The sequence below is a fragment of the Schistocerca cancellata genome, chromosome 2 (genome assembly GCF_023864275.1).
Source record: "Schistocerca cancellata isolate TAMUIC-IGC-003103 chromosome 2, iqSchCanc2.1, whole genome shotgun sequence".
Lineage (NCBI taxonomy): Eukaryota > Metazoa > Arthropoda > Insecta > Orthoptera > Acrididae > Schistocerca > Schistocerca cancellata.
In genome coordinates this window covers 658,868,516-659,156,873 of record NC_064627.1, presented here as the reverse complement: position 1 = coordinate 659,156,873, position 288,358 = coordinate 658,868,516, and the positions used below count along the sequence as shown (strand labels likewise).

Sequence of the window (288,358 nt, the reverse complement as noted above, 5' to 3'; positions counted from 1 at the left end):
TCCTTGCACCCTGAATTTTAATCCCACTCTTAAACTTCTATAAATTTCCGTAATTACTTCTTCAACGTAAAGACTGAACACTAGAGACGAAAGACTGCATTCATGTCTTACATCTTTTTAATCCGTGTACTTCGTTCTTAGTCTTGCATTCTTATGGTTACTCTTGGTTCCTGCACGTATTATGTATAATCCATGTTTTAAACAACAGCAGCTACGGCAATGAAACAACTGCGGATCTCTCGTCATGGAATAACTCGACCTGGCCAACCCCTTCGGAAACCCTCCCACGTGGGCATAAACAGAAATGGATCCTGTGGAGGTCAAGCATTCGCCTCAGATCTGGATTTGGAAGATCCAGGACTAACCGTCAGAAATGGAACTTCCCTGTGGATACGACCAAGTGTGACTGAGAAGAAGAACGAATGAAAGTTTGATAAATCCCATAAAATAATACACAGAAAATTCAGAAAATTTAGTATCACAAAAATCACGTTAACTAAGATGACAATTGTCGTGAGGTACAAAGATTACTTACGTAAAATTGCATTGCGAAAAAGCAGCGGTCCAATTTTAGAGTAGCTATGCTCAAGTCAAAAATAAAATAAAATGTTCCAGCCTTTGCCAAGTGTGCTTAGCTAGGAACAACATCATACTGATCGGCCGAGTGGCTTACATTGCTGCCACGAAAACGATACAAGTTGCGCCGCCTATCGGGCGCGGACACATGTGCTCATTTGAAACACTGTAAAAGAAATAAACGAAAAAAAAAAGACAGCCAACTTTAAAAACCAATATAAAGGAAGAGACCATAACGTATGACTGAAAAAAACACAGTAGTCAAGCAGATTAAGTATAAATAAGAGCCAACTAGTAGGCTTTAGAGGAATCAATATTACGTAAAGGACAGAATAATACAGAAAGGCGTTTTTGTTTACAAACAGCTGTACAACCCAGAAAATATTTGCATGGAGGTAACTATGAGATTCGAAGAAAATGATGTTTCGGAACCAGAGGCAGGAAAATACAGTAAAAATAAAGGAATCAAAAATTTGTGAGCAGTGGACTGAAACCACTGAAAAACAATTTTTGTTACGTAGTTGTAACTGTTCATTGAGGATGCTGCGAAATTGAGGGAATTTTTGTTCCGTCGTTACAATTACACTCCTGGAAATGGAAAAAAGAACACATTGACACCGGTGTGTCAGACCCACCATACTTGCTCCGGACACTGCGAGAGGGCTGTACAAGCAATGATCACACGCACGGCACAGCGGACACACCAGGAACCGCGGTGTTGGCCGTCGAATGGCGCTAGCTGCGCAGCATTTGTGCACTGCTGCCGTCAGTGTCAGCCAGTTTGCCGTGGCATACGGAGCTCCATCGCAGTCTTTAACACTGGTAGCATGCCGCGACAGCGTGGACGTGAACCGTATGTGCAGTTGACGGACTTTGAGCGAGGGCGTATAGTGGGCATGCGGGAGGCCGGGTGGACGTACCGCCGAATTGCTCAACACGTGGGGCGTGAGGTCTCCACAGTACATCGATGTTGTCGCCAGTGGTCGGCGGAAGGTGCACGTGCCCATCGACCTGGGACCGGACCGCAGCGACGCACGGATGCACGCCAAGACCGTAGGATCCTACGCAGTGCCGTAGGGGACCGCACCGCCACTTCCCAGCAAATTAGGGACACTGTTGCTCCTGGGGTATCGGCGAGGACCATTCGCAACCGTCTCCATGAAGCTGGTCTACGGTCCCGCACACCGTTAGGCCGTCTTCCGCTCACGCCCCAACATCGTGCAGCCCGCCTCCAGTGGTGTCGCGACAGGCGTGAATGGAGGGACGAATGGAGACGTGTCGTCTTCAGCGATGAGAGTCGCTTCTGCCTTGGTGCCAATGATGGTCGTATGCGTGTTTGGCGCCGTGCAGGTGAGCGCCACAATCAGGACTGCATACGACCGAGGCACACAGGGCCAACACCCGGCATCATGGTGTGGGGAGCGATCTCCTACACTGGCCGTACACCACTGGTGATCGTCGAGGGGACACTGAACAGTGCACGGTACATCCAAACCGTCATCGAACCCATCGTTCTACCATTCCTAGACCGGCAAGGGAACTTGCTGTTCCAACAGGACAATGCACGTCCGCATGTATCCCGTGCCACCCAACGTGCTCTAGAAGGTGTAAGTCAACTACCCTGGCCAGCAAGATCTCCGTATCTGTCCCCCATTGAGCATGTTTGGGACTGGATGAAGCGTCGTCTCACGCGGTCTGCACGTCCAGCACGAACGCTGGTCCAACTGAGGCGCCAGGTGGAAATGGCATGGCAAACCGTTCCACAGGACTACATCCAGCATCTCTACGATCTTCTCCATGGGAGAATAGCAGCCTGCATTGCTGCGAAAGGTGGATATACACTGTACTAGTGCCGACATTGTGCATGCTCTGTTGCCTGTGTCTATGTGCCTGTGGTTCTGTCAGTGTGATCATGTGATGTATCTGACCCCAGGAATGTGTCAATAAAGTTTCCCCTTCCAGGGACGATGAATTCACGGTGTTCTTATTTCAATTTCCAGGAGTGTATAAGAAAATGCGTGCTTTTTTTTCATCACACGCATGTCGCTTTATTGAGGTAAAGCATCATCAGTGATGGTGAGTCTGCTTGGTTTCTTGCCTACAACGGGAAATACCGTCTGCCAGTACATCTTTGGTGTCTTTCTTCATTAGACACTGATACTTATAGTCAAACTTTTCGTTGCTCTGCAGAACTGTGCATTTCTTACGTTTTACACAGCACACTTTCTCGCACACCACTATTTACTGTTTATTTTTATACTCTCAGGAACTGCAAAGCAACTACGAACAGTATGGCCACACAGAATCTATGAACTTTTCTTGATTTTTCTTAAGTCTTGCTTCTATTATCAGTAACAACATCAGAACTGGCTGTCTGGGGCCCTTACCTTTCCGAATGCCAAACTGGTCGTTATCCAACAGATCCTAAATTTTCTTTTCCATTTCTCTGTACGTTATTTTTGTCAGTAACTTGAACGTATGAGCCGTTACTCTGACTGAGCTATATTTCTCGCACACATCTACTTGCTCGCGTCCGGCCATCCCCATTTAGATTTACCGTGATTTCCCTAAATCGCTTCAGGCAAATGTCGGGATGGTTCCTTTGAAAGGGCACGGCCGACTGCCTTCCAAATCCTTCCCTAATCCGATGGGACCGATAACTTTGCTGTGTGGCCCCTCCCGCAAATCAATCAACCAACCAACTACCTTGCTGTCTTCGTGATTATGTGGATGATATTTTTTCGAAAGTCTTGTAGTATCTCTCCAGGTTCACAGAGTATACACATCAGCTTGAGTAGCTGCTTGGTTGTCACTTCCCGAACGGCTTCAGATATTTCAAAGGAATGACATCTATCCCTTCAGCCTTATTTCATCGCATGTCTGCCAAAGCACAACTAAACCCGCCTTCTATATCGAGTCGCATTTCCTCCTCAGTGACAGTGTCAGACAAGTCTTCCCCTCTTAGAGACCTTCAGTGTGTTACATCCATCCGCTCACTCCTCTGCACTTAACAGTGGAACTCCCATTTCGCTCTTAAGGTTGGCGCCCTTGCTTTTAATGTCAGCGAAGGTTGTTTTGACTTTTCTATATACTGAATCAGCCCTTCGAATGATCATTTCTTTGTCAATTTCTTCACATTTTTCCGGCAGCCATTTCGCCTTGAAGTACCTGCACTTCCTTTTTATTTAATTCCTAAGTGACCTATACTGTTGTTCACCCGTCTTTACTTAACACTTTTATACATCCCTCTTTCACTGATCAATTGAAATGTTTCTTCTGTTTCTCTGTTAACCAAAGTTTATTGTTAGTTACTTCCTTGTACCAATGCTTACCTGTCCAACTTCCGTGACTGCCCTTTTTAGAGAGGTCCATTACTCTTCAACTGAACTATCTACTATGGTATTAATTATCGCAGTATCTATAGCCTCAGAGAACTTCAAACACGTCTCATCCCACTCCTTTGCACATCGATTCTTCCGATCGAGTCTCTCAAATTTCCGTCCACTCTGCATCATTACTAAATTTTGACCTGAATCTATACCTGCTCCTGGGTACACCATAAAATCAAATATCTGATTTCGGAATATCTGTCTCACCAAGTTGTAATGCAGTTGGAATCTTCCTGAATCTCCAAACCTTTTCCAAGTACATTTCCTCCTGCTATGATTTTTGAACAGCGTATTGGCTATTATTACTAGCTGAAATTTATTGTAGAACTCAATTAGTCTTCTTCGTCTCTCATTTCTACTACCACATTCTCCCATAACTTTTTCTACTATTCCTTCCCCTATTGCAACTTTCCAACCCCTATGATTATTAGGTCATCATCTCCTTTGCATACTGAGTTCCCTGTTCAATATATTTTCTGTATCTCCTCATCTTCTTCGTGTGACATCTGCTTGCATATCTGAACCATTATTGTTGGCGCTGGTTTGCTGTCGGTTGTGATGAAAGCAACCCTATGTAGTGCCCCGTTGCGATGTTTAAGAATAATGCGTATGAAGTGTGTATATAAATATTGAATAAGACCAAACAGACCAGACTAAAAGTCAATTGTAAAAAAAAAAAATTATTTACAGGAAATATAACGTCGGTACTGCGATATCGCAGTAAAGAATAGGGTGAATAAAACATTTATATCTTTGTATAACTGTAGAAGAATGAAAAGATAAATTATTACTCGCTCTTCTGCTGTTTCTTATTCTCATCTTACTATTGTTACATAGATATTGTGTGTAGTGTTGAACTTTAGCAGATGTTCTTTTTGTTCTTTCGACTAGACGATAAAAAAGGTGTGTATCAGGTTATTGATGGAAATATACGTGTAAAAGTGAGTTCATTGTATTATTTCAAGAACATGCGAGCCACTAATCGCAATGTTTTAATTGAAAAGGGAGAATAAATAGTATTTTTCAGCTATCAAGAAGACGAAATCAGTGATCGCTGATTGGCAACAATTGGCCGCCATTACACGGGGACTTAGTATAACTTTTCTTACAGCTTTCCACAAGAGCAGAAGTGATAAAATCATATTAAAACATTATTTAATTTAAATCTGAATAGTTCCATGAGTTAATTTTGCGAGAGTTCAAATAATTTCAGAGATACCATTTGTCGCAAATCTGTGAACTTTGGCCTTGACTGTATTTAGATGAAAACCAGTTGTGATAATCTTGTAGGAAGCCTGGCGCTCATTTAAATTGAAAACAAATATTTATTTTGGCCTCCTAGAAGATACTCTGCTTCTAACGGTCTCACCTACGTAAAGAAAGTAATTAATGCTAACCTCTTATCTTACGTAGTATCAAAAAGCATAAAACCAATATAGGGTATTAAAAGAGAACCGTTAGACCTATCACTGAACTGTTAGTAGTAACTCATTCTCTGCCATACTTTCCTATTCATAAGTAATCCTATTACCGTAATACCATTTTTTTGCTCTTGTTATTATTATTTTATACTCATTTTACCAGAAATCCTTATCTTCTTTTCACTTCACTCCACTGATACCCCCGTATCTAGACTGAGGCTTTGTGTTTCCATTTTCAGAATTTCTAGCTTCTTTATCACGTTCAAACATTTTTCATTCCACATTCCGACTCGCAGTGTTCTACGCTTTCATTGGTTGCTCAGTCTTTTACTCGAGGTTATCCCTCCCTCTCCCTCCCTTTGTCAGACCCCTTCCGTAGATCCGAATCGGCTACTAATCCGTAATCTTTTGCCAATGAGGAGATCATCAGTATGCTTTTTCATGTCTTGTGTGACTTAAATGCAGTGGTTTCCATTGCCTTCTGTATCCTCGCCCTGACGTGGATCATTGCTCATTCTTCCGTCTTTTAGGCGAAATTTCCCAGACCAAGGCCAAGAAGCTGCCCAGAAACTGTCCGCTCTTGCCCCCTCTTTGACAAGACCGCTGTCAGAAGCAGAGTGACTTCTTATACTAGAGTCTTCGATCGCCATCGCTGATGATCTTTATTTAAAATGTTTGCAGTGGCTAGTATCAAACGTGGGACTCAGAATATTTCGATTATTAGTCAGAGTAGCTACCGCTGGAACATAGGTCGGATTCTCAATTTTTGACCTCTTCGCTTCAGGCACCATCAGTTTCTTTACTACCCCGATAGCAAAACTCCTCTACTACTTTTAGTTTCTCGTTTCCTAATGTAATTTCCTAGGCATCACCTAATTAATTGGACTACGTTCCATCACCCTTGTTTTACTTTTGCTGATGTTCATTTTATAATGTGTTTTCAAGACACTATCTGTTCCGTTCAGCTGCTCTCCCAAGTCCTTTGTTGTTTTCGACAGAACTGTAATGTCATCGACAAACCATAAGCACTCCGTCTTCAGGCCACGAGTGGCCTTCCAGGACCATCCGACCGCCGTGTCATCCTTAGTGGAGGATGCGGATAGGAGGGGCGTGGGGTGAGCACATCGCTCTCCCGGCCGTTGTGATGGTATTCTTGACTGAAGCCGCTACTAGTCGGTCAAGTAGCTCCTCAATTCGCATCACGAGGCTGAGTGCACCCCGAAAAATGGCAACAGCGCATGGCGGCCAGGATGGTCACCCATCCAAGTGCCGACCACGCCCGACAGCTCTCAACTTCGCTGATCTCACGGGAACCGGTGTATCCACTGCGGCAAGGCCGTTGCCCATTGACAAACCATAAAGTTTCTATTTTTTCTCTTTAAACTTTTAATTCCCTCTCCAAATTTTTCTTTGGTTTTCTTTACAGCTTGCTCATTGTACAAATTTAATAACATCAGGGGATCGGCTACGAGCCCGCCTTACTGCCTTCTAACCACGGCTTCGCTTTCGCTTCCTTCGACTCTTATAACTGCCGTCTGATTTCTGTACAAGATGCAAATAGCCTACTCTCTCTGTATTTTACCATTACTAACTTCAGAGTTTCAGCGTATATTACAATCAACAATGTCAGAACCTTTCTCTAAATCTACAAGCGCTACAAACGCAGGTTTGCATTACCTTAACCTATTTTCTGAAGCAGTGGTTCCTAACCTTTCTCAGACCATTACCCCTGAATGCAATTAGACATTAGCTAGTACCCCAGAGCCCCCCGTGCCGTCTCTGACTCCCCCCCCCCCCCCTCCTCCGTCACATTATTGCCATCTTTGGCGTCTAACTAAACTACAGTAGAATGGAAGACTTTTCTTGGAACACTTGTATTTTTAAAATGATGACACATGAATGATATTTAGTTTGTGTGTGTATGTGTGTGTGTGTTAGAATATATGACGAATGGATTCATGGTGCGAGGCAAGCGCTACCCACAACTCCTTCTCAGATAAGAAAGCTAACTATCCAAAGTAACGGTAGACACTTGTTACAAAACACATTTCCCCTGCATAACTACTCTCCATTGCGACATTTGCTTGATCTGCATTCTGCAACCCCATTTTAAGTCAGCCGAGTTAAAATGTGTGCACTATACTTACTCTTCGTAAATAACTTGACTGCTGCATTCCATACTTCTGAACTGGCAGAAATTGGAAGGTTTCAGGCTGTTAATGTTTTGTGTCTGACCACAGCCACTAACAGTAATAGTAATAACAGTCATAGTAATTCTGTGTGCAGCACTATAGTAGCCCTTAAGTAGTTACTGCTGTGTCGTGCTGTCAATTAATTCATTTATCCGTTTCGAAGGGAGTAATGAAGCAATTTATGGACTACTTCATGTACTATCTACAACATGGAGAAAACATTTTCTTGAGATATTTAGTATTTGTTATGTATATATCTCACTTTCATCGTCAGCGACCTAAGGGACAACGCACAACATGTGTGTCTAGTGGACTATGTGTGGAACCTGTAACCTCCACCGCACTAATGCTACTAATAGAAAAAATATTATTAACTTATATAATTGTTATTAAACCCTTACAGAATTATGATAATAGTAATGATCTTTTGAAAATTAGTTAGTTTCGTGACTGAAACAAAATCGAATCTTTTAGTTTTTACCCCTCAGAAAAGTTCATTTTACCCGTCAGTCGGGAATTACCCCAGGGTTGGGAACCACTGTTCTAAGGTAAGTAGTAGGACCAGCATTACCTCGCTTGTTCCTACATTTCTCCGGAATCCAAATTGGTCTTCCCCGCGATCGGCTTCTGTCAGTTTTTCCATACTTTTGTAACTGATATGCGTCAGTATTTTCTGCCATGCCTTATTAAAGTAATAGTTCGGTGATATTCACATCTGTCAGCACCTACTTTCTTTGTTATTGGAATTGTTTGTAATACTTAAACATAATGATAATGAATAATAATAACAATAATTATTAGTAGTATTTAGATTACTTGTTATAAACGAAAAATGCTACTATAAAATTATTTATGCAAAGTTATATTGTATAGCGCTCCTCTAAAAATTGATTTTTCCTCTTGGTAAACATGTTGCTACGCTTGAGGGAAAAAAGAAACGGCCAGCATCACGTCCTAAGAGACTTGGCGATTATTTGATGAATCGAATTACAGCTGTGTTTTATTTGCTTCTGGGCCCAGTCTCATTATGAATGGTTACTGAATGTGTTTCAAAGAACGACTCCACAAATTAAAAACGAATATGACTGGTAGATTTCACGACCCCAGGTATCGTTTCTGAAATCTTACTGTAGCCCAAGAGAAGGAAAGACCGTAGGCGAACGACTTAAGCTGAATTATATGTTGTGGCTGCAGTATTCAGTCCGAAGATTGGTCTGATGCAAGTCTTCACACTAGTCTATCTTGTGGATGTCTCTTCGTCTCTTCGTTACTACCTACATTAGTGGCGTACGTAACTGGTGTCCAGGGCACGACACTTTTTTGCCCCCCTCTCCCCCATCGGCGCCCGGGGCACAAAACAATTTGTTGGAGTGCCTCCATCCCCCCCCCCCCCCTCCAACGCCATTTCCGCGTTCTCGGCACCTGGGGTACGACAATACACTTCATACCCTCTCCCCCCCCCCCTCCAGAAACACATATAGTAATATAATATATAGAACTTACTCTAATAATAATATATTTAACTTGAAGACCATTAGTCGAGCCTTAGTCTCTCTCTACAATTTTGACCTTCTACAGTCCCATCCATTACCGAATTATTCCTTGAAGTCGCAAGCTGTGTCCTGTCAGCCTATCACTTCTTTTGGTCTATTTCAGCCAGAAAGCTCTTTTCTCTTCTGATCATTGCAGTACTTCTTGATTAGTTACTCGATCTACCAGTCTAATCTTCAGCCTTTTCCTTCTTGTCTATACTTTTGTCATTCACATTTCACTTCCACATAAGGCTAAGCTTCATACAAACAGTTTTAGAGAATGTTTTCTATCAGTTAAATTTATATTACATCTTTACAAATTTCTCTTCCCACAAAAGGTCTTTTTTTCCATTTTCCAGGCTGCATTTTATATCGTCTTGACTTTGGCCATTGTTCGTTATTTTGCTGCCCAGATATCAAAACTCATCCACTACTTTTCTTAGCTCATTTTCTAATTACATTCTTTCAGTGTCGCCTAATTCATTTCGACCACATCTCATTACTTCTGTTTTACTTTCGTTGATGCTCATGTTATAACGTCTTTTCAAGACGCTATCCATTCTATTCAACTTGTCTCTCAAGTCATTTCCTGTCTCTGAAACAATTACAATATCATCAATAGCGCTTAAAGTTTTCACTTCCTCTCCACAGACTTAAATTTCTGTCACAAATCCCTTCTCTGTTTTCTTTACTGCTATTTCTGTGTACAGACTGAATAACGGGGATAGGATGCAACCCTGACTCGCTCCTTTGCCTGTTTCTACCCTCCTTTCATGTCTTTCGACCCTTGTAACTAGACTCTGATCTCGGTACACTTGTAGGATGCCATTCGCTCCTCGTATTTCATTTGTTCCTCTTGGCTTCCGAATAAATGTAGTAAAAGTACGAAGAAATTGGCAATGCTTCAACAGGAATTAGTTGGGATAGAAAATTGCGTAAACCGAACGCAACGACGCGAGGTGCCGTACCGAAAACGTCTCAGTAACGTGGACGTACACTGCGAACAATATATGTACTGTACAAGCTGATTTTAAAATAATTACATGTTACTGGGAGCAATGTACTCAATATTTGCAAGTGCTGACGTTGCCAGATGGGCGGTGATCTCTTTGGTCCGTATCAGAGTCTCATGTTTTTCTGTTCAGCAACAAGTAGCGCTTTATAATGTCATACAAATGCGTCATAATCTAAGATGTATGTTCTTAAAAGAGGTATTGTTAATTTGTTATCGCTAGCACTTATCTTAATGAAAGCGAGAAAACACATAAACAGTTTGACAGGTCATCCGACCGTCTCATTCGTCATCCCAAATATCAGTGACATCGCTCACATTAGATAATAATCTTTGTTTGTTCTGCGATATAATGCTTGTTAAGACAGTGACTTACAGCAGAGGGACGTACTAGGAACGTAGACATGGCTCTCAATGGTACGAAATACTGCAGATCAACAGGTTCCAAAGTTTGACTGGTGAAATGCACGACGCTGACAAAAGTCATGGGATAGAAACACGCACATATACAGATGGCGGTAGTATCGCGTACGCAAGATATAAAAGGGTAGCGCACTGGAGGAGCTGTCATTTGTACTCAAGTCATTCATGTGAAATGGTTACTGACGTGGTGACACGAGGGGATGAATGTGGAATGGTAGTTGGAGCTAGAAGCATGGGACATCCCATTTCGGAAATCGTTAGGGAATTCAGTATTCTGAGACACACAGTGTCAAGAGTGTGCCCTGAATACCACATTTCAGTCTTTACTTCTCACCATGAACAAAGCAGCGGTCGACGGCCTTCACATAACGACAGATAGCGGCGGCGCTTGCGCAGCGTCATCAGCGCAAAAAGAAAAGCAACTCCGCGTAAAATAACCTAAGAAATCAATGTGGGACGAACGTATCCGTTAGGTCAATGCGGCAGAATTTGGGGTTCGTGGGCTATGGCTGCAGACGACCGAAGTGAGTGCCCTTGCTAACTGCACGATATCGCTGCAGCGCCGCTCCTGGGCTCGTGACCATGTCGTTTGAACTCTAGACGACTGAAAAACCGTGGCCTGATGAGTCCCGATTTCAGTTGGTAACGGTTGATGGTAGGCTTCGAGCCCACGAAGCCATGGACCCAGGTTGGCAACAAGGCGCTGCATAAGGTGGTTTCGGCTCATGATGGTGTGGGCTGTGTTTACATGTAATGGCCTGGGTTCTCTGGTCCAACTGAACCGATCATTTTCAGTGCGACGTACCACTGGGCCAGAACTGTTCGCGATTGGTTAGAAGAACAATCTGGACAATTCGGCAGATTGATTTGGTCACCCAGACAGCTCGACATAAATCCCACCGAACATTGGACATAATCAAGAGGTCAGCTAGTGCACAAAATCCAACATTGGCAAGACTTTCACAGTTATGGATGGCTTTAGAGGCAGCGTGGTTCAGTATTTCTGCAGGGGACTTCCAACGACTTATTGAGTCCATGCCACATCGAGTTGCTGCACTATGCCAGGCAAAACGAGGTCCGACATGATATTGGGAGGTGTGCCATGAATTTTGTCACCTCATTGTATATTAACGCTGACCAGCCAGGTTAGCCGAGAGCGCTAACGCGCTGCTTCCTGGACTCAGGTAGGCGCGCCAGCCCCGGATCGAATCCGCCCAGCGGCTTAACGACGGAGGCCCGGAGGCCGGTGTGCTGGCCAGCCTGGATGTAGTTTTTAGGCGGTTTTCCACATCGCACTAGGTGAATACCGGGCTGGTCCCCACGTCCCGCCTCAGTTACATGGCTCGCAGACATCTGAACACATTTGCGCTGTTCCATGGATTACACTAGACACGGACAGTTGGGGTACACTAATTCCGTCCCGGGGGGGGGGGGGGGGGTATGGGGTGCCAGCAGGAAGGGCATCCGGCCACCCCTTAAATTAACCTTGCCAAATCCGATTAACCATGCCGACCCTGCGTCATTGCGGGAAAAAGGCACAAGCAAAAGAAAAGAATTGTATATTAACGCTATCACATATCAATAGGTATATTTGTATTAGATGAATGTTTATTCAGTGACACAGGGGAGAACGGCAAATAAAACAACAATCTCTGTTATTGAGAGTTACACTTCTTCTTATTTAAACAATGTGACACTATCTCATTAGATCTTGTCAGCACCTGTATGTCAAATCGTATTTAGTGCAAACTATAGCTTCATTCTGAGCCATTATCAAGTAGGTCTGACCTTGGAAATCAAAGAAACGTAACCGGTCGGTATAGTTTGCACGAAAATGTAACAAATATTCTCACATAACTGCACCGGGAACCGTTGAAAGAAAAGTTATGTAATTTTAGAGACAGTTCAAGAACTGGTATTTAAGGTAAACAGTGCAACTACTGTACAGCCGCCATGCAGGAAAGTGAGGATTTAACGTCCCATCAACGAAATTCATGTTCGAATTGGGCAAGAAAAAGGAAAGAATTCAAGCGTGCTCTATCCTGCCTCCAACCGTCTTAATCAATGTAAGAAAAGCACGGAAAACCTAAATCTGCAATGTTGGACAGGGATTTGAAGGCAGACCCTTCGAAATGCGGGACCATTATCTTGTCCTCTCCCTCACCTCGTCCGGTGCTTCCAACGTATATCCAACCTAGATATCGTGAGAATAATGTAGCTGATTTAGGGCATTTAATTAGTTTTAAAAATTTGCCATATTGCGGTCACGCTACACTCCAAAGGGGTGCTATCACGTTTAATGTGTTTGAAGGCTGACGACGTCCTTAGAGAAGGGTTGAATCTCTCTGGGATGTCATCAGTATCAAACATCGTCAAGAACGTCGTGTGCTCGTGTGACGTCATTAACACACACCTTTCAAGAACTTTTGAGCTCGGCTTATTTTTGCATGTATTGACACCTCGATGTTTGAGCCCAAGAGGGTGACCTCATAGGGTCTTTTGCACCATTTCAGAGGAAGATTCAGATCATCTTTGAGCCAAATTTCAAACGTCTGCAACGCAACGGGAGAAAATTACGTGTTTTCGAAAAAATGACTCTTTAATTTTCTTACAAAGTGTAACCTTAAATACTTGCTAGGATTTACTACTTCCGAAAGATGCAGAAGAAGTAGAAGAAAATCTTATTTTTAGGCAGTATAGTCGAACAGGTTGACAGGGGCTGACACATAATTTCCGTATGACCCTTGCGCTTCATTTTACATTTTCAGTATCGTAGTACATGACTCTCCTATGTTATAATTTTAATCCTTTTTTATTCTACGAGAGTTCGTTCTAGCCGTGACTGGTTGGACTTGTTTCACTTCGGCTAATCCTTTCTTAATGCAGCCATTTATCTTTCGGTACTCTTGTGAGAATCTGTTGACTATGAACTTTTATGTATGTCGAATTAGTGGTCGAACTGCCATACTCTATTAACATAATCGTTTGCAGACTCGCTAGTTGTAGCTTGCTTGTAAGTCACGCAAGTCATGTATTTGTGCACAGGTATCAACTGCGAATCTGCAGCTACCCTACCACTTAGCGACCGTCAGAGCAGATAGGGCCAACTTGGTTTGTGTACTTCCTGCATCAGTGAATCAATTTTGCAACAACAACATTCTTAAATAAATGTTGACTTTACTTTTAAAAAATCGGATTATAACTCATTTTCAACTCAGAATTTAAATTTTTACCGTGGATCTTCAGCCAAACTACAGAAATCTGCTACTGCTAATGAAATATTCAAACTGCAGTTTGTTCACATGTTTCGTTTCCAGACAAGAACGTATTTCTTCCAGCCCACAGCTGTAGAGAACAGTTCGACGTAAAGTAACTGCCCTAGTGTGAAGAGTTATATGAGTAGTTTTCACTGACATTTCAGCACAATAGCATTTGATAAGGTTATCTAGAGTTCCAAGTTCGGCAGATAAATAAACAACTTATTTGTGATATATTTGATTACACAGCTTAACGGTCTTTTAGGAGAGCTAGTATAGGTCCGGATGGCTTTGGGAAGGATTAATGCATACGTTTACATGTCCTGTTTGGTGGGAAGGTATGTGGGTATCTCTAATGAACTTCTACATCTGATATTTCTACACTACTGGCCATTAAAATTGCTACACCAAGAAGAAATGCAGATGACAAACGGGTATTCATTGGACAAATATATTATACTAGAACTGACATGTGATTACATTTTCACGCAATTTGGGTGCATAGATCCTGAGAAATCAGTACCTATAACAACCACTTCTGGCCATAATAACGGCCTTGATACGCCTTGGCATTGAGTCAAACAGAGCTTGAATGGCGTGTACAGGTACAGCTGCCCATGCAGCTTCAACACGATACCACAGTTCATCAAGAGTAGTGACTGGCGTATTGTGACAAGCCAGTTGCTCGGCCACCATTGACCAGACGTTTTCAGTTGGTGAGAGATCTGGAGAATATGCTGGCCAGGGCAGCAGTCGAACATTTTCTGTATCCAGAAAGGCCCGTACAGGACCTGCAGCATGCGGTCGTGCATTATCCTGCTGAAACGAAGGGTAGAGCCACGGGTCGTAACACATCTGAAATGTAACGTCCACTGTTCAAAGTGCCATCAATGCGAACAAGAGGTGACCGAGACGTGTAAGCAATGGCACCCCATACCATCACGCCGGGTGAAACGCCAGTATGGCGATGACGAATACGCGCTTCCAATGTGCGTTCACCGCGATTTGGCCAAACACGGATGCGACCAGCATGATGCTGTAAACAGAACCTGGATTCATCCGAAAAAATGACGTCGTCGAGTACACAATCGCAGGCGCTCATGTCTTTGATGCAGCGTCAAGGGCAACCGCAGCCATGGTCCCCCAGCTGATAGACCCTGCTGCTGCAAACGTCGTCGAACTGTTCGTGCAGATGGTTGTTGTCTTACAAACGTCCCCATCTGTTGACTTAGGAATCGAGACGTGGCTGCACGATCCGTTACAGCCATGCGGATAAGATGCCTGTCATCTCGACTGCTAGTGATACGAGGCCGTTGGGATCCAGCACGGCGTTCCGTATTACTCTGCTGAACCCATCGATTCCATATTCTGCTAACAGTCATTGGATCTCGACCAACGCGAGCAGCAGTGTCGCGATAGGATAAACCGCAATTGCGATAGGCTACAATCCGACCTTTATCAAAGTCGTAAACGTGATGGTACGCATTTCTCCTGCTTAACACGTGGCTTCACAACAACGTTTCACCAGGCAACGCCGGTCAACTGCTGTTTGTGTATGAGAAATCGGTTGGAAACTTTCCTCATGTCAGCACGTTGTAGGTGTCGCCACCGGTGCCAACCTTGTGTGAATGCTCTGAAAAGCCAATCATTTGCATATCACAACATCTTCTTCCTGTCGGTTAAATTTCGCGTCTGTAGCATGTCATCTTCGTGGTGTAGCAATTTTGGTGTCCAGTAGTGTAGTTTCCGGAAAAGTTTTCAGAATTACGTCGTAAGACTGTCTGTCCCTGCCCCCTGAAATGAATCTATAGACGTCCCAGTCTATACTCGGTTAGCTAAAGTCACCTCCAATTAATGTCCGCCCCAGTAGCTGAGTGGTCAGCGTGACGGATTGCCGTCCTCCGGGCCCGGGTTCGATTCCCGGCTGGGTCGGAGATTTTCTCCGCTCAGGGACTGGGTGTTGTGTTGTGTTCATCATCATTTCATCCCCATCCGGCGTGCAGGTCGCCCAATGTGGCGCCGAATGTAATAAGACCTGCGCCAAGGCGGCCGGACCTGCCCCGCGAGGGGCCTCCCGGCCAATGACGCCAAACGCTCATCATCATCATCACCTCCAATTAATATTACATAATGAGGGTATTTCTGCGCAATTGAGTGTACATTTTCTTTGAAGGATTATAAAACCGTCACGGCGGAATAGGGTGGTCTGTAAAAACGATCCGCTAATTAACTTGAGTTCTTATGAGTCAGATAACTTCAGAGCTAGTCTCAATTTCGATCCCGATTAGCTGAAAATTGTGAGCTCTGTTTGCACCCTGCGAGCGAGGACAGCAGTCTTCACCACCCGTGTCAGTCGCCCGTACTAACTGAGGATAGCCTCAGAACCCGAATGACAGACGTCGTCGATGCTGACGTGAAACTGGCAAACAATTGCACGCTGCACCCTCAATAAACAGACTAGGTGGACTCTACCTGGTAGAGCATACGAGATTACGTCAGCATGAAATAACTTCGAAATCCACATCGAATTGTTAAATTCTCTGGAGCAGTTTTTGTTGTAGGTAGATAGACGTAACTGACGACGTACATGTAAAGCGAAAACCATTTCACTGAATATTCTGGAAACAGTTATCGAACTGTTCAATCACTGGTCGTGACAACTACTTTAATACCGCCTAACTTGACGCACGTCGTAAGTTATGCGAATATTCTACTGAAGATAAAATACGAATATACTGAAAGATACAGACAAAAGCTGACTCAAGATAAAGCTGGTGAATAAACTTAGTGTTTTGCACACTAGCAATGTAAAGTCGTGCTGGTAGAGCTCTGGAGCCCACAATAATACGGAAATACGATATTGCAGTGCCTGTGTTATTCTCATTAAGATTCAAAGTTCCTTTGGGCATACATGCATGTCCAAAGGAACAAACAAAACATTAAGTGTATTCGCAATTGCGAATAATGACAACCATCAACTGCAGAATGCAATGACGACAATGAACGTTTTCACTGTCGTCATTCCATTTTACAGCTGATGATTGTCATTACTCCCAACTGCAAATACACTTAATGTATATAATACGGAAAGGTGCGTCGCACCCCAGAAACGGCCTCCTACAATGACGGGTTCCTCTAGAAACGTATCCAAGGTAATGCATCTGGCAGAACACGTAGACGAAGCGACCGCGCTGCAACTACTTCAACGATCAACTGAACTCAGGTAAGAACCGTGTCCTTCAAGTCTTGCATTATAACTGGTACAGTACAGTGAATTAGTACACAGAAATCTTCACAGATAGAGCGATGGGCGCACCCTGGACGAAGAGTGTTCGTGTTCGTCAGAAACTACACGCCGGAAAAAAACGGTACTACGAAGGAGGGTGTTCAGTGGCACCAAGATATAATATATGCTTACTTTAGTGCTAGTGATTCGTTTGCCACGGTCATCGGCGATAAGATGGCGCTCGGGAGACCTATCCGTGCACCCACTGTTTTGACTCTGAAGGCAACATCTGTGCTGAGTTTGAAGGTGACCAGTGTCTGCAACATTCATTCTAAGGTACAAGCGTGCCCCACCGAAGAGTACGCACTCCCGATAAACAACTTCAGCCATTTGAATGGGCTCGCATTGTGGACCTGCAGGAAACCCTGGAATAAATTCTGGTGTCCGATTCCACTCGTCGGCTTTGAGCAATGAGGCCATACCTGAGGCAAGGACGCTACATGGAGGCAATCTCTGAAAACAGCAAATGGTATCCGTAAACAAAGGAATGTAGCATACGATAAAATTACAATCACAATTCACGCGATTATTTACTTAGCCTCGATTTATGTCGAAACGAACTGAAGGTAACAGAAGTAAATAAGAACAAAGCAAAAGAGAAATACACACACATCAAAAAAAAGTTGTGCATCACCACCGTTCGTAGAGCTTCTGAAAATAGACGTTGACTGTGGATATTGCATCACCCCAGTTCGTAGAACTCCTGAAAATAGACGTTGACTGTGATATTGTATCACAGACACAGTCCCTTTGACTGTTCAGAGATGTCACTAAACCCGCCCAAAGATGTAAACAACCATGCAAAAACATAGCCTATTAGACGGAGAGGGTTCGACAGCCGATCAGTTCCAGTCATTCCACCAGGAAGAAGGTACATGACTCGTGTTGTCTGTAGTTCAACCATGCCTAGACGGTCAATATCGCGGTTCGATCGCGTGCGCATTGTTACTCTGTGCCAGGAAGGGCTCTCAATAAGGGAAGTGTTCAGGCGTCTCTGAGTGAACCAAAGCGATGTTGTTCGGATATGGAGGAGATACAGAGAGACAGAAACTGTCGACGACGTGCTTCGCTCAGGCCGCCCTAGGGCTACTACTGCAGTGGATGACAGCTATTTACGAATTATGGTTCGGAGGAACCCTGAAAGCAACGCCACCATATTGAATAATGCTTTTCGTGCAGCCACAGGACGTCATGTTACTACTCAACTGTGCGCAATAGGCTGCATGATGCGCAACTTCACTGCCGACGTCCATGGCGAGGTCCATCTTTGCACTCACACCTTGCAGCGCGGTTCAGATGGGCCCAACAACATGCCGAATGGACCGCTTAGAATTGGCATTACGTTCTTTTCACCGCTGAGTGTCGCATGTGCCTTCAACCAGACAATAGTCGGAGACGTGTTTGGAGATAACCCGGTCAGGCTGAACGCCTTAGACGAACTGTCCAGCGAGTGCAGCAAGGTGGAGGTTCCCTGCTGTTTTGGGGTGTCATTATGTGGGGCCGACGTACGCCGCTGGTGGTCATTGGAAGGCGCTGTAACTGCCATTCTCCGACCGATAGTGCAACCATATGGGCAGCATATTGGCGAGGCATTCGTCTTCATGGACGACAATTTGCGCCCCCAGTGTGCACATCTTGTGAATGACTTCCTTCAGGATAACGACATCGCTCGACTAGAGTGGCCAGCATATTGTCCAGACATGAACCCTATCGAACATGCCTGGGATAGATTGAAAAGGGCTATTTATGGACGACGTGACCCACCAACAACTCTGAGGGATCTACGCCGAATCGCTGTTGAGGAGTGTTCAATCTGGACCAACAGTGCCTTGATGAACTTGTGGATAGTATGCCACGACGAATACAGGCATGCATCAATGTAACAGGACGTCCTGCTGGGTATTATAGATACCGGTGTGTACAGCAGTCTGGACCACCACCTCTGAAGGTCTCGCTGTATGGTGGTACAACATGCAATGTGTGGTTTTCATGAGCAGAAAAAGGGCGGAAATGATGTTTGTGTTGGTCTCTATTCCAATTTTTGATACAGGTTCCGAACTCTCGGAACAGAGGTGATGCCAAACTTTTTTTGAAGTGTGTATATGTGTGAAATAAATTATTATCTTACGAGTAACAGAAGCACGGAGAACCTTTAAATTCCATTCAAAAGGATGTAGGTTACAGTAGGTACTTGGAGATGAAGAAGCTTGCACAGGGTAGAGTAGCATGGAGAGCTACATCAAACCAGTCTCTGGACAGAAGACCGCCGGCCGAAGTGGCCGCGCGGTTCTGGCGCTGCAGTCTGGAACCGCGAGACCGCTACGGTCGCAGGTTCGAATCCTGCCCCGGGCATGGATGTGTGTGATGTCCTTAGGTTAGTTAGGTTTAAGTAGTTCTAAGTTCTAGGGGACTAATGACCTCAGCAGTTGAGTCCCATAGTGCTCAGAGCCATTTGAACCAGTTTTTTGGACTGAAGACCACAACAACAACAACAACTGTATAGCACGTGGTGAAATCGTGTTAATTTATAATAATAATTACTGATCCAACGGAAATACCGCGGGAAAGTGGGGATTTGGGGCTTTAAGAATCTAGAATGTTACACAACAGAGGGAAAATGAAACAGATAATAACGTATCCAGAATGAGATTTTCACTCCGCGAGTGTGCGCTGATATCACTGTGTGCCGGACCGATGATTGAAATCGGGACCTTTACGTTCCGCGGGCAAGTGCTCTACCAATTGAGCTACCCAAGCACGACTCAGGCCCTGTCCTCACTGACTTACTTCTGCCAGTACGTCGTCTCCTACCTTACAAACTTCACAGAAGCTCATTTGCGAATCTCATACTGGAAACATCCCCCTGGCTGTGGGTAAGCCATGTCTCCGCAATATCCTTTCTTCCAGGAGTGCTACTTCTGCAAGGTTCGCAGGAGAGCTTCTGTGAAGTTTGGAAGGTAGGAGACGAGGTAGTGGCAGAATTGAAACTGTACTTCGAGTATCGGTCCGGCACACAGTTTTAATCTGCCAGAACATTTAAGGTACTAGCGTAAATGAAAAAGTAGCATGAAATGTAGAAAAAATATCAGAGAACTCCTAAGAGAGGACAGTACACAAGCAATGAAAAGTCACAAAAAGTGACAAATACTGGAATTGATAACTAGAATTGACCTACATACATTAATTTTAGCTACCGATTCCAATGTTAGTTACTTTTTCTTGAATTCAGAGAGTAAATACAAGTGTAGAAATCCTGTTACATTTCAGTGCACACACCTGCTGCAGAAACGATGTAAATTTCGAACCATGGAGGATCAGTAACTGGAACTGACCAATTTTTTTGTGTAAAGACCTCTTTTTAAGGATTTCTGTGTCGGTCCTTCCACATTTCACGCTCATGTTCGTTTTGTGTTTCGTATACGTTATTATTTTCATTTTTCCCACTCTTGTGTTGCGTTATAGTCTCTCACCGCCCGAGAACCCCACTTTCCCCAGGTAGTCCCGTTAGACTCTACAGTTATTATTAAGAATTAACGCTATTTCAGAATATTACGGCTATACTGTAATGGATGTGAGGGCTCTCTGTGCTTTTCTTATTCGCATAAATTTCGATAACAATTTATTTCAGACAAGTATGTCTCTTTTTCTGTTCTTATTTATTTTAGTAATCTTCAGTTGTTTTCGATGTAATTCGTGGCGAAATAATTAATGTCGTGAACTGTGATTGGAATTTTATCATATGTAACATTCGTTTGTTGAAGTATGTGAACAGTTGCTTACAAAGATTCCCTCTATCTGGCGTCTTTTCCATCGGCATGACTTCGTCCTATAACACTTCGTTGGGGAACGCCGGATATTACTTCTGTTTAACTCGATGACTTTCCGTCTATTACTACGATCTGTGACATTTCTGACAGGAAATCACGAATCTAGTCGCACAACTGAGGCGATATTCCATATGTACGCAGTTTGATTAGAAGACGCCTGTGAGGAACGGTGTCAAAAGCCTTCTGGAAATCTAGAAATATGGAATCAATTTGGCATCCCCTGTCGATAGCACTCATTACTTTCATTAGTATAAAGAGCTAGTTGTGTTTCACAAGAACAGTATTTTCCGAATCCGTGCTATGTGTTAATAAATCGTTTTCTTCCAGGTAATTCATAATGTTCGAACACAGTATATGTTCCAAAACCCTACTGCAAAATGACGTTAGTGATATGGGCCTGTAATTCAGCAGATTACACCTATTTCCCTTTTCGGGTATTGGTGTGACTTGACCAATTTTCCAGTCTTTAGGTACGGATCTTTCTATGAGCGTGCGGTTGTATATAATTGCTAAATATGGAGCTATTGTATCAGCATACTCTGAAAAGAACCTGACTGGTATACAATCTGGACCGGAGAACTTGCCTGTATTAAGTGGTTCAAGCTGCTTTGCTACACCGAGGACATTTACTTCTATGTTTCTCATCTTGGCAGTTGTTCTTGATTGGAATTCAGGAATATTTACTTCGTCTGCTTTGGTGGAGGAGTTTCGGTAAACCGTGTTCTTTGCTTTAGTGGCACTGTCATCAGTGAGTTCACCATTGTTATCACGCAGTGAAGGTATTGATTGCCTCTTGCTACTGGTGTGCTTGATGTATGACCAAAATCTCTCTGGGTTTTCTGCCTGATTCCGAGACAGAGTTAGCACGCGCTATATTTCGAGCTTCTGCAAAACTTTGCCAATCTTTGGGATATCGCATTCTTTTAAATTTGGCGTGCTTTTAGCGTTGCTTCTGCAACAGCGATATGATCCGTTCTGTGTACCACGGGGGATCAGTATCATCACATGTTGCACATGTTGTGAAACGAGGGACCATTCGGGACCGTCTACTTGCAGCAGGACTAAGATCGCGATGTCTCTTGTCAGGCTATGCCGAATCCACGCACTACCAAACATGGCTACTCTGGCGTCGTGAAAGAATAGACTGGAGAATGGAATAGCACTCTGTTGTCATCAATGATTAAAGTAGATTCTGTCTGCATGCGAGTAATGGACGTACACCTGTATGACGTAGACATGGTGAACTGCCTATTCCGGGTGCATTCGCCCACGACACACAGGTCTCATCCCAAGCTTCAAGGAAGCGAGAAATGCCTCGTAACGCCTTTAATAAAGATTCGTCTGCCGCAACGTTATGAATAAACTCTTAATGTCGTGCTGGCCCACCATTGGACCTCTCAGCACCTATAATACCTTATAGCAATTACGGTGCATTTCCTAGGTATGTAACTACAGACAAACGTCAGTGGATTTCAATATTCAAGTCACAAAATTGCAATTGGTTACAAGAACTGTGGTTAATATCTAGCCAACTTGGGCATCAGGACGTAACTGAAATTGACCATCTTGCTCCCGAAACATTATGAACTAGGTACGTGCGCATAGGAAGTTAATGTCGAAACGTATTCAGCAACTCCTGTTTATATGTGACTGATAGTTTCCGTTGCGATTACCCCTAATTCAAGAATTTTATGTTTCATAAGTTACTTTGCAATACTCAGTACGAAAAAGTTGTCGCCACGTGTCGGCATATCGTGTACGTGCGTACCGATCGTTTTCGGATTCTCGCTACGATTTTCTGTTTGAGTTGGCATTAGGAAAAGTAGATGATCAGTGAGTCATATAGTCGTTCGCTAGTCTGGCGTGGAAATCCAATAAGAGTCAGGTTTATTTCTCTACCTGAGAAGCGAGTGATCTACGAGCAATCTATTACCAACAAACCATCTCCTCATTATAAAATGATCATGGCACACTGAAATATCACAAAATTTTATTTTATACTACAAAGTAAGAAAATGCTTTCCCTGCAGCTCCGGCTAATGCCTTGAGGTGGTCTGATATACCGGGTGGAAATGTAGCGTAGCATTCAAGTGTTGTTCAGAGATGTTGGTCAACGAAACTATGACCTTGGATTATCGCGTCAACAGAGTTATCAGATCTCATTAGTTTACATATTATATGATGTCTCTCATACCATGATGGATGATAAATACCCAAAGAAAACATTTTGAATTACCTTTTATCTTGCGATATGCGTACCGCAATAAGAATAACGAAACAGTACTACTGGCACGATGAACAAGTAAACAATAAAAATTACCTGAGTAATAGAATAGCGGGGCTCAGTTCTCGTATCATGTTGTACCACGCTTTCCACTTTACATTATTCCTTTAAAGTAGTTAATTAAAGTCATAACGTAAACTGTAAATCGACACCTCGAAGAGGTGGTGCACGTTCTACATCTGCATTTTCAGCGGTGGTGAGAATCCCACAAACGTCGTAAATCGGAGATCGACCGAAATCTTAAGAACTAAGACCTCCACATTACCCCAGAAAGAAAAGTTTGTCATGGCGGAAGAGTACTAACATATTGATTTATTTGTACTGACATTATATGGAGCAGAAAATCAAGAAATGATGCAAGAAAAGAATGTAATTGCTCAGTAGTGGATATTTCGTTTTAATTGACACCTTGTGAACTCTGGATGTCCTGTGGTAAAGTTATCTGCAGAGTTCAGTTGCGCCTTGTACATGAACCAGCCACATAGCAAATGTTGAAAAATTCCTCACTGTATATACTCTGAGGTGAAAAGAGTGATGACATACCTCCTAATATCATGTCGGATCTCCTTTTTCCCGGCGTAGTGTAGCAACACGATATGACATGGACTCAACAAGTCGTTGTAAGACCCCTGCAGAAATAATTAACCATGCTGCCCCTACAGGCGTCTATAATTGCGAAACTGTTGCCAGTGCAGGATTCTGTGGACGAACTGACCTCTCGATTATGTCCCATAAATGTTCGCCAAGGTTCATGTCGGGCCATCTGGGTGGCTACATCATTCGCTCGAATCGGCCAAAATGCTATTCAAGCCAGTCGCAAACAACTGACAACTGTGGTCCCGTAACATAGCGCATTGCCATCCATAAAAATTCCGTCGTTGTTTGGGAACATGAAGTCCATCAATTTCTGCATGTAGTCTCCAAGTAGCTGAACGTAACTATTTCCAGTCAAAGATTGGTTCATCTGGACCAGATGACCCAGTAAACACAGCCCACACCATCGTGGAACCACCACCATTGCACAATACCGTTCTTGACTAATTGGGTCCATGGCATCGAGGGGTCTGAGCCAACCTCGAACTATGCTATACGCTCTCACCAACTGAAATCGGGACTCATCTGACCAGGCCGCGGTTTTCCAGTCGTCTGGGTTCCAACCGATATGATCACGAGCCCGGAACACACGCTGCAGGGGATGTGCTATTAACAAAGGCAGTCACGTCGGGCATCTGTTGCCATGGCATAGCCCATTAACGCCAAACTCCGCTGCACTGTCAGAAAGGGTACGTTCGTCGTACTTCCCACACTGATTTCTGCAGTTACTTCACGCAGTATTTCTTGCCTGTTAACTCTGACACTCTACGCAAACGCCGCTGCACTCGGTCGTTATGAGAAGGCCCTCGGCCAGTACGTTGTCCGCGAAGAGAGGTAATGACTGAAATCTGGTGTTCTCTGCACACTCTTGACACTGTGTGTCTCGTAATATTGAATTCCCTAGCGATTTCCGAATGGGACATTCCATTCAGAAACCGTTAGGGAACTCAGTATTTCGAGACACACAGGATCCCATGCCCATGGATCCAGCTACCATCCCACCTTCAAAATCTGTTAGTTCCCGTCGTGCGGTCATTATCACGTCGGAAGCCTTGTCCCATTACTTTTGCACTTCAGTGTATGAACCCACGTAACATTTACTGCTGTTTTTCGTTATAAGTTTCAGTATACTGCATTCGAATATGCTTTCGTGAAAGATTAATGTGCTTTAGACACTGGAGGAAATGTCGTACGTAAACGTGTTCTGCGTGATTGCTGTGTTGTTTATTATCACCGAAGGCCACGGCGTCCTTGAAGCTAACGTCAAGGAGGCACCAAGATACGTGACAGCTACCACGGCGCGTCGCTGTTTATGACAACTCGTGTAAATGATATATACTGAAGTACTCTGCGAATATATGGGAATTCCGGGCTACTCATCCTGCTGAATTAGCATTTCCAGTATCATAACACTTAGTAAGCTTTCATCGTCTCCGTAAGTGTTTGTAATCTAATGCGGACAGTTGATTACTTTAGATCGTCTATCTTAAGAATTACATTTTGCTCTGTGAAGGAAACCTTGGTTTGTCGCTAAGTGTTAGTAAACATGAGCAGCTGAACGAAAGAGAGAAGTTATAGCTGGATGTTTGTACTAGGACGCTATATTTACTAAAATTTGCTCTGTGCAGGAAAACGCGTATTGGAAAAGAAGAAAAATTATTTTGGTTTCATTAGATACGAGTAGAATGTTTTTATGTCCTCGATAATTTAATACTGTGCTTCGGCTACATCACTCCCATGGATGATCTTAAAATTAAAAACAAATTCCAAAGAATTAGACCCGAAACTCATTTTAACGGTGGTGGTGGTGGTTAGTGTTTAACGTCCCGTCAACAACGAGGTCATTAGAGACGAAGCGCAAGCTCGGGTTAAGGAAGGATTGGGAAGGAAATCGGCCGTGTCCTTTCAAGGGAACCATCCCGGTATTTGCCTGAAACGATTTAGGGAAATCACTCATTTTAACGAATTCTGCTCTTTACTGTATTGGTGGCTGCACAACAAATTTATAACATTATTAACATGCACGTGTATTTCTAGCAGGTTGAACATTCCATTGTAATAAATTGAGCGGTCTTGAACATAAACTAAATCTGTGCTTGTGCATGCATTTTACGGCGCAAAAATTGCTTCCGTCAGTTCTGCATTGCATTCGTTCTTTGTGTATTCTTTTACACTTCCCTCGTTTCCAGATTCTCTCAATAGTAATGCAACGCTACCGTCACCTGCTCTCGTCACCTATTGTACTGTTTCTCATGGGTGGACTTGGGCTTAAAAAAATGTAAACTAACTATTACGATAAATTTTATAAATAATGGACATTACGCCAGAGAAGAAGAGATAGAACTACAATGGACATGTTATTCCATGGACTCTTGCCCTTCGGATGACTTAGTTGTGATGGCAGATTCGATTGAAAGTTTACAAAGTAATATTTCAGAGCTAGATCAGAAATGTAAGGACTATGGTATGAAGATTAGCATCTCCAAAACGAAAATAATGTCAGTGGGAAAGAAATATAAACGGATTGAGTGCCAAATAGGAGGAACAAAGTTAGAACAGGTGGACGGTTTCAAGTACTTAGGATGCATATTCTCACAGGATGGCAACATAGTGAAAGAACTGGAAGCGAGGTGTAGCAAAGCTAATGCAGTGAGCGCTCAGCTACGATCTACTCTCTTCTGCAAGAAGGAAATCAGTACCAAGACTAAGTTATCTGTGCACCGTTCAATCTTTCGACCAACTTTGTTGTATGGGAGCGAAAGCTGTGTGGATTCAGGTTACCTTATCAACAAGGTTGAGATTACGCATATGAAAGTAGCTAGGATGATTGCAGGTACTAGTAGAGGGGAACAATGGCAGGAGGGTATCCACAATGAGGAATTCGAAGAAAAACTGGGAATGAACTCTATAGATGTAGCAGTCAGGGTGAACAGGCTTAGATGGTGGGGTCATGTTACACGCATGGGAGAAGCAAGGTTACCCAAGAGACTCATGGGTTCAGCAGTAGAGGGTAGGAGTCGGGCAGACCAAGGAGAAGGTACTTGGATTCGGTTAAGAATGATTTTGAAGTAATAGGTTTAAAATCAGAAGGGGCACCAATGTTAGCACTGAATAGGGGATCATGGAGGAATTTTATAAGGGGGGCTATGCTCCAGACTGAACACTGAAAGGCATAATCAGTCTTAAATGATGATGATGATGATGATGATAACGAGATAACATCCCAGGCAGAAAAGGTGTGGTCACAGTATTCCAGTTCCATTATAGGATTTCATTTGTAGATGCTACTCTTGCTATCTTATATTGGGAATCGAGACGAAACCACGATAAGTTAGTATTACAGTAGTGTACATCGAACAGACTTGGCAAATATTCTAAGCATCATAATGGCAGAGTGGTAAAATGTTTTGTTGTCCTTCATGCTTAGTTTGTGTTATGTTGCGTAGAAAGTCTCAGTCTGAAACAGAGTTCCTTGTTTGTTCTTAACTTCTTTGGTATGTTCTGCATTCCAGAATTAGAGAGGTTTCCTCGTTTTTACTAGAAGTGACATTACTAGGAATGGATGCACGCCTCATCCGCTGCTGTTGTTCTTTTATGTAATGAAGAAGATGTACAGCTGTGTCGCCTATTCTCATTACTATATTTTTCATTATGTTTCAAGGCAAAATTTCACTTACGCGAGAGCACACGACGTATGTGTACAGATTTTATTTTTACTTTCATTGGTCTCCCAGTTTCAGATTTTCTACAATAGACTTCCAGTATAATACAAGTATTGCTGAACGGATACGTAGATCGCATTGAAGAACACGGTCAACTTGCATCGTCTGCTATCGCGCATATTGCGTGACACTCACTTCCTTTCAGTCGCAGAGATAAGTTAAAAGTATGTTCCTTTGCTGTAACAGGCCTGCAGAATGTAGTTAATCCTGCAGTTTGGAAATTGCTACCTCGCCAGTACCCGTTTATCAAAGACCAATCGGTGTAACTGACGGCCCGTTATCACTGACGCATTTGCACTTGAGCGTTATATAACTGCATTCCTCGTAAATTTATGATACGGCTGTCGGCAAAGTAAAGAAAATACTTTAAAAGAGTAGTAGTCCAACGAAATAAATTAAAGCAATAAGCCGGCCGGAGTGGCCGAGCGGTTCTAGGCGGTACAGTCTGGAACCGCGTGACCGCTACGGTCGCAGGTTCGAATCTTGCCTCGGGCATGGATGTGTGTGATGTCTTTAGGTTAGTTAAGTTTAAGTAGGTCTGAGTTTTAGGGACTGATGACCTCAGCACTTAAGTCCCATAGTGCTCAGAGCCATTTGAACGATTAAAGCAATGAAAATACGCTTCGCACATATATCTTTGGAATACCGAACGAGTATCTTTCAGCATTGTCCGGTGATCATTCTAGAAGGTTCTTAAAGTTTGGTTCCGCTTTGCTTAGCACAGACAGATAAACTTACCTAAGAGTGTTTCTGAAACGCAATTCAGCAACAGAATTAATCTACACTGCCTGACAAAAAAGTGAATCACGAGAAGGGCAGGAGGAAACGAAACGGAACTTCACGGGATGATAGGGTAAATGATGTTATTTCAGTGATTCACATAATTGGATCAAATTAACAAAGGACTTGGCAGTGTGATCCCACTTATCAGTATGACGTTGCACCCTCTTTGCCCTGGATGCCTGTACTAATTCGGATGAGAAAGGAGTCATATTAGCCTTCGTATTCTCTCCTGAGGCGATCCTCGATACTCCCCTGTGGTGGTCAGAAAATGTCGACCGGAACCTTGACGATGAGTAGGCCTGTCCTCAGATTCCCAGGCAGTTGAACACCGGGCCACTGTCACATCCGAATGTGCCACAAATAATGTTGTCCTATTCGATCAGACAGCCAAATGGAGACCCTCAATGAGATCCCTCTCAAATACTTGTCAGCTGCTGATAAACGCTATCTCATCGAGTACCCAGCATCTCCGTGTCACTCGCAGTGATCACTCAACGTCTAAAGCTGTTCACGCCCGTTATATACACTATGTGATCAAAAGTATCCCGACACCTGGCTGAAAATGACTTACAAGTTCGTGGCGCCTCCATGGCTAATGCTGGAATTCAATATGGTGTTGGCCCACCCTTAGCCTTGATGACAGCTTTCACTCTCGCAGGAATACATTCAATCAGGTGCTAGAAAGTTTCTTGGGGAATGGCAGCCAATTCTTCACGGAGTGCTGCACTGAGGAGAGGTATCGATGTCAGTCGGTGAGGCCTGGCACGAAATCGACGTTCCAAAACATCCCAAAGATGTTCTATAGGACTCAGCTCAGGACTCTGCGCAGGCCAGTTCATTACAGGGATGTTGTTGCCGTGTAACTACTCCGCCACAGGCCGTGCGTTATGAACAGGTGCTCATCGTGTTGAAAGATGCAATCGCCATCCCCGAATTGGTCTTCAACAGTGGGAAGCAAGAAAGTCCTTAAAACATCAATGTAGGCCTGTGCTGTGATAGTTCCATGCAAAACAACAAGGGGTGCAAGCCCCCTCCATGAAAAACACGACCACATCATAACACCACCGCCTCCGAATATTACTGTTGGCACTACACACGCTGGCAGATGACGTTCACTGGGCATTCGCCATACCCACACCCTGCCACCGGATCGCCACATTGTGTACCGTGTTTCGTCACTCCACATAACTTCCTTCCACTGTTCAATTGTCCAATGTTTACGCTCCTTACACCAAGCGAGGCGTCGTTAGGAATTTGCCGGCGTGATGTGTGGCTTATGAGCAGCCACTCGACCATGAAATCCGGGTTTTCTCGCCTCCCGCCTAACTGTGATAGTACTTGCAGTGGATGCTAATGCAGTTTGGAATTCCTGTGTGATGGTCTGTATAGATGTCTGCATATTACACATTACGACCCTCTTCAGCTGTCGGCGGTCTGTCAGTCAACAGACGAGGTCGGCCTATACGCTTTTGTGCTGTACGTGTCCCTTCACGTTTCCATTTCACTGTCACATCGGAAACAGTCCACCTAGGGGTATTTAGGAGCGTGGAAATCTCTTGTACAGACGTATGACACAAGTGACACCCAATCACCTGACCGCGTTCGAAGTCCGTGAGTTCCGCGGAGCGCCCCATTCTGCTCTCTCACGATGTCTAATGACTACTGAGGTCGCTTATACGGAGTACCTGGCAGTAGGTGGCAGCACAATGCACCTACTATGAAAAAACGTATGTTTTTGGGAGTGTCCGGATACTTTTGATCACATAGTGTATCGTACCAGGCCTGCAATACTAAACACGAACAACACTAATGCACGGTGGTATTCGCTCGAAATGTCATAATTACGACTCTTGTTTCTTACATACCGACCAATGATGCGTACATGTACAAAGTTACATTGACATCCGACTATGTCTTCTGGGTGTTTCACTTGTTTTGTCAGGCAGTGTGTTGACTCCACTGGACTTGCTTGTAGATCACTAATAATAATTTGGGTTCTGGCATGAAACGGAGACATAATGGAAGCACAATATTTGTCAGTATTGTCTCTCTACCACGCAGCTGCTGCAGCTCTGAATGAAGATTTTGCACTTACTTGTGGTAGGAATCTGGCAAGTAATACTGGAGTCGTTTTGGAGTGGTTTGATGAGGTGGCCAACTGATGCGTTAATCATTGCAAAAATGTTAATTTATGGAACGTGATCAGGGGTCTCGGTCGACCGTTCCATTTAATTCGCCAGACCTCTCAGTTATGGTCTTGGTCGTACAAATGAGAGCGTCACAACGGTGAAAAAGAAAACGACCGTTTCCCAATGGTTGCTATTGCTTCGGTACCTAAGAAATTATCGAACATCATCGATAAACTTTGGAATTCTATATTCGAGGATCAGAAACCACTGGACCAATACCAAACGTGAAAAAATCATCACATTACTGAGCATCGTCCATCTCACTTTAATAATTAACGCTATGTTGGTACTCCCTAATTTCGAAGCAACTCGTACAATTACCTGTGCGGAATTTCAGAGAGACCCACCAGTGAAACAAAAAGCCACGTCAAGTAAAAAAGCATCTGCCGTGGAACCTTCATCAGATGGCATCAGAGTGTCCTAGTCTCAAATTACGCCTCCTTCTCCTATGCCTGTGTCTCCAGTTTAGACGCATTAAAAATACTGACGCACGTGTTTTAAGAGACTACAGTCAATACGAAGAGAAGATCTTCGTGGTGACAGGATTCAATGTTAGGTAGCTAATAACACATACCGCTTCTCAACATTTCGACTTACCGTCAAATTACTAGCAATTGACAGCAGAAAGTGTGTGTCGCTGAAAATAACGTTGTTCTCTTTATATGTGCCACTATATGATCCTAAAGACATAGAGGTTCTCGGAGACATTCTCAAGCGAGTCACTCCTCCATCCTGTTCTTTCCAGCTTTCAACACCCACAAAATAATATTGGTGTCTGCTAACACCTGCTCCTACTGATGAAGTATGGAAGCCGAGATACTGGACACCGTCCACTGAACAGATCCGAGGGACACGCTTCAGTACAGCAATAGGATCGATGTCGTCGACAACCGCACTGCATCTAAATACTTTCATTACAATCATCCATACTGTGACTGTCATTTCTAAGAAACAATGCTTACATTCCGCGAAAAGGTGCAAATGCACACGAAGAAAGAATACATTTCCAGTTAAGTGGCCGAGTCTACGCCACGAGCTCTCCCACTCAACAGAGTCATACTACACTCCTTGTTACTTGTTACTCCCTGGACTTGAACTTCGAAGTGGAAGCGATAAAACTCTAGCACGTGATAGCGGCGTGATTTTTTCCTAGAAAACTGAAGATGACCTGACAATCAAAACAGTTATCTTCCTCCACTTATCAGCGTGTAGCCATATCGTTCATCAGAAGCAGGAATAGTTTCATTGACGTCCAGGAGGTGAAACGTGTACATTAACTTCCGTTGTAGATAAAATTACTCTGCTCGTTTAATACTTCGAGAATCTTTCAATTTCGCGAACTTCGGTTCAGAGTTACGCCATCTACTTTGTTTGCGTAAGAAAATATCACACAGTGGTGTTCCCACTCAGAAATCACGTTTGAACGTTGGGCGTTTGCGAGAAGATCGTGCTGTGCGCTGTACAAGAAGAACAAAGCCATCTAGCGTGTGTCGGACAAGAGCGTGTTGAGACTAGTTTATCATAACCCTGTATAGCTGCTCATATTGTTCGCCAAGCGAATGTGGAATTGACGGGATCAGGTGGGCCACATTCAACGTGATCCAGGATCTCAGTGGCCCCACGCGACTAGCGCCCAAGAGGGAGACATCCGTATTGTTCACTCGGCTGTGCAGGATCGCTCAGAAACATCACGTACGCTGAGTCAGAAAAGGGCCTTGTTTGTGGCAGGAAAAGTATCCACTCGGACAGTGCGACGGTGTCCGGAGCACCAACGCTGTGAAGATGTCGACCATTGTGACTTCCCTTGACGTGCCAGCAAGGAGAGATGTGTGACAGTAGTTCGCCCAATTACAACACTGGACACAAGAGTGGAAACATCTCGTCTTTTCAGACAGTTCTGCGTACAGCACCACTCTGTGTGTGGAGACTCTGAGGAGATTGCATTCGTCATCGTTATACGGGCCAAGCACCTGGCGTGATGAAACTAGGGGCTATTGGTCACCCAATACGATCATCTCTAGTTCGCACAGTTGGTGATTTGGACAGTGGACGTAATATTTTAACATGTTGTAGCCAGCAGCTTTGCCCTACCTTAGAGACTGCATGGGGGCTTTTTATTTATATATATAAGGAACGCAAATATTTTTTTTTGTAGCTGTCTGTCCGATTACGCAAGTCTCGTAAACGGCTGGCCCTGACTAGTATTAGTACGCAATCTGACTGCTTAGAATGACAACAAAGAATGTAAGAAAATTTTCGTTAACACAGTTAATTAATTAAGTCCCCAGCAACTATAAAACCTACGAAACCAACAAAGCACAAGTGTAGCTGTTCTGTATGTGGTAGTATGGCTCAACGCACATCTGGCACGGTTCTTCTTCAACAAGACAAGAATTTTTAAATACCAATTATACTGACGTGATAAAAGAAAATTACAAATACTATAATTGTGCAAGAAAACCAAAATTCCACTCTAATACAAGAACACACGCCAGATGCTTTGTTGACTGAACCTGTAATGGCGCATTATTCAGGTCACTGAAAGAATAAAAGAATAAAAGAAAATACCTCCATATATATTGACGAAATGCACTCTGACCATTACAATATCTCCATTAGAACAACATCTGCTATCTCTCCCATCAAACCACTGCATAAAACATGGAACAACACTCTCCACTACCACATCTCACTCTGACTTCACGACAAGCAGTGTCCACCACAACTTCTCGGTAAGCACTGCCTGCCGCTACGTCTCAATAACCACTGCCAGTGGAGGCGGCGGAACAATACTCTCTGGCGCGATCTCTGGCGCTGTGGCTCAGTGTAGCCACCTTTCAAGACCTCCCTGGCAGTTTCTTTCGACGATGTATCACAATACCGCATTTTGGCTGTGCTACCCTGACCTACCTCGTTGTAGATGGTCATTGGACACCTCCTAACATCGTGTCGGACCTTCTTTTGTCCAACGTAGTGCAGCAACTCGCCGTGGCATGGACTCGACAAGTTGTTCGATGTCCGCCGCAGAAATAATAGGTCACGTTGCCTCTATACCCGTTGCGAAAGTGTTGCTGGTGGAGAATTTTGTGCACGCACTGACATCTACATTCTGTCGTCCCATAGGATGTCCGATGGATTTCAAATCATTAGCTTGAACTGACCAAAATGTTCTTCAACCAGTACCGAACAATTGTGTCCCGGTGACGTGGCACATTGTCATCCACAAAAAGTCCATCGCTGTTTGGGAACATGAAGTCGATGAACGGCTGCAGATTGTCTCCAAGTAACCGAACATAACCATTTCCATTTAATGAGGCGATTCAGTTGGACAGAGGACCCAGTCCATTCCATGTAAACACAGCCCACACCAGCTTGCACACTTCTCTGTTGGCAACTTGGATCCATGGCTTCGTAGAGTCCGCGTCACACTCGAACACTACCATCAGCATTACCACCTGAATTCGCAACAAATGTGACCAGGCCACGGTTTTCCAGTCGTCTAGAGTCCAGCCGATGGTCACTAGCCCAGGAAAGGAGCTGCAAGCAATGTGCTGTTAGCAAAGGCACACGCGTCGGTCGTCTGCTGCCATAGCCCATGAACGCCAAATTTCACCGCACTCTCATAACGGTCGTACTTCCCACACTGACTTAGGCGGATATTTCACACAGTCTTGCTTACTTATTAGCACTGACAACACTACAGAAACGCCGCTGCTCTCGGTCGTTAACTGAAGACAGTCGCCACTGCGTGTCTGTGATGAGAGCTAATGCCCGAAATTTGCTATTTCTCGGTACACTCTTGACGGTGTGGTTATTGGAATATTGAATTCCCTAACGATTTCCGAAATGGAATATCTCAAGCGTCCAGTTCCAACTACCATTCCGCGCTCAAAGTCCGTTAATTCCCGTCGTGCGGCTGTAATGGTGTCGGAAACCTTTTCAGACGAATCACCTGAGTACAAATGGCAGTTTGTAGTGCGCCACCCCTTAGATATCACTAACGCCAACTTTGTACTGAGTTTCCCTTGAGATACCACTAATTGTATGAACAGGCTCTAACAGCACTGCAATCCGTAGGTGAAAAACGACGTCGGCCAATGTAGCTCACTCTTGAAATACTACAAGAAGTTGTTTTGACAAGACCTTGCCTACACTCAACGAAGTAATCTGTGTGACTTGAAATAATCGTCTGTACTTGTACAATGACGTCACGTAAGATTTAATATTCAGCTTCTCACGCTATAAATCACACTACAGCTCGCTACGATATCACTATGTGCGAATGGATGGACACAACAACACATTTCGTGGTATAATGGGATCAGTGGTAGCTTCCTGGATATTAATTACAACAACGCATCTGACTATCTGGGTTCACTAGGTTCGAAAGACAAACTACCACCAAAGCTAGTGTCAATCACCAGAAAAATTCTAAATGTGAGAGTCTACGGGGTGTAAGACTGATGTATTTTACTTTATCAATAACTGCAGCCTACAGTGAAGCTTATTCTGTGTACTCTGACAATACAACTAAACTTTCTCAATAATGTAAGTAGGCCTGCCAGAAGCTTTCGAATATAACTGATAACTATGATAACTACGTCATATACATCCGTTGCCTCTCGTAATTGCTCCTGTTTTAAAGTTTCAACGAATAATCATATGTATACTCAATCAGTGTGAACGTTATAATTTTTTACGTAAAGCGGAGAATGCATTCATAAGGCAAAGATATATTTTATGTTGTTTATGTCTCGTTGTCTATAAACCATAACTTCTATTAGTAGCGCCTTGCTACAACAATATCCTTGACTCTATTGAAATTTTATCACACTAAACTATTTTGTTAATCTCAACCTTTCAGAATTAAATGGATAACTTTTCATTTATAATAAATCAGTTTTCCATAACATGCAAACTTGCTTTCCCTGTCTGAAGATTAATTATGTCTCTTTTCGTTGCAAGTCGTTTACTCAAAAATGCTATTCCTTCTCTTTAGTTTCTTTGAACTTTGCTTTTGCCGATATTCCAATCTATTACTTTACTAGCCTTTGCATTTACTTTATTCTGAAAAGATATATTCAAGATATTAGTCTGCTTTCAAATAAGCCTTTGATTATTTTTTCTTGTAATAGTTTGGGGATAAAGGACAAGTCGGGTACAGACTTTCTCAGTTTAAAACTGTTTTCATTATTTCCTGCAATTAAATACTCTACAGGTGCAAGTCAGCATTTTATTTTTCAAGTGATGGTTCTCTATTCAAAACTCCACTAAGCGGAAATGCAATAAAAAAAATAAAATGAAAAACCTGAGCGTCACCGCCACTTTTCAGCTTTATGAACTTCAAATAATCAAAGCTCAACCACTTCAGGCGTTGACTTCACGACCCACTAATATTTAAACTCAAAACACAGCAGTCGATGATCTATTTCAAAGAGAATTAGCGTGTTTTCTTTTAAATGGTTCTTGATTTGTCGTTTAGGGACAAGGTGAAAAACCATCAAATTCTCAATAAACTTCCGACTGTTTCTCAATAAATAACTATTACGTAGGACGACCGTTCTCTTTAATATAGCCTACACATTCAGTGCATCCAATGAGATTTCCGGAGTTTACTATATTGCGACGCTCACACCGAAGTCACTCATTGATTCCTAACCAAATCTCGCTAACTAAAAGATTTCGCGTGAACGCGTCTCTTCTCATACACCATCCAACGGAAAATCTCGCAAAAATATTGAAACGCAATTCGCCTACCATCACGTGGCTATTAAACAGCACAACGCACCATTAATCACAACTAGGAGAAACTAATAACCCACTCAAATAAGTCGGAACTTTTCCTGTATCTGGCGAGTCTTCTACCAATATCAGCAGGAGCACTCTCGTCGTTATCCCACGCACCCTGACTGAAAATTTGTACAATCTGGTGATTCGATCTGTTGTGCTGCCATCCACGAACAGCATTCTAGAGAGTGTTTTCCGACAGGATAACGCTCGACCACATGCCGCTGTTGTAATCCAACATGCTCTACAGAGTCTCAACATGTTGCCTTGGCCTTTTCGATCACCAGATCTGCCTCCAATCGAGCACATGTGGGACATCATCGGGCGACAACTCCGGCGACATCCACAAACAGAATTAACCGTCCCTGTATTGACCGACCAAGTGCAACAAGCATGGAAATGCACCCCACGAACTGACATCTGGCGCCTCTACAACACAATGCATGCCCGATTACATGCTTGCATTCAGCAGGCTGGCTGTTACGTCGGTTATTAATGTACCTGAATTTCACATTTGCAATGCCTAATCTCAAGTTTACATTAACCTATGAACTTGTGATGATAATAACTTAAATATGTTACAGAGACAAAAGCATTCCCGAAATCTCATAACTCTACATTCATTATTTTTTGCTGTTACAATTTTTTCCATCAGTGTGTAAGTTAACTCTCATACTTTCTCCTCTAAATGGCAGGTGCATAAAATTACTATAATGTGTAACTCAGGCGCAACGAACCATTTAACGTGTGACAGTGATTTATGCATTTCCAGTGTGTCACATATGAAAGACGATGTCAACACCTCCCAGTCTGTTTTGCTGTTCTGACGTGTTGACGTGCTCTCCCACGCTGATGATCCATCTCTCATCTGTCGACGACATTTGCGTTATTCTAATCGTAAACAATGTTGTCAGGCGAAAGCATACGAGTATTAACCCTGAAGCCCCCCCGGCCAAGATAAGCGCCACTATAAAGACTGTGTCGTCCTCGCGTGCGGGCTTCTACAGTAGTTGGTGCCGCTTTGTCTGCAGACATTCGTACTTTAGTGACCGAAGGTACTCCGCTCGCGATGAACGTTTTAAACGGCTTCTATGTGTGAGTGAACGCCAGTGTGTCCAGCAGTAGAACTGCAGATAAATTAATATTTTGCTTGTGATACATTTCGACAGAGTTATTCCAATTCTTTCATCTGTGGAAAGTCCTAAGGAGGTACGTCCTTCCTGATATAAGCTTTCTCTTATAACCTCCGTACTATAATTAGTGATACGAAATGACTGGATTGTTCAAAGTTAAAAAATGTTTTTTAATAAGTGAAATAAATAACCGTGCACTGTCATTATGATTTTTATGTGTGATATCGTGTGGGTCGATTAAGGACTGTATTATTTTTATTATTCCATGTTACACGTTCTGCGGATGTCACTCTTGGACACAGAACTTAGAACTCCTATGTTTGTGTCCAGAATGCCACGGGCAAAACATGTAACGTGGTATGTAACAAAAATGCTTAAGCGATTGAGGCGGAATGGTTATGACAATGGGGTTCAATATTCCAGTATCTAAGATTTGTATACAATTTGTATATGAAATGTCCGTATTTTTTTCAATGTCTGACAAACTGCTGTCTACCGGTACGGCACATATTCTCTAGTAGACAACTCAAACGTCTGTACGTACTGTAGTATAATCGCATTGATTTGCATCCGGCATCTGTTCGTATCTGGAAGACTGTTCCAGTGCAGTGCCATTAACACTCTACGACGACGGTTGGCTTTATTATGCACTGCCTTCATAATCTTGTCACCGACCTACAAACACGTCTCCCTCCTCCTCTCTCTCTCTTTCTCTCTCTTTATAGCTCTCTCACATTTTTGTGTGTGGGTATAAATTAAATTACTTCCAGTCCTTCGGTTCCTACCAAGGCTTTCTGAGCAATGGTCCCTGTCTCGAACAGTCCGTTCTACACCTTTGAGTGAAATGAAAAAAAAAGACAATTAATGCATTCTGTAATTCTCTGTTCCCACACATAAATTCGCTGACTTGGGAAGCCCTCATTGAATTCTTTCCGCCGGCCGGGGTGTCCGAGCGGTTCGAGGGGCTACAGTCTGGAACCGCGCGACCGCTACGGTCGCAGGTTCGAATCCTGCCTCGGGCATGGATGTGTGTGATGTCCTTAGGTTAGTTAGGTTTAAGTAGTTCTAAGTTCTAGGGGATTGATGACCTCAGCAGTTAAGTTCCATAGTGCTCAGAGCCATTTGAACCATTTTGAATTCTTTCAGATGTCCATAAAGTTTCTTTAGTGACAGCACTTTGGACGTCTTAGCTACTCTGTATCTGTCGCAGTATTAATTTATTCCTGCTGCGTTGCCCATAATGCGACTTGGCATCTATCTTGTTTGTATTATAGCGTCACATGCTCATGCATTATTGGTTTTTTAACATAATTAAGTTTTTCGCCAGTAATATGCTTTTCATTAATTTATATAGGGCGATCCGAAAATTTCAGTTCGAAGGCCTCACAGTCCAAAATAGGTATGCCAAGCGGGCAAAATCGCTGTGAGCATTCAATCAAACCCACCGACGCACCAGATTCAAGATGCCCGTTTGGTAAAAAAAACCGTGTCCTGCTGCATGAAGAAGTCCGTAACTGCCCGCTGCAATTCTCGTCCGACCGGAATTGTTGACCCTTCAAGGGCTTTATTAAGGTACCGAAGGCGTAATAATCGCCTGAGGAGAGATCAGGACTACAGGGTGGGAGCTCGATTGATCACAAGAGTTAGCGTAATTTCTGCGAAAGAGCAGGCTAGCCTCTCAGACCGACCAGTGCCTTGTATCGAATCGCGACCAGTATGGAACTTGGCGCACCATTCCACAACGGATGTTTTTGACAGACATGCTGCCCCATACGCATTGTTCTTTCTTCGATGGACGTCTGCCGATGTTCGTCTTTCGGTAGCCAAGAAAAGAATAGCAGCACATTGGTCCTGTTTGGACGCATTTGGTAATAACGTCACTATAGTTCATGTTTCCGCGCCTCACTCACGTCCTAAAGACACAAATGCCACACTAATCCCCTTCCTACATATCGGTGCTCATACACTCGCATCGCAGTCGCGCTAGGTTGGATGTATGCTGCAGCAATGCTCTCAAACGTAAACTTTTTGATTGCCCTTAATACATTCTGAATGCTTCGTATAGCTATTTGGAAACAACTGGTAACATAAGCAGTGTTGTTTTTCTGGGGGAACGCTGGGGGACGCGTACTCCTTAACTTTTTTGTCAACAAAGTAATTTATTCTACGTTGTTGAGAAGTTGGAAGAGTGCAAAAAATTTATTTCGCGGACGTAGATTCTTTATTTCATTTTTTCGTTTTGGTAATTACAATACGAACGATACCATTGCAGTTTTTGGTGGGGAAAGCGATGTCATTGACATGCTATTATTGTAAGTTACACTATAGTTTCATAGTTAAATAAATTTTCAGCTGTATTAAAAATTGGGTCAGTTGAAGCACAGGATACCACCCATTATCTATGCCGTTTCGAGAGCCAAGCAAGGTTACAAAAGATTTTTGTAGTGTAGTTTCTATTGTTGTTGATGATAGATGTGAATAGTTTTTGTTGTATTGTGTCTTTTAGTGGTGTTTTATAGGTTAAAATATGTGTTCGGTAATATTTCCTCGTATTGTTTTGTATGTCGGAGGGCTGATTGGGCTCACCTGTTTCATTTGAGGTGTATTATAGGTCAATTGAAGTGTACAATACCATTTTCTTTAATTGTTCAGGAGTTGGTGGGAATCGCATGCTTCATTTGAGGTGATATAAACTGTTTTGTTCGATAACACATTGTCTTGTATGTTTGGGTGTTTCTCGGTATAGCCTGCTTCCTTTGAGCTGAAAGTCAACTGAAGAGTCCGATACCAGTTTTTTTTTCATTTTTACGTGTAGATTATGTCATGGCTAAAAGCAGACGGGTATCCCATGCTTCAGTTATAAGTAATTTTCGCCGCATTATATCCAATGTCGGAGTACCCTCAAACTTTTTTTTAGAAAAAAAGCACTGAACGTAAGACGTAAGTAACGATGGAAAGTACAGATATTGTCTGCTAGATTCGATTCAGATTTATCAGATGAGTTATCTCCTATTTCAGCCATAATATACTGTAGATCACTCGAAGCCAAAACAGTGGCCAGTGACTGAAGAAATCACAGGTCACATCTGTCTGCAAGAAGGGTAACATAAGGGTAACGTAAGTGACCCACAACACTACCGTCCAGCATTGATGACATCCATCTACAGTAGACTCTTATGGAATAGACTTACGAGCCAAATCAGTATGACCACTGTCCACCGCAGATAGCATATAAGCGGAGCACAGATGAGTGGGGTATATGTGGGCCGGAAATGAATGCAAAGAAACGAGGGAAGATCAGGGTTGAAGCCATATTGAAAGCTGCCCAACTACGAAGAATTTGTAGCGTCCTGTGTGAACGCTAGCTCAAGATGCCACTAAGGCTCCTTTCCAGCTGCAGAGAGCTGAAGCGATTCGCGTTACATTGGCCCTTATGCGTTCTTTCACACGAGAGACTCAGAGCTTCGACTTCGGCTCATAGAGCCGCAGTGCAGCTTGTCATATGAATCGCCTGCAACACGCTTTACACAGAGCCTTATGGGAGCTTTCACACGGGATACAGTGAGTCGCTCGTCGCCGTCCGCGCGCAGTTCCAGTACACATCGTTGACTCAGCGGCTCTATTCTAACTATCCATTGACGAGTGTAGATCATTAGTAAAGGTCTGCGTGAGTGTCTAAAACCATGGAGAAAACAGTGAGTGTGTTCGACGTAGAGAGTTTCATTGCGGAAGTGCAACGTAGGCCAGTGCTGACGGACTGTTCCACACCAGATTATTCGAACAAACTAAAATAGTCCGAAGCTTGGAACGAGATCTGCAGAATGTATAACAAGAATTTTGACACCTTGCAGCCACAGGGGAAGAAAATCATATGTAAAAAAGTGTAAATATTTTTATCAATCTGTAATTAGGTATTTTCTGTACAAACATACGAAACGGCTACATCGTATTTCAGTTCATTTTGTGTTAAGTGACAGCACATCACAGTTATCTTCCTCAACATTTATATAACGCTTATATTCGAGAATACTGTCATTCGCATTCTCCAGTACTGCTGACGAACTAGTCTGCAGAGTTATTACGAATACTTTTCACTGCAATCGATCTGCAGTTAGTAACTGAGCCACATTATGTATCTTTAAAACCATCACACTGCAAACTATCTTCAAATTTTATTCCTTCTCTGGTGCACACAAAATTGTGAAGCACAACGCAGGCAATTTATAATGTCCTCTGCAAACTCGAGGGAGACATTCAATAGTCGGTGAAAAATTCTCCACTTATTCGATAATATTCCAAATATACTTTCAATAAGATGTCTTTCTCTAGACAGACGGCAGTTACAGACTCTGTTTTCCAAAGACAGAGATCTTCCAGCAAAAGGACGCATTACATTCATGGACAATCCGAATAGTTCATCTGCAACAATCACAAATGGCATATCTGGCTTTGTGGTCCCTGGCAATGAGCGTGGGCTAGGTAACTCAAAAGTTTTATTTATAATTTTGTTTCCGAAAGTCGAGTTCATGAAGAGAGAAGAGCCAGAACTTTTTCCGTACCCTCCAGTGTCAACAGTAGTGAAGCAATAGTTATAATCGCAAACAGCTAGAAGTACGATTGAAAAATAATATTTGTAGTTATAAAACTTGGTCTTGTGGACGAATAATTCTCGCATGCTTTCCATCTATTGCGCCAACGCGGCTCGGGAATTCTGTTACTTTGAAAAATGTGCTGAGATGAACGTTGTGTGTAAGCGCTACCTACCATGACTGAAGTTGTATGGGGGTGGGGGGAGAGAGTTGGGTGACTTATTTCAAAGGCATTTCAGGAAAACTGCTGGCGTGGATAAAAAACAACTGGTGGAACATCACATTGTTGTGCCCTGTGTGCTGCAAAGTTTGCATGACCTGGCTGATGCATAGTTGTAAAAGCCTGTAGCTTTATTTAGAAATCACTTGTATTATTTCACATTTTGCCAGAACCTTGCCGTGTCCTGGAATACCTGCCAAGTTTTTACTAAAGATAATAAAGAAGTTTATCCTCATCAGACGATATCATCCTGTTCTCTTTTCTACTTTCAGTGCTTCGGTGTAAAACATTACACAATTTTTCTGTCTGATTTTGGACTTTGCTTTGTAATTCTTGTTTTTGAAGGGATCCGTTCTCCTTCACTAATACTAGCACGAATTTCGTCGTTATCCTCTTCAGCTTCGTCGTTTCTAATTGTGCCATCTTCTTCACATAAATTAGAGAATGTTCTGGAAATAATTATGTATGTGACAGCATTAAAATGAAAGCAATTTGAATGCGTTCAATTATGCAGAAGAAGATAATACACTAGCAGCATATATTTTGTTTACTTACATTCTGTGTTGAATAACAGGTGACAAAACTGACAGGTCAGAATAAATATATTTAGTTTTGTCAGTTGTTGCAGAACCACTCTTTACTTCTCGAGATCTTTTACTATCCCTCACGTACGACAACCTCAGATTCTCCCACTTCTTTTGTACATAATTCGCCAAAAATATGATATTTGTCATTAGTATATTTATGTAAACTTATTTTTCTTACATGTACTTGGCGTCTGATCTGTATTACATTTTTCGAACTGGAATTTCAATCTTGTTTGAAATAATACAGGATGTATGCAGAAAGATACGGGATCACACTATGCCAATGCCAATGCCGAACAAGGAAATGTGGAAAGCAGTAGCTGGCGGATTTTTCAAAGTAACAGATTTCACGAACTGCGTTGGCGCAATAGATGGAAAGCATGTTAGAATTATTCATCCACAAGGCAGTGGCTCAATATTTTATAATTACAAACATTATTCTTCAATCGTACTTCTAGCTGTTTGCGATCATAACCATTGCTTCACTGCTGTTGACATTGGAGGGTACGAAAAAAGTTCTGACTCTTTCTTCGTGAACTCGACTTTCGAAAACAAAATTATAAATAAATCATTTGATTTACCTAGCCCACGCTAGACATTATAAAGTGTTGAGTTGTGCTTCACAATTTTGCCCGCACCAGAGGCGGAATAAAATTTGAAGATAGTTTGCAGTGTGATGGTTTTAAAGATACAGCATGTGGCTCAATTACTAACTGTAAAAGTGAAACATGGACGCTAAATAGTTTAGACAAGAAGAGAATAGAAGCTTTCGAAATGTGGTGCTACAGAAGAATGCTGAAGATTAGATGGGTAGATCACATAACTAATGAGGACGTATTGAATAGAATTGGGGAGAAGAGGAGTTTGTGGCACAACTTGACTAGAAGAAGGGATCGATTGGTAGGACATGTTCTGAGGCATCAAGGGATCACCAGTTTAGTACTGGAGGGCAGTGCGGAGGGTAAAAATCGTAGAGGGAGACGAAGAGATGAATACACTAAGCAGATTCAGAAGGATGTAGGCTGCAGTAGGTACTGGGAGATGAAGAAGCTTGCACAGGATAGAGTATCATGGAGAGCTGCATAAAACCAGTCTCAGGACTGAAGACCACAACAACAACAACAACAGATCGATTGCAGTAAAAAGTATTCACAATAACTCTGCAGACTACTTCGTCAGCAGTACTGGAGAATGCGAATGGCAGTATTCTCGAATATAAGCGTTATGTAAGTTCCAATGGCTCTGAGCACTATGGGACTTAACATCTGAGGTCATCAATCCCCCAGAACTTAGAACTTCTTAAACCAAACTAATCTAAGGGCATCACACACATCCATGCCCGAGGCAGGATTCGAACCTGCGACCGAAGCGGTCGTGCGTTTCCAGACTGAAGCGCCTAGAACCGCTCGCCCATACCGGCCGGCCGTTATGTAAGTGTTGAGGAAGATAATTGTGATGTGTTGTCACTTAGCACTAAACGAAGTGCATTACGATGTGTCAGTTTCGTATGTTTGTACAGAAAATATCTAATTACAGATTGATAAAAATATTTACACTTTCTTACCTATGATTTTCTCCTCCTGTGGCGGCAAGGTGTCAAAATTCTTGTATACATTCTACAGATCTCGTTCCAAGCCTCGGACTTTTTTTTTTTTTACTTTGTTCGAATAATCAGGTATGAAACAGTCCCACAGCATTGGCCTACGTTGCACTTCCGCAATGAAACTCTCTACGTCGAACACACTCACTGTTTTCTCCATGGCTTTAGACACTCACGCAGACCTTTACTAATGATCTACACTCGTCAATGGACAGAAAGAATAGAACCGCTGAGTCAACGATGTGTACTGGAACTGCGCGCGGACGGCGACGAGCGACTCACTGTATCCCGTGTGAAAGCTCCCATAAGGCTCTGTGTAAAGCGTGTTGCAGGCGATTCATATGACAAGCTGCACTGCGGCTCTATGAGCCGAAGTCGAAGCTCTGAGTCTCTCGTGTGAAAGAACGCATAAGGGCCAATGTAACGCGAATCGCTTGAGCTCTCTGCAGCTAGTAACACAGCCTCCTGTGTGAAAGGGGCCTAAAGAAAGCCACAAGCTGTGGCGCCACGTTGTTGCGTGTGTGAGTGAACCTGGCTGTATGCGGCTGCCAGACCGTTGCTTGCGAGAATGGGCACCAAACCTGTAGAAGCTGACGAACCATGCCGCTGTGAAGCCAGGGAGTGTGGTCTGACCTTGAGGCCAGCTGCACGTGTCACGCCCAGCTTTCCATCGAGCGCTCGGTGCGCACCAGGACATCAGCTTCACGAAGGACCGACAGCTGCGAGATACAATGCGTAAACACTGATTGAGCCCACAACAGATAGATATTGTCTGTACCTTTTTGCCGGGTAATATTTGTTTTGTAGGTGACGTCATCGTATCACCGTAGACGAATGCGCATGATCGTAGCGAATTAGCTTTTTGTAAAGTCATGAACTGGCGCAACGTGGAAACGTGTTTATCTCGGACATCGAGTCGTGTGTCAGTGCGAAGAGCTCGCGGAACACTATTAGGACAATAAAATTATTCCCCGGAAATATTAGTGAACATCGGTATTAAATTGTAAATTACAAAATAATTAATGACGTTTTGGTTCAAATGGCTCTGAGCACTATGGGACTCAACATCTTAGGTCATAAGTCCCCTAGAACTTAGAACTACTTAAACCTAACTAACCTAAGGACATCACACACACCCATGCCCGAGGCAGGTTTCGAACCTGCGACCGTAGCAGTCCCGCGGTTCCGGACTGCAGCGCCAGAACCGCTAGACCACCGCGGCCGGCAATGACGTTGTCTCATATGGCTCTAAATATACTTGAAATTATAGAAAACGCAAGTCTGAGGAAAGCTTGCATCGAAAGTAATCCAAAAAGCCTAAAAACGGCAATGCCGGGCGAATGCGAAAGCTACGGCAGCGTCGAAAAGCAAAAGATAAGCGGCGCAAAGTGGATTACGTAGCACCGAGCGACAGTCCAAACATACGTATAGTGTATAGGGGTCTTGAAAGGCAATACAGAAAACAGTCATAATAATACGAAACACTTGTTATAATGTTATCACGACGTTTTCACGAAAAACCTACGGTGCGGACCCGAACAGCGCGCACAGAACTACTTCTTTTACACTCTTTTGACCACATCTTCGATTTCATCATCGACATCGATGACAAATGATGAATTTATAGAAATACATCTAATACAATATTTATTAGTCAACAAATGCTGCAATAATTAATAGTGCATACCTCACAACGTTTTCTCTACAGATTATAAAAATGGTTCAAATGGCTCTGAGCACTATGGGACTTAACATCTGAGGTCATCAGTCCCCTAGAACTTAGAACTACTTAAAACCTAACTAACATAAGGACAGCACACACATCCATGTCCGAGGAAGGATTCGAACCTGCGACCGTAGCGGTTACGCGGTTCCAGACTAAAGCACCTAGCACCGTACGGCCACACCAGCCGGCACAAACTATAAAAATAACATTTTTTGAGAGAAGTTTTTCCTTCTGTCTATTGCGTTCTTGACAAAGACCACATCCTGCTTTTGAGAACAATTTTTCAGCTCAAATATTTAAGTGAATTTCTTTTTGTAGATTTGGGTAGTTAGTACCGATGATGCGGTTCTATACATGCAATGGATCTTATTTAATAACTAGAAACCAACCTTTCTGGTGACAACTGTTCTGTGATGCTAAGTCCGCTCCTGTTCCAGTCCGCAAATTGCTCTTTTCTGGTCGTATTATAGAAGGTCCACTCCATAACCAAATTAGGTTTCTCCGTTTCTTTGTAATTTATCGAGTTTTTGCCTATCCTCACTGACAGTCGTTAAAACAGTTGCAAGCAAATCCTCGGTGATTCTGGTTGCCTTCGAATATCTTGAAAGTGTGTGATTTTGAATGTAGGATCGGGCAGCGTTACTATGGATAATACGTAAATATGTTCGGTTGGTAATAAGCGCTTTTTGATTTTTGTTATAATTTAGCTGAAATCAGGGTTTACCCCAACACCTGAGTTTGTAACCAATACCCTCTGTTAATTCCTTAATATATAAAAAGAACTGTAATTGTCGTATTATATTCCAGGAGAAACGTCTTAATGACATCTATGGCTGTGGAAGACTGTCTATCCAGGATAACATTGTGCGTACCAAAAAATCGTAAGGGCGAAACCAAATGACTGACTTCTTACAGATAAAAGTATCTTCTGCGAAAAGTGTGAGACTGACACTATCTACTAAGTCCATAAGTACAACATGAATGTCCGGCCGAAGTGGCCGAGCGGTTCTAGGCGCTTCAGTCTGGAACTGCGCGACCGCTACGGTCGCAGGTTCGAATCCTGCCTCGGGCATGGATGTGTGTGATGTTCTCAGGTTAGTTAGTTTTAAGTAGTTCTAAGTTCTAGGGGACTGATGACCTCAGAAGTTAAGTCCCATAGTGCTCAGAGCCATTTTGAGCAACATGAATGACAATAGTTCTACAACTGTTTTGTGGAGCACATCGCATATTACTTCTGAGTTCTGATGATTCTTTGTACAGAATAACGAGCTACATTCTACCCGTTCAGAAATTTTCAGTCCTATCAGAAGATTCGTTACAAATTGCGTACGAATGTATTTCCTTTAGTACGAATCGGTGAACGGTGTGATACTGAATTAAAAACACTCACGCCAATAAATCTACACTCGTTGCCAGCCTTGCCTCGACTACAACGGGCGGTCCGTCATCTTTGTTAAGAAGAAAAGAAGCCACTGCCGTCTAGCGCGGGACGATCATTGTTGTCTTCTCATGAATATACTAAGTCAAGAACGAACGGTTTCTGTTTACTTTTATACCCATCTGCCTCTCCAGAACATGTTTACATCTGATTTCACTCCCTGTCGAGAGAATGCCCCTGCCATTATATACTGAAATTCTATACCGTTATCCGTTAAACTGGTTCTCACTTTGTCTACTGCGATCTTTAAGATGGCCATCTTGAGTCGTATTTCGTGAATTAAAGATAAATGCCACTTTGGTACACCTTCCGCAGTCGTCAGATACGTGAGCAACTGTTTCGAGCCAACGGATTTAGTAGTATAAGGTGTGCTAGAAACTTCCTTAAATAAAAAGGTATTATCTTTAATTTTAAGTCACTCTCCGTTACATAAGATCTCTCCGGCAGTGAGGACTGCAACATTAAAATAAGGAGGCAACTAGTATTTTGTGTGAAAGGGTAACATAGCTTATGCCTGTACAGTTCCCTTGCAGACAGTTTACGAGACAAATGAAGTAGCTGTTTTAAAGCGAGGATGCAATTCTCGTCCGGCAACTGACCAGGTTTTGATCTTTCGCCCCTCTTCGCAACCGCAGCCGCCTTCGCATTGGCCGGCGCAGCAGCATGGCAACAGAGCCTCCCGGAATGGGCTCCCAGCTACACATCGCGCATGCGCAATGCGATCGGATGCGCGCGCATCTGGGACTGGGGATCGATAGGATAAAGCTGCAGCTGCGTTTGTTGTGCTTGCAGAAGAGTCTGAGAAGAGCAAGAGGTATGAGTGGAGAGATAGTGTAGCCCTGCACTTGTGCTGTTTTCTTTTCCGTTTCAAATAATGATATTAAGCGAGTGGGTTGAAAGTGGTTGTTGCGAATATCGAGTACTTGAAGTAGAGAAGGCAATCGTTTTATAGATTGTAAGGCTAACTGGACAGTATTTTACTAGTTAGTGTGGACTTTTTTGTTCTCCGTTGTCGTGAGATGTTATAAATTGCATCTCATCTGCGGGAATAGTGAGGAAAGAGAGTAGTGTTTTACTGGCACCAGGTTCCAGTTTTCGAATTCAGCCAGCAACAACACTGGCCACTAAAGACAGAGCGTGTATTGGCATGAGGCCAGACTTACAGCAGTCAATAAGGCATACTTCTTCGGATCACTTTTCAGAAGAGAAGAATCCGCTCATTTAGTAGAAGGTCGTTGAACGCCGTATTGAAGCGGCTGGATTATCCTACAGATTGCTCGTGCATCATCTCTACGACGGAGACGAACGAGCCTGTGAAGCGGACGCTAGTGGTGCTGGCAGGCCTCGTTTCTTTGCTGTCGCACGTGGGAAAGTTCCTTGAGAGTGGTACCAGAAAAAAGGAAGAGATGGCTCCGACGCGTATGAGCCCACCGCAAACCATGCCGTCGAAGGACGAACTGGCTGTGCTGGAGGCTTCGCAGAAGGAGGCCAATAATGGCACCAGAGGTGAGTTGACCAGTGTACATCAGTATTCACTTTAAGGCATTGTGATTGCGAAAAGACAATGAATTATCTGGTGCATCGTGGTGCAAACACTTCGATGTAGGGTGTAATGAACAGACCGCTTCCATCAAGGAGGAGGGGGTGGGGGACAAATCCCATACGTCAGTGACTTTTACTTATTAATCAACCAAACATCGCGTACATCATGTAGGTGTCGTCGATTACGTGTATATTTTTGGATACATACATAAGTGATGAATACACAATTTTGTAGATTCGTACATGCTTCCTGAGGTTAGCAACATAATTTATTACAAACACACAGCCTAAGTTTCTATAAGTATCGGTAAACTATCGGTAAACCATTTTACACACCATACATTTTGTAATAAATGAAATTAGCTGCGAAACTTGTTCCATTTTCTTTTTCTAGTTTGGTAAAAACTTGTTCACGCTGACAGTTCTGGAAGACGTAAGCAGCTACGAAGAAAAAATTTACCTTTCGTAATGAGATTTATTTTTGCACATACTGTTTATTTCAGTAAGTCGACGTATAAGATGGGGTAACGCGGTGAGTTACCAGGTTTATTTACAAAGGCCTTTATGAATATTATGTCTCGGGTGAGACCACTTTTGTGCTAAGAATAACACCTGGGTGACGTTCACTAATCCTTATTGTAAAAGCAACATCTGAATTGATTGTGCCGCACCAGTACAGTCAACTGAACAGCATAATATAATTTACGGAGGCCCTATTCAAAAATCGTGAGGAAAGGAAATTTTAGTTTTTGGGATGACCCATGTGCTCTGGGTGGGATACTTACCGGTGAAATGCTTTATAATGAACCTTGGCATTTTTAAGTGAATATTCTAATCTACCAAGATTCCACAGTACACCATAAATATTAGTTAGTGTGTGTCTATTATTGTATTACCAAGAACTTTTGTAGCCTAACATGGCTTTTGTTCCAGACCTTACACATGTATATTTATTGCAGGCACAAGCACACGTTCAGCAAAGGGATTGGTTGTTGTTATGGTTGGAATGCCAGCAAGGTCCAAGTCAGCTACAGCACATAAGCTAGATCGCTACCTGCGATGGACTGGTGAAATGTCAAAAGGTGAGCTTCTGCAAAATAATTGTGACTTATTAAGTATATTGAATGAAGAAGTCTTGCCTTGTAAGAGTCACATAGTGGCCACTGTTCATAATTGATGTACAATGAAGATCATAATATGCACGAAAGTACATCTTCAATATTTGCTTAACACGTATTAGACCATTTTTTAATTTACCTTGCAGTTTTAAGTTGTGTATTGAAAGCCCCATTGAATAAAGGATGAATGTGAACATCAGTCTATGCTGCAGATCAGTTTGCTAATCTGTTATCACAACTTTTATATCATATTCTCATTATTTGGGTTTGCCAACACAACTCGATTTGCACCCTCCAATCTAACATAAGCATTGGTGTACACTACAGAACAGTCTGTCACCAAGATGTAGTGGGAACGGGAGCCACCATCACACTCTAGCCCCCCCCCCCTCCAATTTGCTTCCTCTTGCAATTTTTTCTTTTAGATACTGAAATTCATTTTGGAATTAATTCTGTAGTCTCAGTTGGAATATATCATTCACCAGCACTGTTGCAGGCAGGCTGCATATGTAAGGTTTATGAAGTAGCTACATTGAAAAGGAAGAAAAAAAAATGCTTTCTGGTTGCAGGAGTTGGCACATTAAAGTACTGCCTCAACAACATTTTGGATCCATAATTTCTTCTTTGATAACCAGAGACTGAAAACAGTACGAAGATCTAGGAAGACACTGTGTGGGGTTTTTTTTGTACAGCCTCTACCTTCAACACTTTGTAAAATTTATTATCTGGGGGGAGTAACCTTTGGTCTTAAAATTTTACTGTCTCGTTGTGTAATTATAAGTGCAATTATTATTCCTGAATATATTGAAGGCACTCTTTAAATTTGACTTACTAGAGAAAGCAGGAACAGTGTTTCTCACTAGGTCATTTTGCAAAGTTATATTCATCCTACATTGTAGTGATTACTGTTTATTTTGACTTTAGGCAATTGTAATATGTTTCAACACATTTGTTGTATGGTGATTAATTCTGTAAATGAGAAAGACTGCATCACTGAAAATAATTTGTTTTAGGGTTTGTCCATAAATAAGAAAGACTACACGACTGAAGTTTTGTTTTAGTGTCTGTCTAGCTAATTTCACCTTTTCAGGAAATATTAAGGAGGCTAGGTGAATTGCGATTCTGGAAGTTCAAATTCTTGTTCAGTTGTCAATATTTATATTGGTTACTGTTTCTTGACACCATTTCAGACAAATGGTGGGAAAGTTCCTTCTCAAATACTATGACAGATTCCTGCACACTTCCTTGATCAGTCCAAGCATCTACTGTAATGACTGTAATGTTAATGAACAATAGACCTCCCCATTCTTTCCTTCTACCTTTCATTTCATACGTAGATTTTTTTTGTTATAAATAACTGCTCTTTTTAAACTTGTGCTTTCGTCTTTGTCCATATTAAAATGTCACACATGTACAAATTGAACACAGTTTTCTCCATATAAAATTGTTCTTTGTTTATTTAATTTATTTACTATCTTGAGAGGCTTTCTAACTCATTTGTTAGAGCCTGCAAGTCTATCAGACAGAAACAATTGTGAGAAATAATGAACTACAGTATTTGCTATGAGCAACCACACAAAGAAAAGAAGACACATGTAAAGTGAGTTGCATATATACGTGGAGCTGCATGTAACAACAGACTATTTTTCTGCATTCTGAGGAGTGTTTTCTTTTTTCTGCTATTGCAGTTTTTACAGTTAGCAATTACCGACGTAAGCTGGTGGAGCGGTATGACAACCACAATCTGTTTCGAGCAGATAATAAAGAAGCAATGGAGATCCGGGCTAAGAGTGCCCAGCTTGCCATGGATGATGCCACCGACTGGCTGAAAGGTGGTGGCAACATCGTGGTGAGTTCTGTGGTAATTTGGCTTAGGTACTTTAGGTACATATGCACTCGTAAACAAAATTAGCCTTGAATTCCCGGTGTACATTGTTACTGCCTTTCTGTGGTGATCTGCAAGTTCAGCAACTGTGTTATTTCACACTAAGGTCAAATTTATTGGCTCATTGTTTTTTGTGATATGAAAAAGAAAATGTCAGTTTTCATAAACTTGCTAGCTTCTGTATAATTGTGGCTGTATTCTGAAAGGAAACTTTTGTAGCCACTATTTAAATGAAAGCATTATGTCAGACCACTGTTAAGTAGAAGAATGAATTGTGCGGCATTTGATACAAGAGTTAATTATGTGCCTTGTGAGAATTTCCCAGAGAATGAATTGACCTTTTCAGTCTGCTGTGAGTTAACGTATTCTGAAAATTTAGTTTTCACTATTCTTTTGTCTTATCACGGGAGATAAAACTTTTTACCTCTTCACTATAGCAATTTTAGAACAGTTAGGGTTAGAGAGATGATTTGCAATTCCTATCTGGTCATTCAGATGTAGGTGTTTTGTGGTTTCTCCAAACACCTAAGGTGAAACCTAGATATTTCTTCTCTACAAAAGCATGGACAGTTTATTCCCTATGTTTACTTACTTCAGGCTTGTACTCAGCCTCTGTTGACCTTGTCATTAATGGTATATCAAACACTTAACTTACTTTGTTTTTTAGGCTCCCGGGATTAATAAACTATATGTTAAAGGGAGGTTTGAGACAGGCATTCAGCCACAGTTATTACGAAGGTTAGTCAATAAGCAGACACTACAGTGCAGAGAAAGGAGGAAGTGAAATATAGTTTCTAAATAAAGTTCTAGATCTTTACAAACTGATTGATTTGCATATGTTTTTTGTGGGATGCTTGGCTTCTAGAGAGATGTTGTATGCACAAACTGGTTGATTTGCATGTGTTTTTTGTGGGCTAGGTGGCTACAAAATAGATATCATAGGCTCCTGAATCACTGCTAGTCAACTGAAAGAAAGAAAGAAAGAAAGGAAGGAAGAAAGAAAAACTCAGGGATTGGCTTTTAATTGAATTTAACACACAGTCATCAGTAAATGAGTTGAGTTAGTTAATAAATGCCACAACAGCTTTTGCAATACAGTTTGTTAAGAGTAATTATACAGTCTTGTATTCTTGTGCTAGTTTTCTTTTAGCCATTAGCACCACTATCATAACCACTACGAAACACCTCTTTTGAATTTTTTTCTTCTTATACACATTTACAACCCCAGTTTTCCTTTTAAAAAAACTGTGTTTTGTTTAAAGCCTGATTTATAAATAATTCTATTTTCATTGGCCCCATTCTCCATTGCACCTTTTTCTTGAACCTCTGGAACAGTAAGATTTGTACATATTTTAGTGTCTTTAAAAATGTACTCTTTGAGAAACTAGCTGTTTTCCACTGAAATTGGCCAGTTCATGCCACTAGATACTGCTGTTAGTCCAGCATTATTATTAATAGTATCTGACAATCAGGTGTAAAATTTTGAATGCCCAGTTGCAACATTGCAATACACAATTGTAAAAAAAAAAAGTTTTTATGTTACTACTGTGTCACACTATTGTAGATTTTCTACAAAGAAATAAAAAGCGATTACAGTAAGATACAGTTGAGTTTCAGAAATTAGTAAAATTTCCACTATTTGTCTTGCCTTAAAAATTGGTAAGATGCAAAGTTTTCATACGTCTTTCTTTTTTTCAGATCCTGGATGGGACACACATAGCTCATTATCAGCGGCAGAAAGTACATGACCATTTTGAGAAACGTATGGGCTATAGGTGCTTGTTTATTGAATGTATTTGTGATGACAATGGCATTCTTTCAAGGAATGTCAATGTAAGTACTTTCAAATATTTCACTGTACTGATTTATTTGACGAGGTGTTTCAGTTGGTCAGTGGCATTAATTGTTACTTTTTATTACTAGGAAACATTACAGAATAGCCCAGATTATAAAGATATGAATTCTGAAAAGGCTATGGATGATTTCAATCATAAAATACAGCATTATGTTGAACAGTATGAACCTATGAGCTCAAAACATGAGCCGCAATACCGCTTCATCAAGTACATCAATGATGGTGAGTTGGTTACTTACAGTTGATTAGAGAACTCAAATAAAAGTTTCATGCATAAAGGATTTTAATTAAATGTGCCCTGCTCTAATTTCAGGAGAGTCAATTGCTACCCACAAGGTCACAGGTCATCTTGAGGCTAAAGTTCTGATGTTTCTTTCAAATTTCAGGCCAGCTCCAAAAACATTTTACTTTTCAAGGGTAAGTATGATATTTTCCATCAGATGTGCTATTAAATGGGCCTGTCCCAAAAGTCTTAAGATCTGGCCTACAGCTCTTTATACAATATATTTAGATCAAATAAGTGCTCGATTTTCTGATTTTCTTCTATTCAAGTCTGTGTGATGAAACACTAATCACGTATCGTATTGTGACATTGCAGCATGGAGAGAGTGAGAATAATGTATTAGGTCGCATTGGCGGTGATGCAGATTTATCACCACGAGGTCGAATATATGCCAAATCTTTGGCACAACATATCAATGCTCTCCATATCCCAAACTTGAGGGTGTGGACCAGTGAACTGAAGCGCACAAAGCAAACAGTCCAGGGAATTGGAGCTCCTGTGGAACACTTTTCAGAGCTGAATGAATTGGATGCTGTAAGTAATGTGCACTGAGCGAATATAAAATCTAAAGTTTTTACCTAAGAGGTCCATTTATTGTATACAAATCTTATGCTTGTACTGCCTTTGTTGTAGGGTGTTTGTGAAGGTCTCAGTTATGAAGAGATGCAAGAGAAGTTCCCTCAGGAATTTGCATGGCGTGACCAAGATAAACTTAGGTACCGCTATCCCTGGGGTGAATCGTATATCGATATAATGAATCGTTTGGAGACAATCTTGCTAGAGCTGGAACACAGTGAGAACATATTAGTTGTCAGCCATCAAGCTGTACTACGATGTGTACTGGGATATTTTCTCAATAAGCAACCAGGTACATATACTAAAATATTTTGTGAGATGCTGCTGTGACAGAAGTACTTCTAGAAACATAGAAACTGATTTTTTTATATCATAAGACAATCCCAACATCATAAAGGTGTTTGTTTATTTATTGCTGACTGGTTTCAACCACTGTTGTAGTCATCATCAGACCACTTACTCCATGGGAGTCAGCTGAATCTGGTGAGGAGCAAGCACCACTGTGGGAGGGGTATATAAGTTATTATATGCCTCCTAGACTGGCGCCTGCTCAGTCTATGATGATCAGAACACTGAAACGGGCACCAGTAAATAAATATCTTTATTTTGTTGGAATTGTTCCATTATATAAAAAAAAATTTGACGTAGCTGCCAATTTTCCAATAGAATTAAGATAAAATGTTTCTAAAAATTTTAAACTTTATTTTTTGTTCTGTGGATTAACAAAATAAATTTCTTAATATATAGTTATTTTTCTGATGATTGTAAGGAATCATCTGTTGGAACCTAGCGTGACCTATTCTATATTTTTCACATAAAGTACCAGCCAACTTTTAAATGTTTGTGTTTACAGAATTAATATTGGTTTTGTATTTAAATGAAAATTGTTTTGCATGTTGTTTGCAATTCTGAGAAAATGTTTGTATTTCAGAGGACCTTCCATACATAAATGTCCCACTGCACACTGTCATAAAGTTGACATCTGATGGCTACCATTACAAAATGGAATGTACAAGGTTGCCTGTAGAATGTGTTGATACCTACAGACAGCAGCCAAAGGTGAGGAAATAGATAGTTGTGCAGTTTCAGTTCCATTTCCATACCCTTGAATGTGCAAGGTACTAGTGACTGTCTTTCACATTACTGATTTCCAGTGATTTTTTAATTATGTGCTCCTTTGGCACTAATTTTTTAGACGTATTGGAAAAAGGGGGGGGGGAAAGACAGAGAGATAAATGTGGAAAGAGATATTTTGTAGATTATAATTCCAAGCAATATTAGTATTGCCATAGAGTCAACATAATTTTCTATGTGGAAAATGGTATGTTGCAATGATCTTGATTGTTTTTGGTGGGGTTATAACTTGCAGATTATTACATGTCTATTCCTTTCTTCATTTCAGAATTGCTCTCCAGATCGCACAACGCAAGATGCTCTCATTACTGTACCTTCCCATTATGATGCTCTTGACCTGTGGAAACTGAAACAATCACTTATTGAGCAGCATTGAACAGATCTAGTGTAGCTGACCTTTAAGTTTCACATGTGAACACAATGTTTTGTAAACATATGCTGAGTGTAAAAATGAGGTTTAGATACTGCTTGTTGAAATATGCTGTGTGTGACATCACATTGGCAGATTGAAAGTACAACTTAATTTTAATGAGAGACCAACAGACACTGTTGAAGTTTTTTATATATTCTGAAATTAAAGTTTTTAGATCTATGTTCTATACCTTTTATGAATGTATTTTGTATAGAGCATCAAATTAGTTTTGGACTAAAATTGTAGATTATCATTCAGAGTAGGAAAGAGTACTTTGTACCAGCCCTTTTTATGAAATTTCTACATCCTTATTATCCCTGTCATTCCAGTGGTAAAACAAATTTTGACATAACTAAAATTCAGTATTTATGTTAAGCAGTATATGCATGCAGTAGGTTTTTTCTGTGGTCGAGATTACTTGCCAATTTTATTGTGAAGTTCCTATTAGATCAGTGAATAAATTGTATTATGGATAAAGAAGATATTGCTTCCTTGCATTGATCTGTGCTTCTGGGAATAAGAACTAGCAGAACAGCAATGTCACTGAACATAATATACTTGTAAGTGAGCTGTAACAGGATAATATCTGTACCAATTGTTTGTTGCAAGTTAGCTCCATTTTTTTATATTGCATTTTGCATGTTTTCATGCAAAACTTCTAGAATTGCAGTATCCTGTGTTCTGAAGGTTGTTAACACAATGGTAGCTTTTATTAAGTACTTAAGATCTTATTCGTTTGTTATAATAAGAAAGTTTTTAAAGACTACAGGCTTGGCTGCAGTTTGTATACTGCATCAGGTGCTGTATTCATGCAGTTCAATGCAAGTTTTATCAACAAAACCGTTTTTTATATAAAAAAATACTCTAGTTATTGAATTGTGTTACTCTGTATTAATGTGACTAAGGAAATTTGTCCCCCCATAGTCATGTAACAATAGAAGAAATGCAAGATCTGACTGATAATGTAAGTAATCCCCAAATGTGCCTCATTGTGAACTATGTGGAAAGCGAACCTGAGTGTTGAGTGAAACAGTGATGCAAATTTTTGGGGTATCGTTTGAATATAAAATGTAGTGAATACAGAGCTACCTGTGGTATGACTGTTATAAGAGGGGCAAGCCCACAGGTGCTATTGTGTTTATTGTGGTCAATTATGTCCATAGTATTTAATTGCCATTCACAAATCTTTTTTATGTGATTACTGTGATCTTTTTTATATGCAAATAATATTTAATAAAAAAAACTATTCAAAATTATTTATGCTTTTGGTTATTGGTAACACCCTAATTTGTATGTCAATGTCTGCTGATTACTATTAGTATTCTATGTAAATCACTGTACACACATTTTTTTAACACAATAAAAGTTAGTCTTTCAAGTAGAATGTGTGAGATAGAACACATTGCAGGCTATAAGGTGATGTAACATAGAATTTCAGGGAAACTGGCCTAGCATAGAAATAAAACAGAATTCTATTACTTGGCATCAAGTCTTGAATTTGCTGACAGAAACAGGACTTTGTAACAGGATGTTGGTGTAAACAAGTTTCGTACTTAGTGACATAATAAAGTTTATTTCCAGGAGAAAAATATGGCCTAAAAGACAGGAATGTATGAAATAATTTGTAATAGTACAGGGATATTTAACATTGAATGATTAATTAGAATAGTCATCATTTTCTCACAAATAGTCATTAAAAATTAAGATTAAAAAAAGTGTTTCTAAGAGATAGTGGTGTTGGTCACTTATGATAAGAACTTAGTGCTGTAAAGGCTGACAGACACTGTCCTCCAGTCATCAGGCAAAAACCTTTGTAATTGCAGTTGTACTTTCATGATAGAGAAAGTCTGCAATGCAATTACTATGTAAGAACTGTACATAACAATTCAAGTGTGTGTCATTATGGTCCGAGGCTTCAGTGTTTTCCATAGACAGAAGCACATTTGAAATCATAATATTCACTACATTTACAGTAGTTTATAGAATTAGTTGTCCTGCAAAGGTACTGGCCTGTTTATACACCTATATAGAAAGAAATGATTCTAACAGAGCATTATTTGCTGTTGATTAATAGTTAGACAGAGTATTCTGTTTTCATTCAGTCAGTTTTTCATAAGGGTATTCTGCTATATTAATAAAGTCAATATTTTGGAAAAAGTTGCCAGATTTACCAACAAGATTCAAAGTGACTACCGGTAGTTCTTACGTAGCGTTATAACAAGCTCCTGAAATTTTACAAATACACTCCTGGAAATTGAAATAAGAACATCGTGAATTCATTGTCCCAGGAAGGGGAAACTTTATTGACACATTCCTGGGGTCAGATACATCACATGATCACACTGACAGAACCACAGGCACATAGACACAGGCAACAGAGCATGCACAATGTCGGCACTAGTACAGTGTATATCCACCTTTCGCAGCAATGCAGGCTGCTATTCTCCCATGGAGACGATCGTAGAGATGCTGGATGTAGTCCTGTGGAACGGCTTGCCATGCCATTTCCACCTGGCGCCTCAGTTGGACCAGCGTTCGTGCCGGACCTGCAGACCGCGTGAGACGACGCTTCATCCAGTCCCAAACATGCTCAATGGGGGACAGATCCGGAGATCTTGCTGGCCAGGGTAGTTGACTTACACCTTCTAGAGCACGTTGGGTGGCACGGGATACATGCGGACGTGCATTGTCCTGTTGGAACAGCAAGTTCCCTTGCCGGTCTAGGAATGGGTTCGATGACTGTTTGGATGTACCGTGCACTATTCAGTGTCCCCTCGACGATCACCAGTGGTGTACGGCCAGTGTAGGAGATCGCTCCCCACACCATGATGCTGGGTGTTGGCCCTGTGTGCCTCGGTCGTATGCAGTCCTGACTGTGGCGCTCACCTGCACGGCGCCAAATACGCATACGACCATCATTGGCACCAAGGCAGAAGCGACTCTCATCGCTGAAGACAACACGTCTCCATTCGTCCCTCTATTCACGCCTGTCGCGACACCACTGGAGGCGGGCTGCACGATGTTGGGGTGTGAGCGGAAGACGGCCTAACGGTGTGCGGGACCGTAGCCCAGCTTCATGGAGACGGTTGCGAATGGTCCTCGCCGATACCCCAGGAGCAACAGTGTCCCTAATTTGCTGGGAAGTGGCGGTGCGGTCCCCTACGGCACTGCGTAGGATCCTACGGTCTTGGCGTGCATCCGTGCGTCGCTGCGGTCCGGTCCCAGGTCAACGGGCACGTGCACCTTCCGCCGACCACTGGCGACAACATCGATGTACTGTGGAGACCTCACGCCCCACGTGTTGAGCAATTCGGCGGTACGTCCACCCGGCCTCCCGCATGCCCACTATACGCCCTCGCTCAAAGTCCGTCAACTGCACATACGGTTCACGTCCACGCTGTCGCGGCATGCTACCAGTGTTAAAGACTGCGATGGAGCTCCGTATGCCACGGCAAACTGGCTGACATTGACGGCGGCGGTGCACAAATGCTGCGCAGCTAGCGCCATTCGACGGCCAACACCGCGGTTCCTGGTGTGTCCGCTGTGCCGTGCGTGTGATCATTGCTTGTACAGCCCTCTCGCAGTGTCCGGAGCAAGTATGGTGGGTCTGACACACCGGTGTCAATGTGTTCTTTTTTCCATTTCCAGTAGTGTATAATACTGTGGACACTCATCATCATTGTCATTCATGAATAGCCAAAATCCAAGTAACTCTCATATACAGCTGTCTAAATAAATTTCCCATATTGCCGAAACTTTTAATGTTCGACATTATGATCCAGAAATAGGTTATTTGGTTTGTTTGTTTGTAATGTAATGTAATTCTAGTGGAAACAGCCCTTGTTTTTCCTGTGAGGGGGCACTATGTGCAGAGCATGGCAATTATGTCACCTGCAAACAATGCAGTACTGGTAACAGTCTGTTGCTTCAGAGTGGTCAGAAACCCCATACAGTCACACTAATGAAGCAGGGAATGAGATGTGGACATTGCAGCAATTGTCACTTTGAGTCTAAGTAATGTCTAGACTGTGGAACAAGTTTCTAGTGAAAGGATCATTGCAGAAATGACTATGGAAGAAAAACAACAGGTATGCAGGACCGATATTTGGATGTAACAGCAAGTAGAAATCCTTAACACAATGCTAAGTATCTACTGTGGCAGTTCCCCACAGCTGCAGGAGACCTTTCGAGGTTCCTCCTAAATTGAGTTCAGAAAGGGGCACATGTCATAAAGCCACAAAACCACTCTTTGTGGACTGGTCAACAACAAAACACAATGCTCTTTTCTGACCCATACCAGTGTTCACCCTGACAATACTGATATTCGTATGTGGAGGCAACAAGGGGAACATTTACACCCTAACGTTATCGTAGACCACTACCCTTTTCGAGGTGGTTCAGTCATATTTTGAAGTTGAAACATGTGGCCACAGACATACCTTGTGCAGCTGCCTGTCCCACCAAAGACCCTAGATGACATAGAGGCACCCCGTAGAGGCAGGGGACAATATCCCAGAGACTAATCTGGACCATTTGATGACGCGTATGCGGAACTTCATTCAAAAGAGTCTCCAATTATGAGAAGTGCTAATTGGTTCATAAACAAGGCGTTATACAAGATGACAATGAGAAGAAATCAATATTATATTTGCATAGAAATCTTTCGTTTATTTTTCTTTCTTTCTTTCTTTTCTTTTCTTTTATTTTTGTTATCAAGTAGAAATGTGGTTATTTTCATTATTTTTGTTTTCTTTTTATTGTATGTAACAGAACAAAATCTGGTTTCTTTCCTGTTGTGTCCAGAATTGACAGTAAAGCGATATGCAACACTTCTTTTGACAACTGTGTTAAATGATATTTTTACTTCCTCATTTAAACATATGCCACTGGTTTGTGGTGCATCCTCTTCATTTTCTTGTCCATCTTCCTTTCCCAAGCTCAACAAAAACTTGTTCACTTTCACATTTACTGAAACAAGAACTTTTTAAGAATTTTATTAGTAACCGTGCCATTACAGTGTAAAACAGTGAAAGTGGGACAGGCAAAGGAATGTGCTCTCTCACACCCTTCATGCTTCCTTCTTCTGTAACTGCCACTGTGAACTTTTGTCTTGGCCTGTGACTTTAAACACATGTTGTGGTCACAGTGACAAGCCTCACTATGGGTACCATCCAAATAGCATCAAAGTGAAAAAATATTTACCAATCATCTATTCCAGCACAGTTTATGTGGCAACACTATATTTGATTTATGCACCTGTCATCAGCATAGTTCACGCGTGTTTAGCAACTGCACTGTAGTATTGTTGAATTGCAAATTCTGGTTTTGTGCTGGTCTTGCAGACAGGGGATGGTGCTGACTTTGTTTTTGACATTTTTTCCCTTAATAGTCACATCCTCCAGTTGACCAACCAAGCCATCACTAGGCAATGCTAAATCCAAGAATTTGAACAGTGTTTCTACCACATACGCATTTGTTGTTATGTAAATCATAACTGAGTGGCGTGTACCTTACTACAGATCACGAATAATTATGTCATTGTCTCATTGGGTTTTTACTCTTCCTCTGTGTTCATTACTGTTGTTTATAAAGTATCTAATACGGGAAGATTTCTTGTAGTGTATCTGTGGCTATAGGGTATATTCTCACCTTCCAAATTGTTTGGTACTAATCCTTGGGGAAAGGAAGAATACTAATCATTTGTAAGGTGATACAGGCACAAAACTCACGGCTGCAGTGTAATAGTATGTGCCATGAGACAGCAAAGTGTAACATCTTAAGTGCTGTTTATATCAACACAGTTTTCTTCATTTATCCCAACATATATATATATATATATATATATATATATATATATATATATATATATATATATGTGTGTGTGTGTGTGTGTGTGTGTGTGGGTGGGAGGGTAGCACATTAGATCCAACAGACACATAACAAAAGCCACATGGAGCAAGTGGTGCGTTGTTTGATAGAAGTAGAAGAAAAAAAGTGAACTGCACAATATGGCTTCTGATTAGTAGCAAAACAGATAGATGTTCCATGTTTAAAGTAAATCTGTCATTGGCATAAATAAGCAGATATTGCAAGTTGTAAAAAAGGTGAAGAAACTATTGGCCATATGGTTACAAGGCATGACAAAGCACCGGAAGAGACTGTAGATTGTTAGAGAGTACGGAAGTTCCAGACTTTGAATGATAAGCAGTAGACAATTTATGCAGGAAAGGAGAAAACATTAACTTGAAAATAACATATCTATGAGACGTGTTAACACAGTGTTGAGAGTCACATGGGGAAAGGGGTATAAGGACATGGATCTGATCAGTGCAATGCCCCTCATTTGATTCAGTGGTATGTGAAACTGTCTGCCTACTTGTACAGTAAAGGCATTTGTTGTACCCAAGACAGCTCCTATCTGCCCCTCAATGTCTGAAACATATTTACTAGACTTTCTTTAGGGCCAATTCTTTCGAAAAATTGAGTAGAGAATGATTACAGTTGCAGTTAAGGAAACTAGTAGCAAAGGATAGTACTGCAGCCTGGCAGCACTATAGGCTTTGAAGAACATTCATGTAGTAGTGCAGCCTGGCAGAACTGTAGGCTTTGAAGAACATTCATGTAGTAGTGCAGCCTGGCAGAACTGTAGGCTTTGAAGAACATTCATGTAGTACTATCCATTCCAACACAAGGAGCCTCACAAATAAACAGGATTAATATATGGCATCAGTAAGAAAATATAGAAGAGAAATTGGATTTCTTGTGCTTATCAGAACATCACTTGTATAATCACTAAAATCAAACACAAACACATCTAGGTGGATAGAAGGTAATATTATACCTTAAAAAATAGGAATTGAAAGGGAAGTGGCTAATACACAAAACCAGGACTTGGATCCCACATCTACATGTGATGGAGAACTGTATTGAACAACTGTTCGAATGCTGTGTCATAATCATAGATTTTTAAACTTGCAGATTAATAAGATTGACAGACTGCAGGCCAGTAGCAGGCAATCTCTTCAGTTTTATCAAGCAGGATACTCAGTATTTATGAAGACATTTACATCAATTTTCTGTTTTGTTGTAGGCCACTCATGCCGAGAACCTACAGTGGTTGATGTCCAGCTTTGAGTTATTTCCAACAGTGTGCAGTCCAGCAGCCACTAGATTTAAAGGTGTTACTTCACATGATCATGAGGATAAGATATTAACACTTAAATGTTCCACTCATTAAGTTTAGGTCAGGAAAGGAAAATACTGGTTTAATTAATCATAAGTAGGTCTGCAAATCCTCACAGTGACTACATAGAAACGCACTGATAGAAAAAAAAATCCCAACACCAACAAAGAGTTGTACAAAATAAACAAAAGTTGGTAGGTGTGTTTCTACATATGAAAGATAATGTTTATTCAGATTTTGTGCCATTCGTATAAGAGTGGCACTACTAGCACCACTATGAGACTGCAAATCGGGTTTGCTTTGCATTCATGCTGTAACAGTAGCGAACATCAGTTACCTTTGAGATTGGACCTAGTGTGTTGATGTTAGTCAAGATTGCCTTTAAGATGGTGAAGATGCCATTATCAGCAACTTACTGAGTTTGAACGAGGTCATGTAATATGGCTAAGAGAAGATGGATATTCTATCTGTGATATTGCAGAGAGATTTGGCAGGGCTGGAGCCACTGTACATGACTCTGTGCAATGGTGACCACGGGAAGATACAGTCGCAAGAGCGGGCTCCAGACAGCCAAATGGCACTACAGAGAGGGAAGACCATTGTATGTGGCATACAGCTGTGGTGCATTGTACTGCATCTGCAGCAGCAATTTGAACAGCATTTGGCCCTACAGTGACGCAGCACTCCATTACAGATAGGTTACTTCAAGAGCAGCTCCGAGCCAGATGCCCTGTAACATCTATGCCACTGACTCCAAACCACTGCTGTTTGTGACTTCAGTGGTATCAAGTGAGAGCTCATTGCAGGCCAGAGTGAAGGTCTGTTGTGTTTTCTGATAAAATCCTGTTCTACGCTGGAGCCAGTGAGGGCCATGTGTTGGTTAGGAGGGGGCCAAGTGAATGGCTGCAATCAAGTTTTCTGTGGCCTAAACACACTGAACTTACACCTGGTATGGTCTGGGGTGCAATTTTGTATGACAACGGGAGCACTCTCATGGTTATCCCACACAACTTGACTGCAAATTTGTAGATCAGCCTGGTGATTCGACATGTTGTGCCACCATTCATGAACAGCATTCCAGAGGGCATTTTCCAAGAGGATAACACTTGCCCACATACTGCTGTTGTAATCCAACACATTCTACAGAGTACTGTCTGCAATTGAGCAAGTATTGGAAATCATCAGATGAGAACTCCAGCATCATTCATGAACGGCATCAACTGTCCCTCTATTGATTGACCAAGTGCAACAGGTATGGAACTTCATCCCACAAGTTGACATCCAATGCCCGTACAACACAATGCAGGCACATTTTCATGCTTGCAGTCAGTATTCTGGTGGTTACAAAGGTTATTAATGTACCAGCATTTCACATTTTCAATGGTTTTCCCCACACTTACTTTCACTTGTGATCTTGGAATGTTAATCACTTAAATATGTTACCTAGACATATGTATTCCCAAAATTTCATTACTCTGCATTAATTATTTTTTGACAATGGGATTTTTTTCCATCAGAGTATACTAATGAGTATCCTGATGAAGCTCACTGATGCAAGATATGTACTGCAGACTACACGAACCATTGGCAACTAAACAATGTTATTTCCTGCAAGCCCATATACAGGTCTTTTTGCCATGACTGCATTGTTGCACAAGTGCACAAATTCAAAAATAATGTCACGAGAGACAAATTGTTATAGGGAATTGGGATCCCTCTGCTCAGTGCTGGCTAGACTGGTATGGCACAAAGGACCAAGTTCTACAAGGGCTGCCCTCTCCTTTTCTGAAAGAAATGGGTGATGAGTGAAAAAATAAATGAAGAAATTGCAAGAACGGTTGGTGAGGAGCAGGCTGCCATCAGATAAATGGCGGGCCACATGTGGCTCATGGACTATGCATCCCTGATTATAACCCATGACTCAGTTACAATGTTTAGAAACTTTGAAGAAATCTCATAGTAGATCAAATATTTAACTATTTCTACAACATATTCCCACTGTACTTTAAATATTTGTTTTACTAAAAGATCAGAGCACAAAATTAGACAGAAGCAAGAAGGAAAGTTTAAGACGTCAATGGCCAGTGAACATTGTTATTTACCGGTAACTGCATTTTAAACTTCTTTCAGATGGAGTAAGGTTGGCACAAGGCTATACTCAAGGACAAAACAACAAGCCTAGGCATTGCCAGCAAACAGTGAGGACTTCACAAAATCTTTTTAAAGCCATAAAAATTGCTTTTAAAGTTTGCCATACTGTGTTATTACATTTTACTCCATTTCAGGGACAGAAATACATACATACCACCTAAAGGATAGGACTGATTAATAGTAATACTTGGTAGCTCAACGTCTTTCGCTGCACACAAAAATTTATTTCCAAGGAACTACACTACATACAGCTATGTGGTTTGTTGCAAATTGGAACTTCACTCAAAGTGTTTTTTACAGATGTGCTCCATTCGATGCTCATAGAATGTCAAGGTGATACTCACTTTCTCTCTATGTCTTTGATAGCTCCTCTTTTTCATCACCTTTAAGGCATCTAGTATTGTATTTGTTCTTGGCCACCACAAACTGATGAAATGAACACTCTATGCTTACCATAACACCACAAAAAAATCAAATGTGTGATGGCCGTGATGTTCGGTTGTCTTAACCAGTCCACCTGTCTAGAAAGGTTTCATCCATGAACTGATGAACAAATAACTGACGGTCTTGTTGAACTACTACACACGGCTGAAATTCCTGTAACTGGTGCAACATGAAGTTCCAGTATGTCCAGGTAAAATGTTTCCATAATGGTAGGCTCAGTGAAAAAGAACATTCCAGTAATTGTGTTGTGCATTAAGTCACACTACACATTTCCTTTGGGGCTGTCCCTTATCTCCTGTACCATGGTATGTGGGTTCTCAGAACCTCACATCCAGGAATTACATCCGTTTTAATTTCCAAGAGATGTGAAAAGTCACTTTATCCCAAAAACAACCTTTAATAAAATAGTCATTGTCTGTATTGATTCGTTCCAGCATCTTCCTAGTAAGTGCAGCACATGTGGGCCAATCATCTGGTTGCAAAGCTTGAAGGATTGCATTTTGTACACATGGAAATGCAGCAATTTGCCTAAAATCTACACCAAAGTGCTGTGAGGTATGTCTGTTTCTCTGGAAACACAACAAGTTGATTTCATTGTACTGCATTGAAGTTGTATATGCATGGATCAACAATATTGTCATGCACTCTAGGTATACCATTTCTTACCTCATCACCAACATGCCAATCTCTTTCAACTTCTCATAGTATACAGTACTTCGAAGCTCTTCGCTTTTGGCAGATCACAATCATATGTACTTTAAAGCAGTTGCTAAACTGTAATAGGTGAAAGTGCTTCATAAAACCACAAAACACATAGTGCTTTCTCCCACATAGACAACACTGTGATAGCAGCACTTCTGAATTATGCTACATGTAACAAAAAAGGGAAAAGAAATCAAATGCTGTCAGAAGTAGAAGTAGAAGTGCATTCATAAAAACTACAAGAGCTAAGAGAAAATGTGCAAACAAAACTGCATAGACATGTGGAAATGTATCCATAAAAAAACATTATGAGTTAAGCTACCAATTGTAACCATCCGCACAGCTGTATGCAGTGTGTAGTTCCTTGAAAAAATTTTTCTGGTCAGGGAAAGACTTACATTCACCATGTACTGTTACAAAACATGCACATAAGAATATGTTGCTGTAAAACCTGATAATTATTTTATTTTATTGAGTCCACCTATGTTCTGCTTTTACTATGAAGTAATTATTGTGGCCAAGATAGACACGAAGCCCACGCCCACCACATTAGTACAAGTTTATATACCAACTAGCTCCACAGATGATGAAGAGATTCATGAAATGTATGATGAGATAAAAGAAATTATTCAGATAGTGAAGGGAGACGAAAAGTCATGGGTGACTGGAATTGGGTAGTAGGAAAAGGAAGAGAAGGGAACATTGTAGGTGAATATGGAATGGGGGTAAGAAATGAAAGAGGAAGCCGCCTGGTAGAATTTTGCACAGAGCATAACTTAATGATAGCTAACACTTGGGTCAAGAATAATGAAAGAAGATTGTATACATGGAAGAGGCCTGGACCCACTGGAAGTTTTCATATAGATTATATAATGGTAAGGCAGAGATTTAAGAACCAGGTTTTAAATTGTAGGACATTTCCAGGGGCAGATGTGGTTTCCGACCACAATCTCTGGGTGTGAACTGTAGATTAAAGCTGAAAAAACTGCAGAAAGGTGGGAATTTAAGGAGATGGGACCTGGATAAACTTAAAGAACCAGATGTTGCAGAGAGTTTCAGGGAGAGCATTAGAGAACGACTGACAGGAATGGGGGAAAGAAATACAGTAGAAGAAGAAGGGTAGCTTTGAGGGATGAAATAGTGAAGGCAGCAGATGATCAAGTAGGTAAAAATACAAGAGCTAGTAGAAATTCTTGGGGTACAGAAGATATATTGAATTTGATTGCTGAAAGGAGAAAACATAAAAATGTAATAAATGAAGCAGGCAAAAAGGAATACAAACGTCTCAAGAATGGGATCGACAGGAAATGCAAAATGACTAAGCAGGGATGGATAGAGGACAAATGTAAGGCATATCTCACTAGGGTTAAGATAGATACTACCTACAGGAAAATTAAAGAGATCTTTGGAGAAAAGAGAACCACTTGTTTGAATATCAAGAGCTCAGATGGAAACCCAATTCTAAACAAAGAAGGGAAAGCAGAAAGGTGGAAGGAGTATATAGAAGGTCTATACAAGGGCAATGTTCTTGAGGACAATATTATGGAAATGGATGAGGGTGTAGATGAAGATGAAATGGGAGATATGATACTGAGTGAAGATAAGATTTTTGAAAACATATTCAGTGATCTTAAAGGTAGTAAATTAAAATTGAAAACAGACTTGATCGCAATCTTGTTAAAATATTTTTTTTATTGGAGTGATTGACTGGTTTCGACTCTATGAAAGAGTCATCTTCAGACTCTGTGAAGGTATATTGCCAAAATAGTAAAGATGTTATAATAAGCATATGAAAAAATGTATAAAAATAAGATAAATTATACCCAGAACAGTGGATGGACACTGCTAGATGGGGTCCGTCAACCCCCAACGCATGTGTAACTGCTGACTGTGCATGGAGAGAATGGGAATTAAAAGGGCTGGCCACATCCACCGTTCTGAGTATGACATCATAAATAGCAAATCAGAAAACATGTTCATGATTAGATAACTTAATATACAACTATGAATGAACAGTTACAGTTGGAGTACATCCTAATGTCAATTAGTTGTATATTAAGTTATCTAATCATGAATCTGTTTTCTGATTGGCTATTTATGATGTCATACTCAGAACAGTGGGTGTGGCCAGCTCTTTTAATACCCATTCCCTCCATGCACAGCCAGCAGTTACACGAGCGTCAGGAGTTGACGGACCCCATCTAGCATTTGCTCAAGTTCAGGCTGTTGTTCATAACCTAATTGCATTTTAAATCAGGAGGCTGGAAATTGGGTTGTATGTGCCTTACAAGATTATAGTTTTAATGGAACTTTGGTAATGGTGGGAGGTAGTACCACACAGCAGTACTCTACTAAAAAAAAAGGGTGCTGACATAGTGAAGATGATCTTTGTTAACAACCTTCAACACAGTCAATATAGGTATCTATGATTGAGATGGACAGTACCTAAAGGAACTAATGTGTCAAGCAGATTTAAACCTTTCCCCACTAAAAATTTTATTTTGCTATCCAATTTGTCTACTGAGCAGGCAGCAGGGAATGGGGAAGGATATATCTATTGTGGTGTAAATTGGGAAGCATCCAGTCCTTTTCCCCCAAATAATTTTTTTTTACTGATATTAGATTAGCATAGTGTGATCCCTCAGATACTCTTTATTGGGATTCTGAAAGCTGCGGTATTCTTTCCCAATAACCATGAACTGTGAGTCACATGTATTTATAATTAGAAAATATTTGGAAGTACCATCCAAAGCCATCTAAAGTGGAATGATTCCACAAAACAAAATTGAAGGAAAAATATTGACACACATGTACCTCAAATTGACACTACCACCCAATTGAAGGAAAAATATTGACACACATGTATCACAAATTGACACTACCACTGATAAAATCACAAGAAGTCTACTGATAGAGGATTGTGCAGGTGTGAGAGGGGGAAGTCCTCTGTGCACATGTGCAACATGATCAGCATAGTCCCAGCAGCAAATATCCAGTGCTTTATCACCAAGAGTGTAATAAAACAGTAGTGCATCTCTTTGCCTATTTATACGGAATACATTACATTTATGTGTGTAAAGATCCTTGTGGCAATCATCCATCCTGTGCAATTACAATTAATACTAACTATCCAGAGGCAACATCTACACTCCACTAAGCTAGCAGCTACTTGATGCTGTATCAGGGTGTGGATAAATATCTGATTCTGTCACAACATGAACCCTGAGTAACATATCTAACATAAATTGTTACCTGTTGCCATATTTCATATTACGTTTGTAGCATTATACTGATTTTTTTAGAAACACCTCGAAAAAGCATTTTACAGTGAAAGTAATTGGTATTGGCAATAGAAGCTGAGGGGTTTTAAATATATGCTCTAGATATAAAGTGAATTAGCTGATGTTAAATTCGACAAGCTGTCTGGACTATTGCTACACATTTGCTTAGATGATAATTAGCGTATGCATTTGGATATAATGCAAGATTTTGGTAAGGATTTTTAACAGAATGGATACTCTGACCATCTAACATCTAACTGGAACTTCTGTGTGCGAGGTAACAAAATTTGGCAGTAGCTTGTAGGAACCAATGTGAGAATGTATCTTGCACGATAATATGTGATGCATTGCTTGGACAACTCATTACATAAAGTGATCATAGTTTACTACAGTACAAATAAACAAATACCAGTTTACTGATTCTGTCATGGTTGCTAGCAGTTATTTTCTGTTGCGTGGATATCATAGAAACCTACCAATTTGATAGTTGTGGAATGAGTTTGGCGTTAAAGGAAAATAACAAAGGAATAGTACTCAGCTGGATGACTGACCACTTGTGATGTAATGATTTTATAGTGACTCATTAATGGCAGTACCCTCAGGAATTAGAGAGACATCTAATAAAAAATATTAGAGTGGTTTATACACACTGAAGCACCAAAGAAACTGGTATAGACATGTGTATTCTAACACAGGGATATGTAAACAGGCAGAATACAGCATTGAAGTTGGCAAGAAGTGTCTGGCACTGTTGTTAGATCAGTTACTGCTGCTACAATGGCAGGTTATCAAGATTTAAGTTAGTTTGAACATGATGTTATAATTGGTGCATGAGCAATGGGACACAGCAGCTCCAAGGCAGCGATGAAGTGGTGATTTTCATGTATTACCATTTCATGAGTGTACCGTGAATATCAAGAATCCAGTAAAACATCAAATCTCCAACATCACTGCTGCTGGAAATAGATCCTGCAACAGGACCAATGACAGCTGAAGACAATCCTTCAGTGTGACAGAAGTGCAAGCCTTCCACAAACTGCTACAGATTTCAATGCTGGGGCATCAGCAAGTGTCAGCATGCAAACCATTCAATGAAACATCATTGATATGTGCTTTTGGAGCTGAAGGCCCACTCATGTACCCTTGATGAGTGCATAACACAAAGCTTTAGCCTCGCCTGGAGGGTATGGAGACAACCTCATGAATCTATGGACCCCGCATGTCGACAGGAGACTGTTCAAGCTGGTAGAGGCTCTGTAATGGTTTGGGCATGTGCTTTTGGAGCGATATGGGACCCTTGATACACCTAGATGTGTCTCTGACAGGTGACACGTACGTAAGCATCCTGTCTGATCACCTGCAGCTATTCATGTCCATTGTGCATTCCGATGGATTTGGGCAATTCCATTAGGACAATACAACACCCCAAACATCCAGAATTGCTACAGAGTGGCTCCAGAACACTCTTCTGATTTTAAACACTTCTGCTGGCCACCAAGCTCCCAGACATGAACATTATTGAGTATATCTGGGATGCCTTGCAACATGCTGTTCAGAAAAGATCTCCACCCCCTCATACTCTTAGAGGTTCAGCAAAGATCTTCACCCCCTCATACTCTTAGGGGATTATGGACGAGTTTAGTCAACTCCATGCCATGTTGTGTTGCAGTACTTCTGCATGCTCATGGGGCCCCTACACTATATTAGGCAGATATATCAGTTTGTTTGGCTCTTCAGTGGAGATTGTATTCTGTATCTTATCAAAGTCATTGCTGACAGCATACCACCTGCCCACATCTTAATACTAGTATCCACGTGTACTTATGTCAAGTGTATGGTTCACTTATTACCTATGCAAGTGTGAGGGAAAGTGCCCAACAGGTCATTCTCCATCACAGTCACTCTCTCCTGTAGCATTATCTATCTGGTGTGTAGGCACTGGCCAGCCAGTGGGATGAATCTCCAGCTCTGCAGCTTCTGACCTGGATATCCAGTGTCTAGTGGTGAGTAAGTGGTTGCTGTAATAAAGCCCTGAGCTGGCTATCTGTAGAGTTGTTTGTGAACATGACTTCACTTCGGATTGTTAGAATGTTTTAAATGAAGTTTCTGCCTATCTAATTGCTTACAGTATACATTTAGTGATGTGTTGTTTGAGTATTTATTTGGAATTTTTCTGCATTATTTATAAGTCTACTGTATTCCTATAGTGTCAGACTCCTTTAAGGCAGTCTTATAGTGAAGTCATTGTCTTTTAACCCAATATGATGTCAGTTTTTATGCCAGTAGCGGTGGTTATCAGCAAAGGTGGGTTGGAGTTAATTGCTTATAGTGTACATGTAGCAGTGTCATATGCAAACTTTCCCACAGAATCGGTCCTACTTGGATTTTCTGCTATTATTTACAAGTCTACTATAATCATATAGTGTCAGACTCCTCTAAGCAATCTTGTAGTTACATCATCATTTTTAAAACACTAACAAGTTCCTCATAGAATTGATACATAGCAAGAGTATATTTGTTGCAATGTGTTAACTGTCTGATGGGATGTCGGTGTATTTGTTAAAATATCGCACAGTGCTAATTTCATTTAAAGGCTCATATTTCCATGTGTCTTAGGATGATGATGTTGAAAAGTGGGATGAAATCAGTAAAAAAAGTAACAAATTGCCATAAAACTGTAAACAGCAGTGAGAGGTGGTCATACACTGGAGTGCTTACAGAAAATGCCACTGTTTTTAACACTATGACTTCAAACATTAATAATGAAAGGCCCATTTTCTCATAGATCTTTATTTGTTTAAATAATGCGCTGCAGAATGGAGACATTCATTTAGTTTAGTTTTTGGTAATTTTAGCTAACATTGTAGGGTAACATCTGAGTAAAAATATGCATATAATGCTTTAGCAACATCAAATAGTGACACTGTACCATACATACCACATACACAACCACACCACTTATTGAAACTCTTTGCAAAATCATCCTCTGAGGCAAGGATGTAGCCAGGATTTTCTGAAAGGGAGGTCAGTTTTGCTAAAGAAGCTCATAAAAGGCTCATGTTTTTCATTTATTTTGAAAACATATTTATTTATTTAATTTTATGTACATAATTTGCTTTCAGTAGGTCTTCATACAAATAGTATTTGGTCTATGAAATTAAACAACAAAACCTTGTCTTAAAAAAGTATAACATATATTCTCAAAAGTATGTAAGAATATCCAAATGAATAATTAAATATTTCTTTATTTGACAATATGATACCTACAGTGCACAATATTACGCTATAGTGCATAACAGTGCATTTTCTCAATTTTGCTCCTTAGAATACAGATTTTCCATAAAGAACAATAAACCATTTCCTTCGACAATGATCTCAGAGTTTTCAACAAGCTGAGAGATAATGTTATTACTTTGGAGCGCTGTATTTAGGCAAACTAGTAAGAAGAAGTCACGTTCTAATGTCACTTCACCCTCCAAAGTTATTTTACACTCTTCTTCTTTTAATCTTGATTTGAGCAGAGAAAGTGATCAGGAAGCAGCGTATGTGAATTTTTTGGGGCTCCATGATTATTACTGACAGGGCTGTTGGAATAAACAGATCTGATATTGTTGTGTTTGACAGAGAAGCTAGAATAATTTTTGGTGGCAAAAATGCAAAGGATCTGGAATTATTTAACCTTACATTTTTCCAAATTTCCTCATTTTAGTATTCATCTGTCACTGTCATTTTCTGGCAGATAAACACATCAGCCTAACTGAGGAGAGTTTAGATTATTGTTTACCACAGAAAAATACTCCTATTGGAGCAGAAGAAAGGCAAATATGCTCCTGTTTGGAAGACTGCCTCATTCTACCTTCTTCAGCACCTTTAAAAAATTTCTCAACCATTTTGGCATGCAAACGTATTCAGGCTCTTTTTAACATGCAACTCACCTCTCACCCCCACGAGCTCCCCTAACTGTAACTCACTCAGGCACACTAGTCCATTGCTCAACTGTCGCTCATACTCATCCAATCCCACTTCCCATTCTCACCTACTCATTCATCCCAACTCATTGCATTATCTCTTTGGTCTCTAACTGTCACTGTCCCCTGACTCACAGCCACAGTCTCCATCATTCTCTCCTATTAACACTTTCTCCTCTCACTGGCACTGTCTCCTTCTTGCTCTCTCTCACTACTGCTGTCACATTTATTCCTTCCCACTTCTGCTGTCTCTTCTCATTATCATTATCTCTCTGCTTCTTGTTGTCATTGTCATAGACTCTGTCTCTCATTACCACTGTTTCTCACCTATTTACACTTTCTCTGTCTCCTTATTCCTCTCTCACTGGCATTCGTTCATTCTTTTCCTAGCACTGTTGTCTCTCCTTCATTCTTTCTATAACACAACCACTGTCAACTGTTTTCCAGTATTTACTACTTTTCTGTCTCTCTCTCACTATAAAAGAGCTCGAGTATGTTCGCATTCCAAACTTTCATGAAAAATTTGAAAGGTGCTCAAGAAGGTAGAGTGAAGCAGCTGGTTCCCCATCTTTTGAGTCAGAATCTTTTAAACACGAGCATATTCATCTTTTTTGGTGCTCAGATAAAAGCATTTACCACTGGTTCCCTTCTTTTCCCTGCTAAAGCAGGTATATCGCACATATGAAAAGAACTGTATGGGGCAGTAAAATTTTGATAGTTTACTTATGTGAAACAGAAATAACACAAAACTAATTTTACGCCTCAGACCAGATTTTATCTGCATGCAAATTCTGCATATGCTTCAGCACTACAACAATGGGTTCCCAGAACCGTTCTCATGATGATGGAATCACTTTACAGAATATCTCTCCATGCTACATCACTTTATAAACTTTGTTTTCACCTTACACCAGATTTTACATGTGTATTTTTTGTCTACAAGTACAGTAAATTTGAACCATTGAATTTCAGAAATGAATAAAGATATCAACAAAATTTTCAATGTCGTTCAAGATCAGGATCTTACAAATTTATCGTAAAAATTTCAGCCATTTGCCATGCATAGCCATTTTCAAATCCTTGGCTTAGTTTTGGTACAAACATGGTAAATACCCTTTTTTGTGTGTTCCTATGGAACCGATCATGAACTAATGGTGCCTCCATAAGCCCCATAAGGTTCAGTACAGACCACATAAAATACAAAGAAAGAAAACTGACATACTCCATTTGTACAAGTAGGAGTAGGTGTGTAATATCCATATTTTGACACTGTAAAGTAGGATAGTGATACTAAGACTATCCTTCAATGGGTATACACTGATCAGCCAGATTATTATGACCACCTACATAATAGCTGGTATGTCCACCTTTGGCATGGATATCAGCAACGATGCATCATGGCAAGAAAACAATGAGGTCCTGGTAGGTTACTGGAGGGAATTGGCACCACATCTGTACAGAAAAGTCACCTAATTGCCATAAATTCCAGGGAGGGGGTGATGAGCTCCGACGCCACATTCAGTCACACCACAGATGTGTTCAATTGGGTTCAGATCTGATGAGTTGGTGGGCCAGCACATCAACTGGAACTTGCCACTGTGTTTGTCAAACTGCTTCATCACATCCCTGGCCTTGTGACATGATGCATTATCTTGTTGGAAAACGCCACTGCCATCAGGAGACATGATCATCATGAAGAGGTGTACGTAGTCTGCAACCAGTGCACGATACTCATTGGCCATAATGGTGCCCTGCAGGAGCTCCATTGGACCCACAAACGCCCATGTGAATGTTCCCCAGAACATAATGGAGCTGCCACCAGCTTGCCTCTGACCTGCAGTACAGATGACAAGGAGCTGTTCTCCTGGAAGGAGATGAATTCGTGCCCTCCCATTGGCACGATGAAGAAAGTATCAGGATTCATCAGACCATGCAAGACTCTGCCACTGCACCAGTGTCCAGTACTGATATCAGATGCCCATTTCAGTTGTAGTTGCCAATGTCGTGGTGTTAACATCGTCACATGTGTGGCTTGTCAGCTGTCATTAGGACCCTTTGGTGCACTGTGTTTTCAGATGCACTTGTTCTCTGCCCAGCATTAAAGTCCGATGTTAGTTCTGCCACAGTTTGTCACCTTTCCTGTTTTACCAGTCTACCCAGCCTACAACATCTGACATCTGTAATGAGGGGTGACCACCTAACCCCACACTGCCTGGCTGTGGTTTCAAATATGGTTTCGCCATGTGTTGAGGATACTCACCACGGCACTCCTCAAACACCTGACAAGTTGCACAGTTTCCAAAATGCTCATGCTGAGCTTCCACACCATCACAATCTTTCCTCGCTCAAACTCAAATACATCGCGTGCCATCCCCATTCTACACACTGATACTACACGCACACCATTTGTGTGTCTGACTAGCAGTCATTCCTTGCCCGGTGACGCTGCTATCACCTGGACAGGTTTAAATTGATAGTAGGCCGATGGTCATAATGTCCTGGCTGATCAATGTACAAATGGTCCCTAGCCCAACGAAGGGCTATCTTAAGTACAGAATCCATTTTTATGCTTGGAGTTTTGGAATATGTTAGGTAGTACATGCTGTTACATGCATACCAGTTTATCATGTGGATTTTAGTGCTGAGAGTCTCCAAAGAGATATTCAAGTCGCCTTCAATGCAGTTCGTTTCATTTAAGCAGCAAGGCTGCAGCTTTCAGAGAATTGGAATCAGTCAGGAAAGAAAGGTACAAGGATGAAACTGGCTGTGGCCTGTAGTAAAGGAGGGTCACTCATAGTAACTCATCTTACAAAATGATGTTTACAATACAGATCTTGGACAATTAACAGAAGGAAATGTTTGTATTCAATATTTTTTTATAAATCAAAACATACTTTATGCAAACTGCTATATGAACCTGGATCATAATAATTGTTACATTATTATATTTATGAAACCAAATCTTATAATTATTCTTTGTAACTCATGTTACCTTTCCAATAAATGGGTCTTGCATATGATTAAGGAAACACAAAAGTCTGTTCTGTTTTATGTGAACGTTTCTTGGAAGTTTCACACACAATATCGGAAGATCTCAGAAGCATTCTAACACAATTATAAAATTCAATCTCCAATAAAAGAAATATAGAAAAATAATGAACAGGTAAGTCACATTACACCAAATGGTAACTCATGTTACATTGTCACAGATCACAATCAAACTTGAAATAACCACAACAGTTTACCACACTTGGAGGGTTCACTTTTCTGATTAGTTTCTCTTTAGTGTAGTACATTTCATCTATAATTTCAGGCCATTTCCAAAGCTTCCCATCCCTCATCATAACATCAACCTCAAACTCACCTTTTTCATTTTAGTAACATTACCTAGAAAATATGAATTGTCATATTTTACCACCACTAAGTCATCTACTTGCAAATCTAGAGATTTTTCTGTTCAGTTAGTGTTTTCATTTGCAACTGATGAAGTGGTGTGTCCTACAACTTAAGTATTATATAGTTTGAAGTGATGAATTCTAGTGGTCTTCAAGAAAGGCTTGCAGTTCTAGATCAAGGCCGAGAAATGTAGTTTTTTGCTTCTTGCACCCATATGAATTGCTGTCTCATTAGAAGAAGAACTGAACAATGCTTTTACAAAATCAGTTGCATTGTTTACAATACATTTTCTGTTTTTAGTGTGAGACTAAACTTGGTGCTTTACAGCCCCACCAATTCCATAAACTGGCCCCTTCCCAAGAGAAGCTGTAAAGTACTTCCATGTAATTGTTTTGCCATGACTCTTACTTATAGCTTTTAGAGCCTTTGCATTATATCTATTTTCTAAATGGGAAACAGGACCATCTGACCAGGTTATAACTTCTCTGATATTATTTGAGTGATTCAGGAAGCCCGTCAATTACAGTGTTTTTGTGATATAAATTATCAGACGCCAACATATAGTGTGAGAAGTACCTGAACACCAAATTGTTGGCAGTCAAAATGCTAATTTGATTCTGCTCCCAAAGTGAACTTCTTGACTTACACATGTAAAATTTTCAGCAAAATTAATTTGCACCATTGAAGATAGCATTGAAGAAGGTACTGATGCCATGTCACTCTGATTGCTCTTTGACTGTTCTCTCTTGGAGTAGCAGTGCTCTAAAAATTTGGGTCCCATAGTAAGAATATGATCAACAAGATGCCTTACAATACCTTCTTCCTCTACTTTCAAAATTCTGCAATCACTCTCTTGCCGTGCATACCATTTCACATCATATCTCGTATGCCAATACATAAATCAAGAAGTTTAACTGATATTAAATCTTTACATTTTATACACTTTCGTAAACAACAATCAGCTGTAGGCTCTACACATAGAAAAAATTTAGGCAAGTTACTGGTGCACTCAGGTATTTGAGGCACTATGCTCTGAAGACACTTAACAGCACAAACGAAATTCTTGTGATATTTGCAGAGATACACGTTGCATGGAAGTTTACTGGCAAGCATTATGTGTTTGAGTCTTAACTCTGCAAATATATTTTTTTCCACTCACATTTCCCATTTTCTATACAAAACACAGCATGGGCTTCTTTCAAAGAAAACATCAAGCGTTGTACTTACTACTTATTCTTACCTTTCTCATTTTTTACAGTCACATCTTTTTGTCCAGGAGCCTATCTGCTAATGTCATCCCTTTCATAGAAGTTGTTGACTGCACTTATTGTTTTGGCATTTATTTTTGATCTAGGGATTCTTTCTACTACTAGAGGTTCAACAAATATATGATACAAGCTTGTAATAACGCTTCTTTTTGTTCCCTGGGTGATGCTTGAAGTACAAGTTTCACTTTAGATATGGCTTTTCCCAATGAAGACCTACATTTATTTGGTGCAGAGGCAGAAATACTTGGTGTAGCCAAAGATGCTTGCTTTAATTGCTTCTTGTACTTGGCTACTCTTCCTCTCACATTCATTTCCTTTCTGTAGCAGTTCTTTCTTGTTCTCTTGTACTCAAACTTTTTTCCTGTTCCTTCTTCTTTTTCCTGACTTTTTCAGTTTCCTTGCATTTAATTTTATACTCTTCATATTTGACTTCATCTTTCAGTTTTTGCCTTCTTCTTCTCATCTTTTCAGCTGCAGTTAAAAGCATTCTACAATAAATTGCAAGATACTGTTGTAACGATTGTAGTAATGTAAATTGTCAAAAATAGTTTCTTCCAGGTGGGACTTTATGTGGCATATGGAGATAATTGTACATGAAATATATTTAAATACATTGTTAGTTATCTGGTATTTAATTCAGAAACACACTGACTGCTCAAAATTATAGCTAATGTTACAAAAATAATGGTAACTCATGTTACATAAATAAAGGTAAATCATATTACATGAATTAAATATCCTATACCAGGAGAAGAATTTTACATGGAAATTTATTTGAAATGCCCAGTTATCAGGTATACTTATGTTAAGGACAGCATGACACATAAATTTCTATACTTTAATGCATTTTGTGAAAATCTTAAAAAAATAGGCATTTGGTAACTTTATCAGAGAAGGAAACTTGCTACTCACCATATAGCGGAGATGCTGAGTCGCGATAGGCACAATAAAAAGATTCACACACTCATAGCTTTCGGCCAATAAGGCCTTTGTCAGCAGTAGGCACATATACACACATGCAAACACACACTCACGCAAACGCAACTTGCACACACGTCTGCAGTTTCAGAGAGCTGAAACTACACTGCGAGCAGCAGCACCAGTGCATGACGAGAGTGGCGACTGGGTGGGGGCTAAGGAGGAGGGTGGGGCGGGGAGGGGGAGGGATAGTATGGTGGGAGTGGTGGACAGTGAAGTGTTGCAGTTTAGACAGAAGGCAGGAGAGAAGGTGCGGAGGGGGGAGGGGGTAAGTAGTGGAAAGGAGAGAAATAAAAATAAATTAAAAAGACTCTGTGTGGCGGTGAAATGATGGCTGTGTAGTGCTGGAATGGGAACAGGGAGGGGGCTGGATGGGCGAGGACAGTGACTAATGAAGGTTGAGGCCAGGAGGTTTACGGGAATGTAGGATGTATTGCAGGGAAAGTTCCCACCTGCGCAATTCAGAAAAGCTGGTGTTGGTGGGAAGGATCCATATGGCACAGACTGTGAAGCAGTCATTGAGATGGGGGTATCATGTTTGGCAGCGTGTTCAGCAACAGGGTGGTCCACTTGTTTTTTGGCCACAGGTTGTCCGTGGCCGTTCATGCAGACAGACGGCTTTTTGGTTGTCATGTCTACATAGAATGCAGAATCCCAAATTCCTGGCACCCAAACACACATTGAAACTCTTGCCCTGCAGGAACTTGAGCAACATGCACAATGCCACCTCAAAAAGCTCTCCATCCTGCTCACTTCCTACTACCTCCTCAGAGTACCACTGTCCACCACTTCTACAACAACCTCCAAACCTCCCCCACACCCCCTCATAGCTGACAAACTCTGTCTCGCAGACCTACTACACCTATCCCACCCTCCAAAACTCCCTGCCACCGCCACACAGAACCCAAAACCTAATCAGACCCACAACACAGTCATGAATCTTTCCTCCAGAAGCCTTAGTCCCACAGAAATATCAGTCCTTTCCAAAGGCCTCACCTTTTGCCCCACTCCCAAATTCAACCATGTAGGACTAGTTAAAGACCTTCTCTCCTTCTCCCGGTCCCTACAGTGGAAATACTTTTTCGCCACCAACCCGACCAATCAGACTCAATAAAAGACCAATATTGAACTTTGTCTAACTCAGTTCACTCCTTCATCCAATCGTGATCCACCCCCACTGCCTCCAAACCACCCCCTCTTAACTTTTCAGAATTTCTTTTTCTTGAACCTTGCCTCACCACCATTCCCCAAATCCCTCAACATGTGTACTAACCTTATATCCGCAGAAAGAACCACGGTCCACCATATAAAAACTGATCCCAATCTTATAGTCCTACCTTGCAGACAAAGGCTACACCACCGTTGTTTTGAACCGCAAGGATTACGTGGCAGAAGGACTCCATCAGCTGTCAGGTACTTCCACCTACAAACCATGCCACAGTGATCCCATTCCAGCAATCCAGCAGGATCTCCAGTCACCACTCAAATTCTTAGGCCCATCTCAGAACCGCTCCCCAGAGTCCATCTCTCTACTTACCACTACCACTCCCTGCACTCCCACCTTCTACATGCTTCCTAAAACCCAGGACGCCCCATTGTGGCCGGTTACTGTGCCCCACAATTTCAACCATGTAGGACTAGTTAAAGACCTTCTCTCCTTCTCCCAGTCCCTACAGTGGAAATACTTTTTTGCCACCAACCTGACCAATCAGACTCAATAAAAGACCAATATTGAACTTTTCCTAACTCAGTTCACTCCTCCATCCAACCGCGATCCACTCCCACTGCCTCCAAACCACCCCCTGTTAACTTTCCTTGCTACACCTGGTCCTACTCAACCCAATAAGCCACCTTCCTAGACCACCCACGATGCCCCATTGTGGCCGGTTACTGTGCCCCCACAAAGAGAATCTCTGCTATCATAGACCAACACCTTCAACCTATTGCCCAGAACTTATCCTCCTATATAAAAGATACCAACCATTTCCTCGACCGACTCTCCACAGTTCCTTTCCCTTTACCCCACGGTGCCCTGCTCATCACTATTGATGCCACCTCCCTGTACACTAACATTCCTAATGCCCATGACCTTACTGCTATCGAACACTACCTTTCCAGACACCCTATGGATTCCAAACCAACAACCTCCTTCCTAGTCTCCATGACCAACTACATCCTCACCCACAATTACTTCTCCTTTGAAGGCATTACCTACAAACAAATCTGCGGTACAGCTATGGGCACCCGCATGGCACCATCTTATGCTAACCTATTCATAGGCCATCTAGAGAAATCCTTCCTAAAAACCCAGAATCATAAACCCCTCACCTGGTTCAGATTCATTGATGACATCTTTGCTATCTGGATTGAAGGTGAGGACACCTTATTCACATTCCTCCAGAACCTCAACAACTTCTCCCCCATTTGCTTCACCTGGTCCTACTCAACCCAATAAGCCACCTTCCTAGATGTTGACCTCCACCTCAGAGATGGCTACATCAGTACCTCCATCAATATCAAACGTACTAACCACCAGCAATACCTCCACTTCGAAAGCTGCCGCCCATTCCATACCAAGAAGTCCCTTCCTAGCCACCCATGGTTGTCACATCTGCAGCGACGAGCAGTCCTTCTCTAAATATACCGAGGGTCTCACTGAAGCCTTCACTGACTGTAATTATCCTCCCATCCTTATACAAAAACAAATCTCCCATGCCTTATCTTCCCAGTCTCCTACCACTTCCCAAAGTCCCACAGTCCAGCCACAGAGGAGCATTCCCTTCGTAACTCAGTACCATCCGGGACTGGAGCAACTGAATTACATTCTCCGCCAGGGTTTCGATTACCTCTCATCGTGCCCTGAAATGAGAAATGTCCTATCCACTATGTGGTATTCCGCCATCCACCGAACCTACACAATATACTCGTCCATCCTTACACAACCCTGCTCCCAATCCCCTATCTCATGGCTCATACCCCTGTAATAGACCTAGATGCAAGAGCTGTCCCATACATCCTTCTACCACCACCTACTCCAATCCAGTCACTAACATCACTTATCCCATCAAAGGCAGGGCTACCTGTGAAACCAGTCATGTGATTTACAAGCTAAGCTGCAACCACTGTGCTGCATTCTATGTAGGCATGACAACCAACAAGCTGTCTGTCCGCATGAACGGCCACGGACAAACTGTGGCCAAAAAACAAGTGCGCCACCCTGTTGCTGAACACGCTGTCAAACATGATACCCCTCATCTCAATGACTGCTTCACAGCCTGTGCCATATGGATCCTTCCCACCAACACCAGCTTTTCTGAATTGCGCAGGTGGGAACTTTCCCTGCAATACATCCTACGTTCCCGTAACCCTCCTGGCCTCAACCTTCATTAGTCACTGTCCTCACCCATTCAGCCCCCTCCCTGTTCCCATTCCAGCACTATACAGCCATCATTTCAACGCCACACCCAGTCTTTTAATTTATTTTTATTTCTCTCCTTTCCGCTACTTACCCCCTCCCCCCTCTGCACCTTCTCTCCTGCCCTCCATCTAAACTGCAACACTTCACTGTCCACCACTCCCACCATACTATCCCTCCCCCTCCCCTCTCCGCCCCACCCTCCTCCTTACCCCGACCCAGTCGCCACTCCCATTATACACTGGTGCTGCTGCTTGCAGTGTAGTTTCAGCTGTCTGAGACTGCAGATGTGTGTGAAAGTTGTGTTTGCGTGAGTGTGTGTGTGTTGTCATGTGTTTATGTGTGTCTACTGCTGACAAAGGCCTTAATGGCCAAAAGCTATGAGTGTGGGAATCTTTTTATTGTGTATATCGCGACTCAGCATCTCCGCTATATGGTGAATAGCAACTTTCCTTCTCTGGTATTGTTACATTCCATCCTGGATTTTCCATTGCATTTGGTAACTTACATTTCACATTTTGGGTTACATTACATAAATGTTTTTGTATGTATCATGCCTAAAGCGTTTTTTTCTAAAAATATATCTAAAAGAAGAAGAAGTTATGCTCTTTACACTGATGTATAAACCATACCAAATTATTATAAATTTCATGATTTTTTTTAATCTTCTGCATGTACAAACTCAACTAAATTGTCTTGAAAACAATGGCTGCCATAAATAAACAACAGGTTTTGGAGGGAAAAATTAATTTTGCCAACAAAATTTAATACCCCGCCTACATGTATAACAGGGAAAAAAAATTCCTGCAGAAAGATTAATTTTCGATAATTATTTCCTGTTCACATGGAATGACACAGGACCAACATCAAACTGAAAATGGGAAACCACAGAAACCAATTTTCAAGATTGCGAGTGGAGAAATTCGAACGCATTGCCTCCCGAATCCAGAGGTTGCTAGCTCAGGGCCTCAACCAGCAGATCTACCCTGATTGTTGGAGAATTTGGACAAACTGGTTGTTGTACTCCGTTTTAAAATAAAATGAAATGCATCACAATAAAAGAAGGAATTCTGATATTGTACGTTTTCCCTTTAATTGTGCATGTCTGGTCTTTTGTATTGCACAGATGTAAGCATGTTTTAAGATTTAACTGTGCATGGAATTCCTGGCTTCAGTTATTATAGCATTACAAGAATGTTAACAGATTCTGGATGAAAGGGTGGGGGGAGGGGGGGAATGCACAGCACAGACAGGCTGAGATGAATTCAAACATCCTGTTGAAAAAAATCTTTTAGAAATGAAAGAACTACTATAGAACTTGCTGTCATCGCAAGCTCCGTCCACTCTCTACGAACCACTCCCCATCCTTCCATACCGGAACTGGTTTTTGGAATTGAATACCAGCCAGGTGACCACATTGGGCAATATTCTGCCATTTGGGCTACTAATGATACAATTTTGAGCAAAGTTTTTAATTAATGCAACCCTCAATGTTTGGGTGATATTCCTGTTGATTAATGCAATATTTAGGTGACACAGGCCAATCCATGTATATTTCCACATACTGATTTTAGTATAATGTTATTTGTAACGTTGTTTACCACTCTGCTGCCTTGTGATATAATGAATTATTGCAACCCCAAAGCTAAAGAAAGACAAACAATGTACAGTCATTTACCTTGGTTAATTAGGAATGAGCGTTAGGGAGGGGTGTCCGAAACCCCCCCCCCCCCCCAACTCCACCTTTGGCCACATCCTTGTCTGAGACATTCCAAGAGATAAGCTTTGTAAATGCACACCATACAGTTCCCAAAAATTCACACACATACTCACCCCACCCAAGATGCTCATTCACAGCATAGTGGCTGGTTGAGCTAGCCCACATAAAGTTTCCGAACTTTGATTCCTGAAAGTGAGTGCACTCCTTGGTGTTCCCATTGTTGTAGAGTTGAACATTGCACATATATTTAAATAATTCTACATAATATATGCCATTCATAGTATGAAAGGGTTACATTCATGTTACTATACTGGAGATTTTAAATCGTTACAACTAAGATGAACCCATGATTTGAGGGCAAGCTCACAATCCAACAATTACTACCAGTACATTTAGACTGTACATTATAGAGAATAACATCACTTTAATACACAAGTTATGCCATGGTAGTGGTCTGATGAGTGGTGTTCATGATGGTGATAACAGGACTCAAAGACCAATAACAGTAGTTGTACATCAGACAGGCCATCGCTGTGCTGCTGATGTGTATGAACTGCATACACAGGAAACTTGAATGGTTGATCTAATAAACCAGGTAGGCTGACTGTGGGTTGCTGCTGTGGTGATGCAGACAATAGAAGCTTTAACGCACACTTGTCTTGGTCCAGCATATCTGCTAGTGCTCATTCCTGATCCATTACACGAGGGAGGGTGGTGCACTGCTGGAAAAAAGTAAACACTAAATTTATGATTAAATGAATAATAATGAGAGAGATGGACAGACAAATACTTACTTTCGAAAGTGATAGTCTTCCTTTTTCCTTTTATTCTGTCCAGAGACATTGTCTGATCCCTGGTGGCACTTCACAATGATGACCCTTCCACTACGGTGTACAGACCTTGAATGATGAGGCTCACATAATTGAACTAGAGAAAAAAGGGGAGTAGAAATTTCATTTATCACCACTGTAAATCATTCTATTGACCTACACTCATGCTCATAAAGCAAGGATAATTGAAGAATGTGGTGCCCCGACATCAGTACGGGATATGATCACCATACACACATACATAGGCCGCACAACAGGTTGGCATACTCTGGATCAGGTGGTAGAGCAGCTGCTGTGGTATAGCCTCCCAATCTTGCACCAGTGCCTGTAGGAGCTCCTGAAGTGTCCTGCGGGTTTGAAGACACGTAGCGATACATCGACCGAGAACATCCCAGACGTGCTCGATGGGGTTTAGGTCTGGAGAACAGGCAGGCCACTCCATTCGCCTGATATCTTCTGTTTCCAGGTACTCCTCCATGATGGCAGCTCGGTGAGGCCATGTGTTATCATCCATCAGGAGGAAGGTGGGACCCACTGCACCCCTGAAGAGGCGGACATACTGGTGCAAAATGACGTCCCAATACACCTGACCTGTTACATTTCCTCTGTCAAAGACATGCAGAGGTGTACGTGCACCAATCATAATCCCACCCCACACCATCAAACCACAACCTCCATACAGGTCCCTTTCAAGGACATTAAGGGGTTGGTATCTGGTTCCCGGCTCATCCCAGATGTAAACCCAGCAAGAATCACTGTTCAGACTATACCTGGACTTGTCCGTGAACATAACCTGGGACCACTGTTCCAATGACCATGTACTGTGTTCTTGGCACCAGGCTTTATGGGTTGTTCTGTGACCAGGAGTCAGTGGAATGCACCTTATATGTCTCTGGTGGAATAAACCATGTCTGATCAGTTGTCTGTAGACTGTGTGTCTGGAGACAACTGTTCCAGTGACTGCAGTAAGGTCCTGAGCAAGGCTAACTGCAGTACTCCGTTCCCGTCTGTGACCACTGATAGTGAGATATCAGTCTTCTTGTGGTGTTGCACACGTTTCCTGTCTGCTGGAATCGTTGCCATGATCTTGAAATCACACTTTGTGGCACACAGAGGGCCTGTGGTACGACCTGCTGTGTCTGACCAGCCTCCAGTCGCCCCATTCTACCCCTCATAACGTCATCAATATGTGTTCTTAGGGCCATTTTCAACACACAGACACCATTAGCACGTCTGGAAACATCTGTACACTTACTCCCTGCACCGTACTCTGACATGCACCAACACACCTCTGCATATGTAGACTGCTGCCAGCGCCACTGTGCGACGACCGCAGGCCAAATGCACCGCATCGTCATACCCTGAGGTGATTTAAACCCGCAAACTGCCCACCACGGCGTTGTTTCACCATGTATCAGCATAATCCTTAATTTATGAGAATGAGTGTAGATTAGTTGCAGGGGGGGGGGGGGGGGGGATGAGAGAGGGTCACCTTGATTTTGGTTCCCATGTGGCCACTGTGGATGGGCGACTCATTTTCCTGAAATTTTTATGTCATACAATTGGCCTATAGGTGTGGGCTACAGAAGTGGGGTTCTTAGCTTGACACATGATTTGTGTCAGGTCATCCCTCATCTGGAATTCGTTACCTGCAATTGCTGGAGAGGCCTGGGTGTGGTAACAGGTTACAGCATGACCTGGAGATTAGGTCGTTTACAGTGCCAGAAAGTACCCTGCTCCACTATTGTTCATAAGGCAACCAATTTTTTTAACATCTTCCCTCTAGGCCTCTAAATGCAAAAAGAGATTACAATTATATTACTAAGGCTTTTACTGGACCCTTCTAATCACGCTTTTCAAATGGTGGTGATAGAAGAGAAGGAGATAAAAGCAAAAATGAGGCAGTAAATTTTATAAGTTGATGATCTAGCGGAAACTGAAAGTGAAATGCTTGCTTGTAGACCAATCTGTAGGTCAGGGGAAGGCAAGGATGTTATTCGTGTTAAATACTGGAAGACCTACTTCAGTACATCATTACATATTGACTGTTTCTTTGAAAGCACTTGGCAATCACTCAAAACAGCAATGGAATGGTCCATGTTTAAGAAGGGCTTATAAAAACTGTGAGTATTGCTTGATGCGAAATTAGCAATACATAAATTATTCGCGATTTTGGTTCTATGTATCTAGCTACAGGTTTTCAACATGCGTAACCTGCGGACAATAAAAATAATATCTGCTCTTGTCATAACTTACACTGTCAGTGACCTTGCAAAGTTCCCTGACTCTTCAACGCGTACCCTGTTCTCGTCCCCTACTTCCCCTCACCCATACACGCACTATCGGAATTGACATTTTAAATCGTGGTTGCAGATTTACTTCGACAACAGCTGCGAGTCTGCTTATTTGTCGCTAATGGGGTAGCTAACTGGCCCGTGGGTAGACAATGGAAACCTGTTTACATTAACTAAAACTATTTTCTCTACGAGATATACTAAAAAACTTGTTAAAAAATGGATCTTACCTGTTCGTGTCTGAGAGCATGTAGATGAGTTCGTCAAATTAACTACAGACAGGCATCAGCCGGAGACGGCTGATCTTTTCAAGTCAGTACGCCACTATGTGCGCTATCACACTTAAGCCGATATTTCTCCCAAACTTCGCACGACAGTCGGTGAAATTCAAATCAGTCCTGAGGATGAAAATATCATAATGGGGTTATAGTTCGGAATTTATGGACTGAAATCGAAGGTTTATTGGAAATCTCAAATAGCAAAATCTTTATTGGAAATTTTAGGTATGGATTGTAACTTCAAGAAATAATTTGTTCAAGTGAAAAGGGTTGTGTATCTTGCATGCTTACAGGTACTGTACTGGATAAGTGCTTTAGGTTTTCAGAGTGTCTAATATTGCTGTTTATGCTCGTGTGCTAAATGACAGTCATTGGAGATTAACTGACGTATGTCTGCACAACAGAGTATTTATAAATTGCTTATCAATGTCACCTCGAATATGTAGTTGAACGTTTCTCGCCTCATCTCATATATTAGTAAATCTTATCTGGTTATTACGATAACTGAGGACAGAGTGTATAGTATTCTTTATGAAGCAGGAAAGCTCACTCACATGGATTTGGCATCTCTTTAACAGTAGAAGCCGCTATGCAGGACTCGTATCCAAGCACAGAGACGTCGTGGTATACACCCACCCTAAGAGGTTAAAATCTAACCTACTTCATGCATACCGTAGAATAGATTCTAACCCAACCTCCTAGAGCTCGCTGTCAGGCGATTTTATCGGGCGACTGTGTCTGATGACTAGACCGCGGATTTTAGGTAAAAACCTATTTTGTTCCTGAGTTCCTATTTGCATAAAAATTTGTACTTATGCGTTTCATGACTATTTACACTTAATAGCGTTAATTCTATAGGACCTAAAAAAGCCTATTTCGACGCCAGTGCCTATTTTTGCCTATTTCGGCTTTAATATCCTAAAAAGTGCCTATTTCATCATATAAGACAGTGGCTCCAAGTTTTTCCACACTATACGACAGATGGAAAAGAATATTTTCTGCCCAGCGTGCAGCAAGGTGGCTATAAAGTTGACACGCTCATGCTTCGTATTTGCCCAACACTTCGGTCTTTTTTTATTTTTTTATATCGCTATCCCTGTTAATACCAAATACTCTTTATAGGTGTTTTATTATTCATATGTAAAAAACAGATCACGGATCTTTAGGTTAAAACCTATTTTCTTTCCTAAGCTCCAATTTGCGTATGAGTTGGTACTTATGCGTTTCATGGCTAACTAAACTGAATACCGTTAGTTCTATAGGACCTAAAATTGCGTATTTCGACGTTGACGCCTAATTTTACCTATTTCGGCATCAAAATCTTGAAAAGTACCTATTTCGTTATTCTGACATAGAGTTCTTGTGTTTTCAAAGATTAGAAAAAGGAAGTAAGCTTAGGGCTTTACGTCTCGCCGAAGGCGAAGGTCGTTAGAGACTGTTTACAATTCCTTTGCTTGCCTTACTACCAACAGCACTCGGCACGGTTGAATGGTCATCCATCCAAGTACCCTCCGAGCGCGACAGTGCTTAACTTCAGGGAGCGAATGAGAACCGGTCAAAGATTTGAGTTACACATTAGAATCGAACGTGGGAGTACTAAATGTTATATTTGAAAATATTTCGTTCGTAGGATTCTGGCCAGCTGTGTATTTTCGCAAAGAAACGGTTTCATAGGCCTTAAGCTGAGCACGGATTAAAAAATCACAATGTTAATCGTAGACGCCCTCTATAGCTAAATTACTGCCCTTCGCGCATTTTCTCGCTGCTGTCTACAGGCACTCCTATCAAACTACTCTGTTTCGCGAAAGGTATTATACGTGAATTTTCCGGTTCGAAAAATACACTCCTGGAAATTGAAATAAGAACGCCGTGAATTCATAGTCCCAGGAAGGGGAAACTTTATTGACACATTCCTGGGGTCAGATACATCGCATGATCACACTGACAGAACCACAGGCACATAGACACAGGCAACAGAGCATGCACAATGTCGGCACTAGTACAGTGTATATCCACCTTTCGCAGCAATGCAGGCTGCTATTCTCCCATGGAGACGATCGTAGAGATGCTGGATGTAGTCCTGTGGAACGGCTTGCCATGCCATTTCCACCTGGCGCCTCAGTTGGACCAGCGTTCGTGCTGGACGTGCAGACCGCGTGAGTCGACGCTTCATCCAGTCCCAAACATGCTCAATGGGGGACAGATCCGGAGATCTTGCTGGCCAGGGTAGTTGACTTACACATTCTAGAGCACGTTGGGTGGCACGGGATACATGCGGACGTGCATTGTCCTGTTGGAACAGCAAGTTCCCTTGCCGGTCTAGGAATGGTAGAACGATGGGTTCGATGACGGTTTGGATGTACCGTGCACTATTCAGTGTCCCCTCGACGATCACCAGTGGTGTACGGCCAGTGTAGGAGATCGCTCCCCACACCATGATGCCGGGTGTTGGCCCTGTGTGCCTCGGTCGTATGCAGTCCTGATTGTGGCGCTCACCTGCACGGCGCCAAACACGCATACGACCATCATTGGCACCAAGGCAGAAGCGACTCTCATCGCTGAAGACGACACGTCTCCATTCGTCCCTCCATTCACGCCTGTCGCGACACCACTGGAGGCGGGCTGCACGATGTTGGGGCGTGAGCGGAAGACGGCCTAACGGTGTGTGGGACCGTAGCCCAGCTTCATGGAGACGGTTGCGAATGGTCCTCGCCGATACCCCAGGAGCAACAGTGTCCCTAATTTGCTGGGAAGTGGCGGTGCGGTCCCCTACGGCACTGCGTAGGATCCTACGGTCTTGGCGTGCATCCGTGCGTCGCTGCGGTCCGGTCCCAGGTCGACGGGCACGTGCACCTTCCGCCGACCACTGGCGACAACATCGATGTACTGTGGAGACCTCACGCCCCACGTGTTGAGCAATTCGGCGGTACGTCCACCCGGCCTCCCGCATGCCCACTATACGCCCTCGCTCAAAGTCCGTCAACTGCACATACGGTTCACGTCCACGCTGTCGTGGCATGCTACCAGTGTTAAAGACTGCGATGGGAGCTCCGTATGCCACGGCAAACTGGCTGACACTGACGGCGGCGGTGCACAAATGCTGCGCAGCTAGCGCCATTCGACGGCCAACACCGCGGTTCCTGGCGTGTCCGCTGTGCCGTGCGTGTGATCATTGCTTGTACAGCCTTCTCGCAGTGTCCGGAGCAAGTATGGTGGGTCTGACACACCGGTGTCAATGTGTTCTGTTTTCCATTTCCAGGAGTGTAATTTGCCAGTAGTGAGATGTTTTCATCTGAAGCACCGGTAGATTCCATTCGCTTGTTCAGAAGGGGCCGCCATCTGTCAGGTGCCATATGTCCAGCAACGAGTACGGTACTTCCCCTACCCCCATCCACCGCAGTAAAAGGGAAAAAAAACAGGTCATCGTTCACTTTTTCCCAGCGAAAACAAATCAGTACATTATGTAGCGACCGACGTGTTAAGTGTTACTGACATTCTAAGTGCAAAATAAATTCTAGTTTCTGTGTGAGGATACTACGCCATGCAGAAAACAGGTAGTTCAAAGTCTACTCATATAAGGCAGTGGCTGCAAGATTTTCCTCATTATACAACAGGTGGGAAAATTATTTTCTGCCAAGCATGCAAAAAGGAGGTTAGTTGATGTTTTTCTTAGACTTAATATTTTCCTGTCACTTAGGATTCTTTTTTATCGCTATCCTTTAGTAATACGAAATACTCTTTATATGCGGTTCTAAACTGCATTTCCCTTTTCTAGAGTATTAGGTTTCGAGTGTTAAGAAATCTCACTTAACTCAGCATGCAGATGGAATCGCACATAAAGCTAATGTCTAACGAAAGTCAAAATTGAAGCAAACTCTTTTAACCAATTAATCTGGTGAATCCTCCGAAAAAAAACAAGTTCTACAGTGATTTGTGTCATGCACTTGTAGCAGCAAACATCCCCTTTCGGAAACTATAAAACCCTATTTTCAGAGGTTTTCTTGAGAAGTACTGCCATCAGTCTATTCCTGCAGAGTCAACTTTACGTCAGAATTATGTGGATTCAGCTTACAATGCTGCATTGCACAGAATCCGAGAAGATGTTTGAGAATCTGATATATGGATTTCTGTGGATGAAACTACTGACAGTCTTGGCTGTTACATTGCAAACCTGATTATTGGCAAGGTAGATCCAGATGCTCCATCCAGGGCTTGTTTGATTTACTCAAAACAGTTTGCAAAAACTAACCAACAAACAATAGCACAGTTTGTGAGCAATGGGCTTAAGGTACTATACCCAAATGGAGTGGATGAGAATAAGGTGCTTCTGGCCGTCACTGATGCTGCTGCATATATGACAGCAGCGTTTCAACTATTAAAAGTATTCTACCCATTGATGCTGCACGTAACTTGTGTAGTGCATGGGGTCAACCACATAGCAGAGCAAGTAAGTCTACAATTTCCTAAAGTAAATAAAGTAATATATATGGTGAAGAAAATTTTTGTTAAGGCACCATCAAGAATACAGGCATTCAAAGAACTGCTTCCAGATGTCCCATTGCCGCCGGAGCCTGTTGTCACCCGCTGGGGCACGTGGCTGATAGCAGCAGAATACTATAGTACGCATCTCTCAGCTGTCCAGAAGGTGGTTGAAAATATACCGGAGGATGCTGCATCCGTAACTGCAGCAATGGAGTTACTCAAAGATTCTTCTTTAAAACGGGACTTATCTTACTTTAGGGCCCACTACACATTTATGGCAAGTATAATTTCACAATTAGAAGGCTCAGGGAGACCTATCTACAACAATATTTCTTTGCTCGAAGAAGTCAAAATGAAAATTAATGAAGCTCCAGGTGAAGTAGGGGAAAAAGTACGGGCAAAAATGCAAACGGTTTTGCAGAAGAACACTGGCTTGAAGGAGTTGTGTGCAGTTGCCGACATACTTACTGGAAAATCCAGCACTCCTGACTGCAGCATTCCTGTCCAACATGTGCCGAAAATGATGTACGTGTCTGTCACATCTGTTGATGTAGAACTTTCTTTTTCAGCGTATAAATTGATTCTGACTGACAAGCGCCACAGATTTTCACTAGAAAACCTAGAAAAGATTTTGGTTATTTATTGTGAAGCCAACTATGGTCAGAACATGTGAAACTACGAATGTATTAATTAAACCATTGCAACATCTTTTTTACGGAGATTTTTATCTTGCAGGAACTCAAAAATATTTGGAGTTATGTTCAACATTAATGTTGTAGATTGCTGTGCTCTGTAACTGTGTAAATATTCGTTCTCCTTGTTTTAATGACTAATAAGATGTTCATACTGTCAACACTGTGTTTTTTAATTTATTTTTATTTTCTCTGCATCATTTTTATTAGAGCCTATTTTAGGTTTTATATAGCCTAAATGAACTACTGAAGGAGCCTATTTTGGGTGCTTAAAACACACTTTTTACGACCTAAAAATCCGTGGTCTACTGATGACCGTTGTCGGTACCACTGTGAACGCAGCCTTAGTGACAAGTGTGTGCGTGCACGAACAGTACACAGGGCAGACATTGAGATAGATTATGGAATCACTCCAAGAGAGATATAATAAGGCTCCACCGTAAAAGGCAACACTTCTGGTTTGGGAAATACGCGCTTTTGATTTTGGCAGAGTTAAAGTCAGAGTTAAGGAAGAAGACACGAGAAGAAACATGTGCTAAGTCTCTGTTTCGACTGACCAGTCTCCTACGAAGTCGATATGAAAACGTGCTTTTGAACTCACTATACAACAATACGAAATCACATGAAGAAAGACCTGAAGATCAGACCTTTTCGACCGATGTTCTTGAATGAGTTATCGGATACAGACCGGAATGAAAATGTTTTAGCGTGCCGTGCTTTGTTAACTCAGTTTCCAAATGCAGTGAACCGTTACAAGGTTATGTTTTCAGATGAATGTGCCATTTATCGCGGCTCTCGTTGTAGAAATATTGTCGTTTTGGGCAAAGAGAATCCTCACTATACAGTCAAATTACACTCCTGGCCATTAAAATTGCTACACCACGAAGATGACAGACGCGAAATTTAACCAACAGGAAGAAGATGCTGTGAAATGCAAATGATTAGCTTTTCAGAGAAATCACACAAGGTTGGCGCCGGTGGCGACACCTACAACGTGCTGACATGAGGAACGTTTCCAACCGATCTCTCATACACAAACAGCAGTTGACCGGCGTTTGCTGGTGAAACGTTGTTGTGATGCCTCATGTAAGGAGGAGAAATGCATACCATCACGTTTCAGACTTTGATAAAGGTCGGATTGTAGACTATCGCGGCACTGCTGCTCGCGTTGGTCGAGATCCAATGACTGTTAGCAGAATATGGAATCGGTGGGTTCAGGAGGGTAATACGGAACGCCGTGCTGGATCCCAACGGCCTCGTATCACTAGCAGTCGAGATGAGAAGCATCTCATCCGCATGGCTGTAACAGATCGTGCAGCCACGTCTCGATCCCTGAGCCAACAGATGGGGACGTTTGCAAAACAACAACCATCTGCACGAACAGTTCAGATGGCTCTGAGCACTATGGGACTTAACATCTGAGGTCATCAGTCCCCCAGAACTTAGAACTACTTAAACCTAACTAACCTAAGGACATCACAAACATCCATGCCCGAGGCAGGATTCGAACCTGAAACCGTAGCGGTCACGCGGTTCCAGACTGAAGCGCCTAGAACCGATCGGCCACACCGGCCGGCGCACGAGCAGTTCGACGACGTTTGCAGCAGCATGGACTATCAGCTCGGAGACCATGGCTGCGGTTACCCTTGACGCTGCATCACAGACAGGAGCGCCTGCAATGGTGTACTCAACGACGAACCTGGGTGCACGAATGGCAAAACGTCATTTTTTCGCTGAATCCAGGTTCTGTTTACAGCCGCCTCACGGGATTAGCCGAGCGGTCTAGGGCGCTGCAGTCACGGACTATGCGGCTGGTCCCGGTGGAGGTTCAAGTACTCCCTCGGGCATGGGTGTGTGTGTTTGTCCTTAGGATAATTTAGGTTAACCCTTTCACTGCGCATTTACTCTCAGCGGCTCCCGCCCTGTGCGCGTTAATTTCACCCGGTGCGTATATATACGACTGTAGCAGTCTACCGTTATTGTTAAGATAAAAATAAGACGGAAAATCCAGTATTGTCGGTGTAAATCGTTTTCTTTTTTTTATCTTTGTTCAGGAAGTCTTATTTTGTTCAAAAAAGGTACTTCATTAGGAGAAAAAAATGCAAAACGTATTACATGAGTAATACTTCAAAGTGTGATATCTCTCGAAACAAAAATTCAAACATAAAGGTACATTACATTTTACACAAATGTATCTTGTTTCACTTCGTTTATCATGTTTTGCACATACAATACACCTTCTCTGGGCGGCCTCCTTCTTTGAAGTTCCTGGGATTAGCGAGATAAAGTGGCGCTCGGTTAGGCGTAAGGGATTGTCACCATCAGCCGATCTCCTTCCACGACGTCCCTCTGTCTGCGGTTGGTGTTGAATCTCTAGGATCTCCTTGATAAGTTTCTGTTGAAAATCAGATACTGAAATATTTCGTCCCGTTTGAGTTTTATATAGTGCATACCCATTGCGCAGAGACACAGAAACCAAATAAAAAAATACTTTTTTATACCATTTTACAGTTTTTCGTACACATTCTGCTGAACTTAGTATCATGTCGCTCCTGTCGACGGCCCCCATATTTTCAGTGTAGCTTACGATGCAAGCTGGTTTTGTTTTTGGTTCATTCGTAGTTCTGTCAATTTTGTCAGTCGCTGTAATTTCGCTTGTATGAAGAGTTGAAAGCATCCTCACTTCCCGCTTGTCCTGCCACTTCAGAGCAAGAAGTTTATCTGTTGACATGAACTCGATCTCGCCGTTTCTAAGTTTTTTTGATAAAGCAGGCATGCCTTTGCGGTTTGTTTTCACAGTTCCACAGGCATTAGTCACTCTGTCATGCAAATAAGAAAATAACGTTGGGCTAGTGTACCAATTGTCAAGATATAATGTGTGACCTTTACCAAGGTAACGTTCAAGTAAAGTGAGAACAATGCTTCCAGGTATTCCAACATTTACACCAAAGTCAGTTTCTTTTTGTACGTCTGTTGCTGCACCCACATAAATAATAATGTCAAGAATATAACCAGTATCACAATCACATAACACAACAAATTTTACACCAAATCTGTGGCGTTTGGAAGGAAGACACGACCTTTGAAGAGAACTAAACTTTCGTCAATGCACAAATTTTTAAAAGGATAGAAAGCACCTGGAAATACTTTTCTTAAGTGATCCACAATTCGACGTAGTTTCCAGATTTTGTCATCTCCAGGGTCCTTAGTGTTATCAGCAAAATGAAACATTCTAAGTAACAAGATATCTATCTCTCGGCATGATTTACGCAAACATTGGAGTAGACAGTAACTGATCATTGGTCCAATAACTGTTTATATCATTTTTTCTCACTTGAGCCATCAAAAAATTTACAGCAAGGAAACAGTAAACTTCGTCACTGTTTGTGCCGGTCTAGGAATGGTAGAACGATGGGTTCGATGACGGTTTGGATGTACCGTGCACTATTCAGTGTCCCCTCGACGATCACCAGTGGTGTACGGCCAGTGTAGGAGATCGCTCCCCACACCATGATGCCGGGTGTTGGCCCTGTGTGCCTCGGTCGTATGCAGTCCTGATTGTGGCGCTCACCTGCACGGCGCCAAACACGCATACGACCATCATTGGCACCAAGGCAGAAGCGACTCTCATCGCTGAAGACGACACGTCTCCATTCGTCCCTCCATTCACACCTGTCGCGACACCACTGGAGGCGGGCTGCACGATGTTGGGGCGTGAGCGGAAGACGGCCTAACGGTGTGTGGGACCGTAGCCCAGCTTCATGGAGACGGTTGCGAATGGTCCTCGCCGATACCCCAGGAGCAACAGTGTCCCTAATTTGCTGGGAAGTGGCGGTGCGGTCCCCTACGGCACTGCGTAGGATCCTACGGTCTTGGCGTGCATCCGTGCGTCGCTGCGGTCCGGTCCCAGGTCGACGGGCACGTGCACCTTCCGCCGACCACTGGCGACAACATCGATGTACTGTGGAGACCTCATGCCCCACGTGTTAAGCAATTCGGCGGTACGTCCACCCGGCCTCCCGCATGCCCACTATATGCCCTCGCTCAAAGTCCGTCAACTGCACATACGGTTCACGTCCACACTGTCGCGGCATGCTACCAGTGTTAAAGACTGCGATGGAGCTCCGTATGCCACGGCAAACTGGCTGACACTGACGGCGGCGGTGCACAAATGCTGCGCAGCTAGCGCCATTCGACGGCCAACACCGCGGTTCCTGGCGTGTCCGCTGTGCCGTGCGTGTGATCATTGCTTGTACAGCCTTCTCGCAGTGTCCGGAGCAAGTATGGTGGGTCTGACACACCGGTGTCAATGTGTTCTGTTTTCCATTTCCAGGAGTGTAATTTGCCAGTAGTGAGATGTTTTCATCTGAAGCACCGGTAGATTCCATTCGCTTGTTCAGAAGGGGCCGCCATCTGTCAGGTGCCATATGTCCAGCAACGAGTACGGTACTTCCCCTACCCCCATCCACCGCAGTAAAAGGGAAAAAAAACAGGTCATCGTTCACTTTTTCCCAGCGAAAACAAATCAGTACATTATGTAGCGACCGACGTGTTAAGTGTTACTGACATTCTAAGTGCAAAATAAATTCTAGTTTCTGTGTGAGGATACTACGCCATGCAGAAAACAGGTAGTTCAAAGTCTACTCATATAAGGCAGTGGCTGCAAGATTTTCCTCATTATACAACAGGTGGGAAAATTATTTTCTGCCAAGCATGCAAAAAGGAGGTTAGTTGATGTTTTTCTTAGACTTAATATTTTCCTGTCACTTAGGATTCTTTTTTATCGCTATCCTTTAGTAATACGAAATACTCTTTATATGCGATTCTAAACTGCATTTCCCTTTTCTAGAGTATTAGGTTTCGAGTGTTAAGAAATCTCACTTAACTCAGCATGCAGATGGAATCGCACATAAAGCTAATGTCTAACGAAAGTCAAAATTGAAGCAAACTCTTTTAACCAATTAATCTGGTGAATCCTCCGAAAAAAAACAAGTTCTACAGTGATTTGTGTCATGCACTTGTAGCAGCAAACATCCCCTTTCGGAAACTATAAAACCCTATTTTCAGAGGTTTTCTTGAGAAGTACTGCCATCAGTCTATTCCTGCAGAGTCAACTTTACGTCAGAATTATGTGGATTCAGCTTACAATGCTGCATTGCACAGAATCCGAGAAGATGTTTGAGAATCTGATATATGGATTTCTGTGGATGAAACTACTGACAGTCTTGGCTGTTACATTGCAAACCTGATTATTGGCAAGGTAGATCCAGATGCTCCATCCAGGGCTTGTTTGATTTACTCAAAACAGTTTGCAAAAACTAACCAACAAACAATAGCACAGTTTGTGAGCAATGGGCTTAAGGTACTATACCCAAATGGAGTGGATGAGAATAAGGTGCTTCTGGCCGTCACTGATGCTGCTGCATATATGACAGCAGCGTTTCAACTATTAAAAGTATTCTACCCATTGATGCTGCACGTAACTTGTGTAGTGCATGGGGTCAACCACATAGCAGAGCAAGTAAGTCTACAATTTCCTAAAGTAAATAAAGTAATATATATGGTGAAGAAAATTTTTGTTAAGGCACCATCAAGAATACAGGCATTCAAAGAACTGCTTCCAGATGTCCCATTGCCGCCGGAGCCTGTTGTCACCCGCTGGGGCACGTGGCTGATAGCAGCAGAATACTATAGTACGCATCTCTCAGCTGTCCAGAAGGTGGTTGAAAATATACCGGAGGATGCTGCATCAGTAACTGCAGCAATGGAGTTACTCAAAGATTCTTCTTTAAAACGGGACTTATCTTACTTTAGGGCCCACTACACATTTATGGCAAGTATAATTTCACAATTAGAAGGCTCAGGGAGACCTATCTACGACAATATTTCTTTGCTCGAAGAAGTCAAAATGAAAATTAATGAAGCTCCAGGTGAAGTAGGGGAAAAAGTACGGGCAAAAATGCAAACGGTTTTGCAGAAGAACACTGGCTTGAAGGAGTTGTGTGCAGTTGCCGACATACTTACTGGAAAATCCAGCACTCCTGACTGCAGCATTCCTGTCCAACATGTGCCGAAAATGATGTACGTGTCTGTCACATCTGTTGATGTAGAACTTTCTTTTTCAGCGTATAAATTGATTCTGACTGACAAGCGCCACAGATTTTCACTAGAAAACCTAGAAAAGATTTTGGTTATTTATTGTGAAGCCAACTATGGTCAGAACATGTGAAACTACGAATGTATTAATTAAACCATTGCAACATCTTTTTTACGGAGATTTTTATCTTGCAGGAACTCAAAAATATTTGGAGTTATGTTCAACATTAATGTTGTAGATTGCTGTGCTCTGTAACTGTGTAAATATTCGTTCTCCTTGTTTTAATGACTAATAAGATGTTCATACTGTCAACACTGTGTTTTTTAATTTATTTTTATTTTCTCTGCATCATTTTTATTAGAGCCTATTTTAGGTTTTATATAGCCTAAATGAACTACTGAAGGAGCCTATTTTGGGTGCTTAAAACACACTTTTTACGACCTAAAAATCCGTGGTCTACTGATGACCGTTGTCGGTACCACTGTGAACGCAGCCTTAGTGACAAGTGTGTGCGTGCACGAACAGTACACAGGGCAGACATTGAGATAGATTATGGAATCACTCCAAGAGAGATATAATAAGGCTCCACCGTAAAAGGCAACACTTCTGGTTTGGGAAATACGCGCTTTTGATTTTGGCAGAGTTAAAGTCAGAGTTAAGGAAGAAGACACGAGAAGAAACATGTGCTAAGTCTCTGTTTCGACTGACCAGTCTCCTACGAAGTCGATATGAAAACGTGCTTTTGAACTCACTATACAACAATACGAAATCACATGAAGAAAGACCTGAAGATCAGACCTTTTCGACCGATGTTCTTGAATGAGTTATCGGATACAGACCGGAATGAAAATGTTTTAGCGTGCCGTGCTTTGTTAACTCAGTTTCCAAATGCAGTGAACCGTTACAAGGTTATGTTTTCAGATGAATGTGCCATTTATCGCGGCTCTCGTTGTAGAAATATTGTCGTTTTGGGCAAAGAGAATCCTCACTATACAGTCAAATTACACTCCTGGCCATTAAAATTGCTACACCACGAAGATGACAGACGCGAAATTTAACCAACAGGAAGAAGATGCTGTGAAATGCAAATGATTAGCTTTTCAGAGAAATCACACAAGGTTGGCGCCGGTGGCGACACCTACAACGTGCTGACATGAGGAACGTTTCCAACCGATCTCTCATACACAAACAGCAGTTGACCGGCGTTTGCTGGTGAAACGTTGTTGTGATGCCTCATGTAAGGAGGAGAAATGCATACCATCACGTTTCAGACTTTGATAAAGGTCGGATTGTAGACTATCGCGGCACTGCTGCTCGCGTTGGTCGAGATCCAATGACTGTTAGCAGAATATGGAATCGGTGGGTTCAGGAGGGTAATACGGAACGCCGTGCTGGATCCCAACGGCCTCGTATCACTAGCAGTCGAGATGAGAAGCATCTCATCCGCATGGCTGTAACAGATCGTGCAGCCACGTCTCGATCCCTGAGCCAACAGATGGGGACGTTTGCAAAATAACAACCATCTGCACGAACAGTTCAGATGGCTCTGAGCACTATGGGACTTAACATCTGAGGTCATCAGTCCCCCAGAACTTAGAACTACTTAAACCTAACTAACCTAAGGACATCACAAACATCCATGCCCGAGGCAGGATTCGAACCTGAAACCGTAGCGGTCACGCGGTTCCAGACTGAAGCGCCTAGAACCGATCGGCCACACCGGCCGGCGCACGAGCAGTTCGACGACGTTTGCAGCAGCATGGACTATCAGCTCGGAGACCATGGCTGCGGTTACCCTTGACGCTGCATCACAGACAGGAGCGCCTGCAATGGTGTACTCAACGACGAACCTGGGTGCACGAATGGCAAAACGTCATTTTTTCGCTGAATCCAGGTTCTGTTTACAGCCGCCTCACGGGATTAGCCGAGCGGTCTAGGGCGCTGCAGTCACGGACTATGCGGCTGGTCCCGGTGGAGGTTCAAGTACTCCCTCGGGCATGGGTGTGTGTGTTTGTCCTTAGGATAATTTAGGTTAACCCTTTCACTGCGCATTTACTCTCAGCGGCTCCCGCCCTGTGCGCGTTAATTTCACCCGGTGCGTATATATACGACTGTAGCAGTCTACCGTTATTGTTAAGATAAAAATAAGACGGAAAATCCAGTATTGTCGGTGTAAATCGTTTTCTTTTTTTTATCTTTGTTCAGGAAGTCTTATTTTGTTCAAAAAAGGTACTTCATTAGGAGAAAAAAATGCAAAACGTATTACATGAGTAATACTTCAAAGTGTGATATCTCTCGAAACAAAAATTCAAACATAAAGGTACATTACATTTTACACAAATGTATCTTGTTTCACTTCGTTTATCATGTTTTGCACATACAATACACCTTCTCTGGGCGGCCTCCTTCTTTATCCTGGGATTAGCGAGATAAAGTGGCGCTCGGTTAGGCGTAAGGGATTGTCACCATCAGCCGATCTCCTTCCACGACGTCCCTCTGTCTGCGATTGGTGTTGAATCTCTAGGATCTCCTTGATAAGTTTCTGTTGAAAATCAGATACTGAAATATTTCGTCCCGTTTGAGTTTTATATAGTGCATACCCATTGCGCAGAGACACAGAAACCAAATAAAAAAATACTTTTTTATACCATTTTACAGTTTTTCGTACACATTCTGCTGAACTTAGTATCACGTCGCTCCTGTCGACGGCCCCCATATTTTCAGTGTAGCTTACGATGCAAGCTGGTTTTGTTTTTGGTTCATTCGTAGTTCTGTCAATTTTGTCAGTCGCTGTAATTTCGCTTGTATGAAGAGTTGAAAGCATCCTCACTTCCCGCTTGTCCTGCCACTTCAGAGCAAGAAGTTTATCTGTTGACATGAACTCGATCTCGCCGTTTCTAAGTTTTTTTGATAAAGCAGGCATGCCTTTGCGGTTTGTTCTCACAGTTCCACAGGCATTAGTCACTCTGTCATGCAAATAAGAAAATAACGTTGGGCTAGTGTACCATTTGTCAACATATAATGTGTGACCTTTACCAAGGTAACGTTCAAGTAAAGTGAGAACAATGCTTCCAGGTATTCCAACATTTACACCAAAGTCAGTTTCTTTTTGTACGTATGTTGCTGCACCCACATAAATAATAATGTCAAGAATATAACCAGTATCACAATCACATAACACAAAAAATTTTACACCAAATCTGCGGCGTTTGGAAGGAATGTACTGCTTGAAGAAGACACGACCTTTGAAGTGAGCTAAACTTTCGTCAATGCACAAATTTTTAAAAGGATAGAAAGCACCTGGAAATACTTTTCTTAAGTGATCCACAATTCGACGTAGTTTCCAGATTTTGTCATCTCCAGGGTCCTTAGTGTTATCAGCAAAATGAAACATTCTAAGTAACAAGATATCTATCTCTCGGCATGATTTACGCAAACATTGGAGTAGACAGTAACTGATCATTGGTCCAATAACTGTTTATATCATTTTTTCTCACTTGAGCCATCAAAAAATTTACAGCAAGGAAACAGTAAACTTCGTCACTGTTTGTGTTTTTCCAACGTTGCAGTCTTGATTTTTCACTGGCATCATTGCAAAGGTGTTTATAATATAAATTACACTGCTCAGCTATGTAGCTCACAATTTCTTGGCTAATAAAAAATTGGAAGCAGTCGTATACAGTACATAAATCATCTAAATTGACGATTTTGCAACCGGAACCACTATTATCGAAATTATACACTTTAGGGTCCAAATCAGAGTCTTTCCATCTAAAATCAACTGTTTTGTGTCTCTTAGGAGATTTTTCAGGCACACGCTCAGGTTCTTCGGAATCGGAGAAAGAATCGACGATAACATCAAAATCTGGATCTGCATTTACTGGTTCACCGTTTGTTGGTTCACAAATATTTTTTATATTTGTGGTGACAGATTTATCTGCCAGCTCGTCGTCGTCATTATCTGTCCACCCATAATCAGCTGGATTGGGCATGATGTCCTCGTCGTCACTTTGGTTTAGAATACTCAGCAGCTAATCGTCTGTAAACGGACGGTAACGTCACGTCATTGTATTCGGTAACGCGGAAACGACCGCACACAAATTAGGTAATATAGCGATACGAGTGAACTCAGCAGAAAGAGAATTCAGCATTCAATAGTCGTTCAGGTATTTCCTAGTATTCCAACAATTAAACTGCATACTTGCGCAACAATTACCTCCGACTCGCTGGCCCGATTGTCGGCGTTATACGTAACTATACGATTGTAGCAGGGAACCGCTGTAAGTATTTTTTATAGCAAATAGTATATATACGTCTGGAGCACTGAAACGATTAGCGTATATTTACGTCTGGAGCAGTGAAGGGGTTAAGTAGTGTGCAAGCTTAGGGACTGACGACCTTAGCAGTCAATCCCCATAAGATTTCATACACATGTGAACATTTTTTGTTTACAGCATCATGATGGTCGCATCCGTGTTTGGCGACATCGCGGTGAACGCACATTGGAAGCGTGTATTCGTCATCGCCATACTGGTGTATCACCCAGCGTGATGGTATGGGTGTCATTGGTTACACGTCTCGGTCACCTCTTATTCGCATTGACGGCACTTTGAACAGTGGACGTAACACTTCAGATGTGTTGCGACCCGTGGCCCTACCCTTCATCCGATCCCTACAAAACCCTACATTTTAGCAGGATAATGCACGACCGCATGTTGCAGGTCCTGTACGGGCCTTTCTGGATACAGAAAATGTTCGACTGCTGCCTTGGCCAGCGCATTCTGCAGATCTCTCACCGATTGAAAACGTCTGGTTAATGGTGGCCGAGCTGTGGTATCGTGTTGAAGCTGCATGGGCAGCTGTACCTGTACACGCCGTCCAAGCTCTGACTCAATGCCCAGGCGTATCAAGGCCGTTTTTATAGCCAGAGGTGGTTGTTCTGGGTACTGATTTCTAAGGATCTATGCACCCAAATTGCGGGAAAATGTAATCACATGTCAGTTCTAGTATAATATATTTGTCCAACGAATGCCCGTTTATCATCTGCATTTCTTCTTGGTGTATCAATTTTAACGGCCAGTAGTGTATAACAGGAATCGTATCACGTAATGACTGATACTAGGCAGCGATGACATCACAACATCTGCTTAGACCGTATTTTTGAAGGGACTGTGAATGGTGCAATGCTACAAACATGGTTAAAAGGGGCTTCACAGAACGCATATGGTTGCAGCAACATGGAGCGCCTCCTCACTACACTTTTGCAATGCGAGAGTTTTTAAATGGACACTTTCCAGAACGGTGGATAGGTCGTGGTTCATCAATAACACCAGCTCCCTTGAAATGGCCACCAAGAAGTCCTGACCACACCACACCTGTCAACTCGTCACGGGGAGTCATTAAGGCGCATGTATCAGCACGTCGTTCGCTACAGTCGAAGTTGAGGATGCATTTGGCACTCTAACATCAGACATGCTCCAAAATATGTCAAGAAGAACATGGAGGCATATGGAAATCTGTTTACAGCATGATGGGGAAAGTGCAGATATATTAGACACTTAATGTATAAGTAAGTACTTGTGATAAAACAAATCAAATCAATTAGAATTCGCTATCAGAGGGTACGGGGACTTCTCGGGCACCCCAGTAGGCATCATGGAGCGAAAGTATTGTTGGTAGGAATCTTACAAGGGGAGGCCACGACGTTGGGATGACAGATTTACTTCAAGCTATGTACACCTCTAATAGGCCATTAAAACAACGTAATGTGCAAGTAGTAAGGTGCATTAATCTGGCAATTCCGAGAAAATCGGATGAGAAGTTTGACGCGTCTGTTATGTAATGCACGCCGTCACGGTAGCCCAGCGTGTTCGGTCAGAGAGTTAGCTGCCCTCTGAAAAAAAAAAAAAAGGATGAACGGATCGACAATGAACTTGAACAGGTGTTATGGAACGTCCGCCACAGCCGGCATGATAGCTCAGCTTGTTCAATCAGCTGGCTCGCTCGGTAATAAGAAAAAAAACTGAGTGAAGGGATCAACAACGAACGTCAACGGATCTCCTGTAACGTCCGCTACAGAAAAAAAAGCGTGTTCGGTCAGAGGTTTAGCTGCCCTCTGTAATAAAAGAACTGAGTGAACAGATCAACGATGAACTTGATCAGGTGTCATGGGACGTCCGCCACGAAAAAAAAAAAAAAAGTGATAAGCGTTCGAGCTTCGTAATCCGAACATGTATGAGCCGACGGTTCGACTGCTGCATATACTTAATTAACAATATACTTTTTCATCACTGGTCATATCATTTAATTTATATGACGTGTATTAGCGCAATGTTTTAGTGAATTTCATGTTATTTGACTAGTTACTATTTTTAATTAAATTTAATTATTAGAACAAATATATTTACAACTATCGACAACTACATGAAGAAACGCATAGAGCTTTTCCGAAAATTTATGCCTATCGTGATTTGCGAAATCCTTCATCCATGGTAAGGTTTCCTGAACTGCTTTGCACCTCGACGCTTCGAGCTGCAGACACAGGGGCAGGCCCCATTTGGCATTTAACCTGCGTAGCGGTGAGACGTTGCTAATGTAGCAAGGTCGAAAAGTGTAGGTGCAAATTTTTTTGAGTATCGCAAAATTTACATTTGTACTAAAAAATGAAGCGTTGAGCGGGAGTAGAACCGTCATCTCATACCCGTTCGTCTTACGAAGCTCGAACGTTAACCACTTGTTTTAATTATTATTACATAAGAAAATTTTAATACATAAATAATAAGTAAGCACTGATTGACCAACGCACATATACATCAGTTCATAATAGACGCGTGAAACTTCTCTTGTGATTTTCTCGCAATTACCAGAGTAGTGCACATCATGTTGTTTTAATGGTCTACTAAAGGTGCACAAAGTTTTAAGTAAATCCGTGATCCCAACGTCGATGGCCTTCCCTTGTTAGTCATCCACATATCCATAACAGTTTTTCCCAATAATTGTTCTCAGCCTTCCAGTTTATCGACTCTCGTCTACACCATTAAGAAACTCATTTACAATGTCACATGCTCAGACAATACTCCGTGGGACAAGATAGGTTCAAGGGCGACAGTGGAAAGCGAATACATATTGTATGAGTTTGCGATGTCTGCCTGCAGCGGGCCAAGTAACACGTTCAATTAGTGACATATGGGAGTAGCGCGAATGCCTCGTGTTATAAAAAGTTACCAGCAAACATTGTATAGTGAGGACGGCTGCGCTGGAAACCCGAGTTATTGCAACACGACTAAATGACGACGTCCCGACGGTAAGCTATTTAAACAACTGCTGGTAATAGTAATACGTCCCTATAGCTCACATGTTGTCCATCATGCTTTTTTATCGAAAATATTGGTTTCATTTTTGTAGGGAAAGCTTGAAACTAAATCTATAGAGTCTCCATAATACTGAAATCTGTGGTAGATTACTTTAATATCAAATGAGTAAACTGCAGTTACATCGTGTACCGCCGCGCGGAATTAGCCGAGCGGTCTGAGAGCCCTGCAGTCATAGACTGTGCGGCTGGTACAGGCGGAGGTTCGAGTCCTCCCTCGGGCATGGGTGTGTGTGTTTGTCCTTAGGATAATTTAGGTTAAGTAGTGCGTAAGCTTAGGGGCTGATGACCTTAGCAGTTAGGTCCCATAAGATTTCAAACACATTTGAACATCGGGTACCAATCAGTATATAGCAATATAGCGCGAATGTGATCACAATAGATGTAGAAATAACAACTGTAGATGTAAATGATAGTAACACAATATCGACACTAGATAAAATATGATGCAGGTATCGGCACTAGATTCAAATATGATGTAGGCGTATAGTAGTGGCGTACAATGAACTTTTCGTTAAGTTGAGCAGTTACAAAAGAACAAAATGTCTTTTTTAAATATGAAATTATCATTTCGGCGAAAGATCTCAGCCGCCCCAAGGGCTCATTTTTAGTTAACAATAGAATTAACTTTGTAAGCCGTTCTTTAGTTTGTGAACTACATACACACTCTTTTTTATCCTTTTAATGGCTGAAAAGCTTCTCACAACTGAGGTACTGGATACAGGATAGTCAAAATAAGTTCAAAGAGTTTTACAATTTCCCAATATCCCGTCTGAAGTCCATGTAACAATAAATCTTCAACACTTTTGGGAGGCGTTTCTCCGTAAATATATACCAACACAGGCTCTGATCTTAAAGAGGAAAAAACAAAAATGATTCATAGCAATCTGTTTCTGTAGCGTAGACTTTCTGAGTAACACTATTCATATTGATCAAAATTATATACATTTAAAAGTTCCAAAAACAACAGAATCCAAGTTAACCTATTGTATAACGATCCCATTATTCCGCACAAAAATTTAGAGTAAATTCTTACCATATATGTTTTCCTGTTGACTTCAGCTTCATGCCTATAGAACGTTTAGTTACTGGTTAATCCATGTGTCGGCCATGACTCCTCCCCAATATTCTTGGAATTCCGTCATGTTTGGTTTTCAGCATTTCCTGGGATTCATTAAATTTTGTTACTCGTTAGCCAATGTCGTAAACTCTGGTTTGCTATATACCAAACCAGCGAACCTGGTAATGCCTCACAATTCCTAAATATGTATGTGAATTGGACATGAGTCCTAATCGGGAGTATCGCTGGAAATTGTACCGGGACGCAAATTCCGGCTCCTTGTAGCGACTTTGCCCGCTTTCAAGCTATGGAACTCGAAGTTATAATAAATCATGTAGAGTATGAGTTGTTTTTTGGTTTTTGTTTGTTATTTTATTTAATTGTTTTGCAAATTGTGCAGAATACAATTACAAAACTTTAGATTATGCAACATATTTTTTTGTTGCTGGATACTTTGTAGTAAGAGTATGAACTAGTTTTCTGTATTACTAATTCGTGAAAGGGCTGTGTGCAAACTGGCCATGCGGAAAAAGCTCTGATCGTAAATAAATTCCAACGTATTTTAATGTCTAACTTTGAGCTTTGTGTGCTGTTACTGCGAACGAAAACTTGGGAATTGACAGTATTTCGCATAGTTTTAATCTGTGGACGGGTAGCATTGCAGCATTACAAAGTTTCGGACTATTCAAACTGCGTAGGCCAAGTAGTATTCTAATCATTAACGTGATAAACCGTAAGTACATTGTTGTGCATTCAATTTTTGTTTCAAATTATTATTTCTCAAAAATTTTCCTTGCGGTTCAAATGTTCTTTTATCATGGCTAAATCCGACTACACGAAAGGAAAAGAATTCACAGCACATCAGCATTTTCTTACTCGCAGTTAATTTTGACGGAAAACCAATATAATGTTCTTGAAAGAAATATATCTACAATCGTCTGAATTTTTAACATAGTATCGTGTAAAAGTTTGAAGTAAATTGGTCAATAACTTCCCGAAAGTTTTCCTAACAACGTCTCCCCTTTGTACTATTAGTATAGGTGTCAACGAGAAGAAAAATATCTGCAACGATATTACTTTCATCATGATTTTAAATCACCGAGCAGCAGTAGAGGCTTCTTTATCCCACTTATCTGGATCTGTAATTTTGTTGAAAAGTAAAACAAAGTGACTGTGATATAAGGCTTTCACCAAACTACATTAAGTAAGCACATGTTTCCCAAGATAGAAGAAATATTCACAAAGGGACCGGGAAAATTCCAGGAACGAATGATACAAATCAAATTGACTATATATGGGTATCCAAAAGATGGGCAAGGAACGTTGAAAATGTATGCGTGCTTCAGGGAGCAACTTAGACCTCTATCTTGAAACTGCAGAAGTGAGGTGGCGGGGTGCTATGGCGTATAACGGGAAAACTACGAGTATGAGAATGCTGAAATGGAATGCAGGAAAACTGTAAGACAGAGGAAAATCTGAGTAAACTGAAACAGACATTACAGGTATTGTGGCACGTTAATGGCATAGTGGGCGTGTAAGAGAGCGTGCTGAAAAGCGATGCCTCCGAGTTTTTTTATGTGAAAACTCTTAAAGCTTTTTAAACAAAATAAACGTTATTAACGTTCTACATCTTTGTTCTTCATGTCCGCCTATTTATTTATCGACGTAGTCACCCTGGCGATGAACACATTTCTCCCAACGAGAGTCCAGTTTGTTGGAACCGTCATTGCAGAATGTCTGACTCTGTTGATGGAGCCACAACCTCACTCTGCTTGCATCGTTTCATCACTATTAAAGTGAAGTCCTCGAAGGTATTCTTTAATTTTTGTAAACATGAAAATCGAATGGGGCCAAATCGATAATCTGTGACTGACAGTGGTGCCAAGACTCATGTGTGGTCTGTCATTGTCATGCTCCATGTGTGGACAAGCTCTTCGAAATCGAAACTCGATTACGGCATGCTGTTTCTCACGCATCGACACAATTATGTTACGTGCAGTCATGTTACACGCTGCAATTTGGAGCCCTCTAGCAGCAGAGGCTTATACAGCGTGTGTCAACGAAGCGGGAAAGTCGATTGAGTAATATCCATGACGCGCAGTACCTCAACCAATATTGAGAACAGAATAAAAAATTGAGTGGCATTAGTTTTCAGAACGCCCTCATATTAAGAATGACAATTGTGGCAAAGGGATACAGAACACCTAGAAATGGGGAGTGTGTGATAATGAATATAGACAGGTGTGCAACAGAAGAGCCGCGCGGAGTGACCGCGCGGTTCGAGGCGCCATGTCACTGACTGCGCGGCTCCTCCCCCCGGAGGTTCGAGTCCTTCCTCGGGCACGGGTGTGTATGTTGTTCTTAGCATAGGTTAGTTCAAGTTAGTTTACGTAGTGTGTAAGCCTAGGGACCGATGACCTCTGCAGTTTGCTCCCTTAAGAACTCACACACATTTGAACATTTTTTGCAACGGAAGAAAGAAACAAGACTAAAATGTCTCCAACGAAATACGAGAATTAAACAGGCTATATATAACGAAAAGAGGATAGAAACGCAAGTGCATGCAGAAGAAAGAAAACAGAAGCTTAAAAAGAGAGAGCATTACAGTAGAAATTAGAGTAAAAAGCTTTATAAGAAGTTAAGGGAAGGAACACTATGGCATAAACCTAAAATAATTGGCTTCAAGGGTAAAGATGGAAATCTGCTGATATACAAGGAGAAAATTATGGACAGACCGAGAGGGTATTTTAAACATGTGCTGAAGGGTGATCGCACTTATGGGGAGCAATCTATATACCATACAGTGGAACCAAAAAAGAAGAGTATACTCTTGCAGAAGTGCAGAGGGTGGTAAACTGTCAAAAAATCAAAATCTCTAGGAAATGGAATAATTGCTGAGCGTCTAGGGAGAGGGGGCATTACTTTACACAAATAAACTTACCTGTTTAATTTTGAATCAAGAATGAATTCCAGAAGAAAGGACAAAAGGTGTTATTCATCCTTTCTTTCAGGAGTGCTAGTTCTGCAAGGTTCGCAGGAGAGCTTCTGTAAAGTTTGGAAAGTAGGAAACGAGGTACTGTCAGAAGTAAAGCTGTGAGGAGCGGGCGTGAGTTGTGCTTGGGTAGCTCAGATGATAGAGCACTTGCCTGCGAAAGACAAAGGTCCCGAGTTCGAGTCTCGGTCGGGCACACAGTTTTAATCTGCCAGGAAGTTTCATATCAGCGCACAATCCGCTTCAGAGTGAAAATCTCATTCTGAGAACTTGAAGATGGTTTGATGAACCCTCTGCCAAGCACTTAATCGTGAGTTGGAGATTAATATGTAGATATAAATGAAGAAATCTAAAACTCCTTTTGAAAGACACGAGAAATTATCCTCGTGACGACGCACTTTTATTTGCGAAGGAAACGTAAGGCGATGTGTATTCCTATAGATAAAAGTAGAAATATCAGAAAGAAGAAAATGATGCTTGGAAAGAATAGTACAAAAGGGACTCAGCTCCAGGAACTGAGAAGACCAATGTTAAAGAGCATCTACAGATTTCTATAAGAAATCGATACACGTTGCAAAACAATGGAACTTAGATCGTTTTGCTGTTTGATAACCCAGCAATCTGGTTAAAACCTTAGGAGCAGAACTTCCCAAGATTGTAAAAAGTTTACTTGACTGTTATGATGAGATTTCTGCAAGCTACGGAATTTCCATCTCTTTGTTGGACATCTTTAAGATTCTTACAGTTTGTTGTTTGATATGAATTTTCCAAATGTTTTCTAAACCTTATTTGGGCGTTAAGATTGTTCTTACTTTCATATTTTTCACTTGCGTCCTGTGAGAGGAGTTAAAACTCAAATTAATGAAGAGTTATTTAAGGTCCAATAATTTCCATTCATAGAAAGTGTTTACAAAATAGTTAACATTATAATTTATTTACTGATTTTGTCAACTGAAAATAATGTAGCTACAGGTATCGATTCGGATGCCACAATTTCAAAATTTGCAGCGGAAAAAGTTGGAAGCAAGAGATTCTAAGCTGCATGCTCAGCTCACCTATCACTAAGACTCTGTATGTCCATCTTTTTAGAGATGATTGCGGGACACGGCTGTTCAATAGAGGATGTCAAATTAAACACTATCCGCCGTCAACTTTCCAGCCTTATTTTATTTGGCAACCAGTTTCAGCGTTTTACTACGTTATCTTCAGGCCCCTGAGCGACGTGTAGGAAGTATATACCTCGGTTGCGATCAAAACAGGGGCCAGCAATACTGGTATTAGTAGATTAAGTGATCACTTCCACCATCATCTGCCGATTCATTATAGTAATAATCTGCTAATACCAGTATTGCTGACCCCTGTTTTGATCGCAACCGAGGTAGATGGCGTAGTAAAACTTTGAAACTGGTTGTCACAAATAAAATAAGGATGGAAACTTGACGGCTGAAAGATGTTGGATTTGACATCCTCTATCACTAAGAAGATCTTAGTTTAACTGTTCCGCTCATTAATAATCAGCTGAAGTGTGGTATGTATAAAATGCCTTTTTACCTATAACTTCCATTCGTAAAAAATGTTTACAAAATCGTTAACATTATAATTTATTTACTGAACCAGTAATATCAAAAAACTTCATCCTAAAAAAAATAATTTGAAGTTTTTGTGGGGTTGGTGGAAGTGGTAAAAGTTAAAATTCTACACCGGGTGGCTGCCACTGCATCAAAGGGGCCACAGAGATCACAGTGTGCAACAATAACTTGAACCAGAACAGTGTTTGTAATTTAGTACTATATGACATAGGTTCTCAAGATAGAGAGACGAGAAAGTTGGCACAGTGGATAGGCCTTGAAAAACTGAACACAAATCAATCGAGAAAACAGGAAGAAGTTGTGTGGAACTATGAAAAAAATAAGCAAAATATACAAACTGAGTAGTCCATGCGCAAGATAGGCAATATCAAGGGTAGTGTTACTCAGGAGCGCCGTGGTCTCGTGGTTAGCGTGAGCAGCTGCGGAATGAGAGGTTCAAGTCTTCCCTCGAATGAAAAGTTTAATTTTTTATTTTCAGACAATTATTATCTGTCTGTCCGTCCGTCCGTCCGATGCGAGGTAACTGCACCGTAGTATGGGGACGCTACACCCAAACAAACTTCGAAACACACGACGTCAGTCGACTAAAGCGCACCGAAGAGAGAGTATTCCTGCAGACGAGGCTCCCTGGCTGGCAGTTGGCTACTATGGACGAGAGTGCATTAAATACGTGAGATGTAATCCGTGGGCAATATGAATCCAACAAATATAACTCGCGACGTCAATAACAAGGTTCCCCTTGGAGAGGCACGTCCTTTCGTCTACTAATCGCACGGTTTTGCGGTGCGGTCGCAAAGCACAGACACTAAACTTATTACAGTGATCAGAGACGTCAATGAACGAACTGACAGATCATGTTGTTGTCGTTGCGGTCTTCAGTCCTGAGACTGGTTTGATGCAGCTCTCCATGCTACTCTATCCTGTGCAAGCTTCTTCATCTCCCAGTACCTACTGCAACCTACATCCTTCTGAATCTGTTTAGTGTATTCATCTCTTGGTCTCCCTCGACGATTTTTACCCTCCACGCTGCCCTCCAATACTAAATTGGTGATCCCTTGATGCCTCAGAACATGTGCTACCAACCGATCCCTTCTTCTAGTCAAGTTGTGCCACAAACTCCTCTTCTCCCCAATCCTATTCAATACATTCTCATTAGTTATATGATCTACCCATCTAATCTTCAGCATTCTTCTGTAGCACCACATTTCGAAAGCTTCTATTCTCTTCTTGTCCAAACTATTTATCGTCCATGTTTCACTTCCATACATGGCTACGCTCCATACAAATATGTTCAGAAACGACTTCCTGACACTTAAATCTATACTCGATGTTAACAAATTTCTCTTCTTCAGAAACGCTTTCCTTTCCATTGCCAGTCTACATTTGATATCCTCTCTACTTCGACCATCATCAGTTATTTTGCTCCCCAAATAGCAAAACTCCTTTACTACTTTAAGTGTCTCATTTCCTAATCTAATTCCCTCAGCATCACCTGACTTAATTCGACTACATTCCATTATCCTCGTTTTGCTTTTGTTGATGTTCATCTTATACCCTCCTTTCATGAGACTGTCCATTCCATTCAACTGCTCTTCCAAGTCCTTTGCTGTCTCTGACAGAATTACAATGTTATCGGCGAACCTCAAAGTTTTTTCTCCATGCATTTTAATACCTACTCCGAATTTTTCTTTTGTTTCCTTTACTGCTTGCTCAATATACAGATTGAATAACATCGGGGAGAGGCTACAGCCCTGTCTTACTCCCTTCCCAACCACTGCTTCCCTTTCATGTCCCTCGAGTCTTATAACTGCCATCTGGTTTCTGTACAAATTGTAAATAGCCTTTCGCTCCCTGTATTTTATCCCTGCCACCTTTAGAATTTGAAAGAGAGTATTCCTTGTCAACATTGTCAAAAGCTTTCTCTAAGTCTACAAATGCTAGAAACGTAGGTTTGCCTTTCCTTAATCTTTCTTCTAAGATAAGTCGTGAGGTCAGTATTGCCTCACGTGTTCCAGTATTTCTACGGAATCCAAACTGATCTTCCCCGAGGTCGGCTTCTACTAGTTTTTCCATTCGTCTGTAAAGAATTTGTGTTAGTATTTAGCAGCTGTGGCTTATTAAACTGATTGTTCGGTAATTTTCACATCTGTCAGCACCTGCTTTCTTTGGGATTGGAATTATTATAATCTTCTTGAAGTCTGAAGGTATTTTGCCTGTCTCATACATCTTGCTCACCAGATGGTAGAGTTTTGTCAGGACTGGCTCTCCCAAGGCCGTCAGTAGTTCTAATGGAATGTGTCTACTCCCGGGGCCTTGTTTCGACTCAGGTCTTTCAGTGCTCTGTCCAACTCTTGACGCAGAATCATATCTCCCATTTCATCTTCATCTACATCCTCTTCCATTTCCATAATATTGTCCTCAAGTACATTGCCCTTGTATAGACCCTCTATATACTCCCTCCACCTTTCTGTTTGCCCTTTTTTGCTTAGAACTGGGTTTCCATCTGAGCAGGAGGAACAAGACTTTTGGTCAGGCGAATACAGGGTTATAAATACAAAAGCAAATAGGGGTAATGCAGAAGTCGGTTTAATAATGACTAAAAAATAGGAGTGTTCGTAAGCTACTACAAACAGGATAGTGAACGCATTATTCTGGCCAAGATAGACACGAAGCCCAGGCCTACTACAGTAGTACAAGTTTATATGCCAACTAGCTCTGCAGATGACGAAGAAATTGAAGAAATGTATGATGAAATAAAAGAAATTATTCAGGTAGTGAAGGGAGACGAAAATTTAATAGTCATGGGTGACTGGAATTCGGTAGTAGGAAAAGGGAGAGAAGGAAACAGATCATAACTTTGCGAAAATAAACTTTTCACTCGAGGGAAGACTTGAACCAAGGACCTCTCGTTCCACAGCTGCTCACGCTAACCACTGGACCACGGCGCTCCTGAGCTGACGTTATCCTCGATGTTGCCTATCTTGCACATGGACTACTCAGTTTGTATATTTTGCTTATTTTTTTCATAGTTCCACACAACTTCTTCCTGTTTTTTCGATTGGTCTGTGTTCAGTCTTTCAAGGCCTATCCACTGTGCCAACTTATAACTAAATCTGAGGTGGGTGCGATGTGGAGGTTCCCTTGTAAGAACGCTGCGCTCGATATCTGTGCGCTGATGTGCAGTCTCTATTTCATGACCCGTAATATGTTCTTGTATATTTCTATTGGATGTAGATCCCATGGGGATTTCCTCCAATTCGTTATCACTATCCTCTCGTGAATTTGCTTCCATATCAACTTCTCTCCTAGTCTTGCTACGTAATCTCATGGACTCTGAATGAGGCATTTCCATACGGCAATCACCACAAAAAATAATAATAATACATTCAAAATTTCTAATTTTACACAAATTTACAGCAAATACAAATTTTCTTGCTTACTGGACTTACTGTTTGCAAAACACTGCCACGCTGTACGAACCATGTATACTGGCAAATTACACGACACACGAAAGCAAGAGATATTTTCAGAAACCCCTTCCCTTCGTTTTTAATGTCATCTTTATTCTTATTCAAATCTGTGGTGGGTTCCAGGTCTTCCGTTTCTCTTTACATCGAAAATAATAATCCTCGTACACATGAAACGGATTACATACAAACAATTAATTTTCTTATATTAATAACATATTCTTTCCATATACATAAATTTTCTAGAACACCAAGCCCCACGTTGGGTGCCAGTTATCGTGCAACTTTTTGAAAATGCTGTTAATTCATACAACGATAACTGTGCCGTTATTCCTATTGTATGAAATGGTTTTGAAAATACTCTTTTCTGTTTGTTAAAAGTCACGGCTAAATTTTCTCAGGGCGCTATCGCCAGAAATATCGTACGTATCCCAACGTGAAGACATCCGTGTTACTCATTATGGATTAAAAACTTTCTTTAATATTACGCGATAATCCATTAAAAACAATGCTTAATTATTTTTTTCTGTGAGGCTTGATGCTCCAGAATAGCTGCCTATGTGCAATGGCAGCTTAAGCATTTACAGAAATTCCTGTTGATAAAAAAATTGTACCTCTGGCCTAATATGAATTGGAAAATATTACAAGACGCCGTTTCCCATTTATTGAGATTAATCTTTTCATCACTTTTAGCATGAAATTACTATTAAAAGAGCTTATATCATTTTTATCATTAATGGCGTTGCTACAACAATGCGCCTACAAAAAATGGCCACAGAAACATTTAATTATTACGTGGCTGAATCATATTCAGGAAAGGTACTCGCTACTGACAAAAACACATTGTTTAACCAGTAGTTTCATATACATTCAAACAAATTCCATTATTGCTACAGATAACTAGATAACTGTACGACTTACAGACCGTGAACAATAAGCGTCCGTCGGCTAGAAGATCAGAATCCAGAAGACAACGTCCCAGGGCTGTGCTGACGTCCCAACCCACTCACCACCCGGGAATTGGCGGGAAATTAAAAATGATGGTGCCCTTTCTGGAATTCAAACCCTGATCCTACTGGAGGAAAGCTCAAGTGCACCCCCCCCCTCCCCCCCCCAACACACTGAAAATGTCCAGATGCAGGAGAGAATGATTAGCCTTCATTTATTTTAGTCGGGTACTGACACAAAGATCAGTCCTAATTACGCAATTAGTCATAAAAATCGGGCCTAATTACACAACTATATGCATGGCGCGACACAAGGATGGCATAAAAACGCAATTCGGCTAAAAATTGACGATGCCATACAACTGGTGTTATCCTGCTGGGAAAAAAATTCGCAGACAACTCGAAACTAGTGACAGACACATTTAAACTTTACCCTTCACATAAGGCTGGCGGGAAAAAAGGCTGGGGTGTAAGCTACTAGCTTTATTCTTTTTGCTGGGAAATATGTTCAACTGACGAGATACTGGTACTGGACAGAAAGGAGTTTTTGCTTGTGACCATACAGTATCTCTTGTTGTTTGACATCAGAGTTCGCTACAGATGCCTACTCAAAAACTACTCTGCAGCTCAGGTAACCAAAGCCAATACACGAAACCATAACTGATGGAAAAAATGCGTCACAGTTTTAACTGCACTTCGAAATTGTCGTGAAAAAACCAGCACTTGTAATGAACGGGTCGTAATGCAGCACATGTACTGGGAAAAATCATTGTCCTAAAAGACTGCAAAGGGGGCGGCAGTTGAACGAGCCGAAACTGCCAAAAATCGAGGGTCTCATATCCCCCCCCCCCCCTTATGCCTCCCCTCCCTCCCACCTCCCTCCCACAGTCCACCTACAGTAGGACACAGGCTTTTTCAAATGGCCAGCTGCTCCACAAAAAACCTCATGGCACTTTCTGGCCGCTGGCCACACTAGGCTATCTGCCCTCTGCTGTTTTTCTGCCACCCCTCTGCGGCCGATGGCCGCACTCAGCCTTCCACCATGTGGCCACCTTGAGACGATGCTTCTGCGCCAACACAGCAGCGTGTATAGGCAACTCAACAACAGGAGATAAAAGGATGGCTACCTCAAGTGCAACTTCTTTGTCTAAAATATAGCGACAGAACCCCCACACTTCACCACCATGGTCAGAGTGCGGCCGGATCGGCGACCACCCTCCAGTAGACAAGCTCCCCCACATCACACATCACCCCCAACAGCCTGCCTTTCTACGATGGAGAACAATTGTATTTAAGGTCAACGCAACTCTTTCTTGCAATCCGTTAAATATATTTCTCAGAAAGACCGAACCCCTCTGGAACAATAACTAAATTCTGGAGAATGCTCCAGATGGCCTTTTCAAAAGTCGGCTGCTTGCAAAACAGTAAGTCTTCTGTGTAAAGTGACCACAGCTTCACACCATAGTGTCATCAGTACAATGCCCTCCGGCGAGCACGCTGCCGGGTGGTCAGCTGCACATACAATAGAGCACAACGCGGGCATCCCTCAGAACAATGAGGGCTATCCTGACCATGGGTTGTTCGTCTAAAGGGACAGCTGCGACCTCTTACAGAACTCGGCCACATGCCGTTCTGAGCACTGCGCTGTATTTAACATCAACGTGACTCCTAAAATAAAGCAACTATTAAGGAAAAGGAAAACACAATCATGACGATAATGAATGTCCAGTTTCCACGAAAATGGACACAGTCCATTTTCTTTTAGTTTTATGAGCAAAATCGGTATAGTTTTTATGTTCGAATGCACGATACAATTCACGTCTCATTATTTTGGAACATCCAGCCAAGTGCATTGTCCCTAATCACAGATGACCACGTGTGTATTACAAACATTTCAACATGTTAAATAACTTTAGATGATACAATCTTTCACGCCATTAGCGCACATGTCGGAAAACAAACACAATCATTTTATGTTCGACAAGAAGAAGCTATAATTCAAGAGGACATAGCTGTTTTGTACACTATGGCAGGTCTCATTCTACCATTGCAATGCTATATCGTACACTCGTTTACAAAACAAATCGTGAGAGTCTGATTTGTAATAGAATCTCCTATAAGTTTCTATCATGTGTCTCTTCCAATACATCGAAACCAATTACATTACAAAATGCTTACATTTGACATCTTTGATCCGTAACCCATGTCTGCCGACATGTCTGTAAAGTTTCTGTCATACAACAGTAGATCCTTGCGATCTAATTTTGTAAGCAATTTGATCACCACTGCCTGGTTCACTCAATATACTCACATGTCAGGAAAAAAACCACTATCGTTTCTAGATTTCACAACGAACTATAATTTAAGTCGTGCCTATTTTATAATTAGGGGTTATGAAGTATGAACTAACGTCTATTTTTAAACATGCTATTGTGACTATAATAAAAAAAACAGTCACGAGTCCACGAGAAGAGAGACAGCCGATTCCCATCAGTTTGACGAGCAAAATCGGTGTAGTTTTAAGAGAACTATCTGCTTCCAAATTTTAACCAGTTATAGCGCTCCTTGTAATAGAATCCTCTGTAAGACTTTACCATATCTCTCTCTCCTGATATATCGAAAAGCAGTTACCGTCTGTGTATTGTCATTGAGCATATTACATATACCATTGGAGCTGGAGGCCAGTGCTCGAAGTCCTTCGCACAAAATTTTGTCATCTGTACTGGAGGAAGACCACATCCAGCAAACAATTAATCATACAAGAGGGTTCCTGTATTGTTCCTTCATAAGCAGTGTAAAAATGTTTCGTTTCCCTTACGGCTATCACAGTTTTCCGTGTCAAATCCATATCTTCCCTTACGACAGGACATAGTCACTTTTCTTTTCAGTTCTCTGAACACCCACATACTTTATAAGCCTGCTGCTCAAAGCGAATCTATCACGCATCCCCTACTACTACTAAGAATGATACCTCACCAATAACTGAATGTTGGCGATACGAAACAATACTGAGCGAAAATCAGCGATGGGTGGACATGTCTCATAAGTTTTTTCCATGCGTGTGGTATCACTGTGTCATAGAAAGAGAGGCGTAACCATCTTAGAACCCACCCGATGCAAAGAACACGATTGCAGTGCCCATGATACTGTCACATGCAGTCTTGCTTCTACAGGTGCTCACAAGTATCGCTAACGTTATGCACAGACAAAAACATACAGAAAACGGAGTAAACGTGCTGTTGGAGGCGACTGGATGCATTCGAGTACAGTGATATACTATGCTTCCCGACCAGCAAAATATTGCGTTTGCGCCAGGTGTTGGTAGCTGTACTACATTTACAAGCAATTTTAGAACACGGAACGAGAAGCAATGTCATGATCGCATGAATAGAAGTGACACAAAACCGGTAAAATTACGAAAAATGACGGTAAATACGTATAAATTGAGAGAAAATGCGCCTAAATGCGGGGAAACTGAGAGAGTAATTGCATGTCTTCTGACTGATGCATAACAATTCATCTACATGGGAACCCAAGAGGAATACGGGAAAACGTTGAGGTGGACATACCAGGAACCAGGGAAACAGACTTTTATTTTTCATCGAGGCAACGTTCTACTATATGTCTATCGAGGTAATAGTGATACACGTGAGTTGACTGCTGCCTTTGATGCTTTCCTGGAAAAAAGAGAACCATCTGCCTCTAATCGTACTTGCAAGTACGGTAAAGGATGAGAGAAAGTGGATGGAGTGATCAGTTGAGATGGAGTTGTAACGAGGTAGGATTTAATGGTAGACTGATGACCCATTCCAGAGAGAGAGGGACGTATTGCTGCAGATCATTTGACTATTTTTTTCCGTTGTTTTTTCGGGATGCATCAGCTGTGTGATATAACCAGCATTCGACTCGCATACAACTGCGTATTCTGTGTGTGACTCAGCGCACTGTCTGCTTGCGATCATTATCAGCAAAACCTCTCAGTCATCAGAAGACTTCCATTCTGTTTCGACACATTCCTCTAGACGAACGAAGATTTATGCGACGTACTAGTTGCCCTGTCGCATCTTGGGCATAAAATCGAGCCTTCAGTTTCATAACTACGGTGATTCTAAGTTAGCGACAGGAGATTGTGAGGTACTACAATCCCCGTTTATACATCTGCTTGGCAGATGTCTTGTTTACGGAGTTAGTGGCGGCATGATGGGTAATTACACATGTCAAACATCGTTGCTATGCGTCTGTCTCTTTCTTTGTAAGAGGCATTCCCCGTTACTAACGATCATTTTATATAGGACTGCAGCGAGCATAGTGTAATTTATGAACTATGCTCGGATGTGAACAAAATTGGTTCAAATAGCTCTCAGCACTATAGGACTTAACTTCTGAGGTCATCAGTCCCCTAGAACTTAGAACTACTGAAAGTTAACTAACCTAAGGACAGCAAACATATCCATGCCCGAGTCAGGATTCGAACCTGCGACCGTAGCGGTCGCGCGGTTCCAGACTGTAGCGACAAGAACCGCTCGGCCACAACGGCCGGCTCGGAAGTGAACAGTGGGGGCATACACCTCTGGAAAGCTATATTGTACACTGTATATGTATCACACGGAATCGATGTTTTAAGGAGGTAGTTTTCCATTTTACAGTCTGTCACCATATTTTGTCGTAGAGAAACCTGCAAGGAAAATGTATATCATGTGCTGGAAATATATTTCTCACACTGGGATAGTAACAGCGCTGCATTCAATACAACTAATAGGTCGATCTAAAATCATAGCGTGTTTTAGGTGCAGAAACTTGTAACCTTGTGATTATGTTCTCTCTCACCAATACCTTCTTGGTAATAATCCCAGACACCAGGACAATACTTTAGAATTGATAGCGCAGTTGATTTACGTAAAATGCTGCAAACTCCGGCCGTCAGGAGCTCCATCATACGTAAAAACCAACCATTTCTTGTTCTTAACCGTCTGTTATATCATCACAACGGTCCACTATAAGCCGATAAGTGGTGCTAACGTCTTCGACATTCACGCATCTGGAGAAGTCTTGGATGCGGTGCGGCACAGCAATTATACTTCGGTTCGCACTGTTCCTCCACAAAACGTGGAATGTAGCGGTCTACGTCTGGTCAGCTGCAGATTAAATCGGTACCAGTGCTACAGGGAGCGTCGATCAAAGACAATACGAGGAGATCTTTCGGTCTCTAGCTTTATCGTAAGAATACGAGAATGCTCTGTGACTCCCATCCACATACAGAAAGATCGCAAATTACGCACTATGATCGAAGTGTTAGAGATATGTGGGTCGCTGCCTGGTATACTTTGGTGTATATGTTCGAGAAAACAACGAATGAACGTGCTGCACAGTCATGTATTTACATTCATAATGGTATTCGCATAGTAGCGCAGGGGCTGTTTAGCGATGATACAGAAAATGGTTAAATTACTAAAATTAATCACACGGTCAACTGCGATGCTTGTTATTACAGTATATCGATGGTGTCTTTTCCACCCCATCTATCCACTGCTACGCTGTTGATTACCGCGTAATGATTGACTGCCATCGTTCGTTTGAGATGGAAAAAGAGTCTTGGTGGATGAGGTACCACCTTCCAGGGATGGCCAACACTGAAACAGTGATAGCGTATTTGGCATCAGTATGAGGAATCAATCACATGGGACACAGTGCTATCAGCTATCCTGTCACTGTGAATGATGAGTTTAAATGTAGAGGTCATCAGTCACCTTTTGGAAATGCTCCACAATGCCTCAAACTCCTCCAGTTTCCTTATGTTGTGACTGTCTTTTATTTAAAAGCGCCCAGTGTGTGTGGCGTGTTATGGTAGTCGGAGTAACAAGATGATTTACACCGCACAATGTCTAGTTTTCTGTGAGAGCCAATGCATCAAAACGTGTTGTCAGTTTAGAACCCGACAGAGACCTCGAAGTTGTGGCAGGCGTATCAAACAACAAAACATAGACTCTCTCTTGTGACTAATAATCTGTGGGACATGACCCTTGTACAGTACAGGCAATGAGACTTTTACACTGGTCTGTACAAGTGACGTCGATCACTGGCTGCCTGCTCCAATGGATCAAAACCTGTATATTTAATAGGATCTCCACAAAGTAATAGAATGTCTGGCTGATAGATGAGAATGGGCCCTAAGGGATGTGAATCTGCTTCGGACTGCAGTACCTGTATGATGTTGAGTCTCCACCAAAACTGTTCATACTGTCTTTATACTACCTTGTATTGCAGGAGCAGGCTTTATTTGGCAATGACCTTATACATCGTACACAGTTGGCGGATCTATGACAACATGTTCCCATTTCGACCAAGTGGCCAAAACACGGTCTTATACCATTAACTCAGCTCACTCTATTTCTACATGGTTGCAGAATATGGTGGATATAGCTCTCTCCTACTTCTGCTCACTTCCGACTTAAATTGGTACAATCCCGCGCGCAAAGCTTTAGGGATGGCGGGGCAGAGTCTACTGAGTAGTTAGAAGATGCATAAGGACTATCTAAAACGACATTGGTAATTTTACTGTAACAGATAGATTCGAAAAAGGCGACTCGTTTCAAGATATGAGAGTGACACGAATATGATTCACTGGTGGTTGTAATCATTAAAAGACTTCTCCATTGGACCGAACACAAGTGTGTGGTTGAATGGAAAGATTTGATTCTAAGTCGCATACAGTACTTATACTAGAAAGCGTAACACTAGAGATCCAAAAGCCAGTATACATTTCTTACGACCTCAATCAACACACCATAGACTGTATGTGATCATTCTCAATCAACCATCACCTATAACCCAGTGAATATATCGTAGAACCTCTGATGTGGTATTGAGGCAGAATGCATTACAAATACTGGAGAAATATCTAGCGGCAGCATGAGGGAGTTGCACGTACCGGCGTCATACTACATTCCTTATCCGAATCACTTTCTAAATTCAGTGATTTTATTACGAGCTTACACCGTCGGCGACGTGTGATACGTGTAATAGCACTGACTGTTTGTTAATACACACTCCGGCGACCACCGTCGATATTCAATGTCGAGATATTTGTGTGGGAAAACCACTTCTTTTGGAAATAATGCCATACCTCGATTTATATGGCTTGTATAGTTTTTAACATGGACATCGTTAGCGATACTTATGAGACCTGTAAAAGCAAGACTGCATGTGACAGTAACATGGCTGTTGTGATCATCTTTTTAACATCAGGCGGCTTGTAAGACGATAACACGTCTCTTTCTAAGACACAGTGGTACCACACGCAAGGATAAAACTTATGAGACATCTCCACCCATCGCTGATTTTCGCCCAGTATTGTTTCGTTCTTCATTAAAAATGTCAAATGTAAGCATACAGATGGTAATTGGTTTCAATGCAATGGAAGACACATGTGATAGAAACGTATAGGAGATTGTATTACAAGACAGTCTCTCACGATTTGTTTTGTAAACATCTATATGATATAGCATCGCAATGGTAGAATGAGATCTGCCATAGTGTACAAAACACCTATGTCCTCTTGAATTATGGCTTATTGTTGTCAAACGTAAAATGATTGTGTTTGTTTTCCGACTTGTGGCCTAATGGCGTGAAAGATTGTATGCTCTAAAGTTATATCATGTGTCTGAAATGTTTGTAATACACACGTGATCATCTGTGATCAGTGACGGTGCACTTCGCTTGATGTTCCAAAATAATGAGATGCGAATTGTATTCTGCAGTCATAAAAACTATACCGATTTTGCTATTAAAACTAAAAGAAAATAGACTGTGCCTATTTTCGTGGAAACAGGACATTTATTATCATCACAATTGTGTTTTCTTTTTTTAATAGTTGCTTTACTATAGGAGTCGTGTTGATGTTAAATACAGCCCAGTGCTCAGAATGGCATGTGGTTGAGTTCTGTAAGAGGTCACAGCTGTCCCTTTGGTAATAAAACCTGCGGTCAGGATAGCCCTCATTTATCACTGCTTTATTCTGAGGGATGCCGGCATCATGCTCTATTGTATGTGTAGCTGACTCCCCGGCACTGTGCTCGCCGGAGCGCATTATACTGCAGACACTACGATGTGAGGCTGCGGTCGCTTTATGCAGAAGGCTGCGTGTTTTGCAAGCAGCCGACTTTTGATAAAGCCATCTGGAGCGTTCTCTGGAATTTCGTTGTTGTTGCAGAGGGATCCAGTCTTTCTGAGAAATGTGTTTAATAGATTGCAAGAAAGAGTTGCGTTGACCTCAAATACAATTGTCTTAATTGCAGAACAGCGCATTGCTGGGTGCGAGGGGGGAGGGCGTGTCTACTGGGGGGCGGTTGCTGGACCCGGCCACACTCTGACCATGGAGGCGAAATAATGTGGGATCTCTGTCGCTATATTTTATACAAAGAAGTTGCACTTGAGGCAGCTGTCCTTTTATCTCCTATCGAGCTGGCCGTTGTGGCCGAGCGGTTCTGGAACCGCATTTTCGAATCCTGCCTCAGGCATGGACGTGTGTGATGTCCTTAGGTTAGTTAGGTTTAAGTAGTTCTAAGTACTAGGTGACTGATGACCTCAGATGTTAGGTCCCATAGTGCTCAGAGCCATTTGAACCATCTGATATCCTATTGTGTTGGTATAGGAGTGTCGCCTCAAGGCGGCCAGATGGTGGAAGGGTCGAGTGCGGCCAGTGGCCACAGAGAGGTGGCAGAAAAACAGCAGAGGGCGGAAAGCCTAGTGCAGACAGCAGACAGCAGACAGGACGTGCCACGAGGCGCTTCGGCGGAGCAGTGGCCGTTTGAAAAAGCCTTTGTTCTCCGCATATGTGGATGGAGGGAGGAAGGGGGAGGGAGGGAAGTTGTAAGGAGGGGGGGGGGGGGGGTAAGACGCCCTCGATTTTCGGCAGTTTGTAATTGTACGAGGGTGGTTTAAAAAGTTCTCGGAATCACCGAGAGAGGTCAGCGCTAGCGCAAAGAGTTCTTCACATGATATTTATTGGACTGTTGCCGGTAAACACATGCCACGTCAGTGCTCTTGGAAGAGACCTGTAGCGGTGACGCGGCTCTGTTGTTATTCCCGCGTAGCGATTTGCAAAGATGGAATAAATCGAGATTCGAGTAGTGATTAAGTACTTCGTAAACAAAGGTATGAAAGCAAAGGATACTCACGCCGATTTTCAGAATACACTGGGGGACTCTGGTCCTCCATATTCAACTGTTGCCAAGTGGAGAAATGAATTTAAATTTAGTCGGGAGAGCTTACATGATTATCCGCGCAGTGGTCAGCCAAGATGTGCTACTACTCCAGAAATCATTGCAAAAGTGCACAAAATGGTCATGGACGATCGCCGATTTAATGTGCATGAAATTGCTCAAGCTTACCATAATCATTTGAAAGGGTATACCAAATTTTAACTGAAGAATGAGAAATGAAAAAATTAACTGCAAGATGGGTGCCACGACTCTTGACGCGCCCCACACACTTGTGCCATCACCATAGCAAGATTACAAATCTCCACCTTGCTGCACTCGCTGGACAGCGTGTCTAAGATGTTCAGCCGGACCGGGTTGCCTCCAAATACGTCGCTGACGATTGTCTGGTTGAAGGCATATGTCACACTCATCAGTGAAGAGAACTTGATGCTAATCCTGAGCAGTCGATTCGGCATGTTGTTGGGCCCATCTGTGCCGCGCTGCATGGTGTCGTGGCATCATGCAGCCTACTGCGCACAGTTTGAGTCGCAACACTACGTCCGTGGCTGTACGAAAAGTATTATTCAACATGGCGTCATTGTTGTCAGGGTTCCTACCCCCTCCGCCTAATAACCGCTGTTCATACATGGTTGTTTATATCCTTGGGCGGGTTTAGTGACATCTCTGAACAGTCAAAGGGACTGTGTCTGTGATACAATATTCACAGCCAATGTCTATCTTCAGGAGTTCTGGGAAGTGGGGTGACCCAAAACCTTTTTTGATGTGTGTATAAAGGGAATAATCTGGAAGGAACTTCCTCAGTTTTTCTTTAAACTTGGGTATGTTTCCAACCAGTTCTTTAATTATAGGTGGAAGGACATTAAAAATCTAGGTGCCACTGTATAAAACTGTGCACCCGCACTTTTGCTCTGTTAATATACACCCCAGCAATCACTGTCTATAATATATTCAGTGTCATGGTATTTGTGTGGAAAAAAGCACTTCATTCAGAGGCAATGCCATACCTCGCTTTATAAAGCCAGTATAGTTTTTAACATGGATACTTGTGAGCACCTGTAGAACCAAGGCCGCTTGTGACAGTAACATAGTCGCTGCGATCGTGCTTTTAACATCTGCGCCTCTCTTTCTAAGACACAATTGTAGCACTCGCAAGAAAAGCTTATGAGACATGTCCACCCATCGCTGATTTTCTCTCAGTGTTGTTTCGTATTCAGTGATTGGTGAAGTATTATACTTGGTATTAGGGGATGTGTGATAGATTCGCCTTGAGCAGCAGTCTTATAAAGTATGTGTGTGTTCCAGTAAGTGCAAAAAAAAAAAATGGCTATATCCCGTCGTAAGGGAAGGTATGGATTGGGCATGAAAAACTGAGATGGCCGCGAAGGGAATGAAAGATTTTTTTACTTGAAAAATTATGTCAAGTCATATGTATGGTATAGATATTTCTATTTCCAGAGCCACAGCGGTCTGCAGGTGGTATTCCCGATACTTCTCTCATTGACGAATGTCATCCAATTGAGACCGCAGTCGTAATATTTAACTGTAAGTATGCTGAGAAAAGATATGTGGCCAGTTTCCTAGGACGATTCTGCCTGGTGTGCGAGGAATATGAGGCGGCGGTGGCCTGTGGTGGGAACAATTACGTTCCTGGGTTACGGCCAGGAGCAGTCTGAATGGAAAGACCGGTTGGGGTGCAGGAATATAGCTGATCTAACTGTGTCGCCCGGTAGAGGGCTGGCTAACAAACTAATACTCAGTATGTGTTGGGATAGCCTTCGTGATTGTGGGTGTTCACCGTGGAAATTTGAGAAGATTCAATATGGACGTGTGTTTGCGCTGGACCATTATTCCTCCCATGTAAACTGTGCGGTTGACTACTTCTGGGCATTTCTTCTCATTATTTGGTTGAGAGAACATCGATTGTGGTGTGTGTTGTATGCATCTATCAGGTGAAAGACGGGTGGAAGACATCACACCGATATCTACACTCCTGGAAATTGAAATAAGAACACCGTGAATTCATTGTCCCAGGAAGGGGAAACTTTATTGACACATTCCTGGGGTCAGATACATCACATGATCACACTGACAGAACCACAGGCACATAGACACAGGCAACAGAGCATGCACAATGTCGGCACTAGTACAATCCACCTTTCGCAGCAATGCAGGCTGCTATTCTCCCATGGAGACGATCGTAGAGATGCTGGATGTAGTCCTGTGGAACGGCTTGCCATGCCATTTCCACCTGGCGCCTCAGTTGGACCAGCGTTCGTGCTGGACGTGCAGACTGTGTGAGACGACGCTTCATCCAGTCCCAAACATGCTCAACGGGGGACAGATCCGGAGATCTTGCTGGCCAGGGTAGTTGACTTACACCTTCTAGAGCACGTTGGGTGGCACGGGATACATGCGGACGTGCATTGTCCTGTTGGAACAGCACGTTCCCTTGCCGGTCTAGGAATGGTAGAACGATGGGTTCGATGACAGTTTGGATGTACCGTGCACTATTCAGTGTCCCCTCGACGATCACCAGTGGTGTACGGCCAGTGTAGGAGATTGCTCCCCACACCATGATGCCGGGTGTTGGCCCTGTGTGCCTCGGTCGTATGCAGTCCTGATTGTGGCGCTCACCTGCACGGCGCCAAACACGCATACGACCATCATTGGCACCAAGGCAGAAGCGACTCTCATCGCTGAAGACGACACGTCTCCATTCGTCCCTCCATTCAAGCCTGTCGCGACACCACTGGAGGCGGGCTGCACGATGTTGGGGCGTGAGCGGAAGACGGCCTAACGGTGAGCGGGACCGTAGCCCAGCTTCATGGAGACGGTTGCGAATGGTCCTCGCCGATACCCCAGGAGCAACAGTGTCCCTAATTTGCTGGGAAGTGGCGGTGCGGTCCCCTACGGCACTGCGTAGGATCCTACGGTCTTGGCGTGCATCCGTGCGTCGCTGCGGTCCGGTCCCAGGTCGACGGGCACGTGCACCTTCCGCCGACCACTGGCGACAACATCGATGAACTGTGGAGACCTCACGCCCCACGTGTTGAGCAATTCGGCGGTACGTCCACCCGGCCTCCCGCATGCCCACTATACGCCCTCGCTCAAAGTCCGTCAACTGCACATACGGTTCACGTCCACGCTGTCGCGGCATGCTACCAGTGTTAAAGACTGCGATGGAGCTCCGTATGCCACGGCAAACTGGCTGACACTGACGGCGGCGGTGCACAAATGCTGCGCAGCTAGCGCCATTCGACGGCCAACACCGCGGTTCCTGGTGTGTCCGCTGTGCCGTGCGTGTGATCATTGCTTGTACAGCCCTCTCGCAGTGTCCGGAGCAAGTATGGTGGGTCTGACACACCGGTGTCAATGTGTTCTTTTTTCCATTTCCAGGAGTGTATATTCGCGAGAGGAATTATCAATTTCCTCTATTTTTTCGAGTTTTAACCTAAAGATCTTCGCAGAAGAGGTAAGTTTTTAGAACTTAGTGCTTCACGGCATGTTCCACCTCGCTGCACCTCACTAAAGTTTCGGGTTTCTAGAGATATAATTTCCGGTCTATATCTTCGGAATTATACTGTGAAACGATACTGCTGTGAAAGCGATATTGTTGTGTGCTTGATACCGAGAAGTATCACGTAAATGGCATGATATTCTGGTATACCATGTGACAATACATATGTTCTTGTAAGCCCAGAGTCAGGAGATGGGTGTAGAAAGTAAGCAAGTAAGCAGGTCGGGGCCAGAAATTGTATCGCCTTTGTGCAAGGGGAACCGACCCAGCCATTCTACAATGTTCGGAGGCTGACCTCGATCTGCTGATGGCGCTCTGGTCACGCATCAGGCCAGTGTGTGTGTGGGTGCAGATGACTTGTGACCATCGGCTGCAGTGGCTGACCTACCGAGGTCTTGGGAAATATCCAGTGCTGCAATGAGTATATACGGTACTTGTGCTTATCTATCTGTCTTTTTAGTATGTGTATGAGTGTCTGATGGTTGATAGCCATGTGCAGGATACTGAAGCGATGGTTTTGAGTGGCGCAGGATACGAATTGTGTGTTTACTATGTCGATATGGTATGTGGTGATATAGCTGGATTGAAGATTGGTTTCACACTGAAATATTCACGCTTTCCTCAACAGTTTAAGATTATCTGTTATAGATGTTTTAGAACTCGTGACTGTTAACTGAATGTAAATAGGTTATATAAAACTGCAACCAGTCATTTGTTTGAATAATTATGTTTTATTAGATGAAGCGGTTTCCGAACCTTTTCAGGTTATCTTCAGATGGTTTCTGGAGGTTACATTATTATTTCTAACATGATGCTGGGTGTCAGCTCTGTGACAAAAAGATGGAACACGCTTTAATGTATCGCCATGACTATTGTTTATCTGTCAATATGGGTGTAAATTTAGTTTTTTACTTACTGCAACAGTATGGTTTTTTTTTCATTAGTGTCCATCTGTCTGCTTCCATTTTGAGGGTCCATTAATTCCAAGTAAGAGATGGTGGTTGGATGACTTAGGTTAGCAGAGGTAGCCCAATTGACCTATTTTCCTGGCAAAATGTTGCCGCCATTTGTTAGGGAGGGGAGGGGATATGGCAGGGCGTTAGATTATTGCAGGTAGCCCAATTCACCTATTTTCCTGCCACTAGCTGGGGAAATTCTAATATAGATAACATGCATTTTGCTGACTGATCTATCACCGTACAGTTCTAAGTTCTAGGGGACTTATGACCACAGCAGTTGAGTCCCATAGTGCTCAGAGCCATCACCGTACTGGTATAGCTCCCACATGTCTTTATGAATTTATATGAGCGCATTTTCACTCCAGTTGTGGGTTGCAGTATTTACTCGGAGACGATGGGGCTTAACAGGATAGAGTAGTTTGGAGAGCTGAATCAAACTAGTCTTTGGGGTGAACACCACTATAACAACAAAAACATATCTGTGAGGAAGTGATTACTGGACAGTTATCAGCTTCGAGTTCGTTATTTGCTATTCGCTCTTTGAGATAGGTAGTCAGAAACGGTTAGCACTCACTGGAAGAACGCAGTTGCCCAAAATTAAAGTATGTCTGTGTATGGGAGCAGAATGCCCTTTTGCAAGTACCGCTCCATTCAGCGTTGCACTGATTACAGTACTACACACTATATTGTTAGGGCATCGTGTCTGGGTACAACACCTCATAGTTTGGGAATTGCGTTTTGGTACAGCAGAGCACGCCACAAAATTCGGAGATTGTGTACAGGTAAAGTGGCGTGTATAACATAGTTTGGGTACTGTGTTTGGGTGTAGCAGACTGTACAACATAGTCTGGACATTGGCTCTGTGCACTACATGGTCTGGGCATTGCATCCGAGTACAGTGCTGTGAACCACATAGTCCGGGCATTTCATCCAGGTACTCCACTATCGGTCTGTAAGGGTAGCTGGATGGAGTGGTACTTGCAGCGGAGTTGTCTCCTCCCTCCTACGAACATCTTATAAGGTGCACCCATACATACTTTAATTTTGGGCAACTGCATTCTTTCAGCAAGTGCTGACTGTTTCTGGTTACCAACCTTGAAGAGTGAAGAGTGAGACCTGATGCTGATAACCGTACAGTAATCTAGTTATTTTTAGATTGTTATCCACCTGTGTAAAGAAAACGTGCTATATAGAGTGACAGAAAGGTGTGGACGTATAGCAAGAAGTAGGTTACCTCTATGACAACTCCCTCTTCTGATGGTAACTTCAGTTATCCTAATTGATTTTACTTTCAATTAGGATAACTATTTTTACTTTACTGATAAAGAACTGTGAAGTCCAACAACAACTGAAAATGTGTGAACTGTGTAAGAGATCCCTGGTCCCTTACTCAAAGATAAGCACATTTTACACATACAGGTCGAAGATGGGAGAAATATCGATTCTCAAACACCGAGTGTGCCCAGCGAATGATAGATTACATTAGAATAGATTAGTACTTGTTCCACAGATCATGAATACGACACTTCGTAATGATGTGGAACGTGTCAGGTTAATAAAAGCTGTCTATACAAGGTATTATATTACACAAAACGTTACGACACTCATTTTTTTGTGGGGGTTGGGAAATTATCCACATACTATATCCAAAAATGAGTAGAAGGAGTTGCCATTAAGAAATTATTTTAATTTCCTTTTAAATGCTATATGGCTATCTGTCAGACTTTTGATGCTATTAGGTAAGTGACCAAAGACTTTTGTAGCAGCATAATTTACCCCCTTCTGAGCCAAAGTTAGATTTAACCTTGAGTAGTGAAGATCATCCTTTCTCCTAGTGTTGTAGCCATGTACACTGCTATTACTTTTGAATTCGTTCGGATTGTTAATAACAAATTTCATAAGTGAATATACAGGGTGATTCAAAAAGAATACCACAACTTTAGGAATTTAAAACTCTGTAACGACAAAAGGCAGAGCTAAGCACTATCTGTCGGCGAATTAAGGGAGCTATAAAGTTTCATTTAGTTGTACATTTGTTCGCTTGAGGCGCTGTTGACTAGGCGTCAGCGTCAGTTGATGCTAAGATGGCGACCACTCAACAGAAAGCTTTTTATGTTATTGAGTACGGCAGAAGTGAATCGACGACAGTTGTTCAGCGTGCATTTCGAACGAAGTATGGTGTTAAACCTCCTGATAGGTGGTGTATTAAACGTTGGTATAAACAGTTTACAGAGAATGGGTGTTTGTGCAAAGGGAAAAGTTCTGGACGGCCGAGAACGAGTGATGAAAATGTAGCACGCATCCAGCAAGCATTTGGAATTGGCTGTTCCCTCAGCTCGAACAAGAAGCACAACAATTCATATTTCAGCAGGATGGAGCGCCACCACATTGGCACTTGTCTGTCCGTAACTACCTGAACGTCAACTACCCGAGGCGATGGATCGGCCGCCAGGCAGCCCGTGACAGAGCACTTCATCACTGGCCTCCAAGAAGCCCTGATCTTACCCCCTGCGATTTTTTCTTATGGGGGTATGTTAAGGATATGGTGTTTCGGCCACCTCTCCCAGCCACCATTGATGATTTGAAACGAGAAATAACAGCAGCTATCCAATCTGTTACGCCTGATATGCCACAGAGAGTGTGGAACGAGTTGGAGTATCGGGTTGATATTGCTCGAGTGTCTGGAGGCGGCCATATTGAACATCTCTGACCTTGTTTTTGAGTGAAAAAAAACCTTTTTAAATACTCTTTGTAATGATGTATAACAGAAGGTTATATTATGTTTCTTTCATTAAATACACATTTTTAAAGTTGTGGTATTCTTTTTGAATCACCCTGTATATATTGTGAGGCTACAGTGAAGATCCGTAGCTCTTTAAATAAGTGTCTACAGGATGATCTTGGATGAGCTCCAGCAATTATTCTGATTACACGCTTTTGTACAATGAACACTCTTTTACTCAATGATGAGTTACTGCAGAATATGATGCTATACGAAAGCAAAGAATGAAAATAGGCGTGGTAAGTTAATTTACTCAGATGTATATCACCAAAATTTGCAATGACCCTAATAGCATAAGTAGCTGAACTCAAACGTTTCAGCAGATCCTCAGTGTGTTTTTCCAGTTCAATCCCTCATCAATGCATACACCTAGAAATTTGGAATATTCTACCTTAGCTACCGATTTCTGATCGAAGTCTATATTTATTAATGGTGTCATTCCATTTACTGTGTGGAACGGTATATACTGTGTTTTGTCAAAGTTTTATGAGAGCCCATTTGCAGAGAACCACTTAATGATTTTCTGAAAAACATTGTTAACCATTTCACCAGTTAATTCTTGTCTGTTGGGTGTGATAGCTGTACTTGTATCATCGGCAAAAAGTACCAGCTTTGCATCTTCGTGAATATAGAACGGCAAGTCATTAATATATACATTAAGAACAGCAGAGGACCCAAGACAGAACCTTGCGGCACCCCATTCTTGATTGTTCCCCAGTTTTGAGAAATCACCAGTTTTTTGCATATTATGTAAGCTGTTTATTTCAACTTTCTGCACTCTTCCAGTTAGGTATGATTTAAACCATTTGAGCACTGTCCCATTCATACCACAATACTTGAGCTTATCTAGAAGTATTCCATGATTTACACAATCAAAAGCCTGTGATAGATCACAAAAAATCCCAAAGGGTGACTTCAGGTTACTCAGAGCATTTAATATTTCATTAGTGAATGTATATATAGAATTTTCCGTTGAAAAACCCTTCTGGAAACCAAACTGACATTTTGTTAAAACTTTATTTTTACAAAGGTGTGAAGCTACTCTACAATACATTACTTTTTCAAGAATTTTGGATAAGGCAGTCAGAAGAGAGATTGGGCAGTAGTTGTTTACATCAGACATATCCCCTTTTTTATGCAGTGGTTTAACAATGGCATACTTCAGTCTATTTGGGAAAATACCCTGCTTTGGAGAGCTATTACATATGTGGCTAAGAATCCCACTTATTTCTTGGGAACAAGCTTTTATTATTCTTCTGGAAATGCCATCAATTCCATGTGAGGTTTTATTCTTGAGAAAGTTTATTATCTTCCTAATTTCAGATGGAGAGGTGGGTGCAATTTCAATTGTATCAAATGGTGTGGGTAAGGTCTGTTCCATTAACTGCCTATTTTCTCTACAACATTTAAAAAATGATTATTCAAAATGTTTTCGACTTCCGGCTTGTTGTTTATCAAGTTTCCATTCGCTTTGATGGTGATGCCGTCATCCTGTACTCTTGGTTGCCCTGTCTCCCTTGTAATAATATTCCAAATTGTTTTGATTTCGTTATCAGAGGCATTAATCTCAGACATGATGCACATGCTTCTGGACTTTTTAATAATCTTCCTTAATGTAGCACAGTAGTTTTTATAATTTTTGGCTGTTTCTGGGTATTACTCTTTCTTGTTGTTAGATACAGTTCCCTTTTGTGGTTACAAGATATTTTTATTCCTTTAGTAAGCCAAGGTTATTTGCATGGTTTCTTATAATTAGATTTAACTACTTTCTTGGTGAAACAGTTTTCAAATTCTATTACAAGTGTATCATGAAATAAGTTATATTTTAAATTAGCATGGGGTTCCTTGAACACCTCATCCCAGTGTAACTGCTGAAGATTTTCTCTGAAATTTCTAATTGTTGAGTCATTAATTGAGCGCACAACTTTGGAGGGTAGCTTTGAATTACTGAATGGAGCTGTGTCATATACTGTAACCAGCTGAGCATCATGATCAGAAAGCCCGTTCTCAACAGGACAAGAATTTATGTTTTTAAACCTATCTTGGTCTATAAAAGTGTTATCTATCAATGAGCTGCTGTCCTTTACTACCCGAGTAGGAAAATTTATGACAGATGTCAAATTGAAAGAACTGAGCAAAACTTCCAGGTCATTCTTCTTATTACACTCTTTCAGTGAATCAACACTGAAGTCCCCACAAATAATAATTTCCTTTCCCCTATCTGACAGATAGCACAACAAGGCATCCAAGTTTGCCAGGAATAAATGAAAGTTTCCAGAAGGGGACCTATATAGTGTTACAATTATAAAAGCGACCTCCTTCAGTTTAAGTTGACAGGCACATGCTTCTATATGTTGCTCTAGACAAAACTTTTTTGTATCTAAACTTTCTACACAGTGATAACTTTTGATATATATGGCAACTCCTCCTCCCACCTTATCCTCTCTACTAATATGTGCAGCTCGTTTATAACCACTGATATTTACCTTTTCCACATCAGACACAATGTGATGCTCAGATAGGCATAGTATATGTATTACATTATCAGATTCAATGTCATCTAAACAAACCAGGAGCTCATCTGCTTTAGTCTTCAATCCCGTAATATTTTGGTGAAAAATTGTAACATTATTTTTTACTTTACTTTTGTGAGAATCTACTTTTTTCTTTAATCCACCAATATTTTGGTTAAATATGGTAACATTATTATTTACTTTCCTGTTGTGAGAATTTTGTGAGTTTTGGACCTCTTTAGCACCTGCCTGCCTGAACTTCTCATTGGACACTGATATTAGTCTAAAAAAGAGGTACATCCATGAGTACTAGCGTCCCCTCTTATGGATTTCGCTAACAACCCTGCCAGTTTACCCTTCCCTTTCCTATTGAGATGTAGGCCATGCCTTTTGAAATCCCCCCTATCAATAGACTCGACAGGAACCAATCCAATGCCTGACACAGTGGCTGCCCTACGCAACTGATCCAACTCCATATTTACCCTCTTGACACAGCGGCTCAACTGGGGCCGATCATACCGCATGAAAGCAGGCACCAGCCCAACACTGTTATGGGTTGTTGTGGATGCAGATAAATCGATGAGTGGGGATTGTTGCAGTGGCGTAGCACGAGAAGGAATATTGTAACGACTGAGAGCGTGTCCCCATCGCCATGGGTTGAGTCCCAGCAAACTGAATTATACTGGCTACTGTCAAAGTGTTTTTACCAAAAGTAATTATAGTTACGGAGTACTGATATTACAGGCTCGCGTCTACTATGCCAGCTAGTGGATTCAATGGAAGGACAGTGTGTGCAGATTAATTGAACTACATTTGACCATATTTCAATGCACTTGGACTTTGTTGAGATTAAAAGTGTGTAGAAATGTACAACAGTGGTAGTGACTGTTTCCATTTGTGCTTAACGAGAATATGTAACTTTACTTTTCGTGACCTCGATTAACGTAGAACCTCTAGTCTGAATATTGCATTATTGAGGAGCCAAAATCCGACTGAAACAACTCTCGTAGTGGGCAAAACCGATGAACACCTATCTATTAGGTCACAGTCATTTAACTAAAAGGTTATGCTGCTACGTTATTCGGCCGCTAACGTTACCATAAATTTAGTCAGGGGTGTTTCATCTCATCACTGTGACAAGGATGGTAAAGTTCCATGTTGGTGACGTCTGAAATGATAACAGCTCTATGATGAACAATAATAATTCGGTATGCTGTTTCATCTTGGTTCCCATGCCTAAAATTTCTTCTAGGTATCGAATAATAATAAATATTAACCAGTGGAGAGTGTGATACAACGTAATTTTGATATGCAAAGACTGCAGGGAGGACGAATACAGTTCGAATTGAACAGCACAATAATATCTTCTATACTGTGAATAAAATTGTTTCCACAGTATCAACCATAGAAGCACTATCAATGAACAGTAGTAGTAGTAGGATAAGAGGGGTATCACCAAACATTGCAGGTTACCTACATAATGGACAAGTATACATTTAAGGCAAACCTACTTTTTTTCTTTTGATTGACTGGTCCTTAATATATTGTTCTGCTAAGTGGATTATGACATCCAGAGGATAATCTGTCCTTCAGAGAAACCCTCCAACCCCTACCGCCCCTCCCTCACCCCTCCTGGGAACACCTCTAGCTGATACAAGCACACTTTTGATATCAATTTGATTGACTAGTTAATTAACTCCGCTTCCTCTGGGAAGCCTTCCCTATCCCCCCCTCCCCTACCCCACCTGTAAAATGGCGGGAAAAAGTATCAGTTGATTGGCTGTTTGCCAGGGAATCGATTGCAGTGTATAGAACATCGTTTAAAAATTTATACAATGTGTGGAATATTGTTTACTTAAAATATTTATTTCATATGAGACAGTGTATGCAATATAGTTTATTTATTTATGTAAAGAAGTTGGCAGGAAATTGATTGCAGTGTATGGATTATTGTTTAAAAATTTTATACAATGTGTGAAATATTGTTTATTTAAACAATTTGTGGGATTTGAAATTGGGTATATAATATAGTTTACTTATTTAAAGAAGTTAGTGGGAAATCGATTGCAGTATATACAGTATTATTTAAACAATTTAGACATTGTGTGGAATATTGCTTATTTAAACAATTTACAGGATGCAGGGTGGTGTACAGAATACAATTTATTTAACGAATTTGTCAGGAAATCGATTGCAGTGTGTAGAGTACTTAAACAATTGGTGCGTTCTTTCAATCTGATTGGGTAAGGAAACACATAATTACACCATCACAGATTACTTAAATATATCTGAAAAACATTCTTGCATCTCGCCATCTGCTCAGGCTACCTGGAGTTTGGGTGAGCGACATTCGGAAGAAGGAGGAAGGGTCTACCATGTGATGGGATGTAACAAGAACAACAACAAATAATTCTGCAAGACAGAGTCCACTATGATGTACTGACAAGCACTAAAGACGACACATTCAAACTGCGATTCAAGCCGTAGTAATAAGTTGTCATGGGTAGATGTCAGAGATTGCTAACAACTGGGAAATTTACTTCGCGATTGGGCTTTTAGAGCACCATAGAATTCCTAAATTGGTTCTCCCCACTACATCAGGAAGGAGTAAGGGTCTTTAGGATAGAGACAACAGCAAATACCACTGCAAGAAAGAGTCCACTGCAATGTATTGAAAAGCACTAAACACAATACACTTTCGCCCATGTCCCGATGTCCACACACAGCACACCAATCCTCTCATACGATATAGCCGCCAATGCTCAGATGTAAAGGAAAACTACCACTGGGGCTGCAGCCGCAGTCTTGGATGCACGTGTATACCAGGGTACACCACTCCCGGACATGGGGGGCGTCCAGAGATGATTGGAATAGTAGGAATACAGTTGTTATCAATACATCCAGTGCAAACACCCATCATTTTGAATTTTCTCTCATGCAACACACAGGTCCTGATTTAATCCCACTCACCCAACACACTGGTGACTTTGCTACTGCAGACAAGGGCAGACAGGTCAGCACATTCCTTGTACCTAACTCCCAGTAACCTGTACTGTAGAAGGACCATATTCCACAGACCATCACTCAGAAGAGTCGGGTTCCTATGCTGTTGTTCGATACATTGTTTTTTCTGTTGTAACATATGCAAGCAGTGAATGACTACAGCTGTGTACACCGCCATCACTTTGTTTCTTTCCACCACGATTTCGAGTCTGTGTCAGGTGCTAAACTGACATCAACACATCTCGTTCCATTGGCTCTCACTGAAAGATGGACATTACATGCTGTAAACTACACTGCTCCCACAACACACAGGATGGTTGAAATAAAAGACAGAGGCAGTATTTCTTACTGATAAAAATGTGGAAGATGTTGTGGCATGTGGAAACTGGAAAAGTTTGCAGCATTGTGGGGTGATTCCAAACAATTGTCCAAAGGTGATTCATGACCTCTACATTTAAAATCATCTTCCACAGTGCTTCCAGAATGAAATTTTCACTCTGCAGCGGTGTGTGCGCTGATACGAAACTTGCTGGCAGATTAAAACTGTGTGCCCGACCGAGACTCGAACTCGGGAACTTTGCCTTTCGCGGGCAAGTGCTCTACCATCTGAGCTACCGAAGCACGGCTCAGGGCCGGTACTCACAGCTTTACTTCTGCCAGTACCTCGCCTCCCACCTTCAAAACTTTACAGAAGCTCTCCTGCGAACCTTGCAGAATTAGCACTCCTGAAAGAAAGGATATTGCGGAGACATGGCTTAGCCACAGCCTGGGGGATGTTTCCAGAATGAGATTTTCGAGTCTCGGTCGGGCACACAGTTTTAATCTGCCAGGAAGTTTCATATCAGCGCACACTCCGCTGCAGAGTGAAAATCTCATTCTGGAAACATCCCCCAGGCTGTGGCTAAGCCATGTCTCCGCAATATCCTTTCTTTCAGGAGTGCTAGTTCTGCAAGGTTCGCAGGAGAGCTTCTGTAAAGTTTGGAAGGTAGGAGTCGAGGTACTGGCAGAAGTAAAGCTGTGAGTACCGGGCGTGAGTCGTGCTTCGGTAGCTCAGATGGTAGAGCACTTGCCCGCGAATGGCGAAGTCCCGAGTTCGAGTCTCGGTCGGGCACACAGTTTTAATCTGCCAGGAAGTTTCATCTTCCACAGTGACTTGGAAGCAGACGTCTTTGTTCCATTTCGATTGATCCCTAATATTGCAGTCATGTACGCAGTGACTGTTACCTGTTTCGTGCAGGCTATCCCTGGAAGGTGTTGCTCCCACCAAGACTCTTTCCATCTCAAACAAGTAGTGTCAGTCAATTATTATGTGGTAATCAACAGTGTACCAGTGGATGGATTGGATGGAAGAGACAGCATTGATGTAGTGTAATAAGCACCACAGGCAATAGTATGATCAATTTTAGCAATTTTATCAGCTTTTCCACAATTTCAATGCCACGCAATGACATGGCAGTAAGCTTCCCAGTTTCTGAATCATTGCCAAACCACCACTCCACTACTTGCATGTACCATACAGTATTTTGCAAATGTGGAAAGATGACTGTGCAGTATGTTCAATCATGTTTAATTCTGGAAAGTATACACCAAAGTATACCAGACAGCGTCCTATACTGATGCAGTTAGGTTATCTGCATATTTCTAGCACTTTGATCATAGTGTGTAATTTACGATTACGATTGCCCATGTTTCCCTACACACAAGGGAGTCAGGGAGGATCCTCATATTCTTGGGATGAAGTTGGAGCTTGAAGGATCTCCCCACATTGTCGTTGACCAATCCTCTTTGCAACACTGTCACCGACTTAATTTTGCAGCTGAACAGAAGTAGTAGGCTACTATATGTGCTACATTCCACATCTCATGAAGGAATAGAGCGAGCTGAGTCTGTAAACGTTTTCAGCGAAGACTGTTCTGCACCAGTCTTACTCACAGCGCCCATCAAAGTTCACAAGAGCTCTCCAGATGCGCACAAGTCAAGGAGCTTAACCCCCGTTATCGGTGTATAGTGGATATGAGAGTGTTGTGATGATATAACAGATAGTATGATGGAGCTCCAGATGGAGGTAGTTTGAAGAATTTTCGTTCTGCATCTCTAAGGTTATGTCGTTCTGCACTTAAAACACGCTATAATGCTCCCACTAGTGGATCCAACTTCAGACATAGAACACATATCCAGATGTAATGCATATTGGATCCACCTTCGAACCCTACCCAGCATGTGATGTATTGCAGATCCACATCCGAACATCGCTCTGGACATAACACTCACGTGGGTGTACTCTGGGTTATGGGAACCATCTGTGCCACATGCACAGATACAGACATACTGAAAACAGAGCAAATTCTCTGCCTGCAGAATATGTGGTTGGAGGTGACTGGATGCATTCGAGTAAAGTGTTATACTATGTCGTTTGACGAGAAAAACAGTGCATTTTCGCTAAGTGTTGACAAATGTACTACATTTACAAGCAGTTTTATAATATGTGGCGAGAAGTGATGTCGCAAGGGCGGAAGTGAAATAAAATATATAAAATTCGAAAAATGAAGGAAAATGCATATAAATTGAGGGAAAATACGTCAAAATGCGGGGGAAATTGAAGGGGAATGAGGGAGTGCTTGCAAGACTTCTGCTTTGATTCTTGTACATGGGAATGAGTATGCAACAGCAAGAGGAATACAAGAGAAAGTTGACATGGAAGCATCAGGAACCAGGGAAACAGTCTTTATTCATTGACAGTGATAAGACGTTGGAATAGACTGTTTAACGCGGATGACCACCAAATGTAGATTAATAAATTTATATACGTCGGATCGAAAACCCAGGCGTGACCCCAAAAGTTATCAGCAACTGTGTTCTAATTTTTGTAAAGTGACCTTAGCTAAAGAGCGTTGTATTACCAGGTGGGGTGACTGCCATATACAACTACAGGATAGATCGCGTGTTTGACCCTGTGCAGGACTGATTTGGTATTTTAAACCCTAACAGCCAGTATTTACAATGTGCTTCTCTGTACTCTTCACCAATCACAGTCATGCACTGTCAGCAAACATATGCCTTACAAACAGTTGGTGCATACTTTTTTAACAACATTCTACTGTCTAGCTATTGAAGTAGTAGTGATACGTGCAAGTTCACTGCTGTCTCTCATACTTTCCTGGAAAAGAGAGCCACTTGCTTCTAAATTGACATGGATATGCGTTAAATAATGATAGAAAGTTGGAATGATCGATTGATAGGGGCTGTACCTAGGTATTATTTAATGGTAGACTGATGATCGATTCTAGAGAGAGGGAGAAGTTGGTGCGGGCCATTTATCACACATTTAACCAATGTTTTCCGTTGTTCTCTCCAGAGTATTCGTTGTGAGGTATAACCTGCGAGCCCACATCTCGTGGTCGTGCGGTAGCATTCTCGCTTCCCACGCCCGGGTTCCCGGGTTCGATTCCCGGCGGGGTCAGGGATTTTCTCTGCCTCGCGATGGCTGGGTGTTGTGTGTTGTCCTTAGGTTAGTTAGGTTTAAGTAGTTCTAAGTTCTAGGGGACTGATGACCATAGATGTTAAGTCCCATAGTGCTCAGAGCCATTTGAACCATTTTTTATAACCTGCGATCGAATCGTATACACTTGCGTGTACTGTGTCAGACTTAGAGCACTATCCGCGATCGTTAACAGCAAATATTTCCATGCTCCAGAAATCAGAGGACTTCCAACTCATGTGTGATGAAATATGTCCATCGATGGAAAACCTGTTTCGGTAACATCCTCTAAACGAACGAAGATGTACGCAAAGAAGGCCACTTCTTTGCCACATGTTGGACGTAAATCGAGTCTTCAGTTCCACATAGGTACAGAGCGACTGTTACTATACTTTTCATGTGCGTCCTATTTAAAATGCATGCAAGAGGATCATCGGAGAGAGGGCACGTCTTTGGACTTTTTAGTAGGCTGGTGTATAAGATGCGCAAATATTCTAGTAGGAGATCAAACAGCACATGGGTATGTCAGCAATACGACCATATAAATATGGAACACGGTGGAAAAAAATATGGAAAATGATATAAAAAGCTGTAAAATTCGAGGAAAATCTGGTACAATCACGAAAAAATGCTGTGAGATATGTAAAAACCGAGGGAAACACGGTGAAATATGTAAAATCGTGAAAACCTAGTAAAATTACGGAAATTGACTCAGAATACATAAAATTAGAGATAAATACCAAGAAATGGGTACTGAGTAAAATCAATGAAACTGTGTGCTCTGGAGGAGGAGAGTAGACTGATGCTACATATACACACCTTAGTAGTTGAGAGAGAGGGCATTCTAGAGATGTAGCGTCATGGCGAAATGGCAATATTATCCCGCACATGAGCAATACATGAGTAATACAGCATAACATCGGACTATTACTTCTGTGTGCAAGAGGAAGGTTACCAGGGCCGTTGGTAAACTGTGGTAACATTGTTACATCTCTTCTACCTATTGATCGTGGTGTTAATTCCCTTGTAAGATGTCACACGTTTTTTCATATGCATTTTCGGCTTGTGACGATAATTTTGTAGGTCTGTTGTGGCCGTATAACAATTTCCGAACTGTAATCGAGCTTGAACTTCGTAAACAACAGGCGTCATACACGTCTGGAAACTTACGCAGTGTATGTAATACAATGAATCGATGTTTCTTTGGTGTGCTACATAGTAGTCGTATCACTTTACAGTTTTTCATCATAGTTTATCACAGAGAAACGTGCAGGGAGAATGTCTGGTACTAAGTAATATACAGCAGCATAGTAACCCTCTCCGCCGGCGGGTATGGCCAGCGGTTCTAGGCGCTTCAGTCCGGAACCGCGCTGCTGCTATGGACGCAGATTCGAATCCTGCCTCGGGCATGGATGTATGTGCTGTCCTTAACTTAGTTAGGTTTAAGTAGGAGACTGATGACCTCAGATGTTAAGTCCCATAGTACTCAGAGCCATTTGAAACATTTGAACCCTCTCTTGCGATGACGGTCTGTGGACTACGGTCCTCCTACAGCACAGGTGACTGGGAGTTAGGTACAAGGAATGCACCGACCTGTCTGCCCTTGTCTGCGTTAGCGGGGCCTAGTGTGCTGGGAAAGTGGAATTAAATGCAGTCCTGTGTGTTGCGTGAGAGAAGATTCAAAATGATGGGTGTTTGTGCTGGACATACTGATAACATCTGTAATCCCACCATCCCAATCATTCCCAGACGCCCCCCATCTCCGGAGCCGATGTACCCTGGTATACACGTGCGTGCACGACTGCGGCTGTGACTCCGGTGGTAACTTTCCTCGACGTCTGAACATTGACGTCGACGGCGTATGGGAGGATTGGCGCTCTGTGTGTGTACTTCAGGACATGAGCGCGGGATGTGCGAGTGTTTCAGCGATCTTGGACATTTAACCATGACAATTACTGTTACGGACTGGATCGCGATTTAATTGTATTCTGTTTAGTACTTCTCAATTCATCGCAGTGGACTCTGTCTTGCAGAATTATTTGTTGTTGTTCTTGTTACTATGGCATCACATGGTAGACTCTTCCTCCTCCTTTCGAATTTCGACCACTCCAACTCTGGGCAGCCTGAGCGGATGGCGAGACGCAAGAAAGTTTTTCAGGTATGCCTAAGCGATCTGCGACAGTGTAATTATTAAAACACATTGAAAGAACGCACCAATTGACATTTGGTTACCTTAAGAGAGTTCGAAAGTGAGGAGGCGTCCTGTGACAGTGGTAGATCTTAGCACTCCATCATGAAACAAAAATGAGTTCAATATTCTAGTCCTGTGATGCAGTGGTATTTGCTGAGGTCTCTATCCTGTCATACAATAGGTCTTTAATCCCTCCAAAGGAGAGAACCAATTTAGGAATTCTATAGTGCTCTAAAAACCAAATCGCAATGTCAAATTCACGATTGATAGCGATCTCTGACATCTAGCCATGACAACTTATTATTACAGATTGGATCGCAGGTTAAGTGTACCGTGTTTAATGCTTCTCAATACATCACAATGGGATCTGTCTTGCTGAGGTATTTGTTGTTGATGTTGCTATCCCATTTCAGGGTAGACCCTTCCTCCACCATCCGAATGTAGCAGAGAGAACCAATTTGAAAATTCTATAGTTCTTTAAAAAAGAAAATACACTTAGCAGACCCTTACTGGTCGGAAATTCCATAACCATGATGGTATGAATTCACATCTAAATTTGAAATTACAACTATCATTTCATGCGTCACCACTTCCGGTTGTGACACCAAATAATAATAGGTTTGGATTATTTAATGAAATTTCTCGTCAAAAATATAACACTATTGTTTTTTGTATGCGGACTACTGTGCAGTGTCGATCTTTTTATTTTGAGTACTTTTAAACTGTGTGTGTGTGTATGTGTGTGTCTGCAGCAAATTGTTTAAATGCCTATATTCACGACCGAAATAAAATTTCCTGAGGCCCATCTCATGAAACAAAATTTCTGACATTTTCGAGATATGATACCCCGCAGCAGATTTAATAACTCCTGAAGCAGCTCATTAGCTGTACCACAAGAAAGTGCACCAGGAAGGCTGGGGCAGTTTAGAGTCCATGGCGGAATGAAAAAGTGTAATTGTTTAAATATTCCATGCTAGTCCCCATGTCATCTGCAAAGCAAACTACAGATATCTCTCTCTCTCTCTCTCTCTTTGTTTGCAATGATCTTTTTCAAAATGTATTTCGAGTCAATCTGTTACTAATTTTGTGACATTGTCAATTTGTGTGTATGTGAAATAGCTACTGCTATTCTCTACAGCATGATCGTGTGACCAGAAATTAATTATTTATTAACTTCAGTAGTATTTCTCGATCGATTTCCTGCCAGGCATTTCCTTTGGAAGGAAGGCGTCTTTCTTGTGTGCTGGTATCCGACAGGTTGTGTCACGTATGCAGAAACAGAACATGACCACTTGAGATAATGGGGGACGCCAACAGGATGTGTGCTTTTGTTCCTGGGATTAGCATGTTGCTACTTGCAGCAGATGTCACAGATATCAGCGGTTCCAAGTCCTCCCGGCACACCCTGACTCCAGGGAGCGTGCATGGATGTCGAGATGCAAGAAAGTTTTGAAGATTCGTTTAAGAGATTTATGACAGCGTAATTACTTGTTTCCTTATGCGCCTGGATTGAGAAAGAACCGCAATTGTTTAAATATTCCACACACTGCAAACTATATTCCATACACCTCACATTGTCTAAATTGTTTAAACAATATTCCATACACCGCAATCGATTTCCGACCAAGTTCTTTAACTAAGTAAATAAACTATATGCCATACCCCTTCTTGTTTCTCATAAATTGTTTAAATAAACAATATTCCACATATTGCCTGAGTTGTTTAAACAGTATTCCATTCACTGCAACCGATTTCCTGCCAACTTCTTTAAATAAATAAATAAACTATATTCTATATACCATCTTGTATCAAATAAATTGTTTCAATAAACAATATTTAACACATTGTCTAAATTGGTTAAACAATATTCCATACACTACAATCGATTCCCCACCAAACAGCTATTTAACTGAATGTTTTTTCTGCCAATTTCTAGTTAGGGGAGAAGAGAGGGAGCGCTGGGGGTTACCAAAATGGGAGAGGTCAATTAACTGCTCGAGTTAATTAATTAGTCAATCGAATTGATATCAAATGTGTGCTTGTATCGGAGAGGGGAGTTCCCAGTGGGGTGAGGGACGGGTATAGGGGTGGGGGGCGGTTCTCTGAAGGACCGATTATCCCTAGGGAATCATAATCCACTTAGCAGAACAATAGGTTAAGGACCTGTCAATCTAAAGAGAACGATAGGTTTGTCCCTGAATGTATACTTGTCCCTGATGTAGGCAACCCACAATGTGGTGTGATACCCCTTTACCCTATTACTAACATTGTCTCAATCTTTGAATGTTAAAATCCATGCGAGAAAGCATGAAATTCAGACGCATGTGGACATTACAAACTCTACCATCTGGTGAGCAAGATGTATGAGACAGGCGAAATACCCTCAGACTTCAAATAGAATATAATAATTTTAATCCCAAAGAAAGCAGGTGTTGACAGATGTGAATATTACAAAACTATCAGTTTAATAAGTCGCAGCTGCAAAATACAACGCGAACTCTTTACAGACGAATGGAAAAACTGGTAGAAGTGGACCTCGGGGAAGATCAGTTTGGATTCCGTAGAAATATTGGAACACGTGAGGCAATACTGACCTTACGACTCACCTTAGAAGAAAGATTAAGGAAAGGCAAACCTACGTTCCTAGCATTTGTAGACTTACAGAAAGCTTTTGACAATGTTGACTGGAATACTCTCTTTCAAATTCTAAAGGTGGCAGGGGTAAAATACAGGGAGTGAAAGGCTATTTACAATTTGTACAGAAACCAAATGGCAGTTATAAGAGTCGAGGGGCATGAAAGGGAAGCAGTGGTTGGAAAGGGAGTGAGACAGGGTTGTAGCCTCTCCCCGATGTTATTCAATCTGTACATTGAGCAAGCAGTAAAGGAAACAAAAGAAAAATTCGGAGTAGGTATTAAAATGCATGGAGAAAAAACTTTGAGGTTCGCCGCTAACATTGTAATTCTGACAGAGACAGCAAAGGACTTGGAAGAGCAGTTGAATGGAATGGACAGTGTCTTGAAAGAAGGATATAAGATGACATCAACAAAAGCAAAACGAGGATAATGGAATGTAGTCGAATTAAGTCGGGTGATGCTGAGGGAATTAGATTAGGAAATGAGACACTTAAAGTAGTAGTTGCTATTTGGGGAGCAAAATAACTGATGATGGTCGAAGTAGCGAGGATATAAAATGTAGACTGGAAATGGCAAGGAAAGCGTTTCTGAAGAAGAGAAATTTGTTAACATCGAGTATAGATTTATGTGTCAGGAAGCCGTTTCTGAAAGTATTTGTATGGAGTGTAGCCATGCATGGAAGTGAAACATGGACGATAAATAGTTTGGACAAGAAGAGAATAGAAGCTTTCGAAATGTGGTGCTACAGAAGAATGATGAAGATTAGATGGGTAGATAACATAACTAATGAGGAGGTATTGAATAGGATTGGGGAGAAGAGGAGTTTGTAGCACAACTTGATTAAAAGAAGGAATCGGTTGGTTGGACATGTTCTGAGGCATCAAGGGATCATCAATTTAGTATTGGAGGGCAGCGTGGAGGGTAAAAATCGTAGGGGGAGACCAAGAGATGAATACACTAAGCAGATTCAGAAAGATGTAGGTTGCATTAGGTACTGGGAGATGAAGAAGCTTGCACAGGATAGAGTAGCATGGAGAGCTGCATCAAACCAGTCTCGGGACTGAAGACCAAAACAACAACAACAGTTAGCCAAAAAAAGTTTCCACCAATCTGTATATGATAAAGAAGTCTCCTTATTTCTGACTGTGAACTTTATTATGTAATGTAATAGGTTGACGTGGGAGCAAAATAGAAAAGCATTTTCATTTTGCATTCTAGTGACATTTCATAACAGCTATATTATAATTAATCAAGAAATGAAATATGAGTATCTTTGACCAGCACATGCACACAGCTGCAGTTCGACGTTCAGATAGTATACAGATCACTGAGACATTGGCATCATGGAGGTAAGAATTTATTTATTTACACATCAACTTCCATAGGATCAAACTGAGGAGCAAATTTGGATCAGACCGCCTGGCTACCCCGCACATGGTCATGGAATGTGTCAGTACATGAAATTACAACATAAAAGTAATAACAAATAAAAATAAAATGTTTATGAACCCGAAAAAAGTCAGTCCATGAGTTTAAGTAAACGCAATCAACAACACAACAAGAATCAGCTTAATTTTTCAAGGAACTCCTCGACAGAATAGAAGGAGTGACCCATGAGGAAACTCTTCAGTTTCGATTTGAAAGTGCTTGGATTACTGCTAAGATTTTTGAATTTGAGTGGTAGCTTATTGAAAATAGATGCAGCAGTATACTCCACACTTTTCTGCACAAGAGTTAAGGAAGTCCGATCCAAATGCATGTTTGATTTCTGCTGAATATTAACTGAGTGAAAGCTGCTTATTATTGGGAATAAGGTAATATTGTTAACAAAAACTGATATTGAGAGGCCAATGTCAAAATACCCATGCTTCTGAACAAGGGATGACAAGAAGTTTGTGAACTTACACCACTTAATACCCAAACCGCTCATATGTAAGCCAAAAATATCCTTTTAGAATGGGAAGAGTTACCCCAAAATATTATACCATACGACATAAGCGAATGAAAATAAGCAAAGTAGACTACTTTTCATGTTGAAGAATCACTTACTTCAGATACCGCTTGAATAGTAAGAATGGCAGCATTAAGTCTTTGAACAAGATCCTGACAAGACAGTATACTATCTATGACAGTATACTACCTATGTGAACACCTAGAAATTTGAGCTGTAGAGTTTCACTAAACATATGCCCATTCTGTGAAATTAAAATGTCAGGTTTTGTTGAATTGTGTGTTAGAAACTGTAAAAACAGAGTCCTACTGTCATATGGCTTTAGTTTATTTTCTACAAGTCGTGAACTTAGGCCATGAACTACCCTACTTGATACCGACGCAATGCTGTACACAACATCCCTTACTACCAAGCAAGTGTCATCAGCAAACAAATATTTTAGAGTTACTCGTGATACTAGACGGCATATCGTTTATATAAATAAGGAACAAGAGTGGCCCCAACAGTGATCCCTGGGGCACCTCCTATCTGACTGTACCCCACTCAGACCCAACATCACAGCCATTCTCAACATCGTGAATAATGACGTTTTGCTGTCTGTTGCGAAAGTAAGAGGTGAACCAATTGTGAGCTACCCCCATATTCCGTAATGGTCCAACTTATGGAGCAATATTTTGTGATCAACACAATCAAACACGTTATTTAAATCAAAAAATATGCCTAGCGTTCAAAACCTTTTGTTTAACCCATCCAGTACCTTACAGAGAAAAGAGAATATAGCATTTTTGGGTGTTAAATGACTTCTAAAGCCGAACTCTACATTTGAAAGCAAATCGTGTGATATACAATGATCAATTATCCCTACATACACAGCCTTTTCAATAACATTAGCAAATACTGATGGCATAGAAAAAGTTCTAAAACTGTCTAAATTATCCCTTTCTCCCTTCTTATAAAGCAGCTTTACTACTGAGTACTTTAACTGTTCAGGAAACTGACCATTCCTAAAGGAAAAATTACAAGTATAGGTAAATACAGGGCTAATATGTGCAGCAAAGTACTTTAATATTCTGGCAGGCACTCCATCATAACAATGAGAGTCCTTAGTCGTCAGTGATTTATTTATTGACTCAATCTCCCCCTTTCCTGTGTACAGAGGAGTATTTCAAACATAAATCTCGGAAAGGCATTTGCCAAGAAAGTTATATGATTCCCTGCAGAAACTAAATTTTTATTTAATTTACCAGCAATGCTCAGAAAATGGTAGTTAAATACTGTACATATATCTGATTTATCAGCAACAGAAATATTTTTACTACAAACTGACTATATCGTCGACCTTGCGCTGCTGACCGTACACTTCCTTCACAACTGACCATATGGTTTTAATTTTATCATGTGAATTAGCTATTCTATTTGCTTACCAAATACTCTTTGCCTTCCTAATAACACTTTAAGCACCTTACAATACTGTTTGTAATGGGCTACTGTAGCTTGATTGTGACTACTTCTAACATTTTGATATAATTCCTGCTTTGTTCTACGTGACATCCTTATCCCACTTGTCAGCCACCCGGGCTGCCTACTACTGCTAGTACCCCATTTAGAACGTTCTAATGGGAAACAACTCTCAAAGAGCATGAGAAACATGTTAAGGAAAGCATTATATTTATCATCTTTGTTATCAAATGGCTCTAAGCACTATGAAACTTAACTTCTGAGGTCATCAGTCGCCTACAACTTAGAACTAATTAAACCTAACTAACATAAGGACATCACACACATCCATGCCCAAGGCAGGATTCGAACCTCGGTGCTTGGTCGCTCGGTGCTAGACTGTAGCACCTAGAACCGCACGGCCACTCAGGCCGGCTCTTTGTTATCGGCACTATAAACATCCTGCCACTCTTGTTCCTTGACAAGGTTTAAAAAACTGTCTATTGCTGTTGGATTAACTTTCCTACATAGTTTGTAATCATACGTGACATTTGTTTGACTAAAAAAGCCTTTTAATATTAATTGTGCATCATGGTCTGAAAGGCCATTAACCCTTTTAGTAACAGAATGCCCATCTAGTAATGAAGAATGAATAAAAATATTGTCTACTGCTGTGCTACTGCTCCCCTGCACCCTGGTTGGAAAAAACACAGTTTGCATCAGACCTTTCTCTTGCACCATCATACACAACTAATGTCTGGTACTCTCTACAAAGTGAATCAAGAACGCTCTCTAGCTTGAGCAGAAATGCTCTGACATCAGAGTTGGGGGACCTATAACCAACAACAATTAGAGGTTTAGTTTCACTAAATTCAAGTGCCCCTGCACAAAATACAAATATCTGTTCAGTGCAGTGCCGTGATACATCTATGGACTCAAATGGAATACTGTTTTTTATGTACATGGCCACTCCTCCACCCCACAAGGAACTCCTTGAAAAACAGCCAGCTAATCTGTATCCTGATAAAGGAAGCCTCTGAATTGTCAAATTATTCTTGCCAACTGCCAGTCCCAATTCCCCACCACCCTTCACCCTCTTCAACCTATCTAGTTCCTCCTTTGCGCGTTGTGACTGCACCTGAAGGGCACAGATCTTATGCTCCTGCTCGTTTGTCAACTTATTTCTACTACAGATTTTGCTTTCCCAGGAGAGGATCTCGCTAGAATGCCCACTGGCTTCCCCACTGCATTCCCCACAATGAAAATACTTCGAACAAATCCCACTACTCACAAACCTACGACAGAGGCCACACTTCTCACTCATGGTCAGATTTTACAGTTAATGAAAAAAACTGTATTCTACGTTACCTAAGTTCAGTTACACCAGTAGAACTACTTATAGAACTAAAAATAGCGGTCTCGAAATTCTCAGTCTGCTAAGAAAGCAACTACTTGTATTAATACTACTACACCACAGCTAATACCAATACTAACAAAACGTCACAAATGTTTTAGCTAAAACAAAAAATTCAAGTGGCCACTGTAACACTCAACGAAGTTAAAACACTGAATGAAAATTTTACTGAAATATTTCGCTAGAAATCATGAGAAACTTCAGCTGAAAACAAAAGCACGAAGTTTACTACACTAGTTCAATACACAAAAAACTATAAAAAACACAGCGAGCAAACGTTTCCAAAAGTTTATTAAATCGTTATTTCGCCACAAACAACACGAAACACCGCTGAAAACTATTAAATTTAATAAATATAACAGTGCCCAAATAACTTTGTCAGTACTTAGCTTTATAACCGCTACAGCTGCAACTGCACGCTGCAAAACGTAAACACACTCTTATTTTATACTTCCATGATCTGCACGGATTCTAGCCTCCTTGCTCACATTGTCGATAACAAGACAGTGAACAGTTGATTATGTTCTGTGTGGAAATGTTGAATCTTGCTTTGACCTAGGCCTTAATCCCTCTCTTCTCTCTCTCATTCTCTCTCTCTCTCTCTCTCTCTCTCTGCGTGTGTGTGTGTGTGTCATATGATACTTCTTTGAGGGCAGAGAAGAAGGTAGAAGGTCCTCTTTTCCTTCTGCTGTGGCTTTCTATATTTGGTAGTTTTCCTCAACTGTTAGTTTCTGTGTGAGACTGCTGCTCCATCTGAGAGTTTTTAGGCTATCCATAAGGTATTCGGCGAATGTAGAATGAAAGCTGGTACTCTGTAGTGCTCTTCTGTGTTATATGTACCAATACCCAGGGCCGCCTGCACCAGCATTGATTAAAAAGAAAGATAACCAAGGGTCCCAGATTCATGGTTAAAGCTTCATCTCATATAAGTTGTCTCTGTGCTGCACCAAATTAACGCCAGTTACCAAAATGTCTTAAGCTAACCAGGCCTTTGACCACAGTTAACTCCATGTGTCACAAAGGAAAGTACCCATTATATGTCCAAAGACAGTGATAGTCACTGTCTGGGGTATATGCACTTTTAGTTTGTTGTCGTAACTTGGGTGTTATTATTGTACTACAGAAAACAAGAAAAGGAGGCCTAATTTTTCAAAATTTGAAACTGATATCCTTTTAGAAGTGATCAGTAGTAATACGAAAATTTTAGAATGCAAACAAAGAAATGAACTGGTGTAGTTTTAAGAAGATTCAAGACTCGTTGATGGTTTGAACTACGATTTCCTGTACAACAATCTGAGATACATACTAGGTAGACGTTATTCGTTAACTCAACTGAGTCTTCGTCCCATTTTCTGTTTTAAATTAATATCATTAAACTGTAGTGTCTAATATCACTTTGCACATGGCTAACATCAATATTCCCATTGATGCATTGACTACCATCACTCCAATGTAAAATACTTCATCACATAGGTTTCAAGAACGAGATTCATTTCGTAATCTCATTTGAACGGGAGAGGGGATTTTTTCAAAGCTGCTCATCATCACGGGAATAAATGCTTACCAACAAGATACAAATGTGAGACAATCCATAAAACCAAGAGACAGTTACATTTTATATGAAGTTTCATAGTAACTAAAACTATCAGTTTGTAGCTTTTGTTTACCTTCTAGCATAGAGTAACAGATATGTTAAGATTTCTGGCCACTGGGATAACATTCCAGATGTTCCTTTGCAACAATAATTACAGCAAGTACATTGTTTATAATAAATAACATCGACTACTGCATGTAATACTTCTATTAAATTAAGGAGAAGGACCCAGAATCTTTTAGAAAACAAGTAGTGGAAAAAATATTTGGAAGAATTTGGATGTGAAACTACTACCTTTCTCACCACAGCTCACAATGCTTACAACTTCAACACGGTAACCATCTCTCTGAGTCGGTGTATAATGTGTTTGAACTATTCACATAAACAAGAAATTTCCGAGCATCAAGTTAAGGGGGCATACATGTGAATAACTGTAAAAAAATCGATTTTTTAAATGTTTGTCTTAAAAATTCTCTGTAGTTTTCTGACCGAGAAAAAGTTTACTTCCAGGAAAAAGGACCACAGAAAGACGCACCACGTCGTCCCTATCGCACACAGTCAGCTCTGTTACGAAATAGAGTTTGCCCTCATTTGTTTCGTTTTTATGACATTTTACTCCCTTAAGTTGGCTAACCTGCGAAAGGTTTAGGGTGACTCGTCTTTTGTTTATACAGAGAGTTTAGTCATTGTATGCTGTTGTTTTAGCGCGAATGTTTTGTTTACAGCAAAGTAACTGTCTGCGTGAGTTTCGTATTGTGTGAGAGAGTTTATTATTGAAAGCAGTGGGAAGAATTAAGAAGTTCGATGTTAAACAACATAAATTTTATGGAAATCGAATCACCAAACGGATTAACTCTGCTAATACTGAAATAAAACGTGATACAGCACTTGAACCAGCTTCAATTACTCGAAGTGCTTCGAAGCTAAAACTGGAATATTTGGACAATGGGCTTGACAGTATTAATGCTGATAATATAGAGACGCCAACTATTGATTCAGGTTGTGTTATTGTTGAACTCTAATCTATCTGAACTTATAAATACAGCTTTGCAATGTAAGGAATGTGGCAATAGTGGTGTGAAGGTAGTTGAAAGAGATATGTGCTAGAAGGGGTTGTGTATTAAAATTTAGAATTGTTTGTAATTTTTGTGATTTAATCGAATGTGGTTATACTTGTGGTGTAACTAAACAGGGGGTGTATAAACAAATAATAAACTTGCTTGTGCTATGAGGTGTATAGGCAAAGAATACAGAAGTGCAAATTTTTGGCGCTCTTATGGACCTATCTCCTCATACTGGGTTTGACAGGTACACTAAAATTATTCTACAGACTTTAGAAGAAGTAGCAAATGATAGTATGAAAAACGCTGTTCAGGAAAGTGTATACATAAATGACAGCAATACATGTATGTCTGCAGCCATGGGTGGCTTCTGGCCGTGAAGAGGCCATAATTCCCTAAATGGTGTAGTGAGCGCTACCTCCTTGGGCAATGGTAAAGTCATTGATGTGGACTGTATTTCCAAGTACTGTCATGGCTGTATTAGTGGAATCGAAAATCATAAATGTTTGATTAATTTCAGTGGTTATAGTGGAGGGATGGAATCTGAAGATGTGAAGATATTTCACAGGTCAGTGGAGAAATATAGTATGACGTAATTATCTTAACTAGGAGATCGAGACTCAAAAGAGTACCAAAAAGTTTGTGAATCCAAACCTTATACTGTCACAAAAATTGAATAAATGGAGTGTGTTTGATGTGTCCAGAAAAGCTTAGGTACAACACTGAGGAACTTCAAGAGGAATTTGAAGGGAAAGAAATTAGCTGGTGTTAAGTGCATTAGTGGATGTGGTTGGCTTACAGACAAAGAAATAGACAGGTTGCAGTATTATTATGGACCAACCATAAGACAAAACAAAAATTACCTTGAGGGAATGAAAAAGGCAGTATGGGCTACCTTCTTTCATAAATCCTCCACAGTGTTAACCTATGTCAAGCACTCTGCCCACCTGGCAGTGACTCATGGTGTGGCTGGCTACCAGAGGGCTGTTACTTAAGGTGAGACCTACAACCATAAACATTGTTTGCCATTTGCTATAATGGAAGTTATAACACCTATACACAGGGCCCTTAGAGACACAAGATTATTATAAGAATGTTTCCAAATGAAAGTTTCAACAATTGATGTGGGAATGGATACCAAAAACTGCTCTAGTTGGACTAAATACTTCAAAAATAGGTGTACTAGATGCTGTTCTACGTTTCAGTGACGATGTAGTGTCAAGGCTTAATGTTACGGAACAGATGGGAGTGCCTGGTGAACTAAAAATGCATAGAGCTCTAATACCCATTGACCAAAGGAGACTCTTCGAAGCAGAAAAATCGGTGTTTGAAGCCACCAAAGAAGCAAGAATAACAAGAAGTGTAAAAAAGAGAACGGAGGAAGAACAACATAGGAAACAGGATGAATATGGACCTGGGATGCATTAGTGCCACGCAAGTTTAATAGAAAAAGCAAGTTTTAAGTTTAACTAGAATTTCCTGAAAGTTAAATTATTTCACGTTCTTGTACACTTTGGCTAAAAACTATTAAAGATAGAGATCTGAAATTATGTATAATGTCGTAAAAACCGCTTAACTAAAAAGTAGACTACTCTTGTGACTTAACTTCGAAAATAAAATGCTTTTTTTAAAGAAAAACCCAGAATTCATTTCGAAAATTTTTGATAATCATACTTAAAATGTCTTTGTATAACAATTTATGACAGCACAATCTTTTCAGTAGTCTCCTTTGCCTATAATAGTGTAAAGAACCTACAGGAAAAAAAACCCTACTTTGTATTTTTTGTAAAGAGTACCTATGATGTACATAAATAATTTACATGTTTTATTTCGCTTGCAACAAAAAAATACAAATAAAAAAGTGTGAGAGCTGAAGCTGTGATTCATGGTAAACATTATATGGGCCTACAAACCTTATTCTTTGTGTTACACTGTTTAGAAAACTGACCATTTTTTCAAGGTTTCCGCTGGTAATCGCGGACCAGTCCCCTTAACTGCAAAAACCACTTTGGTAGCACGTCAGTTATAGTAAATAGCGTTTTTCTCAAAATTAGAGAATTGTGTTGCCGTATACGTCATACCTATAAGCTTATAAGCTTTGTTGGTAACATCGAATCCCACGAAAATCGTGGTATTTTGTGTGTATGTAACCGGCAGTGCATTAATTTCAAAATGTTCTAACAATAAATTTCTACGATTGTACATGTTCAAAACAAAAAACTACTCCTTTATGTCTATCAAAAACTAGTTACTGCTTTCTGTTGTGAAAAACATGCTGCAGTTGCGTTGTATGATCTAGTCTTGTGCATACCGACGAAAGAAACGATATCGACGCATTGTTGTGCGGTCGCAAGTCATGTGATTCGCGGGATTGAAATGTTTACTGACGGGCCGCAGGTGTCAACTGTCAGTGTACAGTTAGCCGCGGATGTTTTTTACCTGTTACAACGTTGTGAAAATAGATTTATTCTTTGTAACGATTTGGACGGTGAATGTGGAAAACGAAATACTACTTCACTTTGGAAATATCTGGGCATAAACTGCTAATCTGTGTTTCTCGACGTAAAATGCATTGTAAGTATAGTACTGTAGTATCGTCTGTGCGTACTGTTCCAGTTCTAAAAAGGGGATAAAGGTCAATATTACATCGTAAACTTCATGTACAGTAAAATGCTTCCTTTCATAATATACAGAATGTTTATATCTAAGGTTACATAATTCCTGACATCGACTTATAAACTTATGATCGGTACAATTGCGCCCATTTCATGGGACAGGAGGACAACGAAAGTTTCAGTTCTTTTCTTTGGTTACTATTTCTCTCACCTCTGTATCATTTAACCAACACGATCTGTCGTTTATTAAATTAGTTTTTCAGGATTTACCTTGCCGTTTTAGATTATAAAATGTGCGTTAAGTATGTCAAAGTGCATTAAATATGTCGCGAGCGTAAATGTTAAGGTAGGCTACAGGTCAGTCTGTTACCGCAACCTTCTCGTGGCATTCGCATTCATTGGCTTCACCAGCACAGAACCAAATTAACTCTGTCCAACCTAACCTAGACCTCGGGCTGCACTACAGATCAGTCTGTCACCACAACCAGGATGTCTGAGGAGGTTGTCTGATATCGCACTCTCCTCATTTGCTCATGTGGAAATTTCCGTGTTATGTTAAATCAGTGGAATAAATTGTGACTAATTGCCCTCATTTGTTATACTGATATCAGTTGTTATTAATTATTTACTTTCTTTTAAAAAATCCAAATCTAGATGAAAGGAAAGCGCTACTAAAGGATTTAACACACTATAGCACCATGGGCCTAATCCTTCAGTTAGGTAGGTGTGATTTGAATAATTTGGTATGCTCCTCTGATGAGTCACAAATGAGATAAATAATGAACAGCTATATTGACTGTGTCTGACATAAAAAACTGCTATACAGTAGTATGCAACATTTGTTACATTGTTTTAATATGTTACTGTCCTGGATTGTGCTCTTTGGTCTTGAACTTTTGCTGTACCTGGTAGGTTTAATATTCTGCATAACAACTGCAACCTGCATTTGAACCAGAGCCATACCTCTGGGAATCACCTGAATGCTAACAACATTCTCAGTCTGTTTATGTACCTGCTGATGACTGTATCTCAATTACTAGATGAGTGCAATAAATACATTGTGGATTTCTTGCTGCATTATATTTTAATATAATCTCAAACTTTCAACTACTTCCTCCATTGTCAGGAGTTATCTGGAGGCTGTGAGATAGTTTATTTACTTGGGCAAATTTTGTCATGAAGATGTCAAGTAAAGGAATTTCCATTTGCTCTCGGAGAATATATCCATGTCTGTGAGGAGGAGCATTCTTGGCAATGCTGATGTTGTTAGATAGTGGATAATTCAGCATATTTCTTTGTAGCCTTTCAGCAGCAAGTGCCTGTTTCAATGCACCTCTAAGGGAACAGCAGCTGTCCCAGTAAGTTTTTGTTGCATGTTCTGATCTCATCGGCTCTTTAATGACAGACTCCCAGTAAATAGATGTGTGAGATAAGATTTCCACGTCTCCAATCATAGTTGTATATCTGTTCATGTGGCTGTGTACAGCAATAATAGATTTGTCAAAATTATTATATTAATATGGTGCTGGTGTTCTGTGCAAAGTTCTTCCAGGAATAGTAAGCCCAAGGCTGTCTATTGTGGGCACCTCTCCTTATATTCTTGGGTGGTTGGAAAATAGGCTGAATACCATGTCTGTCCAGGAGTCTGCCTGTTTTATTTGTTGTAGCTCTCAAGAAAGGATGGAGTGCTGTACACTGATCATCTTGTGACGATTGAATATCTCCATGTTTTCATTTCTTAGCGGTGGCTAACTTAATATCTCATTCCCTATAACCATTCTTTTGGACACAGCTTTTTTAGATATCAAATGTCAGAATCTATGTGGTCTAAGTCAGAAACAATTTGTTACGTAAACAGGATGTAGTATGAGGGCAGTCATAGTAAACACTGGTTGAGTGCTCTTCTTAGCATAAGTTGTGACCATATTTTTTATTGTATTTTTGTTGTTTTCTGCTTTTTGAGTACCTTTTTAGTATATTTAGTGTGTGTTATATTATGGGTTTGCCTGTACAGAGAATTTTTGGTAGCCATTTTATAAGTCTTGCTTTTGCTTACATACTGGTCCCAGCAATTGTAATGAACTGTGTACATTTGCAAATATATTTATAAATACCTTTTGCAGTGAATAGTGGCACTAGTGTCTCTTTCTTCCTGCACACAAGGGAAGTTTTGGTATCTCTGTGTTAGGGTTCAGAAATATCGCAAGTAGGTTTAAATTGCTGTTAGTTGTGACTTCTGACAAATGTTTGTTTACATCACCTGATCTTGCATGTGAGGTTTCTGAATTTGCAGTAGTAATGAAATTGCATTCCTTTATAGCAAAGTGAATGTGATAAATTTCATAACATTCCTTTAGTGTTTCATATTCAAACTTGCTTTTTTTCCCCTGTAGATATTTTTTGACCATAAATGGATGCTGTGAGAGCTGTTGTAGGAAAGTTGGTAGTGAAATGCATTTTGGGAGCTGCAGTAAATGGTTTCTATTGGGATAATCTAGTGAGAAGGACTCTGTGGAGATTGCTGAGGGTCTTTTCTAGAATTGTGAAATATGCAGCAGGAGTAGGCCTAGGTTAATAGAGGAGCAGGAAGGGGAGATCTGTGCCCTTCAGGAACAGTTGGATCAACTTAGGAAAGAACTGTTGTGGATGAGGGAAGGTAGTGAGGTAGTGGGGGGGAGGGGGATGAAAGGAACTTGCAGTTGGTAATAGAGCTAGTAGAAGGAGAGTGCGGTCTGATTGTTTTGTTGTGGCTGTCGGCTGCCAGAGTCAAGAGGATATGAGCCTCAAAGTGATGTAGGAGTAGGATGTGTGCAGAAGACTATCAGAGAGAAGTATGAGGTCACCAGCATTTTCTAGCTGACTGCTGGGCTGGATCAGTTGATTGGGGGTTTAGGGCCAATGAGTAAGGATTTCACGAAAGGTGATAATGATAGTGGGTGGGGCAGGGACAGAACATACAACATAGGTGGTGACCTGAATAGGATTGCTTCCCTAACTTGTGGCACCAATGTCCCAAGGGTATGATTGGACTTGTCTGGGCAGTGCTGTAAGGCATGTCATTGCTGAGATGGTGATGGTGCTGTGACTGCTGGCCAGGTGCACATTGTGACGGTGCCTGTGGGGACTATTGCGAGATGAAGCTACACTAGGCATGGTCTGCACCTCAAGAGGTTTGGGAACGGAGGTTGCTGGATTTGATTAGTAAGAGTATAGTGGGTGCGGGGCCACACATGTTCAAATACCTGCTGTCATCTGTGGAAGTGCTAGGCCTTTATTTTTTTATTTTTTATTTATTTATTTTTTTGGATAAATAATTACAGCAGGCTCCCCTCCCTTAAAAGTACTTCAACCAGTTTAGAGACTTCTGCGCCGTGTGTGCGGGAAATAGAATGTACTATACGGGAGTGTGCAAGTGCCATGGAAATTTGCTCAGAATCAGCTATTATTCATCAAAATGTGCCATCATATGAATATGCAAGTTGCTATTGTAGGTCTACCTTAAGGGGAGGGGTATTACTTATGTATATTACATGTGGCACACATTTTAAAGCTATGACATCTGACACCAATTAGTGTAAATAAACATTTTGAACTGTCAACTGTTGAAATAGCAAAGCTGGATGCCTGTAGAAGCTAGTCATTCTCTGTGTTTGCCACTCAACTAGTGGTAAAGTGGATGCTTTCATCAAGAAATTGACTGAACTCGTGGAAAGGGTCTCAGCTCCCAAAATTAACATAATAATGTATGGAGATATGAGTTGTAACACAGGTTTTGAGGGTGCAATTAGTAATAACTCCCTGAACATTTTGAGCACTTTTGACGTAACGTAATGGTAAACACCACTAATGATTTGAAAAAGTTCATGTCCTGTTTTAGATCACGCACTTGTGGACAGCGAAAATTGTCAAGTATTTATAAGAGATCTTGACATTTTGGATCATTACCAAAAGATAATGAAGCTAAAGACAGACTGGGTGAAACCTGGAAAACTGCAGGCCTGCAAAATAAATTTTTCAAATTGGTTTTTGATGTGACATTTCCAAAAGTAGCCATTTCTACTGCAGTAGCTAAAGAAAATAGACGGACAACTGTGGGTAATAAAACGTCTTCATAGACGCTTAAATTTCTCAGTTCTTTGCAAAGTACTGCACTAATCCACAGTTCCTTGAGTACCATCGCCATTGTAAAAGAATATACACCCTATCACCAGTATAAAAGAATATACAGGAGGATACTGCTTGTAGCAGAATGAATCATTCAGCAATTATATATACTGCATTGTTTGTAATGTCCTTTTACTTTTTATCAGTTTTTTACACACACACACACACACACACACACACACACACACACACACACACACACATTGAGTTGAACAGCTGTGTAGTGATAAGCTGGTATACAAAGAAAAAAAGGGGGGGGGGAGAACACACAACAACGTTGTCCTTAGGTCATTGCTTTATAATGTAACACAACATATAACCCATATCAAATCTCTCCCCCCCCCATGAACCATGGACCTTGCCGTTGGTGGGGAGGCTTATGTGCCTCAGCGATACAGATAGCCGTACCGTAGGTACAACCACAACGGAGGGGTATCTGTTGAGAGGCCAGACAAACGTGTGGTTCCTGAAGAGGGGCAGCAGCCTTTTCAGTAGTTGCAAGGGCAACAGTCTAGATGATTGACTGATCTGGCCTTGTAACAATAACCAAAACGGCCTTGCTGTGCTGGTACTGCGAACGGCTGAAAGCAAGGGGAAACTACAGCCGTGATTTTTCCCGAGGGCATGCAGCTTTACTGTATGATTAAATGATGATGGCGTCCTCTTGGGTAAAATATTCCGGAGGTAAAATAGTCCCCCATTCGGATCTCCGGGTGGGGACTACTCGAGAGGATGTCGTTATCAGGAGAAAGAAAACTGGCGTTCTACGGATCGGAGCGTGGAATGTCAGATCCCTTAATCGGGCAGGTAGGTTAGAAAATTTAAAAAGGGAAATGGATAGGTTGAAGTTAGATATGGTGGCAATTAGTGAAGTTCGGTGGCAGGAGGAACAAGACTTCTGGTCAGGTGACTACAGGGTTATAAACACAAAGTCAAATAGGGGTAATGCAGGAGTAGGTTTAATAATGAATAGGAAAATAGGAATGCGGGTAAGCTACTACAAACAGCATAGTGAACGCATTATTGTGGCCAAGATAGATACGAAGCCCACACCTACTACAGTAGTACAAGTTTATATGCCAACTAGCTCTGCAGATGACGAAGAAATTGAAGAAATGTATGATGAAATAAAAGAAATTATTCAGACAGTGAAGGGAGACGAAAATTTAATAGTCATGGGTGACTGGAATTCGAGTGTAGGAAAAGGGAGAGAAGGAAACGTAGTAGGTGAATATGGATTGGGGCTAAGAAATGAAAGAGGAAGCCGCCTGGTAGAATTTTGCACAGAGCACAACTTAATCATAGCTAACACTTGGTTTAAGAATCATGACAGAAGGTTGTATACATGGAAGAACCCTGGAGATACTAAAAGGTATCAGATAGATTACATAATGGTAAGACAGAGATTTAGGAACCAGGTTTTAAATTGTAAGACATTTCCAGGGGCAGATGTGGACTCTGACCACAATCTATTGGTTATGACCTGTAGATTAAAACTGAAGAAACTGCAAAAAGGTGGGAATTAAAGGAGATGGGACCTGGATAAACTGAAAGAACCAGAGGTTGTAGAGAGTTTCAGGGAGAGCATAAGGGAACAATTGACAGGAATGGGGGAAAGAAATACAGTAGAAGAAGAATGGGTAGCTTTGAGGGATGAAGTAGTGAAGGCAGCAGAGGATCAAGTAGGTAAAAAGAAGAGGGCTAGTAGAAATCCTTGGGTAACAGAAGAAATATTGAATTTAATTGATAAAAGGAGAAAATATAAAAATGCAGTAAGTGAAGCAGGCAAAAAGGAATACAAACGTCTCAAAAATAAGATCGACAGGAAGTGCAAAATGGCTAAGCTGGCATGGATAGAGGACAAATGTAAGGATGTGGAGGCTTATCTCACTAGGGGTAAGATAGATATTGCCTACAGGAAAATTAAAGAGACCTTTGGAGATAAGAGAACCACTTGTATGAACATCAAGAGCTCAGATGGAAACCCAGTTCTAAGCAAAGAAGGGAAAGCAGAAAGGTGGATGGAGTATATAGAGGGTCTATACAAGGGCGATGCACTTGAGGACAATATTATGGAAATGGAAGAGGATGTAGATGAAGATGAAATGGGAGATACGATACTGCGTGAAGAGTTTGACAGAGCACTGAAAGACCTGAGTTGAAACAAGGCCCCCGGGGTAGACAACATTCCATTGGAACTACTGACGGCCTTGGGAGAGCCAGTCCTGACAAAACTCTACCATCTGGTGAGCAAGATGTATGAAACAGGCGAAATACCCTCAGACTTCAAGAAGAATATAATAATTCCAATCCCTAAGAAAGCAGGTGTGGACAGATGTGAAAATTACCGAACAATCAGTTTAATAAGCCACAGCTGCTAAATACTAACACGAATTCTTTACAGACGAATGGAAAAACTAGTAGAAGCCGACCTCGGGGAAGATCAGTTTGGATTCCGTAGAAATACTGGAACATGTGAGGCAATACTGACCTTACGACTTATCTTAGAAGAAAGATTAAGGAAAGGCAAACATACGTTTCTAGCATTTGTAGACTTAGAGAAAGCTTTTGACAATGTTGACTGGAATACTCTCTTTCAAATTCTAAAGGTGGCAGGGGTAAAATACAGGGAGCGAAAGGCTATTTACAATTTGTACAGAAACCAGATGGCTGTTATAAGACTCGAGGGACATGAAAGGGAAGCAGTGGTTGGGAAGGGAGTAAGACAGGGCTGTAGCCTCTCCCCGATGTTATTCAATCTGTATATTGAGCAAGCAGTAAAGGAAACAAAAGAAAAATTTGGAGTAGGTATTAAAATGCATGGAGAAAAAAAACTTTGAGGTTCGCCGATAACATTGTAATTTTGTCAGAGACACCAAAGGACTTGGAAGAGCAGTTGAATGGAATGGACAGTCTCATGAAAGGAGGGTATAAGATGAACATCAACAAAAGCAAAATGAGGATAATGGAATGTAGTCAAATTAAGTCAGGTGATGCTGAGGGAATTAGATTAGGAAATGAGACACTTAAAGTAGTAAAGGAGTTTTGCTATTTGGGGAGCAAAATAACTGATGATGGTCGAAGTAGAGAGGGTATCAAATGTAGACTGGCAATGGCAAGGAAAGCGTTTCTGAAGAAGAGAAATTTGTTAACATCGAGTATAGATTTAAGTGTCAGGAAGTCATTTCTGAAAGTATTTGTATGGAGCGTAGCCATGTATGGAAGTGAAACATGGACGATAAATAGTTTGGACAAGAAGAGAATAGAAGCTTTCGAAATGTGGTGCTACAGAAGAATGCTGAAGATTAGATGGGTAGATCACATAACTAATGAGGAAGTATTGAACAGGATTGGGGAGAAGAGAAGTTTGTGGCACAACTTGACCAGAAGAAGGGATCGGTTGTTCTGAGGCATCAAGGGATCACCAATTTAGTATTGGAGGGCAGCGTGGAGGGTAAAAATCGTAGAGGGAGACCAAGAGGTAAATACACTAAGCAGATTCATAAGGATGTAGGTTGCAGTAGGTACTGGGAGATGAAGAAGCTTGCACAGGATAGAGTAGCATGGAGAGCTGCATCAAACCAGTCTCAGGACTGAAGACCACAACAACAACAATGAATGTGTCTTCATTTTTCTTCAGTATTGCTTGCATTATCAACTGCAACGTTGGGACTGCCTCTCTGGTGCCTATACCTTTCCTAAAGCCAAACTGATGACCATCTAACACATCCTCAATTTTGTTTTCCATTCTTCTGTGTACTATTCTTGTCAGCAGCGTGGATGCTTGAGTTGTTAAGCTGATTGTGCAATAATTTTCGAACTTTTCGGTTCTTGCAATCTTCAGAATTGTGTGCATGATGTTTTTCTGAAAGTCAGATGGTGTATTGCCAGACTCATATGTTCTGTATACCAATATGAATAGTTGTTTCGTTGCCACTTTTCCCAATGATTTTAGAAATTTTGGTGGGATGTTATCTATCCCTTCTGCCATATTTGATCTTAATTCTTCCAAAGCCCTTTTAAATTCTGACTCTAATACTGGATCCTCTATCTTTTCTAAATCAACTCCTGTCTCTTTTTGTATCACGCCATCAAGCAATCTTTCCCCTCATACAGGTCTTCAGTGTGCTCTTCCCACATATCTGTTCTCCCCTCTGCATTTAACAGTGGAATTCCCACTGCACTCTTAATGTTACCATCCTTGCTTTTAATTTCACTGAAGGTTGTTTTGACTTTTCTGTATGCCGAGTCTGTCCATCCGACAATCATTTCTTTTCTGATTTCTCTACATTTTTCATGCAGCCATTTTGCCGTAGTTTCTCTCCACTTTTTGTTTATGTCATTCCTAATTGACTTGTATCTCTGTACTCCTGAATTTCCTTGAACATTTTTGTACTTCCTTTTTTCATCAATCGACTGAAATATATCTTCTGTTATCCAGGGTTTCTTTGCAGTTACCTTCTTTATACCAACGTTTTACTATCCAGCTTATGTGATGGTCCTTTTAGAACAACCATTCCTCATGAATTGAACTGCCTTCTGAGATATTCCTTATGGCAGCATCTGTAGTCTTGGAGAACTTCAAGCATACCTCTTCTGTCCTTAGTAATGCCATATCCCACTTGTTTGCGGACTAATTTTTTTTCCTGACTAGTCTCTCAAACTTCAGCCTACTCTTCATCTCTACTAAGTTGTCATCTGAGACATTGTTGAATTACTTGCCATAATAAGTGAAAAAGATTGCTAAAGTACGTTTTTTTAAAAAGGCAGCTAAAACATTCTTCACAAGCAGTGCATATTACACAATTATTAAAGATTACTTTGAGGACTCAGAGTTGTGGGTAGCAGTGGAAGGGGGATAACTGTATAATGCATGAAGTAATGTCTTGTGGCTTAGTTTTTGGTGGACGGTAGCACATAGTTCAATATGGAGCCTGGAAGTGAGGCAAGGGGCACAACAGCATCATCTCAGTCCAGGAGTCATCAGTGGGTGTCATAGTGTGAGCAGCAGTGAAGAGTAGAACTATATACGTTGCGAGACAGGAGAAAATACAGGAATCATCAGTGGATGTGCTTGGTTTGTGGACGATGAAGAAGGAAACTGTGTTTTATATTGCAAGTTACCTGAAACAATTTGTGTGCAAATAAAGGAATATTATACAACAGAGAATTACCAAATGAGGCAGTGCTGCTTAGAGGACGCTGACCTTATATTTGCAAGGATGCAGCTACTCTGTCTGGCCATCCAGATCTACCTGTCCTATCCTCTTAAAGCATGTTATGTACTCTGTGTGTTATATTTTGGCCTGTTGATTGGCATTATATTACCTTTATACAACCTATATCACTGTGAGATGCTCTTTGGGTGAATATAAATAAATAAATAGGACTGTCACAGTTAAGCATTGCAGTCTCCCTTATCTTTGCATTATAGCTCATGAATATAGTCACTGGTGGTAGAAACTGTAGTCAGTCCCCAGTGATGTTCTAGATGTGGGGGTTAAGCACAGACATTTTATCTGTGTCACTGTCTGCTGAAGGTATAAGATCCTTCTCCACTTCATCTAGTCTGTAAGGACAATAAAGTCCAGCACAGGCTTTGGATCAGCAGTGGAATCTGAGCCGAAGGTTTCCCCGTCAGAGGATGTCATTGGAGATTTCTTAACAGTAAACAGCTCTAGCTTTATGTCTGCACCTGTTGATGCAGCCCTGCAGCTGCAGGCTGGCCAGAGATGTTGTTTCCATCTCCATTGGCACCCAGGCATGTTACTTTGATATGGGCTAGAGCTGGTGGTGGAGGAGGGGCTCAATGGAAGGGGTCATGTCTGAGGTACATTGATTCTTGGTCAGAGAGAGGTTGTATCTAGTTGCATCATAAGAGACACTGCACACTGTTGTTACATTCACTTCACGGATATCTATGTACTATAATGTTTAGTTATCAGTTAGTGTTGTCAGGGAGGTGGTGGCCTGAAATGCTGCACATACTGCCTACAATGATGATGCCCTGTCAGAAAAAGCAGTGAAGTGTTCTTCTAGCTGTGTCTTTCACTTTTTCTTGTGGGATGTAAGACGTGCATTTGGTTCAAGCCACAAAACATTTGCTGTCTCCATTCACCTAAAATTGTGTCTGGCAACCAGTCAGATGCAAGCCCAAATCTGCATGCACACACTTCAGCCCCTTTCATGGTAAAGAGGCTGCACTTGTGATGCCACTTGAGGCAATGGGTGCGGGAGCTCAAACACGGATTTGTGGCAGTGACTGTGCATGATCTTTTCATCCTTTCATTGGTGTCCACTTGTCACATTGATGGTGGATGAAATATTTGCCCCATAGGAGAAGTTTGATAAGGTGTCTCTTACCAGGGGGCCACATTGAGTACAGGAAAGCCCTTGCATAGTCTTCATGGATTCTTTCCTACTGCTGCTGTATTGGGAAAGACGAAAAATGCAGCATCAGTGATGACTGCTGTTCTGAACTTTGGTAGTCTTTTCAATTTCTGAATTGATGCCGGACCAATAGGCATGCCGCCAAGCTAAGTTATTGTTACGTGTTGTACCTTAGTGTGCTTGTAGTAATTTGAGGATTAGCATGCAGAGTGCTTGTGGAATTATTATTCTGCAGCCCAGAGTCAGTAGCAGTTTACTGTGAAGTTTAAAGCACTAACACAATAAATGAAAAGTGCACAGTGCTGTCAGAATCCACAAGACCATCCCTGTTACACATGTTGGAGGACTGGTTGAGGACTGAGTCCATTGAAGCAGTGACAGCAACTTCCTTCTCCGTAACCAGGACCTTGTATGAAATATTTTTTAAACTCTGCGGTAGTTGAAAACATGTTTCCTGAAAGCTGAAATCCTCATCCACGTCCATAGGAAAGTGCAGGGGTCATCAGCATTTAAATTCCATGCCATGAGGTAGTAATTTATTAAGCACTGAATGTTGATTAAGTACTGTACTTATCTTGTAGCCATTGACATGAACCCCATTAAAACATAATTAGGCACAGTTGAAATTTGCAGTGTGTTGTAGCAGCAACACTTCCTGCACATTGGATGTTGTCAGGAGGACCACCGTTGAAGGCTTCAGCAGCACTGTCTCAGCCACCAAGTAGGCTGAGCAATATCCAAACAGTTTACAGTGTAGGGATGGAGCATCACAGTGTTGAATGTCACCCAGTAGCTGATTTTGATTTCACAGATGTACATGTTCAAAGTGACCACCTTTTTATTGATTATTACTTTGTTTTTATTTCACAGTAAAACTTCTTTTTGTTTGTTTCATAATGCTTATTCTTTCATTTCCTTCTCTCCTTTGAGGATTAGCATGCAGAGTGCTTGTGGAATTATTATTCTGAAGTCCAATGAATCCAGGGCCAGTAGCAGTTTACTGTGAAGTTTAAAGCAATAACACAATGAATGAAAGGTGCACAGTGCTGTCAAAATTCACAAGACCATCTCTGTTACACTTGTTGGAGGATCTGGTTGAGGATTGAGTCCACTGCAGCAGTGGCACCGACTTCCTTGTCCATAACCAGGACCTTGTATGAAATATTTTTAATCAGAGATTTGCAGGTGGTGCAAAACATTTTTTGAGCAGTTTAGTTTACCTTTTCTTTGATGCCATTGAGTTGGCAGTATCCTATCTTTGATTATGCTGTGGACTTATTATTACACTGTAGGCTCAGCAGATGTGCACTTTAATGATTCCACTTAAGGTCTTTCTTTATTCAGTTTTACAGAGCTGATTCTGTTACAATAATGTTGTTAGGTAGTGCACACATAGAGGGATCTTTTCTATTAATTGTTCCAAATATTACTGAGCAATTCAATTGCAAGACCTTGGCGGCTCCAAATGACAGGCAGTTACACTGATACAGTCCAGAAAGTATGTGATGTACCTTCACTCATGATGGGCGAAATTTCAGAGCGCATGCATTCATACAGTTCACAGGCCTGCTTATAAGGCCACCTGGGTTGGCCCCTGGCATGCTCTGGTGAGCCGCCAAAGAAACAACACTACTTAAGTGATCGCAAATGAGTGCTCAGCTTATTCTTTATGCCTTATTACTGTTGCCCAGTCAATTTGTTCAATGCTACGCACAACCTGTGTCTTATGTATTGCTCTATAAAGTACTATGTTCGATACATCGTATTTATTCTTGCTATAACAAACATGGTGACAAATGAGGTTTATATTTTCTCCAAATGTTAGTATTGGTGCTAAGTCACCCGACAAACATCTTGATGGAAGAAATACTCCAATGTCTCATTGCCCAGAAGCAAGCTTTCACAGAACACCATCAGGCTTTCACCACCGCTCTCAATCAAGTGGCGTCTGCATGTTTGCGGAGATTACTCTCCCGTCGCAAACCCGTGTAGGGCTTTCTTTCTTTCCTGGCTTTCAATGCACATATATCAGTTGTTGTGCCATCTTGCACCTTTGCAAAAACTGGTCAGCTTATCATTTGATGAAATGTGCAAGTTTCTCTCAACCTATTACTCTGACAGAACGCATGTTGTTGTGACATGTGTAGGAATTTACTGTTGTCAAGAAATGCCCAAACCAATCTTACAAAGCCTGGGCTGCAAAATTACATGGTTGAGCCTTTGTTGTAAAATTGTCACTTGTACTTATCATTAACCTACTGCTGATCACATAGTGCGTGATGTTGTTATTAGTCTGGCCCCAGATAGGCAAGTCAGCAACAAGGAACTTCAGTGTGAGAATTTGATGCTTACGGCTGTGCTCAATATAGCACGGTCCTTTGCAGTGTCACAGCCGCAGGCAATCAGATTGCTACATGGAGGGTAGGTATCGGAAGTTGCTCAGTCAATTGCGTTAGGCACGCTGCAAGTGTTCAGGATGACAGGGAAGGCATTGCAGCAGTACAACCTTCAACTCAGCGTCACATGGGCAGCATTGGTTATGGCCGCGGCGGCAACAAACCACATAACAGGAGTGGCCACGTACCCTCTTCCATCTTCCTTGTACTGCATCGTCCAACATGTGCATGCTGTGTGCCCTAAGTGTGGGACAATTTGTAACAAATGTTTGTATCTCTACAATGGCTGTCTTCCCGTACAAATTGTTTATTGGCTTGCATATGTTTAATAAACCGCTAAAATGCAAGTGGATACAGGAGCTGCAGTGACTTTATTAAAAGCAGAGGCATACGTGGACTTGCGCTCACCTCCCCTCACACAGGTTTCGCGGAAGTTGGTTAGCTACAGTAAACAGAAGATTCCGATCTAGGTCAGTTCTCCCCTCCTGTCTCTTACAAATTTGCTGTTCATTCCCTCACATTCCTCATCATGGATCATTCCCGTACCATAGATCTGTCTTGGTTAGATGTGTTAAATGCTTTTGGTTTCTCCATTGCTGAGAGGTAAATTTAGTGTCCAGATCAAGTTTCTTATCAGCAACTGGAGATCCTCTGCTCCGAGTTTTCATCTCTGTTTTCCCCTGGGCTATGTTGTGCTGCTGTTTTTCAGGTCCACATTACTTGATGGAATCCGCCCACCATCATTTTCTTTTGGGTGCAACAGGTGCCTCTCACATTGCACGACTCTTTCAAGGCCGAATTAGACTCTGATCAATGTCATTCAGCTTGTTTCTTCTAGTTAATGGGCTACACCACTGGTCATCGATAAGAAGCGAACGGGTAAGCTTCGCCTCCACTGTGACTTTGTGTCACAATTAATGCACAGTCTGTGATAAATGTGTACCCTTTGCCTCACCCCGATGAGTTGCTCACAAAATTGTCAGGTGGCCACTACTTTTCCAAGATTGATTTCCCAGAAGTGTACTTCCATCTCCTCGTGGAAGAGGCCATTAGGCGCCTTCTTGTTGTCAATACACCTTTCAGCATATACCAATGTCAAAGCTTGCCTTTTGGCGCCACAAACGCAACCACAATTTTTCAGCATTTTTTAGATAGCTGTCAGCCTCTGTATCCAGCTACATCAATTACCTTGACGATATCATTGTTTTGGGTTCTTCCATCGATGTGCGCCACAAACGCAACCACAATTTTTCAGCATTTTTTAGATAGCTGTCAGCCTCTGTATCCAGCTACATCAATTACCTTGACGATATCATTGTTTTGGGTTCTTCCATCAAAGACCACCGTAACAAACAGTCTCAGATCATTGTTTTCTGTTTTGCAGTCTGTGGGTATCAAGTGCAATCTTGCCAAATCCTAGTTTTTTTCAGCCATCAGTTGAGTATGTAGGTTGTGAGGTTTCTTGCACAGGGGTCACCACGTTGACGCAATTGTGGGTTTGCTGTGGCTGACCTCTGTTATGGAACTGCAGGTGTTTCTATCTAAAGTTGTGTACTACCATAAATTTTTACCAGATGCATTCACTGTTGCTCAGTGACTGCAAGCACTTTTGTGTAGAAATGTGCCTTTTTTCCGATTCCCGGCTTGTGACGGAGCATTCACTTTTCTTAAATCTAAGCTTCAATCTGCCCTATGTCTGGCCACTTTTCAGCCATGTCATCATCTCGTGTTAACCACAGATACCTCCCAGCACGGTATTTGCGTGGTAGTGGTGCACAAATATGCAGACAGGTCTGAACAAACCCATTACTTACGCTTCTAAGACTTTAACTTCCACTCAGCAGTGGTATTCTCAGATTGAAAAGGGGGCATTAGCAATTGTGTTCACCCTGAAGAAAATTTACAGCTTCTTGTATGGTTCTAAGTTCCATTTAATTGCAGATCACAAGCTGTTGGTTGCCCCTTTTAACCCTTCGGCTCCCATGCCGGACAAGGCAGCACCACTGGTTCTCTTCCTCTCCCATTATCATTGTAAGACCCATTACTAGCTGACAGCGCAACAAAATAAGTGTGTGAAAGCTTATGGGACTTAACTGCTGAGGTCATCAGTCCCTAAGCTTACACACTAATTAACCTAAATTATCCTAATGACAACACACACACACATGCCCGAGGGAGGACTCGAACCTCTGCTGGGACCAGCCGCACAGTCCATGACTGCAGCGCCTTAGACTGCTCGGCTAATCCCGCGCGGCAACACACCAACACCAACACCAATGCCTTATCTCGCCTTCCAATAGGCTCAGACCTGGCATTCAATAAGCGTTAGTTGATTTGTTTCTATTTAGACACTGTGAACCTGAATGCAATCAATGGTTCTCCCATCACTAGTGCCACGATAGCATTGGCCACCACTGTGGATCCTGTACTTAGTTGGGTCCTCTCTTTTGTGCAGCACAGTTGGCTAGAAAAACCCCCAGACTGTGCCTCAGATCCCTTGCGTAATTACTTCTCCCTCCAGCTCCACCTTTCTGTGTTTGATGGGGTTCTTTTCTTAGATATGGAGGACACTGCTCCCTGGGTTGTGATTCCCAGTTCCTTACACCATAATGTACTGCAGCTACTGCATGTCAGTCATTGGAAGACCTCATGCACCAAAGCTTTGGGCTCCTGGCATATGTGTTGGCAGCCATATGATGGGGGTGTTACGCAGCTTACTGCTGCTTGCACTCACTGTATTCAGCAACAGGCAGCCCTGCAGGCACCTTTTCCCCCCTGCCCCTGGCCAATGCTGCAGCGGCTGTGGAAGCATCTACTTTTTGATGTTGTTGGGCCCTTCATAAATCAGTTTTGGCTCATTTTCGTGGATCTCTCTTCCATTTTTCCCTTCATGGTGTGCTGTTGGTCCACATCAGCAGTGGCCACTATTTTGGCCCTGCCTAAGATTTTTGCAATTTTGTGTCTTCCGTGATTACTGTTAATGACCCCCAGTTTGTTTCTTGAGAATTTACATCATTTTGTCAGGCTAATGGTGCTCGCCATCTCACGGCTTCCCTGTTTCATCCTCAAACTAATGGTGAAGTCAAACACATGGTTCAGACGTTTAAAACTCAGATGCAGAAGTTCGTATCTAGCAGGTCCCCTGAAGCTGCTTTAGACCATTTTTAACTTTGTACCATTTCACTCTGGTGGGGTACAAGAGCCCAATGGAGCTGCTGCATGGACACCAACCACGCACACTCGTTCACCTGCCAACAGCGGTTCAGCAATTGTTATGATGATGCACACCTGTTTGGGCTCATAGTTTCGGCTGCCGACTGAACTCTGTTCCTGCCACCATCGGTCATTACCGGGGCTGGTGCCTGTGCGTCGTCCGCACTCCTGTTGGGTGGGCATCGCATCACTTCGACCAGCTGTGGCTGCGCTGTCCCTGGTACCTGCCCTATGGCCTCTTAGAGTGGGGAGATTGCATGCCAACCTGCCCGCTCATCACTTCCGCCCCTACTCGCTGGTGCTTGCTCGCCACTTGCTGCAGCAGCCACCATCATTGGCTGATGAGATGGGTGTCACTACCGTCATTGGTGTTTTCCGTGATTCATAATCTCAGTGCCGTGTGAGATCAGTGTTTTTACAATACCAGTGCTTTTTCCGTACCAATGTTTCTTTGTTACCAGTGCTTTCTCAGTACCATGCATTTTTCTGTGTCTAGTGTTTTTTATGCATGTAGTTAGGTATGTGGTTTTCCCATTCCCTAGGAGGGAGGTTTGGTTTTCCCATTCCCTAGGAGGGAGGGTGATTTCAGAGAGTGCGCATCCATGCAGTTTGCAGGCCCACTTACAGAGGCCACCTGGTTCAGTCCCTGACATGCTCTAGTGAGCCACCAAAGCAACAGCATTACTTAAGTGAACACAAACGAGTGCTCAGCCTATTCTTTACATTGTATTACTGTTGTCCAGTCAATTTGTTCAGTGCTACACACAACCTGTAGCTTACGTGTTGCTCTATGAAGTACTATGTTCCATACATCATCTTTGTTCCTGCTATAACAGCATGTTTTTGATTCTTCATTGAGATGAAGTTGCAGATATGCATCAGATAAGTTGATTTTGGAAAAGTATTGTCCACCTGATGTAGGAGACATTATTGCTTCAAGCCTTGTAGCGGGATACATGTTAACTTTTGGTTGTGATTTCATTGCAGATTTAATATTGCCTGAAACTTTTAATGGCCCATTAGGTTTGTGAATAATGACTAATGAAGTAGCCCAGTAAATAGAAAAATGGATTAAATTACTTGTTCTAGTAAATGATCTAACTCTCTCTTTGTCACCTGGAAGTGCAGATGGGATTGGCTTACCTCTGGAAAATCTCGGTTGCTTTGATGATTTTGGTGATACATCCTTCAAACTTGTAAGAATAATTTTAAACAAAATCAAAAGCATTTTCTTTGCATAATGCTTCTAAAAATCAGTAAAGGGGATTCTTTTTTCTGAAACAATGTTTACTGAACCATGCATTTGAAATCCAAACAGTGATAAAGCACACAGCCCAATTTTTTTTAGCTATAAGATGAGCCATAAGCAAGCAATAATGTTAATGCACAATAGAAATACTTTTATATCTAGATATAAGAAATAATTTTGCACTTTGTAGGTTGGTTTAAAGGGGACTGGTTTCTTCATTAATGATAGCCTCCTGTCTCAGACTAACTGTACCTTTGTGTTTATGACTTAACAGTTGTGCCTAAGCTTCATAATACAATGACTGAGTGGTAAATACTTGCTGTATTTTAAGTGGCAAAAGTAGGCCAATTGGTGCCATCCAATTTCTGACAAAATGCAGCAGTTTGACTAGGTTTGTCACATAAAATACAGATCGCTCAGTGCTGATGACAGTTACTGTGTTGTAAGTCTTGAAGCAACTTATACAAGATTCATTTCTACTTGCTTTCCACCTTTTAAGATTGCAAATAAGTACACTCAAGCATCAGTCTGAGATATGACTTTATTTACAATAATATAGTGGAAAATCCAAGCTGGAATAATAACAACATTCCTTAAAGTAAATATGTAACTGATACTGATATGAACCCCAGTCATCTGTTTTAGCAACCAGGTGGGGAGGGGGGTGCAGTTTGTAGCTTTGTGCTATTCCAATTGTTGCTGTTGCTGTGATCAGAATTCCTAGACTGTGCCTGTTAATGCAGTTGGATTTGCTGCCACTTTTTTTAGGAATAATTGACCCATCCTCAGTATTAAATTATCATGTATATAAAAATAATAATGATAAAAAACGACATGTTACAGATCATATTAAATGATTCTTGTTGCCATGATATTGTTGTGCCAAAGTCTGTTTTTTATGTATAAGTTCAACACAGATTCCACTGGAGCAAGTTCTCTTACACCAAATAAGAACACAATTACTGTGTGACCATTGTTGGCTGGTACAGAACGATGCAAAAGGGACAGCAAGAGAAGTCTATATTGATAGCCAATAATCAAACTCCAGTGAAGCATTATCAAGCCAGAGAACCATCTAGTCATATACAGAGTACAAAGGTGTTGCTAATGTTTCTTAAAAGACATCATAGTCACTGTTGACTGCATAAAATATTTATTATTACAATTGCAATTTCGGCCTTAGGGCCATTTTCAAGTAACAATACAAAAGTTACCTAAACACAAAGAAATACAAAAGTGAAGCACAGGGTGTATATACATAATTAAGCAAACATTTCATTAAGATAGTAAGATAATTATAAAAATTGGTGAGAAATGTATGTAACTTACATTCTGTCAGAATATAAGACTATCGGACATGAGTACATGTCGTCATCAAAATGCAGCCTTTTGACTGTGAGAGTCACACGAGATCCAATGAGTACAACACTTATTACATCGTAAAATGCTGTTAAATACATACTGAACTGTCAATGTTGCCATCGTTCTAATAATCTATCACACATACAAGCACAGGTGCATCAGAGAGGAGGAGATCAACATCTAGGAAGGCACCATGCTGAGTTGAGGAGGACCTGGTGAAGTGAAGTGCATGGGAGAGGTGTTGAGGTTGTGAAGGAATGAAGATAGGGTGTCTTGGCCTTGAGTCAGATTGTGAAGATATCATCAATGAACCTGAACCAGACAAGGGGTTGGACTAGGAAGGTTTTCTTTAGATAGCCCATAAACCGGTTGGTTTGGGAGGGTGCACTGTTATGGAGGTTCTGTTTTCAGAAGGCAGTAAAATGGAAGAAAGTGAGAAGCTCAACATTTTGAAGGCCAAATGAAAAGAATTCCTTGTGAGACAATATTTTTATTGTAAACAGGAGTTCCTCATAGTAGATTGCAGCCTCCCACTGCAATATGTTACTTATTTGAAATTATAGCTTCATTCTGAATTTTGGGCTTAAGGCAATGCAGTTAACTGTGTAGAAAATAACAATAAATTTTCTTAGCGTGGGAAAAATAACATACTGTCAACAGGTTGTATGTGACTGACAAATTATCTTTCTTTTTATTTACTTGCGATAACAATCATAAAAACATTTCAGAAGCAGTTACTGGTTTTGGATTATCAACGTGAGTATGTTGACCACACAAGGGAAACCTCACATCACCACTTCCAGCACCTGCGTTTAGACAGGGTTAGTTGTTGCAAGAAACTAAAACAATATTTTTGTGTATTGTGATTAATAATAAAATAATAATGATGATGATGATGAAACACAACCTGCAGAGATGAAAAAAGTTATGTTTGCACACTCTTTCCCTCACAATAGTTGGATCCCACTCTTAACGTAGGGTCACAATGACCTGCAATGCCATCCTTTCCTACCCTCCATAACTAATCTCACTTACCTCTTTGAGGGTGTACATGATGTTTCTAAAATGACTTAACAACTCTGAAAATTCATATAGACTTTTTCATATGATTTATGAAAATGGTTTTGGTTTCATTTTTACAAAGTACATCATGTTTTCTATCTCATAGGTAAACATGAGTAAGTCTTGATGGCTGTCGTTAAGTGCCAAACTCCTAGAATTTTAATGTATCAATTACCGCTTGTTTCTCCCCTGTCAGTGTTTGTTAATGTGAAAAATGTAGAGTTGCACTGTGCTTCAGATTCCATCTTAAGGGGGAAACCACATTAGGAGGCTGCTTGACACTGATTTTTTGGGATTTTTTTGGGTGGGAAGAATTAATTAGAATTTAATCAAATTTTGACATCATTTCATTCATATTTCGAACAGTTTTTGTGATTTTTTTTAAAAATAATTTCAGCCAAAAATACAAAGTTACACTGTGACGTTCACTGAAAGTTGTGAGTATACTTCTCCAAATGCGTGCAGTGTAGCCATTCCGATTTTCATCTGAAATCAAAAAGGTTTTTATTTTACATCAATAACTTATTTTCTAGGAATACGAACCTCAATGCAGGTGAAAATAATAAAAACTTTGCAGGTGTTGCAACAATTTATTTCAGTTTTCACGATTTTTTTTCTCTAATTAGGCAAAGAAAAATACCTTTAAAATCATGATATCATCTCAGAAGTGGGTTCATATAATTTGTAATTTTATAAAGAATCCTACAATCAGTTTTCATAATCATCGGTTCTACACTTTTTGATTTAGACTGCACGCAAATGTGAAAAAAGTCATTTTGAGATAAAGGCGTTTGAAAAAGAAGTTCTCGGAAAATAGAAATTCAAGGAAGTTAATAATAATGTAAAATGCTTACCGATTAATCTGTGATTCCAGCACCATATAGTAACCATTCTTCTTCCTCATAGACTTCGTTTTGTGCTTGCAGCAGTGCTTTCTGAGCTTTCCGACCTTCCTTCAGTTCCAATGATCTATGTTGATTCTGCCAGCTCACGCGCTGGTTATCCATTTGTCTGGCATAATTGTAGCTTTGCGTGCCTACTAAAATTCCTGCCATGTTCATGACCATCAGAAGGGCTTCATTGAATAAGCCTGCAGCTAAATACAAAGCCAATTCAACGACTTTTAGTCCAGAGTGCAAGTATTTAGGAGCTAATCGCCAAGTAGTGGAATTAAAACTTTCATTTCACATTTTGTGTATGGCCACCTAAACATCTCTCCAGTAATTCATCCTTTGATAGCCCTATCTGCGCTCGAGCCTGTACATGATGTGCACTCAGTTCTACGCTCATAAAATCTAAACGAATGCGAATTTCGCTTTGAAATTTTGACAGCATATTCTTGGATAGTTAGCTAATGATTTATGCAATAAAAAAATCATATTTTTTGAACTTCCTAATGTGATTGCCCCCCCTTAAATTGTAGGTCGCCCCATAACTAGCTGACACGGAGTGTGAGGCCACAAAAGGCCAATGATATTTACAGCATTTGACACTTCACATATTGTCTACCATGGGACCACAATATTAGCTGCTAATGGCAACAGGGGGCGGACTGGTGGTATCCAATAGTGAACACAGCATGAGGCTATGGAGTGTAGTTGAAATGCTTAGCTGCTGAGAAACTCACAAAATTGCTATAGTGGAGAGCAGCTACAAAGGCGGGTGTCTCATGCATTCTGCACAGAGAGAGAGGAAAGATACGTTGTGATGCTGCCAGTTTCTTTCTGTCAGTTCACGCTCTGAGACAGCTGATCGCGCACTAGCATAAACATTGTTCCACAGGGAACTTTACGAACTGCATTCTTAGTAATGAGAAACTTCACGCGTGCACACACACAGCCTTCCACATAGAATTAATTAATGTTGAACTCAATCACAACATTCCCAATCATAAAAAATAGTGAGATAAATAATTTCTCTACATTAATTTCTATAAAGCTGAACGCGACAGACTCTGAAAGTAAAACAGCTGTAAATAAAAACATATGCAAAACTTTATGCTGTTTTCAGATTTGTAAAAACTTTCTTAAAAACTCTAATTTATATATATATGTAAGTAATTACAAATATTTTTCCTATTGTATAACAGAAAGCAAGTGAAAGCCCAAAGATGACGCTGAAACCTCAATGAAACATCTCTGGGTGATAGCACAAAAAGAAACAATTGTATTTTGCTCAAGGTGAATCCCTTCCAAAAGAACAGTTTATTTGTAAAGCTAACACAGATGGAAGAGCTTCAACTTCAAGACACACTATTTTGTCAGTAATCATGATGTAGCTTCATTCTTTCTTTAAATACTGTCAATGTTTAATGTTCTTCTTTTGAACGATAACAATTTGTTTCGTTAATCAAATGAATTTTTGCATTGCTTACATTAGGCACCCACAGTGATCGAATACATTTAAAGCATTTTCAAGTTTTAATAATTTTTGACCATTAGGATATCAGAAACAGCTCGTTTAATGTATTACTAAAAGCTAATTTTCTTTCATTGTGCAACCTGCTATGGCGTTATACACTCATGCTCATAAATTAAGGATAATGCTGATACATTGTGAAACAATGCTCTGGTGGGCAGTTTGCGGGTTTAAATCCCCTCAGAGTATGACCATGCGGTGCATTTGACGCACGGTCGTCGCACGGTGGCGCTGGCAGCAGTCCACATAAGCAGAGATATGTTGGTGCATGTCAGAGTACAGTGCAGCGAGTAAGTGTGTAGACGTTTTCAGACGTGCTAAAGGTGACTGTGTGTTGAAAATGGCTCAAAGAACACATATTGATGACGCTGTGAGGGGTAGAATACTAGGGCGACTGGAGGCTGGTCAAACACAGCAGGTTGTAGCATGGGCCCTCCGTGTGCCACAAAGTGTGATCTCAGGACTATGACAACGACAGGAAACATGTCCAGGCACTACAGTACAAGACGTCCACAGTATACAACACCACAAGAAGACATATCTCACCATCAGTGCCCGCAGACGGCCACAGAGTACTGCAGGTAGCCTTGCTCTGAACCTTACCGCAGCCACTGGAGCAGTTGTCTCCAGACACACCATCTACAGACGACTGAACAGACATGGTTTATTCATCCGGAGACCTGCAAGGTGCAGTCCGCTGACCCCTGGTCACAGGAGAGCCCGTAAAGCCTGGTGTCAAGAACACAGTACATGGTCATTGGAACAATAGTCCCAGGTTTTGTTCACTGACAAGTCCGGCTATAGTCTGAACAGTGATTCTCGACGGGTTTTCATCTGACATGAACCAGGCACCAGATAGCAACCCCTTAATGTCCTCGAAAGGGACCTGTAATGGACGTCTTTGTTTGATGGTGTGGGGGTGGGATTATGATTGGTGCACATACACCCCTGCATGTCTTTGACAGAGGAACTGTAACAGGTCAGGTGTATCGGGAAGTCATCGTGGAGGAGTACCTTGAAACAGAAGATATCTGGCGAATGGAGTGGCCTGCCTCTTCTCCAGACCTAAACCCCATCGAGCACGTCTGGGATGCTCTCGGTCAACATATCACGGCACGTCTTCACACCCCTAGGAGACTTCAGGAGCTCTGACAGGCACTGGTGCAAGAATGGGAGGCTATACCCCAGCAGCTGCTCGACCACCTGATCCAGAGTATGCCAACCCATTGTGCGACCTGTGTACATGTGCATGATGATCATATCCCATATCCCATATTGATGTCGGGGTACATGCGCAGGAAACAGTGGCGTTTTGTAGCACATGTGTTTCGGGGCGGTTTTCTCAACTTATCACCAATACCGTGGACTTACAGATCTGTGTTGTGTGTGTTCCCTATGTGCCTACGCTATTAGCGCCAGTTTTGTGTAGTGCCACTTTGTGTGGCACTACATTCTGCAATTATCTTTAATTTATGAGCATGAGTATAGTATGTGTTCTTAATTGAACGAAATATGTTTTATGGAGAAAATGGCATTGTTACAAGGTCAAAGATGAAACATGAGCTAGTAATAATTTGTTGTGCTGCTGCAGACACAGTCTCACAAATGAAGTCATAAGTAGCAGTAACTGGTACTTACATACATCACAGCAAGAAATTAATACCATCGTCTTCGCTGTCCAATTTAGATGAATCAGACTCAGCAAGATTTACGGCGAATGGTTCCGTAACAGTGTCCCTGCAAATTTCCCTGTTGTAATCTTCATCTTGCAGTTTTTCTGCATGTCTTACGCAAGCTGCCCATGCAGATGTTGAGATGCTGTCTATTGCCTCATGTATAAGTCTCTCGACAGCTGCAATTTTGAATGTATTGTTCTTTTCTGCAATATATGCTTTAACATGAACCCATACCAGCTCAATTGGGTTGTAATAGCAATGGTATTGGGGGTTATCTAATGATACGGTGTCCATACTGCTTTGCAATTTCATCTATCTCATAAACTCTGTATGCAGGCTTGTGTTGATTGACAAGAACCAGCAATTCTGCTCTGGTATGCGATGAGTTGTGAGGTATTTCGTTAGATGACAGTCATGCAAAATGTCTGCCTTTTTGGAGATCATATTTGGAGCTTTGTTCACTTGGACTGAGTGGATGCTTACATTGTCCATGGCTATAACTGAAGACACAGGAATATGTGGCTATAATTGTGTAAACCACCTTTTGAAGACGCCGTACGTCGTTTCAGAGTGGTAACCTTCAGAATTCTTAGCCTTTGATGCCTTAAGAATCGGCTTACTCTGAGGAATAAAGCCAGTATCTGCTGATACGACATGAAGCACTATAATTCTGTTACCCTTACCAATAGGAACTTCTAATCCACCGTACCCATCACTCATTTTCCAGCACATAGCCCTTGCGTGGTTCTGATTAACGAAAGTTTCATCTATGTAGTAAATTCGAGATGTGTCAGCTTCTCTGATCTGCTGCATTGTTCTCAAAAACACAGTTCTTGTAGCTACAATATTGCTTCGTTCCATTAATAATTTCCTACCATAGTTTGTTTTCTGATACCTGAACCCCATGTTTTTCAGCATCCTCAACATGGTCCTTTTGCTTTCGTTAAAATTTTCAGCTTCTTTAATACGCGAAACTAGTTTCTCTGCTGTTGGATATTCACTTTCAGCATGCATACTGGACACTATGTGCTGCAAAACGTTTTTCGTGAAATTGTCTAGCTCACCCACTTCTTTTTTGTGGTCGTGTTACTTCCCTGGTGATTTGAAAACAGCTGAGCCGCAGGCTTGCATATACGTCTTAGCTTCACTGGATATTCTCTGAACGGTCCTCAAACCAACACCACATGCTTCAACTTTGTGCTCCTGGCATTTGGCAACGGTGCAACCTGCGCCTTGTGCCGGCGTGGATTCAGCAGAAGATTGTCTCTTAAAGTATTGGTACACATGGGACACTATTCCTCTTGCCTGTTTGTGTAGCACTCGGCGTGATTGCATACCATCACTCACAATGAACACTATGATGGCAGTCAGCACTCAGTACGGAACACTATGACTGAAATAAACAGTTAGAACTTCCGAACACAGCACAACCCACACAGAACGAAGACAAGAATGTCACTGGCGCGTAATTGGCTGTGAGTCACGTGGTACACTTCCGCATGCTTCTGCGCATCCGACCCTTGCCCACTTTTGTAGCTGCTATCCTCTCTAGTGGTGTTAATACAAAGCAGAGCAATAGCAACAATAAACAAAGCAAACATTGCATTATATCTACAACAGTTGTCGAAGTTACCATTTCGTCAGATAGGAACCCAAGGAATTTTGCAGAGTGAGAAAGAAGTGGCAGATGAAGAATTAGCTCTGCAAGATGAGTCAGTGGAATGTGTGGTGTCACATATGCTCAACTGTGCGAGTAACACATAAGGAGTACAATGATGATACACACTTAAAAATTGAAAGTGATAGTGAAACAGGTGTCAAGCCATTTAGTTCACCATCCCTGTTGGACAGGAAACCACAAATCCCATCTTCAGTGAAATGTAGTAAAGGACAATTGTTGTCCAAGGAGCAGGTTCTAAACATAATAAGATATGTGGGAGATCATTTGCAGCATAATAAAAAAATAATTATGAACAGATTTCGAATAAGTGCACAGCATTATGACCGTGTAGTGCACAAGAAAAACTATGGATATTCATGGGAGGACAAGGCACACTTGTTACAAAAACTGGTGTTTGCACATTTCAAGGATGGTTGGTACAATTTACAGGATGTGTACGATAGTGACCTACTATGTTATGCAGATGAAACTGCGCATAACATAGATTACAGTGATTTCAAGGGAAGCAGTGGATGGTTGCATAACTTCAAACATTGCTACAGAATTGGAAGACACAAGATAACGAAATTTCAAACAAAGAGTCATCTTGACAACGCACAGCAAAGAGTAGAATCGGTCTAAAAAGACGACTGTGGTATGAGCAGTGTTTTGGCCAATAGCTGGTCGAAATAACTTGCGTTTTCTTGATTCCTGGTCTGTGTATAAAAATAATACTCCTTCAGAGCAAACTATCTCTACTGAAAAGTGTGTGACATTGCAAGGCATACCACCTGGAACCATTCAGCCTCTGAATGTGGTTTTTTTTTTTTTTTTTTTCATGCCTATAGAGCGTATTGTCACACTATCTGCAGCTACACCTTAAAGGATAGCCAGCTGCACGACAAGCTTCATGACAGACTTTTTTGCATCCCTTCATATTCCATCAGTTCTAATCACCCCTTTACACCAAAATATTCTATGTGCATTCTGTAAGAGTGGATACCTAGCTGAACGTCCTGTATAGTTTGTAATTCCCAAGGAGTTCACCTTCAATTTGACAGTGTGAACCTTTGAGATTGCCGTGGCATGCCATTTTTCATTCTGTGTTCATGGTGCAAGTTAATAGTTTGTTTTGAACATTTCTTGAATGTTGATGATGTCCATTTTTTGAAGTGTAACACATACATCCCATAGTAAGTTATACCCTGCACCTCCTGGGCACTCATTTTCTGTCACCCTCCTGATGCACATAGTGAGTCATTAACAGCTAATGATTTTCCTGTTGTAATTGTTAACATAACACTTTCGAATGAGCCTCTCTAAAGACTGAACTTGCAGCCTTGCTCTCAAGGGGTTCCTTGTGAGTAAGTTAAAATTGGATAAAGGCAACAGCATACCAGCTCAAATGGGACCATGCCTAGTAAGCACTGTAATGGTCAAACCAACCTCAGATCGGTTACAGCTTTACTTAGCTATGCAGTTTGGATGTGACTTCCATTGATTATGTGGCACACATCCCATCTGAAGTTGATTTCGTGGCAGACTTGCTGCAGAATGTCAGGCGTAGCTACTTCGGCAGCCAGAGACAGTGGTCATGTGTGTACGAGTTGTGTTTTCATGAATATTTGTGTGTGTGTGTTGTTTAATTCAGAAGAAGGCCTTTTGGCCAAAAGCTTACTTACTAACAGTCTTCTTGTTGTGCATATCTGCAACTCATTGTCTCTGCTGTATGGTGTTGTATAAGTATTGGGAAAGAAAGACAGGAACCCTTTAGAATGAAACATGAATTGGGCAATTACAACATAGAGGAAGTTGAAGGCATCTTGATTGGAGACTACCAGTACTCTGACCTGGATGAAGATAGGGCTGCATCTGTAATTTAAAAATAATTTTATATTTGTTCTCAAATGACCTGATTGTTAACATTGCTGAGTCAGTGGGAAAAACATTTTGAGTGCTTCAGAAATGTGAGATATACATTGTGTTTAATGCACTTTCTTTACTCATTTTATGTGTAGAACTGTATGTGTACAGGTGCACGCTGTTATGTCTTTTGTATACACGCGACACATTATACAAATCCAACCTGTCAAACAGTTCTTTTAAAAGGATTTTATTTAGTCTGTCAAAAGCAGAAAACTACTTATGAAGTTCAAATAAACTTTGCTGAAATTTCTGCGTGAAATGTGATTGTCATATTGTGTATTAAAACACCTTATGATGGAAAGCTCAGTTGTGTGTATGTATCAGTTACAATGAGGTTTTTTTTTTTAAGAAATAAAGTGATGAACTAACCAGAGCTTTACACTTTTGTGCAGGATGGTTCTACTCAAGCATTCATTTTTCTCTGGAGGGAAAGTTTTAACTTTGAGAGCTACAATGGCTTCACGAAATCGACCAATATCTGACATGGCAGCCTTTAAGGATGTGCTCAGAAAATCGAAAAACTGTGTTGTGTTATCTGGAGCAGGTGTATCTGCAGAATCAGGTATACCAACCTTCAGGGGATCTGGAGGATTCTGGAGGAAGTATCAAGCACAAAACTTAGCCACACCTGAAGCTTTCCAGAGAGATCCTTCTCTTGTGTGGGAGTTTTATCACTATAGAAGAGAACTTGTGATGACAAGAAAACCAAACAAGGTACTGTATGTTCCTTAACCTAGTACTCATGTGGGTGCAGATTTTGTTGCCATACTTACAATAATATAGTAGAAAAGTTAATTTCTTTGTTGTGATACAGCCGTATGAGATTGTGAGCTTATGCCCCTGATCAAAACTTTATTTGACCTTATTTTTGTGTGTGTGTGGGGGGGGGGGGGGGGGGGCGTTGCCTTCATAGACTCTGCAAATTACTGTCCAGCAGTTGTGAGCACATGGGTACTATGCTATGGTGTCAGTAATATTTAAATAAAGCACTGGAATGCTGTAAATAAAATTCACAAACATTAAGTTTTTCTGCATCATTATATCCCAGTACTGACTGTACCTCAGGGTGGTGGGAATACATGAAGGTTTTATCAGAATGTTCTTTGAAACTGCTGCTTATTTGAAGATTTGCTAAGGAAAGAGTTAATTTGAAATTTCTTGTATTACTGTGGTATCTTACACATGAAACTTTTGTTTCTTTGCTGTGAAGTTTTCTTTCTCTTTCTTTTGACTATGCCAGTTCTTCTGTGGTAAATTTAGCACTCACTGTCACAACAGTTACTTTGTACACTGGTTCAGCAGAGGACTGTAATCAAAATGTAATATCAGAATTATAGAAATCTGTAGAATGGAACTTTATTGTTATGCCTGTGCCTAGTGTTAAATTATTTAGTGACATTGTCACCATTCCAGTTTACATTCATACTTAGGTGTTATAAACTTCTTTCAGCTCAGGCATGTTGCCCATAAAGATTTCTTGCAAACTTATCAAACTTTAGAGTACTGATTTGATTGACGAGCATGTCAGTAAGGGCACTGAAAATCTACTAAGAATAGTACTAGATTGTTATTAATAGAAGTCTAAAAATTAGCACTTTATATGCTTGGGCCTACAACATAATTTTCTGGAGAGCTATTAATTCCAATGGTTGTAGCTGTTTTCAATTAAAATGGTGTAATGAAACAACTGTTGCAGGCTCATTTTGCCATAGCAGATTGCCAAAAGAGATTCAAAGATCAAGGGAAATCATTTACAATAATTACACAAAATATTGATGGGCTGCATCAACAAGCTGGTGCTGAAGATGTTATAGAGCTGCATGGTTCACTTTTCAAAACAAGGTGCACCAAATGCCATGAAGTGTTAGAGAACAGAGTCAGCCCAATATGTCCATCGCTGGCTGGAAAAGGGTATGTCACCTTGCTTGTTTTGGACATTTACTTTATCTTAGTCCACAATGCATTGATGAGAGTATTATCTATGAAGATTATAGCAGTACATTTCAATGCAGTTGTTGTACTTGTATGTTGTTCATGGATGCTCTCCCATCCTTTTAAAATTTCCTTGAAAGTCACTGATTATTCAGTAAGCAGCAGCAATTTTTAGTGCAAACATCAAGTGACAATGTTTCATATGTCATTAAATATTTTTAATTCCTAACATCTGTTGTTTGTCATGCAAAATTTGAATAAAAACTAGGACTGATTCTTCAGTTAGAAACTTTGTATATGATACCAGAAATGACAGAGAATATACATTATTAGAATTTGCAAAGAAGAGCAACATGTTTGTCTCTGGAGAAAACAGTAATTAGATAATGGACCACATGTGACAGTTATAAATTGTTATAAACCATACTTGAAGTGGCATAGTGGTCAACCCTGTGGATTCCCATTCAGAAAAAGCAGGCTTTAAATTATTTAGATAAAGATCCTGAATTGGATTTTTAAGGGTTCACTGAAATCTAATAATGGATACACTGGGCTGTTTCCTGTGAGAATGAGATGACCCATTTCCTTCCTCATACTTTCTGTACCTGAGCTTGTGTTTCATATTTAATATCTTTGCCATTAATCCAGTCGTAAATCCCATCTTCCTTCCTTTTAGATTTTCAAGTGATTGTAGACAAGTAAGACGTAGAGTAAAAATGGATGCAAAGCTGGGGAGTTATTTTGAGCTAGTATTGAGAAGGAAGTGTGGTGATGATGTGTGGACACCAAGAAATGCAGGTGGAAGTCAGACAAGCACTGAGACAAGAATGTTGACCATCACCCATATTATTTAATACCAGTAAACCCCAGTTATTTAAAGACTTGGACTCCCATGTATAAAACAGTGTCAAGCCTCTTATCACTTTACAAATGAGTTAATGTGTTAAATATTTTATGTTAAGCATGTAAACAAGAAAGCTTGGAAAAGGTTTGAAATTATGTTTAAAGTTTGTCGGAAGTCGCTATGTGCTCTCTCTCTCAAGTGCAGGATGAATGTAGTCTGGGTAATTAGCGTGTCGTGATCTGCGCTGCATCAAGACATATACACAGTTTCTAAATGTAACATCTGTCTTGCTGTGTTGGGCTTTTAATATAAGATTGTACCTCTTAATGGGTAGATTATGATAGCATTTAAAAATTTTCAATTCAGTCAATAATTAATATGAAATACTGAAAATCAAATTTTTGTTGCCCTCGAAAGCCATTAGATAGGCAACCTGCAACTAGGACCAATGACTGTGCAACATGTTAGCTGTTTAGTAATATAGATACACATACAAAAAGCATTAGATGAAATAGAGAAAATTTATAGATAGCAGGAGTTAAAGTTCATGGTCTGACTCGGATAGAAATAATTCTTTCAAGATATAATCTAAAACTAAATAAGACCAAAACTAAGGCATTAGTTACAAGTACAGTAGGTCCTCGACTATCTGGCATAATGTGGCGGGATGTCAAGCCAGATAACTAAACACCCTGATAGACCCGAGTTCTATAATTCTCTCTTCTGACCCCATCTGTACCATTCAGCACACCCTTTTTTATACCAAAACCCAATTTTATTAACATTTTCTGACTTCTTACATAATACATGCTAGTTGTAATTCTTTGTTACATACATACTGCACCCTTCAAAACTTTTTACAGGAAACATCCAATAATCTGCATCGTAAAGTATGAATGTATGATTACACATATGGGAAAAGCCAGGCCTAACAAAAAAAGATGAAACTTACAGGTTTAAATCTTGGATAGATGACTGTTTCTCCTCTTCTGTGCTGCAACATCCCTCCACTTATGCAAACAGATGGCATCATTACGCAAACAGATGATATCATCTGGCATCACGTTCTCCTGCTCGCTAATGTTGTGCAACACTGTCTCAGTTGTCTTGAACCCTTCTGAATGTAGAACTGGATTTCTCATGTCATCTAAGTTTGTCTCCTTCTCTTCTGTTACTTGTCCCTAGTCACAATTTTGTTTCGTTTTCAGTTACTTCATCATTTGCTATTCATTCTGCAGTGTCCTCTGCACTGAAGTCTCACAGCCTGGTACATTTTTTAGCAACAAAATGATATCATCATTTCCATCTTTCACTTTGGTTTCACTTATTTCCATCTTTGACTTTGGTTTCACACATGGATTCAAAGTTAGAAGTCCATCTTCACGGTCTAAAAGATTCTTCCAAGACCTTACTAGTGACACATTCGGAATCTCTTCCCATGCTTCGAGCAACCAGCTTATAACATCTAACAAATAAGTCCTCTTCAGAATGATTACACTGTCTTCATTATTATCCAGCAAAAGACCAAGAACATTGTTTTACGGTAGTTAGTAGTTAGTCAAAGAAGAAGACATTTTGTTGAAACATATGTAAAAGTGACCTTACAATGAAAGTTTTCGGATTTGCTCTGATATAGTAGAATTATTTTAAAAAGCTTTAGAATTAACTGGGATGTACTGAACTGAGTTTTGTTTTACGAGAAAGCTGTTACTGTCAAAAAGTTGGATTTTTTTCCATTCCGTTTGTAAGAGTATATGAACTAACACTTTTTGTGCTGTAGAAGTCTCTTCAACAGCCACTGAAGGACATACTCTAGAGAGGATGTTGTTTGGAAAGGCTGCAGTGCTGTGTCAGGGTTCCTGCATAGTGTGCACAGCAGAAATATGTTTTTCATCCTGTTAATTACTTGTTTTTCTACATTTGTATTAGCCCAGATACCTCCTTCATTCCTATACTGAAATTAATATACTGAATGTAAGGTCACAGCAGCAGAATGAGTAGAGAAGCCAAGAAGAATGTTGAAGTTGGAAATACTTGGACAAAATACTTAAATAAATAAGCCGTAATGAATTACAGAAAGGGCAATCTGCATATGTGAGTTTAGCAGAGGACACACACACGTGTGTGTGTGTGTGTGTGTGTGTGTGTGTGTGTGTGTGTGTGTGTGTATGTATTTTCCTATTAAAATTACTTTGTGACTAACAGAATACAGTGGCTGGGGGGGCAGCATTGCCGGCACACAGCCAGCTACGTTTCACAAAGTGTTGCACATTCCTACAAAATGAGCAGCACAGCATGCATGTGGCACTCGAAAAAGTATGATTGGATGACAGCTGACTCCTACCACTTGACTCGATAAAACATCAATCACAAACTAATTTTAATCAAAGTTTAGCAATAAATGACTTACTGGCTAATTTTTCATTTGAAAGAATGCTTCTTTCCTGTTCATAGGTTGATGTAGTGCCAATCTGTTACCATCTGATTTCATTAATGTTTAGGGCTCCAGACCCAGGTGCAGTCTCAGCAGACATTCCTGTCTCTGAATTGCCACACTGCAAATCAAATGGCTGTGGAGGACTTCTGCGACCTCATGTTGTCTGGTTTGGGGAGGGGTTGGATCCTGAAGTCTTGGTACAAGCTGGTATGTAAATTTGCACTTGGAAATTATAAATAAAAATACAGAGTGTCATCGTTGAGTTCAAATGGCCCAGAGAGTTTTCAAATTGTACAAAGGCCAAAATTTGACATAACAGTAGAGTTCATGTACTTTTTGTGTGTTTGAAAATATAAACATATTTATCAAACAACGGAAAATCCAGAATGGAATGTAACTATATTATGAGAAGGAAAGTTGCTACTAACCATATAGTGGAGAAGCTGAGTCGTAGATAGGCACAACAAAAAAAACTTTCACAATTAAAGTTTTTGGCCATTGGCCTTCATCAACAATGGACACACACACACACACACACACACACACACACACACACACACACACACACACACACACGACTGCAGTATCAGGCAACTGAAACCACACTGCGAGCAGCAGCACCAGTGCATGATGGGAGTGGTGACTGGGTGGAGGTAAGAAGGGTACTGGGGCGGGGAGGGAGAGGGATAGTATGGTGGGGGTGGCAGACAGTGAGGTGCTGCGGATTAGATGGGGGACAGGGTATTGGTGGGGGGGGGGGGGGGGAAGTAGCAGAAAAGGAGAGAAATAAAAAGACTGGGTGTGGTGGTGGAATGACAGCTGTGTAGGACTGGGTGTGGTGGTGGAATGGTGGCTGTGTAGTGCTGGAAGGGAACAGGGAAGGGACTGTATGGATGAGGACAGTGACTAATGAAGGTTGAGGCCAGGAGGCTTACGGGAATGCAGGATGTATTGCAGGGAAAGTGCAGTTCAGAAAAGCTGGTGTTGGTGGGAGGGATCCGTATGGCACAGGCCATGAAGTAGTCATTGAAATGAAGGATATCATGTTTGGCAGCGGGTTCCAGGTCCACTTGTTTCTTGGTGACAGTTTGTCAGTGGCCGTTCATGCGGACAGGTATCTTGTTGATTGTCGTGCCTACATAGAATGCAGCCCAGTGGTTGCAGCTTAGCTTGTAGACCACATGACTGGTTTCACAGGTATCCCAGCCTTTGATGGGATAGGTGATGTTAATGACCAGACTGGAGTAGGTGTTGGTGGGAGGATGTATGGGACAGGTCTTGCATCTAGGTCTGTTACAGGGGTATGAGGTAAGGGATTGGGAGCAGGGGTTGTGTAAGGATGGATGACTATATTGTGGAGGTTCGATGGTAGGCAGAATACCACTGTGGGAGGGGTGGGAAGGATAGTGGGCATGACATTTCTCAGTTCATCACACGACGAGAGGTAATCGAAACGCTGAAGGAGAATGTAATTCAGTTGCTCCAGTCCTGGGTGGTACTGAGTTACGAGGAGAATGCTCCTCTGTGGCCAGACTGTGGGCCTTTGGAAGTTGGCGGGAGACTGGAAAGATAAGGCATGGGAGATTTGTTTTTGTACAAGGTTGGGAGGATAATTACAGTCAGTGAAGGCTTCAGTGAGACCCTTAATATATTTTGAGAGGGATTGCTTGTACCCTCGGTATGTTTCGAGAGGGCTCACTAAAATTTTTATCTATATAGTTATATCAAACGAAAAATTCAGTTAGGAAAAACTACCAAATTATGAGACAGAATAGCTAGTCAGTATTCAGCTTTAGGGGGCAAAATATTTAGTACTGCCGATAGACATGTATAAAGGCATATGACCCTACATTCGCTTTCAGAAAGCTTTTACTTGGATATGTGTCTATTGGCAGTACTAAATGTTTTTTTCTCTCTGAAATGACTTACTAGCCGGCAGTTTTGTATAATAATTTAATATTTATGTAGGGTGTTTGCGGGTGGTGATGTCTTCAGTTCAGACCATCTTGATGGAGCCCCCCACTCCAGTCTACCCTGTACAAGCATCTTCATCGCTGCATAACTACTGCAACCTAAATTAATGTGAACCTGCTTATAGTATTCAGACCTTGATCTGCTTCCTCACTTTTACTCCCTATACTTCCCTCCATTACCAAACTGACAATACCTTTTTTGATGCCCCAGGGTTTGTCTTGTCAACCAGCCTCATTTTAGTCGAATCTTGTCACAAATTTCTTTGCTCCCCAATTCAATTCAGTACCTTCTCATCAGTTAATTGATCCACCCATTTCATCTTCAGCATTCCTTTGTAGCACCACATTTAAAATGCCTATATTCTCTTATTATCTGAACTGAATTGTGCAGAAGTGAAAATTGGGTGATAAACAGATTGTTTGATATGGCATACTTACGTTTACTTTGATGTGTTGATCGTGAAATTTATAGTTCACAAGATACTATTTTAACTATTTTTTTGGTCAACAGGCTTACATTTGGATTCTTGTGACCTGTGCTTAGTAGTGGGTACATCTTCTGTTGTGTATCCGGCAGCAATGTTTGCTCCTCAGGTAGCAGCCAGAGGTGTACCTGTGGCAGAATTCAACCTAGAGGAAACTCCTGCCACAAATGAATTTCAGTAAGTATTGCTACAATATAACACAGGGCAGTCATTTAATTACGCCAAAGACCTGTGCTACATTTAAACTTTGCAGGATTGCATGGCAGTCTCTATGAATCTTTAAACAACACCTCACGATATAATGATGGTTTCAGCTAGTGAATAGGGAGTGAGTATTTGATTGGGAGCTGAAGAATGTGTGGGTGTTGAAAGATCAGATCATGAGCACAGAAAGCTACTGTTTCGATGTTGTAAATGAATGTACTGATGGAATGCTCAAAAACTGCCATACTTTGTGTTGCTTGGTTCAGCTACTGATATTTAACTGTGTGTATGGAGCCTTGGAGCCTTTCAACACTGTCCAGTTACTGTGCACCATAGATGTCAAATGACACATAACTTCTCAAACATTTTCAGTAACTTGCCTTGGGCGGCCTTGAGACCAATTGGACAACTGGAAGGACATTTGTTGTTCAAATTCAGCACAATTTTTATTCTATACAGGATGTATGCTTCCTTAGTGTCATGTTCATGAACCTGTTGCACATGGTGTGCACAGAGCACGCAGTTGGTGGTGGTGGTGGTGGTGGTGGTGGTGGTGGTGTTGTGTGGTATTGAACCTATTGACACAGCAAATACTTGAGATTTTATGCCTGTTGCAGAACACACAATCGTTTTCCATTATCACAGTCACACTGCAGTCTAGGTGCATCTTCCAGTGTCTTACTCTTCCCAAATTTAAAATGGCATCCTCCAATGCAGTAGTTCAACTAACCATCATACATTCAGTGCAAGGATGGTTTGGTACTGTGTCACCATTCTGAATTACTCCAATACTGCTACCTCTCAATCCTTGAGAATAGTATGGGATTTAATGAAATTTAGATTTGTCCACTTGGTACTTTTTCCACTTACATATCAACATGCAGTGTGGTCAGCATGCCACAAAATCTTGATTAAGATATGTGTATGTGCAGCTTGAGACTTGTTTGTTTGAGATTATCTAGCTTTCCTAATCACCTGTTATCTTCATTGGCAACAATATGTAAAGAAAGATTGCATGAGTCCATGAGAAAAGTAATGTTTGTCACTTGTATGGTAATTTTAAAAGTTTCAAAATCCAGATGTGATTAAAATGTTTCTTCGTGAAGTTACATGAGTATAAAAACATCTTCAGTCACAAAATGTGTAATTTACTAATGAGTCCTGAGTTCAGGATCATGGAATTTCTGGTTACATTCCATTACTGTTGTCAAGTTCGTATACCAATGAATATGAAATAATTTATAGAGCACAATAGTTATTACTTATAAGGATACAAAAATAAAAATAATATGCTAAACACTCAAAACCACTTAATGACAAATCACTGACTGCATTGTATTGCACATAATTTATTGAAAACAGCCTCCACCTGTAACTAAAAATCTTTTCTAGAAGAATTTGAAATTTACTTATGAACATTCAGTTGATTGACATATTTTTTTAAAAAAAATATCAGTCATGTTTTTCTGCAGTTTTACACATATGTTGCCACACATTTCCACCAACAGTACCGTCATCTACGTAGGCATGTTTGTAGTCTCTGAGACTGAAGGAACAAGTAAATATAGTAAATCTTCTCTCTCTGTAATTTTTGCTATGTTGAGCATGTTTGAAAAGTCTCTTCACACCTAGTCACCATCTGTTTATTTTAATATATCTGTGGCTTGTATATGTACACTATGACCTATCTGTATGTTCATCTTGTGTGGGCAGTGTTGTGGTTACTTGTTGAGAACAATTTACAATAGTGTACAGAACTACATGAAGTTATGTTGAGTGTTCAATATATATATATATATAGTATTTTTATTAGTACAGCCATACAAGTAATTACTGAACTGCTATGAAGTAAGACTTGCATAGTGGAGTAAAATTTTGATGCCTTTCCCTTGTAACACAAATGGCAGGCAAAGCAGGTCTCTACACAACAGTCGGGTGGAGTGCCAACAAAGGAGAACTACTGATGTTGCACATAATATGGCTGCAAGAGAGGGTTAATTGCTACACACTGTAAGAACTGTGTGCTCAAGACACCGATGCAACAGCTTGACATCATAGAGAGAGAGGTTAGCTGTCATTGTGATGGCCACGCAGAGGGGAGTAAAAAGGCATAAGTCTGACACAAAGACACCAGTCAGCTACAACTGGGGTGAGCACAGGAGCTAACTGGGTGAGAAAAGTAGGCCAAGTGATGTCACTGCTGCTTAACAGTAACAAAGCATATGGCCAATCCTATATAAATGTTACTATTGTTCTGGTGGGGTATGTACTTAGCTATCCAGCAAGGAGGTTGGACCTATGTCATAATATTTCCCGCTCGTTTAAGCCATCTATAATCTTTCTTGGAGCAGAAAGTCCCACCTGGGGGACACAGCTGCCACGAACTGCAGTGCTGCCATCTGGGTCAAGACTGATGGGGAACTGTGGGCATTATCGTCCAGCAGGCTTTCTGGTGGCCTAAACCCCCAGTGTGTCCAATGACGAGACAATCATCCATCATCATGGAGTTGTGCAGCTGCCACTGACACCTTTTGTTCCTCTCCTACATGTCATCTATGGAACAATCACATGTGCTCTTGTCACTCACTTTCTGGAGATGCTAGTAGCTGTGACTGGAGCGACCGATACCAATCACACATTGTGTCTGCTGTCCCCATGACATCACTGGGTGCTGACATCATGGTTCCGCCACTGGCGCAAGATGAAACTGGGAATGGCGCATTCCTGGCATGCTGTGTGCCGCTGCATCTTTGAGCAATAAATTTTTACTGTGTTAATGATGTGAAGGTTTTTCTGTGTTCATTTTTTGTTCTCACGATGCAAGGTAGCAATGTGTGCTGCTTTGAATTGGAATGTGATTGTATCGCATCGCGCGCCAAATTAGCTCTTGCAATGCCCAGGTATCAACATCGCCTTGCTGGGTAACAACAAAAACACTGAAATGTGACTGAAAAATGTGTGGACCTAAAAATGGACCATCAGGATCCAAAATGTTACTCTTCACTTATAAACAGATTTTTGTGACTGAATATAGTTTTTGTATTTGTATACCTTCATTTATGACAGCCATTTATAATGACTATAGATAAAACCACGCACTCATTACTGTAACTTCAGTCACTCACAAATAAAATTTCCATGCTGGAAGCACTACTCCAGTATGCACTAAATGTAGACATAATTTGCATTGCTGAACATTGGCTACGAAATGACGAAATAAAATTAACCTCAATCTCAGGATATAGATTAGCAAGTCATTTTAGCTGAGAGTTTTCCAAACATGGTGGCTCTACTATCTTTGTGAAAGAACAAATAAAGTTCTGTGATGTCAGTAAAAGTTATATTGAATCAATTGAAAAAGACTTTGAACTTTCCATTACTAAACTGCCAGAGCTTAATTTCATAGTTATATAGAGCACCAAGTGGAAACCTGCCAGTCTTCATGAATAAACAAGAGGTTCTGCTAAACAGGATCAGTACACTAAATATGGAGATAGTGCTTTGTGGGGATTTCAATATTGATTTTTCAAAAGACAGCAGCACCAGAGATGCTTTGATAAATATGACCAACACATTCAATACGATCCCCACAATACACTGCCCGACAAGATTAACAGAATGCACAAATTCCATTATTGACCAAATATTCATCTCAGAAACAAATTACAGATTCACAAGCAAAATACTGAGCATGGGTTATAGTGATCATGAGGCACAGCTGCTGTGTATAGAAATGTCAACAAGTAGTAGCAGTTCTGAAAAAGTAGTTGGAAAAAAAAGAACTTTTTCTGAAGATAACATTAGAATTTTTAATCTCTTACTGGTGAAGGAAAACTGGGAAATCATTGCCACTCAGAACAATGTTGATAGCATGTACATGAATTTTCATAGCATCTTTCTTCACTATTTTAATGTAGCATTTCCAAAAGTAGTAAAACAGTAAAACCTAACAATAATAAGCTATGGGTAGCTAAAGGCATAAAAATTTCCAGTGAGAGAAACAGATTTCTGCAGTACTGTTGTAAGAAATATAGAGTAATGCAAGAATTTGCAGATTATTCAAAAGCCTACAAAAGAATCTATGGTAGAGTAGTCAAAGAGGCAAAAATTATGTGGAATGACAAGTTAATGAGAAACTCATCTAACAAAATGAGAGCCATATGGTGAGTTATAAAGAAAGAAACTTGTAGTCCAGTGCTAAAGAAAAAGAATGTATCATTAAAACTAGAAGGCTCAAAAGTCACAGACCCAAATTCAGTTGTGGAAAAATTCAATGAATACTTAACTTCACTAGCTGAAGACCTCATTCAAGTACACTGTCAAGGACCAGTCTCAAGTTTCTCCAGCAAGTCAGTGATCTCGACTGCTTCTATGTATGTTTATGAAACAAACCCCAATGAAATTATAAGTAAAATTAAATCTTAAGCAATAAAATGTCAAGTGATCTTGATGAAGTACCTGATTTCATATTAAAAGCATGTGCTCACCACATAACAAACCCCTTGGCAAAAATTTTCAACCTCTCTTTAAAAACTGGTGTATTTCCAGATATTTATAAAATAGCAAAAGTTTCAGCACTGCTAAAAAAAGGTTCTTCTGAAAAAATATCAAACTACTGACCCATGTCACAGTTAAGTTCCTTCTCAAAAATTCTAGAAAAACTCTTCTATGACAGGCTTTTTAAGTTTCATAAATAAATATGTCCCTCTTACAGTACAACAACATGGTTTTAGAAAGTCTAAATCTAAACAGACAGCGATTTTCGAATTCTTACACTGCATTTTAAAGTCCCTTGATCAACATAAATTAGCTGCAGGTATTTTTCTAGATCTATCAATAGCCTTTGATGTCCTGGACCATAACATTCTGCTCAAAAAATTAGAAAGACGAGGGGTAAGAGGTGAAGCACATAGCTGGTTGTGTTCATGCCTAAAAAACCGCAGGCAGAAAGTATCACTTCAGTATGAATTCAACAAAATGAATAAAACAAAAAACAACTCCTTTCTTTTTAGCGAATTACCAATAAAATATGGTGTACCACAGGGCTCAATCTTAGGTCCACTACCCTTCTTGATTTATGTGGACAACTTAGTTGGATATATGAGTCCCACAAAAACTATCCTGTTTGCTGATGACACCAGCATATTGCTCAATGGATCCAGTCCAGAAACTTTGCAGTCCACAGCAGAAATTTCTATGAAAAGGTTTTCTGAGTGGTTCACAAAAAAAACAAGCTAATTATAAATACTGAAAAAACTGTGTGTGTCAATTTTCATTTAATTCCTCTAACTAATCAAATGACTATTCAAGCACAATTAAAAAATGACTGCCTAGAAAATGCGTCACAAAATTTTTGGGTCTATGAATTCAGCAAGACTTAAAGTGGGACACACATATAAATAACTTGTCTAGAAAACTGTCATCTGTGTGCTATGGCCTAAGAATTTTAAAGGCTAACAACAAGCAAAACAACAGTACTGCAGGCATACTATGGACAGTTTCACTCACTAGTCTGATATGGGATCGTTTACTGGGGATACTCAACTCACAGTGTAAAGGTTTTTAGAATGCAAAAAAGAGCTCTAAGAATAATTCGTGGCCTTAAAAAGATGGACTCTTATAAATCCCATTTTACTGAGCTTGGTGTTCTAAATGTTCCAAGGTTATTCATTTATGAAACTATCTTGTTCACTAGGGACTACCTCCTCAAAACAGGCAAACTGCTACAGAACAAAAATGTACACAGAATGAGATTTTCACTCTACAGCGGAGTGTGCGCTGATTTGAAAATTCATGGCCGATTAAAACTGTGTGCCGGACCGAGACTTGAACTCGGGATCTTTGCCTTTCACGTGCAAGTGGAGAAAGTATCACTTCAGTATGAATCCAAAAAAATGAATAAAACAAGAAATAACTCCTTTGTTCTTTGCTCCTGCTCCTGAGCTACCCAAGCACGACTCATGACCCGTTCTCACGGCTTCAATTCTGCCAGTACCTCGTCTCATATCAGTGCACACTCTGCTGCAGAGTGAAAATCTCATTCTGGAAACATCCCCCAGGCTGTAGCTAAGCCATGTCTCTGCAATATCCTTTTGTCCAGGAGTGCTAGTTCTGCAAGGTTCGCAGAAGAGCTTCTGTGAAGTATGGAAAGTAGGAGACGAAGTACTGGCAGAATTGAAGCTGTGAGGACAGGTTGTGAGTTGTGCTTGTGTAGCTCAGATGGTAGAGTACTTCCTCACGAAAAGTAAAGGTCCCGAGTTCGAGTCTCGGTCCGGCACACAGTTTTAATCTGCCAGGAAGTTTCAAAAATGTACACAACTATAGCACCAGAGGGAAATCAAATTTACATCAAAAATATCACAGAACAACCACCTATCAGAGGAGCATAATTAACTTTGGTGTAATAATACACAATAAGATACCAGGGGAAATAAAAAAAATGCTACTCATCCAATATTTAAAGCTAAACTAAAGGCATTTCTAATAAAGCACTGTTTCTATTCTGTCAGAGAATTTCTGAATACGTAACAAAATTAATTGTAATAGGTACCCAATTTAAATTTGCTTTCTATTTTGCTAATACTATGTATTATTGTGACTTCTTTGACCTGTCCAATATCAATTATACAATTTGTGCTGTATGATAAAACTGGACCAATAAAAAATGAAATCAAATTTTTAAATAGCAATTTTGTACCATTTTCTGTATGCAAGTATTGAACATGTATGCTTGGCTAATTTGCTTCACTTGATTGTCACAGCAAAATATGTTATAGACAAAGAAAGTGTCCTGGATTCTAGGATGTTGATTGACCTTGCACCCATGATTTTTCCTATGCCTGTAGTAAGGAGAATAACTACTGGGCAACGTGTAGTTCTCCCCTAGCTTCAGCAGGGGGTTAATATTGCTGCCCTGCATGAGCCAGATAGTTCTGAGTCAGCCAGATTTGATTAAAGACTACAAGGAGAATACATTTTGCTGTATTGAATTCAGTCATATTCAAAAGCACTTTGGAAGTTTTGGGCAATGGCAAATCCAGCTCTACAAGGAGAAAGGACAGTGATATACCTCTGTTTTTTTTCCATCAGCATCTGATAGCGGCAAAAAGCTGGATCCTATGCATCAGCGATGGTGACTGAAACTAAACATCCAGCAAGTGTCTGTGTAATCTCTTCACAACTTATTTGAATACACCTTCCTAATAGCTTCCACTGTTTTAGTGCAACTCTTTCAATAATTTTTCATGTCCAGAAACATCTGCCGTGACAAGTTTTTGGCCTCTCATGTTGTTTCTTGTGCTTTTGCTGTCACAGCCTGTAAGGCTGCAAGGTTCTCTGCAGATGATGATTGTTATTATTTGAACCATCACAGAAATGTGCATTTGTCCCAATTTGCAGACTGACACTTATTGCTCCACCATGGACCAGGCTGCCTATTAAGCTGTTTAAAGTGCTTTAATATGGCTGCTTCAGTGGGATAGTGGATCTGGCTTGTCATGTTCACCCAGTTGTGAATACTGTTTTAGTATTCAAAAACAGCCAGCTGGCTATACGAGGTGCATTCAAGTTCTAAGGCCTCCGATTTTTTTTCTAATTAACTACTCACCCGAAATCGATGAAACTGGCGTTACTTCTCGACATAATCGCCCTGTAGACGTACACATTTTTCACAACGCTGACGCCATGATTCCATGGCAGCAGCGAAGGCTTCGTTAGGAGTCTGTTTTGACCACTGGAAAATCGCTGAGCAATAGCGGCACAGCTGGTGAATGTGCGGCCATGGAGAGTGTCTTTCATTGTTGGAAAAAGCCAAAAGTCACTAGGAGCCAGGTCAGGTGAGTAGGGAGCATGAGGAATCACTTCAAAGTTGTTATCACGAAGAAACTGTTGCGTAACGTTAGCTCAATGTGCGGGTGCATTGTCTTGGTGAAACAGCACACGCGCAGCCCTTCCTGGACGTTTTTGTTGCAGTGCAGGAAGGAATTTGTTCTTCAAAACGTTTTTGTAGGATGCACCTGTTACCATAGTGCCCTTTGGAACGCAATGGGTAAGGATTACGCCCTCGCTGTCCCAGAACATGGACACCATCATTTTTTCAGCACTGGCGGTTACCCAAAATTTTTTTGGTGGTGGTGAATCTGTGTGCTTCCATTGAGCTGATTGGCGCTTTGTTTCTGGATTGAAAAATGGCATCCACGTCTCATTCATGCTGTCATTGCGCGTCAACATTGCTTGGCAACATGCCACACAGGCAGCCATGTGGTCGTCCGTCAGCATTCGTGGCACCCACCTGGATGACACTTTTCGCATTTTCAGGTCATTATGCAGGATTGTGTGCACAGAACCCACAGAAATGCCAACTCTGGAGGCGATCTGTTCAACAGTCATTCTGCGATCCCCCAAAACAATTCTCTCCACTTTCTCGATCATGTCATCAGACCGGCTTGTGCGAGCCCGAGGTTGTTTCGGTTTGTTGTCACACAATGTTCTGCCTTCATTAAACTGTCGCACCCACGAACGCACTTTCGACACATCCATCACTCCATCACCACATGTCTCCTTCAACTGTCGATGAATTTCAATTGGTTTCACACCACGCAAATTCAGAAAACGAATGATTGCACGCTGTTCAAATAAGGAAAACATCGCCATTTTAAGTATTTAAAACAGTTCTCATTCTCGCCGCTGGCGGTAAAATTCCATCTGCCGTACGGTGCTGCCATCTCTGGGATGTATTGGCAATGAACGCGGCCTCATTTTGAAACAATGCGCTTGTTTCTATCTCTTTCCAGTCCAGAGAAAAAAAATTGGAGGCCTTAAACTTGAATGCACCTCATATCATGAAAAGTTTTCTCTGTTCACCACCCATCTCGGTAGCTTCCCTTCGGGGATTACTGTCAATGTCAGAGTGAGAGGCCATTGGAAGTATGTTACCAAGCAGAATTAAATCTTCTGAAATATAGGGCTTGAAACAGTTCAGCATCTGCTGCATGTGGGTCTATACCCTTACAACTCTTTAGTATCTGGTGTCTTAATGACTGAAGAAATTGAAATGCTTTTAATTTCTTTTTGACCTCTATGTATGAGATTTGTCTAGTAACAGTTATTTCTTGTATTTTCTTTGCCTCTATAAATACAGGATGCCCCACAAAGGTGTTTACATTGTTTGAACTTTTAATAACGGATATAAGAAGATGGACTTCAGGACATGTCCAAAAGAACAGATGCCATCTTCATATGGATTGGCCAATGATCTTTTTCAGTGCGGATGCACTCACATTGCCTGAACTCTTACGGGAATCAGTAGATTGACTGCCGCAAGTAATGAGTATAGTGGGCAGGAGCACTACAAATGTAGTGTGTGGACAGTAAGTTGGGAATGTGGGTCTCACAGAGAGTCCCTGCAGTTGCCCTATTCTCCGTGTCCTCGGTGGCTCAGATGGATAAAGCATCTGCCACGTAAGCAGGAGATCCAGGGTTCAAGTCCCAGTTGGGACACACATTTTCAACTGTCCCCATTGATATTTATCAATGCCTGTAAGCTGATAAATGGTCTGGATTTAATTGTAATTTCATTTAATAATGGAGGATGTATTAATGATAACCTTGATCCTGTTGTGATTATATGGTGTTCTCACAACCAGTGAATGTTTCTCTTTTGTGTACATTCAGTTGCCAGTAACTACATGTAGGTAACAAGATGGCTGAAAACTTGCCTTTGGAGCAAAGAAAGTGGATTTTAAAGTGTTATTGGAAATGTGAAAACATGAAAGAAGTGCAGAGACAATTGCAAGCAAAGTTTAGTACTGTGCCAGTTTCACATGTAACAAGAACGAAATTGTGCAACAAATTTGAGGGGTAACGAAGTGCGTATGATCTGAAAAAGGGACATTATGGCAGAAAGGAAATAGCAGCAGACAAAAGAAGGGTGGATGCAGTGGTACAAGCTTTCACAAAATTTCCAAAGAAGACCATATGGCAAGCTGTGCATGAATCACGTGTAAGCAGAGCAAGTGTTCATCCCATTTTAAAGCAAGCAAAGTGGAAACCCTACATTTCTAGTTTGCTCTGCATGATGAATGAGTTTGATTTGGATGGGTACCATGGATGTTGTGAATGGATTTGTGATAATGAACAGTGGACTGATTTCATTGTTTGGTCTGGTGAGGCAATGTTTAAATCAAATGGAATAATCAATTTCCATAACTGTGTGTACTGAGCAAGAGAGGATCCCCATGTTACAGAAGAACAAACTGGTAATCTTCCTTGGTTGTCGGTGTGGTGTGGTGTGGTGTGGTGTGTGTATCAGAGGACTTTTTTTGAAGGAACAGTGGCAGGTTTAAAGTACCTTACCATGTTGCAGAAACAAATTGTACCAGCTGTTCAACTGTACTCAGGTGATGATTGCTTTTTTCAACAAGACAGTTTACCGTCATATTACCATTGTGACATGCGGCAATTCCTAGATGAAATATTTTTTTGTTGAGAGGTACATAGGTCAATGAGGAAGTATTGAGTTTCCACCCAGATCTCCGAATCTAATGCCATTAAAGTATTTTCTATGAGGAGGGGTACCATCTATGCCACAAAGTGATGTACACTGGATGGTATGAGAGATGCAATTGTGACTGCCTGTGAATCTATTTCAACAGCAAACATAACACATCTAACAATCTGTTTCACAGTGTTGCACATGCTGTTTTGAACATCTTCAACAATAAAACATCAACAGGCTACTTTTGTTAGAGTTATTAAAGTTTAAATAATGTAAACTGCTTTGTGGGACACACTCTACTTTGCAGTCCATAATCTAAACCATGTGGTTGCCACATATTTGTGGTGATGAATATAATGTTTCTGATCCATGAATTTCACTTGGAGCTTGCTTGGCCTTACAAGGAAGAATGATGTACTCTTATCTTTGACAGCTGAAACACCATAATGAGTTAGGCTACTCTTAAGCAGACGATTCCAGTCTTAATATAATATACCCACACTGCAGAGCACAATAAGTATTAAAGCAGGTGTTTTCTTCAATACATCAATGTTTCCCTTCATTATGTTGCTCACTTTGATCTCACCTGCTGGCAGCCTCTCAAATTATAAGTCTTTAATGTCATTATAAGAGATTTAATGTAGTTATAAGAGATTTCTTGAAACCTGTTATAAGAGATTTCTTGAAACCTTTCCTCACATTTAATTGAATTAAAACTGCTGCATATTTCTGCTGAACATGTAAACTACCATTATGAAACTTTTTCACACATTTGAGTGTTTTGGTTAGTTTGTGTAATTATTTCCACACAGAAAGGGAAACTCCCAAATGTTTCCAACTAATAAGTATATTGCCTTGAGCCATCCATCCAAGTGGTGCATTTCATATTTTGTTTTCTTTGCCTTTTTTGAATTTGTTGCAGTTTGAGCAAAAAACAAAACTTTCCTGCTGTGCCTTGTGATAGTCACTGAACTATGACTGGAATTTGTGGTACTAGAGGAGTGGTAGCATTATCAGTCCCCGGCTCATGCATACATGAAATCTGTTCCCAGCTTAGACCAACAGACATCCTTGAGGTGCTTGCTATTCACAGTAACACAGAAGTGTGTGGAGGTGTGTATGGCTTTATCAAGATATCATGGAGATAGCAAACATTATCACACTCCACTCCCACACAGATTGAGTAATCAGTCTAGCAGTTTAATATAAAAGTTAATTAAATTCTTGATACAGCATGAAAACAATTCATGTGACGCAAAAATTAAATTGTCCTTTTCTGCCTGCATTACCCATAGTTAAGTAGCACACTCATAAAAGGAACTATGCTTTGGTAGATAGAAGTTCTGTGTGCTAAATACATTTTAGCAATAACGACTTCATTTTAAAAATAAAATAAAATTGGATGTATACACACTGATAAGTCATAGCATTACGACCACTGTCCACCATGATGTTGGATGCTGCCTGTTGGTGTTCTGGGCACATGACACAGTAACGAAAGTAAGCAAGCAAAGCACACAGGTGGGGGATCTCCCTAGCATAGATATGGGCTGCAAATGGGGAAATCCAATGAGGTAACGACTTCGACAAAGGGCAGATTATTATTATTATTATTATTATTATTATTATTATATTATTATTATTATTATTATCATCATCATCATCATCATTATTATTATGCAGAGCCTGTGAGTGACTATCTTGAAAACAGCAAAGCTGTTGAATGTTCATGTGCTACTGTCATGAGCATCTACGGAAAGAGATAGGACAGTGAAGCCACCACTAGGTGCTAAATGGTTGGATGTCCAAGACACTTTACAGAACATGGGGTTCGGAGGTTTGTCTGCTCTGTAAAGTAGCATAGATGGTGATATGTGGCATCTCTGCCAAAAGAGCACAATGCTGGTGCATGTACAAGTGTTTCAGAGCACACTGTTAGTTACATGTTCCATTGATCAATCTCACGGTAACCGTTATGATGCGGAACATGTCAAGTGCATAATAAATGCACGCATGAATGAAGGTGGTTTCTCTCTCTCTATCTCTCTCTCTCTCGTACCCTATTCCCTTAAATGGCACAAAATGCATATATTATACCTATAGATTTATTTATTCCTATTCAAGAATTCATCTATGGTATAGAAGGAATTGTCAAGGAGATAAGATTTCAATTTCTTTTTAAAAGCTGGTCGCTGTGGCAGAGTGGTTCTAGGCACTTCAGTCAGGAACCGATCTGCTGCTATGGTCGCAGGTTTCAATCCTGTCTCGGGCATGGATGTGTGTGATGTCCTTAGGTTAGTTAGGTTTGAGTAGTTCTAAGTCTAGAGGACTGATGACCTCAGATGTTAAGTCCCATAGTGCTTAGAGCCATTTGAACCATTTTTATTTTATTTTGAAAAGTGTCACTGCTGTCTGTCAGACATTTTATTTCATCTGGTAATTTATCAAATAGTTTTACAGCAGCATATTTTACCTCTTTCTGTGCCAAAGATAAGTTAAGCAGAGGATAGTGTAAGTCTTTCTTTCTTCTGGTATTATAATCATGAATGTCACTGTTGTTTTTAAACTGGTCCATGTTGTCGAGAACAATGTCATTACTGAATAAATGTACTGTGAGGCTGTTGTAAGAATTCCTAACCTTTTAAAGAGATGCCTACAAGATGTGTGAATATGAGCCCCGCACATTATTCTAACCACTTTCTTTTGAGCATATAATACTTTTTGGCTAAGTGTTGGCTTACCCCAAAATATTTTTCTGTATGACATCAGAGTGTGAATGTATGCAAAGTATGATAGCTTGCTAATTTCTGTATCCACATAATTAGCAATTATTCTGATTACAAAAGTTGCTGAACCCGGGTGCTCTAGAAAATCCAAAATATGAATTTTCCAATTAAGATTCTCATCTATTATGTACACCCAGAAACTATGTATGCTCTACCCTGTGTTATATTTATTGAAGGAACTGTACTCCTTGCAGTAGAAAATTTGATGTACTGTGTTTTTTTGAAGTTCAGAGCAAGCCCATTCGCAGAAGACCAATCAATAACTTTTCCAAAGACATTATTTGTATCATTTTCTATTGGAGTTTCTTTTACTGGATTAATAATGCTGCTTGTATCATTATCAAACATTGTCAGTTTAGCTTCTTGCTTCAGATAAGAAAGGAGGTCATTCACATATATTAAGAACAGAGGGGGGGGGGGGGGCATGATCGAACCCTGTGCAACGCCTAATGTAATTTCACCCAGTTAGATGAAGTGGGAAACTTCCTTAAATCACTCAAAGCATATAAAGAAACGTTTTGCTTCCTGTCCTGTAGGTATGACTTAAACCACACACATACTGTTCCATTTATACCATAGAATTGTAATTTCTGTAACATAATGTCATGGTTCACACAATGAAATGCTTTGGATAAGTCACAGAAAATTCCTATTGGTGACATTTTACTATTTAAAGTCTATATTATGTGGGCAGTGAAATTGTATATTGCTGTCTCAGTGGAACAGCATTTTTGATATCCAAACTGTGATTTACTAAGTATACTATTACTGCTGAGATGGCTAACCACTCTTGAGTACATCACTTTCTCAACAACTTTTGAAAATGCTGTGAGCAAGGATACTGGCCAGTAATTATTGACATCTGTGGTGTCCCCTTTTTTGTAGATAGGGTTGACAATGGCATATTTTAACCTGTCTGGGAAAATACCTTGAGTTGGTGATGCATTACAGATGTCACTCAGAACATCAGCTTTAACTGCTCCACATTGTTTTAATATCTTGTTAGAGATGTCATCTACTCCAACAGAACATTTATTTTTCAAAAATTTAATAATTTTCCTTATTTCATAAGAGGTTGTTAAATGAAAATTAATCTGACTAGGATTTCACAAAACCGACTCTTCAGTGTACTGCTTGGCTTTTTCTTTTGAATTATTCTCACCAATTTTTTCACCTACATTTAAGAAATGGTTGTTAAATACATTAGGTACTTGTGTACTATTGGCTAAGATGGTCTTATTCTCTTTAATAGTAATACTACCTACCCCAGTGGTTACTTTTCCTGTGTCTCATTTAACAACATTCCATATTGGTTTGATTTTATTGCCCAAGTTGTTAATTTCGTCACTAATATTTTAATTATCTGACAACTTTTCTCAGTATGTTAGAATAATTTTTATAGTGTAAAATTACTTCTGGGTCTTTACTAATTCTTGCTGCCTCATACAATTTTCTTTTCCTTTCTGAAGACACTTGAGTACCTGTAGTGATCCAAGATTTCTTTGAAAACTGTTTGGTGTTACATTTAGTAATTTTTTGGGGGCAAGCTTGTTCAAAAAGGGATATAAATTTATCAAGAAATATGTTGCATTTATCATTGGCATTTGGCACATTATATACATCTCTCCAATTAACATTTCTTAAACTTTCTCTGAAGTGCTCTATAGATACTGAGTTGACCAGCCTTACACTTTTACTTACTGGTTTGTGAACTGTACACCCTGCTAAGTTTTGTAAGTTAATCAGTTGTGCATCATGGTCTGATAATACATTTATCACAGGGAAAGCATGTGTTAGTTTTACATCATCTTGCTGCACAAATACATTATCTATTAGACTGCTACTGCCTTGAGCTATATGTGTAGGGAAACTGATCACTAAGTTATGTCATTAATAACACTTCTAATTCACTTTTCCTATCAGAAATGCTTAGAAAGTTCACTTTGAAATCACAGCAGATTAATAACTTCTTCTTTCTGTCTGACAGACAGCATAACAGGGAGTCACAAACTTTTTCATGAATAGCCCCCACTCTCCTAATGGGGACTACATTATCTAGCTGTAGTTCACAAGCACAAACTTCAAAGTGCTGATCGACACAAAATTTGCTTATTTCTACAGACCACCCGTATGTGTTCACATGTTGATCCAGTGACATTGTCAGTTACAATTGCAGTAGGCATGTGACTATTGGGATTCACCTGTCGATCAGTGGAAATGTGTTGGATCCTTAGGTGAATCACATTTTTGCTACACTAGGTCAATGGTTGTTTTCACAAATGCTGTCATCAAGGTGAATGGCAGCTCAGAATGTGCAGCATGCCACAGATGCAGGCTGGTGGGAGCAGTATTATGCTTTGGGAGACATTCTCCTGCACTTGCATGGGACCTGTGGTAATAATTGAAGACACACTGACAGTTGCAAACCACATGCGTTCTTTCATGCTTGATGTCTTTCCTGACAGTAATGTCATCTTTCAGCAGTATAATTGTCGATGCCTAGGAGCCAGAACCATGCAACAGCGGTTTCAGGAGCATTATAGTGAACTCATGTTAATGCCTCAGTGACCAAATTTGCTTGATGTAATCCTATGGAACCGATCTGGATCACTATTAGACACCATCATCACGTACGTGTATCAGCGGCCAGTTATTTACGCAAATTGCATGATCTTTGTAGACATCTAATACCACAAACCTACCAACAAATTGTCAGATCCCTGATACACATATCAGCTATACAGGGTGTACATAAAGTCCGGGAACACTTTCAATTATTTATTGCACTAGAACTAAACATTGTACAGATGTCATACACATTGCATTTTGAAGAGAAATTCTTAGTGTTTTTTTTTTTTTTCCCAACCATTTGATATGTGAACCGTGAGTGACCTGGCAGACGTCAATACAGTAATCGAATGCACTCCACATTCACTTCATTCACACAGGGACGTCTGCTTCTCTTTGCCGGGCACAAAAAACCTGTCGTAATGAATTTGTTGTGCCAGTGGTAAATGGCCTTCCTTGTTGGTGGCTTCTTACCATACGTGGTTCTAAACATCCGTTGAACAGCTGTAGCACATCTGTTTTTGTCAAACTCCAACACACAGCTACGCACCTGAACCCGCCATGTTTGCGACTAGTGCTGACCATTGGCAAATTACAAAACTACGCTGTGGTGGTATACATGGAAAAAAACTTTCAAGGTTTCTCTTCAAAATGACATATGTATGATATCTGTATAATGTTTGTTTCTTGTGCAATAAATAATTGAAAGTGTTCCCAGACTTTATGTACACCCTGTATATTTCATTCAAAAGATGGACAAACAAGCTATTAAGTAGGTGGTCATAATGTTTTGGCTCATTGGTATAAGTATTATGTATGTTCCACATCTTTTAAACTACTGGATCAATTTGAACCAAACTTGGTACACATGTCACTTACTGTCTTGGTAAGAACCTTGTACTATCAAAAGGGGTGGGGGTGAGAAAGGATTATAGCCCAAGACATAACTCATCCAGTATTTGAGAATAAGAGTACTTTGCCAACTGCAACAAACTTTGCACATAATTTCAGACCTTTGTAAAAAATTTTCTCCCTAACAACCCTGACAAAATGATGAAAGCAAAAAAAGTTTTTCACTGCTTATGTTGTAAACTGCTGCATTATGCATGATCTACATCTATATCATTACCTTATATGACAAAATAATGTACATATTTATGTATAATGACGACATCCATACAAAGAAATTTGTTTACAGATGAATAAATAAATAAAATAAAAATACATCTTTGTGATTACTCTGCTATTCACAATACAGTGCCTGGCAGAGGGGTCAGTGAACCACCTTAAAACTGTCTCTACCATTCCACTCTCGAATGGCACGCAGGAAAAACAAGCACTTAAATTTTTCTGTGCGAGCTGTGATTTCTCTTATTTTACCATGATGATCATTTCTCCCTATGTAGGTAGGAGCCAACAGAATGAGCCAACAGAATGTTTTCACAATCAGAGTAGAAAACTGGTGATTGAAATTTCATGAGAAGATCCCAACAAAAAACGCCTTTGTTTTAATGATAGCCATTCCAATTCACGTATCATGTCTGTAGCACTATCTCCCCTATTTTGCGATAATACAAAACAAGCTGCCCTTCTTTGAACTCTTTCGATGTCATCCTTCAGTCCCACCTGATGTGAATCCCACACTGCACAGCAATACTCCAGAACAGGACAGACAAGTGTGATGTAAGCAGTCTCTTTAGTAGACCTGTTGCACTTTCTAAGTGCTCTGCCAATGAACTGCAGTACACAGTTTGGTTAGAAGATGCTTGTGAGGGACGGTGTCAGAAGCCATCTGGAAATCTAAAAATATGGAATCAATTTGATATCCCATCACAATAGCACTCATTACTTCAGGAATATAAAGAGCTAGTTGTGTTTCTCAAGAACAGTATTTTCTGAATCCATGCTGACTATGTGTCAATACATCATTTTCTTTCAGGTACTTCATAATGTTCGAACACATTATATGTTCCAAAACCCTTCTACAAATCAACATTTGTGATATGGGCCTGTAATTAAACGGATTACTCCTACTTCCCTTTTTGGGTATTGTTGTGACTTGAGCAATTTTCCAGTCTTTAGGTACGGAGCTTTCTGTGAGTGAGCGGTTGTATATAATTGCTAAATATGGAGCTATTGTATCAGCATACTTTGAAAGTAACCTGACTGGTATACAGTCTGTACTGGAGGCCTTGTCTTTATTAAGTGATTTAAGCTGCTTTGCTACACTGAGGATATCTACCTCTTTGTTTCCCATGATGTTTTGATTTGTTACTCTGTACTACTAACTGTAATCCGAACATATGTTGTAGAGTGTACCCACTTACACCACTGAATGTACTTGCAAAATTATATCATTGTATGGAACATAGTTGAGGAGATAAGATGTCGTAGGTGTCATAAACAATGAACTGCATGAAAATGAAATGGCAGGGTGAAATTCACTAGAGGTGCTTACTGACAATTGTTCTTCCCACGAAACATTTGCCAGTTGAATAGGGTGGATTGGGGGGAGGGGGGATCAGTTAGTGGTACCGGGAGTTCCTCTGCCACACCCCATTAGGTGGCCTGTGGATTATGATCAGGGTTGCCAAAGTTCTGAAAATCAGGGAATTTCAAACATGTCAGGGAAATTTGGAAAAAAAGGAAAAACAACAACACTGGAAAATCTCGTTTTTGTACATGAAATGGTTTGTTTACTGAGATGTCATACATCGTCACTGGCTGGACACAGCTGAGTACGTGCGCCACTTCCCTACCTCTTCATTCCTACTGCTTCTCCCCTTCCTACCACTCCCTTCACCTTGCAGTCAGTGCTGCTACTAGCTCAGCAGGGTAGCTGCCGTCGAGATACAGGCAGGTGTGAAGAGTGCTTTCTTTGGATCTGATTCTCAGAGATTGATGACACAGCAGATGGAGATGTTGGCCATGTGTGCATGGTTGTCTGAGTGATTTGTGTGTGTGTGTGTGTGTGTGTGTGTGTGTGTGTGTGTGTGTGTGTGTGTGTGTGCGCGCGCGCGCGCACGTGCGCACATTACGTGCGTACGCTCCCATTTTCTGACAAAGTCTATGACTGAAAATTTAGTTCTGAGAGTGTGATTGTCTTTTCTACGCACCTGTCTGTGGCTCAGCAACGATCTTTATGGTGAGTTGTTACCTATCCTCATTATTATTGATTCTCAGGGTGTTTGAACAAGCTATCTGTTATATGGATTGATCACTGCAGCCTCATTTCATCAACATGGTGTCTGTGGCTCAAGGATAGTTGGCCACATGAGTGGAATTCCACGCCGGGCCAAACCCGCAGGCAATTTCTGTTGGTATCTTTAATGGATCTGGTGTGCTGATCTGAAGCCCAACATTTCCCATTAATGTGCAGGCCCTGTCCATTGGATCTAGTCTCACTGATCTGTCCACATGCCGGATCTGTCTGTGTATGGCGTAATGCGTTGGATTTTCGTCGTTTAACCAAGGACTGCAGAGCTCCTTGGCAGGCTATTAGCCATGGGCGGTGGATTTAAGGAGTTGTGACTGTCTCACCATAAGTACATTGTACAGTGCAGCGTTGTATAGACATTTTATTATTGTAGTATATTTTAGCACTTCGAAAGTAGTTTATAGATTAGAAAGACTGGACGACAAGAAAAAACAAAATTGTGGCAGTCACAGGTGGTTTGTACACTATGTATTCTTATATTTCTCGAAAGAAAAAATCACACAATACCTGTAAAATAATACACATAACACAGTGGATAATAGCCAACAATAACGAACATAGTAGAACCAAAATTTTATTGGCGGTCACCTATAGTGTTTGTTTACACAACTCTTCCTTGCCTTATACACTTCTTTCAAGAGGCCCTTTTTTTCCAACATTATTTCTGAAAACAGTAAAGGTATTTTAAATTTGTCTTGCAGCTCCAAGGAAATTTTTGTCACCAAATTTGTTTCGTTTTATTGAAATAAAATAACAACAGTGATCTTAATGAAACACACATACCATTTGGCTTGCTTTCTCCATCTAAAAACAATTCATTATAAAAGTTGTTGATGTTAATACTTGAGATTTTTGCACACACGGGGGAGAAATACAAAAGTCCTTACAGTTTTTTGAGATCTCAAAATTTGTCAGGGAAAAATGCTAAAACCTGTCTGGAAATCAGGGAATTTAAATTGTGGAAACTTGTGGCAACCCTGATGATGCGCTGCTAGTCTCTGTGTGTGAAATGCATGTGCATTTTAGATGCACAAATGATCTGCAAACCAGATAATCCATACACAAATAATCAGTAGTACACTGTACATAGTACTTCCTGTCTGGAAAGAAATACTTGGGTTTAAGAATCACCAACCTCCTATTGGGATGTGGGTGGAGGAGGAAATGAGAGACAGGGACAGGGAGGGAGAAAGAGAGGGATGGATGAGGAGGAGGAGGAGGAGGAGGAGGAGGAGGAGATCACAGATGTGAAGGAGGGAGCGGGGCAAGAGGAGCTGGAGTAGTAGGAGTTGGGAATAAACGTATACTTGGTCAGTGTCAGGTATTCGGCTAGTGTGTGTGTGTGTGTGTGTGTGTGTGTGTGTGTGTGTGTGTAACCTTCAGGATATTTTTCTAGATATTTCAGTGTTTACAAAATTTCAGTTCATCAATTCATTCACTTTCATTTCATGGCCTTTTATGGTATGTTGTTTTACACTGATATCCAGTTTATCCTTGTATACTTCATTTATTCCTACTTCTTTTCAACTTCTAGCTAATTTATTTTTGAATAAAAATCTGAGAAAGGGAAAAACCTTATAAGGCTTACTATATTTCGCTGATCTTAAAAAGATAATTTCCCACATTGTTTTGTCAAATACATGATCTGTGTTTGTTTCAGATTTCATTTTGAAGGACCATGTGGATCAACTGTTCCAGAAGCACTGTCAATGTAGTATTACTGAAACATTTGTGTTCTATTTCTGGACTTAAATCAAATGTAATAGTATTCTGATGAGAATGACAAACTGTTGGGGAAAAAATGTATATATTCAAAATGTTGTGTTACCTGAATGATAATTTTTTTTAAAAAAATCAGTTGCTTTCATTCATTTTTCTTCCCATTTTGTAATTGTTCACTGTTTTTCTAACAGCTCGGACCCCATTACTTTTTTCTCTGAAGTATAGAACATAAATTCTAAAAACAAGTTTTCTTTTTTGTAGTCATGGAGAGGAATTTGATGCACAGTAATTATCATGGCTATTCACAACTCAAAGTACACTTTTGGGCCAAGTTTGCTGGCCACAATCCTTTTAACACTTAACTATGTTTTCTTTATCAGCTGAAAGTAATGCCTGAACACATGAAATGCATTTAGGTGGGAGGGGTAAGTACAGAATGACAAGTTATACATTTAATGCCTATCTTTTACAAAAACTGTATGACAGATTTTTTGGGACAGCAGTAGTTTTCTGCAAAGTATTTGTAACTGCTTTCAGAGTTTGAATAGAAGACTTACAGTTATACGTAGAATTAGATATATTGCCACTAGACTGCCATTTTGTTATCAACTTGTGAAACTACTTTTTGCAAGAATATTCGGAGTTTAGGAATTTCCAAGCATCAAGATTGAGCCAAATTGTCTAAAATAAATAAGCATTTTGGCAACAACATTTTGAATATTTCAAACTAAAATTACTTAGGAAAGATGTCATTTCATCATTCCAATGACCTGTGTATTGGACAGTTTCTTAATACAGTCATTACCAAATTTTTACTTGCCCTCTGAATGTTTTGATCATGAAAATACTGAAGATGGAACTCCTACTCTTTGTTTTGAAATTGGGGGGGAGGGAATCCAGAACCATCATTTTTGCTAAGAAACTAAAGATTTTATGAACTGTTTTGTAAATGAAGATGCAGTTTCCTGACACAGGAACTTCATTACCATAATAGCTGATGGCTGATGGTAAATTCAAGTATTTTTAGGTAATTCATTATAAGCTTTATGAAAATTATTTTAATCTGCCTCAGTTCCAGTTGTTGTTGTTGTTGTTGTTGTTGTTATGGTCTTCAGTCCTGAGACTGGTTTGATGCAGCTCTCCAGTTCCAGTATCCTACACGTATTTCAATACTTGAACATGAATTTTGTGGAACATCTCACTCTCAAGAAACCCAACAGGATGAAGTACCATAGCTTTGATTCGTATAATTCAAATTAATTGTTTTTCAATTCCAAGATTCCTCCATGTATTGTTTCATAAATAACAGTAAGTCTTTTGGCAACATGTTTTATTGATTTCAGTTTCTGTTTCAATTTTGAATATACCATTTCTTTCTTATGATGAATCCTGCAGTGAGTCTATATATAGACTGTTTTACACACACACGTGCATATGCATACGTATGTTTGCATGTACAGCCAAGGCCCACACGGCTTTATTAAATGATTCCATGTTTTTCATCTTACGGTCTGGCATCCAAATGTTTGAATTTGGCTCAAAAGACCCCAGACCTTGTCAGTTTACCTGAAAGTGAACAGTGGCCTTAGGACAGAAGAGTGCTTGGAATCAAAAGTGATGGCTGTATTGAGGTGGTGTAGTGGTGGTGGTGAGGGGGGGGGGGGGGGGGGGGGATTTGGCAATCCCCTCTTCAACACATTAATTCTCTCTCTCTATATCTTAAGGAAAGGAATTTATCTCACCTGATAAAATAGCTAATTTGTCGAGAATCTCAAAGTGTCTATGGTATCAGCAGTCGAATTAAGTGATGCACTGACCACGCACAGCTGCAATGGTTTTATAAACAGAGTTGCTGCACATACAAACAAACTGTTACATGCAGTTAGTACAATAACTGTACTCATGTGCTGCTGACAGTCTGTGCTCTAAGTTGTTATGAACATGGGAGCCTGTTTAAAGACAGACAAAGTCTACTGTAGGCAATCTTTAGAAGTGAACTCTGACACCAGAGTGACAGACACATGTTCTGCTAGAATAGATTATGCTATAATCAACAAAGATGTTTTAGATAGGTAAATTACAGTAACTTAGATTTTCTTTATTCTGACCACTTCTGTCAAGTAATAGAATACATAAATTCAGTTATGCCTAAAATAATGAATGCTGAATACCTCAAATATTAATGCTCTTAAAGACAAACTAGCGAATGAGAAATGGGATTCTGTGTACCAGGTAAAAGGGTCGGATGAGGAATGGAATGGATTCTACTCAACCCTACTGCATCATTATGAATATAGTTGCCCAGTCATAGAAATCCAGAAGGTAGTTAAACACTGTCAAAATGGAAGTAATCCTAGGCTAAAACTCCCACCAAATCTGATTAGGCTCAGGCAGCAAGTACATGATCTAAACCAGCTTTATAAAGCTACTACTATGCACGTTTTCAAGGAAAAATACAATAGGGCCAAGCAAACTTTTAAAACTGAAATTGTTAACGTAAAGAAGCAGATTAACAGCAAAACAATAGAGCAGTCTGACAACATAAGCAGAGCATCTTGGAAGCTGATTGACAAATACTGAAAAGGTCCCAGCAAGATGAACATGGAGCCACTCAGCATAAGACATGATGGTAACATTATAAAAAACCCAGATACTATATGTAATATTTTTAATAACTACTACATTTCTGGCGAACAATCAACCCATATTACAGATTCACAGGTAGAGACCCGATGACATCTCACCCAGTGTACCGAATTTGAATTTCTGGAAGTGAATGAGCAGGAAGTTCGCAGGGCAATATACACATGCTAAAGAAAAAATTTTCATCTGGATGGCATGGCATATCCAGTGCTATTACTAAAACGTGCTTAAAAGAAATCTCTGACCCCCTTACTCACCTGATTAATTGCAGCATTAGAGAAACCATGTATCCAACAGTTCTAAAAATGAGTGTAGTGAAACCAGTGTATAAAAAGGGAAGTAAGGAAGATGTCTCCAACTATAGACCAATATCATTAATTCCCACTTTTAGTAAGATATTTGAAAGCATTATCCTTTTTCAGCTAACAGTAAGTGCCTTTTTCAAAAAACATAAACTGCTTGTAGATTCACAGCACGGCTTCAGAAAAGAGCTAAGTACAACCACAGCAATTACACAGTTCATCCATGAAGTCTGCTGTCTGTTGGATCAAAAGATGTAGACTACAGGTATATTTTTGGACCTGACAAAAGCATTTGATGCGGTAAACCATAGGGTACTTCTTAAAAAGCTAAAATCTTATAGTATTCAGGATCAAGCCATGAATCTTCTAACCACATACCTGCTGAATCGTAAGCAAAGCACTAAATTGTCATACAAACTAGATAATAAAATCATGAGCTCCCAGTCCACCAGTACTACAAGGTGTACCACAGGGCTCAATCCTTGGACCCTTTCTCTTCCTTATATATATTAACGACATTGCACAACCCATTAACTCCCATATTGTAAGCTATGCAGATGACACGTCAATCTTATTCTATGGGAGTGAATCTAATGTGCTAGAATCTCTTGCTACTACTAGTTGTGTAACAGTAGTAACAAAATACTTCAATAATCAGGGACTCAACGTGAATGTGACCAAATCTCAACTACTGACATTTAAAACAGGCAGTTCTCACCACAACAATATGAATAGTGTGTGTAACATCTCTGCAACAGGAAACGGTAACTGTAAATTCCTGGGTGTGTATGTTGATGAAAATTTGCAGTGGACATACCACATTAATTTTGTATGCGGAAAAGTCAGTAGTGCCATGTATCTCCTCAGCCAGCTCGCAAAGATAGTTCCTAGTCAAGCATTGAAATTAGTATATTATGGAACACTTTACCCCTTTCTCAATTATGGAATTGAACTATGGGGCTGTGTAGCTGATGTACTTTTAAAAGAATACCACTACTACAGAAAACAGCAATAAGACATATACATGGGATGGGACATAGAGATTCATGTCATGAAGTGTTTGTGCAGCACAAATATCTGACAATATATTCTCTGACATCTTCAAAATAGTTGTATTTTTTATAAGTCAACCAACAGAAACTATCAAGAGCAGTTATGTTCACAATTACAACACTAGAACAAAGTGTAACTATTTCCATAACAGAACAACGTTAAAAATGACTGATAGAAGTTTGATTTGGTATAACAAGCTACCAAATGCTCTAAGAATGTACACGGGAAATGTTTTTAAAACAAAATTAAAATCTTTTCTAATAGAAAAATGTTTATATTCTTTCAACGAATTTTAAGATAGTGAATGTAACATGAGACATTAGCATATCAGTTGTAATGTGATAAATGTAAAAAATTGACATAAGAAGCAACAGCTACAGAATATAGTGTATTTTATAAGTGTAAATATAACCATAGCATTAAGTCTTACGTTTGCAGAAGCCATCATTACGATGGCTCCACGCAAAGAAAATGTAAATAAATAAATAAATTTTCGTGTCATTCATTGAATAAAATTCAGAACATAGTTCACTCTGCAGATTTTTCCTTTATTAAAGATAATGGTTTTTACATCACTGTGTTCTGCTATCTTTCTAATTTTACATCTAAGTTATACGTACTATGCATTGCAACTGCCATGCCACAGAAATTGCAATCAAAGTTCACTGCTTCAGTGGTTATGATTAACTTGAAAATTGGTAATATATATCTATACATAGTTTGTAAACACAGTCTGTTAGTCAGTTTGCTTTGAGTTTGCAAAAGAAGTGTGTGGTCTTCCCTCAATAAGTAGCATTGCATTACTCATACACAAGTTTTAGGGAGACTTGCAGTAATAAATTAGTTTTTTCATCCAATTAGGAACCTACAGTGCTTTGTGAGACCTATGAGAAAGGTTGACATTCTGGCCAAGTGTTCCAACCAACCCTCTGCCAACATCAGCATATCATTTATTGGAAGAAATTACTGGAAATTCAGTAGCTGAAAACTTAGAGGAAACCTTACATCTTGTCAGCCAACCAAAGTCACACTATGGGATACCACAGGCATACCTGGAAATGGCAGAACAAGAATGTTGCTGATCAACATAGTGTAAAATCGTTTAACTCTGAGGTAAGAGAGGCATCAATAAATTGATTCCAGCAATACCTCACCCAGTAAGCAGCCCATGATGGTGTTCTGCAGGTATGAATGATAATGGATTCTAACTCAGAACCGTATCTTTAACGGGCTGTGCTTTTTTTGACTGAGCAATCCAGGCTTGAAGGTGCAAGTTACGAGGGTAGGTCATGAATTGTGTCTAGATGGCTCATCCAATAAGAGGATTACCCATGAAAGGCTAGCTAATCCTGATTTGGCATACAGTTTTGACTGATCAGGAATTGAATTCATGCCAAATGTCAACATGATATCCAATGTTATGAACACTCTGTAGAAGAGAAGATCAATACAGTGTCAAGTACCTCCACAAAAACGTTGTAGTTACCAAAGCTATTGCAAATACTTATCTTGACCATCATAGTTTACATTGTCTCCTGTTGTCCAAAACCCTTATTCCCCACACCCACAGGAAATGGTACAACCTACCAAAACTCACCAGCAAAATTTGGAGCACATTAGGTACAATACTCGGTCTCAGAGTAACACCTAAAACTTGATGAGGTGTGCTTCCTTGTTTCAGCATTAAGCTAACTGGATCCAAATGTGTCACATATTCCAGATAGAGTAATCTGTATTTTCACCTTGGTGAATGATATCTTTCTGAGTCATCAGTCTTCTGACTGGTTTGATGCGGCCCGTCACAAATTCTTCTCCTGTGCCAGAGCAGCATTTGTAACCTACGTCCTCAATTATCTCCTGGATGTATTCCAATCTCGTGTCTTCCTCTACAGTTTTTGCCCTCTACAGCTCCCTCTAGTGCCACGGAAGTCATTCCCTCATGTCTTAACAGATGTTCTATATCCTGTCCCTTCTCCTCGTCAGTGTCTTCCACATATTCCTTTCCTCTCCGATTCTGCACAGAGCCTCCTCATTCCTTACCTTATCAGTCCACCTGATTTTCAATATTCGTCTGTAGCACCACATCTCAAATGTTTCAATTCTCTTCTGTTCTGGTTTTCCCCCAGTCTGTGTTTCATTACCATACAATGCTGTGATCCAAATGTACATTCTCAGAAAGTTATTCCTCAAATTAAGGCCTATGTTTGATAGTAGTAACCTTCTCATGGACAGGAATGCCCTTTTTGCCAGTGCTAGTCTGTTTTTGAAGTCTTCCTAGCTCCATCTGTCACTGGTTATTTTGCTGCCTAGGTAGTAGGATTCCTTAATTTCATCTACTTCGTGACCATCAATCCTGATGTTAGGTATGTCACTATTCTTATTTCTGCTACTTCTCATTACTTTCATATTTCTTTGATTTACTGTCAATCCATATTCTGTACTCATTGCATTCCATTCAGCAGATCATGTAATTCTTCTTCATTTTCACTCAGGGTAGCAATGTCATCAGCAAATCGTATCATTGATATCCTTTCACCTTGAGGTTTAATTCCACTCTTGAACCTTTCTTTTATTTCCATGACTGCTTCTTCGAGGTACATATTGAACAGTAGAGGTGAAAGACTACATCCCTTTCATACACTCTTTTTAATCTGAGCACTTCATTCTTGGTCATCAACTCTTATTATTCCCTCTTGGCTCTTGTACATATTGTATATTACCCATCACTCCCTACAGCTAACCCCTATTTTTCTCAGAATTTCGTACATCTTGCCTCATTTTCCATTGTCAAATGCTTTTTCCAGGTCGACAAATCCTAAGAACGATTCTTGATTTTTCTTTAGTTTTGCTTTCATTATCGACCGCAATGTCAGAATTGCCTCTCTATTGCCTTTACCTTCCCTAAAGCCAAACTGATCATCATCTAACACCTACTCAATTTTCTTTTCCATTCTTGTGTATATAATTCTTGTCAGCAACTTGGATGCATGAGGTGTTAAGCTGATTGTGTTATAACTCTCGGACTTGTCAGTTCTTCCAGTTTTCGGAACTGTGTGGATGATATTTTTCCAAAAGTCAAATGGTATGTCACCAGACTCATACATTCTACACATCACCTTGAACAGTCGTTTTGTTGCCACTTCCCCCAATGATTTTAGTAATTCTGATGGATCCCTTTTGCCTTATTTGATCCTAAGTCCTCCAAAGCTCTCTTAAATTCTGATTCTATTGTTGGATCCCCTATCTCTTCTAAATTGACTCCTGTTTCTTCTTCTACAACATCCAACAAATCTTCTCCCTCATAGAGGCCTTCAAGGTACTCTTTCCGCCTGTCTTCTCTCTCCTCTGCATTTAGCAGTGGAATTCCCATTACACTCTTAATGTTACCATTCTTTCTTTTAATTTCACCGAAGGTTCTTTTGACATTCCTATATGCTAAGTCAGTCCTTCCAACAATCGTTTCTTTTTTTATTTCTTCACATTTTTCATGCAGCCATTTCATCTTTGCTTCTCTGCATTTCCTATTTATTTCATTCCTCAGCGACATGCATTTCTGTATTCCTGAATTTCCTTGAGCATTTTTGTACGTCCTTCTTTCATCAATCTACTGAAGTATTTCTTCTGTTACCCATGGTTTCTTTGCAGTTACCTTTTTTGTACCTATGGTTTTCTTTCCAACTTCTGTTATTGCCCTTTTTGGAGATGTCCGTTTCTTCTCAACTGTATTGCCTACTGAACTATTCCTCATTGCTGTATCTACAGCCTTAGAGAACTTCAAGCATCTCTCATCATTCCTTAGTACTTGCACACAGTACTTAAAATCCTCCAATGGAAAGCACAATCACTGAGATAACAGAGAAAGTGTACTCCCCATGGTGCATGTCATTTATCAATTGATCTTGGTGATTACAGTGATTCGATTCAATGCCAACTCCCAGATTAGATTCTCCAGATACAACAGTTACAGCAATCAGATTGATGTGAAAAGTGGCACTATCATCCGCATCCATGAAGCAGTATTTTATGATAGTGCATGTTGTACAGTCACAACTCCACAGCTTGTGGCAACACATACAGAACTACCAGTGGCTCGTTTACAACTGTGTCAGTTTACACCACAGTGAGAGCAGTCACATTAATTGATATTTGCCAGGACCTCCCCCGTCCCCCTCCCCCAGTATCCATTGACCTTCCTTAATTTGGTGCACTGTTAATCGCACTCTTAGTACTGTGTTATTACATGGGTTGCCAGGCAATAGACTAAGATGGTCATATTCTATTTCTCATAACACTCCATTTTTTACAGCAGATGCAGTGTCCATCATCTAAGCTCTTCAGTTTGTTGGGTCACTTTGAATGAGACCCTGATGGTAAACAGTGGCACAAAAAGAATGCATGACTTTCAGACTTGTATAATTGGTTCTATTTTGATAACATATGCAAAGTACTCACATCACTACAATTGCTAATGTATCCAATGTACGAATTGTCACATTTTAAAGATAACATCAGACAGATAGTGGCCCTCTTCATGAATACACATTAAAAATCTTTCTTCGAAGTTCGCCGTCACTTTCATCAACATGACATATGAAACAGCAGCAATTTCTTGATGTGTTGCAACTTTCAGGTCATTGAGTGTACAAGTTTTGTTGCAGCACTTTTTACTTCTTATGTAGCCCCATAAGAAGAAATCACACACTGACAAATCTGGCAAGTGTTCTGGCCACTGAAACATGAGACTGCATGTTGGGGAAACATTTCTCAAACAACTGCCATGGAATCCTTAGCTTTGTGGGCTGTGGCTCCATCTCGTTGGAACCACATGTCTACCATGTTCATCCCTATCGTGTCCAGTTGTGGCCACATGAAATTGCTAGCATTGCAATATAACATGCAGCATTCACTGTTACACTAACACTGCCTTCTTCAAGCAAATAAGACCCAACAATTCCCACTTTGCACACTCCACATCACACTGTCACTTTTGCACTGTGCTGTGGATTTGATGCACTTCTTGTGGGTTATCTGCTGCCCAACAGTGACAGTGTTGTTTGTTCACATAACCGTCTAAGTGAAAGTGCACTCATCATCAATGCAATACCATCAGCAGCAAGAACATCAAGCATTCTCTCATGAAACTGTCTCTGGTCATCATAATCATGGTTGTGAATCTTCTACACAATCATAATTTTGTAAGGATGAACTTATCCTTCAGGATGCGATGCAGCGAGCGACAAGACAAGCCCAGAGGTGGAGCACACCACCTAATAGAGTGGTGAGGATTTTGAAGAAGGACAACCAGGCAACATATGCTCCATGACTGATCCAGTTGTGTGAAAAGAGGCAACCCAATTCAATACCGTGTTGCGATCAGGCATCAAACCATTTCACGGAACTTTGAAGTGTGTACGGAAAAGCCGTTGAACTGCAATCACAGAATCAGTATTGTTGAAGAAATGTACAATAGTGAAAACATGGTGACATACAGTCCACTGTGCCACTGCTGCTTAAACTGGAAAACTCTAACCTACAAAATGATAGGTCCCCCACTCTACCATTCCACTCCCACCATTCTCGTCCCACCTCTGATACTAAGCAAGTCAATTACCTGTGTTCTTTTTGTGTCACCACGTATCTACCTTTCCGAGTGTACTGTCAGGACTCAATAATCTCTTGTCATATGGAAGGAAAGCAATATTTATCTTATGAACATAATGCAGCAGCTGGCTATGCTACAGTGGTATGGAATTTGGTGTACTTTATCTGGATACAAGCATATCAAGGCATCCAACAAAATAGGAATATGGACACCCCGATGAAGGACAACTTGCTTCTTATTCCCGATTCCAGTTATTACAAATATATCTGTCAACTTCAGTTGAGGACATATAAAAGGAAGGGCAGATAAGGCATGGAAAGAAGAGTAGGAAGAAACATGATGACAGAAGGTTGCCAGTACTACAATTTCCAATCTGATCCCACACCTCCTCCCCAGGAGAATGTGGATTATGATCAGACTTGCTACATGATACCAAACTTCCATATATATAATAGAAAGAAACATTTCACATGGGAAAAATATATTAAAAAAAGGTGCTGTGACTTACCAAACGGGAAAGTGCTGGTAGATAGGCACAATAAAAAAACACACACACACACACACACACACACACACACACACACACACACACACACACAAATATAAAGCTTTCGCAACCCATGGTTGCTTCATCAGGAAAGAGGGAAGGAGAGGGAAAGACGAAAGGATGAGGGTTTTGGGTTTTAAGGGAGAGGGTAAGGAGTGTCTAGAAAGTATCCAACCTTTGATTTTCTCACACAAAATAGAGACGATAGCATGGCACTATTGTACACAGTAAAGGAAGATACCTTTATGCGCATGAGTAAATTTTGTCCCCACCTTCCAGCGCATCAGTCACTGCCTGTTGGTCACTGAGTGAGGTGCAACACAATGTGTTCGTCAGTTTACTGATTCTCTTAAGATGACTGAACATGTTGAGCAAAGATACTGCATCAAATTTTGTAAAAAGCTTGGTGATTCTCAAAGCGAAACAATTCATAAGATTCAGCAGGTGTTTGGATGTGATGGGTGTAACACAAATTAAGGAGTGGTTTAACCGATTCAAAAATATGGCCTCACATCAGCGGAGAGTGATCAGTGTTCTGGCAGGCTCCAAACTGCTTGGAGTGCAGCTGTTGTTGAGAAGGTGCAAAATTTGGCAATGGCAGATTGTCATTTGACCATGCAGGAGATTGCCCAAGAGGTTGGAATGAGTAATTTTGCATGATGATTTGAACATGCACCAAGTGGATGCGAAATTTGTGCCCAAGTTGTTGTCGCCAGAACAAAAAGACCTTCGTTTTGACGTTGCACAGGACCTTCTGGCAACACCAACACTGATCCTGGGTTTCTGACACCATGATAACTGGAGATGAGTCATGGGTTTACGGGTACAACCCAGAAACGTAATGACAGTCATTGCAATGGAAGCATCCCAAGTCTCCAAGGCCGAAGAAAGTGCAGCAGCAGGTGCGAAGCAAAATCATGGTGATGCTGACTGTCTTCTTTGATGTCCGTGGAATTGCACATCACGAATACACACTGGAAGGACAAACAGTGACAAAGGAGTACTATCGAGATGTTCTGGCAACTCCACGACACAGTTTGGCACAAAAGACCAGACATGTGGACGGCGAAAAACTGGCAACTGCATCATAATAACGCCCCCGCACATTCATCTCACTTGATCAAAAATTTCTTGGCCAAACATGGAATTACAGCTGTTTGCCAACCTCCCTACTCTCCAGACATGGCTCCTTGTGACTTCTGGTTGTTTCCAAAATTGAAGATGCCACTGAAAGGATCCCATTTTGAGAGTAGAGAAGAGATAATGCCGAACACAATGACGGAGCTGAACACCATTCCGAAAGAAGACTTCCAGAGGTGTTTGCAGCAGTGGAAGGATCGGTGGGCTAAGTGTGTGCAAGCCCAAGGGGCCTACTTTGAAGGGGATTAGGGTCCCGACCCCATCAGGTATTCAAAATATTTTTTCTGGCCAAAGGTCAGATACTTTTTAGACAGGCCTCATAGTTTGAATCACATTCCCCAGCATTTCAATAGGATGAGCATCAGAGACTCTTATCTTGATTGTGTGACACACAAGGCAATGTCAAAAACCTTACCCAATATTTTAAGGAGAAAAGAAAGCCTAGTTGCACGATATCTGCCCCATCAATCAATCCCACGCAAAAATTTTGATTCAGAGCTTGGATGGCACACAGTTATGACCTTCTGAAGATACACTATTTAAAGTTTCACATGCTCCAGTTGTCTGTCACTCATTCTGCCCCACAATAGTACCTAATGCCCCAGCATGAAGTACCATACAACAGAGTAACAACCAGAGTCCTGTTATTCAGGGGCTGTTGAAGGTGAGGGAAGAGGAAGAAGTAAAGGTGGACACATCTGCCCAAAGTGTTTTGAAATTTTGTTCAAGAACACGTTTTTCTACACAAAAAATAGTAAGTAACGTGAGCAGGTAACATGTCAACCTCATGCACATATACATTAAATCAGCAATATTCTCACACTGGTATTCTGCAGCTACATATACACCTCGCAAGCAAAATTAATACACCAGAGCAACAGAAGAATTATTATATAATGAATTTCATCATTTTCAGTTTACAATTTAATCATGCCGGTCACGTTAAAGATTAGTGCATCTCCTGCAAATGTACTTCACTTTTACAGCGTCAACTTTACAATCCAAATAAAATAATGTGCAATGATGATGTTAATAATTAAATAGTGGTATGCAACTTCTTTAATGAGATTCATTTGCTTAATTCATTTACACTATGTTTATGCATCACAATACAAAAATGTTCAAAGCAAAGACATCTCTGGCACCATCTACATGTTGTAAACCACATACTTTGACACAATGAACACTGCATATTACCAACATCAAAATAATATTTTGCAAACTTATTCCTTCCATTGCACAGTACCTCACACTTGGACATTAAGTGGAGCAGGGGGACGAGTGAATGATAACCAGTGTGAATGCATGATTAAAAGCTGTGCTTTCAGAAAGTCATAACTGCTTACTGTAAGAACTATAGTCCCAATTTTCATATGGGATTGATTACTAGGGCTGATATCTTGCATGTGTGCTTGCTTTTTCTCCTTAAAATATGATGTCAAGTTGATGGTGTTTCCTTGTTAGTATCAGAAGGAATTTAAAATAATCACTTACTTTCATGTGAGCGATCTTGCTAGCAGCAAGTGACTTTAAGAGATTAAAAAAACTGTTAACACCAGGAACCTTTCCACCAGAAAATACAGCATAGAGAATAATTATTGTTTTTAGAGAATGCACATATAATTTACTGTATTCCCATGGCTGTCCTATGAGGGTACTATATCTAAGTATTGTTAAAACCTTACTTTCAACATCATCATCATCCAGCTGACATCCACTTTCTGGTTAAATGCACCCTCTAAACTTCCCCATGAATCCAGACTTCAACTGCATGCATCCATTTTGGTCCTGCATGATTTCTGATGTCAATTGGCCACATTCAATCAGGTCACCAGCTTTGGTCTTTTCTTTTAAAATCCAGCAAAGATTTCCTTAGTCCATCTAGCATCCATTTGCTTGGCTGTGTGTTCCAAACACCTCCACTTTATTTTCATTAATCACAAATGAGACTTCCAATCTAGATTCTTTCCTGATCCATGTGTTTGTTCATCTCTCTCTTAGTAATTACCAACATGCATATATCCATTGTTCTCAATCAACCCTTGAGAAACTTTTTTTTTTTGCATTTAAACTCCATTTGAAACAACTTAACTTGCTATAAACACTCTTCAATCTAGTTTTCTTTTTATAAATGCAAAATTTTGATTTCACAGCATGGGTACACATGTTTGTCAACTTTTTCATTTCTTGTGGTGTTTTAAAGTCTTATTATTACAGTAACAAAGTTCTTGATCCTGAACTTTGCGAAGCAATTATTTCATAAATGCATCACTAGGCAAAAGTCTAAAAATCTTAAAGAAATTTCAGAAATGAAGTAAGCTACAAATGCCAAAAGGACAGCCAATGTTATGAATAGACCTAGTCAGATTTGTAGGCCGATTTTTGCTGATTGTGAGAAAGTATTTATTTTCTCCCAAGATTCTATATTTTTAAAGTTATTAGTTAAATAAGATCAGATTTTGGGACATTACCATATTTCTGCAACCTAATATTGTAACCCATACCTTATATTCTAACTGTTACTTCTAATTCAAGGTGTCCAATAAAAGACTAATTTTAAAATTAAAAAACATGAAAACAAAGACTCATAGCAGAATACAACAATCAGTATATTTTTTCTTAAAGCTGTAAAAATTTTATACATAAATTTTGTAGTAGTAGTTACAAAAGCTCCTTACATATGGTGCTGTAGTACAGTTTGTATCAGCGTGGATTAATAAACTCATCCTCTGCAGGCAGTCTTTGCAATTACATCATAATCTTTTCCAAATGTCCACCACTTCCACCAGAGAAATGATGCAAATGAACAATGAAATTTGCCAGCACATCTTGTAGTGTCTCAATGGAAATGGATTCAGTTGCCACACAGATCAATGATTCAAGCTCATCCAGCATGGTGGGATAGCTGCAGCAGACAGGATCTTCCAATATGCCCCACAAAAAGTAGTCGCAAGGAGACAGATTGGGTGAACATGGAGGCCAATCCATGCGTGCACCAGTAAATCTGGAGTAATCAAATGCAATGACTCTAATTCTGAATTATTCATCATGAAAGCAAAACACCTGTTCAGTGTGATGTGGTTGGAGCCCGTCTTGTACAAACCACTTGGTGGCTGATCGATTCTCCAACACTTGCTATGTGGCAACAAACTATTCAAAAATTGCAATGCTCAGTATTGTATGTGTGCTGAAATTCCAATTCCTTTGACTGGTTTCATTGGTTGTTGCTGAATAAGTCTAGAAACTTTGGCTACATTGTCAGAACTAGCTACAGTTCACCTAAGGCCATCCACTAGACCATCAGCCATGCTGCCTGTCCATTTGAATTGGACAAAGAGCTTGTAAATGGAAATTATAATGGATTTCACATTAAATCTTTTTGGAACATTAAATCATGTTTGAAAACTGCACCATGCTGCCATAATGCTGTGTTCTAACCTGCAATATTTCAGAACCAGAAACATATTGTTCATTGACTTCATGATTTCAACCTTTTCCTTCAGTACACTATCATCTTTTCTTGTTTCAACAGTGGAATTAATCACTTCAGGCTTCAGAAGCAACCGGAAATAGCAGTTGTGTGCACGAGGGGGGTGGGGGGGGGGGGGTGGGGGGGGGGGGGGGACTCAATATGTAGCAGCCTGTTTGTTGTAACTCACTGTGTCATCTTCATGGTGAGCAGCAGTCTAGCCTTTTCAGATTACAAATTATTTTGTGTAAATTATTAGTCTCAAAATTCCAGTTTGGACTGATTTCCGACAGTATTATTATTCAGATTACCCATTACTTGTAACTGATGAAAAACATGAAGTTCTTAATTACCACCATAAGGTGCCGCTATAAATAGTGGGAATCAAGAACCAACGAGATAGTTGGACAGGGATATTAGTTGAGAACAGACTATGTCATACATATCAGAGAACAGTGTAATGTTGTGTGGCGCATATGGATACTGTGGCAAAGTATAAGCACTATAGTATTATAAGGAAAATGACAGGCATTAATCTATTATTATATGTAAGAATTTCATAGCATCATTGGAAGTAGTATCAGGCATCATCATTTATCCTACAAATTGCTCTTCTGGTACGCATAAAATTAAGACTGATGATCTTCAGCTTTATTGTAAGAAGTAATAAGGAAAGTACATAAAATTAACCACAAAATCTGAAAAACATATATATTTCAGTTGTTACAGAATCACTTAAGATGGAAGATTTCTGTGAAATTACAACAGAGTCATTTTGCAGTATGCCACAGAAGCAGACAATGAGGTGTAGTTATGTGAAAGAAGCATTTTTAATGAAACAGTCTTCATATCTTGCGTGAAAACCTGTCCCATATTTTTAGTCATATTTTCCATTTGCAGTATATTTTTACATTTTGTTTCTGGACTAAATGTGACAATAACACACTGACGGACTTAGCTTTAGTAAGTAAATGAAATCCTTACACAAGGGAGTACCAGGTCACAGAGAAGTCAAGTTGCATAATTTATTATTCAGATCTGTACCATAGACCGCTGAATGGATGAGAAAGCTGTAAATTCAGTAAGTTCAGGTGATTCTGCTTAACTTTAACCATACAAAAATTATATCATTGTATAATTAAACAATTGTAAAAATAGTATTTCATATAAACAACCAAAAGTTGCTGATACTCTTTCTGTGTACACGTGCTACCACAGGCACCACAATATTTGTGACCCATCCTTACCATATTGGATGCAGCTAAATACAACAGTAGGAAAATGAAGAAACAATTACATTTTACTCATACTTACATGAAGTACAGTAACTGAACTGTTGCAATATCTGCAGTATTGCAGAGAAAAAGAAAAGAGGAAGCCACTGACTTAGACAGGTTGCAAAATGCTGAATGGTTTACGTTTTCACACAATTAAAAGTGTAGTTACGTGGTAAAAAGTAGGAAGAAGAGAGTATATATTTAACGGCTACTCTGCAGAAACCTCAAACTGTCATTTCCATTCCCAACAATTCATGTAAGTATTGTTGAAGCTTCACAACTGGTTAATATGAGTAGAAAAAGGCGATTAATGTTCAACAAAATTGTTTATTTACATTCATAAGTACCAAATTATTCCTGGAACAGCAGAACGTCATTTCTTCTTTTTTCTGTGTTGGTTTGTATCACTTTTTTGTACAAATCCACCTTGCTCCAATACTTGCCGAGCAGCATTGTTAATATGTCGAAATCTGTCTGGTCCCAGATGTACGCCACCATACCAACGAGTTACTACCACCAGCACATTTTTCATATCTAGAATCTTTGAACATAAACAAAAAATTGCAGTTGTGTGCATCCTCTGTGCATAGTTTTAATAGACATTTTAAGATGCTGAAGTCAACGTATTCTGTACTTAGTAATATTTATGAGTAACAGCACGTACATGAAAGACATGTTAATCCTTCTAAAAATGCTATGAATAGTCTTCAGTTTTTCAACAACAAAAAGTAGTGACTTACCAAAATATATTTGAAAAATTGAAACATGTAATACATGAGATTGTTGAGTTCAAATGTTGTGACATGTTAGCCATGGGAAAGTTCTACTAGTCATTTATATATATTGAGCAGTCTCCAATAAATATGCAAAATTACAATGCACAGCATTGCAGGTAACATGGACTACTTCACATGAATATCCTTCTAATTGGTACATGAGGTGGGGGAACATTTGTATCTGTAGAACAATAGAAAACATACTACCTACCATTATATCCTCATTTGTAACGAAATTAATATGAAGACATACTACCGCTCATACAACATATACATACTTGTTCAGCTAATCACAGTCAGGAAGACATTACAGTGCTGTGCTCACAAAATACCTGACTACTGAGACACAATAGAAGTGAAAACATTTTTACATACACACATTCACCTCAGTACATTAGTTTTCTACTGTGTGTCCACTGCAAATGTCAAATTTGTGAGATCTAATATCATTGTGGGAAGCAATGAGCACACAAAATGCAAATCTGCAACAGCAATCAGAAAATCTGCGAAAGAGAAACTATCATCAGGTTGCCATCTCCAATACAGCACCCGGAAGACTCTCAACAGTCTCAGAACAGGAATGACAAGAAGAAAAATTAATTTGAAGAACTGGGTTATTAGTGATTAACTTTCTGAATGTGTGGCAACAAAGGACTCAGAACACTCATTGGTTTGCAGTAATCTGAGTGAACTCTATGACATGGAAGACTTGTTTGTAACTGCTGGACTCACAAAGCATGAAATACTCCCTATCGTTAGTATTAGACTGCAGTTTTGGGATTATATTGTGCTTTAGTGCTTTTGGACTCTGATGGATAGATAGACAGACAGATAGATAGATAGATAAAGCCTGGTGAGTAGACTTTCACTTAAATATCATACTTAGACCTAACAAGTGTCATAATTTCATAAGTGTATTGTCTTTCTCTGGCTTTCTTTCACCAAAGACCTAAACAGGAAAAGATTAAAAGAAGACAAAGAAAAAGAGTATAAATTCTGTTCCCATTGCTTCAAATTCAATACTGATATCTCATGTCATTGCTGACATGTCACTCTTGTTTGTGATCACTCTGCGTTCTCATCTGACTCCGAAGTGAAAATTTTATGGTAAGATCCTGTTCCACACTTGAACTAAGAGTCATAGCTCTACATAAACTAACAGGAAATGGAAAATAAACACACTGAAGTAAAGATTCAGCATGAAACCAGACGTCATTCATATATTATCAAATTAATACGCTGTACTTCAAGGGGTGTTATGATTTAGGCAGACTGGGCCATGTACTGTCCCTGACACACTTAATAGAAGAGAGACCTGTTAATGTGCAAGGGCATCATTCTGCTGGAAGAGTACATCTCCTGCTTATGGGAATGGAAGAGAAGGGACTGGATGATCACTTAGTCATTCTGCAATGATTGGAATATACACTAAGATGATAAAAGTCACAGGCTATCAATATGCACATATACAGATGGCGGTAGTATCGTGTACATGAGGTATAAAAGGGCAATGCATTGGTGGAGCTGTCATCTGTACTCAGGTGATTCATGCGTAAAGGTTACCAATGTGATTATGTCCACATCTACATCTACATCTACATTTACATTTATACTCCGCAAGCCACCCAACGGTGTGTGGCGAAGGGCACTTTACGTGCCACTGTCATTACCTCCCTTTCCTGTTCCAGTCGCGTATGGTTCGCGGGAAGAACGACTGCCGGAAAGCCTCTGTGCGCGCTCTAATCTCTCTAATTTTACATTCGTGATCTCCTCGGGAGGTATAAGTAGGGGGAAGCAATATATTCGATACCTCATCCAGAAACGCACCCTCTCGAAACCTGGCGAGCAAGCTACACCGTGATACAGAGCGCCTCTCTTGCAGAGTCTGCCACTTGAGTTTGTTAAACATCTTCGTAACGCTATCACGGTTACCAAATAACCCTGTGACGAAACGCGCCGCTCTTCTTTGGATCTTCTCTATCTCCTCCGTCAACCCGATCTGGTACGGATCCCACACTGATGAGCAATACTCAAGTATAGGTTGAACGAGTGTTTTGTAAGCCACCTCCTTTGTTGATGGACTACATTTTCTAAGGACTCTCCCAATGAATCTCAACCTGGTACCCGCCTTACCAACAATCAATTTTATATGATCATTCCACTTCAAATCGTTCCGCACGCATACTCCCAGATATTTTACAGAAGTAACTGCTACCAGTGGTTGTTCCGCTATCATATAATCATACAACAAAGGATCCTTCTTTCTATGTATTCGCAATACATTACGTTTGTCTATGTCAAGGGTCAGTTGCCACTCCCTGCACCAAGTGCCTATCCGCTGCAGATCTTCCTGCATTTCGCTACAATTTTCTAATGCTGCAACTTCTCTGTATACTACAGCATCATCCGCAAAAAGCCGCATGGAACTTCCGACACTATCTACTAGGTCATTTATATATATTGTGAAAAGCAATGGTTCCATAACACTCCCCTGTGGCACGCCAGAGGTTACTTTAACGTCTGTAGACGTCTCTCCATTGATAACAACATGCTGTGTTCTGTTTGCTAAAAACTCTTCAATCCAGCCACACAGCTGGTGTGATATTCCGTAGGCTCTTACTTTGTTTATCAGGCGACAGTGTGGAACTGTATCGAACGCCTTCTGGAAGTCAAGAAAAATAGCATCTACCTGGGAGCCTGTATCTAATATTTTCTGGGTCTCATGAACAAATAAAGCGAGTTGGGTCTCACACGATCGCTGTTTCTGGAATCCATGTTGATTCCTACGTAGTAGATTCTGAGTTTCCAAAAACGACATGATACTCGAGCAAAAAGAATGTTCTAAAATTCTACAACAGATTGACGTCAGAGATATAGGTCTATAGTTTTGGGCATCTGCTCGACGACCCTTCTTGAAGACTGGGACTACCTGTGCTCTTTTCCAATCATTTGGAACCTTCCGTTCCTCTAGAGACTTGCGGTACACGGCTGTTAGAAGGTCGGCAAGTTCTTTCGCGTACTCTGTGTAGAATCGAATTGGTATCCCATCAGGTCCAGTGGACTTTCCTCTGTTGAGTGATTCCAGTTGCTTTTCTATTCCTTGGACACTTATTTCGATGTCAGCCATTTTCTCGTTTGTGCGACGATTTAGGGAAGGAACTGTAGTGCGGTCTTCCTCTGTGAAACAGCTTTGGAAAAAAGTGTTTAGTATTTCAGCTTTACGCTTGTCATCCTCTGTTTCAATGCCTTCATCACCCCGGAGTGTCTGGACATGCTGTTTCGAGCCACTTACTGATTTAACGTAAGACCAGAACTTCCTAGAATTTTCTGTCAAGTCGGTACCTAGTATTTTACTTTCGAATTCACTGAACGCTTCACGCATAGCCCTCCTTACGCTAACTTTGACATCGTTTAGCTTCTGTTTGTCTGAGAGGTTTTGGCTGCGTTTAAACTTGGAGTGAAGCTCTCTTTGCTTTTGCAGTAGTTTCCTAACTTTGTTGTTGTATCACGGTGGGTTTTTCCCGTCACTCACAGTTTTACTCGGCATGTACCTGTCTAAAACGCATTTTACGATTGCCTTGAACTTTTTCCATAAACACTCAACATTGTCAGTGTCGGAACAGAAATTTTCATTTTGATCTGTTAGGTAGTCTGAAATCTGCCTTCTATTACTCTTGCTAAACAGATAAACCTTCCTCCCTTTTTTTATAGTCCTATTAACTTCCATATTCAGGGATGCTGCAACGGCCTTATGATCACTGATTCCCTGTTCTGCATATACAGAGTCAAAAAGTTCGGTTCTGTTTGTTATCAGTAGGTCCAAGATGTTATCTCCACGAGTCGGTTCTCTGTTTAATTGCTCGAAGTAATTTTCGGATAGTGCACTAAGTATAATGTCACTCGATGCTCTGTCCCTACCACCCGTCCAGAACATCTGAGTGTCCCAGTCTATATCTGATAAATTGAAATCTCCACCTAAGACTATAACATGCTGAGAAAATTTATGTGAAATGTATTCCAAATTTTCTCTCAGTTGTTCTGCCACTAATGCTGCTGAGTCGGGAAGTCGGTAAAAGGAGCCAATTATTAACCTAGCTCGGTTGTTGAGTGTAACCTCCACCCATAATAATTCACAGGAACTATCCACTTCTACTTCACTACAGGATTAACTACTACTAACAGCAATGAACACTCCACCACCGGTTGCATGCAATCTATCCTTTCTAAACACCGTCTGCACCTTTGTAAAAATTTCGGCAGAATTTATCTCTGGCTTCAGCCAGCTTTCTGTACCTATAACGATTTCAGCTTCGGTGCTTTCTATCAGCGCTTGAAGTTCCGGTACTTTACCAACGCAGCTTCCACAGTTTACAATTACAATACCGATTGCTGCTTGGTCCCCGCATGTCCTGACTTTGCCCCGCACCCGTTGAGGCTGTTGCCCTTTCTGTACTTGCCCGAGGCCATCTAACCTAAAAAACCGCCCAGCCCACGCCACACAACCCCTGCTACCCGTGTAGCCGCTTGTTGCGTGTAGTGGACTCCTGACCTGTCCAGCGGAACCCGAAACCCCACCACCCTATGGCGCACGTCGAGGAATCTGCAGCCCACACGGTCGCAGAACCGTCTCAGCCTCTGATTCAGACCCTCCACTCGGCTCTGTACCAAAGGTCCGCAGTCAGTCCTGTCGACGATGCTGCAGATGGTGAGCTCTGCTTTCATCCTGCTAGCGAGACTGGCAGTCTTCACCAAATCAGATAGCCGCCAGAAGCCAGAGAGGATTTCCTCCGATCCATAGCGACACACATCATTGATGCCGACATGAGCAACCACCTGCAGATGGGTGCACCCTGTACCCTTCATGGCATCCGGAAGGACCCTTTCCACATCTGGAATGACTCCCCCCGGTATGCACACGGAGTGCACTTTGGTTTTCTTCCCCTCCCTTGCTGCCATATCCCTAAGGGGCCACATTACGCACCTGACATTGGAGCTCCCAACTACCAGTAAGCCCACCCTCTGCGACCGCCCGGATCTTGCAGACTGAGGGGCAACCTCTGGAACAGGACAAGCAGCCATGTCAGGCCGAAGATCAGTATCAGCCTGAGACAGAGCCTGAAACCGGTTCGTCAGACAAACTGGAGAGGCCTTCCGTTCAGCCCTCCGGAATGTCTTTCGCCCCCTGCCACACCTTGAGACGACCTCCCACTCTACCACAGGTGAGGGATCAGCCTCAATGTGGGCCGTATCTCGGGCAACCACAGTCTTAGTCCCATCGGGGGATGCGTGGGACGAGCTGGTCGTCCCCGACAAACCCCCATCCGGACCCCCACAGTGATGCCCATTGGCAACAGCCTCAAGCTGTGTGACCGAAGCCAACACTGCCTGAAGATGGGAGCGAAGGGATGCCAACTCAGCCTGCATCCGAATACAGCAGTTGCAGTCCCTATCCATGCTAAAAACTGTTGTGCAAAGAACATCTGAACTAATCTACAGAGAGCGCAAACAAATCGACACAAAATTTAAATGGTTATTAAAATACAAGATTGCCTAGTAAATGCAGTAATGCTGCCACTTGTGCACTGCTGACACACTGCTTGGCGGCGGAAGGAGACTACGCGATTTTACACTATTCAGGTACTAAAACGCGATGCTACAACTCTCAAATACTATAATATGCCCGAAATTTATGAATTAAACAATGCAAGTACCAAAAACACGCAAAGAAATTAAGAATTAAACTATGTAACAAATGAGTGAGCTAGGAGTATACGACTTGCTGCTGCAGCTGCTTATCCAACGGCGGCAGGGAGCACACATGACGGGAATTAATAGATTTTGAACATGGAATGGTAGTTGGAGCTAGATGGATGGACACTCCATTTAGCAAAACTATTAGGGAGTTAAATATTCCAAGATCCACAATGTCAAGAGCATTCTGAGAATGCCAAGTTTCGAGCCATTACCTCTCATCAAGGACAATGCAGTGGCCGATGGCCTTCACTTAACGGCCAAGAGCAGTGCCATCTGCATAGAGTTGTCAGTGCTAACAGATGAGCAACACTGTGTGAAATAACTGCAGAAATCAATTTGGGACATATGACAAATGTATCTGTTAGGAAAGGTGGGAAAATTTGGTGTTAATGGGCTATGGCAGAAGATGACCAATGCGAGGGCCCTTGCTAACAGCATGACATCACCTACAGCACCTCTTCTGGGCTTGTGATTCTATCAGTTGGATCCTACATGGCTGGAAAACTGTGACCTGGTCAGATGAGTTCCAATTTCAGTTGGTAAGGGCTGATGGTAGGATTCGAGTGTGACACAGGCCCCACGAAGCCATGGACTCAAGTTGTCAACAAGGCTCTGTGCAAGCTGTTGATGGCTCCATAATGGTGTAGGTTTTGTTTACACAGCATAGTCTGGGTCCTCTGGTCCAACTGAAGCAATCATTGACTGGAAATGGTTATGTTTGGCAGCCATTTGTGGACTTCACGTTCCCATGACAACATACTATACCACTGGGCCACAATTGTTTGTGACTGGTTTGAAGAACATTCTGGACAATTCACATGAATGATTTGGCCCAGATTGCCTGACATGAATTCCGTCAAACATTTATGGGGCATAATTAAGAGGTCAGTTCATGCACAAAATCCTGCAGTGGCAACACTTTCGCAATTATGGACAGTTATAGACGCAGCATAGCTCAATATTTCTGCAGAGGACTTCCACTGACTTGTTGAATCCATGTTGTGTCAAGTTGCTGCACTATGCTGGGCAAAAGGAGGCCCGACATTATATTAGGAGGTATACCATGCCTTTTGTCACCTCACTGTACATCCTCACTGTACATCGCAAAGATAGGTTGGATGCCAAGTGGTAAAAGCAGTTTTATAGCCATAAATAATAATGATATTATCCACTGGTGTTAGTACTAATTCAAAATGCAAAACAGTTTGGGTGTAGCAAAGTGTCAAAGGTTCATCAAACATGGTAACTGTGTGACTTTATACAAGCTGAAACCAAACTCCACTGACAAAATTTCGTAAGTTGTCCAGGAACATTTTTTGAGCATTTTGGTATAAATGACATACAATCTCCAGTGCTTGTTACAGAATAATTGCATTTAATTTGCTTTCTTATATTCATTTATCTTTGTATCAGAAGTTACTTACTTACGTACTTATCTGTGGCTTCGGCATTAGTGACCATATGCCTGCTCCACACTCCTGCTCCATCGTTCCTGGTTGTGAGCCTCCTGCCACCACTCACCCCATGTCCTCGGTGTCCTTGTCAATATTGTCCTTCCATCTTGTCTGTGGTCATCCCTGGTACCTCCTTCCAGCTACAGTTCCCAGAAACACATCATGGGTAACCCTCCCTTCATTCATCCTTGCCACATGTTCAGCCCAGGTCAACCTTCTTCTTATTATTATTCTTTTTATAAAGTCAGGCTTTGTGTAAAGCTCTTTTAATTCTTGTTCTTTTTTTCTTTTTTTTTAATTCTCCATTCCCTTGTTTGTGAATCTTTCACAGGACCATATATTTTTTTGAAGCTATTTCGTTTGAAAACAAGTAGTTTCTCTTCGTCTGTTCTCCTAAAGGTGAGGCTTTCACAACCGTACATAACCACTGGCATAATCATACTGTGGTACAGCCTGATCTTAAAACTTCTTGACAGGGATCTTTTCTTCAGGACATCCTGAAGGCTAAAGTATGCCCTGTTACCTCCGACAATTTTTACACTTATTTCAATTTCACAGTGGTTCTGATCACTTCAGAGACTACCAAGGTGTTTGAAAGTATTTGCCCTTTTGAATTGGAGACTGTCCACCGTGAGCAGGTCCCCATCTCTCGCTGACTTGCTCAGGACCATGTATTCTGTGTTATTTTCACTGACTTGCAGGCCGGCCTACTGGCAATCTTGCAGTATGAGCCTGCCATTCTTCTGAGCTCTTCTCTACTGCCGCTGATTAGGAGTACATCATCCGCATATGCCAGTCGAGTCATTGACATGTTGTCTATGGGTATTCCAATGGGGTCAGTTTTCATAAATTCCCAGTCTATTTTTTTCTAACACAAGGTTGAATAATATAGGGGAGAGGGCATCTCCCTGTCTGAGGCCAGTTCGAACTTTGAACTCTTCTTATAGACCGGTATTTGTCTGCACTTTACAGAGTGTTTGTTCTAGGCAAATTGCAACCAAGTGGATTATTTTAGATGGAAACTGAAATTCCTTTAGTACTCTGATTATAGTACTTCTGTGTACACTGTGATAGGCTTTTTTTAAGTCAACGAAGAGCACTTGCATATCTGTATTATATTCCCAGCATTTCTTCGTTGTTTGACATACGGTAAATAGGTGGTCCACTCTTGATCTGTTGTGTCTGAACCCACATTGGTAGTCTCCTACAGCTTCTTCAGCAAATGGTAGTATCCTATTTACGAGGCATAGAGATAGTACTTTATAGATGACATCTAGCAGAGTTATTCCCCTATAATTGTCACATACCAGAAGGTCATTCTTTTTCAGTAGAGGGCAGATGATGGCCATTTTCCCATCTTGTATCAGTACTGCACTGAAAATATCTGCACAGCAGTGCAAATGTCGAAAGTTTTGTTTGAAAACAACCTTCTACCATTTGTTCACAGGATTTCCTGTTGATAACAAAATGTCCTCTCTACTTTTCTGACAACAAAATGTCCTCTTTACTTTTCACTTTCAAGCTAATGTTCACTACTGTATTGTTTCTCTGGCATTGTTAGTTGTATTTTAACAGTGATATAGAGCAACATGAACAGATCTACTGTTTCTCAATAGACACATTTGTGTACGGGCTCACTGAATACAATGGAAAAGTGGCATAGTGATGCGATGCTGACTGTTCCTGCAGTGATGACAACCACATTAGAGAAATTTTGCGTCACTCTAAGGGTGTTGCATTACTCTGTGTTTTGTGTCGTATGTTTGGTGATTCCATAGTCAAGCTTATTTATTGCTGATACAGTAGTTTTACAGAAAGAATGGTAATTGGGGTAAAAACTGAACAAATCATAATTACAGTGTTTCTCTGTAATGAGCCACTGGAAACCACAGGCTTTGGAAATGAAACCACTTAGAAAATATCCCTGAAAAACCTTGGAAATTTTGAAGTGGAGCTTGGGTTCCCTCTTTAAAGCTGCTGCCTCAGGAGCTGTAGTGGCATGTCATTTCAGGGCAAACTTGGAAAAGGCTTAGCAGCTGTACACTGGGAAAAGTGATTAGGGTGAATGATAGGGACACGGACTCATGTGATACTGTTCTAAATGCCTTATCCAAAGATTGTTGTTGTGGTCTTGAGTCAAAGACTGGTCTGATGCAGCTCTCCATGCTACTCTATCCTGTTCAAGCCTCCTCATCTCCGAGTAACTACTGCAACCTTCATCCTTCTAAATTTGCTTAGTGTATTCTCCCTCTATGATTTTCACCCTCCAATACTAAATTGATGATCTCTTGATGCCTCAGAAATGGTCCTGCCAACCGATCCTCTCTTCTAGTCAGGTTATGCCAAAAATTGCTCTTCTCGACAATTCTATTCAGTACCACCTCATTAGTTATGTGATCTATCCATCTAATCTTCTGCATCCTTCTGTATCACCACATTTCAAAAGCTTCTATTCTCTTCTTGTCCAAACTATTTATTGTCCGTGTTTCACTTCCATACATGGCTACGCTCTAAATAAATACTTTCTGGAAAGACATCCTGACACATCTATACACGATGTTACCAAATATTTTTTCCAGTAATACTTTCCTTGCCATTGCCAGTCTACATTTTATACCCTCGTTACTTCAACCATCATCTGTTATTTTGCTGCCCAAACAGCAAAACTCATCTACTACTTTAAGTCTCATTTCCTAATCTGATTCCCTCAGTATCACCTGATTTAATCTGACTATATTCCATTGTCCTCATTTTGCTTTTGTTGATGTTCATCTTCTGCCCTCTTTTCAAGACACTTTCCATTCCCTTCAACTGCTCCTTCGCTGTATCTGACAGAATTACAGTGTCTTCGGCAAACCTCAAAGTTTTTATTCCTTCCCCCTGGATTTTAATTCCTACTCCAAACTTTTCTTTTGTTTCCTTTACTGCTTACTCAGTATACAGACTGAATAACAATGGGGATGGGATACCATCCTGTCTCACTCCTTTCTCATCTACTGCTTCCCTTCGTGCCCATCGACTCTTATAACTGCCACTTGGTTTCTGTACAAATTGTAAATAGCCTTTTGCTCCCTGTATTTTACCCCTGCCAGCTTCAGAACTTGAAAGAGAGTATTTCAGTCAATATTGTCAAAAGCTTTCTCTAAGTTTACAAATGCTATAAATGTAGGTTTGTCTCTCCTTAACTTCTCTTCTAAGATAAGTTGTAGGGGCAATATTGCCTCGCATGTTGCTACTTTTCTGCAGATTCCAAACTGATCTTCCCCGAGGTCGGCTTCTACCAGCTTTTCCATTCATCTGTATAGAATTTGTGGTAGTATTTTGCAATCACGACTTATGAAACTGATAGTTCAGTAATTCTCACACCTGTCAGCACATGCTTTCTTTGGAATTGGAGTTATTATGTTCTTCTTGAAGTCTGAGGGTATTTTACATGTCTCATACATCTTGCTCACCAGATGGAAGAGTTGGAAGAGTTTTGTCATGGCTGGCTCTTGCAAGGCCATCAGTAGTTCTAAAGGAATGTCGTCTACTCCCGGGGCCTTGTTTCAACTTAGGTCTTTCAGTGCTCTGTCAAATTCTCCAAACATAATATCTCCCATCTCCTCTTCATCAAAATCATCTTCCATTTCCATAATATTGCCCTCAAGTACATCTCCCTTGTACAGACCCTGCATATACTCCTTCCTACTTTTTGCTTTCTCTTCTTTGTGTAGGATTAGTTTTCCATCCGAGTTCTTGATAGTCATATAGGTGGTTCTCTTTTCTGCAAAGGTCTCATTAATTTTCCTGTAGGTGACATCTATCTTACCTCTAGTGATATATGCTTCTACATTCTTACATTTGTCCTCTAGCCATTCCTGCTTATCCATTTTGCACTTCCTGTCGATCTCATTTTTGAGACGTTGGTATTCCTTTTTCCCTGCTTCACTTACTGCAATTTTATATTTTTTCCTTTCATCAGTTAAATTCAATATCTCTTGTATTACCCAAGGATTACTACTAACCCTCATCTTTTTACCTCCTTGAACCTCTGCTGCCTTCGGTATTTTGTCTCTGAAGGCTACCCATTCTTCTTCTACTGTACTCCTTTCCCCTCTTCTTGTCAATCATTCCCTCATGCTCCCTCTGAAACTCTCTACAACCTCTGGTTCTTACAGGTTATCCATGTCCCATCTCCTTTTTGCCAGAAGCATACTGACAACGAAATCTACTGAGTATTGCAGAACTTTGTACATTGCTTAAGAATATGTTATCCAAGTGTACTAGGGCATAGGGCATGCTGAAATGTAATATCTCCTAATTTTTTATTCTGTTCTCAATACCAGTTGAGGTATTACATGCCATCCATATTACTTGGTCAATATTCCCACTTTGTTGACACCAGTTGCTGCTACAGGGTTCCAAATGTTTACATGTGACATGGCAGTGTGTGATGTAACTACATCTGTGTGTGAAAAACAGCATGCTGTAACTGAGTTTCTAACCACAGAAAATATGCCTCCAACTGAAATCCATATAAGAATGAAAGCTGTGTACAGTGATTATTGTATTAACATCAGTAATGTGCGATTTTGGGTTGTCCATTATCATTATGAAGGAAACAGTGGTACTACTCTAAATGTGTGTTACAGAGCTCAGAGCAGACAACTACATACAGCAACCAATGAGACTCATTGGAATCATGTTGATGAACTCATTAGAAAAAATCATTCAATAATACAGACACAGCTCTCAGAGTGTGAACAGACCACAACTGCAAAACTGAGGTACAGAAAACTGCGCGCATGATGTGTGCTATGAATGCTCGCTACCAACATGAAATGGACAAGACTGGACTTCTATCAACAATTTATTTTGCATTTTTAGCAAAACACTGTGATAGGTGATGAAAACTGGGTTTACCATTTTGACTGAGTGAAAGTTCTGTCAGGTGGCGTGAGTACAGGGAGAGAGTTGCAGGAGACAGGAAGAGAGGTTGAGAGAGGTTGGCGGTGGGTAGCTAATGGCTTATCTGAAACGGGGGGCGGGGGGGGGGGGGGGGGGTGCATGGGCTAGCAGGCTAGGCATGTGGTGCATGGGTGCAAGAGCTGAGTTTTTGAACACAAGTTGGCAGTGACCAGTTATTCTGCTGGCTGCTGGTTGGTACATGACACGCACAGCTGTACCAAGGAGAGGTGATCCTGCACTCTTGGCAGAACTGCAAAGGCTAACACCCACCACCAAAAAAACTACTTACCTGCAATTTTTATACACAGAATTAGAAATCTTTGTAATTTGGAAGCCATACCACAGGTGCTTCTACAATGGAGGAGTATCTGTGAAGAGGCCCGACTAACCCATGGTTCCTGAAGAGGCGCAACACCTTTTAAGTAATTGTAGGCTTAGCGGCATGGGTCTACATGTTTGACAGAAAAGGGCTTGTAACATTAGCCAACATGGCCTTGTTGTGTAGCCAACATGGCCTTGTTGTGCTGGTACTGCGAAAGGCCAAAGCACGGGGAGGCTGCAGCCATGACTTTTTCCCCAAGGGCATGTTTCTCCATTGTACAGTTAAATGAAGATGGAATACTCTCACGTAAAATACTCCAGAGGTAAAATAGTGCCTCGTTCGGATCTTTAGATAGGTACTACTCAGGAGGATATCATTTGAAAAACAAAACTGGCATTCTATAGATCAACACATGGAATGTTAGATCCCTTAAGCAAGTAGGTAGGTTAGAGAATTTAAATTGGGAAATGGATAGGATGAAGTCAGATACAGTGAAATTAGTGGAGTACCGTAGCAGGAAGAACAGGAGTTTTTGTCAGATCAGTAGAAGGCTATCAACAAAAAAATCAAATAGGGCAATTGCAGGAGTAGTTAAAAGAGATGAAAATTTAACTGCGATGAGTGATTGGAATTCAGACTTATAAAAAAAGGAGAGAAAGGATGAGAATAGAACATGGGGTGGGGTAAAGTAATGAAAGAGGAAGCCGCTTGCTGAAATGATTTAATGAACACCAACACTTGGTTTAAGAATCATGTAGGAAGATTGTATTCATGAAAGAGACCTGGGAAACTGGAAATGTTTATACTGAATATATGTTGAAGAGCAAAAGAAACTGGTACATCTGCCTAATATTGTGTAGGGCCCCTGCGAACATGAAGGAGTGCCGCAACACGATGTGGTATGGACTCAACTAATGTCTGAAGTAGTGCTGGAGGGAACTGACACTATGAATCCTGCAGGGCTGTTCATAAATCCATAAGAGTATGAGGTGATGGAGATCTCTTCTGAGTAGCATGTTGCAAGCATCCCAGATATGCTCAATAATGTTCGTGTTTGGGGAGTTTGATGGCCAGCAGAAGTGTTTAAACTCAGAAGAGTGTTCCTGGGGCCACTCTGTAGCAATTCTGGATGTGTGAGGTGTTGCTTTGTCCTGCTGGAAGGCCCAAGTCCATCAGAATGCACAATGGACATGAATGGATGCAAGTGATCAGGCAGGATGCTTATGTAAATGTCACTGTCAAAGTGGAATCTAGACGTATCAGGGGTCCCATATCACTCCAACTGCATACTCCCCACTCCATTACAGAGCTTCCACCAGCCTGAACAGTCCCCTGCTAATATGCAGGGCCCATGGATCTATGGGGCTGTCTCCATATCTGTACACGTCCATCCGTTCGATACAATTTGAAATGAGACTCACCCAACGAGTCAACATGTTTCCAGTCATCAACAGTCCAATGTCGGTGTTGACGGGCCCAGGCGAAGCGTAAAGCTTTGTGTCAGCAATCATCAAGGCTACACAAGTAGGCCTTTGGCTCCGAAAACCCATATCAATGATGTTCAATTGAATGGTTTGCATACTGACACTTACTGATGGCCCAGCACTGATATCTGCAGCAATTTGCAGAAGGGTTGCACCTATTATGTTGAACAATTCTCTTCAGTTATCATTGGTCCCTTTCTTGCAGTATCTTTTCTCGGCTGCAGCGATGTCGGAGATTTGATGTTTTACTGGTACACTCATGAAATGGTCATACGGTGAAAAATCCGATTTCATCGCTACCTCAGAGATGCTGCGTCCCATCGCACATGCGCCAACTATAACACCACATTCATATTCATTTATATCTTGATAACCTGCCATTGTAGCACCAGTAACAGAGCTAAAAACTGCACCAACCACTTGTTGTCTTATAAAGATGTTGTTGAATGCAGCACCGTATTCTGCATGTTTACATACCTCTGTATTTGAATACGCATGTGTACACCAGTTTCTTTGGTGCTTCAGTGTACATTGGTAAGACAGAGATTTTGAAGACTTGTTTTTAAACTGTAAGATGTTTCCAGAGACAGATGTGGACTCTGATCATAATTTATTGCATACTCAGACTGAAAAGATTGTAAAATGCAGGAAATAAAAGAGATAGGACTTGGATACATTGCACTGTAACAGGGGAAAGGAATACAACAGAAAATTGGGTATCTTTGAAAGATGACATAGTGAAGGCAGCAGAGGATCACATAGGTAAAAGACATGATCTAGTAGAAGTCCTTGGATTAACATAGGAAATATTGAATTTAATTGACAAAAGGAGAAAATATAAAAGTGCAGCAAATGAAGCAGGTGAAAAGGGATACAGACATCTAAAAAAAGTGACATTGATGAAAGAGCAAAAAGATGCAGGAATGGGAATAAGACAAATGCAAGGGCATAAGAAGATACATAACTATAGGAAAATTAAGAGTGGCCTTTGAAAGAAAGAGGAGCAACTATATGAAATCAAAAGCTTGGATAGCAAGCCAGCACTAAACAAAGAAGGGAAAATTGAAAGGTGATCATGGTAAAAAAATATTGACATAAATTATTTAGAAAAGTATGGAAAACTAGTAGGGGCTAACATTGAGGAAAATCAGTTTGGGTTCAGGAGAAACGTAAAAATGCGAGTGGCAATACTGACATTTCCTGGGAGATGGGTTGAAGAAAGGCAAACCTACCTTTATAGCATTTGTGCATTTAGAGAAAGCTTTTGACAATGTGGACTAGACTACAATCTTTGAAATATTGAAGATAGCAAGGATAAAATACAGAGACTGAAAGCTTGCTAACAACTTGTACAGAAACTAGGCCGCAATTACAAGAGTCAAAGGAAATTAAATGGAAGCAGAAGTTGAGAAGGCAGTGAGATAGTGTTGTTCAATCTGTTCATTGAGCAAGCAAGAAAACCAAGGAGAAATCTGGAAAGGGAATTAAAGTTCAGGAAGAAGAAATAAGAACTTTCCAATTTTCTGACAACATGGTAAGTCTGTCAAAGATGGCTATGGGATGGAAGAGCATTTGAATCGAAGTCATAGGGCCTTAAAAGGAGATTATGAAATGAACACCAAAAAAGGTCTATAAATAAATGTTGAGAATGTATTCCTTTCCAAGAATTATGTTTTTATTATAACTGTAGTTTCCACTTCCCTGCTTTGAGCAAAGCAAAATCATTGATTATGAGACTGAAGTCAAATGTAGCTGTTGCGATATATTCTGTTCCTGAGATAGCCGAATTTGTCAGCCTACTTCACCTATACTTGACCTTATGTAGTATTTATCATTTTTAATTTGTTGAAATTGCACTGACAAGGTACTGCAGTCACTAGAAGTGTCATAAATATTCTCAAAGATTTTTCAATGATATTTGCACAACCATCTCTTTGGGAGGGGGGATTCAAAATATTCAAACAGTAAGCTGGTGCTCTTCATCAGCTCTTTCAACTAGAATTTGAAAGCTGCTATTTTGTTAACTAGATCAGCTGTATCAATATTTCTGCTATATTTGGCACAAAAGTCTGCTGCATATTTTTCAAAATAATATCCAAAGCTCTCATTTAAGGTATTCCTGACAGGAAATTAAAGTGAGATGAAACGGTATATTATATGTGAGATCTGTTTCCCATTTCACTTATTATTATATCAAACAATTTGAGGCACTGTAGCTTTAACAGTTTCATTCCTGTACTCAGATGTCACAAATTGGAAAATGTCTGCATATAGGATATCTGCTCCAGAACCCACTCAGTAACTTTTGAGACCCTACTATACCATAGCCAAGTTGCATAAAAAACTCCATTGTAGAACATGAGTTATCTATGTCAGAGGCAGCCGTATGAACCAAGCATATTGTTGATACAACCCCTTGATGCCTCCTTGGTAGCAGCCACTCCTTTATGATGCTACTTAGATGAAATGATAATGTGACAAAAGCATGAATTTACAGTCTGCTTCTCGTGGGCAGAATGCATGAATATGTGAGACAGGTGAACTCATGTACCTCTCCCAGTTAATTCTTAAACCATCTTTCTTCCTGGACAGCTTTTGAACCAGCAAAACCTTCTGAAACCCTTACACCTGTCCCTCACAGCACTGTCAAGAGAACACTGATTATAACATCAGAACAACTCTTCAAAGCAAACGTTAATGGTCCAGCTTTGAGTAGTAACCCTGTCCAGGTCACTGCCTCTACTAGACTGTTCCAGCGCAACCCCATGGGACAAGGACACTCACGGGCAGGCAAGGTAATGTGAGCTATGCACCAGACAGGCCTGTTAAATACATTCTGCTGGAACCTGCTAAACGAAGGAAGTGCTCATTCTGCATATGAGGGGGGACCCAAAAATAACCAGAATTTCTTTCTAGAAAGCATATACTTCATTGTTTTCAAATACAGCCTTAATCTCCTTCGAAGTACTCTCCATTAGCATTAATACACTTGTCCAAACATTCATTCCAGTGTTCAAAGCACCTTTTAAATTCGTCCTCTTTGATACCTGCTAGCACTTTCATGACATTGCGTTTTACGTCTTCCACATTCGCAAAACGCTTCCCTCTCAAGTCCCTTTTCATCCTCGGGAATAGGAAGAAGTCCGAAGGTGCTAAATCAGGCAAATAGGGTGCATGGATCAAGGTAGTCATCTTCGTTGAGGCCAAAAACTGCTGGAATGCTGAGAGCTGTGTGCGCGGTAGCGTTGTCGCGATGCAGGAACCACACACCAGAATCCCTCATGACAAACTTCTGCGAAGCCATTTCATAATCTCCAAATAGAATTGTTGGTGTACTGTCTGGTTTACAGGGACAAATTTGGAGTGTACAATCCCTTTGACGTCAAAAAAAAAAAAAAAAAAAAAAAAAAAAAAACGTTTTCACATTCGATTTCACTTGAGCTTTTTATGGCGAGGTGGGCCAGGTGACTTCCATTGTGATGACTGTTGTTTACTTTCTGGATCGTATCCATAGCACCATGACTCATCACCTGTAATGATTTTGTTGAAAAAATGTGAATCATTTTTGAACGTGTCCTTCATTTCGAGACAGGCTTGAACGTGACGATCCCTTTGACCTCCGGTAAGAAGTTTCGGCACGAATTTTGCTGCCACTCTTCGCATCCCCAAATTGATGGTCAAGATGCACTGAATTGAGCTCCAGGACAACCCAGACAAGTTCTCGAGTTGGTCGATTGTCCTGTGTTGATCTTCATTGATGAGATCACGGATTTTGAAGATGTTGTCTTTGCTTCAAGCAGTTGAAGGTCGACTGGAACGGGACTGATCTTCAACCACCATTTCTCCCTTTTTAAATTGAGAAAACCATTCGTACACTTGCATTTTACTAAGAGCATGGTCTTTGTAGGCTGTCTGAATCATCGCAAAAGTTTCTGCTCCGTTCTTGCCAAGCAAGGAAAAAAACATCACTGCTCCACGTTGTTCGTAAGAACTAGCCATTTCCTCGTGTCACGTCTGCACTGTATGCACACTCAAAGAACTGCCAAAGAAACCACACTTCTCACTGCCAGGTGACGCCGTGTGGCAGAATGACTCAGCAGAGCTCCTACTACAACCCTCTGGCGGCACAACCTACTACTACAAGTACACGATGTGCAGCATTACGATTCCAGTTACTTTTGGGTCCCCCCTTGTACATGCAGGTTGCTTGGCCACCTCTGCCTCTGTGCATTTGACCACTGGAGTAGAGTCGTGTATGCTACAGTTCAGTTGCTGACCACTCACACATAGCCATCTGTCCACTCCCACCCACCTGTTCCTGCACCTGCCTGGCTACTCAATATGAAAGAGCCTAGCCTGTGTCATAAGCCCAGTCCCTGCCAAGACTGTTCTCAGACCCTCCCACTGTCACTACCTGATCCTCTTTAACAAAATCCTTACACAAAGCTCCTAAGTTTTCTGCCACTTTATTATACCAGCAAATGGTTTAAAAATGCTAGTGACTACTGCAACTACAGACCCATGACTGCTGCCTAGAAGCAGAATTCTCTTCTTCTTAATTTTCCTACCTATATTTGGCTTCCTAAAAATGTTGGGTTCTTCTGCATATTACCAACTCTTACAACTACTCCACAAGACTGACAGCTGCTAACACCTGTTTTCAATATTAAAATGAAACTACTGGATCACATTCCTTTCTAATGGCCATACTGCCTACTGCCAGTTTTCACTTCCCCTTCTCGACCCTCTGCCTCCATAGTCTCTCCAGTTCACACTTCCTATTATTTAAATGTGCCTGAAGGACACAGTGTTAGTCTACCAAGTAGCAAACAGCAAATGAAAAACCTTATGAGACTGGGTTGTATTGAAAGAAATACACCATGAACCCACCATGAAGACAGAATAATAGCCATTCTTACTGCAAAACACTTTCAATTCGAATAGGAAACATGAGAAGCAAAATAACATTTATGCAACATATATCTGAAAATGGTTTATAAAGTAACCCCTCCCACACACCATAATATGGCTGCTGATGGAGGAGTATAAATGCAATGTTCACAGTTGTATGCTTTTCAATGTGCCACCAACAGACTCCAAAAGTGTACAGGCAATGCGGGCTATGGTTCCCCCACATATTTTGTGGATATGTTCTGTATGACCCTGTCTGATATGTTTTCCAGAACAACAGTCACTTATGTTAAGGAAGAATCTGTTCTCATAACCAAACACAACTGTGTCTTTTGCTAAATCATTGGAGGTGAGCTGCATAGTGAAGGTGTGAGAGACCATGCTTATTATTGCTTTAGCACCATCTACTAGTGGGCACACGCAGATAAGGTGTTTTTATTTAATGTCTTCGCAGGTCTCTATTTTTCCCATTCCATCAGAGTATTTTTTTATGGTGGTTCACACTACTACACACAAGTATTTGATTTCTGATTTGACTTTTTTCTAAGAAATACTGGATTTAAATGAGCTACTGGATATAATTAAATAAAATCTGATGGACAAAATGTATCTTTATAGATGCCTTCCATTGGCAACATCTAAAAAGTAAGAGTTGAAACATTGTAGCTAAGAGAACTTTGAATGCCAAACTGCTTGAAATGGACCACTGTCCTGACTTCAAAACTAGTACACTGTTCACACAGGTTTGAAGATCCTGTTTCATTTTAACTAACCAATATTTCCATTCTCCTATTTTCATGATTTTTGGACAAAACTGAATCTTTGATAATTTTGTTGTAGCCTTTATTATACTGTTAGATGGTAGTCTCTTCAATGTAGAGTTTACAGATAAAGTTCCATGTATCATATGTAAGAGAATCTCTTAATCTTTCATGTGAGTTAATTCATTTAGATAGTTACAGGTAACATTAAATTAGTCATCACTGAAGCTGCTTTTGAAAACAATTGACCTCAGCTCTTGTTGTTAGGTCATATTCTTTATACAAGTAAAGCAAACCAGTTTTCTTATTACACAAAATAACTTAAAAGATGCATAAGTTCTCATAACATTTGAGTTTGCTGAAAATTATTTATTTGTGCTTTAAAGTTCAGTCCTACCAGTGGACTGCCAGGCAGACATCTATTTTTATGTCTTCGTTTCTGCTTGCACAAAATGTGACATAGTGGCATTTAATGTTTCCCAAACAAAACTGATCTCAGTATCAAAGAAAATTTGCATAATATAAAAAAGATGTTCAGAAAAGTAGAAAAAATGTTTTCAACACATACAATCTCCACAAGCCTGCTGGAGAACTGCACCATAAGTGCTCCCTGGATTTCTGCAGAAAAATGATACATATCACTGGACACAGCATGTCTCCAAGTTATATTGGCAATAAATTGTTGTACTGGAAAGGGGGGGGGGAGTGGGGGCTGGCATGTCAGAACATGTAGCAGAATCATCTTCTCCATACTGTGGCAATGAATCAGCTTGTGCCAGCATATAGGCAACCCAATGAACAGATTTCCATAGCTAGTTGCTGTCACACGTCCTGGGAAATTCATGTCAGCAACTTAGATGAATTCACCCAACTAGTTGTGTTTGCCACATCACACATAGTGCCCATATTGAGAACCTGTAATGTGACTCTAAAACTTATGGAGATGCTCTATCCACTGATACATGTGTATTTTCTTGTGTGTCTCTTAGTTTTTGTGCAGTTGCTTTCAAACCCAGAACGTACTTACGTATAGCCCCTTTTTTTTCACAGCAAATGGTAAAATTGTATGTGATGGACTAGTGCCATTATCAAAAGACTTGGTACTAAAGCAAATTTACAAAGACCATCTGAAAATCAAATAATGACACCCAGGAGCTGTACGAGTTTGGCGAAGAAACCACTCCTGGCATCCATTTTGAATTATGTGAACCAGAGCAGTACTAGCAAAGTGAAATAAGGGTATTGCCTCAGTTCAGTAATTCTAAAATCATCCAAGGAACTCATAAACTACACTCTCTCAATCCAGTATCTGAATTCAAGGATGCAGTTGCGCTATATTGGCCAGTAGTGCCCGTTCTCAAAGTTGGCACTCACTTGAATGTCTTACTGGTATATACTATAGAATTAATAACAATGTAATTCAATTCTTAATACACCTAATAACTTGACTTGGATTTTGAAGGACAGTACTGATTTTGTTACTAAAATCACTTACCTCATATAATATAAAATTATAGGGTTACAAGATGGCAGCAGGTATATAGGTTGTGGCAAAAGGCTCTGCATTTAATGTCTATTTTATCAGTACCCAGTGTCTTTTGTGTTGTGATAACGTGATAAAAGGAATTCAAATATGCCCAACACTGCAGAAAGGGCATCATTCCAAATGTTTCACACAGGCAAATAATGAGAAAATAAGGTGTGATTGTGGACTAAAATGTAACGGTCATGAATCAGCAGTACAAATGCACATCGAAGGTGTGGAATTTTCTGTGACAGAATCACTCCTCAGTGAATTAAAGGATGCCAAAAATTACATCATGGTGCTTGAAGATTCACTAAGGGAAATTACTGAAACTCCTGTGATGTCAAAAACTGATAAACTGTTTCAGATCATGTGCTGCCAAGTAATAAATATGACAATTTGATGCCAAATATAACTAATTCAAAGACTAGTAAGAACAGAAATATAATAGTGGAGGTAAATAATAAACACAAGAGTAACATAGAAAGAAAACAATCACAAACATCACTAGATGCAGTCATTGAGCCTTCATTTATGCCACCTACAGCAAATAAGATGAAAGCAATTAGAGGTAACAAGGCATCTTTATGTAAGGAACTGATGAAAAATTGTGAAATCTGTACATATTCTTACAGTCTTGACAGAGGAATCACAAACATTTTGCAAAATTGTCAGTGAGTAAGCACCACTAGTTTTGTTAAACCAGGATCTCCTACATGTGAAATCAATAATAACTGCTCCAATAACAAATGGTGCACGATATTAATAGGAAGTGCCAATGACATTATTGAAAATGATTTCAAAGGAGTGACAGGCTGTATTAAAAAATCTGTCAAGCTTTTCAGAACACATTCTTCCAACACGGGGCACATGGACCACAAACTCTTTACGAGGCATGGTATGCATCTTAATGGGAGGAGAAAAACTGTTATCTGTAAAAAGAATCATGGGAATTATGAAGAGTACTCAATGTACATCTAGTCCAGCTGCCATTCCTCAATCTCAGACAATCCCAACAGTTCCAGAAAGTGCTAATCATGTTCACATAAAGTGCAGTGAAGTGTCTCAAGCCTTAGAAACATAATCAGAGATTTCCTCTTGGACTGACACCACACAAACAGTGACAACACCAGACACCTCTCAAGGAATATGTCCCAGGAAAAGTTATGCTGGCATTCTGAAGACGACAGCAGCAGCAGCAGTTCCAACCTCTCCTATGGAAATGAATACACAAGAAGCAGCACCAGCAGCAGTGTCCAATGAGGTGAGCAGAAGGAAAAAAGTGCCTCCTTCCCATGTGAATGATTTTTAGTAGAAAGCAGACCAAGGAAGAATACAAGATAGAAAGTCAAAATGTTATCTGAGGCAAGTGGTTCATCAGAAATGATAAAAGTAGTAGTAATAAGCAAAACAAAACCAGCTTTCTCCCAGTTCATATAACGCATCATAATGTTCAGCCTCTAACAAACAAATTACAGGAACTAGAAATAATACTAGACTCTGATCTAAAAGTTGATGTTATCTGCATAATGGAGCACTGGCTAAAAAACAGCAAAACAGATACTGTAAATATAGCTGGTTTTCTCCTAGGTCGTTCATTCTGCAGATCTCATTATAAACATGCTGGGACAGCTGTCTTTGCGAAGGAGAATCTAAGGTGGAAAGGAGTGCTAGTTCTGCAAGGTTCGCAGGAGAGATTCTGTAAAGTTTGGAAGGTAGGAGACGAGATACTGGCAGAAGTAAACCTGTGAGTACCGGGCGTGAGTCGTGCTTCGGTAGCTCAGATGGTAGAGCACTTGCCCGCGAAAGGCAAAGGTCCCGAGTTCGAGTCTCGGTCGGGCACACAGTTTTAATCTGCCAGGAAGTTTCATATCAGCGCACACTCTGCCGCAGTGCAAAAATCTCATTCTGGAAACTTCCTGGGTAAATTTGAAATGATGTTAAATAGTCTAGATTAGACAAAAAAAAAATCACTTGTGGTAACTTAAACATTGATTTTTTGAAAAGCTCAGTCTGCAGCGATGAATTACTGGACATGGCAGAGTGTTTCAATTTAATCCCCACAGTAAATGCACTAACAAGAATCTCTAGACATTGTAATACAGCACTAGACCAAATTTTTATTCAGGAAACTCACTCTCTATAGAATAATAAAGTAATAAATATGGGCTACAGCAGGGCCAGCCAGAAATTCAGCACACATGCGGTGCTCCTGCACATGCGCAACTTCCAGATCACAGCGTGCACACTGCAGCCTTCAGCGTTCATGTAGTGCATGTTTCTATGCACAGATGTCACTTTATCCACTTGCTGGGATACTCTGTACTGGTGCATTCTAGTGCTCTTTCCACAGCTTGCAAGCCAACCATGGAAAGGCATTTTGCGTATTAAACATTTAAAATACTGCCACAGTCTACTTACTGAGACGTCTACTTTTATGTTAACAGTTTAACCCAGTAAGACAAATAATAAAATTAACAACTGTGGGTCTTTATTAAGGCATCTTGACTGATGGCACGTAAATACGTGTAATGTTTTTGATCTAGTATTTAAGAAAGAGAGCACTTAGCGACTTCCAATGAACCTTATTCATGATTTCAAATAATGTTAAACTAATGCAAGGTTTCCTATAACTAATTCTCAGTGCCCTCAGTTACACCCACATAATTTCTGTCTCATTGACCTCTGAACAGAATGATAACCGCTCGATGATCACCTGTTATTTCGATACCACTATTGCTATATCTTTCATCAGCTCTGTCTGAAATCTGCATAATAACCGACAATTAGATGAATGTTATGTTTTATCGACTTCAGCTGAGCGTAGCCCTTCACACATTTAAAAAAAAAAAAAAAAAAAAAAAAAAAAAAAAAAAAAAGTCTAAATGTAAGTATACATTGGAACAATCGGTGCAATGACCAATTTTCCTGATAATAATGTAACATGGAGCAGAATGAGGCAATAATGCACAGTTAGTAAACAATAATTTTTAATTATGAAAGGAATAAATCCAAACACGTTTATCACTGGTCATGAGAAATGATATAGTTAATATCGGGCACAAAAGCACAGCTCATTGACAAACGCAAGCAGTTGCGAAGATTTTCATCACTTATGCTTGATCGAAACCTTGATTTATTCATTTTCATCACCGAGAAAAATCTTTCACAAACATATGTTGACCGAACATGGACATAACTCTCACGGCTTCTCAGTGCAGGGCATGGAAATTCTTGCTGTGAAAAATTTTCATAGAATTCTTTTGTACTTTGCACTGCGAAGAACTTGTCTTTCAGTCTTGTATTGCACTGTAGGTCGATCAGTTCCATCTGTAGATCATTCGGAGCATCCTCAACTGACAACGAGAACGGTCGAGCAAAGAGGCAAATGGCAGCAGACAAACTCTTAACATCTGCAAAATGTGCTCGAAATTGTTTCTTAAATTTTACAATTATTGACACGTATTCTTGAAATCTAGCACTTTCATGGACCAGTCCAAGAATCGGGAAATGTGCTGTGTTTTTTGTGAATAGCTGGCTCTCCCAAAGTGCAAGCTTCCTTTCAAAGGCATTTACTTTTTCCAACATGTCAGAAATTAAATTATTTTCACCTTGCAAACTGACGTTCAGGCTGTTCATGTGAGATGTAACGTCCATGAGAAATGCAAGGTCTGATATCCAACAAGGGTCTTCCAACATAGGTTCACTTTTCCCCTTCTCATGTAAGAATGTTACTATGACCAAACGCAAATCAAAAAATATTTTCAGCCTTTTATCTCAACTGAGCCAGCGTACTTCGGTATAGTAAGCTCCTAATTCCTCCAAGAACTACCAAACCTGGCGATGCATAAGCCCATGTGTCTTCAGATAGTTTACAGTAAGCACAACAATTTGCATGACATTTGCTAACGTTACTGATTTTGCACACAGTGCCTCTCGATGCAGAATGCAGTGAATTCCATACAACATCTCGTCTGTGCGCCCTAGCATTTTGCGCATCCGTGCTATGAGTCCTCTCTGATGGCCTTGCATTGATGGTGCTCCATCTGTCGTCACTGAGATTAACTGATTCCAGTCCATACTGACACCATCAATCACTTGCTCAACAGCTTGGAGTAAGTCCGGACCTGTAGTAGTCCCTTTCAAAGGTACTAAGTCCAAAATGTCCTCTGTTACACAAAGTGCGTTATCGACACCTCATATATATATCACACCTGTAAGATCTGTTGCTTCATTGAGCACAACAGAGAAAGCAACAAAGTCATTAGCCTTATTTATTAGATGCCTGTGCACATCGCTGGCTATAGCACTGATACGTTTTGTCACTGTTTGTTTGGATAGACTGATTTCTCGAAACCTGCTAACGTTCGCGGGACACACAAGTTCTGCAGCATCAATCAGACACCCTTTCACAATCTCCCCTTTGAAAAAGGGTTTCCCAGATTGTGCAATTCTTAATGCGGTTTTAAAACTTGCTCACAGTGAAGATTTAGTGTGGCTGCCATTCTGGAAAATTGAAAACAGTAGATTGTACAGCATACAGTAAAATAGACATAAACGTAACACAAGAAACTAAGAGTTCAAGAAGTATCAGTTACTTTGACTTACAGTAAAATCGAGTTGATGTGTCTCATCTATTTTCTTAAGGACATTTAATTTTGCTTGCCATTCTTCACTGTTGAGTACCCTACACTTGTCTTTGTGAAATGTATTGTAGTGTCTTTCAATTGAAAAATTATGCTGGCTGCCTCTTATTCGGCGGCACAGTAAACACTGTGAGTTTTCGCCAATGGCTACAAAAAAGAATTGCAGTTCCCATTTATTTTTAAATGACTGAGAACATAGATCTCCCGTCCTTCGCTTTTTCACAGTACCTGCCATTTCTCAGTACTTCTCTGTTAAGGTTACGGCACCAGGGGTAAACGAGACTGGGTATGTTGCGCTCTTGCTTGTACCACATAAACAGGGAAGTGGAGCCGCCGTCGTTCATTTAGGACACATGTCTAATAACGGATGTCGCTGTCACACATGTGCAGCTCTTCCGCATGTCTGGACACTGTGCAGCGTTTGGCCGGCCCTGGGCTACAGTGATCATGAATCTCTGTTGCTAACATTGGTGTTATACATAGAGAAAATATCACCCATCAAAATAATGATTTCTGCATTCATACAAAAAACAAAATATTATATCATTAGAGATGCACAATTATATCAAAGAGTACAGTAGGACCTACAACAAAGTTATTAAAGATGCAAAAAAGGGGGGTAGTGATGAATACATCTGCAAATCAGAAAACAAGCCACAGGCCACATGGAACATCATTCACTCTGAAACAGGCACCAAGCCAGTGGCAAAGAGCATTAGCCTAAACTGGAAAATGGACAAATATCTGCAGACACTGCAGTAGCTAATACCTTCTATAAGTACTTTAGCAAAACAGCATATGGTATCATCCAAAGTAACTTTCAAACTCTTATTATGCACCACATTGAAAACCACAACCCCCACCCTGTGGGTCTATATTTCTCAAACAGGCCACTCAAAACAAGCTCATACTGGCAACTAGATCATTAAAGAAACCTTCATGTATTTATGATGATATTCAATACTATGTTATAAACCAAATAGAATATTACATTGTAGAACCACTGAAGCATATTAGTAATCACTCCTCCTCCACTGGTACATTTCCAAATCTCCTTAAGATTGCGAAGGTAACACCCTTGCACAAAAAGGAAGCAACCGACAATGTTAACAATTTCAGGCCTGTAGCTCAGCTAAGTGGTTTCAAAGATCTTTCAGAAGCTCTTTTACAATAGACTGATAGAGTTTATTAACAAAAAGTCATCAGCATGGTTTCAGGTGATCAAGATCCACAACCACAGCAATCTATAAATTCCTGTCATGATAGCTATAGGTGAAAAGGAAATGGCTACTAGAATCTTCTTGGACTTATCCAAAGCATTTGATATAATAGATCATATTATTCTATTGTATAAATTGGAAAGAAAGGGAATTAGAGATACTCCAAATGAGTGGGTTAGGTCATATCATACTAACAGACAACAAAAATTTGTTCTTAAACAGGATAATATTACTGGAAACATTGTAAGAACAACAACATATGCATCAGAAAAAGCTACAATGAATTTGACATGATACAAGGGTCAACATTAGGTCAAATCCTCTTTTTTTTTTTTTTTTTTTTGTTTGTTTATAGATGACCTGAATGAAACTGTCCACACCAAATAAAATACTTTATTTGCTCATGATGTCAGTATTTTGATTAAGAGTTATACCGAAAAGACCTCCAAACATCTAAACACACTTCATTGCTGGAGCTAACAAACTGGTTTTAAAGAAATAAACTTATCAAAAACACCAAAAAAACACCAGCCACGAACTTTCATATATCCTACCCTAAGCAACAAAATGACTACATACTGAAAATAAGAAACAGAAGTTTAAAATTGGCTGATGATGTGAAACTCCTAGGAATATATCTGCACAGTGACCTAAAATGGAATATACATATTAAAGTTCTTATAGCTAAACTGTCATCAATCTATTACATGCTATGGATACTGAACACAAGGTGTAACAAAGAACCGGTGATACAGTCATATTGCACACATTTCCAGTCAGCAATCAAATACGGAATAATACTCTGAGGGAATGCACCTTGCAGTCAACACATATTCAGAACCAAAAAACGTGCTATCAAAATCACATGCAATGTAAATAAACAAGATTCGTGTCATCCTTTTTTCCCCAACATTAAAGATACTGAACATTCCATGCCTATACATATCTGAAATGATGGTCTTTACAAGAGAATATTTAGGAAGTCCAATGCATATCAGCAAAACAGCTTTGTGCACAGTCACGGAACAAGAAATGGAAACAACATCCATGTCTCTTATGCCAGGACATCAACCTATCGGAAAAGTGTTCCTCATAGAAGTACACAGTTATATAATCACCTCCAGAACAACATCAAATTATTAAAGCAAGAAAGCTTACAAACCTGTCCGACACAGTCACTTGTGATATATTTTATTACTGTATATTATTTTGTGTGTGTGTGTGTGTGTGTGTGTGTGTGTGTGTGTGTGTGTGTGTGTGTGTGTGCAACCCAAATCACTCTAAACACACATGGGAATAACAAAAGGTTTTTTTGAGATTTACCCATTTTTTTCATATTTTAGTAAAATCAAGCATATGTTACAACATTATTGTGTTACACATCAGATTAAAGCTTACAGTAAGTCCTTACAACAACATTTGTCTCAGTTTCCTACTATCAATAGTTTTGAAGTTAACATACATTTTTGTTTCATGACACTCTCAGAACAATGAGAAATTTTCATTTTGTGAACTCTGAGGAAGAAATTATCTATCCATCAAGAGAGTTTGAAATTTTATATATTTATACATTTAATAAACAAAAAACAAACTATCTGACACCAATAGGTTCAAACCTTTGGTAGATTTGATATGGACTGAACTCCTAGTTACTGGAGGAAAAAAAAAAAAGGAAGGTGATGCATTTCCAGGATTAGAATTGAAATCTTTAAGTTTATTCATAGTTTGGTGGTATTTTGTTATCAGTTTTCAGTTGCTCCAGAGAGTTCCTTTTGATAGAACTTTCTCAATGATTTCAATCCCAAAGTGACATAGTGCATTGGTGTATGCCGCATAGGTTTATGACAAAGGAGGCAAATGTGACAAGTGTAATTGAACTTTCCAGTACCAATACTGTTTTCATAATTTTTGAGGAAAAAAGATGTTGGTACAGACTGATGACATAGCATAGTGCTTTGTCTGTAATATAAAGGAAAGAAGATTAAAAGTTTAACGTCTCTTGACAGCGAAGTCATTCAGAATTAACACAAATTTGGATTGGACTAGAATGGAAAACATACCAGCTGTGCACTTACAGAAGTATTCCAAGCATTTGCTTTAATCATTTTTGGGAAATACCAGAAAACCCAACTGGAATGGCCAGTTGGGATATTGCAACCCTACTCCTTCCTAAGTGTAGTCCAAACTCCTTTAACCACCAAACCACCTGTTTAATTGTGCAAGGAAGGATCAAAAAGTAATGAGAATTTTTTTAATTTTGTGGGCTTTGTACATCAGATTTTAAATTGTTTTTATCTTGTTGGTACACACGTTCCTGATATATCTTTCCATTTTCAGCTGTTTTGAGTATTTAGTTTATTGTCGACAGTCAAAAGGTTACACACGTTTTGAAGTACTCGGTAAATTTTTACTTTTGAAAAGGATGGATCAAAGAATTTCCAAGAAGTTTTGCTTGAAAAATGGAATAAAGTGCAGCACTACATTCAAACTGTTGACTTTGGCTTTTGGCAAATCTGCTACGAGTAATACAAGAGTTTATGAGTGGTATAAACATTTCAAACAAGGTTGAGAAGACATTGTAGACGATGACGGCACTTAGACACCCTAGCACATCAAGTACTGACGACAATGTGGAGGAAATAATTAAATTGGTTCTGGAAGATCACCGAATTACAATCAGAGAGGTTGCTGATGATGTCAGCATATCTTTTGGCTAATGCCAACAATTTTTTTAGACTTTTGGGCACAAAACATGTAGCAGCCCTAACTTTGTTCCAAAATTGTTGAATTTTGACCAAGAGTGACATCACGCAGATGTCACTCAGGAGTTGCTGAATGAAGCTGACAATGACCCAGAACTTCCAAACATAGATATTGGGTATAACATCAAAACCATGGCTCAATTGTCCCAATGGAAACTGCCTGAAGAACCAAGACTGAAAAAAAATTTTTCAAGCTTGATCACATGTGAAGATTTTTCTCACTCTTTTCTTTGATTACAGTGGGGTACTGCACAATGAGTTCCTACCTTATGATTGTACGGTCAATAACGAACACTGATTATGTGAAACAAGCCAAAGAAAATGACCAGAATTGTGGCAAAACCACTTGTGGAAATTGCATCATGATAATGCTCCCACTCACACTTCATTGCTTGTTCGTGACTTTTTTGGCAAAAAAACAAAACCTTATGTTGGCTCAGCGACCTTATTTACTGGCCATGGTCTCCTGCAACTTTTTTCTATTCCTGAGGCTGAAGAGAACCATGAAAGGATGTCGTTTTGCCACCATTGATGAGATGAAAATAGAATCACTGATGGAGCTGAACACTGTAATAAAAAGTGGGTTCCAGAAGTGGTTCCAAGAGTGGAAAAAGTGCTGCACAAGTGTATTATATCTCAAGGGGATAACTTTGAAGGGGAAAAAGTTGATGTTGATGAATAAATAAAAATTCTTTACGAAAATACAAACTTCCCATTACTTTTTGATCACACCTCATATGTAATGTAGTCACAAGATCATTATATACTTAATATAATATACTCTGACCAATCTACATGGATACAAAAGACATCCTGTGATGGAGTGTGTTTCTATGCACCTTTCATTTAGGTAAAACTGGAAAAAAAATAAGAAGAAGAAGAAGAAAAGAAAAGAAAAGAAAAGAAAAGAAAAGAATTCACATTATGTAAAGACATCTCCAATGATATGTGAGCTTAGGTTGGCACTAATTTTGATTTGTTCTATAGTTTCTGTGTGGCCTACAGGTTCTACTTCTGCAACTTTTCCAAGTGATTAATGGCATTATTATTATTATACTGGACTCCTACCCATGAGTAAAGTCTGAATCTCTGTGCATCCATCCACAACTACATTCTGCACTGATTGCCTTAATCCCTTCAGATTAATGCTAGGATTATTTAAAAAAATTGCTTCCTTCTCCATCTGACCTGGTGCTCTATCTTCAATGAACTCAACAGTGATGAGACAACTTCAAACTCATTTTTCCACACATAAGAGTGCTATTCAACATGTATCTTCCTTTGATGAATGTTAACAATATCAAAACATTCTAACACACTCAGAGTCTACATTCTATTAAAACATCTCATTGGCAATGCTGTTACCGCTGTCCCAACCACACTTGCAGGTTCTGTTCAGACTAACTGTAGAGTACAGTACAGAGCATAAATTAGATGACCACATTATGTACTTGGATAAAAATAGCTTTTTGATTGACTTTTAAGCCAGTAGACTTCTAGGGATCAGCTCGTAGCCATTCATTGTTCTTTCTCAAGTGCCATGTAAGCCATGTACCTACTTTGTAGGCCGACATTGGTTTGCTACATAATTGTAGAGCATATTCTGAGTTTCAATACAATAAATTTCATAGAGACCAAAAAGCTTAAGTCCATGAATGAGCATGGTTGTAGAAAGTGTCACTTGTGTGAAACTTGGCTTGCACTCTTCCCACATGATATACTACAAACTATGGATGAAGGGCGACAGGCAACACGCAATTCTTATGCAGATGCTTCAAAAACTCAAACAGGAATCACTGGAAGGAAGACAACATACTATTCGAGGAACACTACTAAGAAAATTTAGATAATCAGTATTTGAAGCTGACTGCAGACTTCCAAAAAGCATCTGACATGGTACCCCACTGCAGACTGTTAATGGAGGTATAGATGTACGGAATAGGTTCCCATATATATGAGTGGCTGGAACACTTCTTAAGTAATGGAACCCAATATATTGTCCATGATGGCAAGTATTCATCAGAGACAAGGTTATCCTCAGGAGTGAACCAGGGAAGTGTGATAGGACCACTATTATTTTCTACATACATAAATGATCTGGCAGACAGGGTGGGCAACAGTCCGCAGCTGTTTGCTGATGATGCTGTGGTGTATGGGAAGATGTCAAGGATGAGTTACTGTAGGATGATACAAGAAGACTTACACAATATTTCTAGTTGGTGTGAATGGCAGCTGACTGTAAATGTAGAAAAATTTAAGTTAATGCAAATGAGTAGGAGAAATAAGTCCATAATGTTCAGATACAGTGTTAGCAGTGTCCTGCTTGACACAGTCACATTGTTTAAATATCTGGGTGTAATGTTGCAAAGCAATGTGAAATGGAAAAAGCATATGAGGATTGTAGTAGGGAAGGTGAATGGTCAGTTTTTGTTGCTTGGGAGAATTTTAGGGAAGTGTGGTTCATCTGTAAAGGAGACTACATATAGGACGATAGTGCGACCTATTCTTGAATCCTGCTTGAGTGTTTGCAATCCGCACCAGGTCAGATTAAAGGAAGACATAGAAGCAATTCAGAGCCAGGCTGCTAGAATTGTTACCTGTAGGTTCAAACCACATGCAAATGTAAGGAGATGCCTTGGGAACTCAAATGACAATCACCATAGGGAAGGTAACATTCTTTTCGAGGAACACTATTGAGAAAATTTAGAGAACCGGCTGCAGAACTGACTGCAGAATGATTCTACTGCCACCAACATATATTTCATGTCAGGACAACAAAAATAACATACGAGAAATCAGGATTCATATGGACGCATATAGACAGTCATTTTTCCCTTGCTCTAGCTGTGAGTGGAACAGGAAAGGAAACAACTAGTAGTTGTACATGGTATCCTCTGCCACCCTCTGTACGGTGGCTTGTGGAGTATGTATGTAAATGTAGATACATACAGTGCTTTGTTAAGCATAGCTGGCTGCATGACAGCAATATGGCAATCAAGAGGTTATTTTATTCAAGCTACAAAACAGTTCCTGAGGTCAAATGAGTGAAGTAATGCAGTTGTTAAGGCACTAGACTTTCATTCACAGGGAATTAGGTTACAATCATGACTTATATTTACCTAAATCAGTTCACAAAACACTAGAATGGTTCCTTAGGTACGATCATGACAGATTTTTTTTCTTGTTTCTCTTTAAATAGCATAAGTGTCCTAATTCTAGTGACTTGACTACTGATGAGAAGTAAAACTAAAACCTTTCTTCAAAACAGGTACAGAAGATATGTTCAGTGGGAGCATCAAATAAAAAGATAGTTACGAAAAGAGGGAAACTGGCAGAAAAGCAGACGTGCTTAGGTATAAATGACATAATACGTGGTAGAAGGAACAATTACATAATGATTAATAAGTGATTAAATAACTACAATGTTCGCAGTAAACTAGCAAAAATGCTCAGTTAAGTGGTGCTACTACATAAGCAGTTAACTGTTAATTATCTTGAGGCTACATAAAAGGATAGGCAACAGAAAAAGAATGGGATGCGGCAGGAGAGTCAGCCAAGTGTCATATACACGCATGTACTGAGACACAGAATTCACATTAAGAGGAATAGGATACTAAATACAAAACAGAAACTGGAGATTGGGAACTAAAATGCACATCAAAACGAAAAATCAAAGAAACAGTGCACGCACAGATAGACTTGTAGTAGTGAAGGGTGTGCTCTGGTGAAACTATAATGCGTATTTTGACAAATAAAATGATATAAAACTCTTTTCTGATACCTCATGTGATCTGATAACATATGACATGTTCATTGGTATGTTTTACTCTGATTGATTTTTTTTCTCAATTACTAATGACAGCATTTTTATTTACAAACGTAACAAAGTTTCATACCTGCAATAGATGAAGCAACCTTCCTCCAGCATGTGTTTCACCATCATCCTCGCAATCCTGCAGAAACGATTTTGTATCATCTTTGAAAATTCGATAGGCATACATGTTGTGAGTTGCATTAGCTATTTTCTTATTTTCATATAGCTTTTGTAAAATTGCCCTGTATGAAGGTGAAAAATGAATGAGGCATGAAAGCAATACACAACACTTCATATTTCTACAAGGATTTTATTGCTCTTTCTTACTTGACTTGTTCTACATAGAACACTGGTGCAGCATGGCCTTGAAAGACACTTTTTCGATCAGTGATTGTCTCTCCATGTGTTATTTGTGGTAGTTCAAATTCATATTCCTGCTGTTCACAGGTGACTGATGAGAATGCAGCACTGTCAATGCCAAAATCTTCAGTACCCTTATCTAATGGCAAAAAATCTTGAACCAACTCCCTTACTTTTTCAACCCATTCATATATCACTGTTTGTCCACACTGTAATCTAGAATGAGAAGATAAAGCACTAAAGACACAAACTTAATGTACTGGTATGCACTTAAAAACTAAAACTAATTAGGCCTGCTTATGCCTTACAAAAACTAAAATAATTGTTAGCAGTCTTCTAGGGCAATTTACAGTTAGGTTAAAAATGATCCTGATCCCATTTTCATGCTATGGTGAAAGGAAAGCAAAACAAGCACAAGAAATATTCCATTTTGCTTCCAATAACAGTAAAGCAATTTTCCACACAGCATGAACAGCAACTATATGCTAAATAAAATTATTTGTCAGTTGACATGTTTCCCAGGCAACTGGTGTGTTGCTACAATAACTGTCAGCTGCCCTCCTTCACACAAATTGCTAATAGTACATAGTTTCCATAAGATACTAAGAGCACTGTTTGGAAGAATTCAGTACCATGTTACACACATCAAAAAAAGTTTTGCATCACCTCGGTTCCGGAACCTGTACAGAAAATTGGAATAGAGATCAGCATAAACATCATTTCTGTCCTTTTTATTTCTCAGGAAAACCACACATTGCATGTTGTTCCACCACACAGCAAGACCTTTAGAGGTGGTTATCCAGATTGCTGGACATACCAGTACCTCTAATACCCAGTAGAACACCCTCTTGCATTGATGCATGCCTGTATTCGTCATGCCATACTATTCACAAGTTCATCAAGGCACTGTGGTCCAGATTGTCCCACTCCTCAACGGTGATTCGGTGTCGATCCTTCAGAGTGGTTGGTGAGTCATATCATCCATAAACAGTCCTTTTCAATCTATTCCAGGCATGTTTGATAGGGTTCATGTCTGGGGGACATGCTGGCTACTCTAGTCATTAGATTAGATTAGATTTACTTTCATTCCAATTGATCCGTAGTGAGGAGGTCCTCCAGGATGTGGAACATGTCAGAAAAACAACAATACATGACAAATATTTACAACTAAAACAAATAAGCTAATGTACCATTCCACAGGTCCCAAGTGGAATGATCGTCATTTTTTAATGAACACTAAGAGTCATTTTACAAATACTAATGCACTGAATTTAAAATAAAAAAGTTTTTTATTTATTTATAAGGTAATAAACATGTAATACAACTACTGTAATACTTATTTACAATGAACACATTACTGCACTGAAATAGTGCAGAAGTTAGATTATACTTACACACAACCACACACACACACACACACACACACAGAGACACAGACACACAAATTTTCAGTGAACACATTACTGCACTGAAATTGTGCAGAAGTTATGTTGTACTTATATACAAATCAGTTGGTTTTACTAAGAAATTCATCAATGGAGTAGAAGGAGTTGGCCACCAATAAATCCTTTAGGCTTCTCTTAAACTGAATTTCATTGGTTGTTAAGCTTTTTATGGCTGGCAAGTTATTGAAAATGTGTGCTCCTGAATAATACACACCTTTTTGTACAAGACTAAGTGACTTTAAATCCTTGTGAAGATTATTCTTATTTCTAGTATTGATTCCATGAATTGAGCTGTTGGTTTGAAAAAGTGATATATTTTTAATGACAAATTTCATTAAGGAATAAATATATTGGGAAGCTGTAGTTAGTATCCCTAGTTCCTTAAACAGGCTTCTGCAGGATGTTCTTGAGTTCACACCACATATAATTCTTACTGCACGTTTTTGTGCCCGGAAAACTTTAGCTTGGCTTGATGAATTACCCCAAAAAATAATCCCATATGACATTATGGAATGAAAGTAAGCATAGTATGCCAGCTTTTTCATTTTTATATCCCCTATGTCTGACAAAATTCGCATTGCAAACAGAGATTTGTTAAGACGCTTCAGCAGTTCTGTGGTGTGCTCCTCCTGAAGGAAGTCATTCACAAGATGTACACAATGGGGGCGCAAATTGTCATCCATGAAGACAAATGCCTTGCCAATATGCTGCTGATACTGTTGCACTATTGGTCTGAGGATGGCATTCACGTATCGTAACAGCTGTTACTGCACCCTCCATGACCACCAGCAGCATACGCGGCCCCACATAATGCCACCCCAAAACATCAGGGAACCTCCACCTTGCTGCCCTCGTTGGACAATGTGTCTAAGGTGGCCCTGACCGGGTTGCCTCCAAACATGTCTCCGAAGATTGTCTGGTTGAAGGCATTTGCAACACTCATTGGTGATGAGAACATGACACCAACCCTGAACGGTCCATTCAGCATGTTGTTGGGCCCATCTGTACCACACTGCATGGTGTTGTGGTTGCAAAGAAGTACCTCACCATGGATGTCACGAGCGAAGTTGCGCATCACGCAGCCTATTGGGCACAGTTTGAGTCATAACATGATGTCCTGTGGCTGCACAAAAAGCATTATTCAACATGGTGGCGTTGCTGTCAGGGTTCCTGCAAGCCATAACCCGTAGGTAGCCGTCATCCACTGCAGTAGTAACCTTTGGGTGGCCTGAGCGAGGCATGTCATCGACAGTTCCTGTCTCTCTGTATCTCTTCCATGTCCAAACACCGCTTTGGTTCTCTCCATGACGCCTGGACACTTCCCTTGTTGAGAACCTTACTGGCACAAAGTATCCATGTGGACGCGATCGAACTGCGGTATTGACCATCTAGGCATAGTTGAACTAGACAACACGAGCCGTGTACCTCCTTCCTGGTGGGAGGATCAGCTATTGGACCCCCTCCGCCTAATAGGTGATGCTCTTGCATGGTTGTTTACATCTTTGGGCAGGTTTAGTGACATCTCTGAACAGTCAAAGGGACTGTGTCTGTGATACAATATCCACAGTCAAATCCTGTCTTCAGAAGTTCTGGGAACCGGAGTGATACAAAACATTTTTTTGATGTGTGTATAAGATATCAAGTAAGTAGTAACTTAAATCATGGTAACAGAAAAAATTATAAAATAATACATCATCTATTAGGTTGGTGCATAAGTTCATGGCATTTTTGTTTTGCATGTTGGAATTCCAGTTGCTATGGGTTTACTTATCAATTGTCATTTTTTATTTGTAGTTCAGTGTTGCTATTTGAGTTTACGTATTATTGTTTTGTCATTTAGAGATAATGAGTGGAGCTGTTGACGGTAAAAAAATGGAGTGTCAAGCAGACAAACCTGAACATTTCTGACATATTCTTCTGCATGGATTCAATATAGGAGTGAAAGCAGCAGAGGCAGCCAGAAACATTTGCGCCATGTATGGAGATAATGCCATTGGACAGAGTGTGGTAAGAAAATGGTTCTCTCATTTTAAGGAGAATTGTTTTGACAGTAGTGACTCTCTAGGTTCAGGAAGACCTACGGTTTAAAGATCATTTAAAAGCATTAATCCACTGTAATACATGTCAGTGTACTCGAGAACTGACAAATGTCATGAACTGTGATCACTCAACCAGTATGCGACATTTGCATGCAGTGGTGAAGGTTCAATAATTGAGTGTGTGAGTATCACATTCTCCAAGCCAAAATCACAAAAATCAGCAGGTGGTCATATGTGCATCTCTGCTTGCTCGTCATGAACTGACTCGTGAGCTACACCGACCACTTCTATCCTGTATCACTACTGGTGAAAAGAAATCATGTCTTTATGCTAACATAAGGCAAAGAAAGGAATGGTTGAACCCAAATCAAGCAATAAATCCCCATACAAAGACATGTGTGCACCCACAAAAGATAATGTTATGCATCTGGTGGAACAGTGACAGTGTGGTGTACAATGAACTGCTTTCCCGACTTGTAACCATCACTCCTGACATTTATTGTCAACACCTGAGATATTGAGACACCTTGCAGGTGCAGTCCAAGAACAATGACCAGGAAGACTGCATGAAGTGATGCTACTTGACGGTAACGGCCATCCACATTCTGCTAGACTGACAAACACTATACATGAATTGGTTGGGAAGTCATTCTGCATCCACCTTATTCGCCTGGTCTTGCACCCTCAGATTTTCACCTTTCTGCTCTCTAACAGCCTTCAAAGTACTTCCTTTTCAGATAAAAATGCACTCCGATCACAGCTTGACGAGTTTTTCACCTTAAAACCATGTTCTTTCTACAGTCGCAGAATTAAAAAGTTGCCCCATCAGTGGCAGACTGTTTGAGATAGTGAAGCAGAATATATTATTGATGACTAAAGTCACTGTTACATGTGTCTGTTGCATTTATTAAACTTCTGTAAAAATGCTATGAATTTATGCACCAACCAAATACATCAGAGGTTGGGCCTTTTGGTCCGTTCCATCTGCTTCAAAATTGGTCACGCTAATCATTGGTTTATGCTGTTTTAATGATTCTTCCATCAGGCATATGGTTTGTGTGTTGTTTCCATCTTATCTGATGTTGTATTGTGTCAGTTATGTTTTACACAAAAATGGTCGGTCAGTAACTTGATGATCATTTTTGCCCCTAGGTGTGATGACGCATTGCCAAGATTACACTTTTGCAGGTGTACTGATGTGAGGGGTTTTGTTGGGTTGGGTGAGTAGAGGGAGAAAGACATGGGAAGCAGGAGGAGGGGTTGGGAATGGGTAGCTAGCGGTTCAGATGGCGACAGCAGGTGCGCAGGACAGGAATGCAGGAGGAAGGGGCAGCAGGTGCAGGAGTTAGGCCTGTGACACACAGACACTGGAACCATTGGCTTCATGAAGGTCACACGGAGGTTGGATTGAGAGGGAGTGACAGGACAGAGGAAGGGGAAACCATTGAGTAGAGGGTGTAAAAACAGTGGATTACTGGAGACTGAAACCAGGAGGATTACAGGAGTGAATGACATATTGTAAGGAAAAATCCCGTCTGTGTAGTTCAGAAAAGTTGGTGCTGGAGGGATAAATGCAGATGGCACAGGTTGTGAAGCAGCCATTAAACTCCATTAGCCCACTGCCCCCATAACCTCTACCACACAGTATCCCCTACCTCTGTCATGTAATCACCTCCCATACCATGCCTGCACATCATCTTCTTCATTTCTACTGAAAGCTAGAAAAATTTTCGTTCTTTTGTGTGTGCCCGTCCATGACTCAGTCCTTCCGCTACTTGTAAGTGGTGCCCTTTACTTCTATAGTATTTACACTCTGCGAGAACTTTTCTTACCATACTTAACCTACTCTATGATCCGTTTGTCAATTTCTCCCTTCATTTGCCTGGACTGGTATCCTAAAAATGACATTGGTTTTGTCTTCTTAATGGAGGTCTCCAAATTGTATTCTCTGGCTCTTTTGCTATTAAAACAACTTCTTGTAGGTCATCTTCATTCTCACTAACAATTACTTGGTGTCGGACAACAGGCATCATAATAACAGCCACATTATTAAACGTTGTATTGCCTGTACCCAAGTTTTCAGATTATCATTGATATATACAGTGTAAGTCGTGTAAGACTTAACACCCCCATTATTCCGGGGCCGATTGCACATTTTGGCATGCGGTTTTCAGCGAATCATAGCCAACTATGGGGCACATACGTTGGTACATGCACAATTATCACAACATTTATATTGACCGAGATAATGAGGCAAGTACATGTTTTTTAAATGGGACGCTATACTTTTTTTACCATCATTTGAACGCTCTGGAAAAGACGCATATAGTGATGTAACGCATGTTGCTATTGTGATTCAAACATCGCTCAAAAGACGCTGGGAAATATTGTACGGTTGAAGGTCGAGGCGGTCGGAAGCGGCTGCAGACTGTAAAACACGCCTTGCGCGACCCGCAGGCCAAGTTGCCGTGCTCTATGCAGCATGCACCGCCTACGCTACATAGGTAAATCCTCATCCACCCTCTTTTAAGCGAAGTTTGAATCACAATAACACCATGCATTACATGACTATATGCGTCTTTTCCAGAGCGTTCGAATGATGTTAAAATAAGTATAGTGTCCCATTTAAAAAACATGTACTTGCCTCATTATCTCGGTCAATATAAACATTGTGATAATTGTGCATGTACCATCGTATGTGCCCCACAGTCCACTATGATTCGGTGAAAACCACATGCCGATACGTGCAATCGCCCCCGGAATAAAGGGGGTGTTACGTCTTACGCGACTCACCCTGTATATTAAAAATACAGAGGGAAAGGGGGTGCCCTTGTACAACTCCTCGGTTTGTTGCATCCATATTATGTCTGCTCTCCGCTATTTTTATCTATATATTGTTATTCATATATTAACTCAGCACAACTCTTAAAGATGAAATGGAATCCGTCTGTTTCTTAAAATTTCCTACAGTTTACTCTGATTTATTTTATAGAATGCATTTTTGTAGTCAATGAAGACAAGATATATTGGTAAATTAAATTCAAGGTGTTTTTCTATTAGTTGTGTCATACTGAAGATACAGTCTGAGCATGCTCTTTTGCGAAAACCATGTTGTGTATCTGATAACAGATTTCAGTGATTAGTGATTATCATTTTGTTAAAACTGGGGTTCCGACATTCATGTCGATTTCCTTTTTTTTTTAAATTAGGCATATTAGGGCTACATTCCATTTTTCACGTATACAACCACTTTGCTGATCTTATCACATCCTGGAGTCTTCCTATTCTTGCTACACATTACTCAAGCCTGTAGATCTTCCAATATTATTAAGCCTACATATACAATTATACTCCACGAACCACCACAAGATGCATGACAGAGGTATGTCCCATTGTACCAGTTATCAGGGTTTCTTCCAGTTCCATTCACGTATGGAGCACGGGAAGAATGATGGTCCGAAAGCCTCTGTGAGTGCTGTAATTATTCTAATCTTATCCTCACGATCCCTATGTGAGCAATACATAATGGGATTGTAGTATATTCCTGGAGTCATCGTTTGAAGCCGGTTCTTGAAACTTTGTTAATAGAGTTTCTCAAGATAGTTTATGTTTACTTCAAGAGTCTTCCATTTCAGTTCCTTCAGTGTCTCTGTGACACTCTCCCACAGATCAAACAAACATCTGACCATTTGTGTTGCTCTTCTCTGTATACATTCAATATTCCCCATTAGTCCTCAATCCGGTCACAATTTTCACTTGATACCCCATATGACCATACTTTTGACAATAAGCATTCGTATCTGCTTCAGTCACAGCCATCTGTGTATCTTGCTCATCCAATCCAGAGTGTTTTATACTACTGTAACCCAGTTTCAGATATACATTTATTTCGATGATCCCTATTTTGCCACTGTTGAGCAGTGTCTGACAAAGAAAGTGAAGCACTCAAGAGAGGAGGAGGTGGAAGCAAAATGAAATTTTGCAGGTTGAGAGGGCATGTAGTGTTGTTTCAATGATTACAAACTCCAGTATAATTTGCAAAGAACTTGGCAATATGAGCCCACTTATCAGTATGACATTGTCCCCCCTCTGACCTGGATGTGTGCACTGATTCCATTGGGAAGGGTGTAATAAAGCCATTTTATCCTCTCCTGAGCCAAGCTTGCCTACAGCTTCCACTGGTCCTTCATATCCTGGATACTAGCACTGGGACAGAATTGATGTTTGCACTGCTCTCACACATACTGTCTCAGGGACAGATCTAGGGATTTTGCTTGCTACTTCAACACCACACATACCGTCCATAGACACACATGCTGTATGTGGACAAGCATTGTTCTGTTGATTAATGGCACCATGAAGCACCACCAGTCATGACCTAAAGTCATACTTGATGGCTCCCCACACCATGGAGCCAGGAATAAGACACCTGTGCCTCTCCAAAACATTGCAAGGTTGGGACCTCTCCCCAGATCATAGCCATACTTACCAAAGATGGTCATCTAGAATAGTACAAAACCGTGATTCTTTGTTGAACACCATTCGTCAGCAGTCCACGCATACCACCAATGGTGTGAACATTAATTTAGTTGCACTGAGCCCTGAGAATGCCAATGTCTTCTGTGCACTTCACATTTTTTTTTTTTTGTGAGGGAAACATTCCACTAGGGAAAAATATATCTAAAAACAAAGATGATGTAACTTACGAAACGAAAGCATTGGTATGTTGATAGAGACACTAACAAACACAAACACAAACAAACACACACACACACACACACACACACAAAATTCAAGCTTTCGCAACCCACGGTTACTTCATCAGGAAAGAGGGAAGGAGAGGGAAAGACGAAAGGATGTGGGTTTTAAGGGAGAGGGTAAGGAGTCATTCCAATCCCGGGAGCGGAAAGACTTACCTTAGGGGGAAAAAGGGACAGGTATACACACGCACGTGCGCACACACGCACACACACACACACACACACACACACACACACACACACACACACACACATATACAGACACAAGCTTACCCAATCTGTTACCCCCGGAAACCATCCTTGTAACCATTGATGCCACTTCCTTATACACAAATATTCCGCACGTCCACGGCCTCGCTGCGATGGAGTACTTCCTTTCACACCGATCACCTGCCACCCTACCTAAAACCTCTTTCCTCATTACCTCAGCCAGCTTCATCCTGACTCGCAACTTCTTCACTTTCAAAGGCCAGACATACCAACAATTAAAGGGAACAGCCATTGGTACCAGGATGGCCCCCTCGTATGCCAACCTATTTATGGGTCGTTAAGAGGAAGCCTTCTTGGTTACCCAGGCCCGCCAACCCAAAGTTTGGTAGAGATTTATTGATGACATCTTCATGATCTGGACTCACAGTGAAGAAGAACTTCAGAATTTCCTCTCCAACCTCAACTCCTTTGGTTCCATCAGATTCACCTGGTCCTACTCCAAATCCCATTCTGCTTTCCTCGACGTTGACCTCCATCTGTCCAATGGCCAGCTTCACACATCCGTCCACATCAAACCCACCAACAAGCAACAGTACCTCCATTATGACAGCTGCCACCCATTCCATATCAAACGGTCCCTTCCCTACAGCCTAGGTCTTCATGGCAAACGAATCTGCTCCAGTCCTGAATCCCTGAACCATTACACCAACAACCTGAAAACAGCTTTCGCATCCCGCAACTACCCTCCCGACCTGGTGCAGAAGCAAATAATCAGAGTCACTTCCTCATCCCCTCAAACCCAGAACCTCCCACAGAAGAACCCCAAAAGTGCCCCACTTGTGACAGGATACTTTCTGGGACTGGATCAGACTCTGAATGTGGCTCTCCAGCAGTGATATGACTTCCTCAAATCCTGCCCTGAAATGAGATCCATCCTTCATGAAATTCTCCCACTCCACCAAGAGTGTCTTCCCGCCGTCCACCTAACCTTCATAACCTCTTGGTTCATCCCGATGAAATCCCCAAACCACCTTCCCTACCCTCTGGCTCCTACCCTTGTAACCGTCCCCCGGTGTAAAACCTGTCCCATGCACCCTCCCACCACCACCTATTCCAGTCCTGTAACCCGGAAGGTGTATACGATCAAAGGCAGAGCCACGTGTGAAAGCACCCACGTGATTTACCAACTGACCTGCCTACACTGTGAAGCTTTCTATGTGGGAATGACCAGCAACAAACTGTCCATTCGCATGAGCGGACACATGCAGACAGTGTCTGTTGGGAATGAGGATCACCCTGTGGCTAAACATGGCTTGGTGTACAGCCAGCACATCTTGGCACAGTGTTACACCGTCCGGGTTATCTGGATACTTCCCACTAACACCAACCTATCAGAACTCTGGAGATGGGAACTTGCCCTTCAATATATCCTCTCTTCCCGTTACCCACCAGGCCTCAACCTCCGCTGATTTCGAGTTGCCGCCTCTCATACCTCACCTGTCATTCAACAACATCTTTGCCTCTGTACTTCCACCTCAGCTGACATCTCTGCGGAAATTCTTTGCCTTTACATATGTCTGCTTGTGTCTGTATATGTGTGGATGGATATGTGTGTGTGTGCGCGCGAGTGTATACCTGTCCCTTTTTCCCCCTAAGGTAAGTCTTTCCGCTCCCGGGATTGGAATGACTCCTTACCCTCTCCCTAAAACCCACATCCTTTCGTCTCTCCCACTCCTTCCCTCTTTCCTGATGAAGCAACCATGGGTTGCAAAAGCTTGAATTTTGTTTGTGTGTGTTTGTGTAGACTATGCAAATGACCGGGTTATTGGTGTAAGGCTGAAAGGAGCACAAAAAGATTTACTGATTGTCCAGGTGTATATGCCAACTTCAGAACATGATGACCAAATTGTAGAGGAAACGTACAATGTAATAGAGAGAATAATGGACAAAAATAAAAAATGCTGCAAAATAGTAATGGGAGACTGGAATGCCATTGTGGGAGGAGGGAAACATAGTAGGCAGTCATGGTCTTGGAAAGAGAAATGACAGAGGTGAATGGTTAATTGACTTCTGCAGAGAAAGGCAGCTGATAGCGGCAAACACATGGTTCAAGAACCACAAGAGGAGGCTCTACACTTGGAAATCACCAGGGGATAAATACAGAAAACAAATCGATTTTATACTGGTAGAAGAAAGATACAGGAATGGAATCAAGAAGGTGCACACATTAACAGGTGCAGATATTAATAGTGACCACAACTTACTTATGGCAGAAATAGAAATAAGAATGAAAAAACTGAAGAAGGCGACCATGGTGAAAAAGTGGGATTTAGAGAAGATAAGATTCAACAAAGAACAAATTACAGAAATGCTGTCTCAGGACTTTCTAAACACATTACGAGAGAAAAAAGCACCTGATAATGCCAACGAGTACTGGAATATGCTGAAAGAAGGAATCATTAAAGCAGGACAGCAAAATATAGGATGTGTAAAAGGGAAAAGGTCAAAAAAACCATGGGTCACACAAGAAATGATTTCCAAGATGGAGGAGAGAAAAAAATTGAAAAACAAGAACACTGAAGATGCAAGAAAGATATACCAAAGGCTAAATAATGAACTGCGAAGAGAAACAGAGCAGGCTAGGAAAAAATGGCTAAAAGAGGAATGTGATGAAATTGAAGAACTGGACAGGAAGGGAAGATACGGCTTACTATACAACAAAGTAAAGACTATGACATGGGAACAAAACAGAGCAGGAAGTGCTACTATGGAAATTTTGAGTAAAGACGAAGAGGTAGTGTACAAAGATCGTGACGACGTCCTCCAGAGATGGGAAGAATATATAAAAGAGCTATATGACACAAATAGCAAACCAGAAACTCTGGAACTTGAATCACACAACAGTGTAAGTGATGAAGAGAAAGGACCGACCATCATAATGGAAGAAGTAAAGGCTGCCATTGCTGCAATGAAAAATGGCAAAGCCGTAGGTACAGATACAATACCAGGAGAAATACTATACTGCTTGAACCACAATGGAATAAGAGAAATATTGAGGTTATGTAATAAAATATATGACAGTAGTGAATGGCCTGAGGACTTTCTGACAACAGTAATGATTCCATAACCGAAAAAACAAGGAACCAAGAAATGCAGCGAGCACAGGACAATGAGCCTCATTTCACATGCAGCCAAAGTGATGTTAAGAATAATTAATAAAAGACTTGAAAAAGTAATGGAGGAGAATCTTGGCGAGGAGAGTTTGGCTTTAGATGGAATACGGGCACCAGAGATGCAACAGGGCTCCTAAGAATCTTGGGAGAAAGGTTTACTGAAAACGGAAGATACCTATATATGTGCTTCATTGATCTAGAAAAAGGCATTTGACATTGTGGTTTGGGACAAGCTGGCAACTATAATGAGGGAAAAGAGAGTGGACTGGAAAACCAGAAGACTTATAATTTCATTATATCTTAATCAAAAAGTTTCAGTTAAAGTGAGAAGAGAAAGTACAAACTGGATCAGACTAGGAAAAGGAGTAAGACAAGGTTGCTGTTTATCACCTACTCTTTTCAACCTCTACTTGGAAAATATGATTGACCAATGCTCATTAGATGACAAAGGAGTAGAAATTGGAGGAAGAAGAGTAGGGTGTTTGAGATTTGCTGATGACATGGTCCTTCTAGCCACAGGGGAAAAAGAATTACAAGGTTTGGTGGACACCATTGCAACTAACGGAAAAAAAATATGAAATGAAAATTAACACAAATAAAACAAAAGTATTGGCACTGGGAGGAAATAAAAATTATGCTGAATGGAGAAACACTAGAACAGGTGCAAAATTTTAAGTATCTTGGAAGCAGGATAGACACCGACTGGAAGTGCACCACAGAAATTAAAATAAGGATAGCAATGGCAAAAGAGGCGTTTTATAAGAAAAGGAGAATCTTCTGCAGCGGTCTGGACAGAGAACTCAGAAAGAGACTCATAAAATGTCTTGTATGGAGTGTTCTTCTATATGGCACTGAAACATGGACTATGAGGAAAAAAGACAAAGAAAGGCTGGAGGCTTTTGAGATCTGGACATGGCGGAAGATGGAAAGAATAAGTTGGATGGACAGAGCAAAAAATGAAGAGGTACTGAGAAGAGTGGGAGAGAGAAGACAGTTACTAGATGTAATAAAGAGAAGAAAAAGAAATTGGATTGGGCATATATTAAGAAAGAATGACGGACTGATAAAAACAGTTTTAGAAGGTTATGTAGAAGGGAAAAGGAAGTGAGGAAGGAAGAGATTCCAGATACTGGATGACATGATGGACGGTGCAACATACAGCAGCCTTAAGAAGGAAGCAATGGATTGCAGAAAATGGAGAGGCAAAGGACCTGCTAATATAGCAGATAACTGGTGGTGATGATGATGATGATTGTGTTTGTTAGTGTCTCTATCAACATACCAACGCTTTCGTTTGGTATGTTACATCATCTTTGTTTTTTTATACATATAAGGTCGTGGTCCTCTTTACGAATCAACACATTGATTTTTTCCTTACACATTTTGCATTACCTTTACATGAGCTGTAAAGTAAATTCTGTAACAGAGTTTTACGAAACCAGGCTCATGATAAGCTGTCACATAAAAACAGAATATAGTTTCAACATTTTAACGATCTCTTTTCCTTCTCTGGCTTATCTTATGCAAACTCATTTTTTTTTCTATGCAATTTATTACACTTAATTTTCTGTCTGTTTATGACCTGAAAGAGCTGTCCATGCTGCAATTTCTTCTTTAAGGAGACAGTTTGTTTTCTATAAAGTGTGAGCTGGGTGTCGATGCCAGCTGTGGCGGCATTGCAAATGAAGTTCTACTTTAATCACAGTACAGGTATTTCCCAGTCAGTAATTTACTTCTAATATTTTTGAAACAGGAGTTTGCCAGTCATGTATTCAACTTTATATACAGCCATAAACACCTCTCTGCACTAGTATTTTTGGTCCACAACAACTTTCTCAATTAACAAATATAATTTTGCTTATAAGAGACTTATAATGTCCTACTTTTGCAAACAGATACTTCTACTGAGAAAACTGGAAGACCACTTAGAGGAGAACAAAACAAAATTAATGAAAAATCAAGAGAATGAAAAATGGTTGACTGTTCCTGAACAAGCAAGCAGCTACAGGGATCAGTGGATAACACATCTGAAGAGTAACCCGCAGGATAAAATTATGACTAATGTTGGCACTTCGACTTGAGTTTATGAAATGGACTTAAAATGTCAATTCTTTTTTTTTTTTTTTTGTTTATTGGACAATCAGTTCCCACAGTTACAATAATGAAATCACATCCTAAGCACCTGAAAAATAATTAAATGTGTCAAGCAATCTTTCTGACACATCCAGTCTTTGAAGCAACAGTTTAATATCTACAAGCTCAGAGGGACAACAATCCCTACATTCAGAAGGAGAGGCTTCCAAATTGTATATAGCAAATCCTATACTTCTAAAAAAGTGTGTTCATGGCAAGACCTAGAGTCCAAACAAGTCTCTAAACTCACTCATATGATTAAATACCTTAAAACCACCTACAGTTGTCAGAGTTGCAACTTATGAGGCAGTTCTTGTATTTAATGATAGAGCTGTAGGGAGGATGAAGGTATTTGAGAGCATGGACTTTAAGAGAGGAAATTTCACTCAAGACATATTGAGAAAAATAGATTTACTGCACCTCTCTGCAGCTGAAAGGTCAACTGAAGACTTATCAAAGGAAAGAAGGCAGGGAACAAGAAACCACAAGAGAAGCCTTGAAGGTAAAGAGAACCCTGAATACAAATCTGGTGCCTTCTAAAGAGGTGACATTCGAAAAAAGGTAGGTTCAGCTTTAAATTGCATTTCCTGAAAATCGTGTTTATGAACCTTTTTCTCTCGGAATCTGTGAAAGCTACAATTATGAAATTTTGTACACTTATCGCTATAAACCCAATAGTAAATTTGGAAATTCTGAATGTAAGCTGATATACACTGTGAGATCAAAAGTATCCAGACACCCCCAAAACATATGTTTTCTCATATTAGGTGCATTGTGCTCCCATCTACTGCCAGGTACTCCATATCAACGACCTCAGTAGTCATTAGACATCGTGAAAGAGCAAAATGGGGCGCTCCGCAGAACTCACAGACTTCAAGTGTGGCAGGTGATTGGATGTCACTTGTGTCATACATCTGTACACGAGATTTCCACACTCCTAAACATTCCTAGATCCAGTTTCTGATGTGATAGTGAAGGGACACATACAGCACAAAAGTGTATAGGCCGACTTCGTCTGTTGACCGACAGAGACCGCCGACAGTTGAAGAGGGTCGTAATGTGTAATAGGTAGACATCTATTCACACCATCACACAGAAATTCCGTTGTAATGTGTAATAGGCAGACATCTATTCACACCATCACACAGAAATTCCAAACTGCATCAAGACCCACTGCAAGTACTATAAGAGTTAGGTGGGAGGTGAGAAACTTGGATTTCATCTACATCTACATCCATACTCCGCAAGCCACCTGACGGCGTGTGGCACAGGGTACCTCAAGTATCTCTATCGGTTATCCCTTCTATTCCAGTCTTGTATTGTTCATGGAAAGGAGGACTGTCGGTATGCCTCTGTGTGGGCTCTAATCTCTCTGATTTTATCCTCACGGTCTCTTCGCGAGATATACGTAGGAGGGAGCAATATACTGCTTAACTCCTCGGTGAAGGTATGTTCTCCAAACTTCAACAAAAGCCTGTACTGAGCTACTGAGTGTCTCTCCTGCAGAGTCTTCCACTGGAGTTTATCTATCATCGCCGTAATGCTTTCACGATTACTAAATGATCCTGTAACAAAGCACGCTGCTCTCCATTGGATCTTCTCTATCTCTTCTATCAACCCTATCTGGTATGGATCCCACACTGGTGAGCAGTATTCAAGCAGTGGGCGAACAAGTGTACTGTAACCCACTTCCTTTGTTTTCGGATTGCATTTCCTTAGGATTCTTCCAGTGAATCTCAGTCTGGCATCTGCTTTACCGACGATCAACTTTACATGATCATTCCATTTTAAATCACTCCTAATGCGTACTCCTAGATAATTTATGGAATTAACTGCTTCCAGTTGCTGACCTGCTATATTGTAGCTAAATGATAAGGACTACACTTGTCTACATTGAGATTCAATTGCCATTCCCTGCACCATGCGTCAATTCGCTGCAGATCCTCCTGCATATCAGTACAATTTACCATTGTTACAACCTCTCGATATACCACAGCATCATCCACAAAAAGCCTCAGTGAACTTCCGATGTTATCCACAAGGTCATTTATGTATATTGTGAATAGCAACGGTCCTACGACACTCCCCTGCGGCACACCTGAAATCACTCTTACTTTGGAAGACTTCTCTTCATTGAGAATGACATGCTGCATTCTGTTATCTAGGAACTCTTCAATCCAGTCACACAATTTGTCTGATAGTCCATATGCTCTTACTTTGTTCATTAAACGACTGTGGGGAACTGTATCGAACGCCTTGCGAAAGTCAAGAAACACGGCGCCTACCTGGAAACCCGTTTCTATGGCCCTCTGAGTCTCATGGACGAATAGCGCGAGCTGGGTTTCACATGATCGTCTTTTTCGAAACCCATGCTGATTCCTACTGAGTAGATTTCTATTCTCCAGAAAAGTCATTGTACTCAAACATAATACGTGTTCCAAAATTCTACAACTGATCAACGTTAGAGATATAGGTCTATAGTTATGCACATCTGTTCGACATCCCTTCTTGAAAACGGGGATGACCTGTGCCGTTTTCCAATCTTTTGGAACCCTACGGTCTTCTAGAGACCTACGGTACACCACTGCAAGAAGGGGAGCAAGTTCCTTCACGTACTCTATGTAAAATCAAACTGGTATCTCATCAGGTCCAGCAGCCTTTCCTCTTTTGAGCGATCTTAATTGTTTCTCTATCCCTCTGTCGTCTATTTCGATATCTACCATTTTGTCATCTGTGCAACAATCTAGAGAAGGAACTACAGTGCAGTCTTCCTCTGTGAAACAGCTTTGAAAAAAGACATTATGTATTTCAGCCTTTAGTCTGTCATCCTCTGTTTCAGTACCATTTTGGTCACAGAGTGTCTGGACATTTTGTTTTGATCCACCTACCGCTTTGACATAAGACCAAAATTTCTTAGGATTTTCTGTCAAGTCAGTACATAGAACTTTACTTTCAAATTCATTGAATGCCTCTCGCATAGCCCTCCTCACACTACATTTTGCTTCGCGTAATTTTTTGTTTGTCTGCAAGGCTTTGGCTATATTTATGTTTGCTGTGAAGTTCCCTTTGCTTCCACAGCAGTTTTCTAACTCTTTTCCATCTCTTACGATCTTGCTTGGCACATACTCATCTAATGCATATTGTACAATGCTTTTGAACTTTGTCCACTGATCATCAACACTACCTGTACTTGAGACAAAACTTTTGTGTTGAGCCATCAAGTGCTCTGAAATCTGCTTTTTGTCACTTCTGCTAAACAGAAAAATCTTCCTACCTTTTTTTAATATTTCTATTTACGACTGAAATCATCGATGCAGTAACTGCTATATTATCGCTGATTCCCTGTTCTGTGTTAACTGTTTCAAATAGTTTGGGTTTGTTTGTCACCAGAAGGTCTAATATGTTATCACCATGAGTCGGTTCTCTGTTTATCTGCTCAAGGTAGTTTTCAGATAAAGCACTTAAAAAAATGTCACTGGATTCTTTGTCCCCGCCACCCGTTATGAAGTTTGAGTCTCTCAGTCTATATCCGGCAAATTAAAATCTCCACCCAGAACTATAACATGGTGGGGAAATCTACTCAAAAATTTTCCAAATTTTCCTTCAGGTGCTCTGCCACAACAGCTGCTGAGCCAGGGGGCCTATAGAGAGATCCAATTACCATGTTTGAGCCTTCTTTAACCATGACCTTCACCCAAATTATTTCACACTTTGGATCTCCGCCAATTTCGATACTATAGCACTTTTTATTGCTATAAACATGCCTCCCCCTTCACTGTCCAGCCTATCACTGTGGTATACATTCCAATCTGAGTTTAGAATTTCATTACTGTTTACATCTGGTTTCAGCCAACTTTCTGTCCCTAATACTATGTGGGCATTTTGACCGTTTATTAGTGAGAGCAGTTCTGGGACCTTTCTATAGACGCTCCTGCAGTTTACTATTACCAAATTAATATTGTTATTCCCTGTTGTGTTTTGCCTACTACTACCTTGCCGCATCTCAGGAGGCGTCTTGTTGGGCCTAGGGAGGGAATTCTCTAACCTAAAAAACCCACATGTGCACTCCACACGTACTCCGCTACCCTTGTAACCACTTCCTGCATGTAGTGCACGCCTGACCTATTCAGGGGGACCCTGCATTTCTCCACCCGATGGCAGAGGTCGAGAAATTTGCACCCCAGATCTCCGCAGAATCATCTGAGCTTCTGGTTTAAGCCTTCCACTCAGCTCCAAACCACAGGACCGTGATCGGTTCTGGGAACAATACTACAAATCGTTAGCTCAGATTCCACCCTGCGAGCGAGGCTTTCCACCTTCACCAATCGCCTGTACGAACTGAGGATGACCTCTGAACCCAGACAGTAGGAGTCATTGGTGCCAACATGAGCAACAAATTGCAGTCAGGTGCACCCAATGCTCTCTATCATTGCCGGCAGGGCCTCCTCCACGTCTCGGATGAGACCTCCCGGCAAGGAGACAGAGTGAACACTGGCCTTCTTCCCTGACCTTTCCACTATTTCCCTAAGGGGCTCCATCACCTGCCTAACGTTGGAGCTCCCAATCACTAATAAACTCCTCCCCCATGTGCCTGCTTGGACCTTGCTGAAGGAGCGGCCACATGTCCACTCACAGGCAGAGCGAGTGATGCCACATGGCGTCTCCACACTGAACCTCCACCTCATGCGCCGCGAACGCCGCCTAACCCACCACTCCCCTTGGGGAGAGATTGGCCCAACCACACCCGGTACCCACGAAGATGTCTCGACAGCAGGGACCGCGGGTGAAGCATGTAACACCTGGGGCGTACCATGCAACGCACCAGACTCCCCACTGCCACTACCCTCCGAGGCAGCAGCCTGAAGACGGATGACCGCGGCCATCAACACACTCAGCTGTTCGCGAACACTGGCCAGCTCCTCCTGGGTCCATACACAGCAGTCACACATCCTATCCATCCTAAGAAATCAATCTACTGTAGAGAGTTAATCAACTTTTAACTAGACAATACACTAAAGGCGGCTGATAGCTGACTAAACTGTGATTACTAGACACTTGTTGTTGAAAACAATGAAAATAGCACTACCTGTCTCTGGACTGTATTGAAAACAAACACTAGCACTACTGGCACTATGGCTGACTAAAGGGACTCTCTCTGACTGTATTCAAAACAAACACGAAATCTACGGAACACTATTACTAGCACTCGAAAATTAAAGCTTCCTAAAAGCAAAAACACATGAAAGAAGAAGTGACAAGTAAGAAAAATACAGTTAATACTTAATTTAACATAGCTCGCTGCACAGCAGACGTGGTAGAGTGGCTGCTCATGAGCCATACATCACGTCGGTAAATGCCAAACGTTGTCTCGATTGGTGTAAAGAGCATAAGCATTGGACGACTGAACAGTGGAAAAATGTTGTGTGGGATGACGAATCACAGTACACAGTATGGCAATCTGATGGTAGGATGTGGGTATGGCAAATGCCCGGTGAACGTCATCTGCCAGCGTGTGTAGGGGCAACAGTAAAGTTCAGAAGCAGCAGTGTGATGGTGTGGTCATGTTTTTCATGGAGGGGGCTTACACCCCTTGTTGTTTTGCACAGCACAGGCTTACATTGATGATTTAAGCACCTTCTTGCTTCCCACTGTTGAAGAGTAATTCATGGATGGTGATTGCATCTTTCAACACGATTGAGCACCTGTTCATAATGCACGTCTGTGGCAGAGTGGTTACACGACAGTAACATCCCTGTAATGGATTGGCCTGCACAGAGTCCTGTCCTGAATCCCAAAGAACACCTTTGGGATGTTTTTGAATGCAGACTTCGACCCAAGCCTCGCCGACCGACATCGATACCTTTCCTCAGTGCAGTACTTCATGAAAAATGGGCTGCCATTCCCAAGAAACATTCCAGTACCTGATTGAATGTATGCCTAATAGATTGGAAGCTGTCGTCATGGGTAAGGGCAGGCCAACACAAGTGTTACCGATGGAGAGCACCACGAACTTTTAAGTCATTTTCAGCCAGGTGTCCGGATACTTTTGATCACATAGTGTATGTGACTAAGTGCTCAGAAATTTGCATGCATTTCATATTGTGCTTACAGAATTATAATAAAAAATTATTAAAATTCTCCTATGTGATACTTTCAAAAACCGTCAACATAAAATCTTAGTATAAGCAAAGAGATTAAAAAAGAGAAAATTTTGTAGAACTCTCTCTACTAGTTTCTGAGAAAAGATACATACATTATTTTTTGAAAATAAAATTTTTAAATTCCATAAAAAGTTAAATACATATAATGCATGGAACTTAACAGTAAATGTGTTGTAACTCTTGAGGCTTTCCCAGCGATCTAATGACATCTTGGGTTGTCGGGTGTTCTGCCAGATATCAGCGTCGTACTTGCACGACGCTGATATCCAGCAGAGCACCCGACAACCCAAGATGTCAGTAAATGTGTTAATTTCATGTAAAGCATGATACAAAATTTCAGTACCATATCTTCAAAATTGTGGATCTGGTGAATCTTTCAAATAGTGTGTTTTTCCATGAACGTTCCTCCTTAACAAGATGTTTATTAAAACTACAGTGTTTCATAAATACTTAATGCTGATCTGTGTTATGGATCCCAGATTAAAATTGTAGATCACTTTAAAAGAAACAAAATAAGATGGTTCATGTATTGGAGGAAGGACAGTTAAAATACTATGGTATCAAAGTAACTTCCCACATCCCATGTTGTATCATATGGAATAATGTTCTTTCCTCTCTCTTCCATCAAATAATTCAATATAATGCAACTGAAATCTGTAATACACAAAATAAGAATGGAATACAATGTTTTGAGTTAATTGCACTGTCAAAAAAATTGCACAAAGTTGGTCAAATGGAGGTCACCACATGTATGAAACCAAGAACACAAGAAATGCTCCAAGTAACTTGTTAAGACATACCTGCCCCACGAATCCTATATTCAGTGATCTTTGAACCAATGACTTTGTTAAAATGTTAATGTCTTGTCAGCGACTTGACACAATTGTTCATTATTTTACTGTCACAGAATCAATTAGGAGCTCATACACAAGATCATCAACTAGTTAAGCTCTAGCTTCTGATACGAAAATGTCTCCGCTGTCCATCAACATGATACTGCAACATCTCTTCCGATAAAAATTTTGTTAGTGTTGAAATTGTATGGTAACGTAGTTGCCTAGACAAAAATTCTGCAAGTGAAACCGATTGTAGATTTTAACAGACTTCCCAACTGCTTAAAATTCCATTTAATTTGTAAGCAGCTAATGCCATACAAATGCTGCAATAAGTATAAGAACACAACCTTTTCTTTCTTTGAATGGGGATCCGGCTACTAATTACCACGAAGAAGAAAATCAGCTGTGGTCCTTTCTTCGTCATGTCCCCGGATATTTAATCTCTGTTTTAAAATTGAGATTATGCCTTAAAAACTTACATACTTAGTTCATCAAGGGCGGAAATAATCACATTTTTTTCTTCGGGTTTTAGTCCCGGTGCTGACAGCTGATATTTCGGAGGTGATGTAGATGGGTATTCGGGTGGCAATATGAAATATAATGTGATCTCTTGACCACATTCCTTTAGGCTGATGCTGTACGATCGATTCACTTCGTCTTCCACTTTCCAGTCATCTCCATATATTGATGCCAGCGCCTCAATTTCGTCCGCCTAAGGGTCATGTTTTCACAAAATATAATCAAATATTACAATTCTGTGTAAGCTGCATGGGTACACTTTACAAGGAAAGACACGTGTTTTGTGTCCACCCCGAAATGGAATGCTGGGCAGGTAACCAACAGTCCATTCCTTGTAAAGTTTATAGCAAATACATTAATGTGTAACCTGCTTCGTGACATTATCTTCCATTGCCAGTTGCCCTCCCGCGCCGATGTCAAATAGATAGCATCTTAACTGAAGGACTGAACGTCACGAAGTCATGTAACACTCAGCACCAACGTCATGGGCATCAAGATATATATATATCAGAGATGAACAAAAATTCAACTGTTATAAATCTTAACCTATACAAGTTCATGAGGAAAACACTTTTTTTTTCCTTTATTGTAATTTCAATGGCACACAACCACGTGGACTGATAGCAGATACAAACATTTCACGCAAAGATGATCAGTCTTTATTTATTAACAAAGTCAATGATCTCCCATAAACTTGACCCTTCGACCATAGATACTATTATGGGCATAAGGCAACGACCTATATAGTTTATATCATAGAGTAATTATATCAACGACCTATCTATGGTCGAAGCGACCTATATAAAAGTTTATATACCTCCTTGACATACTCTATAGAGTATAAATTTCTATGTAGTGAGCAGTCGGACGCGCAGTCTTTAATTCCGTTCGCTACATCTGCTGCAGCTCAAGCCACATGATTTTGGAACGACACATTTTAGCCCGTTATTCTATCTCTCCTTTTGTTTGATTTTAATTCTGTGTCTTACATGGGTAAATAATAAACTCTTTGAGATAATTTCCAACAACGTAACAATACAAGTTTGATTTTAAATCATACTCTTAACATTGCTTAAGGAGAGATGAATAATAAAATGAAGTTAATCATGTAGTGGGATTTTCTATCAGTGCGAATTATACAGAATTTATTGTTTGCGTTCTCTGGTCTGATTACGAAAAGAAATGGTAAATTAATTTGTAACTGTTCACTATTCTTTGCTATATTATATCACTTGATTTTGGTTATTAACACTTTTGCTAACAGTTACAAAGACGTTAAATGTTACATCGCTACACTTGAAAAATATGCACTGGATTTCTTTGGCACGATAAACTATTTTTCCCAAGCTGCTCTTAGAACATGAGACACAAAAGGTAGTTGTCTGAGTTTTTTATAGTCAGATCAGATCTAAAATTAATTATTTGCTTTGAAATTTGACGTGAAATTCAGAGTGTAACCTTTGCTCATCTTTGCCAATGTCTAGCTAAAAATTCACAATGAAATAAAATATTCTCTTCCGTGTCTGCTAATTTCGCTGAAAGAGAAATGGATTAATGTTATTTCCTGTTATTACTTTCCTTCCTCCCGCGCTGTAGGCGAGCTGCTGAAATATTTAGTTTCTATGCTCGTAGCGACGGCAGCTTCCACCAACCGTCGTTCTGCTCCGCGTCAAAAAAGCTAAATTTGCTGGAAAAGTAGGTAAAAACGTCGTGTGACTAGGGCCTCCCATCGGGTAGACTGTTCGCCGAATGCAATTCTTTCTATTTCACGCCACTTCGGCGACTTGCGCGTCGATGGGCACGCAGTTCCTGACCAGAGAAAATCTCTGACCCAGCCGTGAATCGAACCCGGGCCCTTAAGGCCCTTCCGCATGCAACGATCTCTCTGCGCAATTGTCTGTGCACATCACATCTGCCCAGACAGATCGTTGCGTGTGGACAGGAGATTTGCACCGACATGAGGTGTGTGCAAACCTCGAAGTTGGAGTTGCCGGCCGGAGTGGCCGTGCGGTTCTAGGCGCTAGAGTCTGGAACCGCGTTACCGCTACGGTCGTAGGTTCGAATCCTGCCTCGGGCATGGATGTGTGTGATGTCCTTAGGTTAGTTAGGTTTATGTAGTTCTGAGTTCTAGGGCACTGATGACCACAGCAGTTAAGTCCCATAGTGCTCAGAGCCATTTTTGAAGCTGGAGTTGGAGGTTTGAGCAAATCGTCTCAAATCTGTGGGTTCAAACCACATCTGCGCAGACAAGTTGGAGCGTGTGGACAGGAGATCGCCGCAAATCTGGCGCGAAACAGCTGCTTGTTCAGTCTAGTGTTTGTGCGCACGGAGCATTAAAATGGCTGACACTCGTCAGTGTTCTAGACAGTTTATCAGTGAATTCATTGAACATTATAGAAGTGACCCATGTTTGTGGAAGATTAAAAGTAAAGAGTACAGTGACAGGAACAAAAAGACAGCTGCATACAATGCATTAATTGAAAAATTAGGAGAAGTTGACGCACTGGCGAACTGAGAAACGGTAATAACAAAAATCGTTGTGGACTGTTTACTGTAAATAATTATCAAAAGTTCAAAAATTTCGAAGATCTGGTGTTAGAGTGGATGAAATATACCAGCCAAGTTTGTGGTATTTTGTGATTCAAACAGGTCTAAAACAGCAAAAATTTTGTGATTCTTCATCAGCAAAAATATTATTTGTAACTCGATAGAATTAATGTACTTGACTTGCCTTCATGAACTCATCCTTCAGGACAGCGTAAATAGCTTCACTTGTGTTGGGTA

At 40.8% G+C, this 288,358-nt stretch overlaps 3 protein-coding genes and 1 long non-coding RNA gene across 10 annotated transcripts; 2 read left to right on the top strand and 2 right to left on the bottom strand.

Annotated features, from left to right (window-relative positions):
- The first annotated feature begins 48,345 nt into the window (after window positions 1–48,345).
- LOC126162347 (6-phosphofructo-2-kinase/fructose-2,6-bisphosphatase-like) lies at window positions 48,346–57,628 on the top strand. Its single transcript, XM_049918796.1, has 10 exons — window positions 48,346–49,073; window positions 50,069–50,191; window positions 51,916–52,076; window positions 53,811–53,945; window positions 54,036–54,189; window positions 54,281–54,384; window positions 54,566–54,784; window positions 54,884–55,118; window positions 55,758–55,885; window positions 56,229–57,628. The coding sequence occupies exons 1-10, from the start codon at window positions 48,974–48,976 to the stop codon at window positions 56,334–56,336; spliced, it is 1,467 nt and encodes a 488-aa protein (XP_049774753.1). The 5' UTR covers window positions 48,346–48,973; the 3' UTR covers window positions 56,337–57,628.
- A 28,071-nt stretch (window positions 57,629–85,699) lies between these two features.
- On the bottom strand, window positions 85,700–88,905 carry LOC126147660 (uncharacterized). Its single transcript, XR_007530330.1, has 3 exons — window positions 88,835–88,905; window positions 88,233–88,400; window positions 85,700–85,805 (listed from the first exon to the last, which is right to left on the bottom strand). It is a non-coding gene; the product is annotated as an uncharacterized LOC126147660 (long non-coding RNA).
- A 17,816-nt stretch (window positions 88,906–106,721) lies between these two features.
- On the top strand, window positions 106,722–213,661 carry LOC126162345 (NAD-dependent protein deacylase sirtuin-5, mitochondrial-like). 7 transcript variants are annotated; one of them, XM_049918790.1, is made up of 7 exons: window positions 157,087–157,306; window positions 158,002–158,067; window positions 185,256–185,577; window positions 186,560–186,774; window positions 190,141–190,283; window positions 192,561–192,711; window positions 213,465–213,661. In XM_049918790.1, the coding sequence occupies exons 3-7, from the start codon at window positions 185,257–185,259 to the stop codon at window positions 213,517–213,519; spliced, it is 885 nt and encodes a 294-aa protein (XP_049774747.1). In that variant the 5' UTR covers window positions 157,087–157,306; window positions 158,002–158,067; window position 185,256; the 3' UTR covers window positions 213,520–213,661. The 7 variants fall into 7 exon arrangements, with proteins under 7 accessions (XP_049774745.1, XP_049774747.1, XP_049774746.1 ...); XM_049918792.1 differs by lacking the exon at window positions 157,087–157,306 and adding an exon at window positions 157,546–157,693; XM_049918791.1 differs by lacking the exon at window positions 157,087–157,306 and adding an exon at window positions 157,784–157,848.
- A 16,205-nt stretch (window positions 213,662–229,866) lies between these two features.
- On the bottom strand, window positions 229,867–286,172 carry LOC126162344 (protein IMPACT-like). Its single transcript, XM_049918787.1, has 5 exons — window positions 285,942–286,172; window positions 285,535–285,767; window positions 264,266–264,514; window positions 264,021–264,180; window positions 229,867–230,100 (listed from the first exon to the last, which is right to left on the bottom strand). Exons 1-5 carry the CDS (start codon window positions 285,963–285,965, stop codon window positions 229,933–229,935), a joined length of 834 nt encoding a protein of 277 aa, XP_049774744.1. The 5' UTR covers window positions 285,966–286,172; the 3' UTR covers window positions 229,867–229,932.
- Between the last annotated feature and the right edge of the window lie 2,186 nt (window positions 286,173–288,358).

What these genes read in the sequence shown, in the direction of transcription:
- LOC126162345 (XM_049918788.1), top strand. An exon ending in TGACAAGAAAACCAAACAAG is followed by an intron (nt 185,578 to 186,559) that starts GTACTGTATGTT and finishes CAACTGTTGCAG; the next exon opens with GCTCATTTTGCCATAGCAGA. An exon ending in TGAAGTCTTGGTACAAGCTG is followed by an intron (nt 190,284 to 192,560) that starts GTATGTAAATTT and finishes TTTGGTCAACAG; the next exon opens with GCTTACATTTGGATTCTTGT.
- LOC126162344 (XM_049918787.1), bottom strand. Translation starts at nt 285,965, where the DNA reads ATGGAAGATAATGTCACGAAGCAG. An exon ending in AAGATAATGTCACGAAGCAG is followed by an intron (nt 285,768 to 285,941) that starts GTTACACATTAA and finishes CATGACCCTTAG; the next exon opens with GCGGACGAAATTGAGGCGCT. An exon ending in GGTTGCTTCATCTATTGCAG is followed by an intron (nt 230,101 to 264,020) that starts GTATGAAACTTT and finishes TTATGTTCAAAG; the next exon opens with ATTCTAGATATGAAAAATGT.
- LOC126162347 (XM_049918796.1), top strand. Translation starts at nt 48,974, where the DNA reads ATGGCTCCGACGCGTATGAGCCCACCGCAAACCATGCCGTCGAAGGAC. An exon ending in AAACATTTTACTTTTCAAGG is followed by an intron (nt 54,385 to 54,565) that starts GTAAGTATGATA and finishes GTGACATTGCAG; the next exon opens with CATGGAGAGAGTGAGAATAA. An exon ending in AGCTGAATGAATTGGATGCT is followed by an intron (nt 54,785 to 54,883) that starts GTAAGTAATGTG and finishes CCTTTGTTGTAG; the next exon opens with GGTGTTTGTGAAGGTCTCAG.